The sequence below is a fragment of the Ochotona princeps genome, chromosome 5 (assembly GCF_030435755.1).
Source record: "Ochotona princeps isolate mOchPri1 chromosome 5, mOchPri1.hap1, whole genome shotgun sequence".
In the NCBI taxonomy this organism is placed as follows: domain Eukaryota; kingdom Metazoa; phylum Chordata; class Mammalia; order Lagomorpha; family Ochotonidae; genus Ochotona; species Ochotona princeps.
The window spans coordinates 82,551,819-82,793,970 of NC_080836.1; the positions used below are offsets into that span (position 1 = coordinate 82,551,819).

The following is a 242,152-nucleotide window of genomic DNA, read 5'->3' on the forward strand; positions in this document are numbered from 1 at the left end:
GAAAAATGCAAATGGTTGCTAAACTTGTTCTAACTAGTAACACAAGCCAAGTCTCTTAAGCCAAGCATGACCTTTCACCCACTTGGCAAGTCAAAGAAACAAGCTGGGGTTATAACTAGATGGCAGTAAAAGTTCAGGGATTTTATTACACAGCAGGGTGGTGGTAGACAATGTTTTATATATATATATGCATTTACAATATATACTTTTCTGGAAGAGAGCACTTGGGATCTTCTCACCATCAAGGCATGTCAAATGCTTGAGGAAATATATGTATACATATACATCTATATGCATATTTTATCCTATTGGACGTTACAAAAGGTATTTGCATATTGAAACATCATATACTACACTATAGATATGTACAACTTTTACGCATATGTTAACATTTTCTCTTTACATAAAATTATTAAGAAACAGCTTATTTTTATATTTATTTCAAAGGCAGAAGAGAGAGAGAATTCTACCTATTGTTGGACCAAGCTGGGCCCAGTCCCAAGCTGTGCCAGGCTGAAGCCGGGAGCCAGGAACTCCATCCAGGTCTCCCGTGTGGGTGGCAGAGGCCAAAGCACTGGAGCAATCAGGATTCGAAGCAGTGATCATACAGAATGCTAGTGTTGCAGGCAGGAGCTTAACCTACGGTACCACAACACTTGACCCTCTCCCAAAATTTTAAAAAGAAGCCGGCTGGGCTGGGTCTTTTACCTGGCAGTTAGGGCATGGGTTGGGATGTCCCTACATCACAGGGATTGAGTACCAGCTCCTGACTCCCGGTTTCTGCAGATACCCTGAGAGACAACAGGCTATGGCTTACGTGATTGAATCCCTGTGAGGTGGAAGACGTGGGTTGAGTTTCTAGCTGCTGGCCTTGAAGCTGTCTTTGCAAGCACTTGGGGAGCAAATCAGGGAATAGGAACACTTCTTATGTGCCAGTCTCTCTCCCTTTCTCTCTCTGTCTCTCTCTCCCCTGAAAATAAAAGTAAGCAAAGTCTAAAGCTAAGCTCTAACTTTTGTAGACTTAGAACTCTGAAGTTCTCGGTTCAGTTCATTTTCTTCCAGCCTACTTGGCAATGTCTCTTCTTGCTCAATCACTCGACATTCTCTGATATCCACATCTCTCCACGGGCATCCTGAAGGCTGTTTTCTTCCTGTCTTCGTCTTCTTCTTCCTCCTGCTCTTCTTCTTCTGTCGTCATCATCATCTTCTTCTTTTCTCTCTCTCTCTGTTTGTACACGTATGTGTGCTTGCAGGTGCATATGCTGTGTAAGTGTGTATGTTTTCCATTTCCTGTTTGAGGCAGAGAGCCAGTGGGAATGTCCTGTGGCACAAGGGAAGCAGGTGGAAAGTACAAACGAGGAGTGAAAGGACCTGAAACTGGGAAAAAGCCAGGACATTTTTTTCTTTTTTAATTTTAAGAATTCTTCATTTTTACTGGAAAGTCAGATTTACAGAAAGAAGTAGATACAGAAAGAAAGATCTTCCATCTGCTGGTTCACTCCCCAAGTGGCCACACTGGCCAGAGCTGAGCTGATCCAAAGCCAGGAGCTTCTTCCGACTCTCCCACGTGGGTGCAGGGTCCCAAGGCTTTGGGCCGTCCTCGACTGCTTTCCCAGGCCACAAGCAGGGAGCTGGATGGGAAGCGGGCCACCAGGACACGAACCGGTGCCCATATGGGATCCTGGCACATGCAAGGTGAGAACTTCAGCCACTAGGCTACTGCACCTGACCCTGGGAATTTTTTTTTAAATGTGTTTTCCACCGCAGTTTCTTCCCAGTTTCTTTTGCTTCACACCTTGCGGATTCTCTGTGTCTTCTCTTCTCCGTGGCTCCAGCTGATGTTGGCACAAAAATGAAAGAAAAGGGAAATAAGTTTGAAGAATTGCACAAGTCTAGAAACAGTTGAAGCAAGCTGGCCATCCTCATTCTGTCTGATTCATTGTTCGGGAGGGTGCTGGTGAGCCTGGCTAGCCCGTTAGAAGAGGACTTGCGTCAGATTGTCCACGGTGTTCACCCGATGGCGCGGGAGGAAATGTGTGTTCAGTTAGAGTGCAGCACTGTGTGTCAGGATTCTTGGGGGGCAAACGGAAGCAGCCATCGGCTTGAGTGGCCAGTGTGGCTGGAAACAGGAGGCCACCTGGAAGGGCCATCACTGCCTAACTGACGTGCCAGCCTTCTGTCCCTCCTCACCCAACCCAGCTTCCGGGAGTTAGCTCTGTGATGACGTCACTTCTCTTAAATCCTATGCTGCAGTTACCTTGTCTGCAGAATGGACTCTGTTATGCAGCAACTGAGGCTCCTTGTGAGCTGGCTCCAGCTGAACTACTGGCCTGTTTCTCCGGCTCTCCACTCAAATCTGAGGCCCCACTCATTCTGTGTTTCTTGCTGATCCTTGAGCAAATCCATCCCTCATTGGTTTATCAAAACATTGTATTGGGGTCCAGTGCGGTAGCCTAGTGGCCAAAGTCTTAGCTTTGCATGTGCTGGGATTCATGTCCCAGCTGTTTCACTTCCCATTCAGCTCCCTGATGGTGTCCTGGGAAGAAAGTTTAACTGTTTTTTTTTTTTTAAAAGATTTTTTAAAGATTTTTTAAAAAGATTTATTTATTTATTATTACAAAGTCAGATATACAGAGAGGAGGAGAGACAGAGAGGAAGATCTTCCGTCCAATGATTCACTCCCCAAGTGAGCCGCAACAGCCGGTGCTGCACCAATCCAAAGCCAGGAACCAGGAACTTCTTCCGGGTCTCCCACTCGGGTGCAGGGTCCCAAAGCTTTGGGCCATCCTCGACTGCTTTCCCAGGCCACAAGCAGGGAGCTGGATGGGAAGTGGAGCTGCCGGGATTAGAACTGACGCCCATATGGGATCCTGGTGCGTTCAAGGCGAGGACTTTAGCGCCGGGGCCAAGTTTAACTGGTTTTAAGTTCTAGGAAGACAAAGTGTACAGTGCCAAAACATAGTGCAATTGGGATAAGGGTCTTTGAGTGGCGAGCCAAAGAAGTAGGGGCTAACCAAGGGTAGACCAAGCATGTGTAACGGCTCTGGGCAGAAGGGGGCTGACAAGGCAGTGGAGAAGGGTTAAGAGGCTGTGACCGAGCAGGGGTGCGAGGACACAGGCAGGAGCTTTTAGGGGAGAAAGATTGCATGCTAATGCGAGCCATGAGTGAGTGTAGGCAAGGACTGGGATGATGCCTACACAATCCAGTTTGCTTTTAACAGATTAATCTGGTTGCCCTGTGGAGAATAGATTTGAGTTGAGAAAATCGGAGGTAGGACAACCAAGCAGGGGCCTGTGGCAGTAATTCCTGGGTAAGGGTGGGCCCTGAATTCTGTCTCAGTATTGCCATGTCCTGTGCATCGCATTTATAATAGTTTCCTAATCTGATTTGCTCCTACTCCTCGCTCCACGGTTTATACCGTCCAATGAATCAAAAAAAGAGGAATACATTAGGAAAGCTCTTCTGGATGTTGTACAACATAACGCAGCCATGAATTCATAACAACCCTGAAATTAATACTTAACAATGCTACAGGTTCTAATTTTTTTAAAGAATCGATAAGTTCAGACATTTAAGAAACACAATGTATTAACAAACAACTCAGGGTCACTGATTTATTTTATATATTGTATATTTATATATTTTATATATTATGTTAATAATCACATTATGAAGTCATTCACAAACAATAGCTCAGCATTACTCATCAACTTCATTGTTGCTCTAAATGAATATTGCTCTTTTCCATGCTAATACTTTCATTGGCTTTGAGAACACAAAAATGTTACAAGGAAATAGAGTGGTCAAACCACAGAAAGGAAAAAAAATGTAAATAGAACCAGCAAAGAATAATTTGCCTTATTTCCAATGGTGGCAGCTATTCACAAACTCTGAAGGAAGACCTCTGGTAGTTTGCAGTGTGGACTGTCCAGTGTGGTCAACTGAGGGGACAGATACTTGAAGATGCAGCTTCAGAGGCTGACATCTGGACCAGCCACCTGCCCCCAGCTCCCACCTCCAGGTTACTGCTAGTTCAGGCCCTGGAAGGCGGTGGTGATGGCTCACGTGGCTGCGTTATTGCTGCCCAGGTGGTGTTCTCTCACCCACCCCAGCTTTAGCCCCGGCCCAGCGCTTGCTCTTATCCGCAACTGGAGAGCAGATCAGCAAGTGAGAAGAGGGCATTTCCTTACTCTGCCAGTCCAAGAAATATACATGGATTGAAAAGATGCAAGGCCCGGCACTTGGCTCCATTGGCTAATCCTCTTGCAAACGCCAGGATCCCATGGAGCAGCCGGTTCGTGTCCTAGCTGCTCCACTTCCCTGCTAATGGCCTGGGAGAACAACAAAGGATGGCCCAAAGCCTGGGGACCTTGAACCTGCGCGCGGGAAACCCTGGTTCCTTGCTTCAGATTGGCTCAGTTCGGGCTGTTGTGGCGGACCAGTGGAGGAAGATCTTTCTCTCTGTCTCTCCTTCTCTCTGTAAATCTGCCTTTCAAATAAAAATAAATAAAATCTTTTTAAAAAGCAAGCAAGAATGAAAAGGCAGAAGAGGGTCCCTTAATCATTTGCGCCTCCAGAGTTTTGCACTGCACTTGCCTTCCTTCTGGAGGTCACTGGGTGGCGCTCTCGTCCAGATGAAGTAAGAGCAGCGACCGTGTGGAGGCAAAGGAGGCTCTTTCAGAGAGCTGCAGCTTAGACACCTTTAGTCTCCATGTGTGGTACAAGTCTTCCAACATTACGCTACAAGAAAAAAAGAAAGAATTTAGAGGAACCGCAAATCAATGCTAAAGCGAGGAGTAAGAGGAACCCGGCTTCATGGAATGTGGATGCAAAACTGGCTTGTTAATGCATCCCTCTGATAGCGAATTTAAGACTAGCTGGGTTCTCCAGACTTCTCTGCCGTTCCTAAACCGTGCTCCTAGGCTAAGGAAGCGTCCTCGAGTGGTTCTCCATCTTGTCCGGGTCTTTCTCCATGGCCCTCTCTGCTGGACTATCAGTGTAGTTCTATCCCCTGTGCTGTGTGGCCCTCAGCCTGCAGGGCCAGCCTCTGCACCTGGGGAGGGTGCCTACCCGCCCAAGGTTGCTCTGCCTCTGTTGAAGCATTGTTGCAAAAAGGCAGGAGTCCCGTTTTAGCCCTGGGTTCATACCTGGTTTTCCAAGATAGGAGGCTGATCATTATTGAATAGCAGGCATACTTGGAAAATGAAAACAAATAGGTTAAAATATATAGATCAATAGTGTTTAAACCAGAGGAGAGGAATCAATGGAAATTGTGAAATTAATTCAGAATGAGTGCCTGAGTAGGACGCAGTATTTTAAGAGGGTCCTGTGGGGGCCCATTGCAATGGCCTAGTGGCTAAATCCCCACCTTGTACTCGCCAGGATCCCACATGGATGCCGGTTGGTGTCCCAGCTGCCCAGCTGCCCATCCAGCTCCCTGCTTGTGGCCTGGGAAAGCAATAGAGGACAGCTCAAAGCCTTGGGACCCTGCACTCGCGTGGGAGAGCTCCTGACTTCAGATCAGCTCAACTCTGGCCATTGTGGCCACTTTGGGAGTGAACCAGCAGATTGAAGATATGAAGATATTTCTTTCTGTCTCCCCTTCTCTCTGTGTATCTGCCTTTCCAATTAAAACAAAATAAGACAAATCTTTAAAAAAGAAGAACCTGTTCCTGGTTGAGTTTGTGCTATGGTTTAATAAGTAAAGCTACCACGTACGGTGCCAACATTCCGTATGGGCACCCGTTCACATCCAGCTGTTCCACTTTTATCCAGTTTTCCACCAATGCATCTGGGAAAGTAGTGAGTAATGCCCAAGCACTTGGGCCCTGCACCCACATGGACTTTGAGCTGGCCTAGCTCCAGTCAGGGTGGCCATTTGGGGAATGTCCCCTCTCCTCTCTCTGTAAGTCTGCCTTTCAAATATCTCCCTTTTTCTTGATTTTTTTTCCTTCCTTCCTTTCTTTTTTTCTTTTTTTTTTTTCCTTAAGAAGGCTCCTCAGTGAATGTTATTGGAAGTTAGAGTTGAGAGCCAGACTCTGCTGGGTTTGGGGGTTACCAGCCATTAACAGTCAAGAGCATCTCAAACTTGGAATCATCTGGGTACCTTTAGGGTTCTAATAATTGTGTTGTTGTTTGTCTTGTCAGTGTGATAATTCTGCTTCAGTTTCTTCCTAGAACACATTAGCAATTTTACCAAAATAAGATTTGCAGTGGTGATTGTATTTACTGATCTCAGCATGGTGCTAGCAGTATATCCTTTCCAGTGGTCCTGAGTGAGTCTGCATTTGAAACCATCTCAGAATACCTGGGCAGGTGTCTCAAACTTCCTCCATGATGTTCCCATAGCCCTGTGGACGAATGGACCACTAATATGTTACCGGGATCATTTATTAAAATTAAATGTCTTCATTATAACATTAGAATTCAGTTGGATCTTCTGCTCTTGGTAGACTATGACTCAAAGGCAAGGGCCCTGTTCTAATCACAGTGTTTCTGGTGCAGAGCAGAGTCTAAAATGGAGGCATTCATCTTTCTGCAATAATCTTCAATTATTTAAAAAGGTAGACCTAGAACGGTGCCTTTCAAGTTTCCTTTGCATAAGAATTATGTTGGTTGGGGGCCAGTGCTGTGGATTTCAGCTTAACTCTCTGCTTGTTGTGCTAGCATTCCACATGGGTGCTGCTTCAAGTCCCGGATGCTCTACTTCCAATCCAGCTCTCTGTTTATAGCCTGGAAAATCAAAAGAAGGTGGCCCAAAGCCTTGGGCTCCTGCACACATGTGAGAGACCCAGAAGAAGCCCTTGTCTCCTGGCCTGAGACCGGCTCAGCCACTGGGGAGCGAGCCAGCAGATGGAAGAGCTTTTTCTATCTCTCCTTCTCTCTAAAACTCTGTCTTTCAAATAAAAATAAAATAAATTCTTTTTTTTAAGAATTACCTAGGCAATGGATCTACAAGCTATCTTTATACTAGTATCTTTATACTAGTATCTACTAGCTATCTTTATAGCTAGTATCCCCAGTGATATGGATACTGGGGATTTTTAATTCATTATTGATGTTTTGAAAAACTAACTTATAATATCCAAATACTCAGTATTAGCCAAGACACTTGTATTAATCTGTGGTTCATCACTATAATGAAATACCCGAGGCAGGCTAATGTTACAAAGAGCATTATTTTTTAGCTCATCGTTTGGGAAGCTAGAAGTTCCAGCTCAGGCAGCTCCATTAGTTGAGCCTCTGGTGAGAGGTCATGGCAGATGGCTCCCTAGAGGCAATGCGCATGGCAGCAAATGATAGTAACACAAAATCAGACACCAGAGAGCAAGATTAGGGTTCCATATCCCGCTCCAAGGGCACACTCCCACCTAAGCCAAGGACTTCTCACTGGAGGTCTCTCCCTACCTCCCAGAATCCAAAGCTCCCAGCTCTCCAATCCTTGGGTGGCTGACTGAGACAAACCAAACGCAACCACAGCAATACTTACCTTCCAAATACTTACTCTATGGTAGTTTGCTTGGTGCCTGGCTCCACTGTAAAATCGCAAAATCAAATAATGCAATCTGCATTTAGTCCCTATGAGGGGCAAAGTGTCACCTTTCATTTTTTACAAATTAGAAAATGAAGGCCCAGAATGGCAGGTGACGTGTCCTTCTACCCGTAGCTGGTAAGTGGATTTGGACCCAGGTATTGGGGCCTTGGAGAGTGCGTTCTTTTCTTTTTAAGGGAGGTAGTTTTAAAATTTTTAAATATGTGTTTGTTTGAAGAGAGAGAGCTTCTATATCTTTACTCTCAGCATGCCATGATAGCCAGGACTGGGGCTCCTCTCTAATCTCCATGTGACTGGCAGCTTGTAGTGGGCTAATGAATTGATTAACTCTCTTAAGCTGAGCACTCAGGAATTGAGCCTGCGGCCATAGCACCTGGTCTAATCAGACTCTTTGGCATCCTGTTGTTCTGTTTTAATGGGCTTGGGGGAAAGAGTATATAAGGGGTGATAAAGAGAGGCTTGAGAGAGACTTCTCCCACCATCACTGGTCTCCGTGTTGGTGCTTGACCCCGGACCTTCTCCGTGCCCACGTTGCCGGCTCAGCTGGCTGCGACAGCAGCTTACTCCAGTGTTTGAGCCATCACCTGCTGCCTCTCAGGGTGTGCGTTAGCAAGAGGCTGGACTGGAAGTGCAGCCACGACTCTACCCCTGGATCCCAGGATGGGTTGCAATGACTTAAGGTCCCCTGTTGAGTCTGTGCTCTTACCTGCTATCCTACATCACCTTTTCCACTGATGCATGTTAGCAAAAGCACATCACTCCCTAGCTTTATCTCTGCTGAGACCTTCCAAAGAGACTGAAAGGAACACAGGACCACCTTACTGCATGAAACACACAGGAAATATTTTATTAGCTTCCAGACAGAGAAAAGAGTACAGTAAAAATATTTCAATAGAAATCCACAGCTCTCCTCAAAGAGCCCACCCTGGCGTTCAGGGCCCCCCAGTCGTGGTAGCGCCTGTAGCCCCCTGGCCGCAGCAGGTACTGCCGCCCTCGGTAGTTGGGCAGCTCATAGAGGATCCAGGAGCCCTCCAGCACGTTGAAGGAGTGGATCTCGGTGAAGTGGAAGCGGTCATGAAGAGCCGAGCAGTCCTCAGTGAGCTCCACCATCTGGCCTCTGAAGTCGTCGCGCTCATAGATCCTGATCCTGTGGGAGCTGGCCTGCGGAGGCAGCCAACAGCACAGGAGCACAAGTCAGAAAGCTCACCTTGATCCTCTTTGGCAACCAATCATACCCGTCTCTGCGGAAACTGGCATTTCTTTTTCCTTTTTAATGTCAAACGTGACCAAATTGAACAGCAGCAATGAAGACCTAACAAATTCCATTTAAAAAAAGCAAAAGAAAGAGTAAAAGGAAGAAAGGAAGGCTGGGGAAGATGGGAAGGAAGGATGGAAAGGCAGAGACCGCCACACTAACTCTGCCACGTGAGGTCGGTGGGTTGTGCATTCTGTAAAAATAATTAAAACAAATGGAACATATTGACTATTACGATGAAAAAAAAAAAACCCAATGTGTTCCTGGCAAAATAGTGGTTGGTTTAAATTTCAGCGGCATGGGGGAGAAGAAGTCAAATTGCTTTTCCTACAGTGAGGCACGTCTTGGTGGCAATTCAGGAAGACAGTTCAGCCAGGCAATCCCTTGATTAAGCCCTGCTACTCTAAAATGCTGAAAAGCAACAGCTGCCATCAAGACTCGGTCTCAGTTCTCAACTCCAACTTCTGCTTCTACAAGTCAGTTGTAGGCAATTAACAGAAACTGGAAGTTCAATGTTATGAAGAAGGCCTTTACAAATCAAGCAAGTATAGAACAAGTATAGGAAAATAGAAAGTTGGGCCATGTGCAAATCTAATTCTTCCTTGGTCTGCTGTGCTTCCCAGCAGGTCCCCATTGTTGGCATGGTTTTTTCTTCCCACCATAAAAATTCGCCCTAAGAAGGATTCCAACGGGCAGTTCTGAGTCATAAAGGACGGTTACTAAGGCCTCTTCCCATTGGTCAGGGAACTCTAGGTGGCAGAGGATGGCCGTGCAATTGTTTAATCTGGTCTTCCTGTCAACCTGGCACAGAAGAACAATGATTACAAGCCTTTCCTTCTGTGAGGAAGAAATGAAAGAAATGCCAACTCTGCAAGTTCTTGTTGCCAGCCTGGCAAAGAAGTGCGGTGAGAAGGCTTCACTCTCACGAAAGGGCTTCATTTCTCCTGGTAGCAAATCCTAACTGTGGAATTGCAGACTGCTGGGGCTTCATTTGGCTAACAGAGGGCTCCGCAAGAGCTATTGGAATCTCACTGGGGTTGCTTGTTTTACCTAATCAAGAGGCAGGGTTAGAGACACATTAGATGTCATAATTACAGCTGAAACTTTAGGTGGGGGTGTGTGCTTAGCAAGCCACAGGCTGATTTGTCATCGACATCCATGAACTACTCTTGCTGGTCCCATTTACAAGTGAAAAAGGTGGAAACGGTGTGTGGAACTATCCTAAGGCATCGATAACAAGGAGTTCATTGACCACCCTAAACTAAACTGCGCCCTACTTGTTTTCTGGGGGGCAAATTGGTTTTAGCAAAATAGAATCAAAGGTCCAGTTAAGAGCATTGCATCACACGGAATGGCAGGAAACCTTAAGGAGGCCAGCGGAGGAAGGGGAGTAGAGTGAGAGCCAGAAGACAGCAGGCTGCCCTCCATCCCCTGATCCAGAGTGTGAGTGACACCTGCGGGGACCTGATGGGACTGCGGGGCCCAGATGGCAGCAGCGATGGACTCACGTGTGGGATGAGGCGGCAGGAGCGGACCGAGTCGCTGAGGCCCATCCACTGCTGGTAGTCGGGGTACTCGCCCCGTCGCAGGAAGTACTGGCTGCCCAAGTAGTTGGGCTGCTCATAGAGCATCCAGCAGCCGCTGTCCACGCGGATGGAGTTGCAGCGGCTGAAGTAGGGCTGCAGGTTGGAGTGGTCGCTGCTGCACTCGTAGTGGCGGCCCTGGAAGCCGCGGTCCTCGTAGAAGGTGATCTGCAAGGCAGGGCAAGGCGAGGCAAGATGAGGCGAGGGGAGGCGCGGCTCAAGGGCCTGCCGCGGGCCCCGACCCCCGTGTGCCGGGCCTCGTGCCGGGGCCCTGGGCGGGCGCTGGGCTCACCTTCCCCATGGCTGGTGGACCCGGAGGATGCGAGTTGAGTGCGTGCGGCGGGCGGTGCAGCGGGTCTATATAGCGGGAGTGCTGCTGCGTTGGCAGGAACCACACAAAAGGGGCCCGCGGCAGCCTCTCTTTCTCCCCTGTTTCTATATAATGACCTCGGGGGTGGCGCTTTATTGTATGTTTTCTCTGAGACTTTCCAGAGCTTTCGAACTGATGACCTGGATAAAACTATGCCACTCGGGCCTTTCTATGAAACCAATTGGGAAATTGGAACTGGGCAAAGAAACATAACATTTTATTTGCCCTTTCAAAGTTCAGCATGGTTTCTTTACAAGTAGTAATGTAAAGACAGGACCAAGTCTGAGATCACAGTGGGCTGGTGTTTAGATCAGATACTGATGCGTAGCTGTGAACTTGGGGGTTTGAATCAGGCTACTCCACGGGTGGTGTGAGTTAAGGGGGGATTCCCCCTTGCCTGGGCGTGCCTCTCTGCGGTGCTGGCTGCTGCAGAGCAGGGAGGGTAGGGGATGAGTTAACACTCCAGAACGGGTAGAATGATGGAGGTAGGATTCAAAGAAGCACTGGTCAGGCCCCTGGTCTCAGCTCTACTTTCTGAGACCTGGGTGGGCCAAGGACCTCTCCTCCACCCACAGGACAGGAATTGGTACCCTTAGGTTAGGGATGCCCAGAGTGGGCCACGGGCCATTGCTGCTGGCTGTTGTCTGGCTGGCTAAGGCCGAGCTCGGGTGATTGCAGCTGCGGACACATGCAAGGCGATTCACAGATCAACCGCTTTCAAATCCCACAGTCTGGCAGAGTTGCATCCTTTTGCCCCCCTGCTTAAGGTCTGACTCCAGGAGCAGGAGTCTTACCTCTTTCCCCCACATCTTCTCGGAGCTCCTGATGGTACAGTCCCCTTTAAGCAGAATTTGTCAACATCAACACCATTCTTGAAATTTTGGGACCCAAATTCCTCTGATGGCAGGTAGGGTTGGCTTCTGCATGACAGGTTGCAGGCAACGTTCTTGTGTGTACCACCTAGGCACAACTGGCCAGTTGTGATGCCCAAATGTCCTGTGGGAAGCAAATTCTCCTTTTCTCTTGGCCTTGAGAAGAATTATTTCAGAAAAAGCTAATCCTTCTCTTGTACACATTATCTCCTCCCTGAGTTTGGGGTCTTGCTACCTAAATCCAATTTTGCTAAAAGTTGTTTTCCTTGAACAAACATTGTGATTCATAAAATTGGAACAAGCAGAGTCACATCTCTGTCTTTCAAAAATTATGTTTTGTGAAAAAGCTGAAAACTATGAGTAGGTAGAAAGGAGAGACTTTTAAACACTAATCCTATATAAAACAAGAACTGTTGTTACTTTAAAATTTCTACATTTGGCCCTTTTGATTTAATTCTTCCATTTCTAAGAATTTGGTCAAAGGAAATCATTTAACTTACATACAAAGATTATATATGGTAGTATGTGTCTGAACATTGTAATACAGAAAATCAGATACAATTGAAATGTTCATGATATGGTATTAATTATATGAATTATGGAACATCTGTTTGATGACATGCAGCTACCTAAAATTCTGTTCTCAAGCAATTTATTTCAAGGTATGAAACATGTCTACCCGATATTAAATGGATATCTTAAAAGCAAATATAGTGTACACTAAAAACTACAAAAAACCGCTGAAAGAAATTGAAGACATAAATGAAAGGAAACACATCCTGTGCCCATGATTGTTAAGGTGTCAGTTTTTAACCAAAGAAATCTAAAGATATAGTGCAATTTCTTTCAAGATCCCAGTATTATTTTATTAAACAAAGCATAAAAACATAATGAGCTTTATGTGAAATCTCATGGGACCACAAATATTCTAGCCTTAATAAAGAACGGCATTGGAGGACTCATGCTTCCTAATTTCCAACTTACTACAAAAACACAGTGATTAAAGCAGTGTGGTGTTGGCATACAGTGTCACAATAAACCAGTGGAGTAGAACATAGAGTCTTGAAGAAAATCCCAGAACGCATTGATTTTAAAATTACTTATTTGAAAGGTAGAGAAAGAGAACTATTTCCCATCCATTGTCTCACTCCCCTAATGTCTACAGTAACAGCTTGGACTGGGTCAGACTAAAGCCAGGAGTCAGGAACTGAACCAGGGTCTTCCGCACGGGGGCGGGGTAGCAGGTGCTTGAGGCATTAGTAGTTGCCAGCCTGAGTATACATTTCATGGCAGCTGGAATGGAGGGCAGAGGAGGGACTTGAACCCAGGCACGGGGCTACAGGATGTGAGCATCTGTACCACTGCACCAAACGGCTACCCCTGAGTGTGTCATTAAATGCATTAAAGACGATGTTTCAGTAGTAAGTGCTGGGAACGCTGGTAGCCACTCACAGAACAACGCTATCTTACGTCACACACAGAAAAACTGTTGTAAAACTTACCTAAAATGAGTGTAAGACCTGAAAGTAAGATCTAAAACTAAAAAGCTCCCAGAAAAAAAGGGGGGGAAAACTTGACATTTAAACAGCAATAACTTTTTGGACATGACACTGAAGACAGGTAAATTGCAGGGCTGGCTCGGTGGCTCAAAGGGCTAATCTTCCACCTGCAAACACTGGCGACTCAACTAGGTACAGATTTGTGTCCCAGCTCTCCATTTACAATACAGCTGTCTGGTTGTGGCCCTGGGAAAGCAGTTGAGGACGGCCCAAAGCCTTGGGACCCTGCACTGGTGCGGGAGACCTAGAAGAAACTCCTGACTCCTGGTTTTGGATAGGCTCAGCTCCAACCATTGCAGTCATTTGAGGGATCAAGCAGCAGATGGAAACTCTTTCTCTTTGTCTCTCCTCTCTGTAAATCTGCTTTTCCAATATAAATAATTTTGTTTTTTTAAAATTTTTATATAAATAAATAAATTTTTAAAAACCAGGTAAATTGCTTAATCAAAATTACGTTTGTGTATCAAAGGGCGTCATAAATAAAGGGACAGACTATTGGATTAGAAAAGATATTGGCAAATTGTATATTTGATAAGGAATGAATATCCAGGCTATATAAAAACCGCCTATAGTGGAACAACAAAATAGCATTGACAAAGGCGTGCATAAGCATTTTTGCAAAGATGATGTACAAATGGTTAGTAAGCCTATGGAAGGATGCTTAATGTCACTGATCATTAGATGATTACAAATGAAGTTCACAATGAGATAGCACTTCTCACTCAGCAGAATGCCTGCTATAACCACCCCCCCAAAAGAAAAACCAGAAAAGAATGATTGTTGGTAAGGATATGAAGACATTAAACATTTTAAGCCTTGCTGGTGAGGATATAAATGATGCAACCTATATGGGGATGCCCCAGGAAGTTAAACATAAAATGATCATATTCTCCAACAATTTTACTTCTACATATACAGCCAAATACTTTAAAGTAGGATCTCAATGGGATATTTGGATATCAGGAGGTCAGAGTAATCCAAACATCCATTGACAAAAGAACTGATAAAGTTTTATCTACAGTAGAATGCTCAACCTTAAAAGAAAAGAAATTCGGAAACATGCCACCATGTACAGGAATTTTGAAAAATTTAGTAGATGAAGCAGACCAGATTACAGAAAGAGAAATATTGAATAATTCCATTTATTTGAGATAACTGGAATGGTCAGATTTACAAAGACAGAAAGTAGAATGGTGCTTCCTAGGAAGTGGGATTTTGATGGATTTTGAGTTCAATTCTATTAAGTCTGAAGATGTGTGTGTGTGTGTGTGTGTGTGTGTGTGTGTGTGTTCTAAAGAAGAAAGGAATTTTAAAAACAGGTTATAAAGCATTCTTAGCAGGGCCTGCCTGTGGAGCAGCCAGTGAAGACTCAATTAGCCACACCAGCATCCCATCTCTGAGTGCTGTTTCCCTTTCCTGTGGCTCTGCTTTCTGCCTAGCTTCCTCCAGTGCGCCCGGGAAGGCAGCGGAGGACGGCCCAGGCCTCCACTCCCCGTCAAGACCCAGATGGAACGTTCCTGTCCGGGCGTCAGCTTGGCCACAACCTGATTCTTGTGGGCATTTAGGGGAAAGCCCTCTGGATGATTTCTCTCACACTGTCTTTCCCTCTTTCTATAACTCCATAGTTCAAGTAAATAATTTTTAAAAAGCTCTAATCATTATGAACTAGGTAAGAAAATACAGATGTCTAAATTATATGGCCTGGACTGCCAACTATGCTTAATTACCACTGAGAATAGAATTAGGGTAATATTTATTATTTTATTTAAATAATTTTTCTTCAGGTCTGCACATTTTTATGACAAAAACATTTTACCTCAGGGAACAAAAAGAGCAATAGGTGCTCATTATTAAACTGCTACAAAATTCTATTGTATTTGGTAAACAAATTTAATGTTTAAGCAGTAAACATACCACAAATATCATTTTGAATATTTTCAAGGAAAGTTATAGCAGAAATCTTTTTAACTTATAGTTTCATAAATGATTCTTTAAAATCTATTAGCTTATTCATTAGGTTTATGTGTACTAATTTACCTCATTTCTCCCCTAATAGACAGAAATATCTACTTGTAATTATAAATATTATTTGAATAGTTTTTGCACATAGACTTTTTTCCATGTTTAGGATTTAATTCTTGGGATGTATTCCTACAAAAATATTCACTGGATGAAACAAGGTCCAATTCCTTCCTCGGTGACCTTCCTCTCCTCGCCGTCCTGCCGACACCTCCTCCCTCGTTCTTTCTTTCTCTTCTTCCCTGAATCTTTTTTGCTCCCTCCCCATCTTCCTCTCTTCCCCTCGGCCTGTTCCTCTCATTTTGCTTTCTCCCTTTCTTTCTTTTTTTTTTTTTTAAGATTTTTATTTATTTTTATTACAAAGTCAGATATACAGAGAGGAGGAGAGACAGAGAGGAAGATCTTCCGTTTGATGATTCACTCCCCAAGTGAGTGCAACGGCCAGTGCTGTGCCTATTCGAAGCCAGGAGCCAGGCACTTCCTCCAGGTCTCCCACATGGGTGTTGGATCCCAAAGCATTGGGCCATCCTCAACTGCTTTCCCAGGCCACAAGCAGGGAGCTGAATGGGAAGTGGAGCTGCCGGGATTAGAACCGGCGCCCATATGGGATCCCGGGGCTTTCAAGGCGAGGACTTTAGCCACTAGGCCACGCCGCCGGACCCTTTCCCTTTATTTATTTCTTTCCATTTGGGTTCTCCATGAGACTCTGAAACATGTTCCCAACAGTCACTTAGGACAATTCAAGCATTTATCTCAGAAATGTGGGTGGAACTGTAAATAAGAGCCCTCGGTGGCTTAAACAAACATGGCTTATTGTGTTCCCATTACCGTCGGAAGGTAAAAGGTTGTTGGCCAGGGTCCAGAGGCTCACCCACAAGCCTGCTGCTCTGAAATTCCCCTGGCCTTCCCCTTGTGCTTGTCACTCCTGGGGGAAGAGGATGGAGTGAGAAGGAATTGTGGCACCAAGGCACCTGCTGCCTGCATTCAGGAGGCGGAAGCTTTGCAAGGACCATCTCCGCTTGCTGCTGTGATGCAATGATCAGAGCAGTGTCACGTGGTCCCCTCACTGGTCAGTGTCTGATAGAAATCAGTGAACCTGATTTGCTTCCAGGTTCAGACTCCGTGCTGTAAGCGGATTACACACCCTGATCCTTGGCTTCCCCAGCCTCATTCCTCAGGGAAAAACTGCAGACCCATCAGAGCTCTCAAAATCTGGTTTGTGGCAAGTTGTTTAAAGGCCCACCAATCCAACGACATGCACATCATGAAAGTGTTTTTGCACACTGCAAAGTTCTGCTTGCAGGAAGGCGTCTTCTGTTCTTGTTCAAGGTGTATTTACTTTTGAAGGTGTGTTTCTGGTGTGAGGATTTTCTGTTACCCGTGGATCACACACCTTGACTATGTGTCTGGGTAAGCAAAACAATAAAAGCCAAGTCTAGCAAAGGGAGCAGCATGAGCCAAGTTAGTGCCAGGAACACAGAGAAAAAACTTTATTAGTTTCCAGATTGAGAAATGGTGAAGGAGAACCTATTTCAATAGAAATCCATGACTCTTTTCAAAGAGCCCACCCTGGCATTCAGGGACCCCCAGTCGTGGTAGCCCCTGTAATCCCCTGGCCGCAGCAGGAACTGCCTGCCCCTGTAGTTGGGCAGCTCGTAGAGGATCCAGGAGCCCTCCAGCACGTTGAGGGAGTGGATCTCGGTAAGATGGAAGCGGTCCTGCAGAGAGGGGCAGTCCTCAGTGAGCTCCACCATCTGGCCTCTGTAATCTTCTCTCTCGTACAGTCGGATCCGGTGGGAGCCCGCCTGGTCGGCACACAACAGGAAAGGGGGAAAAGAAAAACATCTGTGACATAATTGTGATGCATGAATGCCATGCAGCCTTTGCAAGATTCTGACTATTCACCAACCCATTGCCCAAGGCAGAGACACCGTGCCTTGAGGAGCATGATGACGGAATGAATGGAGAAAATCGGCTTTGTAACTTATGCAGATGTTTCCCAGCACGAACTCCCCGCCTGCTCAGTACCCTGCATCGAACTTTGAAGAGTTTATTATTTATTTATTTATTTAAAAAAAAATCTGTCAGTAATTTGTGAAAAAAATGGGAATGCGAAATCAGTGAATTCAAAGACAAACTTTTCAGAAACCTTCATGTTTTTTGAAATGTATGTGCTATGTGTGTAAGACGTCTGTACTGCTCTCATTGATGGAAAACATTTGCATCATTTGGAGAAAAATCAAAATATGCAAAATGGGAGCAAAAATGATGGAACAAAATCATACTGTATGTGCACAAAACCACTCTGTCTACTCCATAGACTGTGTGTGTGTGTGTGTGTGTGTGTGTGTGTGTGCCTTATATCTGTTACGCCCTGTGTGCCCTAACTATCCTGTTAATTCTTCCCTTAGTGCTGGATTTTCTGTAACTCCATTCTCAATGATTCCACAACAGTGCTTGGGTCTCTCATGCCCCCATCCCTCCGGGGGGCTGCATGGACAGTTCTACTGCATAGATCTGCCTGGCCCTGGACCCGGATGGACATAGCACTTTGCTTTTGTGGGAGATGAACTATCACACCCATCCAACGGGGCACTTGCGGTTCTGCTGCCCAGTCCTGATCACTCAGGCTAGGGGTCACTACCCTAAATACATAACCTTGCCTGGGAAGGTTGCAGCGATGGACTCACGTGTGGGATGAGGCGGCAGGAGCGGACCGAGTCGCTGAGGCCCATCCACTGCTGGTAGTCGGGGTACTCGCCCCGCCGCAGGAAGTACTGGCTGCCCAAGTAGTTGGGCTGCTCATAGAGCATCCAGCAGCCGCTGTCCACGCGGATGGAGTTGCAGCGGCTGAAGTAGGGCTGCAGGTTGGAGTGGTCGCTGCTGCACTCGTAGTGGCGGCCCTGGAAGCCGCGGTCCTCGTAGAAGGTGATCTGCAAGGCAGGGCAAGGCGAGGCAAGATGAGGCGAGGGGAGGCGCGGCTCAAGGGCCTGCCGCGGGCCCCGACCCCCGTGTGCCGGGCCGCGTGCCGGGGCCCTGGGCGGGCGCTGGGCTCACCTTCCCCATGGCTGGTGGACCCGGAGGATGCGAGTTGAGTGCGTGCGGCGGGCGGTGCAGCGGGTCTATATAGCGGGAGTGCTGCTGCGTTGGCAGGAACCACACAAAAGAGGCCCCGCGCGGGGCAAGGGCTTTTCGCGTTCTCTTTTTTTCCCCATTGCTGTCAGAGTCCACCAGGCTCATTGTGGGTTTTGGTCCCATTCTTTCTGGAGTATTCGAGTTGTTCTCTCTGATGGATGCTATTGAGATTGTTTGAAAAACAGTAATTTGGGACATTGTCTGTTTAATAATGGAAGCAATGCTTCAGCCGTTTCCTATATAGTTCACACTTTTGTTTGTGTAGGTTAGGGGGAGGGAACAAAGAACTGTAAGTGAGGAGTTAAAAAAAAAATAGATGAATGCATAGTCCTTTAGGGCAATTACAGATTAATGTTACCTATCTACCCCCACACTATCAGCAGGAAGAGATGATTTAACCAAATGTCAGAGCTTTCAGAGAACTTTATCACTGAAATATGTAAGAAACTGGGATGTTCTGCCAAGGGAGTCTACAGGATGTTAAACTTCCAGAATGGGAGAAAAAGCAAAAGGGGCTTTCCAAGCACCGAGTCGGACTTCATTGCAATCCTATTTGGAAGAAGATTGAGAATTAAGAATTTTTTTCTTACCTCATTATGGTTCTATGGTTCCCCAGGGAGACTGGCTTTAGGATGCTTCCTTTCAGAAAGATGAACAGGGCACATTAATACATTTAGGCTGGAACACCAGATTCTCTTTAAACTTAGTATAACAGAAAGTCAAGCTCGTAGGAATTGCACTGCTGGCGGACTCTAGAATCTGATGTTGTTCTTTGGTGGACAGGACTACACAAAGCCTTTGACTCAGAGGAAATCAATTGTACGGACACAAAAAGAAGCTATGGCTGGAATGGTGTAGGGAGAGGAAGGAATACATATCTGAATGCTGAGCCTCTAGGAAGACTTTAGAAAGCATTTATTGGCCTGGAAGAGAACAGTTTGACGGGCTGGAAAGAGCACTGGTGTAGAAAATGAGCCATGTGTCTAACCTCTTTCATGCTCAAAGAATTATTCACAGTCCTGTGTTGACCCAGGGAAGGACTCTTTACTTTACTATATTTTTATGAATTAAACTCAGATTATGTACATTATGGTGACTTCTACCCCTCTGTTTTCTGGCTTCTTGTTACCATGCCTTCACCATGTAAAGACATGTGCTTGCAAATTTACTTATGTTTCGTGGAAAATAAGGTGCTAAAACTGAAAAATGAAAATGTTCATTCTCATTAAAAAAAACTTAAATGATGGATGAATTTTTTTTTTTTTCAGACAGAAAAGTTAATTTGCAAAGGGACCAGGCGAGCAGGGAAGGGAGAGGAAGGGGAAAGCACCTCTGGAGAGAAAGCCAAAAGCCTGGAGGTGGGTGCCTCTCGAAAGGGGAGGGAGAGAGACAGCATAAGGGCGATGGATGAATGTTTAAAGTCATCATTGTTTTGCCCAGAGTTGTTCTGGAGTGCAGGGTTCTGTGGGAGAAAGTGTACAAGGAAGCCACAGTCAGAGCCCCTGATGTTGCACACTGATGGCTTAGAGAGGTTAAAACTCAGGGAAACTCAAGGAGCGTTATAGGATATCACATCATCTCCTTGGTGCCTACAGGCATCGGCTGCTAACCCCAAGGTGAGTTTCTAAATTCTTCCAGTGTTGACTGGAAACACTATACATCAAATTCCTAATTGTCTTTCTTGCTCTGAATCACACTTCATTAGGAGGTGCTTTATTTTGAAGGATTAAAATGTCCTTTGGTAAATACCTTTTCTTATCATAAAATGGTGTAAGAAAAGATGCTGATTGGCTTTTTTTATTATTATTTATTATTTTTAATTCATTAATTACATTGTATTATGTGACACAGTTTCATTGGTACTTGGATTCTCCCCACCCCTCCCCAAACCCTCCCACCATGGTGGATTCCTCCACCTTGTTGCATAACCACAGTTCAAGTTCAGTTGAGATTCCCCCATTGCAAGCATATACCAAACATAGAGTCCAGCATCTTATTGTCCAGTCAAGTTCAACGGCTTCTCAGGTATACCCTCTCTGGTCTGAAGACAGAGCCAGCAGAGTATCATCCCAGTCAATTAAAAGCTCCAACATACCATCAGCAAAAATTTACATGGCTTTTAATTTTGAAAAATTTTATTTATTTTTATTTATTTGAAAGACAGAGAGATCAATCTTGCATATGCTGACTCATTTCCCAAAGGTCCTCCAGGGCCAGGACAGGGTCGGGCTGAAGCCAGGAGCATGGAATGCTATCCAGGCTCCCCTGTGGGTGGCAGGGACCCAAGCACTCTTCACCTTCGGCTTCTCTTAAGGTGCGTATTAGCAAGAAGCTGGTTCAGAAGCCAAGTAGCTGGGACTTGAACCAGGCACTCACACAGGGCACGCAAGTGTCCCAAGCAGGGACTTAACTGCCATGCCATGCATGCACCCTCTTGCTTGGTTTTTATTTTATCAATGTTTTTGCTTGGCAAAATGAGAATTGGAAGTGTTGTGTTAACCCTTATGTAAACAAAATAAGCAAGGGAAATCTAAGATATTTAAGGCCCAGCTGATTAAAAGAATGAGAAAACGATGGTGAGCACTTTTTGGGAGGGGGTTAGATCTGTTTGTCATAATGCTTCCACGTTCGATCTTGGGATTGCTTCAGACACTTTTCCTTCTCAGGACTCCACATGTTAGGATCCACATAGCACTTAGGGACATGTGACAAACACACGCTTGATTCCCACCCTTGTCTCTTACTAGCTGTGAAAACCTGGGTGTGTTAAGTTTAAGAACCATTAGTGTATTTTTTTTCCCACAGATATTGTAAATAACAGGCTTACTTTGTCCAAAATACATAATGATGAATTGATTGAGCTATTTTTTTTGCCTTTGAGATAATGTGTTTCATCAATATAGTTGATACTGTTCAAAATTGTCATATTCTTCTCATGTCACATATTTTAACTTTATTTAAGGAATTAAAGAGTTATTTATTTATTTATTTGAAAGACCATTACAGAAAGAGGGAGAGGCAGAATGAGAGAGAGAGAAAGACAGACAGAGAGAGAGAGAAAACTATTGCATCCACTGCTTCACTCCCCAAATGGCCACAGAAGTTGGGACTGGGCAGGGCAAAGCCAGGAGCTTAGAATTTCATTTGGGTCTCTCACATGGGTGACAGGGGCTCAAGTACTTTCCACTGCTTTTCTTAGGCAAACCAACAGGGAGCTGGCCTGGAAGTGGAATAGCAGGGACACCAAGTGGTGCCCATGTAGGGGGCTGGCATTGTGAACAGCAGCTTCACTTGCAACACAATGCTATAACACAATGATATTTTCACTTTCAATTAAGTAATGTCAGTCAAGCACGCACATCCTTGTCTGCCACCACCATCAGTGGCTGTTACCGATCTTTATTGTTTTCAGAACTCTTTACTAGAGCCATATGATTCACTGCCAAAGACACAGAGCTGATTCAGAAAGTGGTTGTAACCTTACTCTTGAGTGTTTTCTCTTGGAAAAGGCCATTTCACATTGGGTTGCAAGCTTGTGATTTTGTGTGACAGAGAGAAAATAAGTCATTTACAAGACATTTGTAGTATATTTAAATTTTTTTTCCTTGGAAGATTTACATGTGATGATCAAGCACTTTCAGAACACACAACAGGTTTCTCTGGGTCAAGGTTGAATTTTCCCCCCAGTGAACGAGATGGGCATGGGAGAGCTCACTTCGCTGGTACCCCAAATCAGAATAAAAAATAGGAGATATAGATTAGTGGGAGAAGTGGAGAGACCCAAGGACCGTCAGCAGGAGGTGGAAGTTCCAGGGAACCTGTGACCAGTTCCCTCTTGGCCTCTTGTCCCAGGCAATGGATCAAAAGCAGAAAGTGGCTGCTCCAGTGATACAGTCCTTCAAGAGATGCTTTTCTACTAGCAAAACAGGGAACTGTTTTGATTAAATGTGCGTAAACAGAAATAACAAGTTTTTCGGGAAGCAAGATGTGTGGGGAAGTGTTAAATATGAATATCGTGCCAGGGAAACACTTTCCCTCTCAGAATGTTATGCAATAAAACTCGTAACATGAAAAATATGTCAATAAATATGCCCCTATGTTCTTATTCTCAAAATTTGTCATTAATTTGACTGTCATAACTGCTCAATAAAAGTATTCAATAAATGAAAGACTTTTATGCATGATTTGGTACCTGGTAAGGACTTGATTTTAAGTGCGTCTATGTTATCTAGTGTTGCTATTTAGTGCTATTTTTATGTAATGTTTTGTGGTGGTAGGGACAGAGCTTTTGCTTTTGTTCTTGGAGTTTTTAAAAATTTATTTATTTTTATTGCAAGGTCAGAGATATCCAGAGAGGAAGAGAGACACAGAGGAAGATCTTCCGTTTGATGATTCACTCCCCAAGTGAGCTGCAATGGCCGGTGCTGTGCCGATCCGAGGTCAGGAGCCAGGAACATCCTCCAGGTCTCCCATGAGGGTGCAGGGACCCAAAGCACTGGGCCGTCCTCAACTGCTTTCCCAGGCCACAAGCAGGGAGCTGGATGGGAAGTGGAGCTTCCGGGATTAGAACCGGCGCCCATATGGGATCCTGGTGCGTTCAAGACGAGGACTTTAGTCGCTAGGACATGGCTCCAGGCCCTGTTCTTGGATTTTTGGAAAAGTTTATTTATTTGAAGAGAAGAGTGACAGAAAGAGGGGGAGAGGAGTGGGGGGTAGAGTGATTGTTCCTTTGTCGGTTTATTCCCTGAGAACAGCTGGAGTGGGCCAGGTGGAAGTTAAAAGCCAAAACTCCATCCAGGTTTCCTGCCTGGATGGGAGGGACCCAGGTGCTCAGGACATCCTCCGCTGCTGGGTACGTTAGCAGGGAGCTGGACCAGAAGAGGAGCAGTGGGATTCTGATATGGAATACTGCTGCTAGGAGCTGCTGGCATCATAGGCAACAGCTCCCAGCATCACCTGATGCTCTCCTGTTTGTTTTGATCATTTTTTCATCCACAGTGCTACAGATGATATGCCTGCAACAGACGCTTAGCACATGGTAAAGGTCATGTCTCAGAGAGCTGGAAATCTAGTGGCTAACAATTAAACAAAGTCTATGAAAATACAAAATAAACTTGTGCTCTGAGCAGATAGTTTTACTTCTAGATCTCAAATTGTGACACAGGAAGCTGAGGGTATATACATGACAGTATTCCTTGTATCATTGCTTATAAAGGCAAAATTAGAAAAGCTTAGTCATCAATGAGAAATAGTGAGATGATCTCGGATACCTCCAAACAATGGGATGCAATCCAGCCTTTCTACAGAATCAAGTGTGGAACTTAGGTACATGTCCATCTTACCTTACATTTTAACTTAGTATTGTTGCTTGAGTGAATTAGTTAATTTTTATTCGTTGCAAGGCAGATGAAGAGTGAGAGACAGCTAGAGATAAGGAGACAGACTAACAGAGATCTTTCATTACTGATTCATTCCCCAAATGCCCACGGTGGTCAGGGCCAGCCCAAGATGTAGTCAGGAACCTAGAATTCGATGCTAGCCCATGAGATGTGTGACAGGAACCAAATATTTGAGCCATGATGTGCTGCCTCGCATGGTGCACACCAGCAGGAAGTTGGCATTGGACACACAGCAGGGACTGTAATAGGAGTGATCTGGTACAGCATGCAGGTATCCCAAGAGGCATCTCAACTGCTGTGTCAACTTCTCTCCCTCCTATTTTAATTTTATATTTACTTGCTTTACTTATTTCAGAGACAGAGGGACACAAAGAGAAAGATAGAGACAGACTATTTGCTCTTATTTGCTCACTCCACAAACACCATCAATGGCTTTAACTTGGCCAGGCTAAAGCCGAGAGCCAGGATTCTGACCTACGTGGTCCATGTGGGGAACAGAAATTCAGTCTCTTGAGCTATTCACTACTATGCCCCAGAATCTACGTTAGGAGGAAGCAGGTATGCAGGCATCCCACATCAAAGCACAAGTGCCAAGTCAAATGTACACTGCTATGTTGCATTTTGAAAGCAAGTTTCAGTAGTATATATGCCATGATTCCATCTTTGCAAAAAAAAAAAAAAAGAAAGAAAGAAAGAAAGTGTTTCATGATACAGGGGTGGAACTAAAGAGTACAGTTCCAGAAGGGTGTCCATCAAATCTAAACAGGGTTAGCAAAAATGAGTGCCAGAGGATCTCTCTATTGACTTTATGAGATGTATTAGGTAGTAGGATTATGAGTAGTCTAAAAAAAAAGATTTATTTATTTATTGGAAAGTCAGATTTACACAGAAAAGGAGAGACAGAGAAAATGATTTTTCATCCGCTGATTCACTTCCCAGGTGGCCATTATGGCCAGAGTTAGGCCGATCTGAAGCCAGGAGCCAAGAGCTTCCTCTGGGTCCCTCATATGGGTGAGGGTCGCAAGGCTTTGGGTCGTCCTCGACTGCTTTCCCAGGCCACAAGCAGGGAGCTGTATGGGCAGTGGAGCTGCCGGGAACATGAACTGGTGCCCATAGGGGATCCTGGCAGATGCAAGGCAAACGCTTTAGCCACTAGGCTATTGCACTGAGCCCATGGGTAGCTGTTACTTTGGATAGAGGTTTGAATTAAAACATGGATTTCCAGATACTTGCTTGCATCTATCTTTCGTTCGTTCGTTCTTTCTTTCTTTCTTTCTTTCTTTCTTTTTCTTCAAATTTGCAGAGCTACATTTCTGAGTAATTCCACCAAGGAGCTCTATCTAGAAACTTCTGCTTTCTTCAAGGTGCCTTTAAATTTGAGCCTTACAGGACTTTTGTCGTAGGTTATATCATATGTAAATTTATTTACAATATTGAGGCATCTCTCTTAGGGATGTATTTTCACTCTCTGGATGCTGTGGATAGCTGTGCAATTCCTGTACTTCACACAGCACTGTACTGCCTAAAAATTTAACTTTGTGCAAAAACATGGTGACGGGTCAATAATAGCCTGGCATTGGTTCTTCAACACTGTTCTTAAAGGTCAACAAAACTTCATTTTCTAATGGAGTTTAATCAGGATGTTTGCCAGGCTGGCCTTGCCTTCATTACTCATTTGACTTTACTTTCTCTGGCCGCCACCTGCTTTCCTCGTCACCATCGACACTCTCTAGTTGGCCTGTCTTCCAGGCTATGTCCTCCCTCCTGTCTGACTTCTGAGCCTTGCTCACGCTGACTATGCCTTGATGTCCTGGAATCCACGCCATCTGTGCCCCCATTCCCTTCACAACCTGTAGCATGGAGCATTTACACATGAAATCACTTGCACAAAAGGCAATAAAACTGGAAGTCAGTAATTGCCAACAATACAGACTAAGTATTTTATTAGGTTCCAAAGTGAGAAAGCGGTGGTGTGAATCCATTTTAGTATAAATCCACCACCCTGCGCAGAGAGCCTGCTTTAGCATTCAGGGACCCCCAGTCGAGGTAGCGTCTGTACTCTTGGGGCCGCAGCAGGTACTGCCTGCCCTGGTAGTTGGGCAGCTCATAGAGGATCCAGCAGCCCTCCAGCACGTGGAGGGAACGCACTTCACTGATGTGGAAGCGGTCTTGAATGCAGGAGCAGTCCTCGCTCAGCTCCATCATGAGGCCTTTGTGGTCATCTCTTTCATAGAGCCGCATCCGGTGGGAGCTTGTCTACTCGGTACACAAAAAGAAGAATTCAGAAAAGCAAATAAGCCTCTCGGCAAATTCAACCAATCAAGCAGTGATGAACCTGGTAGATCGGGTCTTGGATTTTCCAGGTAAAAATCATGGCTCTGAAATGGCTGAGAATGCTGCCCCTTTGAAAATGTTAGCATTTGACAAAATCCTGCACACCTGTTCACTGTTTCTTAGCGAAGAGATGGGATCTTTAACAGGTTCAAACTTGAGTTAGAATTTATCGGCAGCTCAAATACCTTGATTCCTAACTCCCTATGTTAGCTTAAATTTCTATTGTTTTGGGAAATATAAATAATTTATCTTGATTCGTGTTTTAAGAAGAGTGTCTCTCCAAAATTTACTTATATTCATATAAATTTATCATTAAAGTAGGAGTTTTGAACTTCCACACCATAGAGAAAATTGTTTAAATAATTGCTTGGAATCAGGAGTCAATTGATTTCCCAAGTAAAGGCAAATTTGAATAGGCTGTATGGACAGGAGTTTTCAGTCTTTATTATTCCATGGTAGAATCTAATTAAGTCATTAGAAATTTCTTTAAAGCAGATGAAAATGAATTGAACTTGTTGTGAATGTCTAAATAGCTAGTTGTGCCTAATCAGCTTCCCAATTGCAAGTTTTGTTTTAAAACTTCTTATGTGATTACATTGATTACAAACAACTTTTGATTATCTTAGAAATGAAACGTAAAACTATTCCTGCAAAGGGGTTGTTCCTTGGATTCTACGTCATGAGCAGATGTCAAAAGCCCATGTACACCCTTGGTTGTTTATAAAGCAAACAACCTTGACTCACTTTAATAACTCAGAACCCGCAAGCAGCTTGTGAGTCAAACCTAGCTGAACTCTCTTGGGGGATGAGGCGGCAGGAGCGGATCCAGTCGCTGAGGCCCATCCACTGCTGGTAGTCGGGGTACTCGCCCCGCCGCAGGAAGTACTGGTGGCCCTGGTAGTTGGGCTGCTCATAGAGCATCCAGCAGCCGCTGTCCACGCGGATGGAGTTGCAGCGGCTGAAGTAGGGCTGCAGGTTGGGGCAGTCGCTGCTGCAGTGGTAGCAGCGGCCCTGGAAGCCCCGTTCCTCGTAGAAGGTGATCTGCAAGGGAAGAATAATTCCAAATGAAATCGTTAGCTTCCCTGCAGGCCTTGCCTAAGGCTCTAGTTTCTTTTTATTAAACTTGTGCTCTGCTCACCTTCCCCATGACTGGTTGACTCGGTTGATACAAGCTGAGTGTGTGTGACGGGTGGCGCATCACATCTATATAGCAGGACGGCTGCTGCGTTTGCAGGAACAATACAAAAGGGGCCTGCGGGCAAAAAATAAAAAAATGAATAAATGAAAAAAAAAGGGGGGCCCGCGGGGGTGAGTAAGGGCATTTTATGTATCCCTTTTACATGCTGCATTCGCTGGAAGCGATTGCAGAGTTTGCCCTCATTCTCTGGCATATTCTCACGCTGACCTCTATCTGCTACTCTTTTATTTTGATTCTTCGTGTTTTTAAAATTTCTCAGCACACCGGTCTGAACTTTTGACCTGAAATTTGTGTCTCCGTATGTAGTATGATTTAATGAAATGCCATGGATTGTCTGGGGAAAGTTGCGGCTTTGCCAAGCGCCCCTGAGTTCCATTAGGCTGTTGGAGAGCAGAATGTTATACACCCTACTTTTCCTGGAAGACACAGAGCTGGCCATCTTTAATGTTTTTCTTCACACAATTTACCAGTTCAATGCAGAACATCAATCTAGTCTCTGATCTAGGCAAGATTTGAGTTCACTGATCCAATCCAGTGAAACACGATCATCCATCTCCCTGCCTCCCCTCTGGCTTTGACAGGTGTACTTCAAGTACCTGGATGTCAGCCCCTGGGAGTCAAGTAGTGATAGGAACCAAGGCAAGGCTTCCTATAGCTTGGGCTCGTGACAGGGAAGTGTGTTGCTCTATTGGTTGTTCCCTTTCCAAGGATGGAGAGGTTATCAAACTTCGCTTTGATACAGACTGCCTGGGCTGGGAAGGTCTACAGATGGCTGCCTGGAGGTGGGAGGCACTGTCACCTCCAGAGCATGAGCTTCTCGCAAGAGACATGTGATGAGTGAGAAAGACAGAAAGGAAAGGGTTCTGACATTTGGAAGCAGCCTGGCACTCAAGCTGGGACATATTTGTATTCAAGCAGACATAAGCAATATCCCAACTTGTGTCAGGGTTACTCTGAGACCAGGATGAAATGAAATAAATAAGGCCACTTTATTAATCTGCCTAAGTACGGGGGGGTGGTTGTGGAGGAGGTCAACAAAATACCCACAAAACACCAGCGACTACCTCTGTCATACAGAATTATTTTTGATTATTTCTTTACCAATTATAGCTTAATTCTTCCTATGAGTAAGATTTAGTGAGATAATCAATCATAAAATTAATCTTGCTTTGGACAACAAGTAGACATTGCTTCTGTCTACTTTTTACATTTTTCCCCAAAGCAAAATTCTATAATAGAGTCGCTCGCTCTTATGAAAAATAAATGTATTTGTTTTCTTTATTTCAGGGATTAAAAGAGAAACTGCCAGTTATTCCCTATTCTACTTTAAATACCTGAAAAAATTGGTGTTGGACTATGACAAAACTGGGAACTGGAGTTCAATGCCAATTCTGTTTGAACAGCAGGGACCTCACTGCTTGAACTATCAGTGGGCTTTTGTGGAGCCAAGACTAGAATCCACACACTGGCATGTGGGGTGTGAGCAGCCCACGTGACACCTTAACTGATGCCTCAAGTGCTGCTCTGCTTTTCATTTGGACTGAGCCATGCCCTGCTTCCCCTTCGTGCTTATTTTCCCTTGTTAAGTGAGTAAAAACCCCAACTTGTCAAGTGTGTTTCCAGCAGTTTTAAGCTAAAGGACATTGATATGAATAAATGAGGTTACATGCATGATATATTTGGCACATACTTGGGACAAATGAAGACTGGATAAAAGTTAGATAGTAATAATAGAGTGACATTATTGGTGAAGATTTCATGTTTGTCACTCTCAGACATTCAATGCTTCCAAAAATTTCTGGAGGAGAATTTTGTGGATTAAAAGCAATGTCAGCCTTGCAGAGTGCTTTAGAAATCATCTGGTGTTTTTTGAAGTCTGCTGTGCTTAAAAATCACTTTGCAGAGCCAACATGGCAGTGTAACATGTTAATCCTTCTCCTGCAGCACTGGAAGCCCAAATGGGGTTCCTTGGTGTCTGGCTGCTCCACTTGCAGTCCAATTCTTCGGGCCTGGAAAAGCAGCAGAGCAAGAATCAAGTGCTTGGGCCACTGCACCCTTGTGGGAGACCTTGAAGAAGTTCCTGGATGCTGGCTTCAGATCAAGTCAGCTCCAGTCACTGTAGCCATCTGGGGAGTGAACTAGCTGAAGGAAGATCTCTCTCTCTCTTTCTCTCTCTCTCTCTCTCTCTCTCTCTCTCCCTCTCCCTCTCCTTTCTTCTCTCTGTGTTACTCTGCCTTTCAAACAAAATAAAATAAGTCTCTTCAAAAAAGAATCACTCTGCTTGGTAAAATGCAAATTACCAGCCCACGATTCTGTATTAGATCAGAAGATCCTTCAAAGTTCAATTTCTAATTAGTACCAAATAATTCTTGGACCAAACTTGGAAAAAATACCACTGTGGTTTATTCCTTTTAAAAAAAATGTATTAATTTGAGAGGGGGAGGTAGAAAGACAGATAGAAAGAGAGTAAACGCTCCCATCCATTGTTTCATGTCACAAATGTGTCCAACAGCCAGGGTTGGGCCAGGCTTGCCAGGAGCTGTGAACCCAATCCTGCTCTCCCAGTGTGGAAAATGGGAACCCAACAGCTTGCTTCTCAGGGTCTGCGTTAGCAGCAAGCTGGAGTCAAGAGTCAGAATTGAGAGTTGAACCCCAGTACTGATTTGTGATGCTTGAAAACTTAATCATTCAGCCAAATCCTCACTCCTTTTCTTTCATTTTTTGTTAAGAAATATGTGTTTTAGTCTCTCCAAGTCAAGCTTTATTAGCCATTGCCCGAATATCCTTCATAAACATGTAGGCAGAAATTCTGTGTACTAGAATTAATGCTCCCTTTACAGTTTCAGAAGCACCCAATGAGAGACGCAATGTAACAACACAAGCACTTACACAACAGAGTTGGGTACAATAGGAAAAACCATTAAAGGCCAGAAAGCACATATTGTGGAACTTTAGGCTTCTCAGAATGGCATGTTCTTGGCTTTCTCCCACATCCTCTCACGTCTTTCTCCTCCTCCTTTTTTCTAAAGAAATTTATACTACTTGTCTCTCTCTGCTGGAAAATGCCTTTCTTTGCCTTTAAAAAATATTGTTATTCTTCTTCTTCATGAAATAGTTCTGTAGGTATAGGGATTCTCCCCTTCCTCTCCCCTTTCTCTCCTCTTCCTCTCCCCTTCCTGCCTCCCCATTTCCCCACCCACCATCTTCTCGTGTTCTATCATGTTAGTAGAAGTCCTTTAGTAAGTTACGGGTTTAACGTTCTGCTATTTAAGTGTATCATGGCATTGTAGGTTTAGGCAAAGGTAGCAAATTGAGATATCATATTGTCAAACTGTATTTCACTGACACATTGAGAGTCGTCCTTTTATTTGGGAATAGAGATGCCTGCTACAACATATCTTTACTTCCTGGTATGCTAGTCTCCGTTACACAGTTCATCTATGAGAATACGTGTAGACACTTGTTTACCTATATATCTATTCGTTTTGCATTTTGCATGAAGTCTGCCTTCTGTCAAAGAGAGCATATAATGTTTGTCCTCTTGGGACTGGCTTATTTCATTGAACATCATGATTTCCAGTTAGGACCATTTAGTTACAAATTCTTCTATTTCTTGGCCTTACTACCACATTATCCAAGAAGCTGTCTTTTAAGTAAACTTATATTTCTACTGAACTTTCAATAGCTTCCCAAATCTTCCGAGTCTTTGCTTCTCCCTTCCTGCACTCAGCCAGTACGCCAGGGTCACGAAAATTGAAACATCAAAAGTGTCATCTTGCTGCTCACTTGCTTGAAACCCTCCATACTCTCTCCTTCATTGCCTTTGGGATTAAGCACTGATTCTGTATCCTGGCAACCCAAACCTGATCCCCCATCTTTCCCCAGACTTTCAGTCCTGTCACATAGAGCCGCTTGCCCTTTCCCAGGTGTGCCATGTTAGTTTCACCCTGCCTTCATTTCCATCACTGAGGTATTAGTTCTCTATTTTTTGTTTTTTCAAAGCTCAGCTCAAGCATCAGTTTCTTTGCAGAGATTTTTTTCGACCCCTTTCTAATCTTCTGAGCTGAATCGAATTCTGGCTCATTAGCATCATGTTAATTGTCATTTATTTAATTATTCATCTCCTATCAATCCCAGAATTGGATGAGCAGAGCTCCATGAGGGCAGAAACTTGCTTATCTGTATTTTTATATTCTTACTAATTGGCAAAATGAGCTATCACAAAAAATGTATTTGCAAATACCTGGGCAATGAATGCTGCCCTCCAGTCTGATAGTCATTGTTGCAACAGCCCTATGCAAATGCTGAGCACACACAGCATACACGCGGACTTCAAACCCCAGCACTGCAGTAAGTAGGATACACAAGCACTCCACGCTCAACCTATTTAACAGACCTATGTAACAGTGGAGATGAATAAGGAAAAGGAATAAAACAGAATTTTGTGTTGTCCTCTAAGCTCTCTGCTCCTTCAGAATTCTAATTTTTATGTGTTCTAAGATGACAAGTTCATGTTTGCATTATATTCATGCTTAGCTTAGCAAACAGGTCATTTGGGTGCTAACCACATAGACTAAAGTGTCACAAAGAAACCATGTAAGCAACCAGGAGTGAATGTCACAGCGCCAGCCTCTGCTCCTCTTGCTTGACAACCAGGGACAAGCAGGCAGGGAGTACTCACTCACACACTCTTGACCTGTACTGTTGCTCTGGGGAGAAAACGTGACAATGTGTTTCTTCTTGTTTAAGCACAAGTACTTGTGATTGTCACTTTTGCTTTAACAAACTTACAAAGAAAACTTGAATTTCTAAGGGGTGGCGATTGGCGGCGGGTGGGGAAGGGAAAGGGGCAGGGCCAGAGAGATAGAACACAGACCAACATCAGGACCTAGCCCGTGCAAGGGCAGGGACACTGAAGAAAGGCTGTGAGATCTCGTGATGGAGGGAAACTTTGGGAGCACAACTCAGCAGAATTCTCGGTGTTCTTCAGTAGCCACCATACTTCTTTGCTTGGTGGGTCTTTTAAAAAATTAGGCAAGAAGACAGCATCAATTCAAGGGGAGAACTGAGGAGAAAAAAAAGATTCAAATCTAGGCTTAGTATTACAAATTGGGTTAGGCAGGAAATAGTGGTGAATGTAGGTGTCTAAAGTGTATATATTACTGGGCATCTCAAATTGCTGATGCATGTCGACAGAGAATATCATGGGATATTCCTCCTCCCATGCAATTCCCTGAGGTCCCAGTATTTATCTAACAACTTTTATAATTTTATATAATTATATTATTTTATAATAACTGTTCACTGTAAATATGAACAGGTTTAAACAACAAATTATATGCTTACTGTTTGTAAGACACCTGGCTGTTGCATTGCCTCTCCTAAGGAAATGGGCTAGAAGGAAGTTGTAAACACATGAACAGGGGCCACATAGGGTGCCGCGAGTTAAGCCTTGTCTTGTGATGCTAGCATCCCATGTTGGGTGCTGCTTCAAATTCTGGGCTCCTGTGCTTTTCTGATCCAGCTTCCTGCTACCATAACCTGGGAAAGCAACAGATGATGACTGTGTGCTTGGGCCAGTGTCATGCACGTGAGAGACCTGCGTGAAGTTGTTAGCATCAGCTTGGGCCAGTCTTGGCTGTTACAGCCATTTGAAAGAGTGAACCAGGGGATGGAAGATCTCTCTTTCTCTCTGCCTTTCACGTTAATAAACACGTTTTTTTAAAGACTAACCCACAGTACTGCAGATAGCCCATAGGTATGGGTAAGCATTGAGAGGAGCGGAGCAAGAATAGAAAGCAGGTTGCTCAGCAGCAGGGTGGAGCCAGTAGATCATATAATATTAAATTTGATATCATGGGACTGTTACTATATAAGCTTGCATCTATCGGCCGGTGCACTGTAGTCAACGCAGCCGTACATGGGGGATGGTTTGTGGGGAGACAGAAGCTCTGCTGCCTGCCTGGGTCAGCGTGGCACACAGCAGGGGAAGTACATGTGGCTGGAGCAGCAAGCCAGTGAGGAGGCGCGCGTTCAGAGAGAACTGAGAAAAGCATGGCCCACTCACTTCTCCAGAGTTCTGAGAGATGTACTGGCGGAAGTGGGTACACAGATTCCCACTCTATGTGAGGATGGATGAGCCAGTTCACTAGAATCTCAGTGGGGTTCTTTGGATGAATTTTGATTAACTTTACAAGAAACAGCCCCACAAACTGTTTATTTATACTTTGAAGGATGTTGTTTACTCAATACTCTCTTTACACAAGAAAATGTTGCTTTAGGTTTTAGTGTTGGAGATAGCTGAATTTGTCCTGATAAATAATTGCCTTATCATCTAGGCTCTGAGTCATGGAACTGGTCTTGCAGCTTCGCTTGGGATTCTGGATCTGAACCTGTATCTAGAGCCAACACAGCACCATGCAGCACACAACTTTGGATTTGAACTTTGCTTCTGGCTTACTCCTCCTACTCTCGCTTTTCCTCTATCCTGATTCCTTTATCCACTTATCTCTGATTTGTTGTAGTGTATATTATATTGGTAAACTGACTTCATTTTAATGAAGTAAATAGCCAAACAGACCTCTTCAGAAAATTTCAATTCCTTCTTTTCCAAATGATCTTAGTTTCTGCAATCATATTTTACTTCCATATTAAAGTGATATGAAATTGAGAATCTCCGTCTGCATGAGGTTTTGCAGATGATCTTAAATTCTTGTTCAAAGTGCATCAAGTAAAGAGACAGTGAGTCACATTTGACTTGGAAGTCTCATAGTGGAATAAGCTATAGGAAATGGAACTAGGGAAAAAGGGATGGTGGCTGTTAGGGTAAGGAGTGCAGAAAGTGAGAGTGGACTGGCTTGTTTGTTTATGGAGCGAAACCATCTAAACCCTGAGAACTGTTTTCCTCAACATCTAACACTTGAATTCCATAAGAAAACAATGGAAGTAACCTGGAGGGTTACCTTGAGGTAAGTAAATAACTACCAATCAATCTTCAGGCCAGCAAATGTATCCTGTGAGAACAGCCACACATGGCTGTAGGCCAATTGAACTATTTTTGAATCTGCATGTTATTAGAGAAGTATTGGAAATGTTATCCTCTACATAATATATGAGGATTTGAACACAGGTTATTATGTTTGGCCAAGTGCCATGATGGCTTACGGGAGCATAACAGACAGCAAGGCAGGAGGACTCTATTACTGCCAGAAACACAAGCTACATACTTTATTATCTCCTATGGGGGGAAGGTGGGGACAGGGAGAGAAAACACTTCAGTAAAAATCCATGACTCGTCTGAAAGAACCAACTTTGGCATTCGTGGCCCCCCAGTCAAGGAAGCGCCGGTACTCGCCCGGCCGCAGCAGGAACTGCCTGCCCCGGTAGCTGGGCAGCTCGTAGAGGACCCAGCAGCCCTCTAGCACATTGAGGGAGTGGATCTCATTGAGGTGGAAGCGGTCCTGAAGAGAGAGGCAGTCGTCCGTGATCTCTGACATTTGTCCTCTGAAGTCGTCTCGCTCATAGATCCTCATTCTGAAAGTGCCAGAATGCTGGGTAGAAGACAGACAAGGAAAGATAAAGAATTAAAAATAGCAGATAGGGGCCGCAGCTCCACTCTCTGGGATCCCATATGGGCACCAGTTCTAATCCCGGCTGCCCAGCTTCCCATCCAGCTCCCTGCCTGTGGCCTGGGAAAGCAGTTGAGGATGGCCCAAAGCCTTGGGACCCTGCACCGGTGTGGGAGACCCAGAAGAAGCTCATGACTTTGGATTGGCTCAGCTCCAAATCTTCAGATCTTCCTCTCTGTCTCTCCTCTTCTGTATATCTGCTTTTGGCTCTCCTGTATATCTGACTTTCCAATAAAAATAAATAAATCTTTTTAAAAAAATAACAGCTAAAATGACCCTTTCTGTAGCTCTCTGATTACGTCTGCCCAAAAGTTCTCTGAGTCTAGGACGGCTGTGTTGCAGAATGCAGGGGCTGTTTTGTACCCAACTGTTCACTACTAGGTAGGGAGATGATTTATGGCCAAAGCCAGGGGCAGAGCTCCCAGCTCTGCAGCGTCTACTCTCCTGTTTTTGATTCTTGGGGATTCAGATTTGCTTAAAATAAAATCGGTCATATCAATTTAGTGCTTGTTATTTGAAAACTACAGTGAGAATTATAGGAAAGCTAAGCCTCATTTGCCCTTCTTAAAGAGGTACTAATATTGAGTGCTGTTTCCTCTAGGAATGACACATCAGGTTTTTTTCGTGCACTCGGAATATAGGATTATTCAACTGGTGTGAACACAGAAACGTCATGTTTTTCTTCTCTTCGTGCTCTAACACCTTCTGGCTGACTTTGCAGCCCCTGTCTGGTGTCTGCTGCTCACTCTGTTCTTCTGTCTGCTGTCTGTCGCTCCCCAGAAAATACTGACTCTCCAACTTCAGCTTTGGATTTGGCCTTTCCTCCAACCTATACTCTAAACTACCAAACAGGTCTGGACTGCAAAATCTGAACTAGAAGCTAGGGGTCTAGTTTTTCTAGGAGAAAGATTCCAGTAGAAAAGTAAGGCAAGGGAAGATGAAATCCTTTTTAATCAATTAAATCCTTTTTAATCAATTAGCCAGTCCCAGAGTGTGTTTATCGATTTTGGTATATTGAACTTCTGACTGGAAACAGACCTCCATGAACACTTAAAGTAATCATATCTTTAAGAGATGGCAAAAGCAGTGTCTCTTACATCTTGGTTTTTTTTTTTTAGTTAGTCTTTGATTGTTAAATATTTTATTATGTAAAAATTAAAACCTAGAAACACATGATTGAAAAATAAAATCCAGTCCCATGGAATTCATGTCCAACGTGGTACAGCTGAGCTAGCTTTAGAATGAACCACTTGCTCTAGGAGTCGCTTCCCCTTTCTGCTCTCCAGGTGGAACTATTTGGCTTAAGAGGATGATTTCAAACAGCTTTCATTCCCGGAGTAACAGGCTACAAAGAGCCACACTTACTTGCGGGATGAGGCGGCAGGAGCGGACCGAGTCGCTGAGGCCCATCCACTGCTGGTAGTCGGGGTACTCGCCCCGCCGCAGGAAGTACTGGTGGCCCTGGTAGTTGGGCTGCTCATAGAGCATCCAGCAGCCGCTGTCCACGCGGATGGAGTTGCAGCGGCTGAAGTAGGGCTGCAGGTTGGGGCAGTCGCTGCTGCAGTGGTAGCAGCGGCCCTGGAAGCCCCGTTCCTCGTAGAAGGTGATCTGCAAGGCAGGGCGTGGGAGAATAGAGTGACGTGTCTCCATTAAAGATGCTGCCTGGGGGCAAAGGTTGAACCCCAAGTTTCCAGGACTTACCTTTGCCATGGTGGAGAGAGGAATCAGGGGACAGTCTCTGGATGCTGTGTAGGACAGGGTGGGGGAAGCGCGGTATATATAGAAGCTCTGACTGCTGCCTCCACAGAAAATTGCACAAAAGGCCCCATTTCGGTGAGTAAGGGGATTTGCAAACTCCCCGCGCTCTCTCCCTCCCTCTGGTCACTGGGGTTGGCTGAATGGTTTACTCTCATTCTTTCTGGTAGGTTCGGATGGCTCTAGTTCACTAAAGCTGTTGTGGCCACCAAAATAAAAGACTCTTCACTCTTTGAGTTGAGCAAAAGAATGAGCGAAATTCTATCCCCATGCTTTTATTCTATAGCTTACTCTGCTTAATTAGCTTCTCTTAGGTGTTCAAACTCCGAAATGTATTCTGTTCTGCCGCTGGGTTTGTTTGTTCATTTGAACTTTTCTTTTAAAATAAAAACCAGAATTGAAATAATCTGGAATATTAAGGAAGAGGGAATCAAGTGAAGTAACCTGTGACAAAGGAAAGAATAAAACTTGGTTCGGATTCAGATCCTGTGACCACAATTGCAGTTGTCTGGGGACTTAACCTTGAGGAAATTTGATACTCAATTGAGTTCGTTCTTCATTTTCCGGATCCCTGGGGCAGAGAGCGTTGGCACGGACTTGGCTGCATCCTGAATGGGAGCAGAGAGCTGTGACTGTGCCCCTCTTCCCGCATCTGCCCTGAGGACTGGACCCCTCTTGCTTATGGTGGCTGCCTGGAATCCTGCTTTCTCAGATCCCTCCCCTCCTTCTAAGGCCCTTGGACAGTTCTTCCTTCTTCAGTAGGTCAAGGCCTGCTCCCTTGCTCTCGGGGATTTGAGTAGTGTAAGGACTCAAGCAGAAATCCCAAACCCCACCTTGGCCCCTCCCTCCAATGGCATCCCGCCCAGGCAGTAGGGTTTTGTCAAGGCTACAGGACCCTGACAACCCTCAGACCATTTCAAAGAATTGTTAGGTCAAATAGCTCCTGTAGTAATGGCAAGATGCTAGTTGCCTTTTCCCTTCTATTCTTTCCATGATATGCAGTGCTCTTTTAATTGAGGCTGTTTTTGTAAAACAACGCATCTCTATCATTTTTGTTTTGGAAAGCAATGTCTGTTAGTTATAAAAAATAGGTTGTTTATGTTAACAGGTAGTAAGTTTACTTAGCAAGATCTTCCTCTTTTTTAAAGATTGATTTATTTTTATTGCAAAGTCAGACATACAGAGAGCAGGAGAGACAGAGAGGAAGATCTTCTGTCTGATGATTCACTCCCCAAGTGACCGTAACGACCAGAGCTGTGCTGATCCGAAGTCAGGAGCCAAGAACTTCGATGTTTCCCATGTGGGTGCAGGGTCCCAAGGCTTTGGGCTGTCCTCAACTGCTTTCCCAGGGCACATTCAGGGAGCTGGATGGGAAGCAGAGCTACCAGGATTAGAACTGACACCCATATGGGATCCTGGCGGCGTTTTCAAGGTGACGACTTTAGCCGCTAGGCCACTGTGATCTTTCCCAGAAGGATAGGGACCTGTATGCATGGAATGTGTTGACTCCCATGAAAAGGAGTCATTGTGATGGAAGGAAACCAGATAGCCAACCTATTGCCAAATGGGGGATGGTCTCCTAAAGTGGTAGGAGCATCCTGGGCTCCCTGTTGCTCTCTCTTGCTGGTGGATTGGCCATGCTACACCTGTGGTTAGCCTTGGTGACCAGAACTTGATGCACAATCCTCACCTCTGCTCCGTAGCTGGTGGCAGAATCTAGGTAATATCAGATGACTGCATCAGTCAATCCGCTTGGCAGTTTGGTATTTCTTCCATGGTGGATGTCCTATGACAGGCAATAGTAGGGAATATAAGCATTTTACACTTTGTTCCCTGTTAGGAGTCACAGACTTACAGGTCTCAGACTTGGCATGCCTGACAACCTGCTACATTGCAAAACCTACATTGGCAAGCAGGGCCACAGCAAGCAGACTAGTGCAGCCAGACCATCCCTGCAAAGCAAGCAGAACAGAACCTCCACCCTTGTTCTTGTTCAAACAATTAGTTCCTCCCCTGTTTCAATGAAGATAATTACTTCCAGGAAACCCCTCCCCTCCACCTCCTCCCCTAGAGGAGAAGACATATATATGAGGAGTACAATAAAGGGCATGGGTACTCTCTTTCACTAAGTACGTGTGTGCGTGTGTTTCTTGGGCCAGCAGCCCGGCATTCCCAGTCCACCGTCAGGGTTTGAGCGTTGTGTCCTGCAGGAGGGGACAATTCCCACTTCCAACTCTTTATACACATGCTTCTACCTCAGATTTTCTTGATCCTCATTTTCCAAGTTTTCCCCTTCTAAGTCCCGGACTAACCAAGCCAACTACTCATGACCTAATGATTTCAGCTGTCCTATCCTAACCCCGGGCTATTTTTCTTTCTACACAAAGTGACAAGTAGGTGCACTGGTTAAGGGGTGCTCCTTCAAGGATTTCTCTCGCTGCTGTATTGAGGGCCACCCTCAGGGAGTTACTGAGCGGCAGCAAACCACCTCTGGCTGTCACTCACATGCCAAGCTAACCCATCAGAAACCACTCAGCCTTTTTTTCCTGCTCTGCCAGTTGGCCGTAAGGAGCCCCTGAATGAAGCTGTAAGTATGAGTTGAGAGTGAGCTAGCACAAGAGTGATGGCCTCGGTCAGCCACACTACTGAACTAGAGTTGGCAACTGAGGCGAGGTCTAGGGAGTAGAATTGTGTGCCCTTGTGCACTAAGTGATTTACTTTTGGCTTCCACTGCAGATGACTAACCTTGGGCAAGGCAGAATCCTATAACTGCAGAAAATTCCTAGAGAGAAACTCAGCTTTAAGTTGGCAGCATCTGGCCTGAGTGGGAACATGGAGAGCATGTCAATATGCCTGATTTAGAAGGAAAATCAGAATGATCATGAACCCCCAGCTGAGACTATCACAGTTAACATGGTGAGTTTTAACTTTCGGGTTTCCATCATATTTGTGAAACTCATGAATGGTTGTGTTATTAACACTGTATAGCATGCTCTAGTTTTCTTTAAAGGCATCCTTTAAATAAAGTAATTAATAATATCGAGTAAGGTGATTATATTTAGTCTTTTAATAAAAATACTATTGGGAGGGCAGAGAAAAAGACTGAATAAGTCATGCTGAGTGCCCTCTTTGTTAGCCTTACCCATGCTTGAGGCCTAGTCAGTCCTCAGAGAGCGCTCACCGGACACTGATTGAAGATTATAAAAAGGTCCTTCGTATGTCAACAATTCAAACTTCTTTAAAGGATTTATTTATTTTTATTGCAAAGTCAGATATACAGAGAGGAGGAGAGACAGAGATCCTCCATCCGATGGTTCATTCCCCAAGTGGCTGCAATGGCTGGAGCTGAGCCAATCCGAAGCCAAGAGCCAGGAGCTTCTTCTGGGTCTCCCACATGGGTGCAGGGTCCCAAGGCTTTGGACTGTCCTTGACTGCTTTCCCAGGCCACAGGCAGGGAACTGAATGGGAAGCAGGGCTACCGGCATTAGAACTGGTGCTCATATGGGATCCCAGTGCATTCAATGTGAGGACTTTAGCCACTAAGCTATCACATCAGGCCCAACATTCAAACTCTTAAAGAAATTAAGCTCACAACCCTGTTTCTTTTTTTTTAAATTTTTTTTTTTTATTACAAAGCCAGATATGCAGAGAGGAGGAGAGACAGAGAGGAAGATCTTCCGTCCGATGATTCACTCCCCAAGTGAGCTGCAACGGCTGGTGCTGCGCCAATCCGAAGCTGGGAACCTGGAACCTCTTCCGGGTCTCCCACGCGGGTGCAGTGTCCCAAAGCTTTGGGCCATCCTCGACTGCTTTCCCAGGCCACAAGCAGGGAGCTGGATGGGAAGTGGAGCAGCCAGGATTAGAACCGGTGCCCATATGGGATCCTGGCACGTTCAAGGCGAGGACTTTAGCCGCTAGGCCACGCCGCCGGGCCCACACCCTGTTTCATGAGACCCAATATAGTCAATATCATTATCAGGTGAGTATTTGAGGATGATGATGAAATATCAGGGATGATCATTATTGTAAGTATCCAGATGCTTGACTGTGGTATAAAGGCTAAGTGATTTAAGACCCCAGAAAAATATCCTTTAAGTTACATGAATTCATACAGACTATGATTCTGATGCATGCAAAATTAGCAGCCCTATGAAAAAAAAAAGTTCATTTTTTTTCCCTGCAGGAGATGCCTGCACCACAGGTAGAGGCTTAGCCTGCTATGCCATGGCGCTGGCCCCAGGATGCGAACTTCCTTTTCTTTTATTTTTTTTTAAAGATTTATTTATTTTTATTGCAATATCAGATATACAGAGAGGAAGATCTTCCATCCGATGGTTCACTTCCTAAGCAGCCACAATAGCTGGAGCTGAGCCAATCCGAAGCCAGGAACCTCTTCTGGGTCTCTCACATGGGTGCAGGGTCCCAAGGCTTTGGGCCATGTTTGACTGCTTTCCCAGGCCACAAGCAGGGAGCTGGCTGGGAAGAGGAGCAGCTGGGACACAAACTGGCACCATATGGGAACCTGGTGAGTGCAAGGTGAGGACTTCAGCCACTAGGCCACCGACTGGGCCTTAAGTTATTTCTTAATGCCACAAAGTCAGGATGTTATTGCTTCTGAAAGAAGAAACTTAAGGGTAAACATATTTCAGCATCAATTATTATTGCTTTTGAAGGAGCCCCTTCTCCCCCATCTCAGTTATGGGATGCCCGTGACCTCTGCAGCCTCCCCTACAGATTCATATCATAAAGGATCCAGGGACTTTGACAGAACTGTGGATGGGTGGAAAGCATTCTTGAGAGCACACAATGCTGGAGGAGGAACTAGTCCTAGGGAGCTCCCACACGGGCTCTCCACTACCTGCCGCAGGCTTTTGCCATGGATGGTTCATCTGCAATGAATAACAGAAGAAAATAGAAATGAGAACATTTGTTTGTTTTTCATCATGGTGCTATCCATGAAATTGTTGAATACACGGTGTTTGTGGGAAGCACATTCAGGGAGCTCTGGCTACATATATCCAGATTCATTTTTGTAGTTTGTATTACTACTTGTGTTATCTTTCAAAAGTCTTTCACTTTCTCCAAGCCCTGCTTCCCTATTTGCAAAACAAGAATGACAATGAAAATCAAATGACAAAAATGGATTTGGAAGCACATGGTACAATGTATAACAATACTGATGATTTTAAAAAATCATATTATTGCAGAAAAGCTTCATTCATGACAAATTGTTAAAGATGTTAAGGCAGACTTAGGCCAAGGAGGTTCAGGGAGGCAGGGAAGGAGACCATTGCCTTGAGATCTTTTAGTGAGGAAAATAGACTGAACTCAATTTCTCCTGCAAGGACAGGTGGGGATTTGTAGCCAAGGGATAGGCTCTTGCTCAAAGGTAAGGGATTTGCAGTAAAACAATTGGAGAGGATTGTTGCCAAAGATACACAATGGTGGTCAGAGACTAGGTCTGGGAGATATTCACTAAACTAACTTAATAGGATTCTTGATAAAACTGGGTTCTGCAAAAACATGAAGAGGAAATGGTGGACCTAGTCAAAGAAACAACTCAGAAGAGATTGAGTCAAGTTTTGGTTAAGGACATAGTCTTTGTCAGTATTTTAATAAATATTATATATGATAATAATAATAGCCTTTATGTGTCAATTAACAGTAGGCTTATGTCATGATGGGCTTTGATATCATGGTGTCTACAGTTTTGCTGATGGTTTGACTGGTGGATAATTTCATAGATTGGAACACTATCATTTAATTTGGCAAAGATCTTTCATTGGGTAATTTTGACATCTGAGTCAAGTCACTGTTGTTTGTGTGTGATGTTAAGCGTGGTACCAAGAAGAAAAGTAACGTCTGTGCAAATCATGCAACCAGAGCAAATAAAATCATTGGCAATTGATCTATCTGCCTCAATATAAAACATCCAGCTCTACCTGCACATACCACGTGGCTGTGACTGAGCAGGACTGCAGATCAGACCGACGGTTGCAATCACAGAAGCTATTCTGCCACAAAACATACTTTGCAAGTAACCGGAGCAATCCTCTTGAGAGTGTATGACTCAAGTTCATGACAAGTTCCTTCATTTCCACACAGCTTAGTATTTAAGCACTGTCATGTGTTTTTTTTTCCTTTTCTAGATTTATTCTCTTTTAAACAAAGTTAAGAGCTTAAGGAGGAGGACCCTGTCACATTTCCCTATTCCTTATAAATATTTACCAACTAGATGAGTTGATAGAATTTTCAAAACATAAGAAGCAATTAAACCAACAATGAATCCTCTTTCAACAATGACTCTCCTACATAAGGTATTCCATATGGATGTTCAAAAACACACATATCTATGCAGACAACTGATTTTTCCCATTCACTCCTCACCACATTAAATAGTTTTTTTTCAATGTTTATTTATTTATTTAAAAAGGGGGTGGGAGGAAAGATATCTTTCATCCACTGGTTCACTCACCAAATGCCCACAATGGCCAGGGCTGGGCCAGGCTGAAACCAGGAGCCTGAAACTCCACTCAGGACTCCCCTGTGGGTGGCAGGGACTCAGTCAAATATTTCAACCATCACTTGCTTCCTCTCCCGATGCACAATATGCCCAGGATGCAGCAGGTAGCTGGACTGAAAGCAGAGTAGCCTAGACTCCAACCAAGCACTGCAATATGAGATGCAAGTATTCACAGGGGCAGCTTAACCCACTGTGCCTTGATACTACATGTCACCCCCTGATCCTAGTACTGTTAGCTTTTTCCTGTTCCTGATGACCAGGGGAAGACTGAAAGAAGGTAAAAACAACACAGAAGACTGGCTGGTGCGGACAGTTAACTGGCTGATGCAGACAGTGTGTAATCGTGGGAGTAAGGGGAAGGAAGGAAAGAGGGGGGATAAAATGTTTGGTAGGTAGACTAAGAACACAACAAGCAGGTCTTTCAGATTAAGGACTCAGGACACACCCAGTGGCTAATGGTGAGAGATCGGAGCGGGAAGTTGAGAAATGGTGGAAAACGGTGGTAATCATGGGACAAGTTGGAGGTGGCAAGTAGCCTTTAGCGAAAGAAAATAGTGAAAGGGATTTCCAGCCACTTCCTTGCGTTTCAGGAGATGAATGGGTCAATGGAATGAGACATTGGGTCTTATTTATGGCGATCCATGATTTGTTGAATCTCTTTTGTATTGTCACCCAGCATAGCTCAACCTAGAATTGGAGGGACTTCAGTGGAGCGAGGACAATGCCTGAGATTTTTATAACAAACACTTGAATATCCTATTTAACTCTGAAATGATGTGGTAGCATTTTTTAAATATGAAATTCTTTCTTAAAAAGACAAACCTTTTCTTAGAAATATAAATGTTCTTTCTGAAAAAATTTACAGCCACTAGTCAGCTCCTTAAAAATGCCTGCAACACTGAAGCTAGGCTGAGCCCAATGCGGGATCCAGGAGTACAACCCAGGTCTCCCACAGGCGTGGCTGCCTCTCAGGGTCTTTCTTAGTGAGCTGGAGTCAGGAGTTGGAGCTGGGCATTGAACCCACACACTCTGCTGTGGTATGCAGCTGCCTTAAGTGATGGCTTAACCACTAGGCCAAATGCCCACCCTGACAGGCTTTATTTAAGTTAGAGAAAAAAATGTAAAATCGTCAAAGGTCTTTTAGGAATTTATGTTTAAAATAATCTGTCGTATAAAAAAAAATCAGTAAATCTGATGACACCCTGGCTTCTTCTAAAACGAAATCATTCATTTAAGAGTCATCAAAGTTCCCTCCCCACTCTCACAACCAATGTTTTAGTTTACAATTTGGATTTTCCTGTAGCGTTTGCTGACTTTTTTTCTTGGCCCCCTGATAACCAGCTGTATGTCTTTAGCATATGAACCTTTGTAACTATTCATCATTGATATGGTCATGGTAGCTTTCATTTCCATCAACAGGCTTGAACTGTGGCAAACATTGCAGCTCCTAAGAGCTTGCTTTATAATGAGTGCCTAGCTTAGCCCAAACAGTACTACATGTAGTCAACCCAGCACCATAATTAGCAGGCCTGCCGCTGATACACTATTGAGGGATCTGGGCCAAGAGCGTAGATGCACCTTTCTGTGTGGATTACCTTTCTCTCATCCTACTTCCTCGCACGTCTGAGGTCCATCCACGCACTAGTCCCCTGGGAAACAGCTGTGCTTTGTCTATCTGTGCTCCCAGGAGGATAGTTCTTGTAAAGACTCTCCTGAAGTGAGCTTGGGTTTAAATAGAGGGAATGACGGAGTGTGGAATACAAGGAGAGATGTGGGCATGTCCTGCTGTCCTGAAAACGCCTCCCCCTGGGGAAGAGTTCCACCAGAGAAGTTCTCTAATGCACTCAGGCCAGGAAACCTGATTGGCCAAGTCTAATTGAAGAAAGAAATCCAAAAGGATTCCCATAGCTAGAGAGTGAAAGAACAAAGAACTGAACTCAAGTCTGCCTCCTTCCAGTTGCCTCTCCAAATGCCAATGGCCTGTGTAAATATTAGCTTTCCAGGTGTCTATATTGTATTTTTTTATGTTTCTTCTTTTAAAACTTTTTAAGCCACGAGCTTATTCTGGTCTCTCACACGGGTGCAAGGTCCCAAGGCTTTGGGCCATCCTCTACTACTTTCCCAGGTCACAAGTAGAGAGCTGGATGAGAAATGGAGCAACAGGCATACACACCGCTTCCATATGGGATCCTGGCACGTGCAAGGCAAATACTTCAGCCACTAGGCTATCATGCAAGGTCCTCACATGCTTTTTATATTAGGTAAAATTCCCTACTTAAAAAATACTCACAAGCATTACCATCCGAATAGCCTGCTATATGCCTACCAACCCTGAGAATCTGTATGACTATTACGGGAGTTCTAGTAAATGGTAGTGAACTGACCAGTTGATTGATTTATTCAGCCTCACTGTATGAGTTCTGTGTTCAACGAAATATGAAAGGCTTTGTAATTTTTGTTTCACCTCATTGCGCATCACCTTCTAAGGCAACAGATGGATGATTGTTGAGAGGATGCCAAAGATGTTCACATTCCCTTGCACTATAGAAAGTCTCTAGAAAACAGCTTATTTATTTTGATCTGCTTTCTTATAATATCTGAGCATGAGTCCAACTTAGTGATCTCTACAATATGCTAGTTTACTTACTATGGAAGATATTTATTCTTTGGGAGAATACTAAAGTGTAAATCAGAGGCTGAGGAATTTAATGAAGCTATTTAAGACCCCACAACCAATATCTGACCAAGGCAGAAGCCAAGTCCATGGACCTCACAGCATACATTGGTAACCATTGACATACCTCACCTCAAAACCCAGTATTCTCAAAGAGTCAGCTTTGGAAGGAAACTTAGAACTCATCCTCTGCACATTTCTTGTTTTGGATGCTTGTAGTGGGCTCTGTCAATAAAATTTAGGTTTCTAAACCTTTCCATTCGCTCAGATTAAGATGCAACCTCAGATTCAGCTATCCCACTCCTAGGAATATACCCAAAAGAAATAAAAACTATATATATGAGAAGGCTATCTGTAATCTGATATTTATAGCAGCGCAATCTACAATAGCAAAGACACGGAAACAACCCAGATGCCCACCCTAAGAGGAGTGGCTAAAGAAACTGTGGTACATCTATTTCACGAAATATTATTCAGCAATTAAAAAGAATGAAATTATAGATGGTCTCAACTAGAGACCATTATGCTCAGTGAAGTAAGTCAATCACAAAAAAGAAATACCATATGTTCTCTCTAATATAAGGAATCCATCATGCAAAATGGAATGTATAGTGGTGGAATAATGGAGAAACAAAGCAATGTGCAGCTCTGCTTCCAAACAAAAGATGGACTCCTAGTGGAAGTGTTGGATATAGCTAGACAATGGGATGATGGCCTGTCTGACATTACCAGCAATGTCTGGGCACACTGAAACAGCAGACTGATGGAATTGTAACTCCTTATGAAGAGTTGTGACATTATGGGAAAAATCAATTGGAGAGTGAAAATTGGGGGGAGGGGAATCCCAGACTATACAGGATTGTGTGATAAATTTCAAAAATAAAGACTAAAAAAAAGATGGAACTTCAAGTTAACAAAATTGTTTTCAGTGAGACGTATCACCTGTTTTTATCTCATTTACTAAACTAGAATGCATATTTTACTAGTCACCTAACTAGAGCAGAACATGCTGTGAACTAGGTAAGCAGTTCCAAAACCAGTCTAAGTGTTTGGTGTTGGTGAGAGTTTCAACAGTTTCAATTAATAACTTCCTAATTATAATTTATCACATGTACTCAACAGGAAGAAACTTTCTTTTAAACAGCTCTTCATTATTTAAAATTGTGATCTGGATGTTAATTTAAAAAAAAAACAGTTTTCTTGAGAAATAATGCACCAGTTCATGCATTTGCAATGTGTAATTGTGGTTTTAGTGTGTTCTTAGATACGTGTGAACTATCACCACAGTCAGCTTCACACTGTGTTTCTCGCCAGGAGGAAGAAGCCCACACATTTTAGCAGCCACGTCCTTATCCATCCATGCCCCAAACCCTGAGCAATCACACATCTACTTACTGTCTATTGATTTGCTCATTTTGCGTATTTCACATGTACAGAATCATATAATTCATGGTGTTCTGTGAGTGGATTCCTTCATGTTCATCCATGTTGTAGCATGTATTAGTGCCCTCTTTGTGTAATCACCAAAAAACATTTCATTGCATATCACCTTTTTTTAAATAATCCTTGGACTTTTGGACATTTGGGCTGTTTCTTTCTTTTGGTTACGGTGATTAAAACTGTTATGGACATTCATGTATAAATTGTTGCTTGGACAGCTGTTTCAGTTCTTTTGAGTATATTCCTAGAAGCGGAATTGCTGAATCATTAGGCACTTATGTTTCACTTCTAAAAGAACTGCCAAACTTTCCCACAGCAGCTAATTCATTTTACATTCCCACCAGAAATTTCTCTGCATCCTCACAGGCTCTGTTTTCTGGGTTTTGTTTGGGTGTTTTACAAATTAGAGTCAGAGTAGTGGTTATTAAGTAGTAGCCCACCATGATTTTGATTTTAGTTTCCTTTATAGCTAAGGATATGAGACTTTTTCATTTCATTGTTAGCCATTTGGATATTTCCTTTGGACATATATTCAAGTCACTTGCCACTTAAAAACTTGGATTGTTTGGGCACAGTATAATGGTTCAATGGATAAATTCTCACCTTGCAAGCGCCAACATCCCTTGTGGATGCTGGTTCATGTTATGGCTGCTCCACTTCCCTTCCAGCTCCCTGCTTATGGCCTGGGAAAGCAGTAGAGGTTTGCTCAAATCTTTGGGCCCTGCACTCATGTGCAGGACCCAGAGAAAGGTCCTGGCTTCTGATTCCAAATCAGTTCAGCTCTGGCTTTTGCAGTCATTTGAGGAGTGAACCAGTAAAAGGAAAATCTTTCTGTCTCTCCTCTCTGTAAACCTGCCATTCAAATAAAAGATAAATTATTTAATTAATTAAAATTTTTGTTTATTTATATGAATAGCACAGAAGTAGACATTGACAGAGAGAGGTGGCCCATATGCTGATTCACTTCCCAAATGCCCATAGGAGCTGGGACTGGGCCAATCAGTTAGTAGGAAGAACTCAATCCCTGTCTCCCACATTGGTGGCAGTGACGCACTGGTTGGCATCATCTGCTGTTTCCCAAGGTATGCATCAGGAAGAAGTTGGAACGGGTGGGGGATGGATCTGGGACACAAACCCAGGCACTTCAATATGGGATTCAAACTTCCAAAGCAGTAGTTAGGGCCCAGTGCGATAGCATAGCAGCTAAAGTCCTCGCCTTGAACATGTCAGGATCCCATATGGGCGCCAGTTCTAATCCTGGTGGCCCTGCTTCCCATCCAGCTCCCTGTTTGTAGCCTGGGAAAGAAGTCGAGGACTGCCCAAGGCTTTGGGACCCTGCACCTGTGTAGGGGACCCGGAAGAGATCCTGGCTTCTGGCTCCTGGCTCTTGGCTTTGGATCAACTCAGCTCCAGCTGTTGTGGCTGCTTGGGGAGTGAACCATTGGACGGAAGATCTTCCTCTGTTTCTCCTCTCTCTATATATATCTGCCTTTCCAAGAAGCAGCAGCAGCAGCAGCAGCAATAGTTAAACTGCATGGCAAATGTTCACCACCATGTCTTTCTTGAATATATCTCTTGATGCATAACGTTTTTAAATGTTATTCTTTTCTTTTTTTTCATTTTTTTTTATTAATTATTTTGCATTATGTGACAGTTTCATAGGTTCTGGGAATCCCCCCACCCCGCCCCCTCCCCTCCCCCCTGGTGGATTCCTCCACCTTGATGCAGTATTACAGTTCAAATTCAATCAAGATTCTTTCCTTGCAAACATATACCAAGCATAGAGTCCAGCTACTTATTGTCCAGATGGGTTGAACAGTTTCTTGGGGAGACCTTTTCTGGTTTGAAGTTAGAGCTGGTAGAATATCATCACAGTCAATTAAGAGTCCCAATATAAGTGTTATTCTTTTCTGTTGCATGTGCTTTTCGTATCATGGCTAAGAAAGCTTTGTCCGATAAAAAAAGTCACAAAGTTGAATGCCTATGTTTCTTTTCTGAGGGTTTTATACATTCAGTTCTTATATTTTAGGCCTTTGATCTATTTTGAGTTAATTTTTGTATAGGTATGAGATTAGAATCCAGCTTGATTCTTTTGCACAGAGATACCCAGTATTTCTAACACCATTCCTCGAAGAAATTCTTTTTCTATTGAGTTGTTTTTAGCATCCTTGTCCAAAATCATACAAGTTGGTTTGCTTTTGGACTCTCAATCCTGTTTCATTAATCCGTATATCTGTCTTTATACCAGTGCCTAGCTGTCTTGACTACCATTGTATTGTGGCAAGCTGTGAAACTAGGAAGTGTGAATATTATTGTTTGCTTTTCCTCAAGATTATTTTGGCTATTCTGGGTCCATGTAGACTTTATTTTTTAAAAGATTTATTCATTTATTTAAAAGATAGAGTTACAGAAAAAGAAAAAGAGAGACAAAAACAGACAGCATTCCTTTTGCTGGTTCATGCCCCCAAATGGCCGCAACAGCTGGATCTGGACTGGTTAGAATCCAGGAATTCCTTTAAAGTCTCCCACATGGACACAGGAACCCAAACACTTGGGCTATCCTCTGTTGCTTTCCCAGACACATTAACAGGGAACGGGTTTGGAAATGGAGCACCCAGGATTTAAATTGGTGCTTATATGGGATGCTAATGCCGCAGGTGTTGGCTTTACTGGCTATGCCACAGTGCTGTCCTCCCATTTAGATTTTACAATCAGCATAACAATTTCTAGAAAAAAATTCAATCAGGACAGAATATTATTTTGTTTATATAAATTTGGAAAAGAATCTAACATTGTAAAAGAGTAGATCTGTCAGCAGGAAGAAATTCTAGAGTCAGGTTGCATTGTAGTTAATACTCCACTAATGGGATCTTTGATCATTGATCTTGATAAAAGGACATATTTGAATCCAAGATAAAGACCAGTTTGCATTGTTGAATTTGAGGAGACATTGTAGATATATTCAATTCTTATATTTGTGTGATAACTTAAAAGTGACAAAGTATGTTCACAAATTTTCCTCTCTTTTCATCATGATCATCCTGGGAAGTAGTTATCACTTAGAGTTTTCAATGATTCTTTGGACACAGAGAGGATATAAGGTGACTTCTTTAATGCACTAAGCTTGTAAGTGAGTAACTGGTTCTCCTACTTTTTGTGAAACTGGTGGGTTTTCTGGAATCAAAGATTCTCAGTTGACACTGGGAGAGTCCTTGGAACATAGAACTGGGTTTGTCACCTTCCTCCTAAATAGTAGAGGTAGCGTAAGCAGTCCGGGATGTTTAGGTTGGGCATTTGGCCAAGTGGTAAAGTTGAGACCCCTGTGTCTCATAGAGGAGTGCCTGGGTTTGGTTCCTGGCTCCAGCTTCCAGCTGATGCAGACTCAGGGAGACAGCAACAGTACTTCAAGTAACTGGGTCCTCGTTGCTCTCACTGGAGACCCCGAGGCAGTTCCCAGCTCCCAGGCTTCAGCACCAACGCACCCCAAGTCGGTGCAGGTGTAGGCATTTGGCAAGAGCGCTCTCTGTGTCTGCCTCTGCCTCTCATGTAAGTAAATTTAAGCTTGCAAATTCTTGGGAAATTCTCTTTCTGTGTCTTTTCTTGTCTGATCTGAGTCTGCAGCACTGCCAGTTCCCTCCAGCAATGCCCTGTCTGATGCCTCTGCTACTGTGCAGTCTACATTGTTTCCCTTCTGTGGCTTCTGTTACTTATTCATTGTGTTCATTTTTTTCTCTCCTTCAGACTGTAGTTGTTGGAAGGCAGAGCAGCCTGTCACCTTCCCATGACAGCAGTAGATGGATACTGATAGATACTGTTGCCTCACTAATGGGAAATCCATGAGCACTCAGAACATCTTTCATGGTCACAGGAACTGGCAGGGGTCACTATTCACTAAAATTCAGTTACTACGCAGGGATAAACAGGAGCCGCTGTGTGCCAGGAACACAGTGGATGTGTTTATTGCATTTGTATTGTGGAACACGGGGAAAGCACAGCCTAGTACAAGTCAATGACCCGTCTCAGAGAGCCGACTTTGGCATCCATGGCCCCCAAGTCATGGTAGCGTCTGTAGTCTCCAGGTCTGAGCAGGTACTGCCGCCCACGGTAGCTGGGCATCTCATAGAGGACCCAGCAGCCCTCCAGCACATGGAGGGAGTAGACCTCATTGAGACGGAAGCGATCGTGGATGCAGGAGCAATCTTCAGTGAGCTCGCACACGAGTCCCCAGTACTCGTCTCTCTCATATAGCCTTATCCTGTGAGAACTGGTCTGTGGTGACGATAAACAGAAGAAGAATTAACAGTGTGCTTCCCTGGGGCCAACCAAAGGGACCTTGTCAGTCTGCGTCCACATGGAGCACAATTTTCACACCTTCTCTAATCCTACTCCTTATGTTGTTCTACTCAAGAGACAGGCAGAAATAAAGCTGACTTGAGTAGTGAACCTGAGAGCTTATGGAAGAAACAAGACACAGGGCATGGGAGCCCTCTCACAGGCTAGCTCACCAGACTGCCAGAGGAGCTGCCATTTCTGTTTCCTTTGTGACTTCACGTCACCAAGTCGTAGTTGGATTCATCTTTCAGTCACTTTGACACTCACAATTTGTCTCCATCTTTTTACATGATATTTTGCCAAGCCATTTGTAATTTGAGGCTTTTTTTTTCTCATCTCAAATAAATGTGCTTTCAGGTTTACCATTTGTTCTAGTTTAAACATGACTTCAATCCTAAATCTTATGCGCATTTGATGCCATGCTCTGTGTGGTTCAACAAGACGAAGCAGTCCTTTGGGGAAGATGGTGACTGTGCGTCCTAATTGGTCATCTGAGGTAGCCTTGTCAGAAGTGAGCTGATAATGAATCTCGGGAAATAGGAAGCCAGTGCTCTAGGATCCGAATCATTATGTCATAGAATGTACTAGAAAAAAAATATCAACCAGTCGAAATATATATATATATTCATCTTGTTTCCCATAGCCTGTTATTTTTTAATCATTGAAAGAATTGTGTGTGAGTCAGGCCTTGGTGCAATGGAGAAGATGTTGTTTGAGGAGGTATCCATCCTATGTCAGCCAGGGTTCCAGTCTTGGTTTCACTTCTGATCCCAGCTTCCTGTTAATACCTACTGTGGAAAGCAGTTCATGGTGGCTTAAGAAGCTGGGTCCCTGCCAGTCCCATGAGAGATCTGGATTAGGAGCACAGCTCCCAGGCATTTGGGGAGTGAGCCAGTAGATGGGAGGTTTTTCCTTAGAAGCCTTGCTGTACGGGTTCTGGCCTGGAGCAAACGGACATTTGTCAACATCAGCCACCAACTACTGATGCTTTCATGCTAGGTCCTAGAAGCAGAACTCACGTAAGGAATGGTGCGGCAGGAGCGGATTGAATCGCTGAGGCCCATCCACTGCTGGTAGTCGGGGTATTCGCCCCGCCGCAGGAAGTACTGGTGGCCCTGGTAGTTGGGGCGCTCATAGAGCATCCAGCAGCCGCTGTCCACGCAGATGGAGTTGCAGCTGCTGAAGTAGGGCTGCAGGTTGGGGCAGTCGCTGCTGCAGTGGTAGCAGCGGCCCTGGAAGCCCCGTCCTCGTAGAAGGTGATCTACAGTGGAAAACAAGTGACAGCAGAGAGTGAGCTGGATGGCATGTCCCCTACCCAGAGCAGATACTCCCTAGCCACAGTGCGGTACCTTGGTGGGCTCACCTTCCCCATGGCTGTTGATACCGGATGTTCAGCGTCCACTGTGGTGGCGAGGAGAATGGCAGGCGGCATATATAGCAGGACGGATGCTGCGTTGGCAAGAACAACACAAAAGAGACCTGGGGGTAGTGCGTAAGGGGATTTCTGTGTTCTGTCTGTTTTTCATTTGGGATCATGGGGCAGGGGACTGTCGTTCTCTCTGGCATTTTCGAGTTGTCCTCAGCAGCTCCAGTGAAAGGTATTGAAGTCAGCAGAGGCATTCTGACCTTGGAGACAAAGGGCGGCCCTCTCGTCCCAGGCAGCACTCTGGAAATACGGTGCATGCCCCGCATTGCACAGTGTTTGCCTATGAAACTGCTGAGATGGAGCGGGGTGCTTTCATCTGAGGGACACACGAAGCTTGCATGAGTTCCAGAAGGACTTGAGGTGTGAAGCGGCAGCCCCAAATCCCAAGCTAAAGGCCCTCTAGTAGAAAGCACAATTTCTTCAGCATGATGTGCCTTCTTTCGAAAGAAAAATCATAGATTTGATTCATGAAAGATCAGAACTCTGTTTGCTCCAACATGTCAGTCATAGCTATCAATGAATGGTAAGATTATAGCTCCCAGTTCATGCCTTTATCTATTCTTTTTGTTGTTTTCTATTTCCTTAATTTTCTAATATATTCCACCTTTATGAGATGAAAGAACAGGAAAATTATTTTGAAATGTGTGACTTTGAGTTAATGGTAAAAAGCAGTAAATTTTGGAAATATGTATATTTTATTTTGACATTAAATACCTCTCTTTGCACTTAAAGAAATCTCCTGAGCGTCTGTGGAATGCCCGAGAGAGCAGGAAGGCACAGGACGCTGCTGCTCCTCTCCCACCAGCACCCTTCCAGGGCTGCCTTCCCTCGAAAACCAGCACCGAGCTATGCCTCTGCTTTTCTTCCCATAAGTGTCCCCCTGGTGACTGCCCGGAGCTCTTTTCTGATATTGCCAACCTATTGATTTAGAAGTGCTTATGCAGGTACAGAGAATAACTCCACACTGCAGCTCCTCTTTGCATGTGGGAAGGTGAAATCAAATGGCTTTATGCCTCAGATACACGGGAGCACTGTAACACTGTGGGAGTGGTACACTCACAGTGCCTCAGGCTGCTCCTGAGGCACGTGTGAGGAGGGTCAAAGGAGAGACAGCAACCGCCACAAGGAAAACTTCTTCCTAACCAGCAGGGCTATCAAAAGGAAGCTGGGCAAAGTCCCAGGAAGGTAGTCGGGTGGCAATGTATGGGGTCACAGTTCCCAGATGCACTCCCGGGCTCCGGGTTCAAGCAGCAGGTTTACTGGAATACCTCCATTATAGCCAGGAGCAAACAGTGTGGAAAGTCTTGCATGAGTCGCCCCAGGCACACTTCACAGGGGAACATACCAGCCAGAAGCCAACGAACTCCACACAATTTCATTCACATGTGCCATGTTCATTAAACTGTTCCTTAGTACACGTGAATGAAACACAAGCCATCGATGCCTTGAGAATGGGGTAATGTGCATGAAACTTAACCAATCAGGACAGGCTAAGCCACTGGCCTACATTTTAGAAAGGTGCTGAAAAGCTAGAATATGTTCCTTGTCAAGTAGTCATGATATTCTACTGACAGAAAGCCTGCATCCATTCTTTCCTTTTAATGTTTTATTGAAGTGATTTTGAATTTTATTTACAGCAGAGTATAGTAAAGGTCACCAGTCCCAGATTTATTTTATTCTGAGTTAAAACTATGGCAAACCCCCACTTACTCCACCACTGTGCAAAATCCAATACCATACTTTAGTAAATAGCCACAAAGCACGTCTGTTGTGATACAGAAATGCAATGTTCTCTCCGAATTCATCAACAAGCTCCCAGCCATGATGCAGGGGCATAAGATGCATTTGTTGTCTTTGATCAAGAAGTTGCCATGCAGTATGTATCTAAGAGAAGAAAGTTCAACATCAAAAACAACACTTCAATGGATCAAAAGCTAACTGTAAGGAAAACTGTGCTGGCAAGAGCTGCAGTCCTCAGACGATATTTCTTGTCTTCCCAGAGACTCCACTATGAAGATCCATGGTAGAGTTCCAAGTGTTTAGGTGACCTGTTGAGGATAAAAGATAATTTTGGTATCAACAAAGTAGCTCAGACACAGACATGGACTTTTGTTATACAGGAAGTTAAGGCCAAATTTATTGATAATCAGAAATAAAATTCATGAAGCTATTCTTACAGATTTGGAAATTGGATTATGTTTATTGACTATGTGCAATACTTCATAGCATTCTGGACATTGCATGAAAGGGAGCACACTTTAAAAGGGTACAATCGACAAAATTAGTATACTGGTGTTAGATTGCATGCACATACTAATGTAGATATTCTAAAGTATTTTACTGTACTGTGATTGTTTAAGAGAATGGCTTTGTTCTTAGGAAATATACATAGAAGTACATAGTAGCAAATGATGATATATATGTGTAACTTCAATGTTTCAGAAAAGGTTTTGTGTGTGTGTGTGTATAGAGGGAGAGAGGAAAGAAAACAGAAAAGGATAGGCAAGTAGGATAAAGGAATTCATGAATCTAAGCAACAGGGATAGGTGAGCTCATTACTGTTCTCGGAACTTTCTTCTAAGCTTCAAACTATCTATGAATAAATAAATAATAAAAGTAATAATAAAAGTTGCAGGACTTTTGATCAACCCTATTCAGGGCAAATCATTTTCTGGCCTTTCAGTTGCTTGTGCATAATTGTGCTTGAACATAACACTGTGAATTTCTGATGCATTGCTTTGAAGTTATACTTCAACTATCTGCTGTTTCTGTCTTGCTTCCCTCCTGCTGTGAGTTCTTCAGGAAGCTGCGGCATCACTGCTTATTGTGGTCACTTGCATGGACACTAACTCACCTGTGGCCCTGGGCACAGAAGAGCATCCGGAACCCCTGGAGGCAAGTGCTGTCATGTCTTCTTTTTTCTCAGGTGAGAAACTAGAGTGGAGAGATTGCACCACTCTCGCAAGCTGATAAGTTGGGAACCAGGACTTAAGACACTGTTATCTTCTAACTTCAGTAAGTACCTGTCCAATCCAAATTTACCTCTCAATACGAATCCCTTCCTAGAAAGTGTTGATGCTGGTATTTGGATTTAAAATAAACATTTGCCTCTTTATTTGAGAGGCAGAGAGAGCAAGACCTCCCACAAAGTAGTTCACTCCCCAAAAGCAGGAAGCTGGAATCAAAGTGCTTTTATTGAAAAGATAGAAAGTATGTTTTCAAATTTGTTTTCTGAAAACTTTTTCATGTGATATATATTTGATCTTCTAAGTTTCCTTTATTTTCCTTTATAGCGATGTTGTAGCATGACTTTTAACTAATCTTAAAATTTTAAAAATGCCTTATTCAGAATTCTCTGTGTATTTCTAGCTCTAGAATTTTTTCATAAAGCAAAAGGGAAAATAAAATTATACTTCAAAATTTTGCTATTTTGGGGGCCAGTACTGTGGCACAGTAGGCTAATCCTCTCTCTGGATGCCAGGATCCCATATGGGTGATAGTTCAAGTCCCAGATGCTCCACTTCCTATCCAGCTCTCTGCTTGTGGCCTGGGAAAGCAGCAGAGGATGGATCATTTGCCTTTGGACCCCAACACAATCCCAAGCCCCATTTGGGAATCACTATTCTGAGATTCTCATTCAAAAATTGTGCAGTGCAGCAACTAAATGATTGAAAAGGGCCTTTCCATTGTCACCCTGAGCTTCTTGACAGATGCCCAATTCACCACTCAGTGTTTGCAATATACGCCCCTTCCCCATTTCCCTCCCTCACTACCTTCAGACTCCTCAGTCACAAGCCCCTGTCCTATCCTGGGTGCCCACCCAGAACTACTTCTCTGACTGCCCCCTCATCTGTTATGCTGTTGAGCAGCTCATTCTCTCTGACTTCTTAAATCCTCTTTGCACCTGCACATTGCAGAGCTGAGAGCACAAAGAATGCGCCTCCCTTTCCTCTTCCCCTCTAGCCTGTCACAGCCTGGTACCCCAACTCTGGAACCAGGTGGACAGAAGAGATGCTCAACAAGAAATGGTAAGAGATAGGGACCAAGAACAGGAACTTTCAGGGTACAGATAGTCATCTGAACCCTCCTTCACCGGACTTCGCTGATTTACTTGTAAACAATCTGACCAATCCGGAGAACAGAATAATGTTACTATTTCAGATGGCACTCAGTGCCAAGCCTTAGTCCACTCTCTGAACATACATGAACTCAATTAATCATCTCCATCAATAAAGAGGCAGGGGTCATAGTGCTTCATGCCATTTCATAGAGGAGGAAATTAAAACACACAGAGATTAAGTTACTTGCCTGAAGTCACACAGCTGGGAAATAGAGGGCTCTATGTGCAAACCTAGAGTGTTTAACTACAAGGCTAGACTTCTAACCCCCCAACTAAGTGAAGCACTCCCAAAACTTGGGGTCTCAATTGGTGTGATCTGTTTTAGACCTACATTGTTCTTTGGTTGTGCATCTGAGAAGCTCTTTGATTATGTCCATGTCGTGGCGTTTGGTTCCTTTGTGGAGCTGTTCGTGGCATTCTTGCTTATCGCTCCCCTTCTGAGCTTGACACCTGCAGACACAGACGTATGTCCGCTTACAGTTTCATTTATTTATTTATTTTTATTTTACATTGCATTTATTTTTGAGATGAAATTTTTTAATTTGTATTGTGATCAAAGGCTCAATGCGCCACTAAATAAAGAGTTTGACAAATAAAACATAGATCACAGTTCAAAGGGAACATAGGCGTGGGCTATACACAATAATCAGAGGAAAAGAAGTACAACTTCACTCATATAAAGTAAACTTTACAGTGATCACAAAATCACCAAAACCATAGTAGTAAAGAATTCCCAAAAGTTTGCTTAACAAAGATTTAAAACAAAGGTTGCAAAACATTATATTTGCAGCAAAAGTGATATACATACGTATTCCTTTTTTGTTTGTTTTGGTTTATTATTACTTAAAACATCTTGGCTTCTATGAGAATATACGTTATTTGTCTTTCTGTGTCTGGTTTATTTTACTCAACCTGATGTCCTCCAGCTGTAACCATTTTGCTCCAGACGATAGGATTTCAACCTGTTTTATAGCTTAATAGTATTCCGTCATCTGTGTATGCCACATTTTCCTTATCCATTCATCTGATGTACCAGTTGGCTGGTTCACACACAGTTTTAGAGTCTTCCCCTCTGCAATGCTTAGCTCCTGTGCCCAAGGGTCTGAGAAGGATGATTTTCCTCTGTGTGTTAATGAAGGAAAATCAAGTCCTAAAAGCTCCTAGTTGATTGTGGTTCGACCAGGCAGAGAAATGTAATTACCACTTCACTTCCGACCTCTCCTTAGAGCCCAGCTCCCAGTTACACTCAATCAACTCTAAGCAGATGGAAAAGTCACAGGCTTACTCTGTTTGCGGACGTATTCCGCCGCTTTGGGTGCTGTTAGCATGGCAAAGGGGTGCAAGGAGAGGCGCAGAGGTGGAGCTCGCGGAACCTGAAAGGACATAATTTCGTTTGAAAAGCTGCACGCACCTGTGCTGCTGTACTTGGTCTGTCCAGCCGGCTGAATCCTGGGTCACGGCACAGCTCCTGCTCCACGGCTGCCATTGTTCACGCCCTGCCTTTGGCTCCTCCGCACGGCTCCCTTTCCTGGAGCGCGGTTCGCACACTGATGCCTCTCACCTAGCTCCCTGTATGGAACGTAGCCGTTTCCTGCTCATCTGCCTACAACACCTGCTTCTCCTGTGAGATGCCTGGCAGTCTAGTAGTTACTTTATTGCTTGTTTTCTTTTATGAAAAAACTTGCCAGTACCCTCGATGGAACTGCCTGGCACCTGTCCTCTTCCACTCCAAATGCAGAATTAGTGCCTCTCCGTCTGTGAACTCAGGACTTGTAGGCGTGTCAATCAACGCAGAATGTTATGGTTATAACCTGACTGTCTCTTCCTACATTGGTATTTGTCCTTGATTCTGTCCTTCAACAAGTGTCAGTGAGGGACTTGCATGTGGTTAAGCTGCGGATACAAGTGCCTGTTTGAGTCCTGGCTGCTCTTCTTCTGATCCAGCTGCCTGCTAATGCGCCTGGCAAAGCACTGCAAGATGAGCTAAGGGGCTTGGGTCCCCGTGCTCACATAGGTGACCTGGATGAAGCTCCTGTCTGATGACTGTGGCCTGACCCAAGTCCTGGAGGCTGCGGCCGAACGGGGAGTGAACAGGCAGATGGAAGATCTCTTTCTCTGCTTCTCCTTTTCTCTGTAACTCTGCCTTTCCAGTAAATAAAAATCAATCTTGAAACAACGACAATCAAATCAAGAATTAGTGAGCACCTGTCATAGGCCAAGGCCTGTTTTCAAAGGGCAGGGGAGAGTCCCCCAACTGCTAAGCCAATTCACTTCCCAAATGTCCACAGCAGCTGGGTTAGGACAAGCTGAAGCCAGGAGCTGGAAATTCAATCCAAGTCTGTCACATGGATTGCATGTTCCCTCCACAGTCTGCAACAGCAGGAAGCTGGAGTCGGGCACCCTGATACCGGACATGGGCATCTCAAAAGTTAGTTAATCTAGGTTTTTATCTCTAGTCACTCGCAAAGGCCCTAGCCCACAACAGGTCATCAAATGCTACTGGTTAGTTGAATAGTTATAAAATAATCAGGCTAGTCAAGGCAGTAGTGGTTAACAGCATGAAGCTGAGTGTCAGTCTGATTATATTTGCATACGGTATGCACAATTTGGTTACAGGATGTGCAGTCTTGGGCACATCACTTGCTTTCTCTGTGCCCATTTCTGTATGCAATAACAATATTGGTAACTATGTAATAAAATTGTGCCAAGGATTAAAGTAACAATGTGGCTCAGCGCAGTAGCCTAGTGGCTAAGGTCTTCGCCTTGCATGCACTGGGATCCCATTTGGGTGTCAATTCTAATCCTGGCAGTCCTGCTTCCCTATTTGTGGCCTGGGAAAGCAGTCTAGGATGGCCCAAAGCCTTGAGACCCTGCACCCACGTGGGAGACCCTGAAGAGGCTCTGGGCTCCTGGCTCCTGGCTTCCGGCTTCAGATTGACACAGCTCCAGCCATTGCGGCCACTTGGGGAATGAATCAATGGACAGAAGACCTTCCTTTCTGTCTCTCCTCCTATCTGTATGTCTAACTTTCCAATAAAAATAAAATAAATGCTTTTTAAAAAAAGAATTAGCAATGTAAAATAAAATGTGTTTGACACATAGCAGTGGCAATACTTGCTAAGCTAGCTTTAATTATTATGATGATTGTTATTCATGTTTATTTTCTTCCTCCTCATCATTACCATAGTTTCTCTACCCGTGCAACTCCTCAGCCGCTGTACCAAAGTTTGAGTGAATTGCTGACAAGGATCTTGGCTGAGCCTGGAGGTCTAAATAATTAATAATCCTCTGCAGAATACAGTGTTCTGTCTTCTCTCTCATAGACATTTGATTTCTATTACAGGACTTTGTTTTCAAGCAACAAAAGATGATAATATGAGTGTGTATGTGTATTTCAGTAAATATGTCATTTTACTAATAAAATATCCTTACAAGATGTACAACTGAGGTAAACGCCAGAAGACATTGGCAAGTAAACAAGCACTCACTTTTTTAATTTCCAGGCAAGCATTTTTTTTCTCCTCTATTACCAAAACTTTCAGCGACCACACTGTTAGTGATGAAGTGCCCATAGAGTTGGTATTCCTTCACATGAGATAGAAAGCTGTATTTTCAGAAGAATCAGAACTCTATCATAATCATATGGTTTACACAGAAGGGGTTTGTAGATCTTTTTTAATGAAAGGGATTGCTCTGATGTACTATTTTTAATTTTCAGCAGAATATCAGGGTTCACTTTTCCTGATGGTATATCCTGATCATCTTGCTTCTAAGGCATGCATTATACTTTGTATTCCCAAAGCACACAACACACTGAAGTGTTATTCAGTTCACGAACTTTGAGGCTTCGGCTAATCTTTTGTTATTATAAGCAGATGGCGATGAACATCTTTCTCCTCATACCCAAGAACAAATTTTCTTGGCAGAATGCTAGCTCTTCGGGCAATGTACTTTGCTTTAACTTTTGACTGAAGAATAGCACGTGTCACAAACACACAGCTGAGATTTTGAGGGAGACCTGTGCCCCCAGTACCGGGATCACCAGCACCTCAGAGGCTCCCTTTTCATTCTCTGATATCCACTACTTTCTCCCTTCCTCCCTGCCACCACAACCAAAGGAAAGTATCCTTTCTTACTTCCAACGTGAAATTATGAAATACGCATTCCACTATGCTTGGCGCCATCTATTCAACAAATGAACAGTTCTTGTGTTTGTGTTAATTGCTGTGTAGTATTCCAACACAGAACTTATTAGGCATTCTTCTCTTCCTGGGCATTGAATGGCATTTAGTTTTTGCTTATTCTGGTTTAGTGCTGCTATGACCACCCTGGTGCATGTCTTCCGGTGAGGGGGTTGTGTGAAGTGTATGCTTAGGAAAGGAACTGGCACATCACATCTATGCACATATTTAGTAAGTATTGCCCAGTGTGTATATGACTTTGTAGTCCCACTAGAAACGTGAAATCTGACAGTTCTCAGCATCACCTGGTGTTGCTTCTCTTTTTAGCTATTTTTGTGAGTGTATAGTGGTATGGTTGGCTAGCATCTTGAATTTGATTTTTTTTCTATTGATTACTGAAGGTGAAAACTTTTTCATACTTACTGACCCAATATGTTTCATTTTTGGTAACATTTGGTAAAGTTTTCTGGTTTCTCTTATTTGTTTTGAATGAATTATGATTTTGTGTATTTTGGATAAAAATCTGTTGGCAGATAATTCGTTGAGTATTTTCTATTTGGTAAGTGAAATTTTCACTTATTAATGGTCCTCTTATCACAGATCTTAATTTCAGTATAGGTCAACTTACAATTTTTGTTCTTATGGTTGTTGGTTTTTATGTCCTGCTTAAGAAATATTTGTGAGGCCTGACATGATAGCCTAGGAGATAAATCTTTGCCAATTCATATCCCAGGTGCTGCACTTCCCATCCAGCTCCCTGCTTGTGGCCTGGGAAAGCAGTCGAGGACGGCCCAAAGCCTTGGGACCCTGCACCGCGTGGAAGACCTAGAAGAAGCTCCTGGCTCCTGGCTTTGGATCAACTCAGTTCCAGCCATTGCGGCCACTTAGAGAGTGAACCAGCAAATGGAAGATCTTTCTCTCTGTCTCTTCTTCTCTGTGTAAGTCTGACTTTCCAATAAAAATAAAATAAATCTTAAAAAAAGAGTAATGCATATACATGCTTACCTATTTTGTATTTTGCATGAATGTTGTTTTATATCAGGGAGAATATACAATATTTGTCCTTTTGGGATTAGCTTATTTCACTGAGCATAATGGTCTCCAACTGGGACTACTTTGTTGCCAATGGCAAAATTTCATTATTTTGAGTGGCTGAGTAGTATGCTATAGAGTAGATGTGCCTCAGGAGCAGTCTGTCCATCCTGAGTTTGTTTGGGGGAGGAGGACCCTGGAAACCATGGTTTTAAAGACGTGGCTCTAAAGAGGCCTTCCTTGCGTATTTACTATATGTGATCTTGTTGTGTCGGAACCACATAGTGTGGTAGGGTTATTGTAATCATACGTGCTTTCCCTACACACATAGAAGGGAAATTGGAAACAGAAAAATTCAGCAACTGAATCAAGACTCCACAGCTGGCAAATGACAGGGCCGAGACTGGAGGCCTTCCGCCTCTGGGAAGCACACGCTGTACTATGGATGTCAGGCTAGGTGTTTCTGAGACAAAGAAAGGAAGCAGACGTGGGTGTTTGGCCTGATGGTTAACATTTCCACCCTACATTGCAGCACCTGGGTTTGAGTCCTGGGTCTTGCTGCTAGTTCTTCCCTGCTGCCGGTGCAGACCGTGGAAGCCAGCAGGCCCTAAGGAGTGGAGACCCTGCTGCTCCTGGGGGAGAGCTGAGCTTGCATTGTTGACTTGGCATAGCCCAGTCATTGTGGGCATTTAGAAAATGAACCACAGATGGCAGCTGTCTGTCTCTCAAATTAAAGTAAATAAATAAAAGTTAAAAAAAAAAAAGGAGAGCAGAAGTTCTGGTGTTTTATATTCACCAATCCTTGCTCCTTCGCTGCTTCCTGTTCATCCATTTTTGCTGTCTTGTCCTTTGTTTCTTCCTCTTTCTCCATCAATGAAATTAAATAATCTATTTTTTCATGACTTGAATGAGGATTTGTATTCTGTTGTCAGTTTAAAATGGAGTAGGGTATTTTCTATTTATCTGAAGCTCATTGTAAATGCCCCTCCCTTGTAAAAGGTCTTTAGTTGAATTTTTCCTCTGGGTCCAGAGTTCTTAGTAGGAAAAAAAAAAATTCCCTGTCAGCAAAAAATAGCTCCCTATCAGGAAGTAAAACCAAAGGTTAATAGAGGTGGTGGAAGACTCCGTGTCATGAAGCCTTCCTGTCACCAGGTGGCAGCAAACAGTCCTGAAGAAAGCTATCAATCCTGAGCACAGGGACCCTATTGCAACATGTGGGCAATTCCAGTTGGCAAATATTCTAGCTAATCTGGTTAGAATTCAACAGGTCTTCAAGATTTCCTTGGAAAGAGTATCCTGAGCTGTTGCTTAGTTTACATTTTATGCAAAGGAATCAAAAGCCCTTCAGAAGCATGCAGCAATTAATGAAGAATTGTTGGCAATGCTTATTTTCTTTTTTAAATTATTTTAATGACTCCATTCCCTTAGTTAAAAATCACTTTTTGGAAAAAAAATCACTTTTTAAAATTAAGTGAAATTGCAAAGGACTGTTTTACAATAGCCGTGACATGAAATCTTCCAATCTTGCTTCTGTTCAAAGATCCTGCTAGTCCCTTCTTCAAGATGTGGAGAACTTGAGCCGAGTTAATGTGTAGCCACAAGATTAAACCTTGAGCTGGCATTCTTAGACCAGGAGGAGATTGTGAGGTGCACGGGGGTAGATTCTAAGATTTTTATATTGGTGGCTCAAATCATGACCTTTGTGATAATTGATTGTGGAAAATAGGCAAGGTTCACAATTGTGTTAATACACATGGATGCTTGATTAGCTATTTAATTTTCAAATATTTAGAGAAGACGTTCTCAAGCAGAAGTGATTTATTATTCCTTGGGAATATTAGGCAAAATCTGGAGACATTTTTAATTGTTGCATTTAGATCGAAGTTATTGACCGCTAATGGGTAGAGGCCATGGTTATTGCTAAACACCCTACAACACACAGGGCAGCTGCCATCCCCCATACACTAAACACTGCCAAGCACTATCTGGCCCCAAAGATTGAAAAATCCTGGTTTAGAGATACAGAGAAAAAACCAGACATCCAATCAATGAACAGCAGAAAGTCAGTAATAGTTGTTATTTTGAGGTCGCCATAAGCCAAACACTAAGAGCTTTCTTGATTGTAACTCCATGCCTTCAACAATTCCATCTTCTTGTCCTTGCTTTTGCCAATGAAACTGGAGCCTACATAAGTTAAAGAATTTTCCAGGAGAATCCTGCTTGTAACTAGCAGAGTTACCTGTCAAACCAGGGTAGCCAGACATTGAATTGTAGGGTTTCACATTCTGCAAACGATCATTCACATCTAAATCACTAAGAGCCAATCTTCCTGTCCCTTAGTCATACATACATACATGCAAGCCTTTGAAAGAAAGCTTCTATCAATCATGATGTTACCTGTTTCTGTTCAGAGCTGGTCTTTCTGTAGTCGGTATCCACACTTGAGCTGTTCACTACTGGTCGCTGAGAATCAGCCCGCTGAACAGATAATTTGATGAGCAAAGCTCTTTCATGAATCAGTGAGTGGTCAGATAGAAAGGGAGATACTGGTTGGCCTTCTTGGGAGCAGCATGTTGTCCTGACCTAGCCCCTTTGGATAAACCTGACTCATTCAACCTACCCAACCACCCATGTTGGCCAGGCTTCTCGGTTGCAGACTGTACTATGACTAGAGTCGTCTTGGTGCTTCCACTCCAGGACGTAATTTTTGGTATCTGTTCTATGCCATGTGATTGCTCTCTGCCACACCATAGACTTCCAATGGGCACCAGAAGACAGCAGTGTAGCAGAAGCAGTGACTGAAACACAGGGGTTTGGGGCTCAGGATTGTGTGTGTGTGTGTGCGTGCGTGAGCACGCATGCCCTTTGTGGGGTTGAGGGAAGGGGAGAAGAGGACATTCAGGAAGGGACCAAAAAAAAAAAAAAAAAAAAGGAAGCAGGAGTGAATCAGTGTGGTTTGCTTGGCCTTTGAATAAATCCAGACTGCTGGGCTTCCTTTAAAATTTAAGAATAACAGCTCTGTCTTTGAGGACCACACACCTGGGGTGTCTCAATGTCAACCAAGGCAAACCCAATAAATCGGAAGTAAGATCTATTTTTAAAAAGTCCCTATTCTATCCCTGGCACCTGCAACTATACTGAATGAGTGAATTAATGGAGTGAATTGAAACTAGAAGGCTTGGAGATGTCCTTAGTGACGCACGCAGGCAGTTGGGTCAGGTTAGGGAAGGTCAGTTTCAATGTTACCACACTTTGTAAATATTGAACTCCTAAAATGGGCCCGGTGAGCTCTTGAGCTTCACACGATCGCACTGCCTGCAGGGCAGTCTGCAGGTAAGGAAACATAGGACGCAGACCTTCTCGTGGCCATAGCCCTGCCACTGTCCTGGCTCCCGTCCAATCCAGGTGAGAGGCAGCTGGCTGCATGCCCCCTTCCCACTCCAAATTCTCTTCATCCTCCCCCTGCTGGGGATATCTAAAATTAAAGGTCTCAGAAATTCACCTCTAAGTAGAAGTCAAATGTTTGCTGAATGAGGCCAATGTTGTGTCGCAACAAGGTAAGCTGTCCCCTGTAATGCTGGCATCCCATATTGGATCATCAGTTCTGGTCCTGGCTGCTTTACTTCTGGACCAGGCTCCCACTAATGTGCCTGGGAAGTTGTGGAAAATGGTCCCAAGTACTGGGTACCACGTGGGAGACCTCAATGAAATTCTAGGCTCCTAGTTTGTACCTGGCCTAGACCCAGTCATTGCGACCATTTGAAGAAGAACCAACTAAATCACCAACTGAACCTCTTTTTCTTGTTGCCTTCTTACTCAGCCTTTCAGAGAAATAAAGCAAAATCTTTTTAAAAGTGCTAAGTTCTCATAATCCATAAATGACACAAACTGACCTGACCTTAAAGATTATACAGGAGTCAGCACTCTGATGTAACAAATAATGTCATTGCTCGTGGCACTGGGATCCCATATAGGGGCTGGTCTGAGTCCTAGCTATTTTGTTTTCAGTTCAGTTCCCTGCTAATGTGCCTGGGAAAGCAGGATGGCTCGTGTGCTTTGGCCCCTGCACCCACACGGAAGACCTGGAGAAAAAGTTCCTGGCCGGCCTGATGTGGTAGCCTAGTGGCTAAAGTTCTTGCCTGGCACGCACCTGGATCCCATATGGGTGCCGGTTCTAATCCCAGCAGCTCCACTTCCCATCCAGCTCCATGCTCATGGCCTAGGAAAGCAGTGGAGGACGGCCCAAAGCCCTGGGACCCTGCACCTGTGTGGGAAACCTAGAGGAACTTCCTGCCTCTGGATTGGCTCAGCTCCGGCGATTGCGGCTACATGGTGAGTGAATCAATGGATGGAAGATCTTCCTCTCTGTCTCTCCTCCTCTCTGTATATCTGACTTTGCAATAAAAATAAAAATAGATCTTAAAAAAAAAAAAAAAAACCCTCCTGGCTTTAGACCAGCCCATTCTCGGCCATTGCAGCCATTTGAGAAGTGAAGCAACGCATGGAAGACTTTTCTGTCTTTTGCTTTGTCTCTCTGCAACTCTATTTTTCAAATGAATAAATCATATTTTAAAAATTATTCAAAACACCCATTTTTAAAGAAAAGATAAATAAATGAAGGTCCAAAGAGAGGAAAGACCTAGCTCATCACTCAAATCCAGCACCCTGGACTCTCAGATTCTCACCACACTCAGTGTTAATGATTTCAAAGGGGTCTCTGGGAAAGAGAAACACAATAGTCAAGCAGGCAATGTATCCTAAGAGGAAACCTGAGCGGCCTGGTCCTTCCTGACAGGATGGCGGATGACGAGACAAGAGTGAGTGTCTATGAGATCCGCACTGCCCAGGCTGAAGTGAGAAAACACAGCCACGGACAACAAGGCAGGGATCCAGAACCCTAGCCCACTGTCCCAGGGCTGCCCCGACTCCCACATACACAAGATACACTTGTTACTACCATAGAAAAGCACTTCACACATACCACACAGGTAGGATATGGCTCCATCTGTTTGGCACATTTTGATGTAAAACCATTATTTCATAATTGATGCCCAAACATGTAGCATTTTAAACTTACAGACTAAATAAATTCTCTCAAAATCCCCTCTATGTATGGTTTTAGGTCACACATACCTTGTTTGCACCCGAATGTGCAGAACAATCAGCCCCATAAATTCTGAAGACTTCCTCGATCGGGATACTGTTCTGTTAAATAACAACGATGTCAACATTTTCAGCATGCCATCCCTTCTCTTTTATGAAAAAAAAAAACATAGTTCTAATATTTTTAGTACTGTGACTGAGTACCATGAGAAATGGGAGAATCAGATCCACCTCTTTCCTTCTCCCTCTCCCCCTCCCACTCTTGAAGAAGTGCTTGCACTGAGCAGTGTAAAAAGTCAATTTTTTATCATGTTCAAGAAATGAAATATCTACTACTGATAAATTCCATTTAGAAACATTAGTTGCAAAGTAACATAAATATTCATAAATATCAAGATATAAATGGTAGATATGAAATATTCATCCACATACAGAGTGCTCTACTCACCATTAAGATTCCAGCATAAGATGATAAAATCATAGCTTCTCGTTCTTTACGGCTCGGATATCTGGGTCTGCCGCGGAATGGCATTTTCCTAAAAGGGAATATGAATGAACAAGAACAAAGGGTTTATTCTTGTTTCCATCAACAGCTGCTAAGGTGGTGATCTATCTGTCAGTCTTCTACCACGGCTATATGTTATTTGCTGATGTGTCAAACTGATATGATAGAGCCTCAGTGAAATGCATGCTTTGAATGGTTCACCTTCCAGGAGTGGTGATGAACTTGTTCTGTTTTTGCAGCTGCCAAACACTGGCGGCCCAGCCTCATGGTAGGTGCTGCTGGTTCTACCAGTCCGTATCCCATCTTGAGCTGGCACCGGTGAGGTTTCTTCAGGACCAAGTTGAAGAGAGGTATTTTTCCTGGAGTGTGTCCAAATTTGAGGGCCATATGATGGATGATGCGACTTATGGCTGGAACTTTTTCTATCGTTAATCAGAGCTATGTATTTTTTTTTAGAGCTATATATTAAAAGAGGTAAACAACAAACCTATTCAACTTACAATTCTTGTCCCTGCAGCCAAGTGAAGTCTTCCGAGTGATCCAGCCATTGCAAAGCAACGTTAATGGTCAGGTCGTAGTGTGCCTGGAAGCAGGAAGCATCAGAGCAAAAGGACAGGCTTAGCCATTGATAAAATGACAGTGACGCTGCTAAACCTGTTCAAATTTTATCACCTCCAGAATGGAATGGATCATTAGCTACGTCTAATGAGCGAAGACTCAGTCAGACGTAGTCAGGGATTTTTTTCAGACACCAAATTTATCTCCCACTAGAGTAATTACTTGATTTGTATCATCCAGAAAAGAAAGAATAGACTCATGGAAAAATTGCTAAGCTGGGTACCCAGTTACCAATTCTAGGTGTTTCCAACAATTTGTTCTACATCTTTGGGTAAATGATGCTGTCTGAGCCTCACTTTCCTTACATTTCAAAACTGAGACAGGTGAGGGTAGGAGGAGGCCACGGGGAACAGCTCCTGGTGCAGTGAGCAAACGTGTGAAAGGCGCTTTGTAAGGCACCAAAGAAAGCCTGGAGAGAACCTGGGCGGAGGGCTTCTCTTTGGGGACAGGCGGGACTCCTGGGAGACCTCAGAGAGTAGACTGGAAGGATGACAAGTGAGAGGATGTCCCAGGCAGAGGGAGCAGCATGAGCCAAGGACCTGAGGGAGGCCCGATTAAGCGACTACACACAGGACAGAGATGGGGACAGAACAAACATTTGTTTCTATTAGTGACCGCTTTTTCCTGATTTCACAGAGCTCTTATTTAGTAAGTATATGTTCCATGTATCTGTCCAAATCTTTCTTCTTTCCTTCCTGTTCTCACACTGGGAAAAGAGAGGGATTTTATTTTGGATGGTTTTCATGATTATGACATTCTCTACAGAAGTATTTTTTCCAGGGACTGGCCCAAACTGAAAATGAACCTATGTCAATAAATCAATATGCTCAGTAGCTGCAACCTAATCCAAACTTTGATGCTCATGTCAGCAGCAAAGGCATCACCTGTTCAGTCGGCATAAATGCAAATTTCCAGCACACCTCAGCAGGACTGAATCAGAACAGCTCTGTTGCAAGATCTTAACGCTCCGTTCTGTCTCATTTCTATGTTTATTATATATGCAGAGTGTAAGGCTGAGGTGCTTGCTCAGCTCCGGGGAGGTTTTGAATGTGTCGATCAGCCCTGCTGTAGTCAGAGATGGTAGGAGGGGAGAGTGAGGGGAAGAGAGAAAAGGAGATCCTCTCTTTTTAGTGCAAGGATAACATATAAACAAACAGGCAGTATAAAAACTGGATGCTGGGTGGGGTTTAACAACGTCTTGAATCAGACGGGCTTCCAGGAGCCAACACGAATCTGGATTTCAACATGAAAAGCACCGAGGACTTAAATGTTGCTCTGTATTTCTCCCAGCCGTGCAAAGAGTAAAGCAATGTTATACTGGGAAACTACACATACCCGAGAGCTAATTTGGTCAGTTTTTAAACACCATTATGTAACATCTTACCCAGAATTCATTTGGCATTTTAATATTTTCTCTCCTAATAACAAGTAACCCTCAGGACTTTCATTTTCTCCTTTTCTTTTGGCTTTCTGCTCAGTGGTTTGAAATGATCACGTGGACCATTTTAGGAAGAGGAGATGACGAAGGGACCAGAGCGTGTGTGGGTGTTGGGGATGTGTGCATGTATTAGCTTTATTTATTATATATCCACGTGCATGTATTAGCTTTGTTTATTATATAACCTAGATTCTTGTGCTGTCCCCTTCATACACACAGAGAATAAGAATGTGACTGGCATTTTTACCATGTCATCTAGAAAGGTGAGTTGCCTTCTTCCTTTGGGGTCAAATTCGTTTTCTCGTAGTCTGGTGCCAATATAATCTCCCCTTAAAAGCAAGAGAGCAGCATTGAACTACGGAGTGGCAACAGGATTCAGTCTACAGATGACGCCTTTCTTCCCAGCCCCTCCCCTTCCTGCCCAAATACAAGAGAAATCACCGAGGCTCTGGCAGCTGAGCCAGCCGCCTGCTTTCCACAGTCACTCTGCAGCACTGCAGTTTAAAAAAGCTCCAACAACCATGAGCTGAAATCACACTTTATCCAAACTTTAAACTCACTTCGTTGGTACAGAATTTACTGGAAAACAAACACTGTGCCAGATACCCACGCGAAAAAAGCTTTCCATGACCTCAGGACTGGAGACCCACTGTTTAAAATAATGACCTCTTCGCTGCCCAGGTTAAACTCAAATGGTGTGAAGTTGATACACTGCAGATCTCAAAAATTTTGTAGTGATGTATTGTTTTTCCCTAAAGCTTTCTTCTCATTAGAATAATAAGCCCTGTTAGGAGGAGTTATGCCTGAAAGCATATTGGTCACTCCACAGAACAAGCACCACGGGAGGAGATTGTCACAGGACCTACGGCTCTGCAAGGTTGATCTCAGCGAATTTCACCATTTCATCGAAGGTCAGTTCTGTCCGTTTATTTCCATTTTGTAGACCAGTTCTATTTGTTTATTCCCATTTCATAAAAGGCCAGTTCTGTTCTTTTATTTCCATTTCATAGAAGGCCAGTTTTGTTTGTTTAATTATCATTCTAGGACACTCTGAGTTGGTTACCCTGTTGAGGAAAAGTTGATTTCTGGCCTCTGAACTTTACTGAGTCATTCAGCGTTTCTAGGACTATAAAAATTCTTCTTTAATTTTTGCTGGGAAATTCCATGCTACCTTAATTAAGTTAGCCAAAACTTCTATTTTATATATGATTGTCTTTATGTAAGCTTTGAAATTCATTGAATGAGATATGTCAAACACAGAATTCTTTATTATGGATACTCTTAGTACATTGCATGCGCTTGAACAAATGTCAACGCATACATAGTTTATCGCATCATGTCTCAGACTTATTAAAAGACAATTGTCATGTGGGCATGGAAAGCACATTTGGTGGGGACTGTGATAAGGTTTTTAATGGAAAGGGTATTATTGTTCTGAGTATAATACATACAAAATAGGACATCATCTCTGCTTCCTTTTTCACATGGTTTGTGATTTTTCACTAATTTTTCACAAGAAAAGCTACCTTATGAGGAGGAAAATATCCTTAGGATAAGTTGCTGCTTGCTGTATTACAGAAAACATTTTAGGTTTCAAGGAAAAGGACATAAATAAGAAAATAAGGCTGACAGTAACAGAGGCACAAGCTGTGGCTTAAATGGCGGGCTGCTGGCACAGTCCTCCCGAGGTCTCTCCTCTGTCTCAGCAGCAGGGCCACCCCTTGCCGCAGCATTATGTACTACCTCCTGAGGGTCGCTGGGCTGAGGGCTCGGCTCCCAGGCTCTAGAATGGAGGTGACACAGATGTGCTGGTTACCGACATCCTCTGTGGAAATACAGCATCCTGCTTGGTACCACATGGGGAGCCTCCCCAGCAAGGAAGAACCAGAGTATCTCCTGTCCTTCTCTAACGGTGCAGGACTAGAAACTGCCATAGATTTTTACCCCCTTGCCATTCCAAGCCATCTGTGTATGCATGTGTGATACGAAACTGACCAGATGCCCAGTATCACATATGCAAGTTATTCTCAGTCATACTTACAGGAGCTTTTTTATTTCCTTCTTTACGAGCTTCCTTTCCATGATTCAAAGCTCGTCCAGTTGAGCAGGTATCCGCAGCTTACAGTGCACCTGATATTCTTTGAGAAAACAGCCTTTCTCAGCCTAGAAACCAGAGCAGCAAATCAGAATTTGAGTTAGGGATGTTATCACTCCAAATACCAGTCATGGATTCCCAGGCTCTGGAAGGGATCTGAATGTGCTCAAGCCTCTTATGCAGCAAGTTCCGGGTCAGGAAACTGTCTGCGGGCCAGCGCATCGTACCTTGCATGTACCTGACATCTTTTGTTCCTTCCAAGGTTTTCTAATTCTAATCATGTCCTTATCCTTGCAATAGTCTAGCAAGTCAACTATATAAGGTTCATACAATAGTTGATAACTTTGTGGGCAGACCACCCAAATACAGATGACTTGTGATCTGAGCCATAGTGACTCTTAATGAGTCCACCCTGATATTATGGCTCATGATGTAATTTTCCACAGAACTTCATCTGTAAGCTGTTGCTATGAGCAATGGGTTCTTGAACAAACATGCAATCATGGCAAATGTATCCTTATCTCCAACACTATTGAGCCACAAATTGGAGATTAGTTAATGAGGTCAAAGGAGATTGAAGTCACAAAAATAAGCATATAAAAATGATCACTGCTGGGGCCAGTGTGGTGTACCAGGTAAAACTACCACATGTGACAATGGCATCCCATACGCATGCTGGTTCCTGTCCCAGCTGTTCCACTTCTGATCAGCCTCCCTGCTAATGGCCTGGGGAAACCGTAGATGTTCTTGGGCCCCTGTTTCCATGTGGGAAACCCAGAAAAACTCCTTGTATCCTGGCTCAGCCAGGCTTGAAAGTGAACCAACAGATGAAAAATCTTTCTCTTTCTCTCCCTCTTTCTCTTTAATTTTAACTTTCAAAAAATTAAATCGTTTTTCTGTATGACATAAATCTTTATTTTTAGATTATCAGTATTGAATAGGGCACCTATTCAATATATACCTATTCATTACATACAAAATAGAACATACCCCAGGGAGCAATATAACAAACCTTAATTCTATCTACAGTGTTGTTTTCTTTGAAAAGATTTGAAACCAGTTGGAATGAACAAGTTTGTCAACTTAAACAGGTCACTATTTGGTCCAATACTGTTCTGAATAGGTCTGTGGAAGTGTTTCTGGATAAGATTAATATTTAAATGGGTGAACTTCCAGTAAAACAGATTACCCTTCATAATGTGTCTTCATACATTCCACTAAAGGCATTGAAAACACAACAGGCTGCTGGCCTCTCCATCACATGTTTTAATTAATTTTTTTTTATTGGAAATGCAGAGTTAGAGAGAAGGAGAGAGACACAGAGAGATCTCCCATCCACTGGTTTATTTCTTGAATGACTGCAAAGGCTGGAGCTGGGCCAATTAGTTTCTGGAGCCAGGAGTTCCTTCCAGGTTTCTCCTAGGAGTGCAGGGGCTCTGCTACCTTCCCAGCCCACCAGCAGGAAGCTGGATGGGAAGCAGAAGCAGCCAAGACTCGAGCAGGGGCCCATATGGAATCCCAGTGCTGCAGGCAAAAGATTAACTGGCTGTACCACCGCCCCAGTGCTCTCCATTTTGACCAGATTTTGAATTGGCCGAGCGTGGACTTCTATCAGTTACATGTAAATTCTGTCAATCATCCCTCCTTTCTCTCTACGTAGCCCTTAAGAAAACACTAGTCGTGATACGAAAACGCACACTAAAGAGGTACAGGACAGATGGCAGCCATCTCGGGCTTTAGCGATTTCACAGAAAGCAGTGCCATAGATGTCACAGCCCCTGTGCTCTGTGTAAATACCATGTTCAGAGAGTGTCTGCATACCTGCCACATGTCCCCCTCCAGGTCCTATAGTTGGGTACAAGTCCCTCTGCCTCTGGTCTGGGAGGTGCTAAGCTCTCAGCAGATTGCCTTGGAAAAAAATTTCTCACCCACTGGAGAACGATGCCAGCGTGTTTGTTCGTCCTCTGGAAGCTGCTGGAGCCTGACTAGGGCTGGTGCTCACAGACGTCAGGGCGAAGAGATGCTTCCTTCTGGTTGCTAGGAAACCATGGGCTGAATGCAAAGAATTTGTTTTTAAAACACTTCTACCCTGAAGGAGGAACAGAAGTTATATATTTGGAGGAGGATTGTGACCCTGACCTGAAGTTCATGTGTCTTTTTACCTGTGTAGGCTTAGGTTTCCCATCTGAATGATTAATCAGAAAGCTGAGATGATTCAAGAAGCCCATCTTCCCCAGGGTGTTTTGCTTCGTTTTGCTTTGTTTTCTTTTGTTTTCAACATAGCATTTGGCTGCAGACATAGAAGATAACTGACCAAGCAAGAATTGCTGAGAAAGCCAGCAAAACTCTGGCTGCTCCACAATTAGGGTGCTACAAAGCCCTTAGGGAATTCCACTTGGTGACTATAGACAAACAGCACTGAAAACGCTCAGGATCTGTCACCTTCTCCTACCCAGGGGGCTCCCTGCTCGCCACTCGCCTCCTTAAGTTAAACACGCTTCCTTGCTTAACTTGCTCATGGCTTCCCACTTCTCTTACAATAATATCTGAACTCCTGATCATGGCTTCAAGTAACTTCTACACACAAAAGATAGAGACAAATTTGTTTTCCTGGCCAATCTAAGGCTAGGTGTCTGTCATCAAGCTTCCTAGCTCTCATTTCCATTCCTTCCACCCCCGCCAAGTCTCTTGCTAATGAAGGGAGCAAAACCATCTTTTGCTCACTCCATCAGATTCTCCTTGACGTGTGCATGTCTCACCTCCGTGTTTGGTGTAGGACACCTGCCACATGAGGACACATCTCTCCTTAGGGCAGAAGGGGAGAAAAAGGCTGGAGATGCCTTCCTGCTCCTGCTGTTTTCCCAAATGCTGCTACAGTATTACAAGTTAGCACATCCTGAAGCCCATCAACACCTTAACAGGCAAAATCCCTGCTCTTGTTTGTAGAAACTTCCTTGCTATTATTGTTTGGGTGCTTGGAGTCAGCATACCACGATGGGGTTCATAACATGTTACCCCAAAATATGGTACCTTGGCATATTGAATATTGTAACATGAAGAAATTTGAGCAAATGGTAGAGGCAGGGTGGCCAGTCCCAGCGGCTGCATTCTGCCACTTGCCCTGAAATAGTTCTTGATCCTCACTTAACTGATCACTCCCTCCCCCCACCACACCAGGAGGAAGGGAACATTCATACCTTTAAAGACACAAGGTCACAGAGAAAAACCTGAATGAATAGAGATGAATGAATAGGACTTGCTAGGTTCCCCCTAGTTAATTACCACTGCAGCAGGCCCTGTAGTTCTCCATCACTACCCACTGTTCATTAGCTTCAGCATAAAATATACAGCTTTCAATTTGCTCCAGTCTTCATTTCCTTATGAAGGGTCCCATCTCATGTAACACACACACGTATGTTTTTCTATTGTCAAAATATCTTTTGGCATAAGAACCTTAGCCATGGATGTAAGATGAACAACGAAAACCTAGTTTTCCCGTGTAACAAGATGCTACTGATGCTGATATCTTTAGTATCAGGATTGGTTGGGGGGGTAGGGGAAGGAGGTTGCAGGCAGCGCAGGGAAGCACAACATGTTTGCATTAATAGAAGCTGTGATTTAGAAAGCCCTGAGAATTCAATAGGCCAGACATTCAGATCAAGGGCTGCAACCCGGCTCTGTCTAGTATTTAGGCGTGTCAGAGCATGCCTGGGGAGCCTGCAGCCACAGGCACAGCCTGGTAACCCATTTGCATCAGTGATTCTCAACACTGGCTGCACCTTAGAAGCACCGGGGAGCTTGTAAAACTCCCAGAATTACTGTCTCTGCAGTCAGACTCAGACAGCCATATTCCTTGCATCTCTCTAAGGACTCTAATCTGCAAAGGAGGTAGCGAGGCTCTGGTGTACGTGAAAGACTGAGGAACAGCCTACCAAGGCCCTGGGCCTGCAGCCTCACTAATCCTCAGCTCCAGGGGAAGTTTCCCTCGCTTTCTAAAACAGACACTTCTGCAAAAAAGTGAAGCTATTCTATGTATGGAAGTGGAGCCTGGGTCCAGAACGATAGCCTAGAGGCTAATGTCCTTGCCAGCTTCCATTGCCTTCCTGGGCATATTAGCAGGGAGCTGAATCAGAAGTCGAGCAGCCAGGTCTCGCTCCAGTGTGCAAATGGGATGCAGGAATTGCGGACAGCAGCCCTACCTGCTGTACAACAGCACTGGACCCTTCTTTTGTCTTCTTTATAGACCCTCCAGAGGGTCTATAATCCAGGGGGATCCTGCCGCTTACCTGAGAGACAGGATGGCTACCTACAGAGGCCAAGAGAAACCTGAACAAATCCTGCCAAACTCTGCTCTGTGCCCTATCCAGTCTCACTGTTAGCTCACACCCTTCTGTCCAAGAACATTCGTCATTCAAATAAGCAGGAAAACGGGCAGTGTTCCTTTCATCTTTGCATCTTCATTTACAAATGGCCCATTTCTTTAGGTCTTCAGTTCTGATAAAATCAAGTTGTTAAGCTTTTCTTCTCCCAGTTTCTTTTGTTACAGGAGCATCATCTGTGACCTCTGTGATGAGTGACGGAAAAGTATCATATCTCCCCCCTCCCCTACACTGCCTAGAATAAGTGCACACTGTTTTAATATCTGGCTCTTCAGATCATATTAGACACACAAAGTAACATTTGAAAGGCAGCATATTAGTAGAAAATGTGTGGACTTTAGAACAGGTAATATTCATTAAACATTTCTTGAATTGATTTTGGACTTACAGGAAAAAATTGCAAAAGCAATACAATAACACATGTACAATAAAAAATGTACAATAATACATCTCGTACCCAGTTTAATCTCTTACCTAATACAGTACAATGATCAAAATCAAAACAATAGCATGAGTATAATGTCATCAGGTAAACTATATACCTTTATATCAATTTCACTAGGAATTTTTCACCAAGGAATTTTTTTTTCTTCCCAAAATCCTATTCAGGTTCTCACATAACATTTAGTTATTTCTTGTTGTACTCCTGCAGCTGGAAAACTATCTCTGTTTCTCCTTTGTTTGTTTGTTTTTCCCATTATCTTGTGCCCTTTGAAAAGCAGATATTATCTACAATGTGTCTTGATTTTGGTTTGTGATTTTGACAAACACATCACAGAAATGACGTGTGTCTTTCTGAGTCCCTCACAGTATGCTATTCATGTATTGCTGTGTTTTGGCTGGGGATGTTAATCTTCCCCATTTGTGAAGGTGATGTTTTCCTGGGGATCTCCCTCTGCTGTGTAGCCACTGTTCAAGGAGCTCGTGAAGTGAGGGTTAAAAGCTGTATTGGTGACCCACTGTTGCAAACATTCCTGTCATTTAGCTAACGGCAACTCTCCTCTTTCCGTCTTCAGTAATCAACTGGAATTGGAATTCCAGCTAGAATTCCACTGTAAAGAAGAGCTGCCTTGTTCCGTCCATTTAGTAATTAATTGATTATTTATATCAATGTTTTCTTGTGAGTGTTGTTTTCATTCTATGAGCTACAATCCAATACTGTCACATATTTACTTCTTTTTCTGATCACAATTTTGTAGTTTGGCCAGGATGCATGTAAATCAGAAAAGAGCCTATTTTATATTCAAGGTCTGCCAGTGGTTCAGCTAAATGCCATTAAGCAACATGCCTTTTTTAAAAATAATTTTTTAATTTTTATTTTTGATGATGTTTATGCAGTTGATCAGGGTGGGAAGGATCTGGGGTTAGGGAAAAGTGGGTGTGATCATTGTTTTCAAATTTTCTATTTCTACTTCCTGTTTCTAGAGGAAGAAAGGAGAAATGGGGAGAAGCCCTACCCATTCTCCCAACCATCCCGGTACCTGAGGATGGGGAATGGGCCACCCAGTATCAACCCAGCATCCTCAGTGTGGCACATGCACGAAGGGTTCTGTCCAAGTGGTTTTGATAGTTCTGAAATGCTGTCAATCTCATCAATCCAAAGGTGAGAAATGACTTCCAATGTCCTTTAGCCAATATAGCTGAACTTAGAGTTTCCATTTGCCCAGATGTTTGCTCTTATTGTTTGGCTGGAGTAGTGGTCCAATCTGTGCTGTCCTCTTTCCTCAGCTATGGTAGCAGATGTCCTCTGCTGGTTCCTTGGGCTGCCATATCCTCCATGTGCATCTGGACCAATTGTCCACTGCTCCAGCTTTTCCACTGAGGAGTCGCAGTTCTGACACATGCATTCCGTGGTCAGATCACCAATCCTGAGCATGAGACCCCAGGCCTTCACATGCCCCACCTGTGCTGTCCCCAGGCCCCTGCAAGCCCCCACAAGTGTGCCACCAGAGGGCCAGTGAGCTTCCCCCAGCACCATTGGCACCCCAGGCCACTCAACTCAGACCCCGACCAACCCCCATGCCCAAGGCTCACATGCCCAACACCCATCTTGCAGGTGGACCAAACGACCTGGCAACCTGGGCTTCACCGGATTCCCCCTGCCCTGCTTCCTGGGGCTAACATGTCTTTTTTTTAATTTCTCTTTATTTTTGTTTAAAAGACATATTTGGTTTATTCCCCAAATGGCAACAATGGCCAGAGCAACGATTTAACCACTCTTTCACATACATACAACATAGGTCATAATTTTAACATCCAATTTCTATTTTATGTGTCTTAAGAGTCTGTGTGTCAAAGATTAGTTACTCCTCACTAGGGTATTGAAGATTTCTCTGCACACCCCTCCTAAAACTGTTCTGCAGCTAAACTGTTGATAAATGTCTTGTCAGAGTTATAAGCCAGTCTAGACTATCTGAAAAAAAGCCAGGTTCAACAAAATTATGCTTCAATGCTATAAAATGCTAAATGCTAAATAATGAAAATAGACATGAGACAGCTGAATAGTAATATATAGCCATTTTAAGGTGTATAGAACCTGGTTGTATATAAACTAAAGTTGAAATGTCAATGAAGAAATCACAGGATGTGGTTAAGAACTTGCATTTTTTAACATATTGGTTACTCAATACTATGTCATTTAATTCCACAATGTTATAAATTGTTGCTGATGTTATGTTGGGACTTTTAATTGATCGGGATGATACTCTGCTGGCTCTACCTTCAAACCAGAGATGGTCTCCCCACCAAGCTGTTGAACTTATCCGGACAATAAGATGCTGGACTCTATGCTTGGTGTATGCTTGAAATGAAAGAATCTCAACTGAACTTGAACTGTGGTAATGCAACAAGGTGGAGGGTTTGGCGAGGGGTGGGTTTGGCGAGGGATGGGTTTGGCGAGGGGTGGGGGGCATCCCAGTACCTATAAAACTGTGTCACATAATGCAATGTAATTAAAAAAAAAAAAGGAGTCTGTGTGTCTATTAATATCTGCAATGGCCAGAACTGAATCTATCCAAAGCTTGGAGCCACGAACCTCTTTCGGGTCTCCAACATGAATGCAGGGTCCCAAGGTTTTGGGCCATCCTTGACTGCTTTCCCAACCACAAGCAGGGAGCTTAATGGGAAGTGGAGCTGCCATAATAAGTAAAATCAAATTGTAGACCTATGGGTGACACAGCTTAGAAACTTGCCATAAGGAGAAGAAACTGCTAACCAGAAGTACAATGACCAAGAGCAAAAGAAGAGACAGAGGCACAATGAATATTACTGAAGACTCCACAGCAAAGGAGCAAAAGCCTTTACCAATCTCAAAATTAACTGAGGAATACATCGAGAAAATGGGGGATACAGAATCCAAAACACTTGTTACAAAGCTTTTATCAACAATGAGAAACACATGTAGGAAGTTAAGGAACATGTCAAACAGGAAATAGTAACACTGAAACAAAATCAAGCCGAATGATTGGAAATGAAGAACACAATAGAGCAAATTTAAAATTCAGCGAAAAGACTCAACAATAGAATGAAAGAGGCAAAAGAAAGAACGTCAGAATAGGAAGATAGGGGAAATCCCAGGGTCTATGGAACTGTATTAGCCGTATCATAAAATGATAATAATAATAATTATAATAATAAATAAGTTAAAAATGTAAAAGAAAATTTAAAAAGAATTAGAAGAAATGAATAAGTAAGTAATGTGAAAAAAAAGAAAGATCTATCTCTGTCTTTCTGTCTCTCTCCACCTTTTAAATAAAATAAAATAAATATAAAAAACTGAATGGATTTGGCACAGTAACCTAGTGGTTAAAGTCCTTGCCTTGCATATGCTGGGATTCCATAGGGGGGCTGGTTCTCATTCCTGCTGCTCCACTTCCCATCCAGCTCCCTGCTTGTGGTCTGGGAAAGCAGTTGAGGACGGCCCAAAGCCTTGGGACCCTGCACCCATGTGGGAGACCCAGAAGTAGATCCTGGCTTCTGGCTTTGGATCGGCTCAGCTCCAGCCATTGCGGCCCCACTTGGAGAATGAACCAGAGAATGGAGGATCTTTCTCTCTGTTTTTCCTTTTCTCTGTAATCTGACTTCCCAATAAAAACAAATAAATCTAAAAACAAGAAATGAACAACATTTAACTATGTGGCATTTGAACTACAAACACATACATATTAGTTTTCAATAGAATAGGCAAGACTAGGTTGACTTCATCATCTCTAACTGAAGACTGACTTTATCTGTGCCAGGTGGTTTGGCGGCAGAAGGAATTCAGTGGGTGAGAATTTGGGCTGTACAGGCAAGCACAAAGCCAATGCATTTGAGCTGGAATCCTAACTTCATCGGCTGTAAGAACAAGAGGAATTTGAGTTTACAGAGTAAAGTTTCCTCAGGCTCAGAGAGATAATATGTGTCCTTGATACAACAGATAAGTTGAGCCCAGATGCCAGGATTCCTAAGTTAGTGTTCCAGTGACCTTGGTTTTAGAAACATTCTTTCAAAAGTTTAGAGCTAGGCAGATGTTCTGGGTTGTTCAAATCACTGCTCCTTTGTTTATCTCTTTGGAAATAAAAGATGGCTCACGTTGTTTGTGCTGTATTAATCCAGTGAAACTTTTTCTCACGCCATACCCTTACATTCCCCAAAGCATATTTTCCTCAAAAAATTACTGTTTTAGTCCATTTTCATGGTCAGATACTCAAGAGGTATTTTTATAAAGAAAAGAGGCTTATTCAGCTTACAATTTTGGGTGCTGAAAATTCCAATAGTGTGGTTCTGGCTGTGGCTGCATCGGTTAGAAGCCCGGGGTGGAGGATGGGATCATGTGTTAAGACAGGAAACCAGAGTGCCTGGAGAAGGGTCAGGCTTGGTCATTCATGAAACCTTCTCCCATAAAGAACTAAGTCATCCTGTAAGACCAGGATCAATTCCTTTGAGCACAAGGCTCCAGTTGCCTAAGTATCTCCCTCCAACTTCTTCTTCAAATAGATCCACCGTCTCCCAACACTGTCACCCCAAGGTCCAAGCCCCCAACACCATGGACCCTCAGGGGCAGACTGAGACCACATTTAGATCGTGACAGCTACTGTGTAAACTGTTCTAAACATAGCGATGCATAAAGAGAAGCAGTTACAAATAAGTGTGTTTGATCAGATTCAGGCATACAAAGTTGTATACATATGTAAAACTTATCTAGGCTGTTAGAAGTCAGAATGGGGAAGACCAAATGTCTGTTTCTAAAATAGTAACTTGAAAGGAGCCCAAGTGTGTTGCGGCTGAGGCACTACTAAGCTACACCTCTAGAGCCACATTTAGAAGCATGCCATTTGGGCCCAGCGTGATAGCCTAGTGGCTGAAGTCCTTGCCTTTCATCCACCAGGATCCCATATGGACACCGGTTCTAATCCCAGCTGCCCAGCTTCCCATCCAGCCCCCTGCCTGCGGCCTGGGAAAGCAGTTGAGGATGAACCAAAGCTTTGGGACCCTGTACCCACGTGGGAGACCCAGAAGAAGCTCCTGGTTTTGGATCAGCTCATCTCCGGCTGTTGTACCTGCTTGGGGAGTGAACCAGCAGATGGAAGATCTTTCTCTCTGTAGATCTACCTTTCCGATTAAAAAGGAAGAAGAAGAAGCATGTCATTGAAACTTCCAGGGCTTTTCTGCAACAATAAAATAGTTAATTTTTTTTCTTTCTTTGTTAGCTACCACCTTAAGAGAAGTCCCCTCTATGGTGGGGTAGAGGAGTTATTTTCATAGCTTCTCTGTCTCTCCAAAATGTTTTAGTTTGGCTGATCTGAATACTCATTTTAGCAGCTGTTATATGATGATCTGTTTAAAAAAAAAAAGAGAGAGAGAAGATGGAGAAAGGGCACTTGACTCTTGAAACTCTGGGTAGGAAATAAGTTGTAGCTGTTTACGGTAGGACTCTCAAATGTCACCTTCAGTCAGTAAGAGTGCGGTGTCAGTGCGGGTTCTGGCTAGAAATCCAAACAATTCCCTCCATATCAGCTTTCCTTGTGATCAAAGGAACATTTGCTACCTCTCTTTAAATAGTTTCAAATCTGGGCAAAGACATTGATTAGCACCCTTCCTCTCTTCCCTCCCCCTGCTAAAATCCCAACTTCATTCAGCTGGAATGGAGAGAGGCTTATGACATGCATCTTTGGCCTCTTCCGCTTTTGTGACCTAAATTGTCTTTTCTGTCTCCTTTATCATTTCTGAACCAAAGATCTGTTTCTGAAACACAAAGTTGTTCTAAGAGCTAAAATGGCTCATTCATGAGTCATACTGGCACATCAAGAGTGCCCATTAGGTGTTGGCTGCTACTTATAATATTTTAATCAAAACGAAGTTATGCATTTCGGTAACCAGCTCAGCCTTTTTTGTTGCCAAGTCCACACCATAAGTATCTTCCTCTGTTCACAGATATACTTTCATGCATTTACAGTTAGGGACCACCAAACATTTCTCTAAAGGTTCCACTTGTTGTCAATCACTTGTTGTTTCCTCGTTAAACAGATGTACTGAAATCTGGGAAAAAAGACTTTAGAATAAGGATAAGCTTGTTCATTTTTTTAAAGATTTATTTATTTTATTGAAAAGGCAGATGTACAGAGAGGAGGAGAGACAGAGAGGAAGATCATCCGTCTGATGATTTACTCTCAAAGTGGCTGCAATGGCTGGTGCTGCACCGATCCGAAGCCAGGAGCCAGGAAACTCTTCCAAGTCTCCCATGAGAGTGCAGGATCCCAAGGCTTTGGGCCGCCCTCGACTGCTTTCCCAGGCCACAAGCAGGGAGCTGGATGGGAAGTGAAGCAGTCAGGACACTGGCGCCAATATGGAATCCTGGCGCCCATATGGGTTCCCGGGCGTTCAAGGCGAGGACCTTAACCAGGTTATGATAGTGTAATCATTTTTCAAAGCAGAAATCAAAAGGAGCTGCAAAGATCATAGGATTAGTGTAAAACATTTTATTAGCCTTGAAACCAGGAAACAGTGCTGGTGTCAGTTCACAAACTACGAGCAATAGTCCCAGGATACAGTAAAGGGACCCTCAGATGCTAGAAAATGTTACAACCAATCCTAGTTTTAGTAATGGATAAAAATTAATACGGCTGTAAAAGGATCTGAGCAATAAAATAAGTATATTTCATCGCAAAAGAAATATAATTTTATCCCGGCAGCTCCACTTCCCATTCAGCTCCCTGCTTTTGGCCTGGGAAAGCAGTTGAGGACGGCCCAAAGCTTTGGGACACTGCACCCACGTGGGAGACCCGGAAGAGGTTCCAGGTTCCTGGCTTCGGATCGGCGCGCACCGGCCGTTGTGGCTCACTTGGGGAGTGAAACATCGGATGGAAGATCTTCCTCTCTGTCTCTCCTCCTCTCTGTATATGTGACTGTAATAAAATAAATAAATCTAAAAAAAAAAAAAGAAATATAATTTTAAAACCATCTTCTGTGTTGGTAAACTCAACCATTCCATCTTTCTTAAATATTTGTGATGGAAACAAGATTTGTATAAGGCCCCACAAAATAACATTATGGTAAGATACAGAACAGACTTTTAGCAAATACACTTTTTACCTCTCTCTGTCTTGCTGCTACTCTCTCCCTGGCCGCCTTCTTTCACTAACAGTTGTTTCGAGAACCATGCAAGCAAAGGATACACTTCCTTCACCCCCTTCATGGAGCACTTACTGATATTACTTTCATAGTTTTTCATAAACAAGGAATCCAGAAAGAGAAAACTTTCATGTCTCACTTCAGTAAAATGAATCACTGATCACCTCACTATCTGCTTAGATTCTAGTTTAACTGTTAGCTGTGAGTAGACCATGTGGAAGATTTCAGGAATGTGCTAAGATTTCTAAAATTCCCAGACCCTGGTAGCCATGTTTTGTCAGATTCTACATGTAGGACGGATGACATGATCCTTGTAACTTTGTGTCTGCTTATTTCACGTGGTGTAAGACTTTCCATGTTCGTTCTTGTCATTTCAGATGACTGTGGCAGGCACTACTCTAAGTAGTACACATCAAGGAACCCTTTTAGTTCTGCATTTCATCAAGCAGAAGTCTTCAGAAATTCCATGGAAACTGTTTATAATGAAACATACAATGAAAAGCTACTCGCAGATTTTTAAAATTATTGCATCAAACTAAACTCATGCTAACTTGTTATAACATGTCTGAACAAGTCTTAGTTTTAGTACTAAGAAAGAAAAACAAGGGAGATGGTTTGGCACGGCAGGTTAAGCCACCGCTTGGGATGCCTGCATTGCATATCAGAGTGCTGGATGGAGTCCTGACTGTTCCACTTCCAATCCAGCTTCCTGCTAAGACATGCTGAAGGCAGCTGATGGTGACTCAAGGGCATGGGCCCCGGCGTGTGAGACCCACATGGAGTGCTGGGTCCTGACTTCATCCTGTCGTCATCCTGGCTCTCACAGGCATTTGGGAAGTGAAACATGTGCGTCTCCCTCATCCTTTCCTCTCTCTCCCTTTGCCTTTCAAGTAAAGTACATAAACATTTTTTTTTAAAGAATATTAAACAATGAAGGATAATGTCAGTTTGAAAATTGTCACTTTCAGATTAACATGAATACTACTAAAAATGGAATGAGAACAAATATATTTACGGTGAAGGATTCATGGAAATCTGGTGAAATCACTGAGGCTTTATGAAACTTTGATTACGAAAATGTCCCAAAGAAATCAACAGCTTACAAAAGGGTAACTCATTTTTAAAAAGAAGATGAGATTGTAAATGAAGACCACAGCGTCAGACTATTAATGTTCATTTGTGAGGAACAGTTAATCTTGTATAAAAAAAAAAAAAAGAGCTTAAAAAAATTCTGTATTTATTTAAAATTGAGTTACAAAGAGAAAGCAAGACGTAGAGAAATGTCTTCCACATGTTGATTCACTCTCCTGATGGACTCATCCACTAGGGCCACACCAGGCCAAAACCAGGAGGCGGGAGTTTCATCCGGATCTCCCCTATTGGGGGCAGGAACTTGGGTCATCTTCCGATGCTTTCCCAGGCGTATCGGTAGAGAGCTAGCTCCAAAGTGGAACAGCCGGGACATGCGCCAGTGCCCCTATCAGACGCTGGCACTGCAGGCAGAACCTCAACTTGCCATGCCATAAGGCTGGTCCCCATAAAAGTTCATCTTGTTTATGACCTGGCATCTGAGGCCTCAGGAAGGCCTAGAGACTTTATGTCTCCTTCCTGTGCCTTTGGGATGAATTGCATGTTGCAATAATTGGCACGATAAATTGGGAGACTCAGTGTTCCACCATCCTGATAGTTCTTGGGGCTGACCTTTGGCAAACATCAGCAACACAACGTTGGTCTTTGATTTTCTCTCTCTTTCTTATGCCACATATGCCGTTCTCCTGCGGCCCAGAGTACCTGTAACATCTCTACGTACCTGTGGCCCAGAGTACCTGTAACATCTCTATGTACGTACTTCTAGATGGAGAGGTGGGTGACAATGGGTCACAGTGGACCATGGCATTTTCCCATTTTATAGGTGCCACAGGCAGTTTGTAAAAAGTAACAGTGTGACTTGCTAAAGAAGAGCAGATGAACTGTTGAGTTCACAGGCCACTGGTACTGAAGACCAAAGTCAAAACTGTGCGGGCATTGGCCCACTAGTGGGCGAAAGTCCAAGACCACGGTCGTGGCCTGTGGAAGAGTCTGCAGTTGGACAACTGTCTAAAATCGCAGGAACTGTGTGTTTTACGATATTCTTGAGACAGTCGTGTACTGCTATCTGTAATCGAGTCACACTGTTGCTTCCTGATCATCAAGCACTGGCTGGTTAATACCAACATGAGATGTAGCTATCAACATTTGTGCCACATCAATTCCTATAATTTGACTCCCCCCTCACCCCAAACAGTTCAATAAGTGAGCCTTCTGTGTGGATCTCCTTCCTCAGGGAAAGGGGCTTCCTCTGGCCACCTACTTTTGTGGCCTTTTTCTTCTTCTGTTTCATGTGTTACTGTCTCAATTGCACATCACCTCCCTTTCCAGCTCTGCTTATGCCTCCCAGCAGGTGGTAAAACTCCCCAAGTCTGGTCTTCCTAGTCTTCGCAATCTGCAGAGGGGTCGAAGGCAGCATCACTTTTGCTGATGTTGAACTCAGTATTCCAAGTTCTCGTGCCTGAAATGAAGTTGTATTTTCCAGGATGACTTGTTTTCCTGCTCTCTGTAACTCGTTTCTCTGCCACAGTTGGCAGAATCTGCAATAAAATCACTTCGGATATGCTTCCAGGGTTCCAAAGGGCATTGGGAGAAAGTTGGCTTACTGGTTTGAAATTGTGCTGTTGAAGAACTCTCAGTTCAGTTCTTTATTGTTTGAGTCTAGACTTCTCTGCTGCCTGGAGTACCCTCAGTAGGGGTAATATTCCCAAGTTCTGTTACATACGAACAGGTGAATGCCCTTTGGCATGTGGGACTATTATGAGAAGGACCTTTAAATGACATGAAAAATAACTTTATGGTCTTTGGGTAATTTATTGGTTAAAAAAAAGATACTTTGGCATTTTCTAATCACAGAAATAATGCACATTCTTTGGAGCATGATAGAAATTAAAATATGTATATATAAAACTTGTTAAAATGTTTACTATTGGGTCCAGCGTCATAGCCTAGTGGCTAAAGTCCTTGCCTTGTATGTGCCAAGATCACATATGTGCACTGGTTCATATCCTGGCAGCCTACTTCCCATCCAGCTCCCTGCTTGTGACCTGGGAAAGCAGTTGAGGACAGCCCAAAGCCTTGGGACCCTGCACCCATGTGGGAGACCTGGAAAAAATGCCTGGCTCCTGGCTTCGGATTAGCTCAGTACCCATCGCTGCGGCTACTTGGGGAGTAAAGTAGTGGATAGAAGGTCTTTCTCTGTTATTCTTCCTCTCTATATATCTGATTTTCCTAAATAAATAAATAAATCTTTTTAAAAAAAATTTTAAAGTTTGTTTATTTTTATTGGTCTCCTGGCCCAGGTCACTGAGTCTACCTGTGTGGTAGGTCCGTGAGCCCCAGGGCTGGGGAAATCTGGCATTGCTCAGGTTGCCTGGCTCAGGTCCATGAGCCCACCTAGGAGAACTGATTCTCCTCAGTGTAGAGGATGAAGTGCTAGATGGCAGACCGTGGTGCACATGGAGGACACAATAGCTCATTGCGTCCTGCAGAGGACATCTGGTACCACAGCAGAGAATGGACAACAGAATATATGGACAATTACCCCAGCCAAACGATGACTGCAAACATCTGGGTGATTGAAGACTGACTACAAGGTGGATGGTATCAGCCAATGGACATTAGAAGGGACTCCTCATCCATAGATGAGCAAGATCAACAGCATTTTGAAACTATTGCATCCACCTGGGCAGAACCTTGAGTACCTGCGACATTGTGACTCTGGGTTGATATCAGGTGGCCTTTCCCCATCCTCGGGTACTAGAGGGTGGGGAGGCTGGGTATGTCTTATCCCCTTATCTCCCCCCTCCCCGCAGAAATGGGAAGAAGAAACACAAAGCTGGAACACAATGATCACACCCACTTCTCCCTAACCCTAGATCTTTCCCACTCAGACTATGTAAATATCATCTAAATTTTTTTTAAATAATAAAAAGAAGAAGCTGGACTCCAGTGTTAAATCACCTAGATTGGGGCCCTACCTTTGTGGCAGGAGATATCCTCCCTCGCCCCCACCAACCTTCTTCATGCTCTTGGTACTGTTCTCATCTTGCTGGAATGAAGAGTTACGCTCATTCGCCATGACCTTACAGGCCAGTAGATGTAAAACTGTGTGACTTCAAAAACAAGTTCTTTTTTTTAAAGATTTATTTTATTTTTATTGAAAAGGCAGATTTACAGGGAGAAGGAGAGATAGAAAAAGATCCTCCATCCACTGCTTTACTCCCCAGTGACTGCAATGACCAGAGCTGGAGATGATCCAAAGTCAGGAGCCAGGAGCCTCTTCTGGGTCTCCCACGCGGGTGCAGGGTCCCAAGGCTTTGGGCCATCCTCTACTGCTTTCCCAGGCCACAAGCAGGGAGCTGGATAGGAAGCGGGGCCGCCGAGACACAAACTGGCGCCCATATGGGATCCTGGCATGTGCAAGGCGAGGACTTTAGCCACTAGACTACTGTACCGGGGCCCAAAGACAAGTTCTTTAAAGGTAGTATATGGCAAATTTTTAGCAATAAAAAGAATGAACTTTTTTTTTTTTTTGAGGATCCCAGTCTCTCTGATTCACATGTTCTTATTTTTTCTAACTTTTTAAAAAGATTTATCTATCTATTTTAAAGCCAGGGTTATGAGAGAGACAGTTTATTTATTAGCTTTTTTAGAAGACAGAGTGACAGAGAAACACACCAGAAGGAGAAAGGACCTCCATCTGCCAATTCACTTTCCAAATCCCTCAATAGCCAGGGCTGGGCTGGGTCAAAGACAGGAGCCAGGAACTCCATTTGGGTTTCCTATACAGGTGGTAGGACTTCAGTATTTGAGCTAACGTCTGCTGCCTTCCAGAGTGCACCTTAGCAGGAAATTGAACTGGAAGCAGAAGCAGAATTTAAACAACAACAAAAACTTAAGTTTCCAGTTAGTTTTTACCAGGTTCAATATAGTTTATGGATACAATTCTAAGAATATAAAAATATGATCCCAGGCACCGTTATATGGAAGGCAGGTGTCCAAAGCACTGGCTTAACTCACTGTGGCACAATGCCTGCCAACATTATTATTGTTTTAAGCCACTGAGTTCTGTGATAACTTAAGACAACACAAAAGAAGAAGAGAATACCACTGGTTGTGATCTGGGAACTTCTGTCCCTCAGTTTCTTTCTGTTTGAAATGAAATACTTGAACCACAATCATTGCAAGCATGAAACAAGAAACGAAGTGAAAAATTCGGCGAGGTGCTGACATGACGTTTACAAATAATAGCTGCAGCGATGATTACCATCTAATCAAACCATAACAAAAAGGCAACAGAAATATGGAAAAGCCTTCATGGTTCTGGTTAATTCCAGAATGGCACTGCATGACTTTAGCCTCTTATCCCCAGAGACTATGATTGAGCCACACAAGGACTTGGCAATAGAATGGCTTCTATCTTGGGCACATCCTCAGATGACCCCTATCCTCTGGTTTGTGAGGTAAACATACATTCTAAATATAAATGTTGGTTTTGCTAGAATATCCCCCTCTCCCTCAATCCCAGAGGTGGTAATATTTATCTTCTCTAGCAATAAAAATCCTCAGAACAAAAGCCATTTGTGGGTGCTCTATCTGCCTCCTGGAGTCTCATTTCATGGCAAATGTCTATTGCTTGAGCAACACCTGAGCTATGCAGACAAGACTGTGAGTGTAACAGATTGCACTATAAAAGACCTGCTCTCTTCATTTCCAGTTCGAGCTAAGTCAAGGTCTCTTTAAGGTCCCCTTTATACCATACCATTTATCAGAATAAATAAGTTCCCTTTTATAATTTTCACCACATTTACTCCTGCATAGCTTTAACCAATGTTCGTTCAGGTAAGGCAACAGACAACTTTTCTCTTAGAAATAAAAAAAGTGCCAATGCTAGCAACAGACATAAAGTAAATCGTATACCTTACAGTATTTCCGTAAGTTGGGTACATTTGAAATTACTATCGATTAATTATCATACTATTTAATTCTATTTTTATGTTTGTAAAAACTTGTTTTTATTTTTATTGGAAAGTCAGAAAAAACAGAGAGGAGGAGAGACAGAGAAGATCTTCTGTCCAATGATTCACTCCCCAAAGGGCCACAACTCCTAAGTCAGGAGCCTATTCCATGTCTCCCATACGGGTGCAGGGTCCCAAAGCTTTGGGCCGTCCTCGACTGCTTTCCCACGCCACAAGCAGGGAGGTGAATGAGAAAAAGGGCTGCCGGGATGAGAACTGGCACCCATATGGGATCCGGACGTGTGCAAGGCAAGGACTTTAACCACTAGGCTATCATGCCAGTGGTTAAAGTTATCACACTATTTTTAACAACTTATATTAACCAATCACAATTTCAGCTAAATTTACTTTTGTCAACTCCCCAACTCTCTTCATTGTTCTCAAACTCTAGCCTTTGTAAAAGTCACCCTTGGAGCTTGTTAACTAGGGGTTCTCAGGCCGACCCCACATCTGTGTCAGTAAATGAAGTTCAGGATTTGACACTGGAATATCCAGCTGTATTTCCAAACAAAATCTCTAAGTGGGTGATCTACCTGTCCATGGCAAATCTCACATAGGCAGGCCTGACTCCTTTCTTGAGAACTGTTTTCTTGAGATGCAGCAAGAAAGTGGTAACTTGACCTCTATCCTGCTACTCAGTGGATGATCCTTAGCAAGTTCCTTGAACACTATTGGGTCCCGTTTCCTCTTATGAGAAATGCAGGGAAAGAGTGTCATGAAGATTGAGTGAAAACACCTGTCAAAGACCACGCCCACAAAAGCCAGGTCTCTCAACCTTTACTCCACTTACAAGCTGAAACAGATGATCACATTGCTTTCCCAAAACTCGTATTTTAGTGCCACACAAGTAAATTCTCCTAACTTCTGCACTGTAGGCTGTTTGCAAGCTTGTGCCTTGAGGCTGATATAGAAAAAAAAAAGCCTGTGTGCTGAAAAATAATTTATTTTCTAATGATACATGTTGGCAGCACCAAGGCTAATCATTGATTTTATGTAGAAGTCAGTCTGCATGCTGCTTTCCCGTAACTCTAGTTTACATGGTGTAATTCTGCTTATATGTCCAAAGCATTCTAATATATTAATGTTTAGAATCTGTCATCGGCTCACCATCTCAGGATTCGGCAGGAGTTCATTCTTCCCTTTTAATTAAAGTTTGTTCCTAGTCCATCCTATCCCCACAGAAAGTCATTAATTTATTATCTACACCATAAGGTTGGTGCAGGTCAGATTAACAACCAATGCTGGGCCCGGCGGCATGGCCTAGCAGCTAAAGTCCTTGCCTTGATCGCCCTGGGATCCCATATGGGCGCTGGTTCTAATCCCGGCAGCTCCACTTCCCATCCAGCTCCCTGCTTGTGGCCTGGGAAAGCAGTCGAGGACGGCCCAAAGCTTTGGGACCCTGTACCCACGTGGGAGACCTGGAAGAGGTTCCAGGTTCCTGGCATTGGATCAGCGCACACCGGCCCGTTGCGGCTCACTTGGGGAGTGAAACATCGGATGGAAGATCTTCCTCTCTGTCTCTCCTCCTCTCTGTATATCTGGCTTTCCAATAATAATAAAATCTTAAAAAAAAAAAAAACAATGCTTAAGACATTGCCAGTTGAGACTAAAACTTCAGAAGTGCCTACTTCTTTTGCATTGCAGAAACAACAAAACTGGATGTTTCACGAACAACTGACATAATTACTCAAACAATAAATTTGCTTTACAAGAGTTGTCTGTGTGACTTGTGTCTGTGGGCCCTAAAATAGCTGATTCAGAATGATGCATAAGGGACTAGTGCTGTGGCTCAACAGGCTGATCCTCTACCTGCAAGTGCCAGCATCCCAAATGTGTGCCCATTCTCATCTGGGCTGCTCCACTTCTGATTCAGCTCCCTGCTGATGTGCTTGGGAAAGCAGAGGAGGATGCCCCAAGACCATGGGACCCTGCACCTGTAAATGGGAGACCCGGAGGAAGCTTCTAGCTTTGAATCAGTTCAGCTCCAGCCTTTGCAGCTATTTGGTGAGTGAACCAGTGGATGGAACATTTTCTCTCTCTGTATGTGTGTGTGTGTAAATCCGCCTTTCCAACAAAAACAAATACATCATAAAAAATTATGCATAAACTTGCCAGTCACCCTGTTTTTCTAGTAGCATGTCCTTGGTGTAGTATTAAACCTAAAGGAGCGGTAGAGGTGAAGTCTAAGTGCCCAACAAGCCCCACACCCCCAATACCTCTGAAATGCACCTAGGTGGAATTTCAGCACGAATCAAATTTCTCTTAACACACTATTTAGTTGTTTATGTGATACCATAGAGCTTGGTGATTTTCATTAGCTTTGTTCAAGGTGATTCCTGATCATGGATGGTAAGAAGTATCAGCATAGAAGCTGGAAATGTGACAAGCCTTATATTTAAATCAATTAAAAATCTCAGGATGTCTTTCAGAGTGCTATGATCAAGAATTGCCAGTTTAGTTTTTCAGTTTTTGTTTTCTTTCTAACATTTGTTCAGAATGCCCACCCGCTTCTCCATGAATGAACTTTTTATCTGAATTTTTTTTACATTCATCTCCCCTGGTTCTCCAACTGTTTTTAGATTTTTTTTTTCCATTCACATATTCTTCTTTGAATTTCCAAAGTGTGGCCAATCATTGTTCTCATTTTGAGAGTCTTTGTTAGACCCGGATTATTTTCAAGACTTTGAACTACTGTCTAAATCTCTGGCTCTGACTTCAATCCTTCATCTTTAAATGCTGCTTGACATTCTTCCCATGGGTGGTCTGCCTGTCCAATCTCATTGTGTCTGTCACTGACCTCATCCTTGCCTTGCAACTAGCATTCCACTTGAAATCTCTCTGTTGTTAATAGTGGTCTCTTTAGGTGGACTGGAAGAATGACGTTTACAATGCATTTTCTGTTTTCAATTTATTTTTTGATGTTTATTTATTTGATAGGCAAAGCAAGAGACAGGGGGTAGAGACAGAAAGAGAGAGATAGTCCAGTCACCGGTTCACTTCTCAAATGCCTACAACTGCTGAGGCTGGGATAGACTGAAGCCAGGAGCGAGGAACACCATCTGGGTCTCCCACATGCATGGCAGGAACTCTAGTACTTGGGCCATCTTCTGCTGCCTCCCAGAAAGCAGGAAGGAAGATCCAAATTAGAGGCCGGACTCAATCCTAGGGAACTCCAAAATGAAATACAGGTATCCTAAGAGGTTTCTTAACCTCAGGTGCCTACAATTTATTTTTTTTTTAACGAATTTTGAGAGAGAAAAAAAACTTGAGGAAACAAGCTCAGAAAATAAGTACAAGTGTGAGCCATGTTGCTGTTTACAATATAATGACAGCAAACCAGTACAGAACGTTCAGCATAAACAATGTTTCATGGGTGGAGTTTCCTTAGCCAAGCAGAGGAACTCCCCCTCTGGTATTTGGAATTTCGGCAGCAGTCCTTGTTTTCTGAAGGATCACTGGATGTGAAGCACAGTTAATGCTTTTTGTTTTTCTTTAAAATTTCATAGATTCTTTATTTTAAATAAAGATATATATACAGAGAAGGACAGAAGGAGAGACATCTCCCATCCATTGGTTCACTCACCAAATGGCTGCATCAGCCGGAGCTGAGCCAATCCAAAGCCAGGAACTGAGAGTCTCTTTCAGGGCCCAAGGACTTGAACCATCTTCCTCTGCTTTCCCAGGCACATCAGCAGGAAGTTGGACCCATCCATTTCTAAATGGACCAGCTAGGACTAGAACTGGTACCCATATGGGATGCTGGCACTGCAGACAGAGGCCCAATCTTCTGCTCCTTGGTGCTGGTCCCCACAGTTTGTGTTTTGAATCAGTTTTGAATGCAATAGCTCTTGACCCAAGCAGAAGCAGATGAAGTGTTTCATTTCCTGTGTCATATAACGACCCAAGTTTGTCTCCAAGATACAGTGCTAGATGAGTTCTATTTCTTGTCTGACTCTGATCTTGGGCACACTATTTCTTCAAAGCCTGAGTCAGGTTTGTTGCGTCTCTTCCGATGGGTAAGCATTTTTGATCACTGTCTTTTGGTCACACATGGTTGCCTTGGAGGAGCGACTGCCGATTGCAAAGATCCCCCGAAGAAGGTTCTCTCTCTTAATCTGGAAGACTATCAGTGGGCTCTGTCTGCTGAGAAGATCATGTGGAAGAGAATACACAGTCATTCCAAAGCCACCGTGGAACTCACACCCCCTCTTCCTGTGCCTGGGGAAGAGTAGGAGAGGGAGCCTACCAGGCCTGCCAATCCTCCAGTAATTGCCCGAGGAAGCAGTGTGTATTAATGATGTGCTGTGGATACACTAGGTTCAAATGTGAACACAGCGAGTTAATCACTGGGTGAGAAAGATTAATAATTAAATCTTTAAATCTACTCACAGTAGAATAAAGACGTTGCTTATCTTGCTAGAACTTGAGCACATTTAAAGAATCTTCATGAAAAATGAGACCGAGGTTGACTCCAAACACTCTAGAATTCCCATTATAACTGTATGAGATATTCCTGAAATACTTGCTCTACTTCCCATCCAGCTCCCTGCTGTGGCCCGGGAAAGCAGTCGAGGACGGTCCAAAGCCTTTGGACCCTGCACCCGTGTGGGAGACCTGGAGGAGGTTCCAGGTTCCTGGCTTCAGATCAGCGCAGCACCGGCCGTTGCAGGCACTTGGGGGGTGAATCATCGGACGGAAGATCTTCCTCTCTGTCTCTCCTCTTTTCTGCATATCTGACTTTGCAATAAAAATAAATAATAAAAAGTTATAAATAACACAAGAATGTCTGCCGGATTCACTTCCTTTGGAGTCTGAGAAATTGTCTTAAGTTCAGAGTTCTTTGAGTTTCTTTTAGAGAAACTGGCAGTTGGGAAGGTACATTTTCTCTCATGATAGGGACTCTGAAATAAAACTTCTTCAAAATGTGGTCCCAGGAGCCCAGTGTTGTGCTGTCCTGGGTTCAAGCTGTCACTGTCTGTCCCAGCATGTTATGTCCCAGAAGCTGTGTGAATGAGCTTGCTGGGAAGGCAGGATCTGGCCCAAGCACCTGCTGGCCGGTCACCCACATGGGAGAGCTAGAAGGAGGCTCGGTCCAGACCTTGCTGCTCTGGCTAGTTCTGAACCAGTGGATGGAAGACGTGTTTTTCCCTCTGTCTGTAGCTCTACTTTTCAAATAAACCAAATAGAAAATTAAACTAAATGTGATAACACAATAAAAATTGCAGTCTTGATATATATTCAAAGCCTTCTTTTATATATATTAACTTATTTCCTCCCTAACAGGAAGGGCCAAAACACTGAATATGTGAGTAAACTTGTATTACATAGTCAAATGGGAGATTAGCCATTGACAGTGGTTTAGAAGGATTTTATATCTTGGGTAAGAATCAGGGGAAGTGCGATTCTAATAACAGGTTGAAGATTTTTAGTAAAATTACTCCTCATAAGCAGTACCAGAATTTAGAGAACTCCCAAGTTTGAAACTTGTCTTTCCAGTCCCTAGATTCTGTTGCCTTGAGCGTTACACTAAAAGGGAAGCATTTTCCACGTCAACAATTCTGACCCTCTGATGTTACAAATAAGCCAATAGCCTCTGGCTGTCCCGGTCAGCATGTGTTCCCTTGCTGATTATCTTAGTACATTAATGGGTCTTGGCCAATGCCACTTCTGGCAGCTGTTGGCAGCTGTTGGCATGGCATGATCACCTCCCAGGATGTCAGTGCTTCAGGGATGATGTAAGATCAGCCAGACCAAGGCCACCATTGTTGCACGTGATGTCCTCTTCTTCCACCCAAACCTGAAATGGTTCTGCCTACTGGAAAAAGTCCTACCTCAGCAATAAGGATTTTCAAGTTCTAGACCACAAGTGTACTTTGCAACCTTGAGCAAAGCTCTTTTCCTTTTTTTTTTTTTTACAATTTTTTTTATTATTATTATTATCTTTTAATTATTTTTTAATAATCTTACTTAGTTGATTAGGGAACAAAGTGTCAAGGGCTACAGGGTGAAAGTGGGTAATACCACTGTTTCCACATCAATATCATTTTACCCTGTATCTGGGGTCAGGGAAAAAAACAAAGGGAAAAGCCCCACCCAACCTCCCACCCATCCCAGATCCCCAACGGGAGGCGCGCTCTGAGGGTCCTGCTCATACAGTTTTGATAGATCATCAGTTCTGGATTGCTGCCAATCTCTCAGTTCCAATCGCAATGAATCCTATTCAGAATCCACTGGCTGACAGTCTCTTCATGGTTGGGGTTCTAAGATGGCAAAGCTCTTTTCCATGTCTCAGTCCCTTTCCCCATCCTACAGTGATGATGACAGAATCCATGTCTACCACAAACGCTGTGATTAGCACAGTGGAGTACTGAAAACAACAGCTGTAAAATCTTAGTAAGATCCTATTGACACAAGAAGCGGATGCCCTGCCAATCCTGAACGTATTGCTACTTAAGAATCTGAAGAGAATGTGATAAATGAGGTGAGAGAAGGCCGTGCATTTTACTGGACACATGTTTTGGCTGTGTGGTCTAAGCCAGACATCCAAGATTGCAAGCACTGCGTTTATCCAGCTTTGTTAAATGGCAGGAGTTAGAGCAGCTGGAGTCGGGATGACATGCTGCACATCACAGGATGTGGGTACAATTCCTGGCTCTGGCTTCCTACTGATGCTGAGCCAGGAGGGTGGTGCTGATGGCTCTGAAGCTGGGTCCCTGCTTCTGACGGAAGAGAGGTGAATTGTGTCCTAGCTCCCGTTCTGGCTGTGGACCAGCTCCAGGTACTATAGGCAACAGGAAAGTGAACTCTGGATCAGAGCTGTTTCTCTACTTTTCAAATCATTAACAATGTATTTGAGAGAGAGAAAGAGAGTATCAACTAATTAACCCACTTACTTTTTACTTTTCAGCTTTCACATTAAAAATCAGTGTATATAGCCAGTCTGATAGGACTTTGGTGACAGTTAAACAAGGATTATACTAATTATGTTGATGTTCTTTTGCTTTATGATTCCAGTTCTCTTGATTTTTTTAATAGGAGGCATTACTGCCAGACTGAGGCAAAGACTAGTTGAAAATGAACTTATTAGCTCATTGTGGCACTAAAGCCAAGAAACCCAATACTGTGATGTTTCTGTTACTCTTTCATCAATCCCTGTTCCCTTTGATGAATTACACATTACATGGATTACATAAGCTCCTGCTAAAGTACATTTCAAGGGTATATAAAAACTGGAAATACTTATTGACCTTTTCTTGATGTTTTTAATAGTTTTAACTAGAAGTAATGGTTTTCTTACTATCTGAGTGAGCTGATCTCATGTGAAAACTGGTTTTCCCCAGAGGGGGCAGTTCCTGCGGTTCAGATTCTAACTTCAGCCTGGTTAGGGGTCAGGTGCCCGTGCCCCATCGGTCTCCCTGGCTGCATGAGGAGCTCCTGGCAAGAGGGCTTCTCTAGGTTTGTAGTGGGTATCTCCAGGGTGTCACTCAGAGGAATGGGTCAAAAGCTAATCCTGAATCAGCTTTTCCCTAGAGCATTCTGTAAGGCTCCATGTTTCCTGGAGCCTTTAGGAGGATTAATGTTGAGACAGTTTTAAGGACCTGACTCCAAACTTTCCAGGAAGCAGACAAAAAAAAAAAAAAAAAAAAAAAAATCCAAGAAATGTCCATCCCCACCAATTCATTGGCTTTGGCGGCATGGGTGTGGAAGTTCATCAGCACCTCCCTCCCAGGTGCTGGATGGGGATTGGCCTTTCTCTAGGCGAGGAGCCAGAAACGAGGGCAGCTTCTTGGATTTGCCGCTGCTTCGACTCTGGCATCCTCCTGGTCCTGCAAAGACCCATGTGCTCAACTTGCGCATCTCGGAGACCTACCTGGGCCTCTTCTCAGTGTCGCTGCTTACTTCTGGCCTAAAGTACTGCACTTAGCCTCCCAAGTGGTGCCCATCATGCCACCCCACCATTCATTCTTTATATAATAAGCTGCCAAGAGTGCTATTTTTAAAAATGAAAACAGAATCATCTCTACTTTCTTAAAAGTTATCCTGGGCCCTGGCAAAATAGCCTAGTGGCTGAAGTCCTTGCCTTGTATGCGCCAGGATTCCATATTGGCGCCAGCGTCCTGACTGCTTCACTTTCCATCCAGCTTCCTGCTTGTGGCCTGGGAAAGCAGTTGAGAACGGCCCAAAGCTTTGGGACCTTGCACCTGTGTGGGAGACCCGGAAGAAGCTCCTGGCTCCTGGCTTCGGATCAGTTCTGCTCCTGCTGTTGAGGCCACCTAGGGAGTGAAGTAGAGGATGGAAGATCTTTGTCTCTGTCTCTCCTTCTCTCTGTGTATCTGGCTTTCCAATAAAAAAAATTAAGTATAAATCTTAATATTAAAAAAAGCAATCCTTGGATCCCTGTTAACTTGTAAAATAATGCCTAAATTCCTTAGCATGTGCATGGAGTCTATATTATTCCTTAATCATCCCTTTGGTTTCATTGTTAATAATCCTCCTTCCCTTCACTGCAGCATGGGCCTCTGACTCTGTTTAACTTCTCCATTTCCCCCACAGTAAACTTCTTGAGAACACAGATCAAATGCCTTAGATATGCCCATGACCAGGATGTAGCATGGTCCTTGGCGCCTAAGCAGTAAATAAATACTCAGAAGAAGCCGGCACTTAATTTGAATGAACAATTTTAATTAAAATTAACAGTTCAGATAAAGAACAGGACTGTAATAGTGTTTAATATCAACTTCTGAGAAATCACATTTATATTAAAGAAATGAAAGGGGTCAGCAGAAGCCTAAAAAGGTGCCACTTACATGATTGCACTTGGATGACATAGGCTTAGTTCAGGTCACATAATACTCAGGTCAGGCCAGGTCAAGAGCAGGAAGGGACAAGCAGAGGACAAACCTCTGGGTGGTATTTATGTTGGATTCCATACTCTCCAGTGGCCTTGAAAATATTCAACATATTTGCAACATTCAACAAGATCTTCATAAAATGACTGCAGTGTTTCAAAACAGTTTACCTCTACTCGGGCTTTGCTCTGATCACGTCCCCTCCCGGGGGTAAAGCTGTAACACCAAAGCCTGTCGGTGCCCAGGGTCCTTGGCAGGACGGGACGGCAGTGAATCTGTAGTTCTCGCTTACTTTAAGAAACAGCTCCGTGGTTGTCATTTACCTTTTCAAGCACTCTTATTTTGGTCGTTTAGAACATGAGAAAAAGTGACAGTGAATATGAATGATACTTAAGTGATTTGTGGGCGCTACCAGAAAATAATTTTTTTAAAAAACAATATTCCATTGCCACATTCACGAAGGTGGCAAAAGCTGCATTAATAAGAAAAAGGCTGTAAACTTATAGAAAAGATAGATGCCAGCTTCTAAACAAATTACAAAGTTGATTTCACTTTTACCCTTGAGTGTTACACAGAAAAATGTAAACCTGTGGACCTAGTTACCAAAAAACACTTCTCCGAAGCCCAGGGATGACCTTAAAGTTTCGCCTGAGAGAGCTTTATCTTCAAGTTTTCTCCAAGTTTATCCATGAACTCAAATGTGTTCAAGTAGTCAGAACGTTGCACACTAGGAGGGAAGGAAACAGGAAAGAAGAAAAATTTAGTTTATCTCTGACAGAGGACCAGGTATAGGATAATCCTACAAATGATACATTAATATTCTATTTCCTGCTACAAGAAGGCTAATGGATATTAACAAGGGACAAACCTGCACAATGACTATGCTTAAGGCCGCTGCACAGGCTTGGGACACAGGCTCTGTGGGCAGCCAGTAGTGGGGCAGCCTTTTCACACAGCTTTGAGGGTCACGCCACTGCCAGGTTTCACTTGTCTCAAATTGGTGAGACTAAAACAATCCCACTTCTTCCTCATTCTTAAACAAAACAAAAACCTATCTGCACATTTCACGTTCTTTATAAAAAGCTTCAACACTCTTTATTTCTCATAATATATATGCATATTCCTTAAGATTTAAGAAAAATAAGACAGTGGACTTGCTAACCTAAATGCTGCTGACAGGTGCCTATGTAATAAGTTACAGAGGTGCTGTACTGAACACTGTATTCTTGCTGGGTATTCAAGCTAAGAAACTCTTCTAGGTTTCCTTTTCTGTGGTCTACTCTGCCTGAACTGAGAACTTTTGAGGACAGATGGGTTGGGACATAGTATCAGTGTTAAACTCCAACTCTGCTTTGAGAAAGCAGTTCCTGGTCAGTAGCTGATCCAGCAGCGACTCTGGCTACCGTGGTCTTAGCAAATCCTGAGGCAGGATGCAGCTAGTTACCAGTTATAATCAGTTATCATCAGTGCCGCTTACTTTTTTCATTTTTAACTTAAAGATAATAAAGTAATCTCTGATGTCCATTTGTTTGCAGTTATCTATGATTTTGTTCTTAAAATAAATAGAACCTTGGTATTCAAGGACTGTCAACTAGAGGCTAGCAAGCTGCAGTGTGGCCCATGGGCTAACCTGCGGCCTGGGTTTGTACACTGAAGTCTGCTAGGGATGGAGCCACACCCATTCACTGACTGCTTCCCTGCTGCAACAGCAGAGGCAAAGTTCAGTAGTTATATAAAAAAGTGTGTGAAAAAGCTCTGTGTCCCACTAAGCTGAAAATGTTCCTTATCCAATAATTTACCAATGTCTGTTGATCCCTACAATTGCAAATAGCACTGATGTCTTCAAGCCAGTGACGCTACGTGGCAATTTGACTTACTTCGGCAAACCTTTAATGCAAGCTGCCAGGTCCTTGGTCATGAAGCCAGCCTCAATGGTCTCAATACAGACTTCCTCCAAAGCATTTGCAAAGAAGCTGAGCTCTTTGTTGTTATCCAGCTTGGCTCTGTGGGCTAATCCTCTGGTCCAGGCAAAAATGGAAGCTAAGAGAGGGGAGAAATATCCTCAACACACGCAACTTTCTATTATCCTGCATACAAGAATTCCCAAGTGTTTCACAGTCCCTCCAAACAGAACAGCTTTTGTGTGTGTGTACTTGATTGACTTTATTAGATGCTAATCACATGGACTGGAAGCTTTAGGATAGCTGGGAACATTTTACCAAACAGGAATGTTAAGAAAGCATATTTTCACAGTGTGACACTCGTGCTGAACTTTAAGGTATTTACCGAGTTAGAAACCGTCCCCATCTCCTCTCTAGTCTATTTCTGTCTCTTCTTTCCGAGATGTAATCTCTTTACAAGGTGCTGTCCTTGACATCTTGTTGAAATGATCTATCCATGTGGCTGTTAAGCTCCTAGCCCTCCGTGACCTTCACCACAGGGGCAAAGAAAAAGATTTACTGTCAATTTCTTCCTAACATTTCATCTCCCACATAATAGGAAAGCATATACCATGTGTGGTGACTTTGCATGCAAACACTGAGCAGCCACAGGGACCCTCTGAGTCCCTCTGGAGACCTCTTTTGGAGAAGTCAATGTAAACAATGTAAAAGTGACTGTCATCTTACCAATGGGGTTGGTGGATGTCTCCTGTCCCTTCTGGTACATGCGGTAGTGACGAGTTACAGTCCCATGGGCAGCCTCTGCTTCCACTGTCTTGCCATCTGGGCAAACCAGCACACTGGTCATCATGCCAAGGGAGCCATATCCTGCGAGTGCAGAACATGCATGAGGTACGGGGTTCAACTGGATGAAGAGAGTATATGACTAGCCTGGACAGATCCTGGGGACCATGAGCACATGCAGTCATCTCACTCCGCTCTCTTTCAGAAAGCAGGCTCCCTGCTTCAGATCAGACTCAGCGCCTGCAAATGCTGAATGTTTTCCTTAGGGAAAAGGATTCGGGGTCTGGCAGCCTATTCAGTCCTCGTTTTGTGTTTTCAAAGCTATTTTGGCTCAGTTTTCTTACCATTAAGAAATACCTAATTGCGTCAGACACATTAGTCTAGTGGCTAAAGTCCTTGCCTTGCATGCACTGAGATCCCATATGAGTGCCAGTTCATATCCCAGCTGCTCCACTTCCCATCCAGTTCCTTGCCTGCAGCCTAAAGGCTTGGGATGCTACACCTGCATGGGAGACCTGGAAGAAGCTCCCGGCTCCTGGCTTCGGATTGGCTCAGCTCCAGCCGTTGCGGCCACTTGGGGAGTGAACCAGCAGACAGATCTTGTCTCTCTGTATCTCCTTCTCTCTGTATATCTGTCTTTCCAATAAAGTAAATAAATCTTTTGAAAAGTACCTAATTTTCAGAGTTATTGTGGGATTGAATGAATGTACACATATTCATGAAGATAATGCATTAGCATATTCCTTAAAATGGTTGTGGGCAGAGAAAGAACTCAGCAGTTCATAGACTGGGAGGAGTGGGAGAAAAAGCAGGTAAAACCAGGAAGAATCGGCTACAAGACTACCTCACCTGCCTGCCTTGCTTTCTTAATCCACTAGAAAATCTTCTCTTCTGTGGTATCCTATTACAATTGAGTTCTCTTTTTAGTTCACATTGTTGTATTTGAATTTTTTCAAGAACCCATTTTCTCCATTTTTGTTACCTCTCAAGAATACCTATAAGGATCACAATAGAAACCTATTGCAGTCTTTTTTGGAGATGAGAGTATGCAGATTAACTACAATTTTCTTTTTTCTTATACTCTTTGAGTATGGTTAGAAATTTCTGGAAGAGGACCCATCATGATAGCCTAGTGGCTAAATCTTCATCTTGCCACTGCCAGGATCCCAAATGGGTGCTGTTTCATGTCCCGGCTGCTCCACTTCCCATCCAGCTTCCTGCTTATGGCTTGGGAGAATCGTCAAGGATGGCCCAAAGCCTTGGGACCCTGCACCTGAATGGGAGACCCAGAGCAAGTTCCTGGCTTCAGATTGGCTCAGCTCCAGCTGTTGCAGTCACTTTGAGAGTGAATCAGTGGGAGGATGATCTTTCTGTCTCTCCTTCTCTGTGTAAATCTGCCTTTCCAACAAAAATATATAAATGTTGGGCCTGGCGGCGTGGCCTAGCGGCTAAAAGTCCTCACCTTGAACGCCCCGGGATCCCATATGGGCGCCGGTTCTAATCCCAGCAGCTCCACTTCCCATCCAGCTCCCTGCTTGTGGCCTGGGAAAGCAGTCGAGGACGGCCCAATGCTTTGGGACACTGCACCCACGTGGGAGACCTGGAAGAGGTTCCTGTTTCCCGGCATTGGATCGGCACAGCACCGGCCATTGCGGCTCACTTGGGGAGTGAATCATTGGATGGAAGATTTTCCTCTCTGTCTCTCCTCCTCTCTGTATATCTGACTTTGTAATAAAAATGAATAAATCTTTAATATATATATATATAAATGTAAAAAACAAAACAAAACAAAAATTTCTAGAAGGATTTGTAGCTTATTTCCTACTAACATATTGGTCTGAGGTTTTGTGAATACTCTTAATTTTTTTTTAGTTGTATGTTTTTACCTTTCTTTTTTAAGAGTTTATTTGAAAGGCAGAATTACAGAGCAAGAAAGAAACAGAGAAACTTCCACTTGCTGATTTACTCTGCCAGTGATTGCAAAGTATGGAGCTGGGCCAGGAGCTGGGAGCTTGCTGCAGGTCTCCCAAGTCAGTGCAGGGACCTTAACACTTAGGCCATGCTTCACTGCTCTCCCAGGCCAGAAGCTGGGAGCCGGATAGGAAGCAGAGCAGCTGGACTCAGAGGGTTAACCTGCATGGCATGGCACTGCCCCTTCTGGTATTTATTGATTAGAGACATCCAAGACCCTACCCACGATGAATTTATCTATTACTATTAGAAGACATTACTTGGTAGCAAAGTTAATCCTGAAGACACAAATGAAACATCTATAGCTTACAGAGCTGGAGTAGGTACTAAACTACAGCACTGCTGCTGTTAACCTGTACAGGTGCCTTGAAGTCACAGTCTTGGCTCCAGGCCTGCTAAGTGCTCTACTGTATACTATACTTCAGAACTTTCATTTCAAATTCCTTTGAACCTCCATAACTTGATACTTATTTGAAATATTCTTCTAGACTCTCTTCTTTGTCATGAGGATACCTGAAATGATGGAATGATAATAGATCTTTTTCCAAAAAGTTAATTTTTAGGAATAGTTTTCCTTATCCGCCATGCAGTCCTTACAAAGCTACAGCACCCCTTCCTCTATCGTACAAATAATCCGAGGACTTAGAAAAATGGAAGGGGAAAGATAGTGTTGCGCAACTAATTTATCTGATATCAAATTATTGCCTGCTGAGTTGGGGTCCACTTGTCCAAACTGATTAAAGATGCTTAACTTTAAGTGAAAGACAAAAGTAGTGCCTCTTAGGGAGAGCAAACATAATTAAAGTTAGCACAAACACTTGTCTGAGGACATTCCGGTTCCCCTTAAGTACTCTGGGTAACTGAAAGCGAGGGCCAACGTCGTGAGGAAGAGCTCAGGGAAAGGAGAATTTCTGCTGCTCTGGCTTTCACTCCTGATACAAAGAGCCCAGCATTTCTGTGAACAGCCCTGGATTCTTTGCTCAATTCCCTCGTGCTGAAAGTTAAGGAAAGCTTTTGCGTCCCACAGTATTAGACTTTACTTCAAGGCTGGCAGAAGGCACATGATTGAGACCTGCTGCCAGCCAGGAATGAGTTTTTGGACACACCTGCTGCCTTGCTCATGTCACAATGGTGCCCTGGTTGTGTACATTTTCACCAGAAGCAGCATGAGAGCAGGGAGAGGGAGGGCTGGCTACTGGTTGGAGGCTTGAAAACATGAGAGGAAAACTGTTACCATCAACCAAGCCCATCACCTCCTCAGTCTGTGACTCACTTTCCTGATCTAAGGCTAATTTGATTTAAAATTTGAGTGGAGGATTTGGGGGAGAAGAGAAAAAGGAGAGAACAGAGAAAAGAGAGTGACAGAGGGTGCTCACCTGCCAGTTCACTCCCCGAATACCTGCAATCATTGGGGCTGCACCAGCTGCAGCTCCACCAGGAGCCAGAAATGCAACCCAAGTCTGCCATGTAGGTGGCAGGAACCCCGTCCCTTGAGTCATCACTGAAGCCTCTCAGGGTCTGCCCCGGCAGGAACCAGGAGTCAGGAGCATGAGCTGGGACCTGAACCAGAGACTTTAACGTGGGACATGGGCATCTTCACTGCTAGGTTAAATGCCCACTCCCTGAGCTTGATTTTAGATAGACGATGGCGCCTTGCAGTGATAACATAACACAGGGACACGAACTCCCTCTTTCCAAATGAAGAGTCACCATGCAAGGATGTAATGGCTTCAGACCAGGCCCCAATCTCCACTTGCTCCTCTGACACCCTTACCTTGGGCCACGGAGTCTGACTGCACGTCGCCATCATAATTTTTACAGGCCCAGATAAAGCCTCCTTCTGATTTCATTGCTTGGGCCACCATGTCATCAATGAGCCTATGTTCATACCAGATCTTCTGGGCTTCAAATTTAGCTTTGTACTGCCTAAGAAACAAGAGAAAAAAGAACAATCAAGAAGGAAGCTGGCTTTGTAGGAGGTATCATCTGCTTCTCCGAAAGCAGGTACGGGCTGGGGAAGGATAGAGGCCAAGAAAGCAGCAGACACGCGGGCCTCGGGCAGAGGTAGGCTGAGATGTCAATCACTCTCCAGCTGTGAATCCCTAGCTCAGTCCAGCTGCAGCTGTGACACCGCCTGCTGTGCAGGGAAGGTGTGAGAATCAAATCAGACAGTATTCCAACTGCTTCTTTACTTTCCTCAGTTTCAGATATTACAGCTCAGATTACCAAGTATTTGTTTATTTTAAGGATGTACTAAAGAGGAGGAAAGGGACCAGTCCATTGCTTAATAGCACTGTGAAGACTACATACCACAGGACAGTTTCTACGTGCGACATAGCCAGGTAGTAGGAAGACGCAACCTAAAAGGAGTTTATCCATCTTCAAAAGGAACACATGCTCACTTCATGTGCTGCGAATCCAAAGTTGGTATAAACTTAGACTGAAGTTCAAATGATTACACTAAGCCAGAGTTTTAAACCATAACAGGCTTCAGAAACACAGGAAATGTTCCTAACTCAGGAAGTCATACATTTAAAATACTAGAGCCTTCTATTACTAAGAGTATGTTTATTCAAATATTAAACAATCACAACATGAAAAAACAATTACTTTGGGGCCCGTATTTGAGAGCACATTTACTTTCATTTTATTTGAAAAGCAGAGTGACAAGAAACATAGGGAAATCATCCACTTATTGGCTCACTCCAGAAATGTTATTATCTTTTTTACTTGATTTGTTGCAGAGTTGAAAGGGTAAGGGGATGCAGTATCTATTCCATTCATGTTAACTTACATCAGAAAGGAAAAGGGAAAAGAGAACAGTTACTTACTTGTCATATATCTCCTGAAAGATGTCTTTAAAACGTCCATCATATTTCTTCAGAATAGTGTTTTTGGTGCTCAGATACAAAGGCCAACCCTTAGACAGAGCCATCTGGAAGGAACTGTGTGCAAAATCTTCAATTGATTTATCCTGATTGTACATTCCCATGGCAACACCACCACAATCTGCCAGGGGAAACCAATGAAAGGAGGACGGTAAATGCAGGACAGTAGTCACCAAGCTTATGTCATCTCCATCACAGCTCCCAGCCTTCAGCGGGCTCAAGACTGCGTCTGCCTGGAATATTTCACAAGTTCCCAAGGCACAAAATGGCAGAAAAGTCAGTTCTAAATAAAAACATTCTAGCAGCAGGGGAATTGAAATCAGACAAACATAGCCTTTAGGATCCTGAACACGCTGAAATATGACATATGAGAAATGATTGCTGTGACTAAGAAAAGGAAAATAATTGTGAAATTGTCTCTTACATGCTTTAACAATATTCAGTGTGTATCTTAAATTTTATGGGAATATTCATAGTCACTAAGAAAAATTTGTAATTTAAAAACTGAATGAAAATAATTTCCTAGAGGATGTTGAGTGCTCCTGCTATAATTGGTAGAAAAAAATTAAGCTACTTATAATCATTACTGTTTCACAACTCGTACATGTTGAACTCTGTTGTTACTGAAACACAACTGAACCCTTGCCAAGGCCTAGGGTTAACTTGGCAGGAAAGGTGATTGGGAAAGGTACGGAAACCAGAAGAGTTGCATTTTATTAAGATGGCATTGTTTAGAAGAGGCAGGCAAGGAAAACAACTTTGGGAAGAGTTGAGATTTTTGTTTACGTAAGCACTCTCAACTTCAAGAGTCAAGAAAAGGGCTCATAAGATTTTTCCAGCAACTTTTGCATAGGATTTGCCAAAATAGACCTTGGAAGCAGCAGGGACAGCACGGCAAAGAAAAGGCAAAAAGTAAATGTTCTACTTGCATAGTATAAAAAGAGGACGAGATTTCAGGAAATACACAATCCTTCCCAAATGTAAACCCTACTGCAGCAAAGGGTAGGATTATATGGCAAGTCATTTGGACCTATTGATGCTTATACGATTGTGTGCAACAGACTCAAGCTCACATTTCCTGTCTATACAACGATTTCCTTGCCTTAACCTATGTACCTTTCCACATAGGTGCCTAAGTCCTACGCACCTTTATCCATGCTGCAGGAAAGCATGGAAGCCAATATTTTATATATTTTGGATTCTGCAGAAATACTATAGATTATAATATTATCTTTAGGCAGTCATACAAACAACTTTAAAAAGGTTACAATGTTGTCTAAACGATGTGTAAAAATCAGAAGGTGTATGTTTGGATGACTCATGCATACCTTCAAAGTTATGTACGAGGTATGTCACCTTCTGGGATCCATCATTCGGTGTGTAGGTTATCTCTACCTTCCCAGGCCCAGGAACAACAAAATCGGTTGCTCTGTACTACAGATGGGGAAAGAAGTATTAAAGAGAGAAAACTATGTAAGAATTATAAAAATCACAAAATAGAGTTAGAAGACACCTGGCCAGACTAGGCACCGTAGCTTAACCTTTTCTTTTAAAAGATGAAGCTGAACAAGTCCAGAGAATTCCAAAAGGTAGCTACTTGGAGACCATCTACATTAAACTCATACAGGTTTTTAAAAAAATTAAAATGAAAAAATAAAAGGGGTTGAGCGTTTGGCCTGACCCTTGAGGAGCCAGCTGGCTGGCCTAGTGGCTAAGGTCCTCGCCTTGAATGCACTGGGATCCCATGTGGGTGCTGGTTCTTATCCCGGCAGCTCAACTTCCCATAAAGCTCCTTGCTTGTGGCCTGGGAAAGCAGTTGAGGATGGTCCAGTGCCTTGGGACCTATTTTTGAAAGGAAAGGGCCCAGCGCGGTGGTCTAGCAGATACAGTTCTTGCCTTGCATGCACTGGGATCCCATGTGGGCCCCGGTTCTAATCCTCGTGGCCCTGCTTCCCTTCCAGCTCCCTGCTTGTCACCTGGGAAAGCAGTCAAGGACAGCCCAAAGCCTTGGGACCCTGCACCCATGTGGGAGACCCAGCAGAGGCTCCTGGCTCTGGATTGGTTCAGCTCTGGCCATTGCGGTCACTTAGGGACTGAATCAGTAGATGGAAGATCTTCTCTGTCTCTCCTCCTCTCTGTATATCTGACTTTCCAATTTAAAAAAAAACAAACCTTAAAAAAAAAAAAAACAGAGGGGCCTGGCAGCGTGGCCTGGCGGCTAAAGTCCTCGCCTTGAATGCGCTGGGGTCCCATGTGGGTACTGGTTCTTATCCCGGCAGCCCCACTTCCCATCCAGCTCCCTGCTTGTGGCCTGGGAAAGCAGTGGAGGACAGACTAAGGCCTTGGGACCCTGCACCCGCGTGGGAGACCCGGAAGAGGTTCCTGGCTCCTGGCTTTGGATCGGCACAGCACCGGCCATTGCAGGCACTTGGGGAGTGAATCATCGGAAGGAGGATCTTCCTCTCTGTCTCTCCTGCTCTCTGTATATCTGACTTTGTATTATAAAAATTATAAAAAAATAAATAAATCTTAAAAAAAGAGAGAGAGAGAGAACATGAATACTCAATTACGCCAAAATGACTTACTTGATCCCCATAAGCATGGCGGCCTATGATGATGGGTTTCACCCATCCAGTCACAAGCCGGGGGATGTTTTTACAGATGATAGCTTCTCTGAAGACAGTGCCACCCAGAATATTTCGGATGGTGCCATTAGGCGACTTCCACATTTGTTTCAGCTTGAACTCTTCCACTCTCTTCTCATCGGGGGTGATGGTAGCACACTTGACGCCCACGTTGTACTTCTTTATAGCTTCTGCAGCATCCTTGGTGACCTGGTCATTGGTGGCATCACGGTTCTCTATACCCAAGTCATAGCTTGGGAGGAGACAAAGTTCAAACTCACTTTTCAGTTACACTGATGGGTTATAATCTGTGACCAACAAGTGGCATGCAGAGCTTGCCACAGAGAAAATAAGGCACCAAACACACCTACATCTTCCAATTTTCAGTGTTAGCATGTCCTCAATGCACAAACTGGCTGCTAATTAAAGAAGGAACTGAGAGAGGCCAGACAGCTGGACCACGACCCCTGAGCGGCAGTAAGAAGCTATCAGGAAGCTATCTGGGACACACTGACCTCTGCCCCTCTGCGGCCTGTTCTTTACCATACAGAGGCACTAAGAGCACTTCTGCAAACCTTTGCCCCAGTTTCCCTCCATATAATTAGCATAAAAGTGTATGACTAGGCGCTACCTACTTATTCCTTAGTAAATATTGTACTTTAAAGGCTAAGGGGGTGGAACGCTTAAAAGACTTATTTTGACACTAAAGGCGTGGGAAGAATAGAGAGACAATTAATGCCAAAAATGCTAATGCCTTCTTCACTCATGCTAGTTAGTCATGAGGTGAACCTTTCCCTAATTCTTGGGCAATCTTTCTGTTCTGGAGAGAAGCTAGTAGTTCACTGGGTAAAAATGCAGCCCATCAACTGTTGTGGATACACCAGAGTATACACACCAACATTCAGATTACTACTGTCATTTGGCGCTACACGGACGCTGTCTGTCCATGCAGCACAGGAAATGACTGCAAAGTTTTAATTAAAGTACATGATGCTCTGTCCAAAGCAGGAAAAACAAGGTAATGTCACAATTTATTTTGTTTTCCAGGGCTTTAATCAAGATTTTTTTTCAGCTCTCAAAATGGGTTGAAGCAGTAAGTAACGTCTAGATTTGTTTAGTTTTTTTGTCTTCCTTCCCGTAAGCATCCCAATTTGTGATACAATCATAGAGACAGTAATCTTGGCTTATTTCTAAATAAAATAATCTGTTCCTGCTCCACCATTAGGTAGTTTATATAGCTCTGCCAAAGTCATGAACTCTTTATTTTCTTGCATAGGAAATGCTGAATATCTACAAATGTTAATTCCAGCTCCAACAAGTAGTGGGATCAACAATTTTCATGTTCCTTGGGATCATTTCTCATTAGAAGAATTTACTTACAAATTAGTGGGTTTTCTGCTTCTATTCTTAACATTAAAAAAAAAAAGGGAATAAAGGACCTGAACTACATAAAACAAAGTAAGCACTGCATCGTCCTCAAAAAGAACTAATCAGTTATAACAATAATTCTGGAACAACTTCAGTCTTGACCGAGCCTTCCAAAATCTACTAGTCGGCAGCCACTGAACTCTTTCCCTGCTAATGATCACTCCCTTCCAAAGTCCTGAGCTTCCACACTTAGGCGTCTCCTTGTGTTACTGTACAGATCCCTGAAGAATTCCACAAGTTTAGTCACTGTCATGTAAATTCTGAAACAATAGAGAGTTTGTAAAATATTCCTTTCACCCTCTCGGAAGATGTCTTTAGGCTTCATTTCCTATTACATACCTGCTGAACTCCTGCAAGCATCTACACCCTACCATGGTTATTACACAGACAGCATCAGCAGCTTAGCCTTAGAACAATTAAAAAGGGTGTCTAACTACATGATGCAAGTGAAATGTCTACACCCATGCATATAACGGGTCCCCGGGACACATGCTGAGGCAGAAGTTTAGATTGGGACAAACTCACACAGCTACCAACTGTCAGGCTGCAAAGTGTTGCTCAACCTTTTACTACGCCAGCCTTCAGGGGTTCTGTTTTTTTTTTTTTTTTTAATCTTTCTAAAAACCCCTCAAACAGGCAGAGAACAAGAGCAATTTTAGGAGCTACATAACGGGGACAAAAGACGATGACATCAAGGCTTTCCTATCTGTCCCAAATTCTTTAGACACACGAAGGAACACGGCTGATCAGCATGCAGGAAGGTGGGGCTTGATTAAATAACTGTGAGGGTTCTTTATGGGCTGTGCGTGAGAGGTTCAGAACAGAGAAAGAAAGGGACACTTCTAATTCATTCACTAGAGTGATCTGAGAGAAGAGAGCTCGAAAGGACAAAACTGTATTAACTCATTGTTAGACTTCTACTTTTTCCCTTTCTACAAATACTTTACGTTATTCTTTGCTACAGATATATTACAAAAAAGAAAAAAAAAAATCTAAGCAATGCAGTTGTCTAAAAAGCCCTGACAAATACTTTGTTCACCTTATAATTCTTGATTCTAAATAGTGGTCATTTAGTTTTTCTTTTCCTTTTTTTTTTTTTTTAGAGAATTATTTATTTATTTGAAAAGAGTTCCATGGAGATAGTAACAGTCATCTAAATATATGTAGGCTAAATATAAAGCTTTATTGACAAAATGCAGCTACATCTACCTAAAAAGAAAAAGCTATCTGTACCTTGAAATAACTTAAATATGCTACCTAATTGCTAGCTAGATGGAGGGGTAATTACCTATGCAGATCCAGTTCCACATAAGGATATATGAGCTTTTCTTTAATCAATTCCCAAATAATTCGTGTCATTTCATCTCCCTGCATCTCCACCACAGAGCCGCCATGGATTTTTTTGGACATGTTGATGTCTATCAACCTAAAAAGAGAAAGATAAGATACATACATGCCTTATCATTTTATTTTGTCACAAAGTAGAAATGACATGTGAACAGTGTGATGACTGCTACAAGAACAACTCTAACAGCAAAGCACAGATGTGTAAAAGCACATAACAACCATCACATTCACCGTTAGGATGTGACTGTGCCTTCTCTCTACAAAGCTTCGAAACTTGCTTCAACACTGATTTCTCAGGAAGCCCTTACAACAACTCTATAAATGAAAAATTTCCCATTTATTTTTTCTTAAAAGAAAAACAGCTTGCCTAAGACCACCTCACTGGAGTGTGGGGAAGCCTGAACCCATAACTTGTGGCCACTAATCATGCCATCATTATTCTAAATTTGGTCTGCCTTTGGAGTGAGAGGGTTCCCACACCATCATGTGTATTTGAACATTTTCTATCCAACTCCTTGTTCCTGGGCCCTCAAGATGGGCAGTGTGATGAGTGCTAATATTTTCCCTCCCCGGAGAGGCTATTTTGGTTAAAATAACTACCTGTCAGCAAGTCACCTGGTTCTTGTGACCTGTATTCAGGAACACATCAAGACTGAAAATGAGGAACTCCTGGTGGAGCCACGCTGTTCTAGAGAACACACAGATTACAGACGTGGCGCTAAAAATAAAAGTGACTGGCCAAGCAGAGACACCTGTACATGGCTGCAGCGACGCCACTGCCTAGGCCACCAGCACGTCCCTGCTTCCCTCCAAGGCACCCTAACTCCTACACCATCCTTTTGGCTGTCACTGGCAAGGTAGATAGGGAAGTGGCATTTTCTAGGTACAGGCATCATTTTAAAAAGATGGGATGTAGGGGCAGCACATGCAAATCCACCTGATTCCCCGTATGTGGCAGGTGAGGGCAAAGGTGAGCCCTCTGGAAAACGTGCAGTGATGAGGATGCCATGTCCCTGGCTGCTGAAGGAACAGCACAAGGCCGGGGCCTGTGGCACGCCTTCTTTCCTCCCCATCACTCCACAAGGGTGCTTTCCAGCGGCACAACTGTACACGGTCTTCAGCCCCCTAATTAAAGGGGAGGACAGCACCAGTAGGGAGGAGGCTTGAAAAATTATTACCCAGTTCCTCTTGAAAAGCTGAGCTAAAGTAATTTGGTCCTTAGATTTAAAGATGAACTATCTAGGAATGGCACAATGGCTTAGTGGCTAAAGTCCTTGCCTTACATGCGCCGGGATCCCATAAGGGCACCAGCTCACATCCCAGTGGCCCCACTTCCCATCCAGCTCCCTGCTTGTGGCCTGGGAAAGCAGTCGAGGACAGCGTAAAGCCCTGGGACCCTGCACCCCGCATGCAAGACCTAGAGAAGGCTTCTGGCTCCTGGCTTCAGATTGGCTCAGCTCCGGCTGTTGCGGCCACTTGGGCAGTGAACCAATGGATGGAAGATCTTTCTTTCTGTCTCTCTTTCTCTCTGTAAATCTGACTTTACAAGAAAAGTAAATCCTGGGCCTGGCGGCGTGGCCTAGTGGCTAAAGTCCTCGCCTTGAACACCCCGGGATCCCATATGGGCACCGGTTCTAATCCCGGCAGCTCCACTTCCTATCCAGCTCCCTGCTTGTGGCCTGGGAAAGCAGTCGAGGACGGCCTAAAGCTTTGGGACCCTGCACCCGTGTGGGAGACCCGGAAGAGGTTCCTGTTTCCTGGATCGGATCGGCACAGCACTGGCCACTGCGGCCACTTGGGGAGTGAATCATCGGACGGAAGATCTTCCTCTCTGTCTCTCCTCCTCTTTGTATATCTGACTTTGTAATAAAAATAAAATAAATCTTTAAAAAAAAAAAGTAAATCTTAAAAAAAAAGTGGACTATCTAGACAGTAACTTCAGGTGGTTTTTTTGTTGTTGTTGTTGATTTAAAGATGTATTTTATTTATTTGGAAGAGAGTTAGAGAGAGATCGCCCATAGCTGGTTCACTGCCTAAATGGCTGCAGGGGTCCAAGCCCTTCAGCCATCTTCCACTGCTTTCCCAGGCCATTAGCAGGGAGCTGGGTGGGAAGTAAGCGCCCTATCGATAAGTTGGCGGCCTTACCCACGACTGACACAGCACTGGCCCCAAGCCTCAGTGTTTTGTGAAAAGCAGGGTTATGTTCCCAACCTTCAAGCTCATTTTCACTTCCCAAATTTGTAAATCCAGACTCCTGTTTACCATGTTTGGTGTCTAGGCTCCCCAGAGCACTACTGAGGAACATTCTGGAACTCAGGTAGAGTACAAGGAATCAGCAAACTGGTTTGAAAGAGTCAACTACTTCTCAGTAATTCCAAGCCTAATTTATAGTACAGTTTAAAGTACTATGGTCAGATTTAACCACACTACTATACCTGTTTTAAGACAAACAAAAAAAAAAAAAAGAAAAAAAAACCCAGGCAGTGAATTTATCCTGTCTCGATACCACATTTCCGTGGCCATGTTCCTGAATGTTACGCAACAGTTATGACTTTGCTATTTTTCTTCACGGTACATGCGGCTAACAGAGGATCAAGCAGGATATGCAAAAGTGACAGTGTGCTTCAACTCACTGCTTCTCAGCGAAAGAGCTGCGCTCTCAGCGATAATTTCCCTGTATTTCACAATGCCTAACAAGCATTTCAGCCTTTTCTCACACCATTTATACACAACGTTTGCACAGTTTTATTTTAACTTAGCGCTGCTTTCCAGGGGCTGGCCTGGACTCATTTCTGGGCCCTTGCCGTTGTTTTCTGTCTCCTCCTCAACTACAACTTCTGAAGAAACGATCATTCCAAGCTTAAGTCACCAATTCACTGAGTCTCCTGACATACTTGTGGAATTCTAGAAAATGCGTGCCCGGAGTAATGAGTAGTTTAAAAGAGCCATTCACCCTAGCCAATTGTATTTTCATCAACCTCAGGTTGGTAGGTATGGTTCCCCTTCCCGCTGGCTTTGTAAGCTAAGTTCATGGGCTTTAATAGCTCCAGGGCATAGACAGTCTCCTGGGGGGGGAGAGGGGTTGCAACCTTGGGGAATATTCCAGACTCATCCTGATGCAGTGGCCAGGCCTGGCCCCAATCAATTAAATGCAGCAGGACCTCGGCTGGCCAGTGTTTGGCATGGGGTCAATTGTAGCCCAGTTCAGTGCAGACACATCCTAACCCAGAGACCCTAGCTAGAATCCTGGCTACTCACTTCTAATCCGGTTTCCTGCTGTGGCGCACCCTGGGAGCTAACGGCAGGTGACAAGTCTCAAGTCTTGGGGAGTGGAGGGGCTGGGAGGGAGGACAGGGTTCCAAATCATGGCACAGAGCCTGGCCAACCTTGGCTGAGGTGGCAATTAGGGGCGTGAATCAGCAGATGGAAGAGCTCTGGTTTTCTTACTTTCAAATGAAATGAAAAGACATTAAACAAATCAAATCACAACCTCATCGGGGGCTAATTACTAAATCTCACCTTTGTGGTGGATCAGTGTCTAGTCACTTCAACTCCTCTGGATCTTGCAAAATTCCCGGATCAGTTTCTCTCCCTAAAACAGAACCCAAAGGAGATGGAAAGTTTCTTTCTACAAACTCAAGAGCGCTCAGCTGTTAGGCACAGCTCCCCCCAGCCGGGTCAGTCCGGTTTCAAGTACAGCGCCCAACCAAAGAGCGGCAGAGGGCAGGTAGAGGCCCTCCAGGCAGTTTGCACAAGAGGTCAAGGGGCGCGGGCGGCTGTGGTGCACACCCCGCAGGGCGAGTCCAAAGGCGTGTCCCCGCCCTGTTCCTTAGCGGATCTGGGCACTGCACGTCGGTCCTTCGCCCTCCGGCCTGCAGACCTATCGGAGCCGGGTCAGGGCCTCCTCCCAGGCCCCCACAGCCGGAGCTCTACTCCTCAAGCACCGGGAGCCTGCAGAGGGCTCCCCGACCCCCACCGGCCGCGGCTGGCCAGGCGGGCGCGTCCACCGGCTTCACCGCAGGCGCCTAAGTCCTCGGCTTCACTCTTTCTTTTGCAAACAACGCTCTCTCCTCCAGCCAGCCTGACTCGGTCCTCTCTGCGCCCCCCGCCGGGCTTGGCTTTCCGACTCGTGGGCAGGTCTGGGGTTGCACTTGCTACTGCCTGCAACGTCCCCCGCCGTCCACTCGCTCCCTCAGGCCAGCCACACGTCCAGCACACCCCTTCCCCACGCACAGCCCTCGGGTGGGCTTCCTTCGCTGCATCCGGGCCTCGCGGCTAAGTTCCTTCCTGCTCCCTCCTTCTCCTCATTCCAGCTTTCAGGGGAACCACAGCCTCCCCCAACCGCCGGGGGCCGGCGCCGCCCCGCAGCGCCTCTCAGGTTTACCTGCCCAGGAAGCGACGCTGGCCAGCCTCGGGGCAGCCGCAGCCTCTCGCACCCTCAGTCACAGCCTCCACGGGCCAGAGCCGTCCCAGAGCCCGACGACGAAGCCGCCGCCGCCGCCGCCGCACCGACCGGGACCTGAGGGCGCGTCCCGGCCTTTCCTCTTCCAGGCTTTGTCCCCTCCCAGGCCCCGCCCCCTCAGCTCACCTCCCGGAGCCCCGCCCCCGCCGCTCCGCCAATGGCCGCGCGCCTACTCCGCCGGGGTGGGCGGGGCCCGCGGTGCTCCCGGCGGGTTCGGGTCCGACATCTGGCCGCCGTGAGGCGCTGCTGCCACCTGCCGGTGGGAAGCGGGACGCGCTCCGGCTTTGTCAACGTAGAGAGCTCGGCCAGGCGAGTGTTCAGGCTAACTCCAGACTGTGGCGGAGTGGACTGTGCATTGGCGGAGTGGACTGTGCATGGGAAGAGGGGACTGTGCATTGGAGGAGTGGACTATGCTTGGGAGGAGTGGACTGTGCATTGGAGGAGTGGACTGTGCATTGGAGGAGTGGACTGTGCTTGGGAGGAGTGGACTGTGCATTGGAGGAGTGGACTATGCTTGGGAGGAGTGGACTGTGCATTGGAGGAGTGGACTGTGCTTGGGAGGAGTGGACTGTGCATTAGAGGAGTGGACTATGCTTGGGAGGAGTGGACTGTGCTTGGGAGGAAGGCAGTGCTGCGGGTTGCGAGGGGGTTGGTAGGAGTGTCGGCACTGCTGGAATGTGTGGGAGGCAGCCGGCATCCATGCTTCCATATATAATTCCCACCGCCGCCGCCGACTCCAATTACTACCTGCTGCAAATAAACCCATTCATCTTTTGCATTCCGAGAAAATGAAGGATTCTGTTATCTGGGTTCCAATGCACATGGCCTGCAGAAAGCAGTGGATTTAAAAAATACTGTTCCAAGTATTTATCTTTTGTAAAGTCCTTGGTCTTGAAAACCTGAGAGGAACTATTTTGTGATTTATACAACCGTGGCGTAGTGTGTATTGATATTCAGGATTCAGTGCTCCTGAACGGATTTGAAAATGATCTCCAATATTGGATCGTTTCTCTCAGAAGGTAGTAAAAACCCCGTTTTGGACACCAGAGGGCGCTCGCATTTTTTCTTAAGAGAAAGGGAGGCCGGCCTACACCAAGTCAACTTGTTTTTTTAATGTGGATTAAGGGACTTTGCCATTATTTCTGTTGAAATGGTTAGAGGTATATGCTCTTCTGTTCTCATCTCAGTCACCTAAGACTGTTTTGTTCCATATAATACAAGGTTCGCAATGTTTGTTAGCCCTTGTCTACTAAAAGTGAACATTCATGCCCAGCCCTGTTTCACAAAGTTTTCAATTCAGCCTTCCAGAAATAAGCAATATAGTACAATAAGCACTGAGTATAGGTGATGAAATGGAGTAAAAGAGAATTAAGATAGGTTATTATATAGAACCAGGATGAATTTTATCACAAAACCTTTCCCGTGGAATCCTAAACTCTTACTCAATGTGTTGGGAAAGGTGGCATTTAAGGGCATTTCAGCATTAGAAAGAGTTTCTTAAAACAGTAATGTAAGAACTCTTGTGTTTTTTAAGATTTATTTGTTTGATAGACAGAATTACAGAGAGAGGGGCTAACTTCCATGCCCTGGTTCGCTCCCCAAACGGCCCAAAACCAGGAGCCAGGGGCGTCTTCCTGTTCTCCTGTGTAGGTTCAGGGGTCCAGGCACTTGGGCCATCCTCTGCTGCTTGCCCACCCGCATCAGCAGGGAGCTGGGTGGGAAATGAAGCAGCTGGGACTTGAAGTGGTGTTCACGTGGGATGCAGCTCTGCAGGCAGTGCGTATACCACACAGGTCTACCCAAGAACTGTTTTGGTGTTTTTTTTTTTTTTAAGGGAAATTTTTGGTAGAAACCTAGAATTATATTAAAATATCACTACCCATATAGGTATAAATTAGGTATGTGTTCCTTGTGCTGATAACTCATATAACTATAGCAACATTTACTCAAAGTGACTAGAAAGATTATATAATTTTTTACAATGCTTAACTATTAGCAAGATCAGTCACGTGTGACAAGTGATCTTTGGCTGCAATTAAAATACTGTTTGAAGTAGAAATATGAAGGTCTGTGTACAGGCAGGGAAGTTCCTGTGGGGCCAGCTGTCCTGCTCTCCTGTGCCATGCTGACAGTGGTGTAACCCACCACTTTCCTCCATTTGGTCAATACTGTAAGCCCTGTCACCCTTTGTCTTTCATTTGCCCAGTAAAGGAATCTGAATATTTTAATATTCTCTATGTCTGAGTGCTGTTGTAAACACAAATGAAAACATAGCTCCTAAAATTTCTTTTAGCATTTGGTTAGGAGATACTCATGCAGATGGTGGAATTCTTGTAAATATTCTAACAGGGTTGTATTTTCATCTTGATGACCTCAAACAGAATGAGGTAATGTGAAAAGAACTTGATCGTGGATTTCCCATGAAGCTTGTGTGTGAGAGAATATTCAATATTTGGAGTTTGGGTGCTAAAGTGCTCTATTTACAAGAGCCACAGATCTGATGGTCTAGATAATGGTTACATTTAAGATTTGTTGAACTTGAGCTGCCTGTGGAACACCAAGATGGAAATGCTCAGGAAGTGGTTAGTCACAGGTATCTGGGGTTCAGGAGGGGTGTCTGGGCTGCAGAGAGAAATCTAGAAATCATGCGTAAGTGATACTAGTTGGCGACACAGATTACATGAACCCAACCAGGCTTACAGAAAGGGAAAGAACCCCGAGAATCATTTACATCTTTCTGGGCCAGGTAGAGGAAAAAGAGCCCTCCAAAAAGAGTAAGAAGAGAAATTTGGAGTTAGGGGGGTAGTAGAGCAGTGAGTGGAGTGGGATGCCACGGATGCTTTCAAAACAGAGGGAATTCTGCAGAGAGATCAAACAGTAGGACCTGGCATACAGAAAGATCACATAAATGCCTGTGTAGTCAAAGGATTTTGTGAGAAGCATCCCAACAGAAGACATTTACAGGGACTGAAGTGTGAATGCAAAGCATAGAAGGTCAGAAAGAGAAACTTTTAACAGGAAGGCTGTGTTACTTGCAAGTGTTTTAGTTAGAATGACAGTGCTTGCATTAATTCACTGTCATTTGGGTCAAAAGGTTGTTTCCTCTTAATGTCTTTATTTCTTCTTATTATGTATGTGTTTGTCTTTTAATTTTGCATCCGTTGTTTAGGTTGGATTGCTAGAATTGGAATTACTGCATCAGAGTATAAATATCTATCTGGGTTTTTTTAAAGATTTATTTATTTTTATTGGAAAGGCAGATTCACAGACAAAAGAAGAGACAGAAAGATCTTCCATCCACTGCTTCACTCCCTAAGTGGCTGCAACGGATGGAGCCGGGCTGATCTGAAGCCAGATGCCGGATGCCAGAAGCTTCTTCCAGGTCTCCCGTGTGGGTGCAGTGTCCCAAGGCCTTGGGCTATCCTCTACTGCTTTCCCAGGCCACAAACGGGGAGCTGGATTAGCACCCATATGGAATCCCAGCACATGGAAGGGCCACTGAGCCATCACATATATTTGAAGATGTTTATTGGATCCACCAAGTCCTTACCTAGCAGGGACCGCCAATTATTTTCACATAAAGTGTAGGAGAGTACTAATTTCATTACGTCCTAGTCAGAGTTGAGTTTCATGATCTTTAAAAAAATCTTTGCATTTTTCATTATTGGGAACTGGCGTTCCTTAGGGAATTTAAATTCTAGGCTTGGGGCCGGAAAAGTTCAAGGTAATGTGGTCAGGAAAATAAGATGTTCTCTCAACGAAGTATGCATAGGAGGAATATACCTCAAATTAGTGAGGGCCATATAAGACAAACCCATATTCAACCATGAAATCTCTTCCTTTACCTTCAGGAACAAGACAATTATGTTGCCTTTTGCCACTTGCAAAAGGGTTAGGGTTAGGGTTAGGGTTAGGGTTAGGGTTAGGGTTAGGGTTAGGGTTAGGGCAGCTCTACCGAGAGCAATCCACCAAGAGAAAGGAATGAAAGGATCCACACTGAAAAGCAAGACATTTAACTTGTCCCTCAGTGCAGATGACATGATCACATTTGTATATTATATAGTTAATACAATAGCACACACCATATTATAATGATACAAATTATATGGTCATGATACACATAATGATATACTGAAGTATATATAATTATAAATATATATAGAAAACCCTAAAGACTCCATCAAAAAAGTTAGAACTAATAAACAAATTCAGTAACATTGTAAAATGTGAAATCAACATACAAAAAATCAGTAGAATGTTTATACATCAACAGTGAACCCTAAAAAATTCAAGTAACAATATCATTTGTAAAAAAGCACAAAAATTTTAAATTCAGGGATAGATTTAACCAGGGAGATAAAAGGCTTGTGTACTGAGAGTTGCAAAACAATGATAAAAGAAACAAGATGAGACAATGAATGAGAAAACATTCTATACACATAGATGAGATGAATTAATATTGTTAAAATGTTCATATTGCTCCAAGTGATAACTAAATTCAGTACACCCCTACTGAAATTCTGATAATACTTTTCACAGGACTGGAAAAAAATTCATAATATTTCTATGGAAACACAAGGGAATATGAACAGCAAAATAAATCTTGTAAATCTTGAGTAAGAAGAACAAAAGTTGGAGACATCACACTACCTGATTGCAACACATATTTCAAAGCTATCATAATCAAAATGGTATGGTACTCACATAAGGAAAAACATTTAGACCAATGGAACAGAACACACAGTTCAGAAATAAAGTCACACATTTATGGTCAGTTATTTTTTGACAAAGAGATCAACAACACACAATGAGGAAAGGATCATAAATGGTTGTGAAACTACTAGAAGAAAATATAGTGAGAAAGCTTCCTGACCCTGGTATGGGCAAAGATGTTTTGAATTTTATCTTCAAAGAACAGGCAACAAAAGAAAAACAGAGGGGGCTGGTGTTGGCGCTCAGTAGGTTAAATCATTGCCTGTAATCCTGGTAACCCATGGGGGAGTTGCTGCAAGCCTGGCTTCTCTTTTGATCCAGCTGCCTGCTAATGTGCCTGGGAAAGCCATAGAATATGGCCAAGTTCTTGGGACCCTGAACCCAGGGGGAAAACCTGGATGGAATTTCAGGCTCCTGAACTCAGGCTGGTCCAGCCCTGGCCACTGTGGTCATTTGGGGAGTGAACCAGTGGATGGAAGAGTCTCTCTCTTTTCCTCTCTGTAATTCTGTCTTTTAAACAAATAAATCTTCAAAAAAATAGAGAAGTAGAATTACACTAAACTAAAAAGCTTCTGCATAGAGAAACAACAGAGTGAACAGAAAACCTATGGGATAGGAGAAGGTATTTTCAAACTGTGCATCTGAGAAGGAGCTAACATTCCAGTGCCTGAAGAATTCAAACACAAGAAAACAAGTGATTATAAAATGGACAAATAGGCATTTTTCTTTTTTAGATTTATAAATTCAAAAAATTTAATTAGACAGACATACAGAGACAAGGATTTTCCATCTGCTGGTTCACTCCCTAAGTGGTCGCAATAGCCAGAGCTGAGCCGATCCAAAGCCAGGAGCCAGGTCTCCATGTGGGTGCAGGGTCTCAGGGCTTTAGACCATCCTCAACTGCTTTCCCAGGCCACAAGCAGGGAGCTAGAAGGAAAGTGGAGCAGCTAGGATACAAACCGGTGTCCATATGGGATCCTGGTGAGGATTTAGCCACTAGGCTATCACGCCAGGCCCCAATAGGCATTTTTCAAAAGGAGACATACAAATGAACAACAGGTACATGAGAACTGTTCAACAGTCACCAGTCATCACGGACATGTACATTAAAACCTTGAGAACTACTACATTAGCACCTGTTAAGATGGGTATTATCAAAAACATGTGATAAAGGTTGAAGAGGCTATGCAGAAAAGGAAATCTTTTCAAAAAACAAAGTTTATTGTTTTGGGAACACAGATTTACAGAGAGAGAGAAAGAGAGCAAGCAAACTTCTTCCTTTGGTTCACATCTCACATGGCATCACTAGCTGGAGTTGTGTCCTGCCACAGGGCTGCAGGGTTCCAAGCATTTGGTCCATCCTCTACTGCCTTCCCAGGCTGTTAGCAGGGAGCTGGGGCAGAAGCTGAGCAGCCAGGACACGAACCTGTGTCCTTACTGGATGCTGTGGCTGCAGGCAGAGGTCTAGCCCACTACCACGCTGCCAAGCCCCAGGAAGAGCAACCTTTGCACACCACTCGCGGGAATGCTAATGAGTACAACTATAATAGAAAGTAGTGTGCAGATTTCTGAAAAAACCACAATTACTGTGTCATCCAGAAATTCCACATCTGGTAACATACCCCAGTCCAGTAGGATTGCACCGGCGAAGTCCCTTTGTTCTAGGCACGAGGAATGGAGGCGGGCTACGGGAGAGACGTAGATGCAGGTAAATTGTGTGTGTTTGTGTGCTGGGTTCTACAAGTCACTCAAACAACCCGGGCTGCTTCGGTCAGCACTGGAGAGCCTTGGTGGCTGGAACAGCAGTAAGGAGGGACGGGAGAGGAAGTGGACTGCAGATCCGCTCACTTGAACTCGGTGACCACCTGTGTAACCACAGGCAGCCTTGGGCGGAGCTCTCCAGCAGCTGGAAAGCGCTGGAGACTCAAGGGAAACTGCGTGGGGCTCTGCCAAAACTCTGAGGACGAGGATCTGCAGCTGACCTGAAATAGCGCCTCCTTCTAGATTTCTCTGCTTTTAGCCCTCACCTGCCAAACCCGCGGCTGCTGTCCTCAGGTCTGTATTTTCTGCAGTTAACGGAGCAGTGCTCTCAAGAGGACAAAACAACTCGAGGCTGGCAAAGCTGAGCCAGACGGGGTACTCAGCAGTGTGACTACGGCGCCACTATTTATTCTGGGTCAGGAACTGTGCCAACTTCTTTCCATGGGTGTGAAACGGGTACTCTATAAACCCCACTTTGTACACTAGACCTCCGAGTCCTAAAGACATTGGCCGTTTGTTTGGCATCAGCAGGCTAGCTGCTGGCGCAAACCAGTCTGTGAACTCTTCGCTCTCCGCAACATGTTACGAGTGCCCGCAGTATCCAACATATACGGTAACCACGGTCCAGCCTGCACCCAACAGGCGACCCGGCACGCGTGACGCTCACGCGCGGTCGGCCTGGCTCCTTCCAGCTTTCCGGCAAGGCTGAGACGGCCACGGACGATTCTCTCTGGGCTGGACTCCTTCTGTCTGAGCCTCCGCCGCGAACGTCGCGCAGGCGGGGAGGAGAGGGCGGAGCCGGCCTCCGAGGAAGGCTGTGGATTGGAGGGGAGGAGGGCCAGGGGGTGGAGCCTTGGGGGGAAGCGAGCCGCCGCAGCAACCGTGGAAGCAGCTTCGCTTCCTGCCGCAGCCGCGGGCGGCCGGAGTGAGCCGACCCTGGGCGGTGGGCCTTCTCTGGGCGGTGGGCCGGCTGTCGGCGCCGGAGCCTGGCGAGGCGGCGGCTGGGGTGGCGGGAGGCGCAGGTAACGGCGGGCACGAAGGCCGGTGCGGGCCGCGAGCGGGAAAAGGCGGGAGGCGAAAGCTGGAGCTCCGCCGCGGGGGTCCGGAGGCCAGGCTGGGCGGCCGCGGCTGGGCGGCTGGAGGCCGGGGAGCTGTGCGCTGCACCGGCCGGGCCCCCCGCTCCAGGAGCAGGGTAGCGAGCCGGGAGCGGGCTGTCAGGGAGAGGTGTCCTTGTTGTCCCTCACTCCGGGATCCGCTGCCAAGCTGGCTTGTCCAGAATGGGTCGGCTGTGGCGTGTGTGAGAGGAAAAGAAAGTTCGTGACCGGTCCGAGGGTTTCAAATGTGCCTCTGTTTCCTTAAAAGCCGGTGTCCGCTGCTACCTCAGGCGATTCCATGCCTCTTTGCGTTTCAGTTTCTTTGCCGGAAGAAACTTGTTTGATCCGTTAGCGTTGTGTCTTTGCCTGGGATGTTCCCAAGGAAAGGGTGAGGTTGGACTGCGGGGGTACTTGTGGGAGTTTGGGGCCTGTGGTGTCGAGGTTCGGGAACAGGAGAAATGCTGGTATTCCGTGGGAAGTTACTCCCGCGCCTCGGAGGGATGTGTGTCTGTGTAAATCACCTGTGCGGTACAGCCTAGAGCAGTTGGTGTGGCTTGTCACAGGGAAGACGTTTCCTGTTACTCCTTATGGGTTGCGAGGAACCCCATTTGAATCTCGTTTTGTGGCACTCGAAAGCGCTCAGGGTCGGTGTTCTTTGGGGTTATGACAGGGATTGCACCGGTGAAATGTCCTCTGAGAAGGCATGCTAATTTCCCACGTTCTCCCCCAATTCTTTCTGGAAAGAGCAGAGACGCCCTGGTTTCACTTTGGTGCCTTGGTCAAACATTGAACAAATGCAGCTTTGTTGATGGAAGCTGACATTTCTGGTATTTAGCCATCCTGCGTTATTAGATAGCTCTTGGAATGTTTTTAAGTGTACTTAGAAGTGTCTGAATGGTGCCTGGATTTTCCATCTGCTAAATTTTTGATAATGGCTGAGAAATTGGCTAATTTATTTACCTTTTGATAGCTGATTGACCTTCTGGTTGACTATCAGCATGGGGTTAGGTAGCAGGACCCTGTGGATTAGAAGCCTTGGCATAAAGCCACATGAAGTGTGGGGGAAGTGTTACAGGGCTTTGGAAAAGTAGGTTATTATTCTAGTAATGTGTCAGGTAGCAACGAGTGGTTGTTTGTAACAACCCACTATTAAACTGCCAGAGAACAAGGGGGAGGGGGAAGACAGATTTTCCAGGATGGTGGTGACAGTTACTAAGATGAACTCTCTTATGTGGTTGTGTTACATATTTCTGATTCCACCCAGGGAGGATATTGGCATGGCAGTTTTATCTGTCCAGAGCTGGGGACAGCGCTTGTGTACTGATGCCTGTTCAGGTAATTCCAGGATGCTTTAGGCAGGTTGCTAACTCTGCTCTCAGGTTACCTGAGCAGTCAAAGGCCGTTTGCTGAGGTCCAGGGGTGTCACTGCTGTCACGCTGTCGTTTCTTTCCAGGTCTCTCTCTCTCTCGTTTTTTAAACCTTTCTGAACTTGACCAGTCACCCAGATATTTGATGTTTGGAATCATCTTTGGGCTTACTGAGGAACTCATTTCTGTTTGTTTTTTGTTGTTTCCTTTAGCAGGGCTGTCTGCAACTCTGAAATAGAATTTGATTTTAGAGACCTTCCTTCCCCTGCTACTTCCTCTACTGTTTCCTTCCTCTTCCTTTTTTTCTTTCCCCTCCCTTCTAACAGACATGTGCTGCCCAAATCTGTTCACGTCAGTGATTTTATTTCTGCTTTAAATGATTTACTAAAAGTATTAGGTAAAGTCCTGAGTAGTTAAAGAATTAAGGTAGGTTAGAACTAGAAATCTGTTAAGAGCTGCAAAAATCATTTTGACCTGAGACATCTTCGCTCTGCTGGTGGCTCCTCTGTGACTCCCCAGGGAAGGAGTTTTAGGGTTACTGCATCTTGGTTGTCTCCAAGGGAAGATGTAGTGATAAGATCAGGGCTGTGTGCCTTCCAGGAGTATTATAAAATTAAAAGTGAGGTGATAGATATAATTTGCAGATGATAAGGATTTTGTAACATTACGATGTCATCATGGTGAAAGTGTGCATTAGAATAGAAATGATAGCATTTTTAGCTATTTCTGCATGGTTCTTTGAAGTATACAGCAAAATAGCAGAAAACTGTAAAAAAGATCTTCCCATCTGCTGTTTCACTCCCAAATGGCCACAGTGACTGGAACTGAGCCTATCTGAAGCCGGGAGCCTGCAGTTTCTTCTGGCTTTCCCGCACGGGTGCAGGGTCACAAGGCTTTGAGCCGTCCTCCACTGTTTTCCCAGGCTATAGGCGGGAAAGTGGAGCTGCCAGGACACGAACTGGTGCTCATATGGGATTCTGGCACTTGGAGGTCAGGATTAGTCAGTTGAGCTATTGTGCCAGCCCCTGCAACTGTATTTTTTTTTAGATTCATTTTTATTACTTATTTGAGAGGTAAAGTTGGAAAGAGAGAGCAAGCGAGCGAAAAGGGCCAGTCCTCCATCTGCTGGTTCACTCCCCAAGTGGTGGCAGTGGCCAGGGCTGGGCCAGGCTGAAGTGCTGAAATAGGTAGCTTTACTACTTTGATCGCATTTTGAGTTTGGCTATTTAGGACAGAATTTCTTTTTTATTTTTTAAAAGGGAAACTTTGAAATAAGTAAAATAAGACTGGAATTTATATGCTTCTGTAAAGCAAGTTTTCATGCATAACTTTAAAACGGTATTGTGCATTTTGTTTATAAAAGCTATTTATTTATTTGAAAGGCAGAAATAGAGAAGGGGAGAAAGAGAGGGAGGGGGCAGTTAGAGTGAGAGAGAGGTCTTCCTTTGCTGATTCATTCTGCAAATGGTTGTGATGGTCCTGGCTGAGCCGGGCTGGAGCCAGCAGCCAGACACTCCATCAGGGTCTCACATGGGTGGTGGGTCCGAGCACGCAGCCATCTTCTGCTTTGCCAGAGCAAGGAGATAATCAGGAGCGAAACAGCCAGCGCTCAACTGCCCCCTGATATGGGATGCCGGGGGCCCAGGTGGCAGCTTCACTTGCTGTGCCACTGTGCGGCTCTGCATATTCTCTTTTTCCCTTTGGAAGCCTTAACTGTAACTGATATGAAATGCTCTTTTCTTCCCTTCTCACAATTATGCCTTACCCCACGTCTTTACAGTTAATATTTCCCTTTTTTTTAAGATTTATTTTAATTTTATTTTTATTGGAAAGTTAGATATACAGAGAGGAGAAGAGACAGAGAGGAAGATCTTCCGTCCGATGGTTCACTCCCCAGGTGGCCTCAACGGCCAGAGCTGCTACACCGCCGATCCGAAGCCAGGAACCAGGAACCTCCTCCAGGTCTCCCACACGGGTGCAGGGTCCCAATGCGTTGGGCTGTCCTCGACTGCTTTCCCAGGCCACAAACAGGGAGCTGGATGGGAAGTGGGGCTGCCAGGATTAGCCGGTGCCCATATGGGATCCCAGGGCGTGTTCAGGGCGAGGACTTTAGCCAGTCGGCCACCATGCTGAACCCAAATTTAAAATTTCTATGATTTGAATATGAAGTTTAAAATGAGGTTGTGTTTATGATAATTTTAGGTGATTGAGACCTCTTTCTCATGGTCTAGACAGTTGTGTTTGTCAGGCTTACTTTGGAGTGTACTGAACTGTTGCTGTCCTGTAGCGATGGACTTGGTGCATGGAGCCTATAATAACACACGTGGACACTTACTGATGATCAATAGCTGAAGTTTATTAGTGGCATCAGACTTTAGAGACAAAGGGTCATGTAGGATAAGGGAGGAGGTATTGAGCTTATCAATGGAACCCATCAACTGTTTCTATACCCTCTTGTTTGGAACTTTTGTATATCCCATTCCCATGCTATCCACTCAGCTGTTATACAAATGATATCCAATCAGTTATACAAAAGGTATCCATTCTGTTGCTCTCAGGCAAATATTATCTTATCAATTGTTTTTTCTTTTTATTAAAAGATTTGTTTATTTTTATTGCAAAGTCAGATACACAGAGAGAGGTGGAGAGACAGAACGAGATATCTTCCCTCCAATGGTTCACTCCCCAAGTGACAGCAATGGCTGCTGCGCTGATTCGGAGCTAGGAGCCCAGATCCTCTTCTGGGTCTCCCACGTGGGTGCAGCGTCCCAAGGCTTTGGGCCATCCTTGTCTGTTTTCCCAGGCCACAAGCAGGGAGCTGGATGGGAAGTGGGGCTGCCGGGATTAGAACTGGTGCCCATGTCGGATCCTGGTGCGTTCAAGGCGAGGAGTTTAGCCGCTAGGCCACGGTGCGGGACCTGTGTCCTATCAATTGTAATCCTATGCTTGTTGACCTTCTAGGGTCACAATGTCCTTCTACACGGAAATATTTATTATTTAGCTTTCATGTGTCTGAATTTTCACCAAATAAGATTTTTCAGATATTTGATATTGTTTGGAATCATCTGGCTTGCTGAGGAACTCATTTTTGTGATTTCCTTTGTTTTCCAGACTCATGAAATGGCCACAGATGAGAAAACCTGCCCGACACTGGACTCCTCTAGTGATGTGCCTCGATCTCCTGCAAGTCCTTCTCATCTCACACACTTTAAACCTCTGACCCCTGATCAGGATGAACCTCCTTTTAAATCAGCATATAGTTCTTTTGTGAATCTCTTTCGATTTAATAAAGGTAATTTTTTTTTTTCCTAAGGATTTACTTGTTTGCTTGAAAAGCAGGGTTAGAGAGAGATAGAGGTTTTCTATCTGCTGGTTCACTCCCGAACAGCTGCCGCAGCCAGGACTGAGCCAGGCCAAAGCCTGAACTCCAGTCAGGCCTCCCACAAGGTGGCCAAGTTCAATCCTAGGGCCATCCTCTGCTGCTTTCCTGGGCACACTGGTTGGAACCTGCTCCAGAAGTGAAGCAGTGGGGTTTATATGGGATGCCAGCCTTGTGGGCAGCGTCTTTGTGCCACAATACTGATCCTGAGAAGTTATTTTTTAATGAATTGCTTTTAGATAATGTGTTTTTTCTGTAGAAGATAAGTTTTTTTTTAACTGTATTTTTGCCTTTTATTTATATTTTGAAATGCGAGAAACTAATCCCTGTTGCAAGGAGTTTGGGGATGTTGGTAGTTTAACTCAGAAATTTTACCAAGTGTAACTGACTTCTGATAGTGGCCATGTTTCAATTGCAATAAAAACTGCTTAGTACATTTTTCAAAAGATTTACTTACTTTTATTGGAAAGTCATATACAGAGAGGAGAAGAGACAGAGAGAAAGATCTTTGTTGATTAACTTCCCAAGTGTCTCAACGGCTTGAGCTGCGCTGATCCAAAGCCAGGAGCCCTTCTGGGTCTCCCGTGTGGGTGCAGGGTCCCAAGACTTTGGACCGTTCTCTACTGCTTTCCCAGGCCACTAGCAGGGAGCTAGGTGGGAAGTGAGGCTGCTGGGATTAGAACCAGTGCCATATGGGATCCCAGCACGTTCAAGGTGAGGACTTTAGCCACTAGGCCACTGCACCAGATCCTGCTTAGTACATTTTAAAGTAAATAATCTTTTGTTTGTTTTTTAAAAATTGTATTTGTTAGAATGATTTTAAATTTCCAGAAAAATTGGGAAGGTAGTACAGAGAAATCCTGTATACCCACATACCTAGTTTCCCCTGTTAAGGTGTTAGCATGCCTTATTTATTTTTTTTTTTAAGATTTATTCATTTTTATTACAGCCCTATATACACAGAGGAGGAGAGACAGAGAGGAAGATCTTCCGTCCGATGATTCACTCCCCAAGTGAGCCGCAACGGGCCGGTGCGCACCGATCCGAAGCCGGGAACCTGGAACCTCTTCCGGGTCTCCCACGCGGGTGCAGGGTCCCAATGCATTGGGCCGTCCTCAACTGCTTTCCCAGGCCACAAGCAGGGAGCTGGATGGGAAGTGGAGCTGCCGGAATGGAACTGGCGCCCATATGGGATCCCGGGGCTTTCAAGGCGAGGACTTTAGCTGCTAGGCCATGCTGCAGGGCCCAGCATGCCTTATTTTTAAATTACTGACCTCTTATTGATTTGCTATTATTAACTAACACATCTTTTATCCATAGTTCTTAAGTTTTTGCCTAACATTCTTTTTTAATTCTATGATTGCATTCAGGGTGCCACATTATTGTTAGTTATTATGAAGTAATACTTCTATTCAACAAATGTGTATTGAGTTACTATTATGCCTTGGGCACTGTTTTAATAGCGCAACCAATCTATCCTTTAAGTAGATCAAGAAAAGAAAAAATCCTCACCTTTGTGAAGCTTTTATTCTATATTTAATGTGCTATATTCTGTATTTTATATTTAATAAAATAGAAAATTTAATGAAAAATGAAACATAGGATAAGAGTATTATTAATGATCCATTTTTTCTATTTTTAGAATAAAGCATATTTTCATTTATTGATCTGTAATTTTTACCTCTGAATTTCTTTCATACAAAATTATATATACTGTTATATATAATTATATTTATATATACAATACATGTACATTTTTGCCTAAGAATTTCATCTGTTCATTGCCCTTGACTGAGCTCTGAGTCTTGGTTTTTCAAATAACCCTGAGCTTCCTTTCACTGCAGAGAGAGCAGAAGGGGGCCAGGGGGAGCAGCAGTTGCCAAGTGGCAGCTGGGCCAGCCCACAGCTCCCTTCAAGGACGCAGTCTGTGAGGTCGCCTGCACCTTACAAGAAGCAGCTCAGTGAGGAACTCCAGCGGCGTGCTTCCGTGCTAGGTAACCAGTGTTCTTACTTCGCTGCTCTGCTAGCCTTTCTTCCTCCACATTGTATTTCCCAGGTGATTTATCGAAAGCTTTTTTGCTATTCACAGTTGTCAGGCACTCCTCAGAATGAATTGTTACCCAGATAGTGCAAAAAGTTGTTGATGTCTAGAAAATACTTCTAAGCATGTCATTAAAATTTAATTTAGGGAAGACACAGATTTCTTGACTGTTTGTTGATTAATTACCTGCTTGGGTTTCAGCAGAGAACAGTTTGCAACATCCCCAGGAGAACACAGGTTAGTTTCAACTCTGAATGAACTCTGCCTCCTCTTGGGGCTGATGTGCATGCCTTTGGCTGCAGCACTCTGTCACCTCCATTGGCGGGCTGCCACTTGCTTTTGGGGTTGAGGCTGTCATTGTGGCTGGGTGAGCTGAGCTCCTTGTGCTTGTTTATTCTCCATCCTGGTCTGCTACGCAGTCACCTTCATTTTTATGCTCGTCTCATGAGTATTTCCTGGGGATCAGTGTCTGAATCAAGAAACTAGAGAATGAAGTGGATTATATTTTATTTCTGTTAGATTGTTAAACGCAATAGAGTGGTTCACTCAATTCAAGGCGACAGACGACAGCAGGAGCTGGCCTGAGACAGGGGAAAGGATGAAGCATTGGGTATAAACAGATCCTGTCTTTTCTGTCCAGTCTGCCGTTTGAGTTCCTTGGGTGAGAAATAAGTTCAGACAATGGTGGTTGGCAGAAGACATTTATGCCAGCTAGGACCTGATCTAACAAGAAGGCAAGACCAAGCAGCAGCTGTTTTTGTTTTTTTTTTTTTTTTAATCTAAAGCGTGTAGCAGAGCTGTACAGAACTCCATAGGGCAGAGTCTCAGCATTTGAAAGAAAAGAGGTGGGGAGGTGGGGAGGGGCAGAGTGAGATAGGAATTCTCCTTAGTTAATTCCAAATCATCTTCTCTTTAATTTTTACCTTCAGTAAGCTTTTCTTTGCTGTTGAAGCTGCTCTGTGCTGTACTCTAGTTTGAGAGAGTTCAGCTTCTTTGTTTTCTAAGATTGAGGAGCTAAAAGGCTGGCCTTGTGGCAGTGCATATTAAGCCACTATGTGTGACACTGGTGTTCCATCCAGAACGCTGACTCCAGTCCTGTCAGGCCTGGCTGGAGTTCCAGGCTCCTGACTTGGCCTGGCTCAGCCTGGACATTTAAGCCATTTGGAAGATCTCCCTGTCTTTCCCTCCCTTTCTCTAACTCTGCCTTCCTAATAAATCTTTAAAAAAAATTGCAGTTGGTCTAGAATCTAAATTTTTAGGGGTTATAAGATGGCAGCTTTCCAAACTTTGCTTTTGGCATCGTGCTAAACTTGAATTTAAATATCTCTAGGTAGCCTGTAATCCCTGGTTTGCTGCAGTTCTCTCTATTCCTTGTTATCTCAAATCGGCTTGACTCGTCGAGTCCGTTGGGCGGAAGATGAGGAAGGCTGGGACTGTCCATTAAGTTCCTATCCCTGCTAAAGGACTGTAATTCTGTACTTCACTACTTCTCTGACATGAGGGACGTCAATTAATTATCTAGTTTCCAATTTGCAAAAGAAGCAGTTCATTCCTCTAGAGGCAAAGTTCTAGACCAGATTTTCTCAGGATCTCTTTCATGTTACTCCAAGATCTGTGACTCTGCTGGTTCCAGGAAGGGTCTTTTTCATCCATTCCTAAAGGGTGGGAGACCAGGAAGAGGCTCCTGACTCCTGGCTTCAGATCAGCTTAGTTCTGGCCATGTGGCCACTTGGTGAGTTGACCAGCAGATGGAAGATCTGTCTCTGCTTCTCTTTGTATTTTTATTAATTTCATTTATTTTGTGGGGCCCCCTTTATTTTCAATTTACTTGAAAAGTATCCAGATAGAGATGAAGAGAGAAATAGTTGCTAATTCATTCCTCAAATGTCCCAAATAGCCAAGTTTGGACAAGGCCAGTGTCAGGAGCCTGGAACTCAGCCTGGGTTTCCCTTGTGATGGCAGAGACCCAAGCCTTATAGTCATCATCTGCTACATTTCAGGGTGTACCTACGTAGGAAACTGAGACTCCAAGCAGGCACTTAGATAGGGGAATGTAGGTATCACAGCAGTGCCTCAACTGCTTCAGTACGTGCCCACTTCATTGCTCATCATACCACCATACCTGTCCTTCACCTTTAAGTTTTATAATTACTGAAGCCAGAGATAAAGAAACTTCAGTTGTAACTTTGCTGTAAAATAAGGAAGCAATTGATGGTAACTTTGGAAGATATAATCCATAATGGCTACAAAGCTAGAATTTGGGCTTTGTTTTATCATGAAAATGTGATTTCCTTATTGTTTCCATTGTAACTGATCCCTTACAGTTTGGGGCTGCAGAGCTGAGGCAGTGATAGGGAGGGTCAGGATTGTCATTTTAGCAATTCTGTGGCAGTTTTAATCTCTGTTGACATTGGTCAGTTGTACCAAAAGTTTTCATCTTGCATGTTTTGAAGTCTCAAGCTTTGGGGGTTGGGGCTTGGGCTGTTTGTGTTTTCTTATCTGTTCTGTGAGACTTTGGTTGTAGGGTTTGCAGACAGAGTTAAATTGCCTGATCCTAATGCTTATTTGATTGTAGAGACCAAGGTAAATTAACCCTCTGGGATCGCTTTCCTCTCTGCTACTTCTCTGGCAAGTTTTATGTGTTGAAGCCATGGGTGCAAGAAATCGTTAATTAATTAATCATTGATTCTATGGAAGCATTAAACTTTTAATTTAAGTGATATATCCTAGGGCTGCACAACTGCTAATAAATGCAGTTCTCAAGGAACCTTACTTGCTTGTGAATTGGTATTTTTTGTGGTAATAAATGCTTTTGGCAGCCTCTTAAAGAGACTAGTTTTAACTCTTAGTCCAGGACACCGATTGAGAGAACATAACATATGCTAACAATAAAAAGTGCATTGCATTGCACAGCTTGTTGTATATAGAAGCTTTTAGTAAGTTTCTTTTTTTCTTTCTTCCGACTTAGACACAAGGAGGAAAGCAGAGCCTGCCTTCGGAGGCCATGACCCTCGCACAGCTGTTCAGCTTCGAAGCCTCAGCACAGTATTAAAACGCCTCAAGGAAATCATGGAGGGGAAAAGTCAGGTACTGTGTGTGGGCTTTGGAAGAGCACTGATTGTGCTTGCTTCGACAGCACATGTGCTCAAATTACAAGACTACTTATGGAGTCCTTGGGGAGGTCATGCCACACTCACTCACAATGGTATAATGTTTGAAAGAAAGTTTAATGCTTACTCCAGGTATAAACACTATATTTCTACAATATTTTCTTAACTTTAATCCAGATTGTTTTATCAGTCCCCCTCTTTATAGTTAGTGTTTTTCGTGTTCTTAACAGTGTTGATCAGTTCAAGGTCTTTATTATGTATAGTATAAATAGAATAAAAAGTAGTTAAACTTCCTTTTTTCCTCATGGATGTGCAGCTGGACCTAGCACTGTTGTTTTGAAAATGACTACCCAAAAGTATGATAAATCATGTCCTAAGTTCATATAGTGCTAAGTGTGATAGAACTACCTGATGTCATCCCATGGTCCCCGATGTGGAGCATGCTCTGAGGGTTCTGCTCAAGTGGTTTTGGTAGTTCTGAAATGCTGTTAATCTCACCGCTCCCAGCCTTACTTTTAGTGTTCGCCAGTGGTAATCCATGCTAACTAGCTCAGCTCAGTTCAGGTCTCCTACATGGGCTGGTACATAACTCTGACCCATAAAGGTCCTCCAGCTTCCCCCGCCCCCAAACCGCTTGGTCTCAGCGCTTTCACTTACTTGCAAGTATAGTGGCCTTGGGGATGGAAGTCCCTCAGAAGTCTTTCCTCACTTGCAGCATGCTCTTTCAGTTGTCCTCCTTCCCACAAATCTTCTTACCCATTCCCTGGGCAATCCATAGGCCCTGCACCCTGGAGCGCATGGGTTCCCCAGTCCAGCCTCCAGAGCCCAGTCTTCTGGTGGGTTGATGTGGGGTGATGTGCTGGCCTGGAGCTCTGCCTGTCCACTAGGGTCCCAAGCTCCTGGCACCTGTACTGGCCTGGGACTTTACTCCTCCTTACACCCAAGTTCCAGGCCCATTCAAAGTTCCTGAAGTCCGGTCCACGAGCACACTAAGCCAGTATGCTAGCCTAGGGCTCGCCTCTCCCCTCCTCCCATTCCACCTGTGACCAAGCACAGGAAATCCCCAGGCTCAGACCCCTGTAAGCTCCCAGTTCCACCCCCAGACCTCTGGCAAGCTTGTCCCACTGGGTGCTGCTGCAAAGCACTAGGGCTCTCTTTTCTATTTTTTTCTATCCTTGGACCAATATCCTATCTATAATTGTCCTAACTTTAATCTTTTTGGCAGGTAATGTGAGTCCTTCAATGTTCTTCAAGATTGCCTTGATTATTTTGGCTTTATGTATTCCCATATGAGTTTTGAAATTAGCTTGTTAACCTCTGCAAAAGAAACTTAGGATTTTTATTAGGTGTGCATTTTGCTCTTATATGCTGCTAATTAGTATTTTCAAGAAGCCATTGTCCATTTTATTGTTGCAGGATAGTGACCTGAAGCAGTACTGGATGCCAGATAGCCAGTGTAAAGAGTGCTACGACTGCAGCGAGAAATTTACAACTTTTCGGCGCAGACACCATTGCCGGCTCTGTGGGCAGATTTTTTGCAGTCGTTGCTGTAATCAGGAAATTCCTGGAAAATTTATGGGCTATACAGGTGAATGCATTCTACTGGTGGTTCTACAATTTTTAAAAGTTATAACCTAAGAATTACAACACAGGACAGTCTTAAGTCGGTCTTTGTTTTGGGTGTTTTGTTCTGGTGTAAGACACAAAGGTGCGAGAGACTTGGCTTTGCTTTTGACAGCTTTCAGTCAAATAAAGTAGATAACGAGTGTCAAAAAGTTACTGAAATAAAACTGAATGCATCAGAGTTGCTAGCAAAAAGCTGTTGTGGTGCTGAGATTTATTAGATTTAAGGTGGTTAGAATGGATTTTTTTAAGATTTACTTTCATTACAAAGTCAGATACACAGAGAGGAGGAGAGACAGAGAGGAAGATCCTCCGTCTGACGATCCACTCCCCAAGTGACCGCAACGGCCTGTGCTGCGCCGATCCGAAGCCAGGAGCCAGGAACTCCCCCGGGTCTCCCACATGGATGCAGGGTCCCAAAACCTTGGGCCGTCCTTGGCTGCCTTCCCAGGCTATAAGCAGGGAGCTGGCTGGGAAGTGGAGCTGCCGGGATTAGACCCGGCGCCCATGTGAGATCCCGGGGCTTTCAAGGCGAGGACTTTAGCTGCTAGGCCACGACGCTGGACCCTAGAATGGATTTCTAATTTGTATTACTATGAGGATTTTCAGTTTGCAAAGTACAGTTTTTCCTTGACTTATACACTGTGCTTTGGCAAGTTATAGTTAATACTCATAAGCAACATAGAGAAGCTTTAGCAATAAAAAATATTAGTTTATTGAAAGAAAAATCTAAAGAGTATTGTATGATTTGCACATACAAAGTAGATAAAGAGAACACTTAACTGTCCCTCTTCTTGGTCTCACTTCTGCCCTCACCTGAATTGATGCAGAGTTTAGAATCTTATTTCCTTTCACTTAGATCATGACTACTGCTTTCAAAAGGCTTTGATCTTTAATTTTCTTTACCTCTAATTAATTTTTCATACTGTCAGCATTCTTTGTAAAAAGCTCTTTGATCACCAGGCTGGTTTACTTAATTCCCTTTTACTTCCAGTACCCTGTAGAAAAAAAATTATTTGTTTATTCAAAAGTCAGGGTTACAGAGACATCTGCCCAGATGGCCACAATGGCTTTGCCCATGCAGTGCCAAAGCTGGAGGGAGCTTCATCTGGGTCGCCCTTGTGGTTGACAGGGTCCCAAGCACATGGGCTATCTTCCATTTCTTTTCCCAGTTGACAGAGAGCTGGATCAGAAGTGCAGCTGGGGCTTGAACCACATCCAGAGGGGATTCTGGCATTTCAGGCAGTAGTTCTACCTGCCACGGCACAATGGGCCCTCGCCTAATACACTTTCAGAGCTCCTACTACCAGTAAGGTAAAACATGTCTTGTTAAGACTGCTGGTGTTTTAGAGTCCTAGGGCTGCCACAAATTGAGTGTCTTAGAACAACAAAAATTTGTTGTCTTAGAGCTCTGGACATCATAAGTACCGTAATAGTCATCATTCCACTGGTTCAGGGAACAAGTGTAGGGTTCTGTTTCAGATCTTGGAAAAACCTTATAATGGGCTTGGGGAAGCATTGACCTCCTTGTAAGATGGACCCTTAGCTAGAACACCATTATCTGGCCTCCATAATCCCTTGATTTTTGATTGTTGGGCCACAATAGTATTTTGGGTGCTGTGGAATTTTTGTCTGTTTTCAAACAGGGATGGGACATGTCTGGCACACAGACTGTATAAGGCCCATATAATCATTTGTTCTGGCCCTGTCAAGGCAACTGCAGGTAGGAACTTGAAATTCAGTAAATCTCTAGCAACTGTCTACTTTGTCTAGAATTCTTTCGGCACTTACAAAAACCAAGAAGGAATTTAATTTCTGCCCTTCTGTTTGATTTCCAGGGGACACCATGATCATTTCTTTAAGCCAATCTCTTCTGATTGCTGCTGTCTGTTTTCTGTTACAGAAATTATAGCCACATATTTTTGGCTGTTAAGAGCCACCGCTTGGCCTTTGCCATTTTGGGCCATTTATCCCCATTTTATTTATTAATTAATTTGTTATTTTAAATTAATTTTATTATTTTCTGAAGCCCATGTGTAGCTTTTTTTTAGATGTATTTATTTTTATTGCAAAGCCAGATATATATATATATATATATATCTATAAAAAGAGAGAGAGAGAGAAAGAGACAGAAATATCTTCCATCCGATGTTTCACCCTGCAAGTGACTACAATAGCCAGGAGCTGCGCCAATCCAAAGCCAGGAGCCAGGAGCTCTCCTGGGTCTCCCACGTGGGTGCAGGGTTCCAAGGCCCTGGGCCGTCCTCGACTGCTTTCCCAGGCCACAAGCAGGGAGCTGGATGGGAAATGGAGGGCTGCTGGGATTAGAACCAGTGCCCATATGGGATCCTGGGGCATTCAAGGCGAGGACTTTAGCTGCTAGGCCACGCTGCCGGGCCCCACGCGTAGCTTTTACATATGCATTTTTCCATAAACCTTTTGAAGACGTTTAACTGTAGAGAGAGAGATATTTTGGTAGCTCAAATGACTGGGACTAGCAGTTTGAAATTCTCAGGGCAGGTTAACAGACTGGAAACTCTTTCAGGATTTCCATCTTGCAGTGTTGAAACAGTTTGTTTTTCATCTGGAAAGCTGCTAGTGCCTTTAGCTGTTTGAATGAGACCATAATTTTATGACTAGAACAGACAACTATGAAAGAATAGCCTTAAGATGAAAAAATTAAAAATTGTTGTACTTGTTAGTAATTATGGTATCTATAATATAGTGAACTCTTAAAAATTTTTGTGTCATTTTAGATTCCTGTTATTGATAAAAAAGCTTAAGGTAGAATTGCTAAATAACATGTTAGTAAAGCTTAATTATTTTGCCTGCTTTTAAAATATACTAAAATATTACAGAATCACACAAAAGCAATGTGAAAAACAGGTTGAAAATTAAAATGTGTGGACACAGCTGTATCCTAGAATTTTTTTTAGAAATATTAATTAACTTTATTTGTCCTCTTATGAATATATAACTTTTAGCTTAACTTTCACTGTATTAATTTCTGCTCGGAGCATGCCCTACATCAGGGACCTGGGGTGGGTGGGAGATTGGGTAGGGCTTCTCCCTTAATATTCCCCTTTACCTCAGATACATGAAGGAAACAATGTGGAAATGATAGTCTTACCCACTTTCCTGTAGCCCTTGAACCTTTTTACCGTAATTAACTATGTTAAGATTGTAAAAAATTCTTACGTAGTTTTTGCAGTATGTATTTGAATCATATGTAAGCCTATTGCCTACTTTTTTTGTTTTGAAAATTGTGCCCCCTTGTGGAGGCCTATTTTCAGGGCTAAAAATAGGCTTTTTCTCCTCTACTGCTAAGGAAGAATGTGATGTTTTATTTATATTGGTTTATTTATTCAATTGAATTTTTCTTCTGTTAAGATCCTCTGTTGCTGATAGAATCCCCATTTTGTTTCTGTAACTTTGAAAAAACTGTTTCTTTAAGTGTAGTTTCCTAACATTACTGGGTTATGTTTCCTTATTTATTATAAGTGTTTGAGGTGAAGTGGACGTATAAAGGTATAGTGGACATATAAAGGTATAGTTGATGGTTCTTAAGATATGTAACATAATCAACAAAGTTATTTTACTTTTTAAAAATGTATTTTTTGTTGTCTTTACTTGAAAGTGATTTCCTGTCATTAGATGATTAACCCAAACCTATAAAATAGTCTTAATTAATACATTACTGCTATCTTTATTAAATGTATTATTTTTGTTTTCTCCTAGGAGACCTCCGAGCTTGCACATACTGTAGAAAAATAGCCTTAAGTTACGCTCATTCCACAGATAGTAATTCCATTGGGGAAGACTTGAATGCTCTTTCAGATTCTACTTGCTCTGTGTCTGTACTTGATCCCGGTGAACCTCGAACACCTGTTGGGAGTAGAAAAGCCAGCCGTAACATATTTTTAGAGGATGATTTAGCCTGGCAAAGGTATTGTCCCTTAAATATATAGTTTCCTTTTCTTTTTTTTTTAAAGATTTATTTATTTTTATTTGAAAGGCAGATTTATGAAGCAAGAGAGACTTTATGCCCACTGATTCACTCTCCAAATGGCCACAACAACCAGAGCTAAGTCAGTTTGATGCAAGCAGCTTTTTCCGGATCTCTCATGAGGATGCAAGGGCCCAAGGACATGAGCCATTCTTCACTTCTTTGCAGGCCGTAAGCAGGGAGGTGCCAGCCCCAAAGATATACTTTCTCTTAATTTGAGCCATACTGATAATCTTGTTAATTTGGACTGCTTCTGGCTAATGTTTAGTTTCTTTGAATTGTTTCTACTAGTTCTCTATTACCTGTTTTTTTCTTGGCTTGCCTTCAGAAGAATTATAGACATTCATGGATAGTGATGACATTGGCTAATTAGAGCGTAGGCTCCATAGAGGCTGTGGCACAGGAGGCTACTCCTGCATCTCTTGTGTGCACTGGTTCATATCCTGGCTGCTCCACTTTCGATTCAGCTCTCTGCTTTTGGCCTTGGAAGGCATGGGGAGATGGCTCAAGTCCTTGAGCCCCTGGACTCGTGTGAGACCTGGAAGAAGCTCCTGACTCTTGGCTTGGGATTGGTTCAGCTCTGGTCATTGTAGCCATTTGGAAGTGAACCAGTGGATGGAGGATCTTGCTCTGTCTCTCCTTCTCTTCCCTAACTCTAATAGAAATGAAATAAATCTTAAAAAAGTGTATATATGTGCATATATTTATATAAGAGCTAAATGAGATAAGTCTTTATAGTCTTCTTTATTTGTTGCTCTGCTCTTGGCACCAAGGATAGTACATAGTGTGTGTATGATTTTGATAATATTTATTGAATAGGCGACCGAAGTAACTGAGATTAGGCTTGTGACTGTCCCCCCTTTTTTTTTTTTGGCTGAAGTGTTTTCCTAAGCAGAGTACTAAATGTGACTGTGGCAAAGAGTTTTGAGTTTTACCTAAGTCTTTCTGATAGGTTTTTTCCTTCTCAGTTATCCCTTAGGAGAATGAGGAATGAGTTTCAACAAATAAAAAATGAGTTACAGTTAAAAAAGCAATACCCGAGACTCTTATGGACTTATGTGAAGCAGGAAGGAAAGTCAACTAATTAAGATTCCATTTATTTGAAGTTAAAAATATATAAAATCAAGATACTGTATACAAATACAAAACTACACAAAACTAATAAATTGTCTAGAGATGCCAGCATAATATAACTTAAAATGAAAACAGTGATAAAAGCTTCTGGTAGTGGTTTCATTGAGGACAGAGAAATGGGGTTGAGTGTGAGCAATGACAAACTTTAGCAGTGGTAGTTTTCATTTGCTTAAGTTACTTGATTATTTTAATTTTTGTGACATATTCTTTCTACCTCACATATTTTATACATTCAAAAAATAGAGTATATTAAAACTATGCAGAGGGTAGGAATTCTTTGCTTCTTGCTTACTTTAGTTAGTAATGACTTTAATTTGTGCCTGATCCTATTGTGTAACTGGCAGTTGTGATTTAATAAACAAACTGGGTATGAAAGCTTCTTGGTCTCAAGGTAAAATAACAGTTACGTTGTAGTTTCTGTGCTAATCATTTAATATTCATTCTCTCATGGTCATGTCTCTGCGGTAGATGCTTTTCCCCCCTTTGACATACGTGGATACTGAGGTTCAGAGATACTGACCCAAGATTACCCATTTGGTAGAGGGAGAACTAGCCCTTGGACCTGTGTTTGGCTGATTCTGTTATTACTATGGGAACTGAGAATGATGTATGTGAAACTCACAACTCTGCCATAATCAGTTCTATTTTGTACATAGATTATGAAAAAAAAGAGTTCTGTAAGTTAAGCCAATTTTGTTAATTTTTGATGTTTCACATTCATTAAAAATCCTTTTCCATAATATTCTTTTAGCACTTAGTACTTCTAAGTTTCCAACATAAGGAATAGGAGTCATAATATCATCCTTTAATAAAAAAATTTAATCGCTTTAAAATATTAAAGTACATTCTCTGAATCAGATTTGCCTTTTATTCTCGCAGTTGATCTTAGTATTTCCCTGTTTTCTTGATAGTTTGATTCATCCAGATTCCTCAAATACTGCTCTTTCAGCAAGACTTGTATCTGTCCAGGAAGATGCTGGGAAATCTCCTGCTCGAAATAGGTAAACTGCAAAATAAAAAACTTGAATTTTGTGTCTGATTTTCATTTGTTTTCGTGGCAATGAGAAGAACAAACAACTATTTTAAATGGTGGGATCTATTGTCAGACACTTTTCTAGCTCTGAGTTAGGCTGTCATTTCCTTTCTTTTGGCCAGCTCTCTTTCATTCTCCGTAGCTCATTCTGGCGTTCTCTGCTGGCTTCAGACTTTGGAACCTACATTGACTTCTGTGTGTGGAGTTCAGTAGGAAGACCTAAAAGATGTGAGGGAGTGAGCCAGGTAGACGTTTTATGGGAGGATGTGCCAAGAAAATGTGTATGACAGATTCGTGAAAGGGAATATAACTGACAAGGAATAATAATAGCCAAGGAATTCTGTGTGTTTGAAATAGCATAGTCTTAAATTTGATTGCAAATACTGTCATTTATTCAGAGTGATATATATTTCCTGCTTACTTTTAAGCGTTTTTTAAAAAACGGAAACTTGCTTAGTTTTTAGCTTTGGTCTCTTTGACCTGTCCCAGCCCTGTCTGTTAGACATTTGGGAAATGAAACAGACATGGAATAACTCACTCTCTCTGCCTTTCAAGTAAATGAAACAAAGTAACGTTAAAAAAAATATTTGTTTAAACCTTTTTGCTAAGCCTGTGATTTGGACCTTAAATTATTTAAAAATTAGCTTTATCTGGAGGAAGCACACTTTTTTTTTTTTTTAAAAGATTTATTTATTTTATTACAAAGTCAGATATACAGAGAGGAGGAGAGACAGAGAGGAAGATCTTCCATCTGACGATTCACTTCCCAAGTGACCGCAACGGCCAGAGCTGTGCCGATCCGAAGCCGGGAACCAGGAACTTCTTCTAGGTCTCCCACGCGGGTGCAGGGTCCCTAGGATTTGGGCCGTCCTTGACTGCTTTCCCAGGCCACAAGCAGGGAGCTGGATGGGAAGTGGAGCTGCCGGGATTAGAACTGGCGCCCATATGGGATGCTGGGGCGTTCAAGGTGAGGACTTTAGCTGCTAGGCCATGCTGCCGGGCCCGAAGCACACTTTTTTTAGGTGAGACTTTGTTTTGAATGATAGCTCTCGTATTTGTTAGATTAGTTATCTGATACAAATTATTTAGTTCTGTGTTGTTTAACTCATAGATGGTTTTGCTGTTTATTCTTTATATGAAAGCTAAAAATAGGCTGAATTTCTTTCTAGGTAGAAGCTTAGTTGAACTTCTAGGTAAATATTTTTTATAAATATTTGATCAGTTGGGCTGGCTCTGTGGCTACCACCTAGTGTGCTGGCATCTCATATAGGTGCCGGTTTGTTGCCATTTGGGAAATTGAACCAGTGGATGGATGATCTCTCCTCTGTAACTCCACCTTTCGAATAAATAAATAAAGCTTGATAAAAAAAGAAAAGATCAATATGTTGATATTCCTCTGGCCACTTATGTGATATAAGGGTAAGTACCCGTAAGTACTTATGAGAACACAGAAGTAACTGGGTTCAAAATAAAATTATTTTCAGTAATTTTAATGAATGAAATATATATATAATTGAGGATAATTTTGTTTTAGAAAAAGATTTATTTGAGCTGCAGGACTACAGAGAAGGGAAGAGAAAGAGATCTACCATCCTCTGGTTCTCTCTCTAAATGGCTGCAGTAGTTGAGGCTGTGCTAGGTTGAATTCAGGTGCTTCTGCCAAGTCTCCCTGTGGGTGCAGGGACCCAAGCTCTTGGGCTATCTTCTGCTGCTTTTCCAGGCCACTGGCAGGGAGCTGAGGACACAGGGTTTGAACCGACGTACCTTTAGGGTGCCGGTACTGCACTCTGACGATATTTTAAAAATGAATCTAATGAGAAGAAAGGAAATTCTTTTGTGAATGTAACATTTTGCTTAGTTGGAATTCAAAATTTGTGTGTTCCTTATCAGACATTCAACTCTAAAAACGTAATTTTAGTTCATGAAGTATACAAAAAAAGGCAAAGTGAATTAGGCTTGTTGGCCATAGTTTGTCTGCCTAGGTGTAAAAGATTATTTCTGCATTTAGTTGTCATTATTTATATTTGTCAATTTATAAATCACTGATTTGCATCTTTAAATATTAGGTTTGTGCTTATTCCCTTTACAATAGCATATATGAGCTATGCATTGTTTTCCTTTCTTTTCTAGAACTGCTTTTTAAAAAACGTGTTTCTAAATAATTTTAGATGCATACAAAGGTTATGAAGAAGCTCCAAAAACTTGTGAGACGTATGTGTTATCACTTGGTTGTATCTAAAGTTTTTAGAGTGCCTTTGCAGGCTAGGAAGTTTGTCTAGTCTTGCAACCGTCACATCGTGCGTATCCATTCTGTTTGTAGCATATCATTCACATTGACAAGCATGTATTTGGCATTGACTTTCCTCTATAATTCTGTTTACCAATGAAGAACTTACAACTGTGGTTTCACTTTTTAAAATTTCCAGGTCTGCCAGCATTACTAACCTGTCACTGGATCGATCTGGTTCTCCTATGGTTCCTTCATATGAGACATCTGTTAGTCCCCAGGCTACCCGGCCGTATGTGAGGACAGAGACTACTGAGGATGAACGCAAAATTCTTCTGGTACTGGTTCAGTGTCTTTGGCCCTTTGCTAGTTCTGAGTGTAAAGATATATCTAACTAATATTTTATGTATGTTAACCCTGCTTGTGGCCTGGGCAAAGCAATAGAGGATGGCCCACAGCTTTGGGAGGCTGCACCTGCACAGGATACCAGGAAGAAGCTCCTGTCTCCTGGCTTTAGATCAGCTCAGCTCAGGCTGTTGTGATCACTTGGGGGGGTGAACCAACAGGTGGAAGATATTTCTGTTTTTCCTTCTCTCTGTAAATCTGCCTTTTCAGTTAAAGTAAAATAAATTTAAAAAGGTATATATTTATGTATATATAAATGAAATAGCGTATCTGGTAAGTAGGAACATAGTTTAAGTTATTATTAGAATCACCTGAAAGGGCCCAGTGTGATAGCATAGTGGTTAAACAGTCCTCGCCTTGCATGCCTGCATCCCATGTGGGCACCGGCTCTAATCCCGGCTGCCCCGCTTCCCATCCACCTCCCTCCTGGCTCTGAGTTTCAGATTGGCTCAGCTGCAGCCGCTGTGGCCACTTGGGGAGTGAACCATTTGACTGAAGATCTTCCTCTCTGTCTCTCCTCCTGTTTGTATATCCCCCTTTCCAGTAAAAATAAACAAATCTTTAAAAAAAAAAAAAAAGGAATCACCGGAGAAATTAGTCAACCAGTCTGCCCTATGTACATTTATACTTTGTTTATCCTTTTCATCGGGCATGATCAGAATTCAGTTGCCTACATAATGAAAATGCTTAACTTTTTAGTTTGGTTCCAGGTTGCTGAAATGTTTCTCATATACAAGGGAAATGTTTGAGACATTTTACTGTGTTTGTATGAGAATTATCAGTTTATTGAATTTATGTTTAAAATATGTGTGCCAGGATCCCATAAGGGCGCTGGTTCTAATCGCGCAGCCCCACTTCCCATCCAGCTCCCTGTTTGTGGCCTGGGAAAGCAGTCGAGGACGGCCGAAAGCCTTGGGACCCTGCACCCACGTGGGAGACCTGGAAGAGGATCTGGGCTCCTGGCTTTGGATCGGCGGTGTAGCACCAGTCAATGCAGTCACTTGGGGAGTGAATCATCAGATGGAAGATGTTTCTGTCTGTCTCTCCTCCTCTCTGTATATATCTGACTTTGCAATAAAAAAAATAAATCTTGAAAAAATATTAAATTAATAGTAAGATTATATTTTACATAAAAATTTTAAAAAATAGGAAAGACTTTCAGCCAATGGGCTTCAACTGGAGCTTGAAGAAGGGAATTGATTTGAGTATGAGGAAAGTGCATATTACACTGAGGTGTGAGGCAGTGAGAGGTGTAGGGAGAAGAATAAGGCTGGCATTTTCCATGGAGTGAAGTAGTGATTTATTAGGAAAGAGTTTAATTTGTAGTTTATAGGCAGGAGAGAGAGAGTGAAGTGATTTGGGACTTCCTGGGGGAAGAAGAAAGTGAATTCTAGTCCTTACGGATTTAAGTTTGAATCTGTAGTCACTGAGCAATGTTGGAGGTTTTCTTGAGCTGCGAGTAATTTATGGAAGGCCACCTTCTAGGAAAACCTGATGTAGCAGCTGGGAACAGATGAGAATTGTGAGACTCGGGTGGACTGAAGGCTGCCAGGAAGAGTTATCTTCGGACCGCATAATTGGCAGTTGTCTCCCTTTACCTTGCTCTGTCTCTAAAGAGAGTGCATTTTGCACTTGGGCAATTAGGATACTGGTAATATGTGCCATTGGTGGAAAAGAAAGTTTTTGAAATAGTTGATTTTCAAGAGGAATAATTACATTTAGGGCTCAGTTAGATGAGGTTAAGAGTTCCCCTGTGTATACTTAATTATTACATCATCTAAGTTCGCTAATATAAAACCCAAATTAAATCTCCTTTTCTGAATCTGAGAGTGAGTTATGGGAAGTATATCAGTAGGTAAACAACGTCCTTCTCAGGAGTGATGACTCTCTGGTGTTGATTACAGGACAGTGTCCAGCTGAAGGATCTTTGGAAAAAAATCTGTCATCATAGTAGTGGCATGGAGTTTCAGGATCACCGTTATTGGCTGAGAACACATCCCAACTGCATTGTAGGAAAGGAATTAGTCAACTGGTTAATCAGAAATGGACACATTGCTACAAGGTAGTGTGGTTTTAATGAGGAGATTTTGCTGTTTTCTTCCTTTCTTTGCTTCCTAATGAGAGCATATATTTGAAGATGTAAGGGTAACATTTCTTGGCTAGTGTATTGTTTCATGGATTTGTTGGTTTGGGTTCTAATTACTCAACTCTCTTATCTAGGTTTTAAATAGAGAGTGGATGCAGGTAGCCAAATGGGATTACTTTCTGAAAAGCAGAAACGTGCATTTACCTCCAAAACAGAATTTTCTAGTAAAACGGGATTAAAGAATGTAGTTCGAGCCCAAGGCCAAAGAATTCTTTGGTTAGAGTTCTTTCCTGTTGACATTACAGCCTTCATTAACCACACTTGGAGAGTTCTAGTCGGCCTCACAAATCATTGTAAGAGAGTAACATGTGGAGTATTTTACCTTTTGTGTTAAGCAGGGAGCTGGATTGAAAGTGGAACTGCTCGGGTCAGCGTGATAGCCTAGGGGCTGAAGTTCTCACCTTACGTGACTGGGATCCCATATGTATGCCAATGTCCTGGCTGCTCTATTTCCCTTCCAGCTCCCTGCTGGTGGCCTGGGAAAGCAGTAGAAGATGTTCCAAGGCCTTGGGACCCAGTGCCTGCATGGGAGACCTAGAAGAAGCTCCTGGTTTTGGGCTGGTTCAGCTCTGCCTGTTGTTGCCACTTGTGGAGTGAAGAAGTGGATGGAAAGATTTTTCTATCTGTCTCTTCACTCTGTAAATCTGCTTTTCTAATAAAAGAATAAATCTTTAAGAGAAAAAAACAAAGTGGAATTGTTTGACTAGACCTGGCACCCATGTGGGATGCCAATGCTGCAAGTGGAAGGTTAGGATTCTAAGCCATATGCTGGCCCCTCAGTTTCAATAGGAGGGAAATACTCGGTTCTACAAATAAGCTGGGGAAGTGAAATAAAGCGATATTGGATAAAATGTTAAAAATTGTAAATGTCATACAGTATAGTAATATCTGTTGTACACATGCACACGTTTATGCTTATAACTAATATTTACTGTTATTTAAGATTGTAAGCTGTTTGTGGGTAGAAGCCATGATATGCTCAACATTTTTTTTGACTGTTAAATACAAGGGTGTGAGTACTCAGTAGATACGTACTGTATTTAAACTTAGGTTTGATAACGGTTTCTCTACCAATGGGTCTTTCTCCTTTAATACAATACCTAGTCAAATCTTTCAGTTTGCTTTATGTCTCTTGTTTTATCCATAACTATCTAAGGACCATTTGAAACTCCCAATCTGATTAGAACTGAAAAAAAATTAAGGTTGTGTCTTGTATCTGCAGAATTATCCTGCCTGGCTTTTCAAACTTTTAAATTTTACTGGTCTTGATTCAGGGCACAAGCTATAGCAATTGGACAAGCAATGGTTGATGGACGTTGGCTGGATTGTGTCAGCCACCACGATCAGCTCTTCAGGGATGAATATGCTTTGTATAGACCGCTGCAGGTAAGTTTCAGTTAAAGTCTTTCTTCATCTGTGGGAGCAAAAAGTAGTTGGTTTATTTGAAGATATATATATTTTTTAAAATATGTTTTCCATGATGTTTAAGAAAAAAGTTTTAAAACATTTTTTTGGCCAGGTGATAATGAAAAAGTTGCCATTAGAATCAACCACATCATTTAGTGGGTGTGGCTTTTCTCAAACTCAGATTTGTAATGATATACTTGCTTGTTGTTTAATATTGATGGTATTCAGTTTTACTGTTTTTATAACCAAGGTATAGCATACACCATAAAATTGAAAGATTAAATGTACTGAAATAGATTCTTACTCCTTAGCACCGTTAAATTGTATACAGTGGGACAAATGAACAATTTCTGTTTGTTTCTGGGAAAGGGGAAAATTAAAATTTTATTTTTAACAGAAAAAAAGGTGTATTTCACTTTTAGTTTGTGAATTGAAGATGAAACTCAATGATTAGAAAAGATGTCTAACCCCAGACTAGTGTATGTGTGATTTATTCAAAACTAACAGTTTTTTTCTAAGGTGTGTCTTAGAGCTACTTTACAGTTCTAAGCTGTCTTTGCTCTCAGAGCAAAAAGATGAAACACTGTGAAATCTATGTCAAAGAAATGTTTGGTTCATAATATGTTACTTAACCTTTTTAGTAAATGAAATTTAGGTGTTTAGTAGTGTAATTTTCATTATGATGTTTTATTCTCTAAATGTATTTTTCGTATACATCTATTGAATTGTTAGATTTGTAGCAAAATTGGGCTGTGATTGGTTCGTGGTGTGTCAGCCTCAGAACACTGTTAACCACTAAGGTCACTTTGGATCCTGTCTTGGTCTTTTCAGAGTACAGACTTTTCTGAGACGCCTTCTCCTGACAGTGACTCAGTGAACTCTGTCGAAGGACACTCCGAGCCATCCTGGTTTAAAGACATCAAGTTTGATGACAGCGACACAGAACAGATAGCTGAAGAAGGTGACGATAATTTGGCTAGTGAGTTTAACTTTCTAACATTTTTAGTTTCTGTGGCTTATTTTCTGTGTATGTATGGTAAAGTGAATGTCTTGGCTTTTTAAGATGAAACCGTTCTACTTTATGATTTGAGTTCAATTAAATGTAAACATCTAATAGCAATCCTTGTCTTAGATACAGTATTTTCTTGAGAAGCCAACTTTTCTGTAGTCTGTAGTTTGCAGCAGCTTAAAAATAACTTGAGCTAATAATATCGCAGCATGCAACCTTCTCACCTTTTCACTGTGATGTCAGACTTTCTCTCTGCAGAACCTCCAATAGATTTCTTCATTTTAAAAATCGATTTTACATTTAACTTCTTCAAATTTTATTAAGTCTTCCCAGAAATATGTGAAAATACTGTATCCATTTTGGTATTGCACATTGGGGTTGTATATTTAAAAAACATTTTTTCTCCTTTGCTCCAGTACCTTGATAAAACCCATTTTTACTCCCCTCCCTCCCTGTATTTCTTTCCCCTCCCCAACACTAAAAGATTCTGCCAGTCCTAGCAAGCGCACCTCAGTCAGCAGTTTCCAGTCCACAGTGGACAGTGACTCAGCCGCTTCCATCAGCCTGAACGTGGAGCTGGACAACGTGAACTTCCATATCAAGAAGCCCTCCAAGTACCCACATGTGCCCCCTCACCCTGCTGACCAAAAAGGTAGGAGGTAGTCGCCATCTGGAATCCAGACAGGCTGGAGAGTGGGACCATAGAATCTCTGCTTTCCTCTGTCCCATGTGGCTGAGGGCATTTGGTGTGGGTTTGTTCCACCCTTTCTTGTTTCCCCATACCTCCTCCTTACACCCTTTTTGATTGACTCTTTTTATTTCTTATTTTCTCCCTCAGTACCACTATGCCCAGTTTACAGCTTGTAGCCTTTAAAAGGAACTACATCTGACTGCTCTTCCCGTAATGTGCAACTTCCAAGGTGGCAGTTCTTTGTATTTATAACATGGATGTTCTGCTCTGTTTTTTTTTTTTTTTTCTTCTTTCTTCATTTAACATTTAAAAGCCTGTTTGCCTCTGCTGTACTGTAGTCATGTGGTGTTTCACTAAACCTGTTTAGGTGCTTGTACTAGTTGGGGGGAAATCTTTTACATATTCCAAGATAGCTTTTCTCTATAATTTAGAACATTTTTTATGTATATGTTACATTTGTAACAAGAGTTTTTCTTCTTTGAGTAATAAAAGATGGATTCAATCTTTCTTTAAAGCTATGTGATTTGATGAGTTAATTTGCTGACTCAACAATAAAATGGCTATATTTGAAAGCCATTGGTGTAAAAGGAAATATTGGATAACACATTACTAAAGTCTAACAGTTTAACAGTTTAACATAGAAGAGGTGAAAATGCCTTTTAAAAATGAATGGTACAGTTTACTTTATTCCATATATTTAAAATTCTGTTAAATTATAGCCCCAATGTGGTGTAAAGGTAAATAAATTTTAAAAATGATAAGTAATCATGGAATTTTTTTTTTATATTATTACAATTGAAAAATCATTGTAAAGAGGAAGTACTTTGTTGTAGGATTTCATTTGAAATTTTCAGTTTTAAGCAGTTAGCTTTCTAAAATTGAATTATCCTTCACTTAGATCTGAAATACTTAACTAACCCTTTGCAATTACTCTGAACCTAAAAATTTAAGGAGAAGTGAACCTTAAATGGTATTCTAAAGTTAAAATAAGTTTATATTTCCATATAAAATTTCTCATATTTTTCAGTATAAGCCATTATCAAGTTGTGCTAAATGATGTTTAAGAACAACATTACTAAATAGGTATACTTATTTAGAGATAAGAAATTTAGAGAATGTGAGAAAGACTTGCTTAGCAGTGAATATGAATAATATGCATACCTTTATGGAAATCCTCAAAACAAAGATTGGAAAATTGATGGAGAACATTGGGTGAGTATTGGAAATGTAGTGACACACAAATGACATTGTGTGAGAATGTAGTCACAGGCAGGATAGTATGGCACTTTTGAATATTATTTATAGATGTGAGCCAGGAGCAGGATATGGCTTGGAAGGATAGTGTCTGTCCTTTGGGCACATTTTGGCAGTTTCATTTTGCTAAAAGTATAATGTGAATTATGTTTGTGACTTTATAATAATTTGAATTCTTGGAAAATTAAGGAAGGTTTAAAAATGTTGAAAAAAAAAAAAAAAGACCTGTCATAGAATTCTGAATAGTGAAGGATGCATTGTTGGACACAATAAAACATTTACTTTAGGATATATTTTACACAACCATTCATGCAATCTAAACTTCCATTATCTTCTGATTTTCCTTAAAAGTGTTGACTTTGCTCAGATTAAAATATACATATATATAACTGCAGAATATTAGAATAGAAGAGGAGACTCCAATAATGACATTGTACTTCTTTTATATTTGAGAGGAATTTGGGGAGGACGAGGGGTAAGGGACGAGAGAGAGCAAGAGCGAGAGAGAGAGAGAGGGAGAGAGTCAGTCAGTCAGACTGACAGCCAGACATAGAGAGCTCCAAGCTACTGAATCATTCCCAAGCATTCCTCAGCAGCCAGTGTGGGACTGGGTCCATTCCTCCCAGGAGCTGTGTTAATGGGAAGCTGAGATTAGGAGCTGGAGTTGTCAAATGCCCATTCTCTCAGATAATGACATTTTTATAGTGTGAATTCAAATTGTACCTCTAAGGAAACACTTACAGTTGAAAAAAAAATCAATTCCTTAGGAACATTTCCTCATTTTAAACCTTCAAGAGGTTGTCTACGAAGGTTGTGAATAGTAGCTGTTTCAACTTTCACATGATGGTTAACCTGAGCAAAGTCAACACTTTTAAGGAAAATGAGAAGAAAATGGAAGTTTAGATTGCATGGATGGTTGTGTAAAATGCCAAAGATGCCTGAGAAAGATTCTAATTGCAATAGAAAAAAGTAAGCAAATTGTTGGGTAAGTCAGTATAACTTTAATGTCTGAAAGAAGGCTTTCTTTATCAGGAATTAGTCTTATCAGAAAAGAACACATATGTGGTTGAGAGGAAAGGTATGTCTAAGATAATGAAAGCTGACAGTATCTGATCCTTTTAAATAAACCTATTGGCAGGTGTAGGCAAACCCTGTTTCCCAGTTGTTAAAGGAATTTGGACCTGAGGTCATGAAGCTAGAGTTTATTATTTTTAGAAAATTGTGAGTCTTTTATGGTGAAATGAAGTTTGCAGATTAGGAGAATGTAATAAATAATGCGTTCTCTGGTGCTTATAAGTGCAAATAAGTACAGACTGTATTCATGTGAGCTTTATGAAATTGTGAATTGACAAATAATTTTTGTATATATTTATGTAATAGTGAGTGAAGTGTGCATACAAAGGAATTACTAACCAAGCACCCCAGTCTTCATAATATGGCTTTCTTAGAAATTGTTATCAGTCTGCTTGTGTTATTTGAGCCTGTGTATGTTACTGATGTTTAAGTACTAGATAGTTCTCCAAGTCAAAGTTGTCTGTAAGTCAGTGTTGGCATATTGTTGCTGTATTGTTCTTGGATCTTCAAGCCAAATTCGCCATAAAACTTCAATTAGAAGAGTTGCTTGGAATCAAGTGGGGCAGTGTCTAGAAAAAGATAGTTTGTGCCTTCACAGCCTGTGGCTGCTGCAGGCAGCAACAGGTGCTGAGTGGTATGCTAAGTCCAAGCAGCTGGCCTGGCCTGACTTCCACATGTCTTGTGAAGGTGACTTGGTGTGTGAGTAGCCATTCGAATGGATGTCTGTGGAGAGGACAGCAAGGCCGCCTGGAGTGTCATCTTGCTCTGCCTCTCTATCACCTCAGATACATAGTAATAATATTTTTGTGACAGGAATTTTTGACATTTTCTCTCAGTCATTTTGAAATACACTGTATATTATTCCCTGGAGTTTGGTCACCATTGTTGTCTTTAGTATGACATTTTTTTGTATGAAAAATACATAGAAGATGTAGTATAATTGGTGAATGTGAACTTGTATCTGGTTTTAAAGGTTTTGCAAAAATACTGAGAGTGTTTAAAGTCAATCATTTTATATTATGCTGTTGGGTTTATCTCTATTCAATATTGTTCACTTTTTTTTGGGTTAGAATTTATACATGAGTTTCAGATCTACAGATGATTGAAACCTGGAAAGAATGACTAGCATGTTGGATAGCAGGATTGGAATTTAAATATTTTTGCTGTCCATGCATTATGTCCCATTGTTCTATGTATAGGGACTATAGATTTTAATTGAGAATAAGTATACTACATATGATAAAATAAATATATCATTAAAATATTGGCAGAATTTAAAACTTGGGACTTGAGCGGTGAACCCACAGGATGGAATTTGGCACAAATATCATATAATTAGGCTTAAAATTATTTCATTTGCTGATATTTCAAATTTATTTAATTTGCTATTTAATGTACTATTAATAGTCCAAGGAAAGCAATTCTGGCTTCTAATGTGATGAAGATGCAAGTTTTAGTATTATCTATGAATATGATTTGGCAAATTGCTGCTTCCCTCTATTCTAAAGCCATGGTAGATTTCATTAGTGAAAGTTCCATTTTATAATATAATGTCATATTGAATCTAATGTAAAGTTTTGTGTTCCATTCTGATTTTTTAAATGAGCCTAGTTGCTAACACCTGTGACATGTGAAAACCATGCTATTTAAGTCATAAGGGAGTTAAGACTATTTGAAACTGCAAAGTCAGTTATGTGGAGAGGAGGAGAGACAGAGAGGAAGATCGTCTGTCCAATGATTCACTCCCCCAGGTGAACACAACGGACGGAGATGAGCCAATCTGAAGCCAGAAGCCTGGAACCTCCTCCATGTGTCCCACGTTGATGCAGGGTCTAAAGGTTTTTGGCCATCGTTGACTGCTTTCCCAGGCCACAAACAGGGAGCTGGATGGGAAGCAGGGCTGCCAAGACTAGAACCGGCGCCCATATGGGATCCTTGCGCGTTCAAGATGAGGACTTTATTTATTTATTTATTTTTAATTTAAAACACCTTTATTTGCTTTAAAAACATAAGACTTCTTGTACAATAAAGCATAAGCATGTTTCATCTACAAAGTCAGAATATCTTCCTCATGGAACACGCAGGAAGAAAGGAAAAACACACACATGGCAAAGTAGTCACAGATTACCTCTAAAATAATTAAGACTTTCGGCCAGAAAAATTAATCTTTTGAAAACATAAGTATAACAAAAACAAAAAGCCATATTTCACACCTGGTACTAACAGTAAACATTCATAGTACAAAATTATCTGTTAAAATCAAATTCCTATATATTGAAAGTATTAATATCATCAAAATACCCATCGTACTTAAAGCAATTTACAAGCTTATTGCAATCTCAAAACACCAAAGACATTTTTTTTCTCATATTTAGAACATTTTTTTTAACTATTTTTTGGATTGACATCATTTCATAACAGCCACATCAGTCACAGCATGAATAACAACAGCAACAACGTCAACAACAAATTGTAGCACCTTGATTAAGTAATGTGCCACTGAGTAGGCAGCACATGTTTAACTAAAAGGAAACACAGAAGTCCCTTAGGAACTATGTTGCCATTGCATGCTCCGTGGGCACTTGATGAACTCCACTAGAGAAAAGAAATTATTTGGAAGCAAACAAACCGACATAAAAACATCAAAACATCTGAGACACAGCCAAAACAGCCAACAGACGCTCAATGGACTATTGGAGTTACCCTTTCCATGTTGGCTTCCTTATATGAGAGAGAATATATGGTATTTATTCTTTTGTGATTGACTCATTTCGCTGAGCATAATGGTTTCTAGTTGGGACCACCTGGTTTTAAATAGAATAATATCGTTCTTCTTGACAGCTGAATAATATTCCATTGAGTAGATGTACCACAGTTTCTTTAACCATTCTTCCTTAGACGCACATCTGGTTTGTTTCCATGTCATTGCTATTGTAGATTGTGCTGCTGTAAATATAGGATTACAGATTCCCTTCTCATATGCAGATTTTACTTCTGTTGGGTATATTCCTAAGAGCGGGATTGCTGGGTCATATGGCTGGTTTATTTGCAATTTTCCAAGCACTCTCCATATGGATTTCCACAATGATTGTACTAGCCTACACTCGCACTAGCAGTGGAGGAGGGTACCTTTCTCCCCACATCCACGCCAGCATGTGTTGTTTTTCGAGTTCTGAATGTAGGCCAGTCAAGATGAGGACTTTAGCCGCCATGCCACAGTGCCAGGTCCAGAAAAAAGAAAACTTGATGTTACATTTAGTTGTCTGAAGTGTAGCTAAAAAATTTGTATTGATTTTGTGTAAGAATGAAGAAAGAACTAAGGTTAGCACTTAGGAATAATCAACTTTGTCTTTGTACATTGGAAGTTATTTAGGTTATATCTGAATGTCCGCTTTGCTGCATTATTATTTTTTTAATGTTTATTTGAAAGGTAGAATTACTGAGAGAGAGAGACCATGTAAGATGAGGGTCACTGGGGCCTTTTCCACTGCTCTGACATTACCAGGGAGCTGGATCTGAAGTGGGGCACATGGAACTCGAACCATGCCCATATAGGGTGTAGGCAGCAGCTTAACTTGCTGGGCCATAAGGCTGGCCTCTGCCTCATGGCATTGTTGAGGAGAGGTACATACATTGGGTGATGTTAGGTAGACTTAGTAACCTCAAAGTTTTATTTTTTTTTGAAAGATTTTTTTATTGTTTATTACAAAGTCAGATATACAAAGAGGAGAGACAGAGAGGAAGATCTTCCGTCCGATGATTCACTCCCCAAGTGCCCTCAACGGCCGGTGCTGTGCCGATCCGAAGCCGGGAACCAGGAACCTCCTCCGAATCTCCCACATGGGAGCAGGGTCCCAAAGCCTTGGGCCATCCTCGACTGCTTTCCTAGGCCACAAGCAGGGAGCTGGCTGGGAAGTGGAGCTGCCGGGATAAGAACTGGCGCCCATATGGGATCCCGGGGTGTGCTCAAGGCGAGGACTTTAGCTGCTAGGCCACAGGGCTGGGCCCCAAAGTTTTCTTTTAATTCTAAATCTGAAAAGGGGAAAAAAAAATCTGTGATTTAAAAAAATTATGATTAGTGTGAAGAATTTAGCATATTCAGTGAGAATGTCATAGAGGTTGCAGTGTGTGAAGGGAGGTGATTGCTAGATTGACCTGTTAGGATGTTTGCAACTTTGAGAGTCATGAAAGACTTTGAAAATTTGTTATTAAATGTAAATGACTTTCATAATTCTCTGATTTTTACTAGCAAAATAATTATTTAAAATTTTTTATTGTAAAATTGAAATGCAATATTCTGTTGATCCTAGATTATGTTTATGGTGCTTGAGATGAGTACTATCACAGAAGGTCAGATGAATACTGTTTATCAAAAAGTGAAGATTGCCAGAGCGACCTAGGGGTTATGGGAAGCGGTAATGAGATATTTCTGCCTCTGGCTTTCATTCCTTTTAAATACAAGTGGGAATTTCTTTAATCTTTCTGTTGAAATCAAAGTTAATACTCAGTTCCTTCTTATGGATTGTGTGGTTTTTTTTTAAAGATTTATTTTTATTACAAAATCAGATATAGAGAGAGAGGAGAGACAGAGAGGAAGATCTTCCATCCGATGATTCACTCCCCAGGTGAGCCGCAACGGGCTGGTGTGGGCCGATCCGAAGCCGGGAACCAGGAACCTCTTCCGGGTGTCCCACGGGGGGTACAGTGTCCCAATGCATTGGGCCGTCCTCGACTGCTTTCCCAGGCCACAAGCAGGGAGCTGGATGGGAAGTGGAGCTGCCGGGATTAGACCCGGCGCCCATATGGGATCCCAGGGTGTTCAAGGCGAGTAGTTTAACCGCTAGGCCATGCCGCCGGGCCCAACTAGTATTGTGTGTTTTTTAAGGCTGAAAAAATTTGTGTTTGAAGAAATGTTTGAAATAATGTGCTGTTAAAACTATTGGGCACTTTATCTTACATAGGAAAACCTCTTATGTTTGAAGGTTGTAAAATAGAGGTGGTGTGATTTTCTGGCTTAATTTTTAGCTGGTGGCCTTACAGAGTTGTACAATTAAGATATATTTTGTTGCTTGTTGGCAAGCAGGATTCTGAACTATCCTTGGAAAGTTAGAAGTAGAACTTAAAAAAGAAGGTCTATAGGTTTGACTTGTGTAGAGAAAATCTGGGATAGAAGAGTGACTTAAATACATCATGAAGAAACATCTGCTCGCATCCAGAATATGAGACGTTCCACAGGCTGTTTTATCTGGGTTGTTTGAAAATTCCTTATCATGAGAAGGAAAAAGGGAGGGTGATCTGTTTAGATGAAGAGAATAGAAAGACACAGCAACCAAATGCTGTTTATAAACATCATTGGATTTGAAGTTTGAGGGAAAAAATTGTCTGGTAAAGACATTATGGAGATAGATAAATTTTCATGTGGACCAATTTAGTGATACTAAGACATTGTCTGTTTCCTTAGGAATGTAAACGATTTTGTAACTATCGATAATGCCCTTAGTGTTAAGTGTTGCATGCTCAAGTATTAGTGATAAAGTGTCAGGGGAAGAAAGGATGTAGATATGTTAGAGAAAATAGGACAGAAATGATTAGCTGCTCTTGCATTTACATGAATGGCATATGGCAATTTTTGTATGTTTGAAGTTTTTCCATAATAAAACATTGGGGAAAATCTATTACTTAGGAAATTTTATATAAAGCTTTGATGTGAGAAGTAAGAGCTTCCTAATAGTGCATCAGATGGACTAACAGGATTTAGCATTGTTCATTTCTGTGAGCGAAGAAGAGAAATAAAGTGTAACATCTTAATTGTCCACATTCTTAAATTTTCTTGTGTTTGGCATGGTACACTTGACTTTTCTAAATAGTTTTTTTTTCTGCTTCTTGATTGGACGGATGAGCATACTGGCCTATAGACATACTGACTGTATGTGAGAAGGAGAGCGCTCCTATCCATCGGTTCATTCTCAGATAGCCTCAGTGGCCACAACTAGACTGGGATGAAACCATGAGACAGTAACTCAGTCCAGGTCCCACACAAGAGTGGCAGGACTCAGCTATTTGACCCTTCGCTTGATGCTACTCTATCCTGTATTGTAAGGAAGCTGGACCCGGTCAGCAAAACTAATCTCTCAGATGTGAGGCTCAGGCATATACACTGACATCTCTCCCCATTCAGAATTTTAAATTCCATTTGTTTGTAAACTAACTTGGAAAACATTTTGTGGAAACTCTCTAACTTAAGGAAGTTAGTACACGTTGCAGTTTAATTTGCATAGTAGAAAGAATACCATTTGAGCTGTGTTTAGTTACAGACCTAGAAAAAAGTCCATGGGGAAGTAGAAAGTTTCATTTGTAAGAAGAATGTTTAATATTTAAAGGCATTCAGAGTGTTTTCAGCAGTTGCTTTGTGGCAAAAGTTTTACATAATTTTGAAAATCTAACCTTTTAAAATTAGTAAAAATCTTAATAAATTATATCTTTGCTCCTTGCGGTATCATTGTTTTATAGCTTATTTCTCTGAATTTAACAAAGCTCTTACATTGTTTTATCAGGTGACTTCTGTAGCCACCTTCTATATAGCTGAAGTCATTATTAAGTAGTACAGTTGTACATGAGAAAAATGATGTGATCTTAGACTTGTACAAATTTCTCAGGATACCAATTTTCATTAGTTCAGTTTTAGTGAGAGGAAATGAAATACTACAGAGTTTTTAAACATTTGCAATAATGTGGACTGTTTCATAGTTCTGTTGAACTAGTAGTTCCAGTCTGTTTTGTATGAAGTAAGCAGAGCAAATATAAAGAGGTCTTTTACCCTAAAATTTCCTTTAATTTTCTGGGCAGTGATGGGTTTAGTGTGAACAACACTTGGCGTGTGGGTGTGCTTTCTGTATAATTATGCTGTCGTGTTAGTCATGTGTCTTTCCTTTTCTGTTCTCTTCCTGGTATTCAGAGTATTTGATTGCTGACACTGGTGGACAACAGCTCTCAATAAGTGATGCCTTCATCAAAGGTAATTTTATCTGTCAACAGCTGTGCATAGAACAGTATCTTTTGTTTATCAAGATATATTTATGGCTTTCTATGTTGATAGAACAGAGAATGTGCTGATTTTTTATTATTTTACTATCATGTAAAGAACAAAGTCTTAATAAGTGTAGTGACTTTAGGAATGCTGAAAAGCAGGATGAAGTCAGGCTCAGCTTGGGAGAAGGAGGTTTTTGATTTGAAAAGTAGTTGTTTAGAAGCTTTGAAATGGAATTCTAATTCTTTTAGGGGCAGAAATTGCTCATCTTTATCCATGGTATGAATGTTAAGTATTGAGTGTTAAGCATTACTTAATATGTAATACTATTTTTGCATTAATATTATGTGTTAAGCAATAGTGATATACAAATCATTAAAGGATTGTCCCAAAAAAAACCCTTGTATGCAGATCTCATCCAGTTGAGGATCCTGCTTTCCTTTCTGGTGTTAGGAAGAGAATGAGCAGGAGGGGATAAAAAGCTAAGTATGCTGATCTTTTTCTTTGGAATGAGCTTGCAGAGAGGTAGAAGATTTTCTTCGCGTACGCTGCTTAGCTGACTGTGGAGTAGACATCCCTGAGTGGTCAGTAGCACTCTGGAGCTTAGGTCTCAGGTGGTCAGAAGTTTCCTGCCTGGTTTCTTGTCTTGGTCTGACAAACTGGTTCAGAGTCCACTTGCTGCTGATTGACAATGCTTCTAAATTTATATCCAGTTATCTTGTTTAACTAAAAGTTTATAGATTGGTTGTTTACGTAATTGAAATGCCCTGTCCTTGAACCTCACAAGTCAAGGACACATTTTTTTACTCTATTATTTGTTGGAATTTTTCTTGTTTGGTTTGCTTTAAGAAAGGAGGGGCTAGTGAAATTTTGTCAGCATTTCTTCTTTTTTCCATTCATTCAGAAATAATTATTCATAGTTATTTAGGTAGCTTATTTTTCCCAACACTTACTGTCTTAACATATTTTGACCCCTTTAAAAGATTTTATATCATTTAGTATAAATTATGATTTATAGCATTTTACTGTTCCTTTATAGTTTATCTTTGGTTCCAACTTATTAAATTTTGTTGAGCAGCTTCTGTGCCCTTATCAGGAAAGAAACATCAATAAGGATTGTCTAAATAGACTTTCAATACCATCAGTTGTTGTTTTGGGTTATCTGAGCTGAGTTTCTCTTTTAGAAGCTCAGCACCTACTCTACACCATGTTGTTTTGCCAGCATTCAGAATTCTGCGAATGCAGTGTTCAGGTTGTGATTTTCTGTGAAAAGTAATGCTTCTTTTTTATGTTCCAAACACTGTAAGGAAAAGTGCAAAAATCATACTTTATTCACTTTTTAGGAGATAGTGTTTGTATCATATACTTGAAAGCCTTAATTACTTATGTATATTTTTCACATTTCTGATTACTGCTATTCTTAATCCTTAGATATGTATGTGTGTATGTATATATATTTATACAAAAATGTATTAAATACTTTGTATTTATGTACTTATGTATTCTTGCATTTTTATACCTATAGTTTATATTGTGAAACTGGAAAAAGTTTAAAAAGAAAAATTGGTGATTTCTAAATATATGAATAGATGATGTAAAACCTGACATTGAAATGATAACTCTTTATTTTCTCCTTAGAGTCTTTATTTAATCGTCGGGTAGAGGAAAAGTCCAAAGAGCTGCCTTTCACCCCGCTGGGCTGGCATCACAACAACCTGGAGCTCCTGAGGGAGGAGAATGGGGAGAAGCAAGCCATGGAGAGGTTACTGTAAGACAATGAGCTTTGTCTCTTAATTTTCTGTTCTTATAATTTTCAGTGACTTGATTAGGATTTATATAGTCTAGGAGTACTAATAAAACAAAAGTTTGTTCTGATTTATGATGACATTTCTTGCAAAATAGAGTCCCAAGGTGTGCTTATCCTTTTGCATTTTAACTGATATGCTAATTTCATTTCAGCATGTTAAAGAGGCTATCAAAAATATTTAGTTTTTCTCTGCAGAATCATTAGGATTCTAAGAGGATCTTATTTTAAAAGAATAATTTTGACCTGGAAGATCTCTGAGAACTGTAATTGAAATGTTTGTTTGTGAACTGTTATGTTGTGTCTTCAGAATTATTTTCTTTGGCAGTGTTGATGATGCAAACTTCCTTCTTTCATTGTTCCTACAGTTCAGCTAATCATAACCACATGATGGCACTGCTCCAGCAGTTACTACACAGTGACTCATTGTCAGCATCTTGGAGGGACATCATTGTGTCATTGGTCCGCCAGGTTGTTCAGACAGTCCGGCCTGATGTCAAGAACCAGGATGACGACATGGATATCCGTCAGTTTGTCCACATCAAAAAAGTAAGCTGTGCTTATGCTTCCCATGGTAGAAAATGCTGTCAGGTCTGATTGTAGTTAGCCTTCTCATGGTTTTCTAAACTCCTTAGTGTAGGAGGGGTGCCAGGTGAGAAGTGGGCAGTTTAGCTGTTTTTGTAGGCAGTGCATTCATTTATGGATCGTGGAAGCCTGTTACAGGAAGTGAGGGGTGAATGGAATGGGGTGTGTCCACTGGTGCATGAGTTGGCAAATCAAGCAAATACAGTTTTCCTTGTTTCCTCTTTTTGGTATTCAGCTATGGGAAAGCCTGTTTTCTTAGATGACTAGTACTGTTCTGAGGAAAAGAAGTGGGCAGTTGCTTTGGAGTCTATGTATTTCTCCTTATGATAATCTTTAGTAATTGTGGCTTTAATTGCGCTGCTTGCATTTATTTAATCTGTCAATATTTTAGAGTATTGCTTAGTACATTTGAGAGTAGGGTGGGGAAAATAGATGATCATGCCGGTATACCATTAGTTATTGATTGAAAGAAAGAACTATATTCTAGAATTTTCTGATTTTATTTGATGATTTAACATTTAAAATATGAAAAGAAATTATCATTGAATTTATTATTAATTGTTTCATTAGATCCCAGGTGGGAAGAAGTTTGATTCTGTGGTTGTCAATGGTTTTGTTTGTACCAAGAACATTGCGCATAAAAAGGTAATGTGACTCATTTTAATAGTTAAAAAAGAGTATGAACGTTGAGGGAAACGCATCAGTGACTGCTACCGAGTTGGACATTGTGGAAGTTTAGGGAAGATCTCTGAGAGCTGATTGTAAATGGATTGGAATTTGGGTAATGCAACAGCTGAGGAAGGCTTCTTTAGTTAGGCTTTGCTGGCCAGGATCTAGACCAGAAGAAAGATAGGACACTGGTATCATTTCTCTCCTGACACTGCCACATCTCAGGGAGACTGGGCTTTGTACCAGATTGGAGTGAGTCCTTCCAGAGGCTTACCTTGCTGGAACAATTCTCCCTTCTAGATGGGCTACAGAACTATCAATGTTATTCTGGTACCCTACTCACTTTGTATTTCTCCCCTTTGCCTTGAGGTCTATGCCTAGCACTGACATAGAGCAGTGGGGTGAGACAGCTTGGTGTAAAGGAAACCCTTGGGCTTTTGAAATGGGAAATCGCAGGTGAGACTAGAGGAGGCAGTCAAAGGCAGCATGCTAAAGGTCTTGAACTTTATTCTGAAGGCTTCTGATTCTCAAGGTATAGTGTACATTAGGATCTCCTGCATCTAAGCTCAGACCCTCAAAATTCTCACTCAGTAGGGTTCAGTGAATGGTGATTGGGGTGTGGTAGGGAGTAATAGCACTGAATTAAAAGTAAGCCCTTGCAGATGTTTCCAGTACTCTCTGTTGGTTCTCAGATTCAGAGAAACCATTGATCTATGACAGTATTTTCAAACTGTGTGTGCTTCAAAATCACTGAGGAAGCTTTATGCCAGGCCCAACTCTGGTAATACTGATGTTATTACAGAGCTTTGATAGATTTCTAGTGTGAGTGACTGGGTTACAGTCCTGTTTTCACAGGGTGTTGCAGCCTAGCCCAGTCAGATGTGGCTTATATCCTGTCCCGGCTCTGTATGCCAGGAGGTGCCATGGCCTGGCCCAGCTTGGCCTGTCCCCAAACCTGACCCATACAAACACTGAAGAGTGCTGTAGCCTTACCTGGTCTGGCCCACCTCCAGCCCCAGCTGTTGTGCTGGCCAGTGGAAGCTGCAACCTGTTTGGGGAGTTCCCCAAGTATTCCTAGACCTGCCCCCAGCTGTGGCTCTCAAGTGTGCCAGGAGGCACAGCAGTCCAGCTTGGCATGGTCTAGCACGGGGTCTTTACATGTGCTAGTGGGTGCTTCAGCCTGGCTCCGTGTACCCTTTCCCCAGCCCTAGCTTCTGTGAGTGTTAGATGGGTTCCTGTCAGGTGAGTTTTGTTGTCCAGCTTGGCTCAGTAAATCACTACCCCCACCTTTCTGCATAAACCAGTAGGTGCTGCAGTCACACAGAGGCAACGACACAATTCCCCTCAGAATCTGCCCCCAGATCTGATTCTCTTGCATTCTGGTCGATGCTGTGACCTAACCTGGTGTGGCCCACCACCTGCTGGTGGGTACTGCAGCCTGGGCATGTGCCTTGGCCTGACCCAGGCATGCGCTCTGGTTACCCTCCTCTAAACCACTCTATCTCAGCTCCCTCATCTGCCTGCAATTGCAGTGGCCTGGTTTGTGGAAGATCCCAGAAGTTATTCCTGCCCTGTCAAACATGCCATCAGCTATTGGCACTCCACTATGTCCCCAGTCCTTGGGCAATCTGCAGCTCTCCCAACCCCCCAGCTCACTGTCTGTGGTCTGGGGTGACATGTCCTGGCCTGGCACTCCTGCTTTCCCTACATCTTAAAAAAAAAAAAAAAAAAAAAGAATAAGCAGCTATGCTGCCATACTGGTATTGTTAATATAAATTTGGCATTAACTAGGTCCAGAATGCCTCCAGCTACTGGCTGTTTTTCTACCAGCAGTATAACACTTGCCTAGGTACAAGGCAATCTGTGCAGTTGCCTAGAGTTGGGTGAATATTTTCTATGAAATTTAAGAAATTTCTGTGTTCTTGAAGCCATGAATGTGAAACCTGTGGATACAATATCCAACTGCATTTTGTTTTTTGTAATGCATTAAGCCTCTGGAATATCCATGTTCACCATAGATAAATAAAAGTGTGCTTAGATTCAATGTTAATTTCATAACAAGTCATTCAAGTTAGTGTTTTAAACAAAATGAGAATACTATAAAAATCAAATGAGTATATTAATACTTGAGACAGTTTTAGTAGAATGTATATATACATATATGTATATATATTTAAAGATTTATTTATTTTTATTGCAAAGTCAGATATGCAGAGAGGAGGAGAGACAGAGAGGAAGATCTTCCGTCTGATGATTCACTTCCCAAGTGACCACAACGGCTGGAGCTGAGTGACCCAAAGCCAGGAGCCTGCAGCCTCTTCCAGGTGTCCCATGCGGGTGCAGGGTCCCAATGCATTGGGCTGTCCTTGGCTGCTTACCCAGGCCACAGGCAAGGAGCTGGATGGGAAGTGGGGTCACTGGGATTAGAATTGGCACCCATATGGGATCCTGGTGCATTCAAGGTGAGGACTTTGAGTTGCTAGGCCACGGCTCCAGGCCGAATTTAAATAATATTAATGCTAAGATTAAAGAAGATCTGTAAAGTACAAAACTTTAACAAAGTGTTATTTTTTTGTAGATGAATTCTTGTATTAAAAACCCCAAAATTCTTCTGTTGAAGTGTTCCATTGAGTACCTTTACAGAGAAGAAACCAAGTTTACTTGCATTGATCCTATTGTGCTTCAGGTGAGAACTGAACTACTCATGGAAGTTTGTGTACTCTACTGCTTGCTCTTTATTTTGACTCATTCCAGCTCATTGAACTTGCTACAAGAATGTTGCTTTTGTTGTATTGTAAAAATGTATTGTCGACATCATTTTATATTTTACCCCTTAGACTTAGTGTACCCAAACGTCTATCACGCATTATTTTTAAAACTTCAAAATGGGAAGAGCAACAGATTACTGTTGAGAATATACAGAAGAAAAAGTGAAACATGCAAATACTGATACCCTTTCCCGCTTGTACCATTGATATACTAGGAGAATATGTCACTTATTAGATTTCTAGTGGAATCTCCATTTTTGTCATGTTTCACTTAAGTGTGTGTTTGGAACACCTGTTAACTTCTATGTAGCTGGCAAGTAGGGGATTGATACCAGGTGGAAATATTGTGGGTTATTTCTTGGTTTTCTAAAGAGGGCCCAGAACAACTGCTGTAGGATTCTAAAACTCAGCTGGAAAGGAGAGGAACCTCAGCTGCTCCCACAGCGGGAGCCCTGTCAGACTGTTCTAAGAAATTGGAAGTGAACTTCTGCTTGCAGGGCTGTCTCCTCTAAGGGATAAGCCAGGGGGACTGCTGGAAGCTCTTCTGCTGTGAACTCTAGTTTCTGTTGTACTATTGCAGTTGCTATCCTACAGCTTTTTGTTTTAAATATTTCTTTAGTTATTTAAAAGGCAGTTGCGTCAGTGGGAGATACAGAGAGATTGACCAATCTGTAGTGGTTCATTCCCCAAAGTCCACAGTAGCTTGGTTGGGCCAGACCAAAGCCAGGAGCCAGAAACTCCATCTAGGTCTCCTACGTGAGTGGCACAGGCCCAAGCACTTGGGCCATCTTCCAGTGGTTTCCCAGGTGAATGAGCTAGGGGCTAGATTGGAAGTGGAGCAGCTGGGATCTGAACCAGTGCACCTGTGTGATACCAGTATCACAGGCAATTACATCTGCCACAGCCTTTTGTGCCATTTTGATTTGCCTTCAGGGGACAGACTGAATTGTGAATCTGTCCTTCCCAAATCCTTTCTTAAGAAACCATGTATTATTTTTCTTACTGTTGTAAATAATTTTCTGCACCAACTTTTTGTCTCACAAACACTGTTAATTTTGGTTTTTGGTCACTAAGTGTGGGATTTTTAGGGTTATATATTCTGTATTATTGTGGAAACATTTATACTGGCTTCCTAAGGCATTTAGGAAAATCAGTATGTGAAAATTCACTTTTCCAAGAATGATAAGAGCAATTACTTTGGACTGAGTTTGTAGATACCAACAAGCAAACAGGAGTTGCAGTGAAACAGTGCTTTGTGAAATCTGCTGTTACTTAAAGAAAGCTGTTAACGGGTTTTTTGTAATTCAGCCGCATTGTCAGCTGAAAATGAGAGTAAAATGAGAGACTTGACTAGGTTTATACCAATCTTTCTAGCTCTAATTTACTATGAGAACCGCCAAGGAATTCAGGAGAATCTATGGTACTTTGATATTGCAGTTTTGTTGATGTCTCAGAAGATACAGGCAGAAGACTTTTATAGCATTACATTGCAACTGCACTAGTTTTAAGATGCATCGTAGTTGAAGAGATGTTAAAATGTATAAAATAGCATGTTTTGGGATTGATAAACTGGAGTAATTGAAATCCACAGATAATATAGAATGTTATACTTAATTTTTTTTTTAAAGATTTATTTTTATTACAAAGTCAGATATACAGAGAGAGGAGGAGAGACAGAGAGGAAGATCTTCCATCTGATGATTCACTTCCCAAGTGAGCCGCAACGGGCCGGTGCGGGCTGATCCGAAGCCGGGAACCAGGAACCTCTTCCGGGTGTCCCACGGGGGGTACAGTGTCCCAATGCATTGGGCCGTCCTCAACTGCTTTCCCATGCCACAAGCAGGGAGCTGGATAGGAAGTGGAGCTGCCGGGATTAGACCCGGCGCCCATATGGGATCCCGGGGCGTTCAAGGTGAGGACTTTAACCGCTAGGCCACGCCGCCGGGCCCTATACTTAATTTTTATCTGCATTATTACTGCTCCTGTTTTGTGATCAGGTTTACAGTATTTTTCTTCTTTTTTTAAAAATTTATTCATTAATTACATTGTATTATGTGACACAGAGTCATAGGTACTGGGATTCTCCCCACCCCTCCACAAACCCTCCCCGCATGGTGGATTCCTCCACCTTGTTGCATAACTACAGTTCAAGTTCAGTTGAGATTCCCTCATTGCAAGCATATACCAAACATAAAGTCCAGCATCTTATTGTCCAGTCAAGTTCAACGGCTTCTTAGGTAGACCCTCTCTGGTTTGAAGACAGAGCCAGCAGAGTGTCATCCCGATCAATTTACAGTATTTTTGTTAGGTATACTGTGGGCAGGTATGCACTTAAAAGACAAAGCAATGTGTTCATCAGTGCTTTCAGGCATAGTTTTATTCTGTTAAATCTTTTAGTAATTTATAGAAATGTCAGTGATTTGAGTTTATTCTTTTCCTTTTTTGTTGTCCTAGTGTGAAGTAGTTACTCAAAGAAGATGTTGAAATGTAGTAGATAGTCAGAAAAATGAGAACGAGAAAGGCAGGGTAAGGAGTTGGTTAGCCTGTGATTTCACCCTGTCTTCCCATGGCTGGGTCTACCAGATGTGTTGGCCACTTCTCCTCTGCTTGATGCTCCTTCTGTGTTGACCTTGGACCAGACTTCCTTTTTAGTGTGGTGCTTCACATTCAGGTTTCTTCCTTTGTTCCTTCCTTGCTTCTTTCTTTCAGGATTTATTTGTTTTGAAAAGCAGACTTACAGAGAGTAAGGGAGGGAGGAGGTTGTGGTAGGAGAGAGAGGAAAGATCTCTCTCATCCATTAAATCACTTCCCAAGTTGCCATAACAACTGGGGCTGGCCTGACGGGTACCAGAACCCTAGAACTCCATCCTGATCTCCAAGTGGGGTCCAAACGTTTTCTGTTGCTTTCCCCAGCACATTAGCAGGGAGCTGAATAGAAGTGGAGCAGTGGCAAATTGAACTAGTTCTCATACACAGTGTGGGCATTACAGGCAGTGGTGTAACTTATTGTGCTGCAACACCAGCCTCCACTTGTGGTCTTGATAGTTGATTAAAATTATAGCTAAGAGGAAGTTTGTCATCCTTGCACCAGAATCAGAAACTTGGAAGAAAAAGAATTATACTTCATGAGAGCCATGCAAATAAATGCTGTCACATTACATCTTACTAAGTAGAATAGGGAATTAATACATTTCAGGAAAAAAGAATTCTATTTTATTAATAGAAAAGCATAGTTTTTAATCACTAAAACAGAAAGGTGAGGAGAAATATACTCCTAAACCAGGCAGATTCAATGCTGGGAATATGTAGGCTATCCATTCCTGGTGGCAGTGAACAGATACTTGTTTGAAAACATCGGGATATGGAGCAGGAGTAACAGATATGCTCACTTCTAGTTATCATCTAGAGCCCAAAAGTTTTGTAAAGCAGGTAATGCGATACATTGTATTAACATGATTGTCATTTGCAGTATCAATTTGCTTTGAAGTGTAGCCTTTTGGTGAAATTATATCAAGCACTGTATTTTAGCTGTTGTAGAGTATGATCTCTTGGGAGATTGGGATTAGTAAGTAGCTGAAAAGTATGTTAGAAAATTATTATTATTTAGGTAACTGGAAAAAGAGATACTCTGTTTGATTTTACAATGTAAAAGAGAATCCACAAGCAAAAACATATAGAAATAGTTTTGGTTTTGGGAGTCATGAGGTTGTTTTGATCTTGTTTGTGTTTTTAACATCTGACAGTTAGCTAGTTAGATTCTTGGCCTTTCTATTTTAGGTTATTAAGAATTGAAAATCCTTCAAAGTTTTACTTTGTCTATTTTTTAGTAATAGTATGGAATTTTCCCGCAACTCTTTTCTGCATAATCAACAGTTGAAAATAATGGATGAGATTTTTGGTTGTGTTAATTAATTTGTTTAGAGATTTATTTGTGAATGAGGAAAACTAAGGCTGAGTTTAATATTGATAGTCAAGCTATCCTGATATGTCCAGAACCTGAAATGTATCAGGGATAGTATTTCTAATGTATTTTTTTTTCTGATTTATTTTGCTTAGGAAAGGGAATTCCTGAAGAATTATGTTCAGCGAATAGTTGATGTTCGACCCACGTTGGTTCTGGTTGAGAAGACAGTGTCTCGGATTGCCCAGGACATGTTACTAGAACATGGCATTACTTTGGTTATCAATGTAAAATCAGTGAGTAGTTTTTCTATCTTAAATTCATAGCTGATGTGTATGAATGATGTGTGGCAGATAGATTGAAACTTTTTGTTGTTGTTGCACCATATATATTCAAAGTAGGAGAGAAAGTATGGTAACTATTTATTTTATTTTTTTTTTTTTTGGTTGCTTCAATACACGTAGCCTTTTGCCTGTTGAATCTTTTTTTTTTTTTTTATTAATTATTTTGCATTATGTGACAGTTTCATAGGCTCTGGGAATTCCCACGCCCCTCCCCCCTGGTGGATTCCTCCACCTTGATGCAGTATTACAGTTCAAATTCAATCAAGATTCTTTCCTTGCAAATGTATACCAAGCATAGAATCCAGCTACTTATTGTCCAGATAGGTTGAACAGTTTCTTGGGGAGACCATTTCTGGTCCGAAGTTAGAGCTGGTAGAATATCATCCCAGGCAATTAAGAGTCCCAATATAACATCAACAGCAATTTGCAACGTTATGGAATTGACCTGGTTGTGAGTAACCAGTATGAAACTGCAATTGTTTTAGAAACCTTCTTGTAGGTGTCTACATGATTGAAGTAAAGATGGACATTAGTCAGGAGATGTTTTTGGTCCTTTATTTTTGTTGAGGAATTGTAATACAAATAAAATGTTCTCAAAAAAATTGCCTGCTGTAGATTAAGGACCAATTTGAGCAAGGTTTTGTTTTTCCGTACAAAATCTTGTGCTAATACTTATTGCTTAAATGCCTCTCGGTAATGTTGATATGATTATGGTTTGTTTAAGTAGGCACATTGATTAGCAATTAGCTACGGTCTAACATACTGTACAAAAATTGTTCTATAATTATTAAAATTAAGGACTTCATTGAGTTTAAATTTTCTCCTTAAGTGTTCTGGATGAAATTTATAAAGTATTTTTTAATCTTGTCTAACTTTGTAATGTGTTTCACTCTGTTGTAGCAAGTTTTAGAAAGAATCAGTCGTATGACACAAGGTGATTTAGTAATGTCAATGGATCAGCTGCTTACAAAACCACACCTGGGCACTTGTCACAAATTTTATATGCAGATATTTCAGTTGCCTAATGGTGAGTAATTTTGGAAATACATTCACTGAAGAAATGAGTTAACTTCTGTACTACAGTGTTTACTTAGTACAAAATATGTGTAAGGAGTAGTTAAATGAGAATGGGCGATTGTTCTTATTCATCAAGGCCTTTTCTTATGTAGATAATGGAATGGTTGAATATTTCTGACTAGACTGATGGATTGACAATTGAACCTTCTTTTTATTTGTTTCTTTGTAGAACAAACTAAAACACTGATGTTTTTTGAAGGCTGTCCACAGCACCTGGGCTGTACAATCAAGCTTAGAGGAGGCTCTGATTATGAACTGGCTCGAGTTAAGGAGATCCTGATATTTATGATCTGTGTAGCTTATCATTCTCAGCTGGAGATCTCCTTCCTCATGGATGAATTTGCTATGCCTCCTACGTTAACACAAAACACTTCATTTCATTCTCTGATTGAGGGGCAGGGTGAAGAGGAGACTGTACAACAGCAACACAGCAGAAATTCTCTCCCTCAGGATTCTGACTTCCTGCCTGAGTCTCTGACTTCTGATGAGAGCAATTTGCTGGAATCAAGGATTGTGTCTGAGAAGAGTGAGCAGGAAAACAAAGGCATGCCCCAGGCTGTTGCCTCTTTGAAGCCTCAAGAATATGGCACAACAGCTTGCCCAGCAGGCATCCCCTGTGCTCTCTTCCAGTCTGTACCAGAATCGCTGTTGCCGCTTCATGTGGATGACCCCGAGCGTAGAGTGGACAGTGAGCAACCAGAGATTTTACAGCAAACAGATGAACCACAGGGTCCCAGAAGCCAAATGAGAACCTTTAGAGACCCTCTGCAGGATGACACTGGATTATATGTCACCGAGGAAGTCGCCTCATCTGAAGATAAACGAAAGACTTACTCTTTGGCCTTTAAGCAGGAATTAAAAGATGTGATCCTCTGTATTTCCCCAGTAATCACTTTCCGTGAACCCTTCCTTTTAACTGAAAAGGGGATGAGGTGCTCTACCCGTGATTATTTTGCAGAGCAGATTTACTGGTCACCTCTCCTTAATAAAGAGTTCAAAGAAATGGAGAGCAGGAGGAAGAAACAGCTGCTTAGGGACCTCTCTGGACTTCAGGGCATGAATGGAAGTATCCAGGCCAAGTCTATTCAAGTCTTACCTTCCCATGAACTAGTGAGCACTAGAATAGCTGAGCATCTTGGTGATAGTCAGAGCTTAGGTAGGATGCTGGCTGATTACCGAGCCCGAGGAGGAAGAATTCAGCAAAGAAACTCAGACCCTTTTGCTCATTCCAAGGATATATCAGTTATTTCCAGTGGCAAATCAGGAAGCAAAGTGGAAAGTGATGAAGAGAGAGGATTGTCCATAAGTGACGCAGTGTGGTCAGCAAAGGTGAGGCTGACTGCTTCTTCTGCATGCTCATGTAAATTTAGAGCAAGTTGAAAAACTATGCTGTGGTAGGACAAAAAGGCATGCCAAATTGCATGCAGATTTAAATACTTCTTCTGTGGTTTTTCTTTGTCTTGAGTCTCCTAGATCATGTGTTGCTTCAATTTGAAGTAGGTCTGAAACATAATCAGTTGGATTTTGCTGTTTTAACATGAGCTCTCAGTAAACCAGGAATAGCCCTAAGTTAAGGAAAGCATGGAGCTACTCTGTGATGTGGGTGCACTCTGACGTGTCCTCCATCCTTTGGTTTCAGTGGCACGGAGAATAAGAGATGAGAGCCTATGTAGAAAAGTGATGTGTTTTGTAAAAATATTTATTTATGTAAAGGAAAATTTCGTGCTGTTAATAATGTTTATTGCTAATTCCAATGATGACAATTGACCCTCCCCCCCCCAAAGATTTCTTTATTTGAAAAGCCAATATTGCATAGAGGGAAGAGAGAGAGAGATTGTCCATTTGCTGCACCATTGCTTAGATGGTACCATGGTCAAAAGTGAATCTGCATGAATCTAAGGGCTGGGACCTCCATCTGGATTTCTCATGTGGGTGTCAAGGGCTCAGACTCTTGGACCATCTTCTCTTGATTTTTCCAGGCCAACAGTAGGGAGCTAGGTTGGAAGCACAGTAGCTGAGACTTGATGCAGTGCCCATATGGAATGAGAGAGGCACAGCTAAAGCCTTATCCACCAAGTGTCACAGTGCTGGCTCTGGTCTTTGTTCTTTTAATGACAAATTGAGGACACATTATAAACACAGTGGTGATATAATACATCTTATAACAAATCTAGTTACAGAAGTTAATCTTTTTTTTTTTTAATTTATTTTTTTATTACAAAGTCAGATATACAGAGAGGAGGAGAGACAGGGAGGAAGATCTTCCATCCGATGATTCCCTCCCCAAGTGACTGCAACGGCCAGAGCTGCGCCAATCCGAAGCCGGGAACCAGGAACCTCTTCCAGGTCTCCCATGCGGGTGCAGGGTCCCAAAGCTTTGGGCCATCCTCGATTGCTTTCCCATGCCACAAGCAGGGAGCTGGATGGGAAGTGGAGCTGCTGGGATTAGAACCAGCGCCCATACGGGATCCTGGTGCATTCAAGGCGAGGACTTTAGCCGCTAGGCCACGCTGCTGGGCCCGAAGTTAATAAATCTTATGAGCAAATTCACTTCAAGGCAGGGAAATCTAGTTGTTTAATAAAAAGGTCAATTTCACTGATAGAGAAGTGCTCAGTAAGTGGTATTTACAGATTTTTTTAATTTGTGAGATTGACAAAAGTCAAAGTAATAGAAGAGGTATGCATAGTTAATGAGGATTGAGAACATCTCTTTCTTAAATTTTATATAAATATATTGCAACTTAAGTGGTAGGGAAATCTGTTAATCACCATGTATATATCTGTGTCATTGATCTTAATTTCCTGTGCAAATTATTAAGTGTGTGTTTAAGGATGCTTATATTTTCCAAGAATGTATGAGTGTGCACAAGGATGTATTGAACCATTGTTTCTCATTTTGCTGCAAAAACAGATTATGTAATAACCTAGATAAAGCCCTTGACGTATTAAGTGTTAAAAACAACTTCTATTTTAATATATGTGGCATCATCTTATTTTTATAAAAGCAAAACCAACCTCAGAAATACAAACTTATATTGTTTGTGAATATGGGTGTGTATATGAGAAAGAGAAGAGAAAATGAAGGGAATAGCAAAAAGAATAGAAAGTTTTAAAACTTGAAACTAGATAGCTTGGGAGCTAGAGCGGTCTCCAAGAAGGGGAGGCATTATCTGTTGCATAAACCTTACCATATAACTATGATTCAGATTTTAACGGAGCAGATGTTACCTTTGCAATTGACAAAGAGGCATAAGATATAGGTAAATAAGTATCTGAGAATTGATCTGGAGACATCTCATTTTGATATTGTATCCAGCCATCAACTCAGACTGTTTGTAAGAAAATGTTAACTAAATATATTCAGTTTTGTAAAGGACACGTTATTTAGACATCTGCATTTATAAGTTCAGCATAGACTTTTTGGATTGCAGGGTATTTAGACCCTAACCGTAAAAAAATTTTTTTTTTTTTTTTTTGTTATACATAACATCATATCATCTTAAATCAAGGCAAACATGTGGTATTTAACCTTTTGGGATTGGCTCATTTCCCTTAGCATTATGGTTTTCAGTTTGGCCCATTCGGCCACAAAGAACTGCATTTTGTTTTTTTTAATAGCTGAGTAGTATTCCATGGAGTAGATGAACCATAGCTTTCTTATCCAATCCTCTGTTGATGGGCATTTTGGTTGTTTCCATGTTTTTGCAATTACTGATTGTGCTGCTATGAGCATAGGAGTGCATGTTGGTTTCTCATAGAACAAGTGTTCTGGATATATTCCTAGGAGTGCTATTGCTGGATCATATGGTATGTTGAATTTGAGTTGTTTGAATATTCTCCATACTGATTTCCATAGAGGCTGTACCAGCCTGCAGCCCCACCAGCAGTGGAGTAGGGATCCCTTTTCCCCGCAACCTCGCCAACAAGTGTCGTTGGTGCTTTTATTCATGTGGGCCAGTCTTACTGGCGTTAGGTGGTACCTCATTGATGTTTTAATTTGGATTTCCCTTATTGCCAGGGAACTTGAGCATTTTTTCATATGCTTATTTGCCATTTGGGTTTGTTCCTTTGTGAAGTGTTTGCCCATTTCCCGTGCCCATTTCTTGAGTGGCTTGTTTGTTTTGACATTTTGGTTGTTTTGTAGTTCTTTGTATATTCTGGAGATTAGCCCTCTATCACCTATGTCGTGTGCGAAGATCTTCTCCCATTCTGTGGGTTGCCTTTTTACTTTGTTGATTGTTTCTCTAGCTGTACAGAAGCTTCTTAGTTTGATGAGGTCCCAATTGTTTATTTTGGTCTTGATTTCTACTGCATTTGGAGTCTTTTTTAGGAAGTGAGGGCCTACCCCTAAGTGTTGCAGTGTGTTTCCAACATTTTCTTCCAAAAGTTTGAAGGTTTCTGGATGTAGGTTTAGATCTGTTATCCATTTAGATCTGATCTTAGTGTATGGTGAGAGATGTGGATCTATTTTTTTGTTTCTGCAGGCTATCAACCAGTTGTCCCAACAGCATTTATTGAACAGACCTTCCCATTTGTCTGGATTGTCGTTTGTCTTTTTGTCAAAGATTATTTGGCTGTATCTGTGTGGGTTTCCTTCTGGCATTTCTATTCTGCTCCATTGATCTTCCTCTCTATCTTTGTGCCAGTACCACGCTGTTTTGATAACCACTGCCCTATAGTATGTCCAGAGGTCCGGAACTGTGATTCCCCCTGCTAACTTCCTGTTCTTCAGGATAGTTCTAGCTATCCGTGGCTTTTTGTGCTTCCAGATGAAACTTTGGATCATTGTTTCCAGTTCCATGAAGAATGTTTTGGGCAATTTGATTGGGATTGCGTTTTAAGTCAAGAGTTACAGAGAGGGTCCCAGCACGGTGGCCTAGCGGCTAAAGTCCTCGCCTTGAATGCGCCAGGATCCCATGTGGGCGCTGGTTCTAATCCCGGCAGCTCCACTTCCCATCCAGCTCCCTGCTTGTCACCTGGGAAAGCAGTTGAGGACGGCCCAAGGCTTTGGGACACTGCACCCGCGTGGGAGACCTGGAGGAGGTTCCTGGTTCCCGGCTTCCGATTGGCGCAGCTCTGGCCGTTGCGGCTCACTTGGGGAGTGAATCATCGGATGAAAGATCTTCCTCTCTGTCTCTCCTCTCTGTATATCCGGCTTTCCAATAAAAATGAATAAAAATCTTAAAAAAAAAAAAAAAGAGTTACACAGAGAGAATTAGAGATTGTCTATCCACTGCTTCACTTCTCAAATGGTGGCTAGAGCTGGGCTGGTTCTAAGGAACTAGAAGCAGCTTCTGGGTCTTCCATCAGAGTTCAGGGGTCCATGCACTCCAGCTATCTTCTGTTACTTTCCCAGATGCATTGGCAGGGAGCTGAATTGGAAGTGCAGCAGCTGTGACTTGAACTGGCACCCATGTGGGTGGCACCACAGGTGCTGGCTCTTTTTTTTTTTTTTTTTTAAAGATTTATTCACTTTGTTACAGTCAGATATACAGAGAGGAGGAGAGACAGAGAGGAAGATCTTCCGTCCGATGTTTCACTCCCCAAGTGAGCCGCAACAGCCGGTACGTGCCGATCTGAAGCCGGGAACCAGGAACCTCCTCCAGGTCTCCCACGCGGGTGCAGGGTCCCAAAGCTTTGGGCCGTCCTTATGATGTGGTTTTAAATCCTTACCAGGATCTGTAATGATCTGTAATGATGCTGGGAGGTGTTACCACAACAGTGAGCTCTGTCTCACTTAGAGGGATGCTCTGAGGTTGGAATATGCTCTGAAGTGTAGTTGCACGTGTGTTCCTTCTCTTGCAGGTGGACTGTTTGAACCCTGCTAACCACCAGAGACTATGTGTTCTCTTCAGCAGTTCCTCTGCCCAGTCCAGCAATGCTCCCAGTGCCTGTGTCAGTCCTTGGTAAGACTATTGTCTGCTTAAACTGTTTCACTTAATAATAATTCCCAACAACTTAAAATTGACAATAGCTGTTTTTAGGTACATGGCACACTGCCGGTCATATGTGAACTGTTTAAATGTGTGAAATATGAAATTTGTGTTTATTTGTGCCTGTAGGTCAGTGAGAGTATTTAAGGAGTCAGAAAATTGAGGTGTAGAAGAGAAATTTGTACTTAAAAAGGTGAGAAAGTTAACACACCAAGGCTAGTTTGTGAGTATTTTGATGACAATATATGTGTTTAGGTAGTGTTTCCATTCAGGCATCATTTTTTTGAAAGATTTATTTACTATTATTTGGAAGATTTACAGAGAGCAAAGGAGAGACGGAGAATCTTCTGTCCTCTGGTTCATTGCCCAAATGGCTGCAACAGCCAGGGGTGAACCAGTTCGAAACCAGGAGTCAACAGCCAAGAACCAAGAGCTGCTTCTGGGATTCCAAATAGCTTAGGGGCCTGAGGACTTGAGCCATTGTCTGTTGCTATTCCAGGCCTTAAATTGAGAGCTGGATGGTCTGGGACTCTAATTGGCAGCAAAATAGGATCCCAGCACCATAGACCAAAGCTTATGCTACTGCTCCAGCCACATCAGGCGTCATTTTTAAGAGAACAGTGAACCTTTTTTTTTTAATAATAGGTTTTATTCTAAAACTTAATTCTAAGTAGGTTGCTGGAAAATCACATTTTACATTGGTACAAATTATATAGTCACATATAAATAACATGTTTTTATGATACTTTTGGTTTAAAAAATAGTGTGGAACATATTTGGCTTTTTTTGAGGCACTATTTCCATGATCAAGTCTGCTAGGTGTTTTCATGTTTGATGTCAGGAATGCGCATTTCCAGCAGAGAGACGGTAGATTGTTCCAGAAGGCTTTTAGTTTTATCAGGCCGACTTTAGGTTGGGGACCCATGCCATATGGACTCCTTCAGTCTTTGCTTGAGCAAGAAGTGGGTTTCAACGGACGTAAAACCCGATGCACTTATTTATGTGTGTTTACCAAGTTAGAAAGGTAGGAGTCTGCTTTTTGCAAGAATATGAGCTGCTATTTTCCATTTTCAGTTGGGCCCAGCACGGTGGCCTAGCGGCTAAAGTCCTTGCCTTGAACACACCGGGATCTCATATAGGTGTAGGTTCTAATCCCGGCAGCTCCACTTCCCATCCAGCTCCCTGCTTGTGGCCTGAGAAAGCATTTGAGGATGGCCCAAAACCTTGGGTTCCTGCATCCGTGTGGGAGACCCAGAAATTCCTGGCTTCTGGCTTTGGATCGGCGCAGTACCAGCCGTTGCGGCTCACTTGGGGAGTGAATCATCGGATGGAAGATCTTCCCCTCTGTCTCTCCTCCTCTGTGTATATTTCTGACTTTACAATAAAAATAAATAAAATCTTTGAAAAAAGTGTATTCCACAGAACAGGAGACATGAGTCAAATTATGTTGACAGGGCCTAAGATTCTGAAGGAATTAGCTCTTCCTAACTCAACTCAGTCTTGCCTAATTAACATTACAACTTACACATACATACATACCAAATAGTTTTATAAGCCCTTGAGTGGGAAAGGGTCTACAGCTTGATTAATATAAAGTTTTTAATTGGGTGAAGCAAATTCTGTCCCATAGCCACATCAAATATTACCTGCATAAGTGTCTCACTGTAAGTACATTTGGTAGGTAATCAGAATGTGTGGTCTTAGGTAACATCTTGGCTGTTTGCTAATTCTTATGTTTTTAAAAAGCAGTCTTTTGTTTTAGGATTGTAACAATGGAGTTTTATGGAAAGAATGATCTTACGTTAGGAATATTCTTGGAAAGATACTGTTTCAGGTAAGGGAAGATTTCTGCTTTATGTTGCATTATGCATTTAAAATATATTTTTGTTTCACACATAATTGTGTATATGGTTGTGGAGCACAACATGGTACTTTTGATTTTTGTATAGTTTGTGTAATAATCACTCAGGGTGAGTGGCATATTTATCACCTTGAAACAAGTATCTTTTCTTTTTGGTGAAATCCTTCAAAATTCTCTTTTACATTGCACTTTTGAAATATGCACTAGATTTCTGTCTCAATCATGATACTGTGTGACAGAAGAGCAGAACTTACTGTTCTTGTCAAACTATGGCATTGTACCCATGCATTTTTTATGTGCAGAATTGCTAACCAAAACAAACATGAGCAGTATTTAAAGTATCATCACATGATCCGCAGTTTCACACCATAGATCAGAGTATGATCAATTTTCTGTTCAGAGTGGGATGTTCATCCAGTATATCCCTTATTCCTGCCCATCTCATTTCCTTGCCATCCTGAATCAAGACTTTGAGGATTCTGTTTTTGCAGAGATCCAAATGAGAGTAAGGGAGGCACTGGATACAGGTCGACCTGGGTTTCCGTCCTGGGGCTATCACTTGCCATTTACATGACAAAGAGCAAGTAATTCCCCTCTACAGGGATTAACAGTCTTCTGTGTCAGGATTTCATTGGATAAAATGAGATGCTTTAAAACTATTTGGCAAATAAAAGGTACTTAACAAGTAGAAACTTACTGTGTCTGTGTTTGAAGACAGGCTGCCTAGCTGCAGCTCAGAGGAGCATGGCTCCCGGTACAGACGGCCAGTAGTCGCTGCTCCTCCACGGAGGATGCTGCTCGCCCTTGACAGTGGTTCTAATTAGCCGGTCTTTCTTATGTGTGCCTTCTTTGTTTCATACTTACTGTGAGAAGGAATTTCTTGTTTGTCAAAGGCCTTCTTATCAGTGTCCTAGTATGTTCTGTGATACTCCCATGGTGCATCACATTCGGCGCTTTGTCCATGGCCAAGGATGTGTGCAGATAATACTGAAGGAGTTGGATTCTCCAGTACCTGGTTATCAGCATACAATTCTCACATATTCCTGGTGTAGAATCTGCAAACAAGTAAGTAGATCCTATCACTGTTCTTTGTCGCTTATGTCTTTATTTGTATAGTTCTTTCAGGGTAAGAGGATGCTTTATATTACTTTAAATTTATAGTTTGTTAATGTGTTCACTGCATTTGATGTTTCATTGCCATGAGTATTTAGTATTTGTTTTTTGAACATTCTATCTTAGGAATGTATGTCATTACATAAAATGCAGGTGCTTTATATTGGTAAAATATCAGGAGATTATATCTTGACAGTTCCCAATTATGTTTGTTTATTCATTCAACAGACGTTTATTAGTGCTTTTTTTTGTGTCAGAAACTGCTAGACGTCAGGAATGAAATAAGGATCAGGAATCTCCTCTGTCTGCTAATGGAAACAGTTTTATAAAATAATTTTAGTATATTGGGATATTTTTATAATGAATTTGAACCTATGTTTTAGATGATACAGGTGAGACCATGTTAAAATAGATCTCTACTGGTTTTGACGTACATTCGTGAGAAAGGAAGTTTATGTTATACTTCTTTTGTGTGCATTTCTTTTTTTTTTTTAAGATTTATTTATTTTATTACAAAGTCAGATATACGGAGAGGAGGAGAGGCAGAGAGGAAGATCTTCCGTCCGATGATTCACTGCCCAAGTGAGCCGCAACGGCCGATGCGCGCCGATCCGAAGCCGGGAACCAGGAACCTCTTCCAGGTCTCCCATGCGGGTGCAGGGTCCCAATGCATTGGGCTGTCCTCAACTGCTTTCCCAGGCCACAAGCAGGGAGCTGGATGGGAAGTGGAGCTGCTGGGATTAGACCCGGCGCCCATATGGGATCCTGGCGCGTTCAAGGTGAGGACTTTAACCGCTAGGCCACCATGCTGGGCCCCTCCCTTGTGTGCCTTTCTTTAATATTCTAATTCTGGTATAAGTGTCTAGTGCCAGTGTCATGTTTTTGAGATACAATTTTTGTTCAGATTGCTTGAATATGTATATAGTTCAGCTCATTGTTATTTGACTTATTTTAAAGTATATTGGAAAGCATTTAGAAATTATGGATAGCAATAGTGAGGTCTATATTAATTATCAGTTGCTAATGTAAAATGAAAGTCGGCTCCTCCTGAAGCAACAAACTTATAGGCATGAAAGTATTCTAGCAGTTACTGGTTTTTCTTTCACTTGTTCTTATAGGTCTTTAGTTTCCATTAGATAGCTAGTAATGAGGAGTCTTTAGTAAAGGAAACAAATTTCTTGCAGCATTATAAATTTATTTAACTTTTTTCACAAATTTTTTGAAATATCCTATATAGTTTTGTAGAATTCATGTGTTTTTTAAACCACACTTTTTATATGAACTTTTTGGTAACCCATCATATCTATGGCCATACCACCCTGAATGCGCCCGATCTCGTCTGGTAACCCATCATAAGAAGTTTTAGAAGTTTTGATCTAAAATAACACTTTTAATTCAATTTCTCACAACTTTTTTGAAGTACCTTTGTATATGAACTCTCTAGATTGATGGTTACAAAAACTTCTGCTTTGAGGATTAAGATAGAAATAAAAAGGTACATAGTTTTGGTATATTAAGATGACAAAGTTCTAGTTTCAAGAAAAATTATAATATATTAGCAAACTTAAATACTAATAATCAATTTGAATAAGCCATGATAATAGAAAAATAGAAGTCATGACAAAGGAAATTAATATTAATAGTGAGATATGCAAATACATATTACTAGTAGTCAAAAAAAGTCTAAATGAGAACAATAGAATGTCTTTAATAATATTTTATTAACTGACAAATCACATTTCAGAGGCTTATAATTTTTAAGGTTGATAAGAAAATGAGGAAATTGAGAGAAAACAAAGTTTGGAGGAATAGGGAAAGGACATGTTTAAGCAGAGAATCATTAGCCAGGGCAAAGCAGAAAGGGCTCTATCCTGGGAAATAGGAGAGGACGGGTAGAGGGACACCTGGAGATCCGTGGACATGGGGAAGCAGCAGTTAGTGGAGTGGTGTTGCAGTAATCAGATACTCTGTGATCAGTGATCAGAACTCCACCAGTGGTCAGGTGAGAAGGGGAGTTCCCTGGGAGTTCAGGAGGTGTACCCAGGCATAGAAAAGCCCAATCTGCTGATTCGCTTGCTTCGACCACAAGCAGAAGTAGAGTGGCAGAGTACAAGCAGGTGGGTGCTGGAACAAGGTGGATTTCACAGCTCAGATCCTCACCTGTGCCACATCAGGTGCCATTTTGTTACTGAGGAAAAGGCTGTGGGGCTGAGTCAACATCAATGAGCTGTACAGGTACTGAGCCACGAGAGAACTTTTGTCTGGCTCAACTCATTTTATTGGTCTCACAGGGAAAAGAGTACCAACGTGACATCCTGGGAGTTTACCCAAAATAGGTCCAGTTCGCCCTCAGACCTAACAGCCAGCAGGTTCTGGAAAGACAAGCACCACTGACAACCCAGAGGTTTAGGACAGCTGATGTTTTCCTAATCCCAGGTACTGCTTGAACTTGGGAGAAATGCTGTGCAGACAACAGTGCAGCTGTTAGCACAGGATTAGAGAGGTTGGAAAGTGCTGTGCTAGGAGCTAGAGCTATGGAAACAGTGTGGAAGCCTTGCATGAGGAGCCCCAGAATGAAACCTGGCAGAGGGAGTGATATTAAGACTGCAAATGAAGAGACAGGTACAAAACGGAATCAGTAAAACCAACCTGTAGAACAGTGGGCAACACAGGTTAGAAAGCAGCCCTAAGGAAAGGAATCTGCTAACCAAAATAGTAGTGACCCAGAGCAAGACGTAGGTGTGCAGGGGATATTAGTGATGCCTCTGCCGCAAAGGAACAAACCTTCGTCAACCTCAGAGTTAACTGAGGAAGACATTGAGAAAAAGGGGGATATGATACTCTGGTGGCTCTGTCTTCAAACCAGAGAGGGTCTACCTGAGAAGCCGTTGAACTTGACTGGACAATAAGATGCTGGACTCTATGTTTGTTATATGCTTGCAAGGAGGGAATCTCAACTGAACTTGAACTGTGGTCATGCAACAAGGTGGAGGAATCCACCATGGGGGGAGGGTTTGTGGAGGGGTGGGGAGAATCCCAGTACCTATGAAACTATGTCACATAATACAATGTAATTAATAAAAAAAAAGAATAATAATTAAAAAAAAACTTTAAAAAACTTGTTATAAAGCTTCTTAACAACAATAAGAAGCAAATACAGCAGTCCAAGGAATTTAAGGAATATGTTACATAGGAAATAGCAGCAATGAATCAAATGAAAGCTGATATATTAGAAATTAAAAACACAGTGGAACAAATTAAAAATCTGGAGGAAAGTCTCAATAGAATGAGCAAGGCAGAGGGAAGAATCTTAGAATTGGAAGAAATTTCCTTCAACGATGGTGAAACAACGCAAAAACTTGAAGAGGAACTGAATCAAGCTAAGCAAAGTGCTCAAGAATTAAAGGAAACTATTAAAATACAGGCTATAGGACTCATGGGAATTCCAGAAGGTACAGAAAGAGAAGTGGGGTTTAAAAATGCATTCAGTGAAATAATAATGGGAAACTTCCCTAATTTGGAGAAAGAATTGGGAAGCCTATATTTTAGTAATGATATATAGGAACTAGGTCGGGGGAGGGAATTGGGGAGGGGATAAGGGAAATGCCAGGAGCCTATGGAACTGTATCATGAAATGATAATAATAATGATAAAAGGTTAAAAAATGCAGGAGGGTTACAGAACTCCCAGTAGGGTTGACCAAAAGTGATCTTTGCCATGGTACAAACTCTTTTTGGTTGAACACAAGGAAAAGATCCTTGAGTATACATGTAAAAAAAATCAGTTAATATATGGAGGAATCACAGTCAGACTCACTGCTGACCTCTCAGAGGAAGCTCTACAGGCCAGATGAGAATGGAGTGACGTTTTCCAGATCCTAAAAGGAAGAAAATTATCAGCCCAGAATAACTTATTTAGTAAAGCTTTCCTTTGTCTTTGAAAATGAAAGAAAATTCTTTCACAGTAAAAAGCTCAAAGAATACACCTCTTTGCAAATCCTGCCCTACAAGTGACACTTACAGAAATGTTTGGTTGGGCCCAGCACAGTAGCCTAGTGACTAAAGTCTTTGCCTTGCATGCCCCTGGATCCCATATGGGCACTGGTTCATGTCCAGGCTGCTTCACTTCCCATCCAGCTCCCTGCCTGTGACCTGGGAAAGCATTGGAGAACAGCTCAAAGCCTTGGGACCTTGTACCCACTTGTGAGATCTATATCGGCTTAGCTCCGGCCATTGTGGACCCTTGAGGATTGAACCAGTGGATGGAAGATCCTTTCTTGGTGTCTCCTCCTCACTGTAATTCTGAATTTCAAGCAAATAAATAAATCTTAAAAAAATATGGTCTGTTGACAGAAAAGGAATAAATACCTTCCAAAACCAAAAGCAAACATGAGAATGTCCAATAAAACAACAAAAGAAGACTAAATAAAGGAAGAATCCATTGCTCAAATGACAGGATCAAATTAGTACCTCTCAGTATCAACCCTGAATATAAATGGCTTCAACTCATCAGCCAAGTGTCATGGATTAGCAGACTGGATCAAAAAACAAAGCCCATCCCTCTGTAGCCTACAGGAGACACATCTTAGCAACAAAGATTTGCAGAAACTGAAAGTAAAAGGATGGAAAAAGATAATCTGGGTTAATGAAAATGAAAAATGAGCTGGTATAGCCATTCTTATATCAGATAATATAGACTTTGATCTGAAAAATATTAAAAGAGATGAAGCAGAACACTGCACAATGACCAGAGGATCTATTTAACAAGAAGAGATCACCTTACTAGTTTCTTGTGATGCTTTCTTTTTCATCTCTAATTTCACTTGGTTTTCTCTCTTGATTTTCTTTGCTAGTCTTACTAAAAGTTTATTTTTCTCATCTTCTTAAAAAACGGCTCTTTCTTGTTGCAATTTGTAGTTTTGTATTTTCAATTTTATTTTTGGTGTGATTTTTGTCATTTCTTGCGTCCTGCTCATTTTTTAATAAATTCTTCAGATGCATTATTAGATCATTTGAAATATTTCTACTTTTTTGTAAGCACCTGTGATGTTAAAAATGTCCCTTTTGATACTGTTTTTGCTATATCTCATGGGTTTTAGTATTTTTGTCTTTATTTTCATTTCTTCAGAAGAATTTCTCTTATTTCTTCAGTGACACATAGGTCATACAGTAGTGTTTTCTTTTTCCTTTTTTTTTCTTAAGATTTATTTTATTCTGTTATTGGCAAGGCAGATATGCAGAGAGAAGGAGGTTCAGAGAAAAAGAACTTCTGTTCATTGGTTCAGTCCCCAGGCAGCTACAGTGGCCAGAACTGAGCCAATCAGGAGCCAGTGGCTTTCTGGGTCTCCCACGCGGGTGCAGGGTGCAGGGTCCAAGGCTTTGGACCGTCCTTTACTGCTTTCCCAGGCCACAAGCAGGGAGCTGGATGGGAAGTGGAGCCGCTGGGACCAGAACTGGCGCCCATGTGGGATCCCAGTGGATGCAGTGTGAGGATTTAGCTGCTATGCTATTAGGCTGGGTCCATTAGCATCATTTTCTTCAAGAAGTTCTTTTGATTTTCATTTCTGCAGCAATACATTAGTCATTAAGTATTACATTATTTAGCTTCATGTTGTAAAATTTGTATTTTTCCTCCTGTTGTTAATTTAGTTTTATGGTTTTCATTTAAGGGATGTATAGTAGCTATATGTAATACAGACGCATTCCCAGATGTGAAGATAAAACATAGTGTGCATGTCTACTTCAAAATCAAAGATGGACTGCCAGTGAAACTGTTAAATATATCTTGACAGTAGGATGCTGGACTCTGTTATGGTCTATACCTACAATGTCAGAATACACTTAATTAGCAGATTGGTGGACATATGACTGTTTATGAAAGATTATACCATTGTAATAATTTCGGGGAAACCAGTAATGGGGGGGATTTTGGGAGAGGTGAGAGGTGAGAGGAAATCCCAGAGCCTATGGAAATGTATCATAAAATGCTAAAAAAAAAAACTTAAAAGAAAAGGAAAATTGACACTTTCAGTTACTGTTAAAGATTATTTAAACCAATATGCCTGCTTTGAAAGACAATGTAGTGGCCCGGCAGTGTGGCCTAGTGGCTAAAGTCCTCGCCTTGAACACACCGGGATCCCATGTGGGCGCTGGTTCTAATCCCGGCAGCCCCGCTTTCCATCCAGCTCCCTGCTTGTGGCCTGGGAAAGCAGTTGAGGATGGCCCAAGACTTTGGGACCCTGCACCCGCATGGGAGACCTGGAGGAGGTTCCTGGTTCCCGGCTTCGGATTGGCACAGCACCGGCTGTTGTGCTCACTTGGGGAGTGAATCATTGGATGGAAGATCTTCCTCTCTGTCTCTCCTCCTCCTCTCTGTATATCTGACTTTGTAATAAAAATAAATAAATCTTAAAAAAAAAAAAAGAAAATGTAGCATTAAGTATGAATAACCATATACATATTTGTCCCTCTGACCCACTATTTCCTAACTGTATTAATTTTATTCCGAGGAAGTATGCATGTTGTGAGTATGAAAATACGAAGGTGTTCATCATGGTGTCATACAAATAAGGAGAAATTTATAAAGTCTTAAGTGACATCCGAAGGGACAAGTTATTAGTAATAAGATGCTTTGTCTTTTACAGAGTTGCACAGGTTTGGCTTAGTGGTTGAAATGCTTGTTCAGATGCCCATGCCCCATATTGAAGTGCCTGGTTCGATACCCAGCTCCTCATTTAACTGTGTCTTCCTGTTTATGCAAGCAGGATCTGAGAGACCACAGGGATAGCCTATGTAACTGTTGCTGCCACCCTGTGGGAGGCCCTAATTAAGTGCTCCAGTCCTGGCCTTGGCACTCAACTTTAGCTGCTGACTGCAGTCTCTAGCAGTGCAAGTGAACCAACTGCTCGAAACTCTCTCTGCTTTTCAAAAAAAAAAAAAACAAAAAGTTACACAACATTTCTATATGTGTGGAAATTCACTTTAAATAATAAAATGTATTTAAAATACAGTAAAATAATGACAGGAGACTAATTACAAGAAAGATTGCATTTGCAAATATTTACTGTGTTGACATTTGCTATATTATATGTGTCTATTGATATTTAGAAAGAATAAGCATATGTTAGTGTATTGATGTTGGTTTAGGGATTGTAGATGATGTTATTCTACTCTGTCACCACTAATCCTAACCACCTTTGAACTTTTATTATTTTCCCAGTGTTCTGCAGTCAAAATTTATTAGGTTTACGTTCGAATAGGAAGTATATTAGTTTTTATATTAATTTTTAATATATTCTCCATGTATAACTAAACTATGTTTACTGACTTCCAGGTAACCCCAGTTGTTGCACTTTCCAATGAATCCTGGTCTATGTCATTTGCAAAGTACCTTGAACTTAGGTTTTATGGGTACCAGTACACTCGGAGAGCCAATGCTGAGCCTTGTGGCCACTCCATGCACCATGACTATCACCAGTATTTCTCCTATAACCAGATGGTGGCATCCTTCAGGTGAGAAGTCAGAAGAACTTTGCATAAGATCACATAACCCCTTGAAACTTTGCAACATTCCCACTATTACTAATTTGAACTAATTTTTGAGTATTTGAGCTTCTTGGCTAAGAGCATTCCCTGTTAGTTTATTTATTCCTTACCCGAAGAAGTAGGTGTGATCACTTGTAGAGTATATAAGTGGTGGAGTCATGATGATTTGAATTCTGGTTGGTTATCGTTTACTATGAGCCACATTAACATTATATTCGCTACTGAAAGCCTGTCAGAATTTTGGTTGAGATAACAACTAGAATAAAGGCAGTAACATGTTTCTGATAGAACTAAAAATTCCAAGTTCAGAGAATTGATGGTTACTATTGTGATATGAAATCATTTGAGAAAGCCTTTAGATCCTGTTTTCAAAATACATCCAAGATGTGTACGCTCTTCGCCACCTCTCTCACTACGTTTCGGGACTGATTCTGGTCTTTTACTTAGATTGTTGTAGTCGCCTCGGCGAGTTTCCCTTTGGCTTTGCTGCTGTGATCTGCTGCTAATGTAGCAGTCAACACAGATTTATACTTACAGGAAAATCACCTCAGGTTACACTCTGCTGCTCTAGACAGTCCATGGGTGTCTGTTTCCCCTAGAGTGAAAGTCGGACACCATTTACTGGCTGATACGTTCGTAAATGTTCTGTCTGCCCAGGACCTATTCTCTCTCATTCCTACTATTTTCCCTTCACCAGCCCCCTAACTGGGCCTCAGGGTAGGTAGGTTCCCCACCTTGTGCTTAGTCTTGCCTCTGAACTGCTGCTCCGGGTATTTGCCTAGTATTTCCTTACTGCCTGCAAGTTATTGTTCATATTTCACAAGCCCTGGCACCTTCTTATCCCATCACTCCCTACTTTCTTGCTTTATTTTTATCCTAATAGTACTAAGGATTTGATATATGTTTTAAACATTTTTAAAATATTTATTTGTTTATTTACCTGAAAGGCAAAGTTAGAGGGAGTTAGAGAGTGAGTGAAAGTGAGAGAGACAGACATCTGGGGCTCCGTCATGGGTGCAGGGACCCAAGCCCTTAAGCCAGCCTTTGCTGCTTTCTCAGGCACATTATCAGGGAGCTGGATTGGAAATGTCGCAGCTGGGCCTTAAATTGGTGATCCTGTGAGATGCTGACAGTAGAGGCAGTCTTAATCTGAGCACCACATGCTGACCCCCAGTATTTGTTTTTTTTCTGATGAATGTTGTTATCCCTTAATGTTGTGAGGACATGAATTTGAACTCTTGTTTATCTTATGATTTATCTTGAATTCTTGTAATGTGTTTGACATGTGTATGGTAGACCCCCAGGAAATCTTTCTAATTAGAATTTTCTTCTTTTTTTAATTTTCTTTTTTAAAATCTTTTCTTTATTATTATTGTTATGACTTTCGTTCTTTTTAATTCTGAATCTGGAGCTTAAATGGGGTGTAGCTAGTAAGCAGAAACCTTTTCAGATGCAAAGGAATTAGACTCAGGGATGGCTCAATGGCTCAACTGGCTAATCCTCCACCTCCAAGTACAGCATTCCATATGGGTGCTGCTTTGTGTCCTGGCTGCTCCACTTTTTTCCAGCTTCCTGCTTGTGACCTGGGATAACAGTGGAGGATAGCCCAAATCCTAGGGACGCTACACTCATGGGAGAGACCAGGAAGTTCCTGACTCCTACCTTCCGATTGGATCAACTTTGGCCACTGTGGCCATTTGGGGTGTGAGCCAGTGGGTGGAAGATATTTCTGTCATTCCTCTCTGCATATCTGCCTTTCCAGTAAAAATAAATAAATCTTAAAAAAAAAAGTTACAGACTCAAGAATTCTCAGGATCTGGGAATATAATGACCACTTCATGTCTAAGCTAGTTGTAAAAACAAGCCTCTTTCTTCACAGAGAAAGATGATATCGGAGACATCAGAGGTATTTCTGTTTTTATAAATAGCCCATAAAAGATAAATGGTTGTGCCATATTGCATTGAAAGGATAAAGTCTCTCCCAAACAAGGGATGGCATTTTAGGGGTCCAAGACCTTGGGCCTGTTCCATTGGTTTCCCGGGTATATTAGCAGGGAGCTGGATTGAAAGTAGAGCAGCAAGTAATTGCACCAGTGTTCTGGTGTACCAGTGTTCTGGTATGCCAGTGTTCTGGTATGCCAGTGTTGCAGGTGGCAGCTTAATCTGCTATTCCATGGTGCTGGCATGACATTTCGTAGACATTATTTTCTCTGTTGTGTCATAGGAATTAATTTATCATCATGATGTAAATCTACTTAACATATTGAAATATCACATTTTTCTGCTACTTCTGTTTCCTTCTTTCAGCTACTCTCCTATTCGGCTTCTTGAAGTATGTGTTCCGCTTCCCAAAATATTCATCAAACGTCAGGCCCCATTAAAAGTTTCCCTTCTTCAGGATCTAAAGGATTTTTTCCAAAAGTAAGTTTTAGTTTTAGTTTCTTTGATCGTACTGTTTTGTTTAGCCCTTTCTGTAATTCATAGCTACTTCAAAGTGTCAGATTTGTTCATTTAACTGTCATTGAAAATGTAAACTTTAATTTTCAAATTGTGTATTATGTATGAAAGCAGTCAACATAGATTTTCCTGTTACAGGAAAATCACTCCTGTGTTCTAGATATCCTGAGGGTTTCTGTTTTTTTTTTTTTTTTTTTTTTTTACTTTGGAGTTAAAGTCATAGACTATTTCCTAGTGTTAAAAAAAGAAATATAGACAATATAGGTGTAAAATAGAAGGTATCAAAGTCATGATATTTTATTTTTTATTTAAAAATGTTTAACAGGCATATAAAATTACACATTGGTGAAATGTTATTTGATGTTTTAATACATACATACATACATATTTGCATTATGAACTATCCAGTCAGTGTTCATTGACCTATTATTTCAAACATTTAATATTTATTGTTGGTGGAAGCACTGTCTTCCATTCGCTTTTTTTAATAAGATTTATTTACTTATTTATTTTATTACAAAGTCAGATATACAGAGAGGAGGAGAGACAGAGGGAAAGATCTTCCATCCGATGATTCACTCCCCAAGTGAGCTGCAACGGCCGTTGCTGCCCCGATCCGAAGCTGGGAACCAGCAACCTCTTCCAGGTCTCCCACATGAGTGCAGGGTCCCAAAGCATTGGACCATCCTCGACTGCTTTCCCAGGCCACAAGCAGGGAGCTGGATGGGAAGTGGAGCTGCCGGGATTAGAACCGGCGCCCATATGAGATCCCGGCGCATTCAGGTCGAGGACTTTAGCCGCTAGGCCACGCTGCCGGGCCCCATTCTCTTTTTTCTATGAAGAAATATAGAGCAACTTAAATTATTTGTAGTTTCCCTACTGTGCAGGTATATCTTTTCAGGTCTTTTTATTTCTGAAAAATTATGTCTGATTCTTACTTAGAGGAAACATTTTAGTTACAGTTTTGTATGGAACATCTTTTTGTTTATGTGAGATAGAAAGTTTAATTCCATGCACTGAAGTGCTTGGCTTTCTCTGTCTATCAAGAGTTTCACAGGTATATCTTGCTGTTGATGAAAGACTTGCATCTTTGAAAACTGACACATTCAGTAAAACAAGAGAGGAAAAAATGGAAGATATCTTTGCACAAAAAGAGGTAATTAATTTTTTGATAGAAATTCTAAAGTTAATTATTAACTTGTCAGAAGATTTTGAGTTTCGGAGTCCTGTTTCAGAAATAGTTTGTTCTTTGCAGATGGAAGAGGGTGAGTTCAAGAACTGGATTGAGAAGATGCAGGCAAGGCTCATGTCCTCCTCTGTGGACACCCCTCAGCAGTTGCAGTCAATCTTTGAGTCCATCATTGCCAAGAAGCAAAGCCTCTGTGAAGTGCTCCAAGCTTGGAATAACAGGTAGGATTTCACAGGCTGATTATTTTTGATATTATTGCCAAACTTTTTCTTGCAAGACAGATTTTAAGTCTTTATTATTTAAGGTACTTCATTTTACCGTAAAGTTAGTTATAGAAGCTTTTCTTCTCTGTTACCTTCCCTTTTCTTTCACCCTTTGAAATATATTGCTAATTATTAGTTTGTGACGGCTAAAAAGTTGAGAGCAACTGTCAATATTGTTTCAATTATGATTGTAAACATTTCTGTTTTCAGATACGTTTGCTCTTGAGTTGTCTGCCATGAGTGATTGTTGGCTTTGGGATCAGGAATTTTAAATATATATTGTTTGCCATATACCTTTACTGATATGTGTATGTTTCATAATTCTTTTTCATATTAACTTGCTATCATTCCTTTGTAGCCCTACTGATATCAGCAAGATCTCTTAGTTGATTAGATTTGTCAAAAACAGTCTTCTGTGCAATTTTATAGTCCATAGAATCCACTTGGGAAGAGTTAATTTATGGGATTTATAAGTTGGAAAAAAAGGTAGAAACACTAACTAGGGTGGTAGTAACACGCCATGTTTTTTTCCCCCCTTTGGTCCTAGGTTACAAGACCTTTTTCAGCAGGAAAAGGGTAGAAAACGACCTTCAGTTCCTCCAAGTCCTGGAAGACTAAGACAAGGAGAAGAAAACAAGGTAGTAAAGTGTAGTTTTTAAACCCTCATTGAGAGAAGCAGAATTGCATTTGTAACATTTAGAAGCCATGGCTTAATACATACTTTATTAGTAATATCAAATAGGGCTTTTCTTGAAAGTTGTGAGGGTTTTAAAGGAGCTGTAACCTGGAGTACTTGAAATCCTAGGTGAAAATCAATTGATCTCTTAGAGAATTCATTTGAAATATTTGTTTCAAAAATACTTGTTAAAAAAAATCCTCATCACTGAGGAGAGTGCTACAGTGATAAGCAGGTGCGGCCGAAGAGTAGATGTGAATTTGCAGAATGAGTGTCCTCATCTCTCTTACTGTGTAGCTCTGAAGTTCTGGATGTTTTTTAATCTCTGTGCTTTAGTGAGAAACTCTTAAGGAATCTGGACTGAGCAACTTCTGTGCTTTGATATATTTAGCTTTTTTTTCCCCAGGTTTTCAATTGTCTCTTTCTCTTCCTGAACAGCAAAGTATCACAGACTTAGTGTTCAAAACCACAAATTCATTGTTTCATAATTTTTATGACTCATATCTAATACGCATGGGCCAGATTTGTGCTCAGATTCCCTTTCAACTGAAACCAAGCAATAGTCTTATCCAAGATATAAGGTCTAAATTCATGAAGGTTGATTGGCAGGATGTAGTTCTTATTGGATTGAGGCCCCCCCCCCCCCCAGTTTTGCTTGCTGTCAACCAAAAGGCATTTTTTTTTCTTCCTTAAAATTCTTTTAGGTTTATTTTTTATCTACTTGAGAGGTAGAGAGGCAGTGTGGGGAGAAAAGGAGAGAGTGAGAGAAAGATCTCCTCTGCTGGTTGGTTCACTTTTCCAATTCCTGCAAACCTGGGGGTGGGCCAAGCTGAACCAAGTACCAAAGTATTTGACCCATCACCTGTTGTGTTCCTCAACCCCTCCCTGAAGACATGCATTACTAGGAAGCTAGAATCTGGATCAGAGCCAGGACTTGATCTTAGGTATTGGGATATGAAATGTGGGTGTGTCTCCAGCAGCATCTTACCTGCTGTCTGCAAAGCATGCTCCCCAGGAGCTGTTCTTCGAGATTGCCGGCGTTCTGGGCTGTGGGTTTCTCTGTCTTCAAAACCTGTGAGCAGTGTGTTAAATTGTTCTTAGATTTCAAATCAAGTAACTTCTTTTTTCTGATCTGTAGAAACTGATTTACTTCCATGATTAACTTCAAGCCCACTTGGATTATTTCTCCATTTTGAGGACTGCTGATTTGTAACTGATTTTACATGTGTAAAATCTCTTTGCAACAGTACTAAATTAGTGTTGGTTGAAGTTAGGACAAGTTTATATGCACTAGGTATTGGAAATCTTAGGGTCATTTTAGAATTCTGCCTGTTAGACTAGCCGTACTTGGATTTTCCATTAATTTATGGCTGAGTACCACATTTTTAAAATTCATTTGTCAGCACATGGACATTTAGATCGTTTTTATTTCTTGGCTGTTTGGGGACTAGTTCTGTAGCTAACACCAAAGTACAGATAACTTTGTGATTTTGATTTAATTTCCTTTGGATATATACCTAGTATGGGATTCCTGGCGCATATGATAGTTCTAGTTTAATTTCTTTGAGGAAATTCCATACTGTTTTCCATTATGACTGTTGATAAATTATAGGTCTGTGTGCTTGTGTGTTATGGACTGTTTAGATTATAAGGCATATAAGTCAGTTCTGTCCCTGTGGAGCATTTGAAGTGACAATAAACACATGAACTAATAAACATTTAAAACAGCAATGTAAAGTTCCCATGAAGGAAACAGTATTGCCGAGGCACTGGTTGATGATGATAGGAGTAGCACAGATTGACTGAGGAGATCTCTTTAACATGAAGAACTTTAATCAAGCAACTGCGACATGACATTGTAAGAGATTTTTGCATGGGTCTTATAGCTGTTCTAGGTATATATTACAAGTTGAAGAAGTTCAATGGATAATCATAGATTACTAGATTGGATTGATAATCATCATTATACTTAAGTGCTCTAATGCTAAGAAGTGAACTGTGGTTTAGGACAATTTTCTCATGTCACTCAAGGACTTCAGAAGGTCTATATTCAATACGGAAGCCAGATACAGAGCTGAACATTAGAGAGAGTTGTGAGAATGTTAAACAGTGCTATCTTTTTGCCAGATTTTTATAATTTTGGAAAATATGTGTTTTATTAAATCAGTAGTTTATTCATGTTGACTTATAATAGGTTTATTTTTAAATGAATAAATGAATACTTTTAATTTTAATTTCTAAAAAGGTAACAGAAGTTGTTATAAGTTAGTAAGGGTGTCCTCAGTGATTTCTAGCAGTACAACTGGGTCCTGTGACTAAGGAGTTTAGGATTTACCAAGTTCAAAAAAAAATGTTTAAATGTTATTTTAGCATTTTAAAAAAAATATAAGTATTTGCTTCTTTTAGATTAGTGCAATGGATGCATCTCCCCGGAATATTTCTCCAGGACTTCAAAATGGAGAAAAAGGTTGGTCTTTGAGTCTCATTATCACATGCCATTAGAGTTAAAGGAATTTCTTGGTGTATATTTGACTGCTTATTTTGAGTGTTTTTCTCCCTAATGCAGTTGTTCATAGACTTTTTGTAGAGAATGTATAACTATATCAACCTAAGATTATCATACAGTATAATATATTAAAACAATATAAATTGGAAAGTAGATATATATCTCTATGAAATAAAGGGCTGCGAATAGAGGAAGAAACAAACAGAATGGGATTTCTTATTTCAAATGGGATTACTTATTTCAAAGTCAACCCCCAAGTTTCATTGCAAAAATCTTACATAGCTTAATTTTTTAAAGTTTATTTTTATTGGGATGTCCGATTTACAGTCAAGGAGACAAAGAGAAAGATCTTCCATTTGCTGGTTCACTCTCCAAGTAGCTGCAATGGCAGTAGCTGAGCCCATCTGAAGCCAGGAGCCAGGAGCTTTCCCTGGGTCTCCTGTGTAGGTGCAGTGTCCCAAGACTTTGGGCTGTCCTCCACTGCTTTCCCAGGCCACAAGCAGGGAGGTAGAATGGAAGTGGAACAGCCAGGATATGAACTGGCACCCATATAGGATCCTGGCATGTGCAAGGTGAGCACTAGGCTGTTGTACTGGGCCCATAGCCTAATTGAAAAAAATGTTTGAACATCATAGTTATAGAAAGAGGGGTTGAAGGAGGGAGATCTTCCATTTGGTGATTCTCTCACCTGGTAGCCACAATGGCAGGTGCTGGGCTAGACCAAAGCCAGGAGCTGGGAGCTTCCTCTTTGTCTCCCATGTGAGTGGTAGGGCCACTTTCAGTTGTTTTTATGGGAGAGGGCTGTTTGCATGGAGCTGCACTGGAAGTGCGGCATTCAAAACTTGAACCTATATGGGTTCTGGCTTCACAGGCAGCTGCCTTACTGGCTACATCACAACACTGGTACATAGCTCAATTTTTTTTTTCAATGCCATTACAGTATTTAAAAAATTTATGATGTCTTTCACAGAATTTCATTGAATATCACTGTCATCCTGTAAACTTTTTTTTTTTTAAAGATTTATTCATTTTATTACAGCCAGATATACACAGAGGAGGAGAGACAGAGAGGAAGATCTTCCGTCTGATGATTCACTCCCCAAGTGACCTGCAACGGCCGATGCGCGCTGATCCGAAGCCGGGAACCTGGAACCTCTTCCGGGTCTCCCACGCGGGTGCAGGGTCCCAATGCATTGGGCCGTCCTCAACTGCTTTCCCAGGCCACAGCAGGGAGCTGGATGGGAAGTGGAGCTGCCGGGATTAGAACCAGAGCCCATATGGAATCCCGGGGCTTTCAAGGCGAGGACTTTAGCCGCTAGGCCACACTGCTGGGCCCTATCCTGTAAACTTTTTAGACAGTCTTTACGGAATAAGAATCGACTCTTAATTTTTGGTATTTTTCTGTCATAATTTGATGTTTTTTTCTTCCACAAAATGAGTATGTAGCTTTTCTCACAATATCCTAATTTCATTTTTTATTACTGTGAAAAACTGATATTTAGATAGACATTCTGTTACAAAGTAAAGTGTATTATGAAGCTTGTTTGCTAGTCTGTATACTGCCAACAAAATTTGATTGTGATCAAGTCAGACAGGCCTTCAAGATTTTTGTAGATAGTTTTATGAAATGAGTTATATGATCTCAATAATTTTCAAAAACTAAAAATATGTTTTAGAAAATATAAATTTATAGTGTCAAGACATTAAAATTAGTAGAAAGGGATTTACTGTGTCCAAATGACTCACTAAAGATTGTTTTTCTTTAGAGGACCGTTTCTTAACAACCTTGTCCAGCCAGAGTTCCACCAGTTCTACTCATCTGCAGTTGCCTACTCCCCCTGAAGTTGTATCTGAGTCATCTGTGGGTGGCCCCCCTGAGCTAGACACAGGTAGCAGTTCTGAAGGTACAGTTAAAGTTACTGTTTCTATTATTTTATGAACCCAAGGCTGGTTCCTACGCATCTCCGAAAGACACTGCTGTTTGTTTGGCACATGCCTTCTTATCCACTTGAATTTTTTAAAATACTTATTGAAAGTGCAATTTTCAGGTTTAACATTTTATCATTTCCTTTAGTTGAACTGTTTGATATGCAAACATATAAATGATGAACTATTACTCAGATTCATCTACCTTCTATCTTACTTTCTTGAGGTCCGTAAAGCATCTGGTGATTACTTTGTAAGAGATTAAGAGAAATTGCAATGGGGGAATCTCAACTGAACTTGAACTGTGGTTATGCAACAAGGTGGAGGAATCCACCATGGTGGGAGGGTTTGGGGAGGGGTGGGGAGAATCCAAGTACCTATGAAACTGTGTCACATAATACAATGTAATTAATGAATTAAAAATAATAAATAAAAAAAAAGAAAAAAAAGAATAAGAGAAATTGCAATGATTTCTCCAGCATAAAACATTGCTTTGTAACAATAAATTCATACGTTGCTTTTTATATTACTTGATTTCTGTCTGAGCTGAAAATCACGGCAAAAAAAAGTAGCTGTAAAAATAATACTCTGATCAGATATACTACGCTTGATCTTAGCCAAAAGGCTGAGAAGCGATCTCTGGTCAGCTGTTATAGCCATAGTACACAAAACTGATTGGGAGAGACGAGTGAAGAGTTGACTGAGTACATGAACGAGAAGGAAGCAGTTTGATCATAGATGATGCCTTGCTCCTTATCTTGGTATGAAGCCATTGACTGCGGTCATCTCAGGTTCAGATGTAATAGGATGTAAAAAAAATGTCATTTTTTTGTAGATAAGTAATTTTAAATCATACTTGCTAAGTTTGGTGTATTTATGTCTGAATTTCAAAAAGAAAATTTTTTATTCTCTGTGAATCAGCGTATGAATAGAGTGTTTTTCATCCTAGATGTGTTTGATGGACATTTGCTGGGATCCACAGACAGCCAAGTGAAGGAAAAGTCAACCATGAAAGCTATCTTTGCAAATTTGCTTCCAGGAAATAGCTACAATCCTATTCCATTTCCTTTGTAAGTATTGTAAAAGCCAGTGGCTATTGAGTGTTTTTGTTTTTCTTAATTAATAATTAAAAAATCTCTTATCTTTGCACATTTATTTGTTTTTTTGGAGATATATTTATTGTTATTGGAAAGTCAGATGTACAGAGAGGAGGAGAGACAGAGAGGAAGATCTCCCCTCTGTTGATGCACTCACCAAGTGGCCGCAGTGGTTGGAGCTGAGCCAGTTCGAAGTCAAGAGCCAGGAGTCTTTTCCGAGTCTCCCACACAGATGTAGTATCTCTAGGCTTTAGGTTGTCCTCAACTGCTCTCCTAGGCCACAGGCAGGGAGCTTTAAGGGATGTGGAGCATCCAGGACATGAACTGGTGCCCGTGTGGAATCCTGGTGAGTGCAAGGCGAAGACTTTAGCCACAAGGCTACCATGCTGGACACATTTTTGCACATTTAAAATATGTTTATCTGGGGCCAGGAGTGGTAACCTGGTGGCTTGAGTCCTCGCCTTGCTGTGTGCCAGGATCCCATATGGGCGCAAGATTGTGTCCTGGCAGTCCCGCTTTCATTAATTTTATCCATTATAACAACATGCATTAATTTCATAATCCTAAAAATATATTGCTAGTTGTGTGGGAGAATAATATTACTGGCTCAATAGTTTACTGGAATGTGTGGCAGTGTTGGTGTGCTGTGATCCATACACTTTTGTGTGGTCTTTGTTGTATTAACCTCACTCAGATTGGGAAAGAATTTAGGGTTACTGATCTTTTTTTTTTTCCTCACTGTTGACCTGTGTAGTCGTCAAATGCTGCTGCTGTTATGGTGATATAAGTGTATACAGAAGGCAGAAAAATTGTTAATGAGGACTTAACGTTTGTTTTTAACTTCTCTTTGTATCCTGATATGATGGGAAAGGATTAGAGAACTCTCTCTGCTCTGTTATAAGGTCTTACGAGTCTATCCTTGAGACCTAAATTGCTGGTGAAGGTGTCACTTTCTAATACTGTCATGTTGTGAGTTGGGATTTTGACATAAGAATTTTTGGGGAGAATACAGCTATTCATGCTGAAACAATTCACTTATAGTATTTCTCAGAGGGTTTTTTAATGTAGGGTTTTTTCTTTACTCCACCACACTGTAAAACTCTACAATGCCAATGTTTTTCACCCTCATGTTACTAACTACTCACATTTGTAAAATATTTACTAGTGCTTTTCTCAGTATCTCTCTGGCACATGTATGTTTTGCTTAGTAGGTGGCGCCTAAATAAAATGAATGAAAGGAACATATATAGGACAATTAGATAAAGTCATGGAGCAAATTGGGATTGAGTGACATCACCATTGAGTTTCCATGTGATAATAGCAAAGTGGTTGAACTGTGTCATATATTGTTGGGCTAATAGTATGTCTTCTACAATTTCTAGAAGACTTTTTCTCAAGTCTGTTGTAAAACACGAAATATTTTAGACTTCTATTTATTATAAATTCTTTCTGGGATTAGTATGATTAAAGTCTTGGCAGTGTAGAAAGATTTGAAGTGATTTTTCCAGGACCTTATGGTTTGAAACCTCATTCTGTTAATTTCCTGATAAAGTTAAAAATTTTCTCTTGATACCTTTTCATTGACTATTTAAGTTCATGGTATCTGTATACATTTTGGCTTACTTAAACATTTTTTTTGTTGTGTAGAATCCAGTAACTTCTCTGTAACTTACCTGAAACTAGATAAAGGAACTTTATATGTGATTTTGTACTAATTTTACTTTATTTAAAGTACTAATGTACTTTAAATATTTCACCAGTGATCCAGATAAGCACTATCTAATGTATGAACATGAGCGGGTACCCATTGCCGTCTGTGAGAAGGAACCCAGCTCCATCATCGCTTTTGCTCTCAGGTATTAATTCTGGGATTTTCCCACTTGTGGCTATATTTGTGTATTATATGTATGTCTATTAATCACCTTATTTGGGGGATTTTTCATGTGTGATAAAGCAAAAATGGTTGTAAACATATTACATACATATTTGAATCACAATAGTTTGTTCTTTTGGTTCTTGAAAACCTTATCTTAACCACAATAATGGTATATTGACTGGTTATTTAAAAGCTCCTAATAAAAAGCCCGACTAGGCCAATTAGTTATTAATCCTTGAGTTCTTTCACCATTTTCTGTGTTATAATTTGTATTCCTTGTATCTATTTCTTTGATTTAGTCATTGAGATAGTAGTTGGAGCATATTGATCTTGCGTCACCTTTTTTGTGGTTTCATTTATAAACTCCCATTTTCCAAATATATGAGGTTAAATCTTCCTGCTTAATGCTATTTCTATATCTAACCTCATGATTTTTTGACTTGATTTACTTATGTGTCTTAAAAAGTGCCTAAATTTGCCTTTGTTTACAAATTAATATTGAAAAGAACACAATTTTTTAATCTGTTATGTCTTGCAGAACTTAGTTTAAGTAGAATCTAAGATGTTCAATTAAAACACAATTTTCTATTATAAGGTGTTTAAAAAAATTTTACGTACATTTTTTTAAAAATTGATTTTGTTATTTTGCTTGAAATCCAAAGTTAGAAGAGATAGAAATCTTTTATCTGCTGGTTCATTTCCCCAAATGGCCTCAGTAGCTGGAACTGGACAGTACAGTGCTGGGAGCCAAGAGCTTTTTTTTTTTTCAAGATTTGTTTGTTTTTATTGGAAAGTCAGATGCACAGGGAGGAGTAGAGACAGAGAGGAAGATCTTTTCTATACTGATCGACTCCCCAAGTCAAGTGGCTGCAATAGCCAGAGCTGAGCCAATCTGAAGCCAGGAGCCAGGAGCTTCTTCCAGGTCCCCCTCATGGATGCGGAGTCCCAAGGCTTTGGGTTGTCCTTGACTGATTTCCCAGGCCACACACAGGAAGCTGAGTGGGAAGCGGGGCCGCCGGTATTAGAACCAGTGCTCATATGGGATCCTGGCACGCTCAAGGAGAGGATTTTAGCTGCTATGCTATTGCACTGGGCCCTAACTACTGCTTTTGATGCCTGAACCCCATATTGAAGTGCCTGGGTTTGTGTCCCAGATCCATCCCCCACCCGTTCCAACTTCTTCCTGATGCATACCTTGGGAAACAGCAGCTGATGCCAACCAGTGCGTCCCTGCCACTGATGTGGGAGACTGGGATTGAGTTGTTGCTACTAACTTTGGCCCAGTCCCAGCTCCTATGGGCATTTGGGAAGTGAATCAGCATAGGGGCAATCTCTCTCTTTCGATGTCCATTTCTGTGCTATTCAAATAAATAATATGGGATGCCAGTGCGTGCAAGGCAAGGATGTTAGCCACTAGGCTGTTGTGCCGGGCCCGAGCCAGCAGCTTTTTCCATAAATGCTCAACTCCTTTGTGTAAAATGATGCAGTATTTGCATATAGCCTATGCACATATCCCTATATATTTTTTAAACTGTGTCTAGATGATTTATAGCAGCTGATATATCATAAATACTATGTAAATATTTGTTAAATTGCATTGTTTAGGGAATAATGATAAGAAAAAGGAAATCTGTTCAATGCAGATAATTTTTGCTTTTGCACTATTTTGATCTACAGTCGATTGAATAGTGCAGAAACTGTAGTTAAGTAGGCCTGGATCTTCATCCTAACACATCTTTTCTTTCTGCATGACGGTTGATTTATCTAAAGCTCGCAGATTCCTTGCCGAGGAGTCAGACTTTTTGAGGTGTTAATAAGAAAATTCCAAAAATCCTTTTTCCTTAGAGTTTAGTTCTTTTAAGTAGAATACTTTTAAGTTCTTTTATTCTCTGTTGTCCTGAACCCCAGTTTTATACTTTGATATCAGCTCTCCAGCCCTTGAAATCCTGCAGTGTGAGTGTTTTTTTGGTGAGTGTTCCAGATGCTGGGACTGGCTGGTGAATCAGTGTGTTGTGTTTCCTGTTACACTCTGTGGGGACGTTAACCTGCCTTTGGAAGCCTCTACTCTTTCACTTTTGTTAGTTAACCCATATAAATGTATTTGTTTAATCATGGGTACTTACATTGATTGGGCTTATGTAATACAAAGCTTATTCTAAAGCATCTGATTGTATTTTTAAAGAAGGGCTTGATGTTCAGTATTTTTCACTCTGTTTCTGCCCTAAGTTGTAAAGAATACCGAAATGCCTTGGAAGAATTGTCTAAAGCAACTCAGTGGAACAATGCTGAAGAAGGGCTTCCAACAAACAGGTGACTTATATCTGAGTAGACTATGTTAATTTAGTTATTTATAATTTTCTGTGTGCTTGTATTCAGTTGTATTATAGTATGCCATTAACACAATTTTCTAGGATCCAGATAATGGTGTTTTTGTGTCTTTTTCACACACACTTATACACACATGCATAGATAATGTATATACATGTATATACACGTGTGTGTGTATACACAATACTTATTTATTTGCAAGAAAAAGAGTACTCTTTTTTTCCGGTTCACTCTTCAAAGTTTCAGCTGCTGGGACTGAAGTCAGGAGCCAGAAATTCAGTCCAGGTCTCCATGTGGGTAGAGGAACCCAATCTCTTAGCCCGTTATGTCTGCCTCCTAGGTTCTGTATTAGCAGGAAGTTGGCATCAGGATTAGGAGTAGATTCAGTCCCAGACACTTGACATGGAAGTGTTTTAATTGTTAGGCCAGACACCCACCTCGATGACACTCATATTTTAGTAAATAGTAGAAGTAACAGTATTTTATAGCAACCTAGATAGATGTTCACTAAATCTTCATGGTACGATTTTCTGATGAGTGTTACAAGTCAGTGTACAAATATGTTATAGATTTAAACTTTGAACATTTTTGAAAATGATGAAAAAATTATTTTCATTTAAAAAAATAGGGGTGGGCATTTGACTTAGTGGTTAAGCTGTATTCCATGCCAAAGTACCTGTGTTTAAGTCCTAGCTGCATTTGCTATTATATTTTCTTGTTGATGTACACTTAGGGAGACTGCCTGTAATTGCTTCAGTGGTTGGATCTCTGCCACTCAAGTTGGAGACTTGGATAGGATTCTCAGCTTCTGGCTTTGGCATGGCCCAGCCCCAGTAGGTACAGGCTTTGAGGAGTGAGCCAATGAATGGTGGGAAAATCTGTTTCTGTCTCCATCTGTCTGGCTGTCTCTCGATACCTTTGTGCCTCTCGAAATAGAGAAGTAACTTGAGAAATTAGTATCACCTTGGCTCTGGAACTTTAAGAATTTTTTTTTTTTAAGCAACGGCAATCAAATCCAAAATGAACAAATGGGACTACATCAAACTAAAAAGTTTCTGTACAGCAAAGGAAACAATTAACAAAGTGAAGAAGCAACCAACAGAATGGGAGAAAATTTTTGCATTCTACGCAGGTGATAGGGGACTAATATCTAGGATCTACAAAGAGCTTCAGAAACCCAGGGACAGTGAAAAACAAACCCTGTAGCAAAATGGACAAGGGAAATGAACAGACATTTCTCAAAAGAACAGATTCAAATGGCTAACAGACATGAAAAGATGCTCAGGCTCTCTAGCCATCAGAGAGAGACAAATGAAAACCACCTTGAGGTACCACCTAACTCCAGTGAGACTGGCCTACATTCAGAATTCGAAAAACAGCACATGCTGGTGAGGATGTGGGGATGAAAGGCACCCTCCTTCACTGCTGGTGCGAGTGTAGGCTAGTACAATCATTGTGGAAGTCCATATGGAGAGTGCTTGGAAAATTGCAAATAAACCAGCCATATGACCCAGCAATCCCGCTCTTAGGAATATACCCAACAGAAGTGAAATCTGTATATGAGAAGGGGGATCTGTAATCCTATATTTACAGCAGCACAATCTACAATAGCAATGACATGGAAACAAACCAGATGTGCGTCCAAGGAAGAGTGGTTAAAGAAACTGTGGTACATCTACTCTATGGAATATTATTCAGCTATTAAGAAGAATGATATTATTCTATTTAAAACCAGGTGGTCCCAACTAGAAGCCATTATGCTCAGTGAAATGAGTCAATCACAAAAGAACAAATACCATATATTCTCTCTCATATAAGGGAGCCAACATGGAAGGGGTGACTCCAGCGGTCCAGTCTATGCTGTTTTTTGAGTGTCTGTTTGCTCTTTTGGCTGTATCTCATATGTTTTGATGCGGTTTGCTTGCTTCCAAATAAGCTCTTTTCTCTAATAGAATTCATCCAATGCTTATGAAGTATATGATGGCATCGCATTTCCCAAAAGACTTCTGTGTTTCCTTTTGGTTATGCATGTGTTGCTTACTCAGTGGCACATTATTTTATCAGGGTGCTACAATTTGTTGTTGATGTTGTTGTTGTTGTGATTGTGATCGATGTGGCTGTTATGAAATGATGTCAATCCGAAAAAATAGTAAAAAAAAAAAATAAAAACAAAAAGATTTTTTTAATTTTTATTACAAAGTCAGATATACAGAGAGGAGAAGAGACAGAGAGGAAGATCTTCCATCCGATGAATCACTCCCCAAGTGAGCGCAACAGTCAGGTGCTGTGCCGATCCAAAGCTGGGAGCCAGAAACCTCTTCCAGGTCTCCCACGCGGGTGCAGGGTCCCAAAGTCTTGGGCTGTCCTTGACTGCGTTCCCAGGCCACAAGCAGGGAGCTGGATGGGAAGTGGAGTTGCCGGAATTAGAACTGGCGCCCATGTGGGATCCCGGGGCGTTCAAGGTGAGGACTTTAGCCACTAGGCCATGCTGCCGGGCCCAAGAATTTGTGAATTTTCTGTAATAACAAAGGATTCTAATAGTAAGACTAACAGTAATATCCCAAAGCAGTGCTTTGTATTTACTCAGTAATTTAGGTCATTATTAAAATAGGTTTTCCAGCTTTACTAACGTGGTGACCAACATGAGGGAAATGAAATCGGTATTTTCTGTGATTGTTGAGTTAAAGATCCTGATATGGCTCTAGTAGATGGGGAGAAAAAATTATGCAAGTCTACACTTCCTCCCCCACAACTGCCATTTCCCTCATGAGAGATTCTTACATTTCCTATTGGGGGACTCATGGATGAATCTGTTTTGAACATGATTGTGCATTCCTGCATCGACAATTTTTTGGTGTACAAAAAGAATTTTTCCTTTTTAAAACTTACATAGAGCAGATTTTTTAAAATGTATTTCCTATTTGTAATTCTAACCATATAATGACACTTCTTACTTTCTCTTTACTCATTCCTTCTTTTCTTTTAATTTTTTCAATTATATACTTTTGGTTTATCATCACACATTTAATCCTCCATAAAATAAAGAATTCAACATGTAGAAAAGTCTGTGCTTTGTTAAATTTTTCTTACATAGTTGTAGTTAACAGCATTTTATTTCAAATCAGTAATCATCAAAGCTTGCTTATGTCAATTTTTAACCAGATTTATGATATTATGTGTAGTATGAGATGGAGAGTAGATTAGTGTAGAAATCAAAATACTTGTTGCTTTCTGTCTTAAGAATATAGAACTAATTTGTTATTTCTTTTTCATTTTAGTACTTTAGACAGCAAACCAAAGAGCAGCAGTCCTATTAGATTGCCTGAGATCAGTGGAGGACAGACCAACCGTACCGCAGAAGCAGAACCACAGCCAAGTAAGATAACAAGTGGAAAAAGCATTCACAATTGATTTCATTTGCAGATATGGTGTGAAGAAGGAAGCACCTTAACTAAGCAATGCCATCTGGTCAGGATTTATTACTTCTGATCTTTGAAATACATAGGTTTAAAAATTTTCATTACAGATATTTTGCTTTTCTTCTTTGAATCTTATCTTAAATGTAGGTTCCAGTCACTGAACTTGAAACTCTTTAGAAGGCTTTTGATGTATGCATAAGGATCATCTGCCTTCCTGGAGCATTCAGTGTAAAATGTACAATCTATGAAACATTAACAACAGCTTACATTGTTTCTTGGCCATATGAAGTGAAGTTTCATATTGTATCCTTTAATCTCCATATCACCTGTATAGGGATTTTTATAAAATATATTATTTTTTTTTAAATAAGTTAGGATTCAGATGAAGTGATATGCTCTAATTAGACAGTAATGAAGCTTGGATTTGAACTTGGGTCCTTGAACTTGTCAGAGAAAAACACATTTAGCAAATAACAGAAAACTCAGCAGACTGTAATGGCTTTCACATGAGAATTGCGTTTTCTAAAATAATTGCATGGAGGTGGGTAGGCAGTTGCTGGCCTTGGCTCAGCTGCTTGACATTGGTAGGACAAGAGCAGGGCAGTTTGCTCTGATTCTCTTATTTTCCTCATGATCAATTGTGTTCATGTTTGTTTACATTTAATACGGAAAGAAGCATTATGCAAGTTGTGCCTGTTCTCTTCCGTTAGGAGCATTACCGCTTACCGTGCCCTTCGGTCACATGGGTCTGAACCAAGTCATAGCTATTTAACTGTAAAGGGAACTGAGAAAATAGGCAACCGCAGTGATCCAGGTGGCTTATGCAAACCATGATCCATTTTCTGGGACTTCCCATGTAGCTACTCCCACATACACTATTCTGCTAGCAAGGAACTACTAGTTAGGAGTAGGTTAAAGATGTAATAAAGTTTTTACGGGTATGCATCCCTCTCAACTAATTAAATAAAAATTTTACATTTTAAGAAGCAATAGTGTCTGCCATGGTAAGTAAACACTTTTATGTTTACTATGGATGTATAAATGGTAAATTTACACATTATAATCATACATATTATTGATTAGTGGAACCTAAAACTAGAATTAAAATTAACAAGTTTTAAGTAAATTATTGGCTAATTCTATTCTATTCATGTTTTGAAAGATATTAAAAAAATTAAGGCCTTGTATCTTCCTGCTTTAGAATGCAGTTAGCACAAGTGATACAAGGATGCTACCTTTAACTCTGATTCTTAGCTTGTGAATTTGTTTTCTGCTTACCTGTATTGCAATATTTCAGTCTTTATGCTCTTGTTTAATAAATCATATCTGTCTTTGAAAAATATATTGACTTTCTAGGAGATTTCGCATGTCTTGATATCAGGTAGATGAATATTTCTGTCCTGTGTTTCTAACAAGAAAAAACACTTCAACCACTGAACAACAATAATAGCATATGGAATAATAATCTCTGGAAACAAAGTATCTGCATTACTCAGACTTGTTAGCCTCGTGATGGTTGCTGCTAACAAAGAATTGAGTTGAAAATTTTTATTTTCCCCTTGCAGTGACCTGTACTTCAAATTAATTTGTCACTTCTTATTTTTAGCCAAAAAGGCTTCTGGAATGTTGTCCTTCTTCAGAGGGGCAGCAGGGAAAAGCCCAGATCTCTCTTCCCAGAAGAGAGAGACCTTGCGTGGAGCAGATAGTGCTTACTACCAGGTTGGGCAGACGGGCAAGGAGGGAACGGAGAATCAAGGCATTGAGCCTCAAGGTGTGTTAAAGTAGACAAAATGTGCATACTCCAGGCTTTAATTTACTTGTTTTAGTTACTGTGTTTCTTGCAGTCTTATGTAAATAACTCCTGTTGTTGAAAACGGAGCCTTTCTTTAATTTACATTCAGTGTGGTAGAGTAGAAAAAGTCCGGTAGCTGGGTGTGTCCAGTTGCTTTTGGATTTCGTTGCTATCGCTTACTGTAGGGAAGAATCACAAGTCTTTTAGCTATCTGTATGGTGGCATAGTCACTGTCACGATTTGCTGAAGATGGGGTGACAGTGCACATGTTACACATCTGTCTCACTGTGTATGTGACGTGGACTCCAGTGTTTTCATTCCACTGTCCCTCTAGATTTTTTCTTCCTTTTCCAGGCGTTATGAGGGTGTGAATATTTCTATATACTTCAGTTTTGATGTTCAAAAAGCTGACTGTCCAGTTGTGTTTGGGTATGGATTTAGACTGATAATTGGCAGATAGTACTGAGCTGTTTTTATAAATAAACTTTATTGGAAAACATGAATACTCATTTGCTTAACTCTTGTCTGGTTGCTTTCACATTGAATCGACAAGTTGAGTAAGTTACTAGTGTATAGAATATTATCTTGCCCTTGTTGACTTCTAGTTTAGACCATGAGGTAATTAAAAAAAAAAAAACCCAGCAGTTGCCATAATAAATTTCCTTAGTAAATAGGATGTTTATTTAGTATTTTATAGGCAGCTGTTTGACTATTGGTATTTATAATGTGATCCTTGGAAGACTTTAATGTTTGCAAAAATTATTTCTAAGTGTGAAACTTGGGAAATGATGTGTTCTGTTAGGTGTTAAGATATATTATGAATCAATGGTAAATTGGATGGATCTGGTATATTTGCCACAAATCAGTCATGTGGCAAACATGACTCTTAGATCGATTGTAGTATACCATATGCGTCTGTATAAGATATGGTTCTCAGTATATAATAAGGAAAACTGGGAAAATTTTGGGAAAAAAATTTTTTTTTCTTCCTGGAAAAGAAGTGTTGTTGAAGACCTGGCCGTAAAAATCTAAAAAATTTTAGAAGCCATGGAAATTCTTGTTTGAAGAGCTAAGTTAATATATTGCTATCATGGAAATCACTTAAATGTAAGAAAAACTAGTCAACCTGAATTCTCCTTTTTGACCTATTAACATTAAAATTTCAGAATATGTATTTTTATTATAATTACATTTAATACTTAGTAATTTACTTTGGATTGCTAATTTTTACTAAGGAAAAAATGAACTATTTAAAACTTCGCTTTTATTAATCACATTCAACCTTTTAGATGAAGTAGATGGAGGTGATATACAAAAGAAGCAGCTCACAAATCCTCATGTGGAACTTCGTAAGTATGAAATAATATGTTGTCTTATGGATGGGGCTAATTGAGAAAACTTTGTTATCTGAGAATTTGCTTTCATACCAGATAGTTATCTTGTTGCTTGAAACTATATGCCTAGTATGAGGTTTACTTAGTCTTGTTCATAAAATATACATTAATCTAGAAGGAAATTTCACCTGTAAATTTAATTAAAATTATAATTTGATTTCTCAATGTATACATTATTCTTTATTTAATTTCTACTGCTTAAACATTTACTATAAAATAATGTATTTTATTCTATAATCAAACTTTACATGAACATTGCCAAGGTTCTCTCTGTCTCTAATATATATATGCCACAAATGTATGAAATAGCATAAGAATTATTACACAAGTATAATGATTCTGAAACCAGTGTAAAATTAAAACTGAGGTTTATGTTTTTTGAAAATATGTAAGGGTGATCATATGATACTCTGAGATCACTTTAATAGAACTTGGCAAACAGGGGTGTAGTTTTAACATGATAAATGCTATCATGGAGAAATTCAGGTAAATGCATTTAGTAGGACATCAGAGGCCAAACAAGGAAGATAATCTCTTGTCATAAAAGGTATAAAATCTTGCTTTTTGTTTTGTTTTGTTTTGGGCTTATAGAATTTTCTGATGCTAATGCGAAATTTTATTGTCGCCTCTACTACGCGGGAGAGTTTCATAAGATGCGTGAAGTGATTCTAGGCAGCAGTGAGGAAGACTTCATTCGTTCTCTGTCCCACTCGTCTCCCTGGCAGGCTCGAGGTGGCAAGTCAGGAGCTGCCTTCTATGCGACTGAAGGTGTGTCTTACATTTTCCCATTATGTGTGGGCTCCATCCTTTTGCCTCATAGTTTATGAATCATTTGCACTGATATAGCATGATAATGTCTATTAGGAAACAAAGTTTTGAGCTTGCTTTTTATGCTTGAGAGGATGTCATAAAATTTTTACGACTATACATATTGTATATTTTATAATGAGACTAGGGTATTGAACTTACTAAACTTCCTAGTTCTGAGTTCTCCAAATGTAAACAGTAATAGAGAACTGGAAAATTCAAAAAATACCTCAGCATTAGTGAGCAAAAGCTACAAATAGAAATATTTATGCTGAAAAAAAGGCAGACCAAGTTTTTAGCTTAAAAAGGTTTATAGAATAGCACGACCATCTGTATCTATATTTTACATTGTGTTCTGTGAATCCATTGAAAGCAAAATTAACTTGAGAAAATGTAACAGGAAGGATATTAATAACTATGATTTCTTGGATTGTTAACAAAGGAGTTTCCAAAATTTGTAAGGTGTGTCCAGGTTGTAGATGTTACTGCTGTCAAAATGAAGAATTCCTGACCGTATAAATCCTTCAGTCTCTTCTAGGTCTTCTATTGCTAGTGACTTATGTTCTGATCAGAATGTTCACTCTGGCATCAGAAAATATCCCTTAAAAATACAACATAAGTGAATGATTTTGAATCTTTAGCGTGATATGTTGTAGGTTACAATATATATTCTGATTGAATAAACACATGAATATTCTGCTCTTTAGATGACAGATTTATTTTGAAGCAAATGCCTCGTCTGGAAGTCCAGTCTTTCCTCGACTTTGCCCCGCACTACTTCAATTATATTACAAATGCTGTTCAACAAAAGGTATAAATCCCAAATCTTGAGAATTTATAGGGCTTTTTGACATCCTGAGGGTTAATCCTAATGGCAGTTTTTTCCATGTTAAGATGTGAACAGAACTAGACTGAATTCCTGTGATGCTACTGAGTGGGATAGAATGCTGAGATTTCAAAATGTGTTTTTCCTACGTTTGCCAGTGAGGAGTTGAGTAAGCATGAGCAAGCTGTTTTTAATATATGCTATATATATGTGTGTGTACGTGCATACATATAATTAGTGTGTGTGTATGTATCAACATATATCAACTTGAAGACTGGATGAAATTGGCTGCACATTTAGTAATGTGGTTTTGGTGATACAGACATTTGAAACCAGTATTGAGAAATGAGGAAATGTCTTATTTAAGGTAGAAATGTCTAGCCTTTTTTTTTTTTTTAAGAGGTGCACTTTGCCATTATATAGTAAATAATTTTGCTCACCCCTTAAAGATTATTTTCTTTTGTTTTTAAATATATTGTGGGTTTATTGCCTTTTTTGGGTGCAATGTTTTGTCATAATGAAGTTTTTGAATTTGATCATCTATGAGAGATGAGGAGCATCTCTGCAGCAAGTAAGAATATTTTCATTGGCATGTTTGATATACCCTTTGGGAGTCAGAGATCAGAGTTCCCTTGAAGGTCCTTGTGGTGGGTTATAACAATAGTAAATCATAGATAACCTATATATCAATATTAAATTATAAATAAACCTTTTTTATAAGAATTTACTTTTATCTTCTCTTGATTAGAGACCTACTGCATTGGCCAAAATTCTTGGAGTATACAGAATTGGTTATAAAAACTCTCAGAACAACACGGAGAAAAAGTTAGATCTCCTTGTCATGGAAAATCTTTTCTATGGGAGAAAGATGGCTCAGGTAAGGGTATTTGACTGTGTAGTATTTTGCCACTGGAAACTTTTGAATTTATGACATTTGAGTATAATAAATCAATATATATTTAACTGTGGTTACTAGACCAAATATAATTTTTAACTTGTTGAACCTTAGAGATTAGGAAATTATTCTTGTGGATTGCTGCTACCATTGAACATATCCAGGATTCTAGAATCACAGGATCAGCCATCAGATACACTTCTATGACCTGGAGAACCTAAGTACCTCAGGAAAATCACTCAGCTATTCCTGCAACTCGAGTTGGTGTAAGATTCTGGAACAGTGGCATTATTTAAAAAAATTTTTTTTAAGATTTATGTATTTTACTTGAAAGAGAGAAAGAGGGGGATTGTCTGAGACAGAGTTCTTCCATCTGCTGGTTCACTCCCGAAATAGTCACGGTTTGCCAGAGCTGGGATGATTTGATTCAAAGGTAGGAGCCAGAAGCTTCTGGGTCTCTCTCATGGGTGCAGAGCCCAAGACTCTGGGCCATACTTTGCTGATTTCCAGTCTGACAGCAGGACCTGGGCCCATGTGGGATGCTGGCGCTGCAGGTGGAGCACTAGCATGCTACTCCACTGTGCTGATCCCTAGAACGGTGCTGTTTAAAGTGTTGGTTATTGAACTTTTTGCAGTCTGTGGCAAGGTGAAGAAGTCTTTTAATATGCTGCTTTTAACATTTAGAACTTACTGCTTTCAGAAAATGTTAACTGAACTGAACAGTATGCTTCATGGTAGCATCATATATAACATATTAGAGCCAGGAATAACTGATCAGCAGTGGTTTATGGAATACATTCTAGGTTCTACTGTCCCTTGTACTCAAGTACTCATCCTTGATTACGTTGTTACTCCTACCTCCCAGATTTTCCTAGAATTATGCTCTTGTTTTTACAATTATGCCTGGAATAATTGACAGTTTTGTTTTGAGACTTGAAGTTTTCTAAGACAATTTGCTTCTCTTTTTAAAAAACACTTTTTTTTGGCCCAATGATGTGTTTCATAGTTACTTGATAATGTGTCTAGAAGTTGACCACTGTGTTTCTCTTATTTCACAATACAGTTGTACTTTGCATCTCCTGGTAAAATTGCTGTTATATGATCAAATGATTATTTCAGAATTGCATGTTCTGATTGAATTGGCCAGTGTATTTCTGAATTGTTTCAGTAACCGAGTACTCGGACATTGATTTCCTGATACATTCATATCACATGTATTCAATGACTTATTTATAGAAAAAAAAGATTAAATTGTAATTTTAAGATTATAAGTGCTTTTAATGATAGTGACTGCAGGATAATGGATTTAATTATGTTAATTTAATTATGTTGACTAAGCATTCATTACAACTCACGCATAAATGACAAAGAGTTTTCTTTTGGCTGGCTAGGTTTTTGATTTGAAGGGTTCACTGAGAAATCGAAATGTGAAGACTGACACTGGGAAGGAGAGCTGTGATGTGGTTTTGCTGGATGAAAATCTCTTAAAGATGGTTCGAGACAACCCTCTGTATATTCGTTCTCATTCCAAAGCTGTGCTGAGAACCTCAATCCATAGCGACTCCCATTTCCTCTCTAGCCACCTCATTATAGATTATTCTTTGCTGGTTGGGCGAGATGATACTACCAATGAATTGGTAGTTGGAATTATAGGTAAGTCACCAAGTATAAAGGTCCTGTTAGACCTGATTAATAACTTTGAATACTTTGAAATATTTTGATATGAAATTTGAAAAACATTAGTTTTTATTTTAGTTCCTTCTATTCAATTTTCCTATCTTCATTATCTTTCTATTTTCATTATCTTTACCAAAAATTTGTGAATTCACAAAGTTATTTATAGAGCGGTGGCCTAGCCGCTAAAGTCCTCGCCTTGAATGCCCCGGCATCCCATATGGGCGCCGGTTCTAATCCCAGCAGCTCCACTTCCCATCCAGCTCCCTGCTGTGGCCTGGGAAAGCAGTCAAGGACGGCCCAAAGCCTTGGGACCCTGCACCTGCGTGGGAGACCTGGAAGAAATTCCTGGCTCCTGGCTTTGGATTGGCTTAGCACCGGCCGTTGTGGTCACTTGGGGGAGTGAATCATTAGACAGAAGATTTTCCTCTCTGTCTCTCCTCCTCTCTGTGTATTTGACTTTGCAATAAAAATAAATAAATATTTGAAAAAAAAGTTATTTATAAATAAGGCCCTGTATCATGGTTGTAGGAGCAAGTGAACTACACAGGTAACTCCTAACACATGACACTGTCAGTATTCAGTGAAAGTGTCACAGATTCAATGGTCTTTGCTGTTGTCATTTACTTATATTTATCTATATAGCTTTCTAATGATTTCTCTTCCTTTCCTCTCTCAGATTATATTCGAACATTTACATGGGACAAAAAGCTTGAAATGGTTGTAAAATCAACAGGAATTTTGGGAGGACAAGGTGAGCAGACATTTCAGTTTGTTTAAAATTCAAACTTTTCTCAAACATACCGTTGTTAAAGTTTAAAAGTAAGTTAAGTGTAGTTATTTTTTTGCTTCATCATCATTTCCAAAATGACCAAATAATAGGAGAGTTGTGTAGATGAGGAAGTACTTTAATTTTGTGTTAAAGTACCAGAACTTTTTAAATAAAAGAGAAGGAGAAAAAAAAACCCCAGAGCTTTTGAAGAAGAGGTTGTCTTTAATTAACACTTGGAATTTTCTAGTTTTGTAAGCACCATTAGTCTCATTTATACTTTAAGATTTCTCTCATGTCTAGGCAAGAATTGCTAGTCTTTTAAAACTAAAACTTGTGTTGGGAGAAGCCTTGTCCTGTGGCATGTGGCCAAGGGGATAACCTGACTTGTTCACAAAAACTGCGTGGGTACATGTGTCTTTAATTGCATATTTTCTGAAAATAACAGGCAGTTGAAGTCAGTTGCCTAATCAATTGTTTAACAAGTCTGTTCTGCCCCCCCTTTCATAATTATAGGTAAAATGCCGACTGTAGTCTCTCCAGAGCTGTACAGAACTAGATTTTGTGAAGCAATGGACAAGTATTTCTTGATGGTTCCAGACCACTGGACTGGCTTGGATCTGAATTGCTGAAATGAAGCACATAATTTGAAATGAACTATAAAAGATATGGGACAAGGATCAAAAATAAGCTACATGTTATATTTCACCATCACATTCCCCACTGTATGTAAAGCCTTCCAGATGGTCCACAGCTGAAGGGTAAAACCTCCAGGGACTTAGACTTCTCATTACCTGTGAATTCACTCTCTGCATGTTGGAGAGTTGCTGGAACACAGGAACATTCAGTGTGGACCATGGTCAGAGATGAATAGATGTAGTGAAACATCTGATGTCGTGTTTGCTAATACTGTCTTGGCATCGCATTTGACATGTTCTTTACTTAGAAAACATTTGTAGAGCTGCTGAAATGTGCTTTATTTTTCAAATGTTGTGTTTAGTGTTGCTTATCAGAATCTCTGAGGCCTTTAGAAAAATTCTGGTTTATTTTGTTAGTTATCGGTTAAGCAAGTTGGCACTTGCTATTTTGTTGAAGAATTAACTTACAGTGGGAATTCTGTAGTTCTGTCATTTTCTGTGTCTTCTCTGTTTGCTTTGTTTCTGAGTTTGTTTTTAAAATTCTACCTTCTCTGTGACAAGAGGGTACAGATACTAACTGTAAGCCTTTTTGTGGAGCTATTTTTACTGCTTGCTTAAAATGTCTGTGTAATTAGTGTTAACTGTACATATCTACGTACACGCATTCAGATTCTTCTCCACACTCTCCTTCCCAGGTTCAGGAAAACATGAATCATTAGTAAATGAGCCTGTAGTCACCAACTCCCTAAAGGAAGAATAATTAATGAAGGATTTTCCTATGAGAACATAGACCCAGTCCAAGAAATTAAGAAGGAAACAGTTGATTATTTTTTTTAATAGAAGTTGAATGTCTCTTTTAATATAACCAGCAATTTAAGTAGCATTTATAATACTGAGGTTTCCAATGTGGACATTTTTGTTTTCTAACTTTCTATATACAGGCTAGTTCTGGTATTGAGAAATGTTGAGGCTAGTCATTCTTAGCAAAGAACTTCCTGTCAGCATTTTGTTTTAAAATTATCAAAAATACTAAACTTAATGAAATGCTGAAGTCAGCCTTACAGTATTTCTTTTTTCTATAATAAGGCTAGTTCAGAGATTTTTAAAGTTGTTAAGGGGTATATTCTTTTCAGATTTTGTGTAAGATGCTATTGCACATTTATTTTCACATAATATGAGAAAGAAATGTGATTATATTAAGTTACACAAAGTCTAATAAAAGTACATGAAATAGGAGTATTTTGGAAAGTTTACTTTAAATAATGAAAGCAGCAGCGTGGTATTTGGTGCTTATTAAAACATGATTTGTTTGGAACTGGAAACGGTTGACCAAGACTTAGGGCTGATTTCATGAGAAGCTTGCCTCTCACTGCTCTTATTTTAATCATATGTATGTGCCTGTTGATGATACACAAAACTCAGATCATTTTTGTTTTGACATGAAAGACTTGTAAAGGAGTTACATAGAATGAGGGATATGTGGGTCATTATTAACATCTTTGTGTCCAGGAAGACGTGTTTGATTTGAAATGCCAATATTGTTTCATCTCTTGATTTTCTTTCTAGTTAGAATCACTTATCATATCCATTTCCTATAACCCCTTTGTGTGGAATACTTCCACTTATGTGTAATCAGATTGATTCCTCATTTTAGTTTCAGTAACATGTACATAGCTGGAATACTCCTTGGAAGTATCTCCTGACAATGATATGGTATGTTAATTTGGGGGGGCCTTTTTTATCCATAACTTGAAAAATTATGTTTTTAAATACTGCTACCTCTTAGGTAATTTAGTGGTTCAAAAAATTCCAATGTGATACATCCTGAAGCAAGAGTTGCTATTTTATAATAGTGACTTTTCCTTTTAAATTGATGTCTGGCTGTTTTAGTGAAAGAGAAGTATAAAATTTAATTTTTTTGAGGGGTAAAACTGTATGCCTGGCAGCTTGCTGCTTTTGTTTAGGACACTACTGTGTCTATATGGCATTCAAGTACTGTGCTATTCAGTGTTAAGCCATTAATGCTGAGAAGTTAGAAATGAGGAAGAAATCTTACTCCTTTTTTTTCTTAAAATACAGCATGAATCCTGAGGATAATTGATACCAGTACAAGAGAATTGTCAACATAATGTTTTGTTTGAAGATCTTGTTCATAGATGTTGAAACTTTGTGATTCCATTAGGACTCAGTAAAAAAAAAAATTCACTTTTTTCTTATCCTAGTCTAAGAAAAATTATGAAGAAACTGTTAAAAACCCTTTTATAGCCTATTGAAAATTTTAAATTTATATTCAAAATTTCTTATCAAATGTCTAACCCTGTAATTTTTTTCCTTGATTCAGCAGTGAGTGGTTTTCTAACTTTGGCTTTTATTGAGTCTTATAAATAGTAGGGTCATATTGGCATCAGCTTTTATGATGGCTTTATGGCCATCAGCTTTTTGACAGTGCACCTATAAACAGTGGGCTTGTATAAAACTGTCAAGGAAAGTAACCTACCTATAACAAAATTTGCTTAGCTTGAAGAGTCAAAACTATTGTGAATGAGCCTGATTATGAAATGATCAGACCGTTCATTAATCCTCAAGTGTTAACATACTTATGCAGTATTCAAACTAAGTAGTGCAATGCCTTTTATTTGTCTTTGTCGCACAGATGCAGTGCATTTTAGGAAAAATTAAAATCATGAGCAGTTTAATTAATACTGCTATGTCAGTTTTGTAAAGAATGTACATTGTGTTTTTCAATGGGTTGAATTTTTAGCCTGAGAAATGACATTGTAAATCATAATAACTTTTAATTTAATATAAAAAACAAAACTAACAATAATGGAAGTACTTAATGTATTGTATATATTTCTCTACTTTGCTTTCAGCTGTTTTATATGACTGACATGTTATTTAAAAGATAACTGCTTTGACATTTTAGAGACTTGTACTGTAAATAAAGATGACTTAAACAGACTCTACTTGCAACATTTGAAATGAACAGTAGCAGATGGATCTTGGGGGAAGTTGGTCCCTTACATATAGTGTTACTTCTGTTTATGTTCTTCCCCTTTGTTTTCTGATCGGAGAACTCAAGTGTTTTATTTGAATCCCTGGCTCCTATTGGTCAGTAGCAAGCAGGGTGGTATTGGCATTCCCATTCTTCTGTGCTCAGTGAAGTTCATCCCCTTTCACTTGGGAATGGCTGAGTTAGCAGATCATCAAAGTAGTCTCAACTAGAATATTCTCTTCTGGCTCAGAGGGAGGTCACCTTGTGCTACCTGAACCTGAACTAAGGCTGTGAATGTGAAGCCATGAATTCTGGCTTCTGTCTGCATTCATCTGAGCTAAATTAAGAATACCCAATACCTTGGTTGGGGAGGCAGCTCTAGTGTGACCCCAAAATACCTGGCCTGGGCTTTGTAAGGGAAGGAGGAGAGTCACAGACTGTTGAGAGTGATCGGTACCCCTGGCTTACTTTACTGCCTCTTACTTTTCTCTTGCAGAGTGGAAGAAATGGATGTTAGGAAGGAGGCACCATGAGCTAGTTCTCCAGTGCCCAGTCACCCATGGTCTCTTGTGTCAAAAATTATCTTTTAAAAAAGTCTCAGAGCTAATGCTTAAGGAAACTAATGTGGTTTTTAAATATATATTTTACTGTGGCAAAAATACATTAAGTTTTCTATCTTAATTCTTTAAGAAATTTTCCTATATTCTTCAGCAAGAAATTCTCCATCGACTAGATCATTCTCCACATGCCCACGATTGCCAGGGTTGAGCCAGGCTGTATCTGGAAGTCAGAAACTCAGACCGGATCTCCCACGCTGGTGGCATGTGCTCAGTTATTTGAACCATCACTTGCTGTTTCTCTAGGGTGCAGATAAGCAAGAAGGGAGAAAGCTGGAAGGGCACCTTGAAAGCAAATATGGGTATTCCAAACAAGTGTTTTAACTGCTATGCCAGTCCTAATCATTGTTAAATGTGCCAATAAGTAGCGTTAGGTATGAGGGAACTTAATAAAATTCATTTAAAATATGTTATGAAAAAACCTGTAGGCATAATTTCAAAATTTGTACATTGATACAAACTTAGTTTTTAATGGCATTTCCCCACAAATACTATGAGGTAGCTTTGGTATTCATTTTATTATGAAACAGATCTTCAGAACTCTGTCAATTTGCGAAACAAAACAGTTTCTCCCTTCCTATACACCCAAGTTCCTGGTGTCATTTTTATATCTGTGAATTGGACTATTTAAGGTAACTTATGTAAATGGAATAATACAATTTTTATCTTTTGATGAGTAGATTATTTCACTTAGTGTAATTCCTCAAGGAGGATTTCCTATTCCATCGAATGTAATATATTTTGTTTGTTGATTCATCCTTCCACAGACATTTAGATTGTGTGATGGAAATTTCATGTGTCAACTTGACTGGGTAATGGCTATCCAGATAACTGACAAAACAGAACTTTGCAGTATGTCAGGGTGTTTCTAGAAGCAAGAAGCATTTCATCTGTAAACTGAGTTAAAGATCTTTTTCACCAACATGGGTAGCCAGACTAGAACAAAAAGGTACAGGAAGATTGCATTCTTTTTCCCCTCTCTGAGCTGAGACATCCAAAAATCTCCTGTCCTCGGGCTGCCGAGCTCCCAGTTTTCAGGCTTGTGCATACCAGGAGTGGCTACCCTAGTTCAGGCCGTGGGACTCAGACTTGGTAACATTCATGACACTGGGCTTTGTGGTGATGCAATTTGAAAACAACACTCAGGAGTCTAGTTTCATGATTGTGTAACACAGTTCTCACAGTAAATGTCTTCCTTTATACCTGTACATCCCATGGAGATCACTCTATCTATCAATATCTAATCTATGTCAGTTGCTTTTCCTATCTGTAGGCATCCTAATGAGTGTGAGATCATTCACTGTGGTCTCAATTTGCATGTATTTGGTGATATTGGATATCTTTTGATAAGCTTGATGATTATTTGTAAGCCATTTCTGGAGAAATGTCTGTTCAGTTTCTTTACTATTTTTAAAATCAGGTTATGATGAGTTCTTTTGTTGGTTGAATTGTAGACGTTCTGTATGTATTATAATATTAAGCTTTTGTCAGATATTTGGTTTGCAGATATTTTCCACTCTGTCGCTAGCTTATTTACTCTATTGATTGTGACTTTTGATACACAAAATTTTTATGTTTGTAGTTCTGTTTGTTTATTTTTGGTGTCATGTTTTAAGAAATTACCACCTGGCTGGTGCCATGGTGTGGGTAAAACTCTGTGCTGGCATACCTTGTGGGCACCAGTTCAGCTCCTGGTTGCCCCTTTTGCCATCCAGCTGTCTCCCTGATAGTGTCCGGGAAAGCAGTGCAATATGACCCAAGCATTTGGCCTTACGAGCTCAGCAGGAAGCTCTGGCTCCTTACTCCTAACTTTTGGCTTTGAAACAGCTCAGCTAAATCAGTAGATGGGAAATTCTCTCCCTCTGTATTTTCTATCATTTTTAAATAATACATCTTTAAAAAAAAAAAGAAATGTTAAACAATAAAAAAAATCACTGCCAAATCAAACGTCTTTTTTTCCTATTTTATTCAAAAGTCCTGTAGTTTTGGATTTTAAGACTTTAGTTCATTTTGAGTTAATTTTGGTAAATGGTAAAAACAAAAGGGTATAACTTCACTGTGTGTGTATGAATATATAGTTGTTTGGTGTGTGGAAATCTAGTTTTCCTAATTCTTTTGTTAAAGACACATTTCATTAAGTGGGCTTTCCATTCCATTTGGAGATCACTTGACAGTATGTGATTGGGTTTATTGTGCGCTCTGTTCTGTTGATTTGTCTCCATGCCAGTAACACGTTGTTGTTTTGGACTACTGTGATTTTGTAATGTATTTGAAGTCAGAAAGTATGGATCTTCCAATTTTTATTTTTCAAAATTGTTTGACCTTTTGAGTTCTCTTGAGACCTGTATGAATTTAACAGTGATTTTTTTCAATTTCTACAGTAGATGCTTTGGGATTCTGTTAGGGATTGTGTCACAGCCATCGATTGCTTTGGGTATTAGTAACATTTTTTCAAAACTAATTTTAATTTTTTATTTTTTTAACATATATTTTTATTGCATTTCCTTTTTTTAAAAAACTAATTACACTGCATTATGTGATACATTTTTTTATGCACTGGGATTCCCCCCACCCCTCCCAAAACCCTCCCCCCACAGTGGATTGCTCCACTTTGTTGCATTTCCATAGTTCAAATTCAGTTGACATTCTTTCATTGGAGGTATTTACCAAGCATAAAGTCCAGCATCTTATTGTCCTGGTAAGTTCAATGGTTTCTTGGTGAGACCATCTCTGGTTTGAAGGTAGAGCCGGCAGAGTATCATCCCAATCAATTAAAAGTCCCAACATAATATTTCCAACCATTTACAACATTATGGCATTAAGTGACATGGTATTGATTAACCAATATGTTAATAGGAAAATGCAGGTTCTCAACCACAACCTGTGACTTCTTCATAGACATTTCAATTTTGGTTTACATTCAGCCGTATTCTATACACCTTAAAATGGCTATAGATTGCTATTCAGCTGTCTCATGCCTATTTTAATTTTAGTCTTTAGCAGTTTATAGCATTGAAGCACGTTTTCGCTGAACCTGGCTGTTTTTCGGGTGGTCTAACTCTATAATTCTAACAGGATATATGTCAACAGTTTAGGTGAGCATGTTTAGGAGGGGTGTGCAGAGAAATCTTCCATACCCCAGTGAGGAGTAACTAATCTTTGTGTTCCACCCAGTGAGGTATAAGTGCATCCCTGCTGACCATTTCCTGTCTGGTTCTAAGCTTTCCTTGTTGTTCTCTGTCTATCTATTCTAGTTTTGTTTGTTTGTTTGTTTTGAGGGGTTTCTGGAGCGCTCCTGATGGTTATTACGAGAGGGGGTGGGGATCCAAAGTTGGAAGCAGGCAAGGACCAGAGAAAGCTCCTCTCCCTAGTCCCAAAGAAAGTTTACTGTTCTTCTGTTTCTGCGGACCGCTCAGGGATCCTGGTTGTCGTTCTGATGACCTTGGATCCTGCAAGGCAGGAATTGGGCTTCTTCCATCCCATGTGGTAGATCCAAATGGGGGTGGTTGACCTCAGAGTTCTTGGTCTCCGAAGGCACTCCATTTCCCCGTGGTCTCCTTGGCAGTAGGGATGTAGTCCTCAGTGCTCCTTGGTGAGGATCTGGGAGTCTTCAGGATTGGGATGAAAGCCTTCTCCTGTCTGCCTGCTCCACTCTGGGGTCCCCCCTGCTCTATGTGTATGACCTCCTGTTAAGAGGTTGTTAGGATTACTCTTGATTCCCCCTTTTGCCTTTGTAGTTTTGCTATTGTCTAATGCTAATTCGAGTCTGTTGTCTATGAGTTACCAGTTATGATCCTGATAGGTTATATTTCCCATCTTCCTCACTCCTTCTAGGGTGATGTAAGATTTCTCTGCTCTCTCTCCCCATATCCAAGTATCATGAGGCCTTACAAGTACATTAGGTTTTACAATTCTTTGATGTGGATCATAAGCAATCTGCCTCATATCATTGGTTACCTCACAATATCTTATTGCATGAGATACAGGCTGTTTGGGGTTGCAATAATATTACTGTTTTTCGGATTGACATCATTTCATAACAGCCACATCGAGCTCAACAGTAACAACAACAGCATCAACAGCACATTGCAGCACCTTGATAAAACAATGTGCCACTGAGTAAGCAACACATGCTTAACTAAAAGGAAACACAGAAGTCTCTTGGGAAAGATGATGCGATCATATACTTCATGAGCACTTGATGAATTCTATTAAAGAAAAGAGCTTATTTGGAAGCAAGCAAGCTGATATAAAAACATCAAAACATATGAGATCCAGCCAAAAGAGCAAACAGACAATCAAAAATAAATAAATAAATAAAACTTAAAAAAACAGTATAGATTGGACTGTTGGAGTTACACTTTTATTTGGAAAGTGAGAGAAAGATAAATTTTCCATTTGCTAGCGAGCTAGAGATATCTTTGATGTGTTTCATCTTCTGGTTCATTCCCCATTCTCCAAATGGCAATAGTGTTTGGGCCGGGGCAGGCTGAAGCCAGGAGCCCGGAAGTTCAATTGGATCTCTCAGGTAGATACTGGGCCTCAGGTACTTGGACTGTTTTCTACTGCTTTCCCAGGATTGTTAGCAAGGAGCTGGAGTGGATGTGGAGCAGCCGGGATTCTAGCCAGTGCTAATATGGGATGACAGTGTTGCAAGTGATATGGTATCAGCGTCAATATCTTCACAATTTTAAGTCATGTGACCTCTGAACTTGGGATGTATTTCTAGTTATTTATACCTTTTCACCTTTCTTTCAACAATATTTTATAGTTTTTGTTTTATAAGTTAGTCACCTTCATGGGTAATTCCTAAGTATTTCATATATTTTTTGAAGTTATAGTAAATGAAATTATTATTTTAATTTCCTTCTCAAATTATTGTTGATGTGTAGAATTGCAATTTTTTTGTGTGTTGATTTTTGTATCTGATTACTGAATGGACCAAATAGTTCTAATAATTTCTTTGTGGTATCTTTGGGATTGTCTGCATGAAAAAATCATGCCATCTACAAATAGAATTTTTGCCACTTCTTTCTGCATTTGGAGGACTTACTTCTTTTCTAATTTCTCTGGTTGGTACTTGTAATAACATGTTAAACAGAGCTGGCTATCACAAGCATTCCTGGCTTCTCTCTGAACTATAGGAAAAGTTCTCAGCTTTTCCACATTGTGTATGATTTCAGCTTTGGCCTTTTCATCCACAGTCTTTATAATGTTTAAGTAATTTCCTTCTGTTTCTATTGAGTATTTTTGAAACCATAAAAGGATATTGAGTCTTACCAAATATTTTTGCTACATCAAAGATGATTGTGTTGTTTTTGCCCTTTCTTCTATTAATGTGTAGTGTTACATTGGTTTTTCTATGATGTCGTCCATGTATTTCAGAAGTAAGACTTACTTAATCATGGTGTTTAATCCATTTATTATGCTGTTTAATTCTGTTTGCAAATGTTTCATTGAGGATTTTTGCATCAGTGTTTATCAAGTATGTTATTTTGAAATTTTCTCATCGTGTTTTTGGCTTTAGTATATATAGTACTGCCCTTAAAGAATGACCTTGCAAATGTTTCTTTTCAACTTTTTGAAAAAGTTTTTGAATAATTTGTGTTAATTTTTTTTAGATTATTACTAAAATTCTCTAGTAAGACCATGTGGTGCTAGCTTGTTGTTTTTGAGAGGTTTTGAATTACTGATTTAATTGCCTTGTTAGTGATTGGTTTGTTCATGTTTTCTGTTTCTTCATGATTCAATTGTGGCAGATTGAATTTATCCATTTCTTCTAGGTTATTCAGTTTGTTGGCCTGTTGATGTTGATCTCTTAAAGTCCTTTCCCGTTTGTATTTCAGTACCTGAGCTTTGAAGCTTCCTTTTAGAATGAAGTATTGTTATCTTCATCTTCGTACCTTGCAGTAAGTACTATTTTACCAGTAAAGCAAGGAGGGAACTTTAATTCAGGAAGAAATCAGTTGCCCTGTTTTACACAAGATCTAATAGCTGTGAATGCCTTTGCGATCTCTTACCACTTCAATCAAGTTACCATCCTTACTTTAATCCCTTTGAACCTTGACTCTCAACTGCCATTTGCATTCAAATTTAAGAGAGACATGTTAACATGCACTTCAGTCTTTCAGGGATATTGTTAGTTCACTTTGATATTTTTCCCAGGTTTTCAAAGTCAATTCTGAAACATTTATCCAAGCCTCTCTCCTCTCCTCTCCTCTCCTCTCCTCTCCTCTCCTCTCCTCTCCCCTCCTCTCCCCTCTCCCCCCCCTCCCCTCTCCCTTGGTAAGCCAAGAACTTACCAAACATACGTTTGATCGGGTTTATACATCTCTGTTCCAAAGATGAAGAGGGTTTTGTGACATTGCACAAGCAGTTGACCATGGCCGCCTTGTGAGTTCCCATTTTCTTGCCTTTGCCTAACTTTTGTGCTCCCTCCTTTATGATGCAACTACAGACCATTTAACTTAGTTTTCTGAGGCACTGACTGCCTTGGAACCATTGATACTAATGTTGTCCTTATTCTTTAACTTAAACTGCCATGAAAGCAATGGGGTTTGTGTGGCTGTTCTAGGATAACTGACCGTAACACAGTTCTTGCTTTATCTGGATTGGATAATATTGGGCATGTCTCTGTGCTATAGCGCCTGCTGCCATCCTGATTGATGACGGCAGTATCCTTGAACTGTCCCTTCGATTCATCTCTGTGTTCCTGAGACTACCCATCTTTGTTTCAATTCCATAAAGACCCCCACGTCTTTCTACTGGATGATAGGCTAACTATAATAGGCTCCAATAACCAACCTTCCCATTCTCTCGTACTTGTGTCTTAATCTAAACCCAGCTACTCCATTGTGTTTTTCTGACAATATAGAATTCCACTTCATTTTGTGTGAATATGACAATGAATTCTCTTTTTTTTTTTTAGATTTATTTCTTTTTATTGTAAAGGCAGATACAGAGAGGAGGAGAGATAGAGAGGAAGAACTTCCCATCCGATGATTCACTCCCCAAGTGACCACAATGGCCAGTGCAGCGCTGATCTGAAGCCAGGAGCCAGGAATTTCTTTCAGGTCTCCCACGCGGGTATGGAGTCCCAAAGCTTTGGGCCGTCCTTGACTGCTTTCCCATGCCACAAGCAAGGAGCTGGGTGGGAAGTGGAACTGTCGGGATTAGAACCGGTGTGCATATGGGATCCCAGTGCATGTTCAAGGCAAGTACTTTAGTCACTAGGCCATGGTGCCAGGCCCGACAATGAATTCTCAATCATGTGTGGATGTTGTGGACTTCCTTGAGTAATGCACTTATCCTTACTCTTTGGTAGCTTTTGTTGGTGAAACTTCCAGGGAAAGATAATAGCTGGCTATGCCATAGTTTCTTCACACAAAATGCTTGAGATGTTCCTTTTGTGGACACATACACACATCCATGTATACTCACAGGAAATCAACCCAAGCTGCAAACTCATAACTCTGTCTAAACAGCATGCATGTTGCTCCAAAGGAGGATTGGATTGGCTCCAGAGTCCCCCATTGGTGCAGTTCGAAAGACCCATGGATTATTGACCTATGCCAGTATGTAGTCTCCAGTGGGTATATAATTACTGCTCAGTTGCAGGTTATTCATGTTTCTGTTGAAATTGCCATTGTTCACTTTCCAGCAAATTCATTCCTTGCAAATGACAGGCCTTCAGCAAGTTCAGTTGTGCTGCTGATAATTCACATCAAATTTCTAGAGGTATCTAGCATACGCCAGAGAATCCACCATGACCCATTACTGCCCTTTGAGGCGCTTCAAAAAAACTTCATGAAATACTTATTTCTACCCTTATGGTATTATTTTCACTGTTTGATTATTGCTTCTTTGGTTAATAATAAACTGTTTTACATCTACACATAATGCCACAATAGTGGGAATGAAACTGATAGTTAACCTTATGCCTCATTTTAGCCTTTTGTGGGTTGATTTGGACCAAGAAATTCACTTTACAACAAGAATAGGTCATTTGCTTCAAAAAATTGGTATTCATTAAAATTTCATACACTTTATTTTACCCCCAGTTGTCAGGGCCAGTGGCGTGTAAAAACTAGGAAAAATCTGTTTGGTATCTGAACTCAAACTGCCAGAAACATCACATGGACTGACCTTTCCCAAAATAGTTTTTGGCTGCTTTATTCATTTTCTATAGTGCTTAAAGGGACTTGATGGAGGGACTTGAGTGAGCAAAACCATGAGTAGATATATTCAAGAACTGACATACTTGGGATGTGACATGTTTAGGTGAAAAAGGCATACTTTTTGGCCAGCATACTGAATATATATTTCAACATTTCGGGAGGAAAACATGTACTGTCACTTTGCTGGGAAGGGCCTTCTAAAGAACTGCCATTAAGATGAAAGACCTCCTAGTTTCACAAAAATCATGCCCTGCTAGAGCACAGATTTTTTACTACCATGTGCTTGAGCTTCAGGTGGAGGGGTTTCCAGCACTAGCTCCAAGGCTGCGGAAGTCAATGACTTCGGGAATCCAATTTGCCCTGATCTAGGTTGAGAGCACCTGTCTTCCCTCAAAGCCTCTTTCCCCCATGACTTGATTCTCTAATACAGAAATTTTAACAAAACCTTTCTTTTATATAGAGAAAGAATGGCTGGAAATTAGCTTAAGTTACTTCCCTCTTCTGTCCCCTTACAATGATCTTACTTTCAAAATGGGTCTTGCTTCAAATAACTGTTTTGTTGTTGGTTAATTCTAGCATAAATCCAATATCAACTTGTGCTAGCTGTCCAAGATTTGTCCACTTTACTAATTCATCTGATTTTCTGGTGAAATTAATAAATTTCTAAAGCGGAAAAACATGTCCTACTTTTGGTTCCCATCAGTGCAAATACTCTTGCAAACTCTCGTTCAGTTTCACAATGGAGCTTTGTAATGTTCCATTGGCATTGTTATTTGCACTGCAACTTTTCAGTGGAAATGAAGTGGGTGTCCAATTATGGGACGATTTTCCTGGTTTATAGGAGAAAAAAAGGCATGGAACCTTCCAGCTATTCCCCTAGTTGGCTTGCTGAATAATCATGACTTTGGATGAATGGACCAAATTTCTGGCCTGACCCATTAGAAAAATAAAAGGGCAACCGAAGAGTTTGTCTGTCAGGTATTTGATACTGTGTCTTGGTGTTAAAGCTTGGACAGAGGCACATTAAGTGAAGATGGGCAAATGCTAGCATAACAGGTATCATGAAATATATTCCAATCTGGTGAGTTTCAGAGGCTTCACTCTGACCTTGTTGATAAACATAATTGGTCTCCTATAAACATAGCAGTGAAGAATACATAGAGATTCCACTAGGTGGCTTACATCAGATACGTGAGAAACAACCAAGTAACTGGACTGAGAGTGAAAGAGTGAGAGAAATATATTCCATCCACTGGTTTACTCCCCTGATGTCCACAATAGTCAAGACTGCACCAGGGCACAGCTAGGAGCTGACACTTCCTCCAGCTCTCCCGTGTTAGTGCAGGGGCTCAAACACCTGAGTCCTCTGCTGCTTTCTCAGGTGCATTAGCAGGGAGCTGGATCTGAAATGGAGTAGTTAGTTGGGAGTTGAACCAGCATCCCGTATGGAATGCCAGTGTCTCTGATATGCCACAATACCAACTCCTCCATTTCTCTTGTTTGAGTTTTTCTTCATAGCTAGTCAACCAGTTCTTTGTAAAACTACATTTGAAGTTAGAAGTGGAAAACAAAGAGGCCAGCAACTCCCAGAAAGGCATAAAGATTACACTGATAACATGGAACAAGTAATAGCTGTAAAAAGGAGTCTATCTGGCTAAAAGCAGCACAGTCCAAGGTTTGTGCTGTCATGAGCTCCCTCCAAGGGAGATTTTAGACAGAAGGTGACTAATGGTTAAAACTGGCATCATAGAAGCAAGACAGCTATACCTGTGTGAACTAGCTTTGTCAGCACCCTCTGTGCATTCTCACAGAAACTCTCACTGGGATATAAACTCTCAACTCTAGTTGCTGCCCTGGCTTTTCTGGGGCATTCTCCCTATGTGTGATGTTAATCTGTCCGCTGAAGTAAGCCACAGGCTCTAGACCACTCAGAGGTGAGCTAGTGGAGGAACGCTTTCCTCGCAGCATTGCCAAGCTTGTAGTTAGTGCATTTGTGGTAGTAAAAGAGTGTTACTAAAGTATTGTGCATATAGAAAGTTAAAAAGTTAAGTATAATATTGTGCTTAGTAAGCTTTTAGCAGTTTGGAGGAGATGTCCAAAGTTTTGCTGTTTGGTGGATTGGCCTATGTGAAGCTCTGCTGTTTTCCCAGGGTGCAAGCAGGGAGCTAGAATAAAAGTGGAGCAATTGGGGCATGAACTGGTATCCATATGGGATCCTGGCAGTTCCAAGGCAAGGATTTAGCCACTAGGCCATCACGCTGGCCCCCAGGAGTTACTTTGACTTACTGAGTGGTATCCATTGTCTTTAAAGCTATAGTTGTATTCATTCTGTCTGATTCTCTCGGTTCTGGAGGGTAGCTTTTGGTGGTGGTGTTGGGGAAGGGGTTGTTGGAATCTGGTTGCTATTACCCTATCCTGACCAGAAGCAGAACCCATGTCAGATGAATTTTAAAAAGAATATATATAAATACTGTGTTGAATATTGGATGTAATGTTTTCTATCTGGAAAAAAAGGTAGTTCTTGATTAAAATGTATGTGAAAAATCTATGTCCAAATCAAAATTCTATTTTTTAAAGGTAAGCTATTTTTAAAGATTTCATTTATTTATTCATTCAATCATTATTTATTTATTTATTACTTATTTATTTTCATTGCAAAGTCAGATATACAGAGAGGAGAAGAGACAGAGATGAAGATCTTCCATTCGATTATTCACTCCCCAGGTGACCTCAACGGCCAGAGCTGCTGCGCCTATCCAAGCCGGGAGCCAGGAACTTCTGGGTCTCCCACGCGGGTGCAGGAACCCAAGGCTTTGGACCATCCTAGACTGCTTTCCCAGGCCACAAGCGGGGAGCTGGATGGGAAGTGGAGCTGCTGGGATTAGAGCTGGTACCCATATGGGATCCCGGAGCATTCAAGGTGAGGACTTTAGCCTCTAGGCCACTGTGCTGGGCCCATGATTTAGTTTGTTTTTATTGGAAAGATTTACAGAGAGAAGGAAAAACAGAGAGAGAGAGAGTGCTCTTCCATTTGCTGACCTATTCCTCAAATGACTGCAATGACTGGAGCTGAACCAATCTGAAGTCAGGAGCCAGGAACTTACTCTGGGTCTCCAACGCAGTTGCAGGGGCCCTTAGACCGTGTTTCACTGCTTTTCCAGGCCATAAGCAAGAAACAGAACTGGAAGTGGAGCAGCCAGGACACAAACCAGTACCATATGGCTGGTACTGCCAGTGAAGTATTAGCCTGTTGAGTCACAGTGTCAGTCCCAAAATCCAACTTTATTTATTTATTTTTTTTAAGATTGGTTTGCTTGATTTTTTGTTTGTTTTCATCTACTTGAATAGCCAGTGTAAGAGAGAAAGAGAGAGGTCGTCTCTTCTCACATGCCTGCAACAGCCATGGCTGGGCTAGTCTGCAGCTAGGAGTTGAGAGCTCCCTGTGGATTTCTCATGTGATTGGCAGGGCCCCAAGCATTTGAGCTATTGTCTGCTGCCTCTCAGGATTCATTAATTATCAGGAAACGGGATGAGAAGTGGAGTGGCCACAAGCTGAATCAGCATTCTCATGCTGGATAAGGGTATTCCTAGAGGTGGCTTTGCCTTCTGCTACACTGTATCCGTCCTGCAAAGACAGGTTCTGGTGTTGTGACATGGCACACTGAGCCAAGGCCTGTGACTGACACCCTGTGTTGAGGTGCAGGTTCTAATCTGGCTTTGTGCCACTGTACTTAGGAAGGCAGTGGCCAGACATGCGAGAGAGAAGGAACTCCTGGATCCTAGCTGCTGCCTGGCCTCAACCTGTTGTCATCTGGGCAGTGAACTAGCAGGTGGAAGATAGCTGTTTCTCCGTTTATCCCTGTCACTCTGCTTTTCAAGTAAAAATAAGTAAATATACACACAGAGGAATAGACAATAACAATTTTGGAGAGGAAATTTTAACTAATTAAGTATGCAAATATGTTGAGGTAGCACCTAGTGGTTCTAAGTGTGCAGATGTGCATTGTTATCGTAATAGATTCGTGGGGCAGACAACCATTTACCTTTTAGTTTCTTTTCCTGAGAGTGCTGCTGAGCTTCAGAATTATTGAAGAGTGTTTAGGTATAATTAGTTAGCACAGGTTTTTGGTGTGTCATTATAGATTCTTCCACATAGAATTTGATGAGCATTTCTTTGGTTAACATGCATTTCAGTCATAAGGAATGCAGCTGGTAGATACTGTCCTATCAAACAGTATCTTCTCCTTGAATAATATTACCCAAACATTGAATTTATTATTCAAGAGCTTCACATAGTTAAGTGAAGTTGATAGAAGGAGAATCCAAGTTCTGTACAATTCCTTCAGTTAACACATGTTGTGACTGGTGTCACCGCTGCTGTTCAGAGAGGGCTGTTATCTCCCTTCCGTTCTTGTCTCTAAAATGCCTGTAGGTGGACATTGCAAGTATTGTTTTAATTCCAGTTGACTGATGCTTTCTTCTGCCTGTTGGGAGAGGATACAAAAGCAGTGGCACTGACGAAGCTGGGAGAGGCATCTTGAGGAATCCAAGCTGTTTGGTTGTGTTGGAAGGTGAAAACTCACTCACTGCCCTAAGGGTTAATGCAACCTCAGAGCCTGCTGTCTGGCACTTCCTGTTGGTTTGCCACAGGAACTGTAATTCTGTCTGCTGCTTCTCTTTGATGTGTTGTGTGCTATTCATGGTAATGGCTCAGGGATGCTTTCCTACTATTTACTGACGGGAGAGTCCACTTAGTAAATATAAACCTCCCAGGACTAAATCAACCCGAAGCTATTTTACTTCGAATCAGTTTGGTTCACAGTCCTTTTCTTTTTATTTTGTGCTATATTTTCCCTGCTTCTCTCTGTGTTTACAGGGTATGCAAATTCACTGGGAAAATCATGAGCATAGTTGGACGATTCTAAAAATATTTCTCATTTGGTTTTTCAACATGGTTTGATTAGCAAGAGAAAACCCAAATTATATATAATGGGAGCTATTTCTGATCAAGAATATATTATGCAGCAATAAGACTAAAATGGTGATTTTAAAACTTACATGCTTGAATTATTTTAGAGCTGAGGTTTGTAAGTTTGAGTTTTGATAATTATATTCACTACATTATTCACTCTGATTGACAATTACTATTATTTTAGAAAAATATGTAACTGCTTGTTACTATTGCAGTAAAATTAGTCTATTTACATTTATATATTTGTAATTATTGCATGAGCTAGATGCATTGCTTTTTCCATTTCTCTGTATATCTGTTCCATCTTGAAGGCTGAAGTATTTTATTTACTCTCCAAGGTTATTTCCCCTCTCTCTCTTTTTAAAGTTTGTTTTCATTTTAAAAAGATTTATTTTAATTGGAAAGAAATATACAGAAGGAAAGAGAGAAAGATTTTTCCATCTGCTGGTTCACTCTCCCAAATGGCTGCAATGGTTGGAGCTGAGCTGATCTGGAGCTAGGAACCAGGAATAGTTTCTGGGTCTCCCACGTGTTATTCTTATTAGAAAGTCAGATATACAGAGGGGAGGAGAGACAGAGAGCAAGATCTTCCGTCCGATGATTCACTCCCCAAGTGAGCCGCAACGGGCCAGTGCTGCGCCTATCTGAAGCCAGGAGCTAGGAACTTCTTCCAGGTCTCCCACGTGGGTGCAGGGTCCCAAAGCATTGGGCCGTCCTCGACTGCCTTCCCAGGCCACAAGCAGAGAGCTGGGTGGGAAGTGGAGCTGCCGGGATTAGAACCGGCGTGCATATGGGATCCCGGTGCGTTCAAGGCGAGGACTTTAGCCGGTAGGTCACGCTGCTGGGCCCTTATGGTGGCTTTTTTGTCCAGATAATGTAGTGTTAAGTGGTATTGATTGGAATCCAAGGCTTTTTCAATGCTAGCCAGCACTTGAAAAGGTTTACAAAGAAAGCCAGGTGGATAGATCTGAGAAGGAACTTTATTGTCCATGTTGCTTCAGAATAATTCTCAAAATGCTTGCTGTTGTATTTTAATGTGTTTTGTACATATCAATAAAATTTAGGCTGGCAAATAAATGCTTTTCATAAGACAGACTTTGAAAAGTATTTTTAGTGAAACCTGTGCTTTTTCAAGTTAAAATTTCATGTTGCCACAGGAATCAATCTGCAGTTCATTTATGATGTGTAAGTTGATTTTTAAAAGCATCTATCAGGTTTTAGCTATTATTTTTGGATTTACCCTCCAACCCACACAAACAATTAAATAATAAGAGTAAGACAAAAGAAAACACTCTTTTAAGCCATTTGTGAAATATATATAGCTTCTGCTCAGTGAAACATTTTACTTCTTGATCTGGTGATACTGAGCACATACCTTGGTTATGTTCCTGCATATGAGCTCTCTCCAGCACTTAGTCCTTCTTTATTTTACCTGTTTATGTGTACTCACGTGGTAGAAAAAGTCTTTCGGAAACACAGGACTGGTGATTTTCTTCAGATGTTGGCACCAAGTTCATGAATGAGCTCTCAGGATGATCTTAGAAAGTGGAGCCTTTAGCAGCAATGAGATGGTGGAAGTGGAGCTCCCATAAAAGGGCAGTGCCCCATCAGAGGCACCCTGGAGAGCTCTGATGTCACTTTCCAACATGTGAGGACACCACAAGACAGTTGCCTGTCAGTAAGAAAATGGGCACCTGCTGGTTACCAACTCTTCCTGCAACTTGATCTTGACCTTCTTGATCTCCAGAACTGTGAGATATATTTCCTGTTGTTTCTGTTATGCAGTTTGTGGTATTCTTGTTAGAGCAGCTTGATACAATTAAAACAGTGGGAAGAGGGAGACTACACCTGAGCTGCGTCTTGGGCAAGTCATTTATGCTCTTGGAACCTCAGTTTACTCAGTTTTAAAAATGGGAAGAGCAAACTGCTTTGCATGGTGGATGTGAGAATTAAAGAAAGTTCATTAGACACTGCCGTGGTATAAATGAAGATGAAGAGTAAAGATGACCCATGTTCTGGGCACATCAATTTCTTGGACAGTTTCCAAAACATGACTCTTATTTATAATGCCACTAAGTCTCGCAAATAACTGACAGCAGGCTGAGCACCCAAAATTTATATTCAGATGGTAGCTGCTTTCTGGCAGGACTTGTAGGAAATACACATTTGCCCCACAGCAGGGGAGGGAGACAGAGTTCTGAAGTGACCTGTCTCACAGAAGGAAACTCCTTGGAATAAGTAAAGTAGTTGGCAATGAATTCAACATGTCTTCTGCAGCTATAAACTACAGTCGTAAAAAGAACACATACCTTCTGCTTACTGGGAAGATATTTGTCATGTTGCAAATAATTAGGGATCTTCTACAAAGAACATTCCTAATCTATGACTTCAAGATTTGGAAAAATTCAAAGGCACAGAATCATTCCAACCAATTTTGTTCTGCCACCAAAATCTCCACTCATCCACACCAGCTGTGAGAACATGGGCAAATTTTGTGACTTCTGTGTGCCACAGAACCCTGACACCTGACTCATTCGATGAACGTTGTATGTTTCCCTGAATAGCTTCCCAGTAAATGCTATGATCCTTCAAAAGTTCTTACTCGTTGACAGCTTACAGTAAATATATGGGGAAGCACCAGAGAACTACAAAGCAAAGGAAGAAAACCAGAATGGGAAGACAGAAACTTGAAATGCACAAGATGCTTGTATGTGGATTATGATAGTGCTTAACATTAAGAGTGATATTTACAGCTTAGTAATGCTACCCTAGCCCTATCCTGAGCTTTACAAAAACTCTGTGAGTCATGTATTTCAGGAACTTTATTTTCATGCTGGAGGGAAAATCATTTATTAAAAATCAGATCTGTATTCACTGTCTTACCTTGCTTCTAAAATTGACACTCCCCTTTTTTCTTGAACAAAGGTTCTCTTAATTCCTCTTGCTTCATGGCCTACTCCTCACTATTCCCTTTGGTACTGGAGTGTTACCTGCTTGGTAGTGTTACCTGCTTGGTAGCTGTTGGCCAGATTTCTCGAGTGAATGGAACTCATTTAATTAGACCCTCAGGTGGAAGTCTTTTTCTGGTCTGTGGAGTGGATCTGGTCAGTAGAGGTAGTTTTTCCCGTGTGGACTATCTCACACTGGATCCATCAGGTAGAGACTGTTGGCTTTGTCATAGTAGAAGTGCCGTTCTGATCTCTATCTGCTATCATGTGGCTGTCTTTACTAGTTCTGCACATTAGTGGGAAAAAGAAGGATGCTCTTTTTCCTTTTGAATTCATGGAAATGAATGTTATGAAACATAAGTGCATGGATTTCAAAACTTCTTTCTGGTACCAAGTGAACTTAGAGTTGAGTGTTTCTGTGAACTTCTCGAAGTCCTCTTGGATAAAACAAGATGATTCTCTTTCAATGCTTAAGACTAGAATAAATAAGAATAAGAAAAATAGCACAGACGTTTGGAAAATTTTATCTCCATTCCAGCACTCCTTTCTTGGGAGTAAAAGCTTTGTGCTTTAAAAACCAGATGAAAAATGCTGATTCGTACTTGTTCTCTGAATTATATTTACTGCCTGGTGGTGCTAATACCTTTGTGTGGTACTTTTCTTTAAAATATACAAGAAACTATTTTCCTCCATGAAAAAGTGTCCTGTAATTTAATTGTGTTTGTGCTATGAGTATTTTTAAAGTAACTTTTTAGGAAAGGGCATGAATCTGTTAATTAAAAAGTAATAAAGTGGAGTTTAAAATACCCTATGTATTTAACTTCCCTAATACAGAAATGCAAATGAAAATAGTGTCTCTCAAATTAGTACTTTGAAGACTATTATATATTTAAATAAAACATTCATTTTTATTTGAAAGCCAGATTTACAAAGAGAAGGACACACACACACACAAACATACACACACATTTTTCATTGGCTGGTTCAGTCCCTAAATGGCTGCAAAAGCTGCAGTTGAGCTGGTGTGAAGCCAGGAGCCAGATGTCAGGAGCATCCTCTGGATCTCCCACATGGGTGCAGAGGCCCACGGACTTGAGCCCTTCTCGGCTGCTTTGCAGGCCACAGCAGAGAGCTGGATCAGAAGTGCAGTAGCTAGGACTACAACTGGCTTCCATACGTGATGCCAGTGCAACACCCTGGGTATTAGCCTGACACACCATTACATTGGCCCTTGATACATACATTCTGTGTGTAGGATTACAAGTGGGTGCACCTTTCCTGGCATAATGGAAGTTCCAGAAATATTCTTATACTTGCACCAACAATTCTTTTTGTAGACTCTGCTGCAGAAAACTGCCTACCCGAGAGAAAATCTGCAGTGGTGTTGGTAAAGGTATTAGGGAAACATTGCAGTTCTGTTCTGTGCTCTCCTAGTTTTGTGGTAAAATACCTGTGATGACCTAAATGCAGAATAAGAAGATACAGAACAAATCACCAACTCCCGTGTCAGTTGAGCTGACTTGAGCAAGGACTCAGAGCATTCCTTTGGTAAACAGAGGAGCTGTGCCCACCTGAGGCCTCTATGAGGAAGCTGCCCACCCCTGTCCTAATTGAGAGACCCAGAAATCTGTACTTTCAGCATCACCATTGGCTGTTGAATAGTTATTTTTAAAAGTTAGATATTTGTTTCCCATTCTTGGGTTTCCTTTGTCTCTTCAAGAGCAGAAAGTTCCAGGAAGTATTTGAATTTGCAGATCATTAATTCATCTCATATAACTGGTTTAAGAAAATGTCCTTATGACTTTATTCCAAAATAAGTTAGATTTATACTTCTGCTCATTATTGTACTCATCTGATTGACATTGTTTTAAACCCCAAGGACATGTTTTCACAGATGCCATGTGTAAACATACAGCACACCACATGAGTGTTGTCATAGATAGGTTGACATGTGGATACATGTGGCTGACTATGCGATTGCTATTGATGTGGTTTTGACATAGATACATAGATTTGAGTAATTGTAACTGTACTTCATGTACATCCTGACATAGGGGCCGTTCCTTACTGAGTTGTAAGGCTTAAGTAACCTGATGCATGTGAAGATTTTAAAATACCTGGCACATGGCAGTTAGTCGATAATAATCAGAGAGCGAGAGAGAGAAAACCTATTAACAAGCATCCACTAGTTCACTCCTCAAATATCCAGTGGGACTCACCAGGTCCAAGTTAGGAACCAAGAACTCCACCTCCTACTTGGCAGGAACCCAAGTGCTTGAGTCATCCCTCGCTGTCTGCCAGGATGTGTACTAGCAGAAAGTTGCAAGGGAAGCTGGGCCTGGATCTCAGGCACTCTGATATGGGGAGAATGGCTCATTCCACTGTACCACTGCTGGTAGGAACCAGGAGTTCTGGTCGTTTGGATTGGTGTTCTGTGACTATGAAGAATGTGGAGCTTGGGCAAATGAGGGCAAGCAGAGAAGCAAAGTTTATTGAAGTGAAGGAAAGCTCCTTCCACAGGAGTACTTCTTGAGCAGGGCTGCCTTTGGGGCAGTTGCCTAGGGGTGCATGTTCTATGGACTAACAGCAAGTTTACATAAGGTTTAATAAATAGTTGTTCAGTCACTCATGACCTTGCCAGGAGCTGGATGGCTTTGTGTTCAGTTTCCCTTCTTGTTTCTGAGTCGTGGGGGTGTGTTGTTCCCGGTGGATCCTTCTGTGTGTCAGGAGTCTCTTGGGGCCTTTATGTTCCTCACTCTCTGCCTAGGGTTATATCTTAGCTGTCTCCTGTCTATCACACCACCCACCTCAGAATTTCAAGTGTAAATGTCAGATTGTGGTTTATATTTTCTGCCTTTAAAAAATTTGTTTTTATTTTTTCATTTGTATTTCTATATACAAACAAAGGAACAGCAATTTGACTAATTGTTATTTGCTTTTCGAAATTGGGATTGTTATAATCCTCCCATATCATGTCTTTCAAAGATAGCACTTTATATGCTTTAAATATGTTATGTACAGCATCACATTTATGAACTTTGAGTTTTAAAAAATTTCCTGGCTTCGGATTGGCCCAGCTCGGGCCATTGTGGCCCTAGGGAGTGAATCATCGGACAGAAGATCTTCTTTTCTCTCTCCTTCTCTATGTTTGATTTTTCCAATAAAAATAAATAAGTCTTAAAAAATTTTCCATGAAAAATTATTTGTATTTTACAGTTAAGCTCCAGGGAGAGTCTGAGATCACTCAAATTCTATGGCTAGAACATTGGGGTGCTAAATGCAAGGTAAACCATCCTGTTCTTCCAAATTCACATCCAGGCATTCGATCAAATGAAACCACATCATATCTAACAGGCAGTTCCTGACTTACAGTACAGTCATAGTTGTTACTCTGTAATAAAAATATTAAGATAAGAATTATCATAAAGAAGAGAAGTGGGAAATTAAATAGAACTGTGGCAGAAAAATTTCCAAAGACCATGGACAAACTATTAGGACATGAGACATACCATTTTGCTACCTATCACTGAATGTCTGCTTCTTCTAATTTTTAGTTATATATCCAAAGGTGTCTCCACCAGCAGAGGGATTCAAACCCAGGATCTGGTACTCTGTGCTCTGAGTGAAAACAGCCAGCATCCTTAACCTGTACTGTTTGCACCATCTCGATTTTGACCTTAAAGTTTGTTCATCCAACATATTGGAAAATCTTTCATTTTAAATAACGTATTTTCCATTTCTTGGAACTCTTTGAATAGCCCATGTTTATAGCATGATCCCTTACAGGCAAGCACAGACACACAATGCCCTACTTATACGTGCATCCCATCTATTGGGGAAAAAAAATCTCCAAACAGGTTGTCTACACTCAGTTGTGCAGCTTTTTGGTATTGTACAACATTTCATTAAAATTCTTCCTTCTCGGGCCTGGCACAGTGGCCTAGTGGCTAAAATCCTTGCCTTGAATGTGCCAGAATCCCATATGGGCATGCCGGTTCTAATCCCAGCAGCTCCACTTCCCACCCAGCTTCCTGCTTGTGGACTGGGAAGGCAGTCGAGGACGGCCCAATGCTTTGGGACCCTGCACCCATGTGGGAGATCTGGAGGAGGTTCCTGGTTTGTGGCTCTGGATCAGTGCAGCACTGGCCGTTGTGGTCACTTGGGGAGTGAATCATCGGACGAAAGATCTTCCTCTCTGTCTCTTTATGTGTATCTGACTTTGCAATAAAAATAAGTAAATCTTAAAAAAACTCTTCCTTATTATTTTAGCTCTAGACAATCGTTATGCTTAATTAACTCCATCAATTATGGGTTACTGCTGGCTTTACTTGCAGAAACCATGGAAATTTATTAACTCTCATAAATGCCAAAAGATAACAGATGCCCTGGAGGACTGATAATTAAATATACCTTTTAATTTCTAATCTATATAATGAAATTCAGCGCATGTCAGTTCACAGGCTGTTGGCATTGTGTAGATCCAGGTGTGGCACCTCCCCCCAGGCTTAGTCAGTGTGACCCCCACCAATCAGGGTGAAGTTGATTCTTTACGGTGTCACATTTTGTCAGAAACCATTAATGAGCAAGGAGCCAAGATCCTTGAAGGTTCTATTTAAAAAAAAGATTTATTTATCTGGAAGAGCAGCAAAGAGAGCCAGATGGAGAGCAAAATAAAAGAAAAACACTTCTCTCCTGTGATTTACCCAAGTGCCTGCAGCAACAGCTAAGCTGAAGCCAGGAACCCAGAACTCTCCAGGTCTCCTAGCTGAGTGGCAGGGAGTCCAGGACTTTGGGGCATCATCTGCTCCCAAGTGGATTGGCATGAAGCTGCAACAGAAATGGAGTAACCTGTACTCTGATGGGCATGTGGGTGTCTCAAGCAGCCATGGAACCGGCTGCACAAGGGCCATCCCACTAAAAAAAACTTCCCTTTTGCAACAGCACAGAAAAACAGTCTCCACATGGCATGTAAATAATAGTTATTTATTGAAAGTATAAACACATTACCATTAGTCTTACTTGTGAGAAGTAGACACATTGTTTTGAGTCTTCAAACATCAGATACTTACTAGAAGTAAGTATAGTTATCCAATGAATAATAATAGTACATTTTGATTTGTTACTAGGAAACAATCTGTTCACTGAATCTAAAAAAGCAAGCAATTGAAAATTAATTATTGCGTCTGTGTATTAGTATTCTTTTAAGCCACAAAAGCCACAGAAGAGACTGAATTTGCCATGGAGGTCATTCCCATTCTTACCAAGTAGGCAGTTTTTTACCCATGATTGCATCTTCCTTTTTTAAGATTTATTTATTTTTAGATTTTATTTTTATTGGAAAGTCAGATATACAGAGAGGAGGATAGACAGAGAGAAAGATCTTCCATCCGATGATTCACTCCCCAAGTGAGCCAACGGCCGATGCTGTGCCGATCCAAAGCCAGGATCCAGGAACTTATTCCAGGTCTCCCACACGTGGGTGCAGGGTCCCAAAGCATTGGGCCTTCCTCGACTGCTTTCCCAGGCCACAAGCAGGAAGCTGGATGGGAAGCAGGGCCTCCAGGATTCGAACCGGCGCCCATATGGGATCCTGGTGCGTTCAAGGCGAGGACTTTAGCCGCTAGGCCACCGTGTCAGGTGCAGAAGCCCTACATTTCTAAGAATATATTTCTTGCTTAGCTGTTTCAGGCAAATGCAAGATTTTGTCATTTTTAAAGCGCCCAAGATTTTTTTCCCCGTCACAGCGCAGTTTCTTTTTTCCTGCAGTTACAGATATAATTTTTTTGTTGTCAAACAAAAGGTACCAAATATGGTGTGATAAATTGCTTTGAAAGACAAAACAAATATCTTTCTCTTTTTAGTGTCATTTGATATAGTTTGGGGAACATATAACTCCTTAAGCAGAAAAGCTCAAGTTGAAAAAAAAAGTTCATATGTGTCAATGGCATCGTGCTTGAAAAGTGAGTAATCCTTTGGTTTGGTACAACTGCAGGTGAAGGAGCATTGCATAAGGACAGGATTGCAGTAGAGAAAGTGATAAATGTGGAAACAAAGTCTAGAATACAGCCTCCACTTGCTGCTTTAAGCCCTTCGGTAAGTTACGGCTTTTTCTGAGCAGTCATTTCCTTGTCTAAATGGATACTGGCACTAAAATGGGCACTTGAGTCACCTGTCTCTTGGAGTTGTTTGGAGGAGCTAGATATATGGCTGATGCAAATATTTTGCAGAGTATGCCTTTATGAAAGGGATTTGTAAAATGTAGTTATTGATAGAGTTAGCTGTGATATTGGCAGGGTTGATCAGATGTTTTCCACGCAAATTTCATGGCCTGCTGGAATGGTGAGAATTGCCTTTATTTAGAAACGATGACTGCAGATTTGGAGAAATGGTTGAAATAAAAGGTAAAGGCATTTTTGAAAGATTTTTATTCTATGGAATTTTTACAGAACAGTCCCAGCTCTCAGAAACTTTTGGGAGAGGAAATCAAGCCATATGATTTTGGAAAGACAAGATGAATAATAACGGTAGAAGGGGTTAACTATCCAGTCAGCATTTAGACAGAACTGTACCCTGGTGCTGGTGAGGATAGTGAGCGAAATCTATTATCTCATACCCTACATTACCCACTGGAGGAAGTCTTCACACCATGGGAATTGGAGTTGGATGGTGGGAGAGTCTTCAGTTATTATGACTGTAACTTCAGTGGAGGCACCTCAACTTGTGCTGGCATATCGATTTCCAGTCTGGCTGTCCTAGATGGCTGATGAGTTGGCACTGGCTGTTACTGGAGTGTCAGGTTGGACTTGAGGTCTGAGATCATCTTTTGTCTCCTTTGGCCCTGAAGACTAGTGTCTTCCACCAAATCCTAAAGGCTGAGAAGTCACGAAGTCTAAACTCACAAGGAAAGAACATAGTTCCCCTGTGCCCCTCAAGGGGATGGATGTGTCGAAGCGTTTCTGAATGAATATGTTTTCAAACTCTACAGATGGAGTATGTAGACAGGGATCAGAAGGAAGATGGACAGTATGTCTTGGGAGACCAAACATGAGTAGGACATTAAGGTACTGAGGAACAAATTCTTACCTAATTATTGAAGAAAGGAATATAAACCACTAGGCACTTAACAAGTTAGGGTCTATGTAGATTCCAAAGAGAGGAATGGGATGGCGCTAATGATGTAATCTTCCAATATTAGTTATGGTTCCTCTTGATTGAGGTGGACCCTGAGTTTACTAATTATTATCTTTATTTTTTGGTAGGGAAGCTGCTGCCTTTGCTTTTTCCCCCCTATGCTTCAATTACTGAGTGTTTTATGATAGACTTTATACATTAATACTTATGAATTGAATGTGAAAGTGTATTTGGAAATATTCTGCAAGCACCAAGGTTCCTGTCCTCTGCAGCTTTGTGCAGGGGATGACAGCTTGCTTGGCGTTGTTGCTGCGCCCTTTAGTTCTCCTATGAACAGTGTCAGGGGAATTACTTCCAGCTGATACAGAAAGCCACTCACATGGGAGTCAGTGTGCGTCCGTTCGGAGTCCAGAGGTCTTCACCCGGCAGCTTAGCCGTTCACCTCGCGGTGTTCTCCGGCCAACACCCGTGTTAAAATGGCTGGCTCATCCCTGCTGTTGCTCAGCTGCTTCCTGTGTTCCAGCCAGAAAGCCCTCCACACTGAGCTCGGGGACCCAGCTCCTCACATTTCTGAACCTCACCGTCTGCTCCTCCCTGGGAGCGCTGCCAACCATCTGATAGAGGTCTTTGGCATCTGGGTTTGATGAAAGGAACTTTGCCCTGGGGTACCAGCGAGAGATGCCCAGTTAGATCTCTGCTTTACTTTCTAAGCCTCTCCGGGCAGAGTCGCCTCATACAGAACTGAAGGTGGGATTCTAAAGGTATTAGCAAGCTCCTATCCTCTGCTTGCTTTTGAAATATCTTTCCTATTAAATAGATGGATTCTTTCAAAACTAGAAAGCATCTATTGAGAAGATATTCTAGTTTTCAGTATGCATGCTTTCATGATACAAAAGCCAAAAAACAAGATTGATATATTTGTTTTATTGTTTCAAAAAAAAAAGCTTTATTCACTTGAAAGGCAAAATGGCAGAGGGGGGAAGAGAGAAGGAGGGAGAGTATGAGTGAGAAAGGGAGGGAGGGAGGGAGGGAGGGAGGGAGAGAGGGAGGGAGACGGAAGAGGTGGAACGGGGGGGGGAGAAAGGGAAACTTTCATCTGCTGATTCCTTTACCAGATGCCCACAACAGTTGGGGTGGGCCAGGGACAAGCCAGCTCCCCCGTGTGCATTAGCAGGAAGCTGACTGGGAACTGAAGGAGCCAGGACTTGAACCCGTGGAATGTGGGCATGCCATGCAATGGCTTCACCTGCATGCAATACTCAATCAAGATGGATAGATTTAAATACATACATTAAAAAAAATCTGTACTGATTAAGCTGTTATAAATTAGACTGAAAATAAAGAAGAAAAGATAGTTCATTGTTTATCTCCTGATTAAATATTCTAAATGGAGAAGTGCTTTTCTACATAGATAGATGTCTAACTTAACCATACTCCTTCACTGTTTTGAAGAAAGTCACCTTATCAAACAATATTAATCATAACAGCTAAAATTTGTTAGGCATTTTCCCTGGAGGAAGAGTTGTTCTAAATACCTCATGTTAACTGAACTTTTCCAGCAAACTTTGGCGGGCATGAAATGGATTGAATGCTTGCACTCTACCACAATTCCTGTGGAAAGTCTTACTCCTAACTCGCCAGTGATGGTACTGGGAGACAGGCCCTGTAGGAGGTGCTTTGGTCCGGAATGTGCAGCCCTGTGGCAAGTGTCCTTCTCAGAGATGCCCCAGCCTGTGAGCCCTGCCAGCGTACGGTGAGGAGACCTCACATCCACCAGGTACCTTGCTTTTGGGCTTTTCAGCCCCCAGTAACGGCCAGAAACAGTTTCTGTTGCTTATGAGCCATCCAGCATTCATGGTAGTTTGTTACACGCCCGGAGCGGAGGCAGGAAGGTTCCAGACCACTGTGTCATTTGCCAGGAAGTTGCAGAGAACAAGTCTAAACCTGGGTCGTCTGGCTTATGAACAGGTGCGTTCTGTCTCGACCCTCAGGAGGCAGGAACATGACAACGTCCATAGAGAGGAACTGGAATGGGCTAGGAAATGTAGGACACAGTCCTGTTAATACCCTGACCATCAAAACTAAAGCAGGAGGTGGCTTTCAGGCGTCTCCCCAGGGAACCTCCCCCTGAGGACGGCGCTGAAACCGAGCAGGTTGCGCCTAGCGGCAGCAACGTCTCCAAA

General features: G+C 41.7%; 8 protein-coding genes and 1 pseudogene across 19 annotated transcripts; 1 reads left to right on the top strand and 8 right to left on the bottom strand.

Moving 5' to 3' along the window:
• Positions 1–8,375: 8,375 nt before the first annotated feature.
• On the bottom strand, positions 8,376–10,700 carry LOC101536546 (gamma-crystallin F). Its single transcript, XM_058664248.1, has 3 exons — positions 10,684–10,700; positions 10,317–10,559; positions 8,376–8,714 (listed from the first exon to the last, which is right to left on the bottom strand). Exons 1-3 carry the CDS (start codon positions 10,690–10,692, stop codon positions 8,442–8,444), a joined length of 525 nt encoding a protein of 174 aa, XP_058520231.1. The 5' UTR covers positions 10,693–10,700; the 3' UTR covers positions 8,376–8,441.
• A 6,043-nt stretch (positions 10,701–16,743) lies between these two features.
• Positions 16,744–18,451, bottom strand: LOC131480336 (gamma-crystallin D-like). The gene is made up of 3 exons (XM_058664289.1): positions 18,269–18,451; positions 17,902–18,201; positions 16,744–17,016 (listed from the first exon to the last, which is right to left on the bottom strand). The coding sequence occupies exons 1-3, from the start codon at positions 18,449–18,451 to the stop codon at positions 16,744–16,746; spliced, it is 756 nt and encodes a 251-aa protein (XP_058520272.1).
• A 7,277-nt stretch (positions 18,452–25,728) lies between these two features.
• LOC101536299 (gamma-crystallin C) lies at positions 25,729–27,226 on the bottom strand. 2 transcript variants are annotated; one of them, XM_058664250.1, is made up of 3 exons: positions 27,218–27,226; positions 26,869–27,120; positions 25,729–26,001 (listed from the first exon to the last, which is right to left on the bottom strand). In XM_058664250.1, exons 1-3 carry the CDS (start codon positions 27,224–27,226, stop codon positions 25,729–25,731), a joined length of 534 nt encoding a protein of 177 aa, XP_058520233.1. The 2 variants fall into 2 exon arrangements, with proteins under 2 accessions (XP_058520233.1, XP_058520232.1); XM_058664249.1 differs by having other exon boundaries at positions 25,729–25,996; positions 26,864–27,120.
• Positions 27,227–34,551: 7,325 nt separating this feature from the next.
• LOC101536054 (gamma-crystallin B) lies at positions 34,552–36,615 on the bottom strand. Its single transcript, XM_004577249.2, has 3 exons — positions 36,607–36,615; positions 36,271–36,513; positions 34,552–34,827 (listed from the first exon to the last, which is right to left on the bottom strand). Exons 1-3 carry the CDS (start codon positions 36,613–36,615, stop codon positions 34,552–34,554), a joined length of 528 nt encoding a protein of 175 aa, XP_004577306.2.
• A 14,616-nt stretch (positions 36,616–51,231) lies between these two features.
• LOC101531475 (gamma-crystallin A) lies at positions 51,232–53,001 on the bottom strand. The gene is given in 4 exon segments (XM_004576883.2): positions 51,232–51,566; positions 52,649–52,872; positions 52,875–52,890; positions 52,993–53,001. Coding segments are annotated over 4 exon segments (522 nt in total). The 3' UTR covers positions 51,232–51,293.
• Positions 53,002–54,744: 1,743 nt separating this feature from the next.
• On the bottom strand, positions 54,745–72,369 carry C5H2orf80 (chromosome 5 C2orf80 homolog). The gene is given in 8 exon segments (XM_058664290.1): positions 54,745–54,939; positions 57,507–57,625; positions 58,461–58,548; positions 67,522–67,593; positions 67,940–68,027; positions 68,497–68,579; positions 72,094–72,170; positions 72,273–72,369. Coding segments are annotated over 8 exon segments (819 nt in total).
• Positions 72,370–98,905: 26,536 nt separating this feature from the next.
• On the bottom strand, positions 98,906–115,679 carry IDH1 (isocitrate dehydrogenase (NADP(+)) 1). 2 transcript variants are annotated; one of them, XM_058664932.1, is made up of 9 exons: positions 115,555–115,679; positions 111,977–112,106; positions 109,222–109,513; positions 107,965–108,070; positions 106,580–106,757; positions 105,523–105,674; positions 101,721–101,861; positions 100,971–101,133; positions 98,906–99,820 (listed from the first exon to the last, which is right to left on the bottom strand). In XM_058664932.1, the coding sequence occupies exons 2-9, from the start codon at positions 112,096–112,098 to the stop codon at positions 99,730–99,732; spliced, it is 1,245 nt and encodes a 414-aa protein (XP_058520915.1). In that variant the 5' UTR covers positions 112,099–112,106; positions 115,555–115,679; the 3' UTR covers positions 98,906–99,729. The 2 variants fall into 2 exon arrangements, with proteins under 2 accessions (XP_058520915.1, XP_004576939.3); XM_004576882.4 differs by lacking the exon at positions 115,555–115,679 and having other exon boundaries at positions 111,977–112,114.
• Positions 115,680–123,830: 8,151 nt separating this feature from the next.
• PIKFYVE (phosphoinositide kinase, FYVE-type zinc finger containing) lies at positions 123,831–216,086 on the top strand. Of its 10 annotated transcripts, none has more exons than XM_058664925.1 (43): positions 123,831–123,960; positions 128,544–128,724; positions 130,656–130,805; positions 131,054–131,089; positions 133,821–133,939; positions 135,379–135,550; positions 139,324–139,531; positions 141,637–141,726; positions 144,185–144,323; positions 146,295–146,452; positions 147,811–147,922; positions 148,775–148,922; positions 149,437–149,604; positions 158,927–158,986; positions 160,637–160,766; positions 161,171–161,351; positions 161,958–162,032; positions 164,635–164,742; positions 168,881–169,021; positions 169,970–170,096; positions 170,316–171,475; positions 175,952–176,052; positions 177,842–177,913; positions 178,834–179,005; positions 186,386–186,564; positions 188,905–189,018; positions 190,102–190,210; positions 190,310–190,464; positions 191,054–191,144; positions 193,589–193,649; positions 195,455–195,592; positions 196,564–196,684; positions 198,472–198,567; positions 200,814–200,897; positions 204,194–204,291; positions 205,941–206,105; positions 207,416–207,475; positions 208,112–208,288; positions 209,035–209,138; positions 209,902–210,030; positions 211,440–211,701; positions 212,402–212,476; positions 213,008–216,086. In XM_058664925.1, the coding sequence occupies exons 2-43, from the start codon at positions 128,553–128,555 to the stop codon at positions 213,121–213,123; spliced, it is 6,333 nt and encodes a 2,110-aa protein (XP_058520908.1). In that variant the 5' UTR covers positions 123,831–123,960; positions 128,544–128,552; the 3' UTR covers positions 213,124–216,086. The 10 variants fall into 10 exon arrangements, with proteins under 10 accessions (XP_058520908.1, XP_058520907.1, XP_058520910.1 ...); XM_058664924.1 differs by having other exon boundaries at positions 123,840–123,993; XM_058664927.1 differs by having other exon boundaries at positions 123,840–123,993; positions 195,455–195,577.
• Positions 196,103–196,251, bottom strand: LOC118757991 (U2 spliceosomal RNA; annotated as a pseudogene).
• Positions 216,087–242,152: the final 26,066 nt, after the last annotated feature.

What these genes read in the sequence shown, in the direction of transcription:
- LOC101536546 (XM_058664248.1), bottom strand. An exon ending in CCTGCCGCCTCATCCCACAC is followed by an intron (nt 8,715 to 10,316) that starts GTGAGTCCATCG and finishes CTGCCTCCGCAG; the next exon opens with GCCAGCTCCCACAGGATCAG.
- LOC131480336 (XM_058664289.1), bottom strand. Translation starts at nt 18,451, where the DNA reads ATGAGCCTGGTGGACTCTGACAGCAATGGGGAAAAAAAGAGAACGCGA. An exon ending in GTCCACCAGCCATGGGGAAG is followed by an intron (nt 18,202 to 18,268) that starts GTGAGCCCAGCG and finishes GGCCCGCGGCAG; the next exon opens with GCCCTTGAGCCGCGCCTCCC. An exon ending in CCTGCCGCCTCATCCCACAC is followed by an intron (nt 17,017 to 17,901) that starts GTGAGTCCATCG and finishes TGTGCCGACCAG; the next exon opens with GCGGGCTCCCACCGGATCCG.
- LOC101536299 (XM_058664250.1), bottom strand. An exon ending in TCATCCCCCAAGAGAGTTCA is followed by an intron (nt 26,002 to 26,868) that starts GCTAGGTTTGAC and finishes TGTACCGAGTAG; the next exon opens with ACAAGCTCCCACCGGATGCG.
- LOC101536054 (XM_004577249.2), bottom strand. An exon ending in CCTGCCGCCTCATCCCGCAA is followed by an intron (nt 34,828 to 36,270) that starts GTAAGTGTGGCT and finishes TCTTCTACCCAG; the next exon opens with CATTCTGGCACTTTCAGAAT.
- IDH1 (XM_058664932.1), bottom strand. Translation starts at nt 112,098, where the DNA reads ATGTCCAAAAAAATCCATGGCGGCTCTGTGGTGGAGATGCAGGGAGAT. An exon ending in TTTCAGGAGATATATGACAA is followed by an intron (nt 105,675 to 106,579) that starts GTAAGTAACTGT and finishes CTTGTTTCTTAG; the next exon opens with GCAGTACAAAGCTAAATTTG. An exon ending in GTCAGACTCCGTGGCCCAAG is followed by an intron (nt 101,862 to 105,522) that starts GTAAGGGTGTCA and finishes CTGCACTCGCAG; the next exon opens with GATATGGCTCCCTTGGCATG.
- PIKFYVE (XM_058664925.1), top strand. Translation starts at nt 128,553, where the DNA reads ATGGCCACAGATGAGAAAACCTGCCCGACACTGGACTCCTCTAGTGAT. An exon ending in GCGGCGTGCTTCCGTGCTAG is followed by an intron (nt 130,806 to 131,053) that starts GTAACCAGTGTT and finishes CTTGGGTTTCAG; the next exon opens with CAGAGAACAGTTTGCAACAT. An exon ending in ATTGGTAGTTGGAATTATAG is followed by an intron (nt 211,702 to 212,401) that starts GTAAGTCACCAA and finishes TTCCTCTCTCAG; the next exon opens with ATTATATTCGAACATTTACA.